Raw genomic sequence first — 210,427 nt, forward strand, 5'->3', positions numbered from 1 at the left:
ACGGAAGGAGATCAAATCCTGCGTGTGAAGGGGACAAAGCCAGAGGAAGATAATTTGCAGATGGACTCAGGGCAGGCAGGACTTTCCAGCCTCAGTCTCCCCGTTGGCCGTTTACCAAGTTTGTAATCTTTCTGGGATTCTTGTCAGTGATCTCTGGATTCCCTTTCCTGCTTGTTTTGTGTGTTGGGAAAAGATGGGAGGGGTACCTTAAAGGGCACACCTGAGCCTGGTTCCATGAACATCTATGCTGACCTAGGAGCCAGGATTTCCAGCCTTCGTGCATCTCCTTATGCAGTTCTTCTGAAGCAGCAGTTCCCTCCAGGCCCCAGGCTCTGTGTCCGATCCATGGTAGCCACTGTTCCCTGGCTGGCATCTGGTGGATCAGGGATGGGTTCTCTCTTGCCAGGATAATGGGTCATATCGTTTTTTTTTTTTTTTTAAGTTTTTTAAAACTTATTGGACAGAGAGCGATAGTAAGAGATTGAACAGAAGCAGGGGAGTGTGAGAGGGAGAAGCAGGTTTCTGTTGGAGCAGGGAGTCTGATGCAGTCCTGCATTCCAGGACCCTGTGATCATGACCTGAGTCGAAGGCAGAAACTTAAAGGCAGAGCCACGATGGTGCCCCATGGCCCATATCCTTGACCAGAGAAACCCACCCTCTCCTTGGTGGTCAAGGGGACTTTTAGGTCCATGTTGTTCTGAAGTCCATGTCTCAAACATTCTCTAGTTTACACACTTAGTCTCAGTTTCCACTCTTACACCAATTTGTCCAAAATTGGGTACTCAGCTTGAGCCCCCAGACCTACTGAGTCCCCTGCACATTGAAAGTGAGGAGATGAGAAGCATCTAGCATGCACGTGGTTGCCAAAACAAAGCAGAGGTAGGAATACTTCTATCAGACAAAACAGAATGAAAAAAAAAAAGAGTAGTAAGACACAAAGAAGGACACTGTGTCATAATCATGGAGACAATGCAACAAGAAGATAGAACAATTTTAAATATTTAGACACCCATCATAGGAGGACTCAAATACTTTTATAAAATAGTTAATAAGCGGTGCCTGGGTGCCACAGCGGTTAAGCGTCTGCCTTCGGCTCAGGGCGTGATCCCGCCGTTATGGGATCGAGCCCCACATCAGGCTCTTCCGCTATGAGCCTGCTTCTTCCTTCCCACTCCCCCTGCTTGTGTTCCCTCTCTCACTGGCTGTCTCTATCTCTGTCGAATAAATAAAATCTAAAAAAAAAAAAATAGTTAATAAAAAACAGCAGGCAACTAATTGACTGTAATGCAATACAGTAGGGGTTCTAACACCCCACTTCTATTAATGTGGACTTGATCCAAAATGAAAATCAACAAGGAAACAGTGGCTTTGGGTGATGCACTGCTTTTAACAGACGCATGCAGAGCATCCCGTCCTAAAACAGCAGAACACTCATTCCGTTTGCGTGCACATGAAACGTCCTCCAGAACAGATCACTATTAGGCCACAGAACAAGTCTCCACTAATTAAAAAGATGGAAATCATAGCATGCATCTTTTCTGACCACAATGCTATGGACTAGAAATCAACCACAAGAAAACACCAGGGAAGACCATGAATACATGGAGGTCAAAGAACATTCTCCCAAACGATTAGTGATTCAAGCAGGAATTCTAAGATGAAGTAAAAATTAAATGGAAGTAAAGAACAACGATAAGACATGGGTCCCAAAACTTTGGGATACAACAAAAGTGAATCTTAGAGGACGGGTTACAGCAATACAGAAGCAAGAACAATCTCCCATCCCATCACCTGACACAAAGGGATCTAGCATAAGAACAGCAGAGAGCTCTAGAGCAGGGGATCAGCCTTGGCGCGTTGGAGCTCTTGCTGTTGGGCCCATGCATAGCTTCCGTCCTTGCTCAATTTCCCGGCAAGGATGGTGTTCTTTCCCTTCTTCCAGAAAAATTCCCATCAGGGCCACTGGAGAATCAACCCTTTATGGAATTCTAGAATGCTAGAAACTGCCAAAAAGGCCCAGGAAACAACCATGCCTTCCCCATTTGGTATACCAAGGTGCTGATTAGCTTTCTCTTTGGGGAACATTCAACAGTGGTTTTTTGAGACATCATCTTAGGCCCGGATCCCCTGAGGATCTCATGAAAATACAGATTCTGATTCAGTAACACTGGGAGGGACCTGAGACTCTGCATTTCCAACATACTCCCAGCAGATGCCGAGGCTGCTTGTCCACGGACCACACTGAGAACAAGGAGCCAGCGGGCCATTCGACAAAAGTTATCTGTTTCACCAGTGAAAACAGAATTTTCAGCAACAGTTTGGCTACAATGAGGAGGCCTTTTTATTGTCAGGAAGATAAACAGCCAGGGCAGGTCTTTGTCCACATCGGCAGGCCTCTCCTGCTCTTCTCTTCCGGGGTATATGGAGGCAGGATGGAAGGAGGTCAATAGTTTATGAGCTTCTTTAGTTCAGTGGGTTTCCTTCCTGTGCCCTCCCGTATCTCTGCGATGTGTGCAGAGCACATAGTCCTTTCAAGAGGGGTGGCCGAGGCTGAAAGGGGGTAAGGTGGGAGCCTGAGCTCCTGAGTCAGCCCTGACACGTGGGCAGAGGCAGGCGCTAGGGGCCACTCTGTGTGTGGTGCACGGGCTCACTTGGAAATCCGCTAAGTGGGGCAGATGAGCCTGAGAGGTGTGGCATAAGACACTGCTATAAACTACACTGATTTCCCAAAGGATTTTGCAAGTGCTCACAAAAGTTTGAACCTGAGCCCTGTGAGTCCTTTAGGAACAGGGAGATTATGGTCAGGCTTTGCCACAGCCTAAGGGTGAGAACAACAGGGCCTTTGTGGAGTGAGGCATTCATATTGAAGATAAAATATTAGCTGGGTGGTCCGGGATAATGAAGGCATTTATTACCCCGGCCAAGCACAGGTATGTCAGCCTGATCCTCAGACTGCCTGTGCAGAGTCTGGGTTCATGAGGTCTCCAGAGGGGTGAGGCTGGCCACGTAAAGAGTTGGGATAAAGGCACCAATGACCAAAGCGGCTCAGGAGGACGAAAGAGTTGTGACCTGGGGATACAATGGAAGGATGGAATACCATTGCCCTGAAACTGAGACCGGTTTCCAAGAGCGTCCTTATAAACTCTGAAAGACAGAGAAAATGGTCTCAATCCAGCCTCACAGGGAAAACACGTACCAGAAAAACAATGGACATCTATGAAGGGTTTAGGAAGCCAGGTGTCCCAGTGACCTGAGCACAGGCCCACAGTTGGCATGTGGGAGGACAAACCACTGGGTTGGCCATGACCTGAAAGTGACCTTGGAGCAGCCCATTGCCTTTCATTTTCCTCGTCTGCTGGGGACAGAGGTTGACTCTAGGTTCCGGAGTTGGCAGGCCTACAGCAGAAGGCAGATCAAAGTACATACTTACTCCATTCCATTCTGTTTACAAAAGATAATTTGGGGGCCCCTGGGTGGCTCAGTCAGTTAAGCGTCTGCCTTCAGCTCAGATCATGATCCCAGGTGCCTGGAGTCAAGTTGCACGTCAGGCTCCCTGCTCAGCAGAGTCTGCTTTTCCCTCTCCCTCTGGCCCTGCTCGTGCTCGCGCTCTCTCTCTTAAATCAATAAATAATGAAAAAATATTTTTACAGAAAGACAATTTGGAAGCCTTGGTGGAATACCTCTCTAAGAATGCCAGTTAAGGAGTAGAATTTTCCAGAATAGGAGTACCAAATGGGCCAGGTACCACACCCCCTTATCAGCTCTAGGGGAAAATTTTTTTAAATTTTTTTATTATGTTTTGTTATTCCCCATACAGTACATCATTAGTTTCTGATGTAGTGTTCCATGATTCATTGTTTGCCTATAACACCCAGTGCTCCATGCAATACGTGCCCTCCTTAATACCCAGCCCCGGCCTAGCCCAATCCCCCACCCCCTCCCCTCTGAAACCCTCAGTTTGTTTCCCAGAGTCCATAGGGGAAGACGTTTTTAAACAAACACAATTTGATGAGTTTTGACACATGTATATACCCATGATAATGAACATAGTCATCATTCTCAAAAAATTCCCTGATGCCCTTACAATCCTTCCCTTCCCCAACCGTCCCGTCACCAGGTAATCACTGGTCTACTTTCTGTCTGTCTGTTTATTTTTATGCAAGGGTGCTCTTTATTTTTTTATTTAAATCCAATTAATTAACATATAATGTATTATTTGTTTCAGAGGTAGAGGCCAGTGATTCATCAGTCTCATATAATACACAGTGCTCATTACATCACGTGCCCTCCTTAATGCCCAGCACCCGGTTACCCCATCCCCCACCACCTCCCCTCCAGCAACCCTCAGTTTGTTTCCTATGATTAAGAGCCTCTTATGGCCTGTCTCCCTCTCTCTCATCTTGTTGTATTTTTCCTCTCTTCCCCATGATCCTCTATTTTGTTTCTTTAATTCCACGTATGCATGAGATCATATGATAATTGTCTTTCTCTGATTAATTTATTTTGCTTAGCGTAATCCCTCCAGTTCCATCTACATCATTGCAAATGGCAAGATTTCATTGTTTTGATGGCTGAGTAGTATTCCATTATACATACCACGTATATACATTCCATTCCATATATACCACATCTTCTTTATCCATTCATCTGTCAATGGACATCTGGGCTCTTTCCATAGTTTGGCTGGTGTGGACATTGCAGCTATAAACATTGGGATGCAGGTGCCCCTTCGGGTCACTATATTTGTATCTTTGGGATAAATACCTAGTAGTGCAATTGCTGGGTCATAGGGAAGTTCTGTTTTTAACTTTTTGAGGAACCTCCAAATTCTTCTCCAGAATTAGATACCAGTTTCCATTCCCGCCAACAGGGCAAGAGGGTTCCCCTTTCTCCTCATCCTTGCCAACATCTGTCATTTCCTGACTTGTTAATGAGGTGGTATCTCATTATGATTTTGATTTGTATTTCCCAAGTGATATTTAACATTTTTCATGTGTCTGTTGTCCATTTGTATGTTTTCTTTGGAGAATGTCTATTCGTGTCTTCTGCCCATTTCTTGCTTGGATTATTTATTCTTTGGGTGTTGAATTTGAGAAATTCTTTATAGATTTTGGATATTAGCCCTTTATCTGATTAAGACATTTGCAAATATCTTCTCCCATTCCGTGGGCTGCCTCTTAGTTTTTTTGACTGTTTCCTTGGCTGTGCAGAAGCTTTTTATCTTGATGAAGTCCCACAAGTTCATTTTTTCTTTTGTTTCCCTTGCCTTTGGAGATGTGTCATGAAAAAGTTGCTGTCCTAGAGGTTGCTGCCTATGCTCTCCTCTAGGATTCTGATGGATTCCTGTCTCACACTTAGGTCTTTCATCCATTTGGAGTTTATCTTTGTGTATGGTGTGAGAGAGTGGTCAAGTTTCATTCTTTTGCATGTAGCTGTCCAATTTTCCCAACACCATTTGTTGAAGAGAGTGTCTTTTTTCCATTGGGTATTCAGTCCTGCTTTGTGGAAGATAAATTGACCATAGAGTCGAGGGTCCACTTCTGGATTCTCTGTTCTGTTCCATTGATCTATGTGTCTGTTTTTGTGCCGGTACCATACTGTCTTGATGATTACAGCTTTGTAATATAGCTTGAAGTCTGGAATCATGATGCCTCCAGCTTTGGATTTCTTTTGCAATATTACTTTTGCTATTTGGGGTCTTTTCTGGTTCCATACAAGTTTTAGGATTGTTTGCTCTGGGTCTATGGAAAATGCTGATGGTATTTTGATAGGGATTGTGTTGAATGTGTAGATTGCTTTGGGTAACATAGACATTTTAACAATATTTGTTCTTCCAATCCATGAGCATGGAATGTTTTTCCATTTCTTTGTCTTCCTCGATTTCTTTCATAAGGTTCTATAATTTTCAGAGTACAGACCATTTACCTCTTTGGTTCTGTTTATTCCTAGGTAATTTAATGGGTTTTTTGGGCAACTGTAAATGGGATCGATGCCTTCTCTTTCATCTGCCTCATTCTTAGTGTATCAAAATGCAACTGACTTCTGTGCACTGATTTCATATCCTGCCACTTTGCTGAATTCCTGTATGAGTCCTAGCAATTTTTGGGTGGAGTCTTTGGGACTTTCTCCATAGAATACCTTGTTTGACTTCTTCTTTGCCAGTTTGGATGTCTTTTCTTTCTGTTGTCTGATTGCTGAGGCGAGGACTTCCAGTACTATGTGGAACAACAGCAGTGAGAGTGGACAGCCTTGTCATGTTCCTGACCTTACGGGAAAAGCTCTCAGATTTTCACCATTGAGGATGATATTTGCCATGGGTTTTTCATATGTGGCTTTTATGATGCTGAGGCATGTTCCCTCTATCCCTACACAGCAGAGAGTTTTTATCAAGAAAAGATTTTGTATTTTCTTAAATGCTTTTTCTGCATCAATTGAGAGGATCGTATGGTTCTTGACCTTTCTTTTATTAATGTGGTGTATCACATTGATTGATTTGCAGATGTTGAACCATCCTTGCAGCCCAGGAACAAATCCTAAATGGTCACGGTGAATTATCCTTTTAATGTACTGTTGGATCCTATTAGCTAGTATCTTGGTGAGAATTTTTGCATCGATGTTCATCAGGAATATTGGTCTGTAATTCTCCTTTTTGGTGGGGTCTTTGGTTTGGGGATCAATGTAGTGCTGGCCTCATAGAAAGAGTTTGGAAGTTTTCCTTCCATTTCTATTTTTTGAAACAGCTTCAGGAGAATAAGTTATTAATGCTTCTTTATATGTTTGGTTTCCGCTGGTAGGCCATCTGGTCCTGGACTCTTGTTTGTTGGGAGATTCTTAATTACTGCTTCAATTTCTTTGCTGATTATGGGTCTGTTCAGGTTTTCTATTTCTTCCTGTTTCAGTTTTGGTAGTTTATATGTTTCTGGGAATGCATCCATTTCTTCCAGATTGCCAAGTTTGTTGGCACATAATTGCTCATAATATGTTCTTATAATTGTTTGTATTTCTTCAGTGTTGGTTGTGATCTCTCCTCTTTCGTTTGTGATTTTGAGTCCTTTCTCTTTTCTTTTGGATAAGTCTGGCTAGGGTTTATCAATCTTATTCTTTCAAAGCATGAGCTCCTAGTTTTGTTGATCTGTTCTACTGTTCTTTTGATTTCTATATCATTGATTTCTGTTCTAATCTTTGTTATTTCTCTTCTCCTGCTGGCTTTAGGCTTTATTTGCTGGGTTTTTTCCCCATCTCCTTTAGGAGTAAGGTTAGGATGTGTATTTGAGAATTTTCTTGTTTCTTGAGAAAGATTGGTATTGCTATATACTTCCCTCTTAGGACTACCTTTGCTGCATTCCAAAGGTTCTGAACTGTCTTGTTTTCATTTTCATTTGCTTCCATTTTTTTTTTTAATTCTTTAATTTTCTGCTTGGCGCCTTCATTCTTCAGTAAGATGTTCTTTAAGCTGGGGCGCCTGGGTGGCACAGCGGTTAAGCATCTGCCTTCGGCTCAGGGCGTGATCCCGGCGTTATGGGATCGAGCCCCACATCAGGCTCCTCCGCTATGAGCCTGCTTCTTCCTCTCCCACTCCCCCTGGTTGTGTTCCCTCTCTCGCTGGCTGTCTCTGTCTCTGTCGAATAAATAAATAAAATCTTAAAAAAAAAAAAGATGTTCTTTAAGCTCCATGTATTTGTGGTCTTCCAAATTTTTTCTTATGGTTGACTTTAAGTTTTACAGCATTGTGGGGACACCTGGGTGGCACAGCTGTTAAGCGTCTGCCTTCGGCTCAGGACGTGATCCCGGCGTTATGGGATCGAGCCCCACATCAGGCTCCTCCACTATGAGCCTGCTTCTTCCTCTCCCACTCCCCCTGCTTGTGTTCCCTCTCTCGCTGGCTGTCTCTGTCTCTGTCGAATAAATAAATAAAATCTTAAAAAAAAAAAAAAAGTTTTACATTATTGTGGTCTGAAAATATGTAGGGAACCATCCCAGTCTTTTGGTACCTGTTGAGACCTGATTTGTGACCCAGTATGTGATCTATTCTGGAGAATGTTCCATGTGCACTTGAGAAGAATGTGCATTCTGCTCCTTTAGGATGAAGTGCTCTGAATATATCTCTAAAGTCCATCTGGTCCAGTGTGTCATCCAAAGCCCTTGTTTTTTGATGCAAAGAGTGAGATCTTGTTGATTGTTGATCTTCTGCTTAGATCATCTGTCCATTGCTCTTTGCAAACTGAAGGGTAAGAAATCAGAGAAAGACAAACCTTATGAGACTCTTGACTCTGGGAAACAACCTGAGGGTTGCGGAAGGGGAGTTGGATGGGCGGATGGGGTAACTGGGTGATGGGCATTAAGGAGGGCACGTGTTGTAATGAGCACTGGGTATTATATGCAACTGATGAATCACTAAACTTCACCTCTGAAACATATACTATACATTAATTTTTTTTTAAAAAAAGCAGGTAGATAGAGCAATGGAACAGAAGAGAGAGCCCCCAAATAAATTCACACATACATGGATAAATGATCTTTGATGAGGGTGCCAAGAGTACACAATGAGGAAAGGATAGTCTCTTTAACAATCAACAGAATGAAAAGGCAGTCTATAGAATGGGAGAATCCAATTGCAAACCTTGTATCAGAAAAGAGACTAGGGGCCCTGGGTGGCTCAGCTGATTAAACATCCAACTCTTGATTTCAGCTTAGGGCATGATCTCAGGGTTATGAGTTCAAGCCCTGCTTTGGGCTCCATACTCATTTTGGATTCTGCTTGAGATTCTCTACCTTGTCCTCTGCCCCACCTACTACTTGCTCACTCTCTCTCTAAAAAATAAAATCTTTAAAAAATAAAAAAGAGGCTAATATCCAAAATATATAAGAAACTGCTACTAATCATTAAAATAAAAGTGTTTAATCCAGGGGCGCCTGAATAACTCAGTTGGTTAAGCATCTGCTTTCTGCTCAGGTGATGATCCCGGAGTCTTGGAATCAAGTCCCACATCAGGCTCCCTGCTCAGCAGAGTCTGCTTCTCCCTCTGACCCTCCCTCCTCTTGTGCTTTCTCTCGCTCTCTCAAAATAAATGAATCTTTTAAGAAAGTGTTTCACCCAACATAAAAATGGGCTAAATATTTCAATAGACATTTTTCCAATGAAGAAATACAAATGGCTGACAGACATATGAAAAGCAGCTCAGCATCATTAATCATCAGAGAAATCCAAATCAAAGGACAATATCATGTCACCTGTTAGGATGGTTTATATATATGTTGGTAAGAAAATGGAAATTTGAACATTCATATACTGTTAGTGAGAATGTAAAATGGTACAGCCATTATGGAAAACAGTACTGAGTTTCCTCAGATAATTGCAAATAGAACCACCATATGATCCAGTAATCACATATCTAGGGATACATCCAAAGGAAATGAAATCAGTAGATGACCCTAGTATTTGTTATGATAGTCACCAACTCCTGTGTCGTGTTGAATTCAGAGGAAATAATTTTATCTTCCATCACTATTATGTTAACTATAAACTGTAAGTGTCCTTCATCAAGTTGACAAAGTCTTTCTTAATTCTTATTTTGCTGAGAGTTTTTAAAATCTTGAATGTATGTTGAATTGTCCTAAGTGCTTTTTCTGTATCTGCTGAAATGATCAAGATTCTTCTTCTTCAGTCCATTGACTTGGGAATTACTGTATCAGTTTCCCATTGCTGTAACCAATTACCACAAATGTATTGCCTTCAAACCTCATAAATATAGTGTCTTACACTTCTGCAGGTTAGAGTCTCATATGGGCCTCACTGGACTAAAATAAATACGTCTGTAGGGTGTTCCTTTTTGGAGGCGCTGGGAGAGAATCTGGTTCCTGGCTTTTTCTAGCTTCTAGAGGTTGTCTACACTCCCTGCTTAGTTGCCCCTTCCACCTCTAATGCCAGCAATAGCTGACTGACTGCCCCACATCCTAGTGGACTCTTCTGCTGCACTTCCACTTTTAATGACCTTGTGACCACTTGGATAATCCAGGATCATCTCCTGATTTTAATGTGAGCTGATTGGCAACCTAATTCCATCTGCAACTTTAATTCCCCTTCCCCATGTAAGGCAACATGCGGGCAGATTCCAAGGATTAGAACATGGACATTTGTGGGGGGCATCATTCTGCTAGAGATGGTACCCAGGGCTGAGTGTCAAGGAGCAGGGACATATATGAATGCAGGAGCCCATCTCCCCATGGTGCCTAGGGAGAGAATAAGAGGGACTTAGGGTTGCCCCTTTCTGGAATCTCAGGGAGCAGAGCTCTTGAGCATCTATACACGACCTGTGCCCCTCTCATTGTGCTCCTCACTTTCTGCACAGATGAGAGCTGAACTTTTCTGGGTGGAAGATTTGTGGGGGGCCCCTCATTCAGCTCTGGTCCACTCCCTCATTCACCCAACTCACTGTTCTACTTGTCCCTCCCCCATGCCAGGGTCTGTGGTCCAGGTGGGGTTGACTCAGCCACCCTCAGTGTCCAAGGGCCAAGGAGAGATGGCCACCAACACGTGCACTAGGGGAGCAGCTCAGCTTCAGCAACACCTGGGCTTTGTTGCCAAACTCCTGACCCCCAGATTTGCAATTGCCTCTCAGAAGAGCTTCCTGGGCTCCAGGTCAGGCAGCCAGGCTTCTTGATCTCTGGGCTTCAGCCTGGAAAAGAGGCTGATTATTACTGCTTAGTGTGGGACAGCAGCTTGATGCCTACATTGTCCTCAAGGCCCACAGGGAAGTGAGATAAAAACCTGTTGGCTGTCTGTACCTTCTCACTGTCCAGAGTTATTGCTGTCATTTTGTGGGCAAGTGGCTGCTGCTGAGTTCTGGAGTAGTGTAATGGGGGCCGTCCTTTCTCCTCTGGTTCTCTGATACTGTGTGGTTGATGCACCCCCATTTCTAAGATCCTGGGTATGGTTTGCTGACCCAGCTGTCCACAATTTCTGGAGCTTTTGGTCAGATCACTCAGTCCTGCACTGGAAGTATTGGTGTGGATTATTATGTTAGTGACTGGAACCAGCTTTGCTCTGGGAAAAAAATGCAGAGTCCCTCTTCTTCCCTTGAAAGTTCTGCTTCCCTCCAATTTCCTGATACCATTTGTGTACACCCAAACAACAGACCCAATCAACCCTTGGGTCCAGTATCAGGCAGAGGTTAACTGGCGTGTGCCAAAGAGGGCTGGGTGGTCCCTCCCATTCCTCAGAGTGGAGCACCCACAAGATATGCTTAGCGCTCTCTCCCTCTCCTTGAGGCCTTCCCTATTTTGTCCCCCAATCAGGAATGATGGAGAGAGAGCAACACAGGATGAGGTGAAGGGGATCCCCCTGACTGCCACAGTGGAAAGTGGGTTGGTCTTGGCTGATCTGTCATGGTCTTTGGTCCTTCTGCTGTTCTTTTTTTTTTTTTTTTTTTAAGATTTTATTTATTTATTTGACAGAGAGATAGGCAGTGAGAGAGGGAACACAAGCAGGGGGAGTGGGAGAGGAAGAAGCAGGCTCCCAGCAGAGGAGCCCAATGTGGGACTCGATCCCGGAACGCCGGGATCACGCCCTGAGCCGAAGGCAGACGCTTAACGACTGCGCTACCCAGGGGCCCCTTCTGCTGTTCTGAATCTGGAACAAGTTCTCTCTGAGGTTGGGTTCCCTCTGGATCCCCCTCTACAGTGATCTACAATGGAGGAAGAAGCTGTGGAGGTCACTTCACTGAGTGCAAGGCTGTGGAAGAGGCTGCAGTCTTAAGAGGAGGCTCCTGGGCAGTGAAGAGACCCCACTCTGGGAGGAGGGGATAGTGGACAGGTGGATGGGCATGCAACTCTCTCTCCAAGGTCCCCTTCTGTATGTACATCTGGCCCTAACACAGCAGGAGGAGTTGTGGGCCTGCCTTGCCACAAACCCCTGGGGTACATCAGCTGTGGGAGGCCATCAAGGGGAGGGGAAGGATCTGCATGACTTCCCTGTCCTCCCTTTGAGTGGGGCCAGTAGGTAAAATCAACTTTGGGCCCCGCGGGAAGCAGAACTCGAAGGGTCTTTCCATCACAGCCTCGTCCTCTTTCCTCCCCACTCCTCTCACTCTCTGCTCAGGTGATTTGTTGACAGTGGATCAGGGGAGGCCCTGCCACTTCCTTCTTATAGACATCATATGACCTCAGACTCACCATCCCTGTGTCTCTTTCCATTTCAGGGCCCTGGGCACAGTCTACACCGTCTCGGGAATCTCAGTGTCGGGGTCTCCTGGACAGAGAGGTGCTGTGTCTCGCACTGGGCTCGCAGTGCGTCATTGGACTTTGGCACAGGATGAATGCTGTCCTCAAAACTGTGACCCTCTGAAGCCCCCGCACTTAGCTTCCTCTGGTATTCTGGTGATGCATGCTGCTTCAGTTAGTTGTGAAAAGTCCTATTCAACGGAAAACTGAGTATATTTAGAATGATGTGTTCATTGAATAGATCGATGTAAGAAGTGACCTCTAAGGATTCATGTGTGAGTTCTTTTCTCTAGGAAATTGTCTTGATGACTCATCCCATGTCTTCCGTGACTATAGGATTAACCATGCTTTTTTGCCTCAATTTGGACAAGTCACTTAACTCCTTTGCAGGTAGGCTGCATGCAGAGGTGACCAAACTTATTTTACAAGTTTGGACTAAATGAACAAATGCATTGACTGCTTAGGACATGTGGAAGACCCCTGAGGGTGGGTCTTTGGAAAAACCCTGAGAGACCGTGGTCAACCTGGCCGGGAGGGCAGTGACACCGCAGTGCTACTATGTATCCTACATCCTCTAGACTCCAGGAGAGACATCCAGCTGTAGCCACCCATGTTTTAAGAAAAAGTGGCAGGGAAAAAGACAAAATGTCAGACACAAAAGAAAGAACTGAGAAAATAATGCCCATAACATAGGATGACTGGGGTTGACTGTGACAATGGAGAGAGACAGCTGTGACAAGACAAGGATCTCAGAGCTGCAGAGAGGCGCATGCCTCTCTGAGTGATCATGATTTGCTCAGAGGACATGACCCAGTAATGTGAGACTAGGCTGTCAGTAGGCCACCAACCAACATTTAGTGAAGGGTAGCATGACAGATACATCCCAAGATCTTACATGAATACAACTTTTCTCTCTCCTCACAAATGCCCCCTTGAGGAATGACTGTTAGTCCTGTTTTCGACATGAGGAGACATCCCCTAGAAATGTTTTTTGATCCTGCTGTGTGTCATGTGGTGTGAATGGCAGAGCGAGGCATGGTGCAGACCATGCAGATTCAGATCCTGCACCCTCCCCACTGCAACGTGTTGTCCTCACTGCACTGTCTCTGGAGAATCTCTGTCCCGTTCACCAGGTGCAAGGAGGTAAGTGCAGGATTACCGGTAAGAACTTCACATTCTCTCCCTCCATGGATCCTAATTATTCTTGGGAAGATATACATAAAATAACCACACAATAAAAAGTTCAACTAATAGGAGATCCCTGAAAAAGATGACCTGGGCACAGCTCTAGTCAGGGAGATTTTGGGAGGTTCTCTGGAAGAGGGGCTGACTGAACCCCTATCTGAGGAATGCATTCAGGGTAACTTGGGGTGCAGCCTGGGTAGTGGCTGGAGTGGGCAGTGGAGGAGGAGGTGATGCCTGCAGAAAGAACATCGTATGGATGGAATCAGGAGGCGATGAGGAAAGTTTGAGGACAAGGCGATGGGAGGTCAATGTGACTGGAGCTGTTTCACAGTCAACAGACAACTCGTAACCAACCAAGCAAACCGCATGCTGCCTAGACACAGCTCAGTGCGGTCAACTCAAAGCCACAGTAATGCTGTCGTGAGGCTCAGACTTCCACTGTGACATGAGGCCCAGCGAGAAGCCGAGTCCTTCCCAACCCGTCTGCTGCACACACGTCAGTGTGATGTACGTGTCTGGAGTGGTCTCCAGGCAAACAGGATGATGAAAATCAGCTACTTCCTCTTGACTGCTCTAGCGAGGCCTTGGGCAATTTGGAGCAATTTTACATGTATTTTTTTAATTTTTTTTTAAAGATTTTATTTATTTGACAGAGAGAGAGACAGCGAGAGAGGGAACACAAGCAGGAGGAGTGGGAGAGGAAGAAGCAGGCCTCCCGCCAAGCAGGGAGCCCGATGCGGGGCTCGATCCCAGGCCCCTGGGATAATGACCTGAGCCAAAGGCAGACGCTTAACGACTGAGCCCCCCCGGTGCCTGCACATATATTTTAAAGATACAGTGTGGATTTAGAATGATAGGCAGTTTTACACCATATCTTGGAATCTCTGTATATCTTCATGTTTTCTTTCTATATAGTACAAGCCTTATCAAGATAAGTAAAATATACATGACCAAAGATAATTGATTTTATTCCCAAATAACTTTCTCTATGACTGTGAAGATGAATTAAGTAAATTTACAAGTTCAAGAAATCATACATATATTAAATATCCAAACTCTACCATTACAAAATTGTGCATATGATAAGCTTTAGTTTTTTTTAAGTTGGAGGAAGAATATAACAACAAAGCCCTGTTTAATGACCTAAATTCAACCTGAGGATCTGGTTGGTCACTATTATCCAGAGGTGCCACGTCATATTATTCAGTATACGATTTTAAGAAAATTCTTTTATTTTTTTAAAATTTAATTCCTTTTAAAGTGACACTCTATTTTGAAGTTGAGTTTCATGTCTGTGACCTAACAGTGTGCACACAACTGCATGAGGAGTCTCTCTGAGACACAGTTTACGTTGAACTGTGATTCCTGCAAACACCTGAGGATAATCAGTCATGGACTGTGGCTTGAGTATGAGTATGATGTGGTGAGTGACTTTAGTGCAAATGGCAGCTTAAAGACCTCCAAAAATTCTCTCCTCAAAAAAAAATCAATGAGGAAACTGGCAAAAATTGCCACCAACATCTTAAGAACTCTGGAAATAAACTCAAACTTGCAGCAGTAGAGGGAATGTTGATACTGGTGGAAGAGGGAGGAAAAAAAACAGGTGAGTCTCAGTCAGAACCATGAGTTTTGTGCTGTTTTAACATGGCCTAGTCCCATCCCCTGCCCTGTGGCTGCAGAGTAGTTCAGAAAACTAAAGCCCATGTTCACAGTGAAAGACAGCAATGCGGCAGCCACTGGAGAGAACAGAATGGGTCCGGAGCTCCCTCAAAACCTCATTTCTAGAGAATTACCACTAATGGGTCTGAGGGAAGTCTGCAAGACCCTACTTGTTTGACTGATTGTGTTTAATCTCACTTGGAGCTTGCCCAGAACAAAAAGCCTTTTCCCAGCATAATTGTCAAAAAAGAAATTATAGGCAGTTGCTTAACTTGTGGGTGGTTGGTTAAAGTGATAGATATTAGTTGGAGCAAACAATAGAGTAATAGAAAGCTTACAAGGACCACCAAAAAATGAGATTTCCATGAGGGGATCTGAAAAGTTCTGACTTATTCTTACGAATCTAGAACACTGTAAGCATACCCAGGAGAGACCCTAGAAGGCCCTTAGCTCTCCCCCTGCCTGACCTGGATGTTCTGCACAAGCAACAATGAAGGTTTTCAGCTACCAGCTGAATTTTGAAGATACGATTCAACATGCTCACGAAGCCCTTCGACAAAGACTGAATGACTTAGTTCTAGGCTGTTCGTGAGATCTCTCTCCGGCCAATAGCTGACCGCCATAGAGCTGAGCAGGGACTACAGTGGTCACACGTGACAAAGAATACAGACTTTGGAGAATTAGTTCATTAAAGTCACTAATGAGAAAGCAATGACAAAAAATAGCAAAGCCAACAAATCCTAGGGAAGAGTGAGAATCCGATTTCTAGAGTTGTCATATGATATTATTTTAAATAACCAATTTACAGTCCCCCTCCCCAGTAACAAGATACCTGCAGGGAAACCAGAAGTCTGTGCAGAAAAAAGTTGGCATACCAGGGCCAAGTGTGCTTTCCTATGACAGGCCTGCTTGTCAGACTGACCCTGTCTGAAGTCTGGGAACTTGGAATCAAGAGGGTCCCCACCATTCTCTGGTAAGTGTGGCTTGCTGTGCCTAGACTGTTGGTGCAAACCCTGTGGTTTATGCAGCACATATCTTTGCTGATAGAACTCTGAAATTCAGGTATGTGCGAGGCAGAGGGTGCCTAAATGACCAGTTCCCACTAAAAACCTCTGAGTACAAAGTCTCTAATGAGCTTTCCTGGAAGATGTTTCACACTTTATTGCTGGAGGAATGAAGTGTACCTTTGTGATGCCACTGGAGCAGTTCTCTTGAAAGCTTGTGGCTGGTTTTCTCTGAACCTCCCATGCACCTTTCCCTTTGCTTATTTTGCTTAGTGTGCTTTCACTGTAATAAATCACAACTATCAGGATGGCTATATACTGAGTTCAGTTAGTCTTTCTAGAGGGACGGATGTTGGAGGTGCTCTTGGGCTGTCCCCCACACATAAGCTGATATACAAGGAGAAAAAAGCAATGAATACACACTGTCCCTAAGCAAAGTCCAGACACTGGACTTACGAGACAGATACTTTGTATCAGCTCTTTTAAGTATATGTAAAGAATTAAGGGAAATGATATTTAAAGAACTAAAACATAGTATGAGACTTATATCTCTCCAAGTAGAGAATAACAATAAAAAAGATGTGAATTATAAAAGAGAAACAGATATTCTGGAGTTGAAAAGTATAGTAACAACTGAAAATGTCACTAAAGGGGCTTGTATTCACTTCCTAGGACCGCTGTAAGAAATTACTACACTCTACATGGGCTAAAACAATAGAAATTTACTCTTTCACACATCTGAAGGCTGGAAATCTGAAGTCAAGCTATAACTTAGGCTCTGTTTCCTATTGAAAGAGCTAGAGAACTATCTTTCCTTGCCCCTTGCTATCTTTTGGTAGTTTCTGGAAATTCATGGCTTTCCTTGGATTGCATCTGCATCACTCTAAACCCTGCCTCTGTCATCACATGGTGGCTTTCTCCCCTCTGTGTCTGTGTGTCCAAACCTCCCTGCTCTTATAAGGACAGCAGCCATTCAATCAGGGCACACTCTAATCCAGTGTAACCTTATCTTGATTATATCTGCAAAGACCTTATTTCCAAATAAGGATACTTTCACAGGTACTGTGGGGTACAACTTTAATGTATAATTTGGGGAGACACAAAGCCACAACAAAGCTGAACAACAGATTTGAGCAGGAAAAAGACAAAAATTTGAAGATAGATTAATAGAGATCCAGTCTGATGAACAGTGAGTTAAAAAATATGGATGGGAGAAAAAAATAGCAGAGCCTCGCGGACCTGTATAATACAATAAGCATGCCAACATATGCACAAAGAAAAGTCCCCAGAAAAATAAAAGACAGGGAATGAAATATAAAATAAGTAAAAGATAAAATAAATAAAAGAGAGGGACAGTGAAGATATGTGAAGTAACAATAGCCAAAATCTCACCAAATTTCATGAGAAACATTAATAAAAATATTCAAGAAGTTCAAAAAAGTCCAAGCAGGATAAACCCACCTCATAATAAAATTGTTCAAGGCCAAAGACAAAGAGAAAATCATGAAAGCAACTAATCATTTACAAAGGCTCCTCAATTTTATGGCTAATTTTCATCAGAAACCAGAGGCCAGAAGGCAGTGGGATGACGTGAAAAGTGCCAAAAGACAGGAACTGTCAGCCAAGAGCTCTGCATCTAGCAGATGTCTTTCAGTAATAAAGGAGACGTTGAGACATTCCCAGATAGCATCTGAGAGAACCCACTGCTTTCACAAGGCCTACAAAGAAATACTAAGGGCCCTTCAAGCTGAAATGAAAAGACAACAGAGTAACTTAAATCTACATGAAGAAATAAAGAGTTGCATAGGTTAATATACAAGAAAGTGTAAATATATAAGTATGTATATGTTGGCTAATGAATTTAAATAAAAAATATAAAAGTATGTAAGATGTGTATAATTGTAAACAATGTATTATTTTCTCCTGATTTAAAAGGCACCACCTGAAGTCAATATTATAAACATGCTGACGAGCACACAGTGTATAAAGATATAATTTGTATGACCATGGCAATAAGGGGAGGGTGTGCATTGAATCTACATGAAGGTAGTTTCTATATGCCATGGAAATTAATCTGGTATTAATCCAATTAGAATGTTATAATTTAAGGTGTTAATTATAATCTGAGGGAAGCTACTAAGAACATAACCCAGAATATATAGCAAAAGAAGCACCATGGAAATGTATTCGGTATGCTAGAACATAACATAAAAAACCGGTAATGGAGGACTATTAGAAAAGAGATGACATATACAGCCAAAAAACCAAACCAAAACAAAAAACAGATACCAATGCTAGCTGATTAGTAATTAAATATTCATGGATTATATACTCCAATTCAGAGGCAGATATTGGCAGAATGGATTTAAAAAAACCCTATAATCTCTATTTGCTGCCTATGAGGGAGTCACGCTTTAAGTCTAAGACAGAGAGGTTGAAAATAAAAGGAAAATAAATGCTAAGCAAGTAGTAACCAAAAGAGAACGAGACTGGCTTTGATAATATAAGACAAACTTTTATGACATTTTTCTTCTAGAAAAAAAAAGGACATTTTATAATGACAAAAGGGCCCATCCTTCGAGATTATGAACGTTTTACAAGAGAACTCCAAAATATATAAAACAAACTGACAAAAATGAAGAGAAACAGACCCCTCAACAATTGGAGGCTTCAATATTCAACTTCCAATAGTGAAAAGTCATTTCTTGTGATGCTCACAGGGTGGGAGGAGTAGGGGCTGAGATCCATATTTCATGGTGCAGGTACTGAAATTTAGAGATTAAGTGACTTTCTCAGAGTTGCAGCTCAACTGCAACTGAATGATGGTTCTGAGTCAGGGGATACAGACGGTTCCCTGGAGATAGAGATCCCTGATCACCTGAATACGAGATCAGGTCCTGGACACCTGAATTGAGCCCTTTCCTCACTCCCTTGCTCATATCCTCTTGCCCCAAGGTTTCTGCAGGCAGACACCTGGTATGTCAAGGAGGTGCCTGCACCAAGAGGATGGCTCAAATCCTGACCCAACTCCTGGCTCTGTGTTTCAATCCCTGACTCAAAATACATTGTCTTTCCTCCAAATGAAGAACAACCCCTGATGGAGTGGGGGGATCTGAGCATGTCTCCATCTCCCCTCACTTGCCCCCAGCACTTGATTCTATCTGCTGCCTTTCAGTGAGACTCCCTGGTGGTCAGGTGATCACCCTGAATGACCAGTAGTCTGCTTGCCTCCCAACTGGCTCAGAACCCAGGACATTCTAAACCAACTGCCCACGTGACAGTTGCCCAAAGAACTAGCTTCGTCTTCAACTGACCAAACTTGGATGATGAGCAGTTCATTAACTAGGAGAGGGGTCTGCCAGGCTGGACTTTTGTGGCTTAGTGGATGAAATCTACACACCTCCAGTGTCTCCCTGACTATCTGACCCACCCTCAGAGCAGCCACTACGGAAGGCATGGCTGAGAGCAGGAAGTAGCCACACTGGCCCTTGAGTATGCACCTTCCCTGCTCACTCCTTCCTTTCCAACATCCAGTGTCTTTTGTACAAACTACAGTCCTTCTTCTTGAATCTAATTACTGATTTTACTCCCATGCCACCTTCAATGGAGTAGTTAGTGGGGGTGATATTTGTGGCCCTACCATGTTGTTTGGTCAGATGCCCATTTCAATGTGGCTGAACCACTGTGGGCACAGCCAGCAGAACAGTGGACAGCCAGCAGATCTTCTTAAACACAAATAGTTATATTGTGAATCCCGTGTTTGAATCCCTTATGATTTTTCTTTTTATAACCTGAGCCACAATCCTAGAAAACATACTGAAAATAGAACTGTTGATATGCAGCTGAGAGAAGACCCTGGGAGCACATTCATTCATTCCTATGCTGCACTTCTGTTCTATGAGCAAAGAGGGGTATTATGATCTGTGATGGGGCTGTGATTTCATGAGGATGAGACAATGTAGAAAGGCAGCACAGCACAGGGACGGAGAGAGAGAGAGAGCATGAGAGCTGGTGTCTGGTGGCTGGTATCAACTCATGCTAGAAGACACATGTACCTGGGAAAGTTACTTAACCCCTTTGTCCCTGGTTCCCTGTTCTGCGGCATGAGGCCTATTTACTAGTATTCCCTTACGAAGCTTAATATAAGACAGTCCAGACATCACCTGGAGAAAATGACCGGTGCTGCGTAAGTGCTGTGTAAGTGTTCCAGCATTAACTGTCTGCAAGAATAAGCAAGGAATACAGGAGTGGCTGCCTCCGGAGAGGAAACTCGAACGGATACAGGGCAGGGGAGGGTGCAAGGTGACATTTCAGCCCTCACATGGGCATGATGCTTTACAGCTCATGGAGAGTATCTGTCATCATTTCCTGTCATCCCCCATCATCCTCATGGGTTATGCAGGGTAGGTGCTGTGACCCCTGTTTTGTGATTCATGGCTCTAAATTGTAGAGATTTTAAATGACGCCTGGAGTCACAAGGCTGATGACAGATCTGAGATAGGAAAGTAGTTGTTTCCTTGGGGACAGAGATCCCTGAACAACCCCCACCGCCTTCCCTGAGTCCTCCAGATCATGTGCTGGACTTCTGAACCAAGGGCTACCCTCCCTCCATTCCCCAAATTTTCCTGCCCCAAAGTTGCTGCCAGGACATAGAAGGTGCTGGAGCCAAGAGAAGGGCACATGCCTCCACCCAAACATTTCAATCTCTGACCCAAAAGCTATGATATTTTCCTGAAAGGAAGTCCCTTTAACAGGTCAGGGGGAAAATCCCTCCTCCTCCCACATCATCACACATCAGCTGCCTCAAGGCAGACCGACGGTGTGACCAGTGCTCTGCTTGACTCCTATGTGGCCCAGAGCCCAGGATTTTCCAAGCCAACTTGCACATATAACTCCTCTCTAATGAATCAGCTTGGCCTTCAAGAACCAACCCTGGATGAACCACTAGCTAATGAGGAAAGTGACCTGATGGACTGGTGCTTTGCTGGTTTAATAGATGAAGCTGACATGTCCTCCACTCTCTTCTGACCACTGATCTGAGCAATAGCCTGAGCAGGCAGAGCCTACACTCTGAGTGTGCACTTCCCGCTCCCCAAACTCTGAAGTCTCTGTAGACTCCTCACCCTTCTCTAGACCTTGCAGTTGCAGGGAGAGAGTTTCTTCCCTCTGCCACCAAATGTTCATTCCACCAACCCAATGGCATTGTCCCTTCTCACCACTGTCCCAGGCAGCACCCAAACACCCAGTAATCCTGTTCACATCAACCAATGGAAATCACTCCATGAAATCCCAGTTTCATTCCTTTATAAAAACTCTGTGGATTTATAGACCGCTGATGTTTGGTTTTGGATCTTGACATCTACATTCAGAAGAGTTAACCTGTGATTTCCCTTTACTGTGATGTCTATTGCTAGGTGGCATCCAAATTCTCCTGATCTGATGAAAGCAGTGTAGGTGTGTTCCCTCTGCATATGTTCTCTGGAAGAGGATGTCGGAGAGTGGCATCACTTCTAAAACACTTTGTAGAAATCAGAGGAAACGATCTGTGCCTGAGTTTGTTTTGTAGAAAAAAATAGTTTTACGTTTGTTTTTTAATTGATGTTTACTTTACATATTGTAAAGTCCCCGAATCTTAAATGTCTAGCTTTATGGTTTCCTGTAATATAAATGCATCTGTTGCCAACACCAATTTGACACACAGAGCATCTCCAGGACCCTGGCAGCCTCCTATAGAAGGACTTAAGAATAATATCTAACTTATTAGGTTACATGAATAAAATCATCTACTCCATGTATAGTCTAGGCACGACGATTACACATAATTAGCTCAGAAAGAGTGTGGCAGCGTCCTTGGAAGGTAGTTATGTTGCCTGTATGTACTATTACCACCACCCTGTCTCCGCTTTTGTGGCCGCATACATCAGCGGTCACCCCAGTGTTTGGTTGGTTTTCCTGCGGTGCCAACAAGGAAGTTAGGGAAGCAACGGAGAACATGTGCACTCGTTTGCTTTACCATTTTCATCCCAAGTGCCCTGCACTCACATTTCCTCTTCCTGTTCTTCTTTGCCCCAATTTGCTTTGTCTTTTCCTTCTTTTGAGTCCATTACAAAAAAATTTGTTCACAGCTGAAAGGAAGACAAGAATCAGGCATAACCAGAGCCACCCAGGGCAGGTAACCATTAAGTGGAGGATGCTGAGAGCAGATCCAGAATTCCCGGGGCCCCTCCAGCAGGGACCCTTCCGACTCCCAGCCCAGCTCCTGGCTGGGGCCATTCAGGGCTGCGCAGCAGGAGTCCGTGGTACAGACCCAGCGTAAGGGGCCAGAGCAACACTAAGAATGTGAATGAGGTAGGCTGCAGGAGGTTTTACAGACATTGATCCAAGGACCTTAAGTGCCTGTATGAGACCACATACTACAGGATGAGAATTATAAAGAGGGAATGGGGGAAGAGCTACAAAGAGGAGCTTATAGATAGCAAAAACAAAGTGAAAAGAGATGAAAGAGGAAATAAATTGCATGCACAGTTTTGCTCCCTGCATGTAATCCTGTGCATGGATAATTGTAGGAGTGGGGAGGAGGAAGCCTTGGGAAAGGACGGGGACAGTCAGGGTTGGGGTGAGAACTTGGACCCACTGCTCCTGGCAGGATAAAGGCCGACCTGGGGATGACTCTGTCTTCACCTCTGCAATGAGGGAATGGGTCTCTGTGATCTGCAACATATTTTTTCCCGCCTTCAAATTTCATAACTGTGACCATGAATGAACTCCTGTGTCATCTTGTCCTTACAAGAAGGCAGTCACTATCCGCATGCATTTCTGTGTGTGATGTTGCCTTCCTCAGTACTCATGACTCAGTACTCCCCTTCCACTTCTCTCCACTATTTAGTGTTCATCGTCCTTCTCCGTGTCAGCCTCTACCAGCCATGTTATTTTAAAATATGGGGACACCGGAGGAATGATCATGGGTACACTGCCACCCTCCCTCATCAATCAATTGATCAATTAACCAATCCATCCAAACCCAGGGGGCACCTGTAATGGGACTGGGGTTTTGTTGGGCCCTATGGGACAGAATGGCAATGAGTTCCACATACTACCTGTCCTGGGCCTGGGGTAATTGCAGTTACTTGAAGATCGTTCTCAAAAAATCCCATAGGTTTCCTAGCCCCCTAGAGAGCATGAACATGAAATCAGAAGTAAGCTAACTTGTCTAAATTCCCTTAGTCTATACGTGGGGCAACAGGGGCTCTACAGCTGATGCGATCACATAAACACACAGTACCTGCCACAGTTTGCCCTGAACCTTGGAAGGACTGGGAGGGTGGGCTTTGGGCAGGCCTGGGGTAGGCATGACCAAGGTGTGGGGGGCAGGGCCAATGTGTGGCTGAGGCAGTGGGTTCTGAGCGGAGCACCGACTCCCTGCCCTGCTGCCCAGAGAGAGGTCGTGTCCTGTGGTCAATGCCAGGTGACCAGGTCAGCAGGGCTGTAAAAGCTGGTGTGTGAAATGGGCCCAGCAGCTCCTCATACAGTCCTCTAGAATCCCTGCCGGCCATGGAGGGTCTCCAGGGCAGCTGCACATGGGCCTCTTTCAGATGGAAGCACATTCACAGTTCAGACTTGGGTGAGGTATGGAGGCCGGGATGAGCTAAAGCACATTGGAGCATATGCATAATTTCAGAGGAAAGGTTCTTCAACTCACCTAGCTATGGAAGTGGCCTTTAAGGAGGAGCAAACAGGACAGGAACATAATGTTACTAGTCCTGTACGTTAAAAGGGAGAGAGTTGACCTCTCATCTACCTCCTGGCTCATGCTAGAACTTTGTATCCAGATTCAAGTGTCTGTTGGGTCGCACAGGATTACATCCATCAAGGTTAATAACAAGAAAGATACCAAAATCCCAAGAGGTGCTAATGAAACAGAACCTAAGCTTTGACATCTGGCAGTGGGAAAGAGAAGGAAGTACAGGTTTCAGGGGAAAGAATTTTTTTTTTTTTAAAGATTTTATTTATTTATTCGACAGAGATAGAGACAGCCAGCGAGAGAGGGAACACAAGCAGGGGGAGTGGGAGAGGAAGAAGCAGGCTCATAACGGAGCAGCCTGATGTGGGGCTCGATCCCATAACGCCGGGATCACGCCCTGAGCCGAAGGCAGACGCTTAACCGCTGTGCCACCCAGGCGCCCCCATGGGAAAGAATTTTTAAATAGGAAAGCAAAAATGATTGCAAACACAGCACACCTGATGCCTATGGACTCCATTCCTCTTACTAATATGTCATTAAAATATGAAATGAACAAATTAGACTTGTACATATATTTCCCTACCCCTTCTGCTTTCTTATCCACCTTCCTCAGTCTCCAGAGCAGCAGGTGCAACCCAACTGTACCCGGAACCCTCTTGCATTGCTTCCTACCTGAGTGTTGTTCCCTACCTGGAGAGTCATCCTCCTCACTGCTGGAATCTTGAATGCTCTCCACAAGAAAATCTATAGAAACCCAAATATGATATATAGAAACACATCAATTAGAGGGGCTCACCCTTTCCTCCTCCTCTAGTTGAGGCTGTGTGGGTCATACGGCATCAACCTGATATTTCCTGTGGGTTCTCAGAAGTTCTCTATACTTGGTGGAGTCAGAGCCCTTCAACAAGAATTGATCACAGTTACAAACCTTCGAATGAGACAGAGATGCTGAATGAATCAGCTTTCACACTCTCAGTTCTACAGGCACATTGCAGCTCTTACCTCCAAACTTACCACCTGAGATTCAAATTAGTATGCGCACATTTGAAATGTAGCTAGTGTGAGTGAGCAATGTGGTGTTATTTTAATTCGCTGAATGTTGGTGTAAAATTAATTATAAGCAGACACATGTGGCTAGAGGCTAGCACCCTGGAGAGCACAGTTCTAGAATCCAAAGATGAAAAAGAGGTCACTTGCCCTCCGCTGGTTGTTTCTTGGTTGTAGTTTGCTGGCCTGATCTGATCATTCATGTATAGGCATTTCTGGGCTCATGCACACATGACAGGCACAACTTAAGACTCTGGGACACTAAACAGTAAGGTCAACCACCAGGTCCTAGAGGAAGCGACCTACAGAAATCCCAATGTCACTGCATAGAAACAAACAAACAAACCCTAAAATATTTATGGAACCACAAAGGACCCCTAATAACCAAAACAATCTTGAGAATGAAGAACAAAGATGGAGTCCCCACACTTCCTGACTTTAAAGCATATTACAAAGCTACGGTAATCAAACAGAATGGTACTAGTATAAAAACAGGCCGATAGACCAGTGGAACAGAGCAGAGAGCCCCCAAATAAACTCACACGTACATAGATAAATGATCTGTGACAAGGGTGCCAAGATTGCACAATGGGGAAAGTAAAGGAGGCATGGAGTGAACACTGACACTCCCTAACCCAGCTGTTTAGGAGATTTGCAACAAGGGTGATGGGCACCAAGCTAAAAGCCAAGTTTTACTTTAAATTCCTATTTGCCACTGTACCTTGGGTATGGACTTACAGGATTTGAGCATTTCTCATGGTATGGTGATGTCATAAATTACATTAAATTATCGTCCTGATTCTTAACTGCTCTGGGCCATGTACAAGCAATGACCTCAGCTATGACAGCTGTTGGCCTGCACTGTCCTACATGGGGCCTCTTAGCTCTCAGAATCAGTGGACTGACCAGGAGCATGTGGACTTTCTATGTGAGTTTCACTCTAATGACTATGCCAGAGCTGGCTGTTAAATCCATCTATAGTTGTTCTGGGTTATGTGACCATTGAGGCCACCTTATAACGTGGTCAGTGTTTGGGACATGTGTACACTTCAGTACTTTGGGAGTGTACACGGATGCTGAAACCCCCCTGCTCTGTGACTAACGATCCCGTAGCTGAGTGATAAGTGCAGATCAGTAGCACAGAGCATCAGCAACGGGGATACAGGCCTAGGTCCACACTTTGACTTTCCTCCTTAGGAGGTCAAGACCTGGGACAGTCTTTTCTGCTCTATCTCCATCTGAGGAAGGGAACATTCAACAAACTTCCAGGCACAGTTGTGGTGATGGAGGAATTCGGGATTGTATGTGAAGTGTTCAGTGGTGAGGAGATTATTTTGCAAAGTTGACATTGCATTGTTCTGTGTAAATGGGAAATACCTCCTGAGGAAACACACACATACTCAATACAATCACATTTACATTGACACCACATAGACACCCCTTAGCCCTCACACATAAACCACACAACCTAAATGACCTAGTTGTTCTGGGGCCTGTAGAACATGGTCATAGTTCTTTACTGGACAGTTGGTTTCTCCCACTACACACTCAACCTTCATTCCTAGCAAGAACCCAGAATCAGGGTGGCTCTCCAGACCAAAGCAGACAAGAAAGCCCCACCTTTTTCATCACGTAGATTATTTCTCAATGAGTGATTATAAAAAAATGGAATGCTTTTATTTCCTGTTGAATTCATCTGCAATTAAAAAAATGCAAAACACTATGAGGATGGCATCATCCTAAACACTGCTGGTACAAGTCTTTTGTTCTCTCTAAGAAACCTGATGGGAACCAGTGGTTGAGTCAGGGGCCCCAAAACAAAGAAATGAAGCAAGGTTTCTATTTTGGACGAAGTCAAGCTTACCTGGGGGAGAGATGGGACCCCTTTCTCTGCCTTGTCACTGGAAAGGTCCTCCAATGGGCACTCCAGGGGGTCTGGGGGACATGGAGTAACTGTCAGGACACCGATGGTGCTGCTCAGAAATTACTCAGGGAGCTCTGATTGATGTGGACATGGGGCAAGAGGGTATGGATGTGATTAAGAGGCAAGGTGAGCTGCTGATGTCCCATCCTCCTTGGTGTATGAATGAAGGCAAAAGAGAGGAGCAGGAAGGGAGTGAAAAACAGAGCTTTTGGCTTTCTAGCTAAGTGGAATCTAATTTATGTGAAATAATCCATCTAAACAGGGTAAACACTCAAAGATACAGACATAATGAAGAGAAGGGCCACATGCACCCCAATGTTCATAGCAGCAATGTCCACAATAGCTAAATCGTGGAAGGAGCCGAGATGCCCTTCAACAGATGACTGGATTAAGCAGATGTCCATATATACAATGGAATACTACTCAGCTATCAAAAAGAATGATTTCTCAACATTTGCTGCAACATGGACAGCACTGAAGGAGATAATGCTAAGGGAAATAAGTCAAGCAGAGAAAGACAATTATCATATGGTTTCTCTCATCTATGGAACATAAGAACTAGGAAGATTGGTAGGAGAAGAAAGGGATAAAGAAAGGGGGTAAACAGAAGGGGGAATGAAGCATGAGAGACTATGGACTCTGAGAAACAAGTTGAGGGCTTCAGAGGGGAGGGGGTTGGGGGAATGGGATAGACCGGTGATGGGTAAAAGGAGGGCACGTATTGCATGGTGCACTGGGTGTTATACGCAACTAATGAGTCATCAGACTTTACATCAGAAACCAGGGATGTACTGTATGGTGACTAACATAATAAAAAAAAAAAAAACATTAAAAAAAGTAATTATTGATAAGACTGTATTTATTGCCATTTGATTACTCTGGTCATCTCTTTGGTGGCATTTCCTTGATGAAACCCCCTGAATCCTCCCCTCTCATTCATCATCTTTCAAAGCTCCTGACTGGAGAAGTTCATACACCCCATGACATAATCTAAGCACAAGACTGCTGAAAAGAGCAGAGCTATCTCAGGGTCTCCAGGATCTAAGGAGTCAACCTCAGTTAGCAATTTCGGACAAGCCAGTGTAAGCGTGTGAACTGAGACCGGATGTGTAAACTGGTGAATGTTTGAGACCATGGACTTCAGAACAACATGGACTTAAAATCACCTTGACCTGCAAGGAGAGAGGGGTTTTTCTGGTCAAGGATATGGACAATTATCCTGTCACAAGAGAACCAGTCCCTGATCCATCAGGTCCGAGCCAGGGAAAAGTGGCTACCATGTATCTGACCAAGATGCGGGGGCCTTGAGGGAATTTCTGCCTTAAAAAGAACTGCGTAAGGAAATGCAGGAATGCTGAAAATCCTAGCTCATAGGTCAGCATAGATGTGAATAAACCAGGCTTAGCTGTGGCCTTAAAGTACACCTCCCGTCTTTTTCCCATACACAAAACAAGCAGGAATAGGAATCCAGAGATCATTGACAAGGATCCCAGAAGGATTCCAGTCTCAGTAAATGGTGAACCTGGAGCCCTTAGAGGGAGACTGAGGATGGCAAGTCCTGCCTGCCCTCAGACTATTTGCAAATTACCTTCCTCTGGCTTTGTCCCTTCCACATGCAGGATTTGATCTCTTTACATGTTTTTCCCCACTTAGTGCTGGTGCAATTCCAGAGATTGAACTAGAAAACTACAAGTTCTCGATACTGGGTCAAAACAAAAACAAAACAAGAACACCACGTCAACAAAGGAAGCAGGAAATAGTCCACCTTCCTTTATAGTGGAAAAAAGCGGCTCCTGTCCTGGACAGGAAGCAGTTCTGGGGAGTGTGACTCTTAAAGACTCCCACTTTCAGTGGTTGTTGCTATTTCTGTGGAAGTACCTTCAACCTCTAAATCTCAGGAGTTCTGAGGGGCTGCCTTTGCTGTTTGCCCAAATTTATTGTACTGAAATGAACCTGTCCTCTGAGTAAAGGGGATTTGGGGGTACCCTCCAGTAGCTAGGGAGGAGGACTGGCTCTTCTCCTTCCTCCCACATACAATAGCTGATGACGCTTTAAGATTCCTTAGTTCAGGAATGAATATGAGAGTCTATATCTTCTACGTTACTGTAGGAAGTAAAAGAACAAACCACACTCTCGGGCTCTAAAAGAAAAAAGGGCTTTAATATAATAATATTTGAATTTACCACTTACTATTTAAGAGAATAAATATTGCCCCCCGTCAAATAACTAAATAGATGGGAGGAAGGGATGTGGAGCACATGGGGCGGATGCACCGCAAATCCCCAGCTGCTGAGGAATCCCTGCAGGGCCACTGGACACTTGCTCAGCCCTGAGGTTGACTGCGGCCAGTTCTTCTCCTTCTTGAGTGCTACTGACCAGCTAGGACCGGGACTCCAGCTGGCAGGACAGGGTGTAGCTAAGGACAGAGGGACACCTGTGAGTTGCCCAGGAGCTTCCATTTAAGAGTCCCTGCCAGTGCTTGCCCACAGCTGGAGTCAGGCGCCCCGGCAACAAGGCCTGAGGCTGCCCAGGGAAGGAGGATCCCAGGAGTGGCCAGCAGAAAGAGTCCACCCCGAACCTCACCGACCCAGCTCCTGATGGGCCTCACCTCTCACCTCACTGAGAGACTCCATAGCCTGGAACCAGGCCCAAAAAGGATCCTCGGGCTCTAGGGTGTAATTCTTGGCAGCCACCTGGAGCAGCATGATGTCCGTCATGACTTGGTATTCCTGAGCAGAGAGAGAAGCACAGGATGTATAGGGAGCCTGGGGCGGGGGGGGGGGGGGGTAGCTGCAGGGCCTGGTGAGGGTTGAGCAATGGGAGAGGGGAACTGTCCCGGGTCCTGGCACACATGGCCACCCTCCTGCCTGCAGATTCATCCAATCCCAACCTGTTCTCAGAGGTGAGTATAAATAGCCCTTCCTACGGGAAGCTATCCTTGATGGCATTCCTCTATCCCCACTTACTAACTAGATGGGTCTTCCACTTCTTTATTATCAAACTATCCCAGTAAACGTGAGACGGAGGGGATGGAGCCAAGCAATGTTCTTCCCAGGGACATCTCTGAGGCCTACTCCCTACCCTTTCCTACAGGAAGTGACACACAACCTTATTCTTTTTCTGGTGGTTGATCTCACATCTTTGGAAAGCAGAGAGCCAAAGTCCATCAGAAGGAGCCCCCTGGTTATTACTAGCACCTTACACCCACACCTTCTAATGCTGCGCTAAGGCCAAGACACATTTGTGGGCTCTGCAAACACTGATAATGGGACTGGGATCTAGGCAAGGCTCTGGGGTCCAGAGAAAGGACACGGGGCAGATGGACTGGCTACAGATCGGGACCCTGTAGCACTACCCTCTCGGAAGACAGTAGGGGAGGCCGAAGCCTCAGGCAGGAAGGGGCTGCTGCGGCTACTGAGGTGCTTGCTGATGTGGAGGGTCCTGACTTCATTCTCCCCCCACGGGCAACCTCACCAGGGGAGGCTGAGGTCCAGTCAGACAGACTTCACGCAGCTTTGCCTTCAGGAAGCTCTGCTGCTTCACCAGTCTTCGGCACCGGGAGCCGTGTCCTAAGTGCAGCGTCCCTTCACTTATCACTGAGATGGGCAAGAGACCCCAGCTCACAAGGGCAACTGTGAGGCTGTCATGAGGGGAGGTTTGCCGAGTCCTGAGAGCTCAGGGCTCAGTACAGGGGCGCTCTGCTCCCAAACCTCCGGATTCTGGTCCCTCCCCCACAATCCTCAGGCTCACCCACCTCCAGATAGTCCTCCATTGCAATATCCAGCATCACCAATTCAGTGAGGAAAGTGCCAAGTTAGGGGACAACACCCTGTGTCATGAGCGGTAGGGTTGGGATGAGTCCCTGCTCTCTGATGCCCATGGGGACCCTCCCCTGAAAATGCTGCAGCCTCCTGGCCCACCCCAGTTTCCCACATGGAGCAGCCTAGGACCCTTAGCAGTCTCCCCTCAATTCCCTTTCCCCTCACCCTCCAAGTACATCATACTCTTTCTAATCACCTCCAGGGCCTGCTTTTAGAAAATCACAGGGTATATAGTCCTGGGCTCCTCCCCATCCCGAAACACATTCTGGATCCAGCTTTCTAGACCCTCCTGCTGGTCACTTTGAAACAAGAATTTTAGAAGCAACAGGAAGTGGAGCTGGAGTTGAAGTCCCAACTGTACTGATTTGGAGGCTTCCAGCCCTCAGGGAGAAGCCCCTCTCCTCTGACTTTGGAGGCCCTGGGCCTCAGGCACACTCACCTTCTTCTGCAGCCTCTTCTTCTGGGCTCTCTGGAGGGCCATCACCAGGGTGGCAGATTTATTAGATGGTTGCTCCTGTAGGGCCAAGGACAAGATCCTTGAGACCGTAACACCCTCAGTCCACTTGCCCCCACCATCTTTTAATTCAGACCCTAGACATCTGACTTAAGTCCGCTGATAACTGATAAACATTATCCTTAAGCATGCCATGAGTGATTCTAGAAAAATCTCAGCTCCAACATTCTCCATGTGTGACCCTGAGCTTGCAGCCTGGCCTCCCTGAGCCTGTTTTCTCATCAGGAAAAGTGAGAATTCTACCTACCTCCCATCGTCTCCTGAGGACTCAGTATCGTATTACTATCATTATTGTTGTGGCCCTCAACCCATCCCAACCCCTTCACTGAGCAGAGCCCTGTCCTCTGGGCTTTCAAGGTTTGTACAGGTGTCCATCTGGACTAGCTGTTAACATAGAGAGACAGGGTGTCTAGGCTAGCGAATCTGGTTGAGCAGCACCTGGTTGTTCCACCCCCAATGGAATCTTCACCCCAGCCTGTCACCACATTCATGCCAAAGGCTTCCCCTCTCCAAGGAATGCTTCAGGCCATTCCCTATTTCATCCATGCAGGACCCTGTTCCCTCACACCCTTCTTCTCTTTCCAGACCTGCACCTTCCATGCTACCTTGATGACTAGTTTCCTGCTCTGTGGGTTGTCTTCAGTGCCCAGCTTTTTAAAGTTTTGAAAGCACTTCCTGAATAGAGGGAAAGGAGGCAGGACGATTGGAGGACTAATGTGGCAGGATTGAGTGCAAGTCCCTTTTATTTGAGAACCCCAAAGTGTCAAATTGCCTGGATAACAGTTTTCTCTGGGTTCCTCTGAGCACTAAGGTCTTTGTAGGACATGGGAGAGAGCTCTGATGTAGGTCATCCTATGACTCCATTCCCATATTAATTGAGCAGCTCTGTTTTGGTCAATTTTGGTTTCAATTGGGCAGAGTTTAGTGGTTGTAAACACATGAAAATATTTATTCAGCTCAGCCTTGTGGGGGAACATTTAGGAAAACTGATTTCTAAAGCAGGAGACATGGTGGCCTATTCTCCAGGGAGGCTGAGAGACCCGCCTGCCAGCCCAGGTCCTGTAGTCAGGGATTGCTGCTTCCCAGGAGGTCCAAGCTGGCTGAGGGGGAAGAGGACAGGCCTCTGGGAGATCCCTCATCCATCCTGGTCCGTCCATGCAGAGAGACCGTCTCACCTGGAAACGTTCTCCCATGTCTTCTTGGGGTGGTATATTGAGACAGTCTGCAGAGCCGAGACGATGGCATTCAGGGAGTAGTAGTTCTGCAGGATTTGACAGGCCTGGGGAGGGAAGAGAATGAGCTGTCACGTGGGTAGTGGAGGCTGATTTTCTCTAGAGCTTCAGTCACCCTCAGTTTAAATCACTCCTCCTGGATGAAGCAGATGTCCAGGGACCTGCCGAAGGGCACATATAAGGCCCAAAGAGTCCCAATGCTGAGAGACAAAGGATTTTACCTCACTCCAAGGAAGAAGTCAAGGAGGAACAGAGCATCCCAACATTGGGCCATGCAAGTCACAGTCAGCCTCTGGAAGGAAGAGCCTAGGGACTGCACAGTCCCTAGGGCAAAGACCAGGGCCTTCCACCCTGAGACCTGATCAAGGGAAGAGCAGTGCCCGAGACGCAGGAGATCACCTCAGCTGGGCTTCCCGTTGCATACCTTGGCCACCTTGATCCAGTGCTCCACCACCATGGCCCTGTCCCGGGCTGTCATGCTTGGGTTGCCAAGGCAGGTAGTGATGACACACTTGGCCACACCGTTGAACTGGGCGACAGTGGCCCGGACTGTGGGTGCCAGGTGCTCACTGCCAGGCTTATTGCGCTTGGACCAGACGGAGCCCAGGCACTGATGGGGCAGCAGCTTCTTGAACAGCTCCTAGAGAACAGGGGGAGGTTTGTTCACCCAGCTATTTCACATGCAAGAGTAGTGTCCTAGATAGGGGTCACAGGTCAGAGCTAGAGCTCAGAAAGCTGAGAATGTGGCCTGAGCCTGGTTGGAGTCCCTGGATGTCACTCCATTCTTTTTCACTGAGGGGCCCAGGACAGGATGGCCCAGGAGCAAATAGAGACGAGGGAAGGAAGGAGGGCATTTGCATCCTGATCATCCTCACAAACTCCAAGCTCCACGCTGCTGTTCAAGGTGGCTCCTCCCAAGGGGGACTCTTCCCCTCCAACTATTCATCCCTCTGGTTCTACTCCCCTCTCAGATACACATTCTCACATGATAGCTACAACCACAGGTTTATCTATCTGCCCTGCACTTAAGTACACATCAGATACCTAGTAATTGATGAGGGTACTCAGCCTCCAAAACAAGTGGGTGGGCGACCCATGGACTTGACTGAACACAGAGAGCTGCCCTCCTCCACCCACGGGACCAGGGCCTGCCCATTGGTCTCTCCATTCTGGCTCATTTCTTCTCCCTAGTACCTCCGTATCAGTGCTTATCAGGGTCTCTCGCTACAGTCCGCAGCTGGACAGTGAAAGCTTGGGGCTAAGCACCTTGATGGGTTGACAGGGTTGGGAAGTGGTGGAGCTGAGATTTGGTCCCAAACCATAGGAGTCCACATCAGGGAAAGGCAGGTGTGAGGCAGCCTACAGCAGAAGAAACGCTTGTCCCTGCCCCACCCTGAGAGCCTAACTGCTCACCGTATCCATATATGTGAGTTGCTCTGTCACAAGCCTGGAAGGGAAGTCCAGGAGGTCAGGCTTCTCCTCACCCAGCTGGTTCTTTGGGGTGACACAGCAGGAACCATCTGGGGTCACAGTGGGCTCTATGTCTATTGTCAGAGCTGGAGTGAAAATTCCTGGGAAAGCTGATGGTCCAGCTGACTGCAGCTCAGCACCCGGCACACATGGAGATGATGGGAGCATGTGTTCCAGTTCTGCAACAGCTGATGGAGGGGAGGCTGGCTCTGACACTGCAGGTGATGGTCGATGCAGAGCTGGGGTTGCCTCTAGCTCCATAGAAGGCCCTTTTTCTGGCTCTGCAACTGGAAGGAGCCCTGGAGCTGGCACTGGAGCAGGTTAAAGAGAAAGGTTCATCCACATCACTGACTTTCCATGTGCCTTTCCAAAAACAGGACATATACCATGGCCTTAAGGAGGGCACGTATTGCATGGTGCACTGGGTGTTATACGCAAGTAATGAATCATGGAACTTTACATCAAAAACTTGGGATGTACTGTATGGCGACTAACATAACATAATAAGAAAATATTAAAAAAATATATCCAATGAATTTCCAATCCATGAGCCCCATTCCAGATAGCCTTCCCAAACTGCAATCTCCCTTACCCTCTGCCTCTACAGGCTCCAGAAGTTCCCGCTGCAGCAGGAGAATGGGGGCATGGTTTTTCAGGTCCCAGTCATGGCACTTCAGATGTACAGAGCCCCCCCCCCCCCCCCCCGCTTTACCTCAAGTCATATGTGGAGCACAGTCAGAGGCCTGGCCTTTCATTCCACATGCTACTCCCACAGCACCGTTCTTTCTGTGTGGGTCCCAGAAGATGGCCCCAGGCCACTTCCAACCCCTCTGTAGCTGTCTTTGCAGTGGTTTGCTCATCCAGAAAACCTGAATGAGTGGTTTTTCCACTTACACTCTTCACGGCCATAGGTCTAGTCTACTCCGTCTTCCATGCAGACCAGTATCAGGGCTTAAGTTTGAGGCAGATTTGTGAGTGGTCTGCTCACCACAGCTTCTATTATTGGCCCCAGTTGTGGTCAGCAGAGGTGGATACGGAAAGGGGCAGGCAGAGCAAGATGAGACCATCAAAGGGGTGGATGTTTTAGGCACCAGCTCAGCCCAGATTGTGCTCTGCTTCCCAGAGGGCTTGAAGGCCCATCCATAGCTCTTTTTGACTCATTTGCTTCTTCAGGAAGCCCCCCAAATTCAGCCCTCCCATGGAAACCAAGAGATCTGTGAGATCTATGGCTCTGAAAGTCCCTCCCCAGCCACAACCCCTGTATCTCCCACCCTGCTCTGTGGAGGCAGCAGTCTTTCCTTCTGGACCCAAAGACCGTGTTTTTACTTGTTATAGTCCATCATAATGGTACAAACATGGGTGGATCTATTCACACCTAGAGTAGGCCATGAAGATGTCACATCTAATGAACTATGGACATGGGTGCTTATGATGTGTAGAGTGACTATCTGACCCTCTGACTAAAATTGAGACCCAGACATTGTATCTACTTTGTCGACTGAGTTATCTTAGTGACTGGAAAGTGCCTGCATTACTACATGCCTAATACATATTATTGAATGAATGACTCCTAACCAGTACTTTCCAAATACTGAGTGGACCTTGGGCGGCTCTGCCTGCCCCCAGTGACTCCCTAATCTGGTCACATAAAGGACCAGTGCCAGGACCAACTAGATGGAATCTCAGAAGTCCTTTGCAAACAGGAAAACTATGAGCTTTCCATTTGCTTTTGTAAACCCAGAAGGGCCACAGGCCTGTGAGGGTTGAGGTTGAGAGCTTCTTCACTGGAGAGCGAGAACTACTAAACATGAAGATGCCCAGCATGTTCAGCAGCCTTTTCTACAGAGCCAGGCCCCAGATAAGCCCGTGCCGTGTTTTCTCCCATGATTTCCTACAGTAACCCTATGAGATTCAGCCTCTTACCACCCCATTTTTCAGAAGAGGAAAGTGAAGCTCAGAGAGGTACAGTGACATTCCCAAGACATACAGCTAGTAGGTGGGAGTCTCACTCCTGTGCTGTGCCTGGGGTGGGCATTCACCTGTTGAACTGCTGGCCCAGGACCTGTTGGGGTGAAGTGAACACATGGTATTATGCAGAAAATTGTGATATTTGATATGTTTATATCTGGGAAGAATGGTACCAGGGAGCGTACGAAATGCTCCACTGTGCCTTCTCTGAGCATCAGCATCGTGCAGGCCTCGTCCAGGGACAGGATTAATTCTTTTTCCCCACCAGAAAGACGGGGGGGGGGGGGAGCGCAGTGTACTCAGCTTCAACTCCATGAACCACCAGGAAGATCAGGGTCTGGCGTTCAGACCAGAGACTCCCAACGCTTCGGGAACTTGTGCAAGAAAAGGGACTTGAAGGCCCGCCCAGAAAAGGGCTCTAGGCTTAAAGGTGCAATTGGCTTTAGGGGTGAAATGATAAACCATTGTTCCCTTTAACCCATTTTGTTAGTTGAGCAACAATAGCATTTCTCTCTTTTAATAGCCTTTATTAAGAACTCTATGCCTTTAAGTCATCGGTAAACATCCCTACTGCAGACAGGAGAAAGCAGAAGCTTAGCATCTCCAACGCTGCTTGAGATCATAGACGTTGGGCCTGAGAACTGTCCAGAGCATGGAATGCATGGCATTCCTCCCATGCTGATGAGGCCTGGTCTGTTCCTGACATGGGGAGAAAGGTTCAGGGGAAACCACCCTCCTTGGCAGGCCACAGGGGAGCCAATTGTTTCTAGTGTGGGTTCTGGCCTTGCCCTGATCATCTGTGGGTCCTGAGATAGGACATGAATTTGGACCCATTCTCACCCCAGACCAGCACTGGATGTTGTTGGTGGCCTGATGCACCTGCTGCTTGTCAAAGGAGATGAAGTAGCTGAACCCTTGGAGCAGCTCATCAAAGATGTCCTGGGTGGAACTCTGAAAAGATAGAGCCAGCTACCTGGGCCAGGAGGCATCAGAGGCCTTCCACCCAATCTGTGGTTCTATGTTCTGGCAGATCTAGCAGCTAAAAAAAGTTTGTTAAGACACTTAAGTGTTCCTTGCAGCATTGCTGAAATGGCAACAGAATTGAATCATGTCAAGTTCCACCAGCCTTGAAAGGCTGAATTACTGTGGCTGACGACCTCCTTTACGGAGGTCCAAAAAGACATATAAGGACACAGCTTGTGACCTGGTGGACCTACAATGATTTGATGTACTCTGAGAAATGACGCGTTATAGAGAAACATATAGAATGACTTCATCCCACCATTCCTTTTATGTTCAATCACCCTATTTAGTGTGAGGATTTATAAGGCCTTAGACAAGTTCTCCAAGGACAGTGGAGCTGGGTTCTACACAGGATACCTGGGTGAGTAGGGAAAATAATAAAAACAGTACAAAGACACTCATGGCTTCGGGAAAAGTAAGATAAAACACAACAAAACAAAATAACCTACGCCCCTAAACTGCAAAAAAACATTAATTATATTCTCTACCATTCCCATATATGTGAAGAGTCTTCCTACCTTATCCCATAGCTGGTGGTGGAGGTGTAGATGTTGGGATTACTTTGTGGTTGGGCCTGAGGGACACTCATGTGGAAACACTATAGGAGGGCCCTAGGTCTGTCCCCATATTTGTGTGGGGGCCCTGGGTGTGGAGAACCCTCTTCCCATTCTCACCTCAGGCAGCACTGATCCTGGGTGGTCTGGTGCACCTGACACTTGTCTAGGGAGTTGGAATAGTTAAAGTCACAGACCAGCTCATCAATGATCTCCTGGGTGCAGCTCCGAAAATGCAGTGCCCCATATATATGGGGCCAAGAGACATTAGTGGCCTCACGGGACATTGCCACAAGGGGCCACCCCCATTAGAAATCGTGTTCTCCAGTTAAGGCTAAGAGAAGCAGCAGAAAAGACATCCAACAAAGAGGAAGCCAGATGAAACCCTAGGGCTCATGATTAACATACAGGTGGTTGAGCTTGGTCCCCAGCACTCAGCTTCTCATCCTGCCTGCTATGACCTGGGGTGTGAACATGAAAGATGGGCCAGGTTCCAACACCTGGCAGCTTGCTTCTGCCCAGGAAGGGCATCCTTCCTCTGCCCCCTCCTCTACACACACATACACATACACACACACACTTAGTGAGGGGCAAGAGGTGTGGGCCTGCTGAAGTAGGATCACTGTTGTTGCCTGCTCTCCAGTGGGCTGCTCTGAGCTGCCCTGTGTTACCTGTTGGTGTCTCCTGCCACATGTCCAGAGGGCTCGGAAAAGCGGGCTGAGACGACGACTACAATGATGTGAAAGTCTTTCTCTCTGGACTTTCTGGGCCAAAGCCCCTGAAAGTAGGAATACAGCAACAGAACATCTTGTTCTCTTGAACGTCTCGAGTCAAGTGAGCTGGAAAGCAGGCTTTCTTTGAATGGATGTGCCTGGTTACCAGAGTTCTAAGTTCAATTGGGGCCTATCACCAAGGAAGTGAGGTCGCTTCTTCAAGATTCCAGTACCTTGGCCTCTGCCGTCTCTTGGCAACGAACTGTTTACTTTTCTCCCCCATGTCATCTCCTTAACTGTACACTATGAGCCAAAAATGCCATAGCCACCACTCTCTGGAAATGTAACCAGGGTCTGAGGTTTCAGGAGACAGAACTGAATTCAGACCTTTTTTCTTTGTTTTCCCAGTTCTGAGTCCTAAATCATTGTGTCTCTCACATATTCCCCACTTTCCCAAGCTGCTTAGTGGGGATCAGGCTAGAATCCACTTCTTGGGACATCATCAGGTGTATGTGGATAATGTAACATGGGTGGGGTGGTCCCCTGTGTATCTGAAGCACAATTTTCAGGATGGAAGAATTACAAGAAGGGGTGGGACTTGGCATGGAGGGCCGCTCAACAGAGGCCTGGGTTCCAACAATGTAATATTGGAACACTTTCCCACTTGGCCTTGTGTAAATGTGGGCACTATGATGGGGTGGAAATGAACGAAGAAGCAGATATTGCTGTCCTCTGTAGTTAAACTGTTCAATTGTTTCCCATTATATTTAGAATGAGACCCAGTTCCTCATTTTTTTAAAATTTTTAAAAAAGATTTTATTTATTTATTTGACAGAGAGAGACGGCCAGCGAGAGAGGGAACACAAGCAGGGGGAGTGGGAGAGGAAGAAGCAGGCTCTTAGCGGAGGAGCCTGATGTGGGGCTCGATCCCATAACGCCAGGATCACGCCCTGAGCCGAAGACAGACGCTTAAGGACTGCGCTACCCAGGCGCCCCAGTTGCCTCATTTTTGTCTATGAGCGGAACAGCCTTCACAGTGGCTCCCACCGATCCAGACTTGTGGTATAGGCATCACTCTCTACCCATTAGGTGGTTAGTTACTGGCTTCTGACCAATAGGATGCAGCCAATGCGATGAAATGTGATGTCTAAGTTTCAATTGCAAAGAGTTTCTAACTTCCTAGTTACTTTTCTTGTGTTCTGCGTCTCACTCCCTTTCCCTTTTTCTTCTTGATCTCTGAACCAAAAATCGAGCACAGATATTTTGAGCTGCCATGTGTAGAAGCACACATGGCAGAGAACTTGGCCTGTGCCAAGGCCAGAAGACACACAGGAACTCAGATTCTGAGTCCAAACAGCTTCCCGAATCATGTGAGCCAACTTGGGAGAAAATCCTCTGCCAGTCTAGCCTCAGTCACTGCTGCAGCCTCTGCCACACCTTGAGCCTGGGGAACTATGCTTATTTGTGCCTGGACTCCTCACCCACAAAAACTGTGAGAAATTAAATATATACATTTTAAGATTCAGGCTACTGGGGCAAGGCAGTAACATAGGAACAATAGATAAGTAACAGTCTCCCAGGCCTCAGCACCTCTCCCTGCCTTCCTCCCTCCCCTCTGCTCTCCTCCTAGTGTCCCTCCAGCCACGGGGGCTGCCTTTTTCACCTCCTCTGGCCAAACCAGCTCTGTTAGTGAGTGTCTGCAACAGCGGTCCCTTCTTTCTGACACACCGCACACAGACTTGTGCAGGTCTAGCTCCCTTTTGTCAATCTGTTTTCAGCAATGTCACCCTCAGTGAGGCCTTTCATATTTTCCTATCCAATGACTCCCCAGCCTTCCTTCATTACATACTTCAGTCGTCGTATATAGCACTTGCTCTTTTCTTTCACGTCTTTGGTTTGTGCTTTGTCCATCTCTAGACTGTGAGCCCCTAAAAGCAGGGAGCTCTTGGTATTTTCAGCTCTCCTCATGGGTCCACCAAGGTACCTGGCATAGGGGAGTGCTTAGTGTATAGTTACTGAATGAATAACTGAGAAGATCTTGGAGCCCACCTCCCCTTTTAACAAGCTAGACTGTAGGGAGAAGCGCAACTAAAAGTTTCGAGCTGTTTCTGGGCAAGGGGACAACCACAATGGCCTCTGCCTGACTCTTCCTTCTCCAGTATCTCCAGCAGAACTGATGAGGCACCATGGACAAGGAAGCACCCTGCATCACGTTCTCTGTCTCTAGTGGTACAGCCCCAGGCAGGCACACCACCAAAGAAAGGGGTGCTTTTATCTGGGTGTCCTCAAGGCAGTGGCTTTCCAGAGTCAGAGTGGCAAAGGAGCAGGATCTCCAGGCTCCAAGAGCAGAATAAGGGACCACAGAAACCTCCCTTTTCTCCTTTTTCTGTCCACTCCCATGGTGTCCTCTTTACTATTCCAGCACCCTCACCTCAGCCAGAAGAGTGATTCTGCACCCACCCTTGTATGTCCAAATGAGGACCCTGAAGGTCTAATGGAGACTGGTCTTGCCCCTGGACCCCAGAGACAGTGTTCAGTGCTCTGGCACTTTCCCAGAGAACATAAACAAATGATAAGCAGGTATGCGCAAGCCCAAAGCGCAATGACCTATCACATCAATTGGAGCAGCTGTCATAACAACGACAAGAGACAACAAATGCTGGTGAGGATGTGGAGCAAAGGAGCCTATGCGCACTGGCGCCGGCACTGTGCAAAACAGTATGGAGCGTCCTCAACACACTGAACACAGAACCACGGTATGTGCAGCAGCTCCACGTCTGGGAACATTCCATAGAAAACAAAGGAATATGTCTAAGAAATACCTGCACTTCCATGTGCAAGAAGCTTTATTTACCATAGCTGAGACAAGGAAAACATCAGTGCCCATTAGTGGTGAATGGATAAAGAAGTGTTACCTACATAATGGAATATTAATCAGCCATAAGAAAAGGAAATCCTGCTAAGTGTGATAACAGTTTTGGACTTAGAGGCATTATGCCAAGTGAAACAAGTGAGACAGAGAAAGGCAAACACTACATATGTGTAGGTATAGATATATATAGGGAGACAGATACTATATAGATGATAGATACATAGACATTTTCCCCTTTTATGTGGAATCTAAAACAAAGAAAAGAAAAGGCGGAAAACTAATTCAGAAGAACAGATCAGATTAAAGTAACAAGAAACAGAGGGGAGGGTGGGGGCAGGGATTGAGTGAATGGTGAAAAGGTACAAACTTCCAGTTTTAAGATAAATAACAGGGATTTACAGTACAACATGATGACTGCAGTTGATACCGCTCTATGGTTTGAGAGGTGTTAAGAGAGTAAATTCTGAGAGTTCTTATCACATAATAGCTTACACATACACAGTGTGTCAATTATATACAGTGATCAATTATATCAATAAAACTGGGCAAAAAATATTTTAATATTCATAATGGGCATCAGGAAAGTTGACTTGGTAAAAATAATGACACATAAGCAAAATGTAAAACAGCAGAACCCACAGTCAGTAGACTATGATATGGATAAAAAATCCAAGCCATTTGCATAAAAAATTGATTCTGATTTTTAAAATCAGTGAATTAAAGTTAAAGTAGATAAAATAGAATTTTAAATTGTGCTACATTTTTAAAAATTGATCAAGGAATAAAATGTCTTATTAAATTAACTCTGAAAATACCGTTTTGAAAAAATTTTCATGTTTTGGAAAATTCTGATTTTAAGCTTTTAAGTGGGCACAGAATGAGAACATTTTGTTGGATCAAAGTTGTCTCCAGGAAAATGGGTGAGACAAAATAGCAGCACCAAAATGGCAAGACTAAATGGTCCTGTGTTCATTTCTCTGTATTTGCAGTTTTTAAAGAAAAAATATTTTTATTGACATACAATACACATAATCAAAAATCTACCATCTACCGTCTACAAATCTACCATTTATAGGTTTATATTTCATTAAGTACATTAAGTTCATGGAATACATTTTAAATGTATTAAATGCATTAATACCCTTTCTACAACCTCCGTCTAACCCAACTTCACATCTCATTTCATCTTGTGAAACTAAAACTCTACACCATGAATCAGAAACTTACCATTACTGCCTCATTCCAGCCCTTGGCAACACCATTCTACTTTCTGTCTTTATGAATCTACTTTGGGTAGGTCCCAAAAGTGGAGTCAAAGCTTGCATTTTTATGAATGCACTTAATGTAAAAGTTCACCCATGTTGTGGAGTTTTGCAGTCCTGTAGGAAATAAGCGTGTCACTTACCTGTTCTTCCGGTCTGTCTTCTGGGGGAGGGGCCTGCTGCTTGGCTGTTCAGGCTGCTCTGCCTGGTTGGCCTTTCACCACCCCTTGTCAGGGGGTTGGGTTTAACGTGAGGAGGTTGTCTGTGTGGCTTTGTTCCCTGGCAGATTTCCATGCCTCCTTAGAGGGTCAGAGGAAATACGGCTGTGCAGAAAACTCTGGCCTAGGGCAGCAAGATCACGGTCACCTTTCTTCAATGAAACTTCCAGGTCAAAACATCTCCACTTGGAAAAAAACCTGTCAGCCAAGAATGCTTTATTTGGAAAAGCTGTCCTTCAGAAATAAAGGAGAGATAAAGACTTTTCCAAACAAAGAAAAGCTAAATGAGTTCCTCACTACTAGACCTGCCGTAAGGGAAGAATTAACACCTATACTACTTAAACTCTTCCAAAAATATCAACATAAGAGGAATACACACAAACACATTTTAAGAGGCCAGTATCACCATGATACCAAAACCAAATAAAAAGACTACAAGAAAAGAAAATTATATACTGGTGTCCCCGATGAATATAGATGAAAAAATTCTCTTTAAGTATTAACAGACTGAATTCAGCAGCATCTTAAAGGACCATATACCACGATCAACTGGGATTTGTCCAGGGGGTGCAAGGATGGTTCAACATATGCAAATCAATCACTGTGTGACACATCACATTAACAGAATGAAAGATAAAAATCATATGAATATCTCAATAGATACAGAAAAAGCATTTGACATGCATTTGACAAAGTACAACATGCATTCATGATAAAAACCCTCAACAAATTGGATCGTGAAGAAACGTACCTCAACACAATAAAGGCCACATACGGCAAACCCACAGCTACGGCAAACATCACACTCATTGGTGAAAGACTGAAAATTTGTCATGTAAGATGGGGAACAAGACAAGGGTGCCCACTCTCAACACTCCTATTCAATACAGTACTCGAAGTCCTAGCAGAACCATCAGACAAGACAAAGAAATCATAGGCATAAAAATTGGGAAGGGAGAAGTTAAAACTGTCTCTATTTGCAGGTGACATATAGAAATCCTAAAGACTATAAAAACAACCCTGTTAGGTCTAATCAATGAATTCAGTAAAGTTGTAGGATAGAAAATAAATGTACACCTAGCAGTAGCATTCCTATACACCAACAACAAACTATCTGAAAAAGATATAAGGGAAAAGATACAAAGAACATTTATGTTAGGGAGAAAAACAACAAAATACTTAGAAATAAACTTGAGCATGGAGGTGAAAGGTCTCTTCACGGAAAACAAGACATTGATGACAGATACAAAAAAAGAAACCCACCAATGAATTGAATGGTATTGCATGTTTATGAATTGCAAGAAATAATGTTAATTACCCAAGCCACCAATAGACTCAATGAATTTCCTATCAAGATTCCAATGACTTTTTTTGCAGTAAGAAAAAAAAATCCTAAAATTTGAATGAAACAATGAAAGACTTTGGATAACCGAAACAATCTCTAGAAAGAAGAATAAAGCTGGAGGCATCACACTGCCTGATTTCAACTGTATTATAAAGCTATAGTAAATCAAAATCTTATGGTAGTGGCATAAAAACAAACACATAGACTAATGAACACAAGAGAGAGCCCAGAAATAAACCCAGACACATACGGTTTTTGAGAAGGGAGGCATTCTCAATGGAGAAAAATAAAACAGCTTCTTCAGTAAATGATGCTGGGAGAAGTGGATATTCACATGTCAAAGAACAAAACTGGACCCCTATCTTACACCATCCACAAAAATTTACTCAAAATAGATAAAAGACTTACAGGGAAGACCTGAAATCATAAAATTCCTACAAGAAAACATAGAGAATAAACTACTTGACATTGGTCTTGGTAAGTATATTTTAAAAATAACACCAAAAGCACGAGCAACAAAATAAAAAAAAAAAAGTGGTACTACACTCAAGAGCCTCACAGTGAAAGAAATAATCAACAAAATGAAAATGCAACATATGGAATGGGAAAATATTTGCAAATCATGTATCTGAAGAGAAATTAATACCTAAAATATATACATAACTCATACAACTCAGTTGTATGTAAAAAAAAGAAAGAAAGAAAGAAAGAAAGAAAGTAAAAAAATAAAGAAAAGAAAAAAGAAACCAACTAAAGAAGGGACCAAGGACCTAAATAGACATTTCTCCAGAGAAGACAAATGGACAACCAGCACATAAAAAAGGTGTTCAGGGGCGCCTGGGTGGCACAGTGGTTAAGCGTCTGCCTTCGGCTCAGGGCGTGATCCCGGCGTTATGGGATCGAGCCCCACATCAGGCTCCTCTGCTATGAGCCTGCTTCTTCCTCTCCCACTCCCCCTGCTTGTGTTCCCTCTCTCGCTGGCTGTCTGTATCTCTGTCAGATAAATAAATAAAATCTTAAAAAAAAAAAAAAAGGTGTTCAACATCTAATCTTTACGAAGATACAAATCAAAACCACAAAAACCACAACGAGATATCATTCTTGTTAGAATAATTATTATCAAAATGACAAAAGATAACAAATGTTGATGAAGATGTAGAAAAAAGGGAACTCCTGTGCACTGTTGGTGGGAATGTAAATTGGCATAGCCAGTATGGAAAAACCTATGAACTTTCTTCAAATATTAAAAATAAAATAACCAAAGGATCCCGCAATTCCACTTCTGGTTACATAGCTGAACAAAATGAGATTAACATGTTGAAAAAAAAGAAGTTAGCCTGTTGAAGAGGTATTGCCACCCCATGTTCATAGCAGCATTATTTACAATAGCCAAGATATGGAAACAACCTGTATCTATCAACAGAGTAATGGATAAAGAAAATGTAGTCTGTATATCCAATGGAATACTATTCAGCCATAAAAATAATGAAATCCTGTCATTTGAGACCGCACGGATGGTCCTTGAGGACATTATACTAAATAAGTCAGCAGAGAAAGACAAATACTAGATGATCTCACTTATATGTGGACCCTAAAACATAAAACAAATAGAAAAACAAATAGAAAAAGAGATCAGATTTATGGTTACCAGAGGCACGGGGTGACGGGAGGGAAAACTGAATGAAGGGGATCAAAGGTACAAACCACAGCTGTAAGTCCTGAGAATGTCATGTGCTACACAATCACTGTAGTTAACACTGCTGCATGTTGTAGCTGAAAGTTGCTGTCCTCTAGTTCAACCTCATTGAAATATTAGGAATCCCAAGCTTAATCCAAACGGTTTGAGCCCAAGGTCACAGAGCTCCCACATTGCTGTTTTCAATTGCTACCATAATACAGAACACTTGGAAGGAGCATCTATATTCCAGGAACACAGCCAAATATCCTTTATTCACTAACTCTTCTGACCCTGTGACTCCATACCCTTTACTTGTCGTAGTCAGAATTCAGTTAGATAGAAACTGCCTTTCTGATTCTAACAGTACTAACGCACTATGTTTTCAACACAAGCTGCCTATAATATAGTTTAAAGTATATTTATGATGTGTATGAAAAATAAAAAAAAATTATTAGATGATAGTTAAGGTCCCAGAGGCTCGACAAATTCCACAGTTCTCAAAAAGATGGCCCCAAAGCCAGCAGCATTACCTACACATTTGTCAGAAATGCAAATACTCTAGCCCTCGAGAGAACTATTGAATCAGAATCCAGTGGGATTTACCTTTGGCATCAACAAGTCTTCCAGGCAATTCTAATGCACACCAAAGTTTGAGAAACACTGCTTTAATTGTTTTCATTGTTTGCACAAAGACAAGGGTGGATAATTAGTCATAGTCATCTCCATAAACTCAATAAAAGCAACGGATTAAAAAAATACAGGCAAACTCACATATCTCATACGGAAAATTTACAATTTATAAAAAATTCTACAATATGCTTTAGAAGCTTAAAGAAAAGTGTGAGGACACATGAAACCTCATGATATATTTGGGTTTTGTGATGAGCACTGAGTGTTATACACAACAGATGAATTACTGAACTCTAAAGATATTTAGGTTTTTTTTTTTTTTAAAGATTTTATTTTATTTATTCGACAGAGATAGAGACAGCCAGCGAGAGAGGGAACACAAGCAGGGGGAGTGGGAGAGAAAGAAGCAGGCTCATAGCAGAAGAGCCTGATGTGGGGCTCGATCCCATAACGCCGGGATCACGCCCTGAGCCAAAGGCAGATGCTTAACCGCTGTGCCACCCAGGCGCCCCAAAAGATATTTAGGTTTTGTTTTAATTTATGACTGAATGTAGTGTTCATTTCTGTTTCATAAATGGATTTAAAACACCACATATGCCTAGTAATAAATGAAACCTCAAGAAACTAGATGAGTCTCAAACAAACAACCTAACTTTACCCCTTAAGGCACTGGAAAGAGAACACATCAGGCCAAAGTTATTAGAAGGAAAGAAATAACAAAGATTAGAGCAGGGAAAAATGAAGCGGGACTAAAAGGATAATGGAGTATACCAACGAAACTAAGAACTGATTCTCTGAAAATAAAATTGACAAGCCTTTACCTAGATTTCCCCCACCCCCAAAAACAAGGAGAGAGAGAGAGGGAGAGACAGAACTCATATAAAAAATGAAAGAGTGATACCAGAGAAATGCCAAAGATCATAAGAAACTACTCTGAACAATTATATACAAAAAATTGGACAATCTAAGGGAAATTGATAAAACTCCCAGAAACATACAACTTGCTAAGACTGAATCCTGATGAAATGGAAAATCTGAACAGATTATTAGTAAGCAGGTTGAATCAGTAATTGAAAACCTCCAAAAAACAAAACTCCAGGACTAGATGGTTTCACAGGTGAATTCTACAAAATATTCAAAAAGGAATTAATACTCAAATTCTTCCAAAAAATAAAGGAGGAGGGAATTCTTCCAAACTCATTTTATAAAACTGGAATTCTTCTGATACCTGATCCAGACAAGGATTCTGCAAGAAAAACATTACAGGCCAATATTCCTAATATACACTTACAAAAATCCTCAACAAAATATTAGCAAACCAAATTCAGTAATACACTAAAAGGATCATATACACATATCTAGAAAAGTGTTGTTACAGCTGATGTCAGAGAAATTATCTGTGCTCTCTTCTAAAATTTTTATGGTTTCAGGTCTCATATTTAGGTCCTTAAGCTTTTTGAGTTAATTTTTGTCTATGGTGGAAAAAAAGTGGTCCAGTTTCATTCTTCTGCACGTTGCTGTCCAGTTTCCCCAAGATCATCTGCTGAAGCGGCTTTATTTTCCCCACTGTATACTTTTGTGGCCTTTGTTGAAGATTCATTGACCATATAGTTGTGGAATTATTTCTGAGCTTCCTATTCTGTCCTATCGCTCTGTGTGTCTATTTTTGTGCCAGTACCATACTGTTTTGATTACGACATGTTTGTACCGTAAATTAAAGTTTGGAATTGTGATACTTCCAGCCATGTTCCAGGATATTTAGGATTTTTTGCGATTCCATACAGATTCTAGGTCTGTTCTGGTTCGGTGGAAAATGCTGTTGGTGTTTGATAGGGATTGCCTTAAATCTGTGGATTAGATAGTATGGACATTTTAAGAATATTAATTCTTCCAATCGACAAACATCGAATGTCTTTACTTTCTGTGTGTGTGTCATGACTTTAAATCAGTGTATTTATAGTTTTCAGAGTCCCGGTCTTAAAGCCTCTTTCATTAAATTTATTCCCAAGTGTGTGTGTGTGTGTGTGTGTGTGTGTGTGTGTGTGTGTGTGTTTAATCGTTGGTGCAGTTGTAAATGGGATTTCTTTCTCAATTTCTCTTTCTGCTATTTCATTCGTAGTGCATAGAGATGGAACAGATCTGTGTATTAACTTTGCATCTTGTAATTTTACTGAACTTATGAGTTCTAGTGACTTTTTTTTTTTGGTAGGGTCCTTAGAGTTTTCTAGATATAGTATCGTGCTATCGTGCTATACACGAATAGTGACAGTTTTACTTCTCCCTTACCAATTTAGATGCCTTTTCTTTCTTTTCCTGGTCTGACTGCTGAGGTCAGGACTTGCAGTACTATATTAAACAAAAGTGCTGGGAGTGCACATCCTTGTCTTCTTTCTGATCTTAGAAGCAAAACTTTTGGTTTTTCACCATTGAGTATGACGTTAGCTGTGTGTTTTAGATATATGGTTACTGTTATTATTTTGGGGTACGTTCCCTCTAATCTTACTTTGTTGAGTATTTTTGTCATCACTGGGTGTTGTACCTTGACAGATTAGATTTTAAACTAAAGACGGTAGGTAGAGATACAGAAGGACACTATATTATTCTTAAAGGATGTATCCAACAAGTGGATATGACAATTATAAATATCTATGCTCCCAACAGGGAAGCAGCTAGATACACAAGCCAACTCTTAACCAGAATAAAGAGACATATAGATAATAATACGTTAATAGTAGGGAAGATATAGATAATAATACGTTAATAGTAGGGAACCTCAACACTCCTCTCTCAGCAATAGACAGATCACCTAAGCAGAAAATCAACAAAGAACCAAGAACTTTGAACGGACCAGATGGACCAGATGGACCTCATAGATATATACAGAACACTACACCCCAGAACAACAGAATACTCATTCTTTTCGAATGCACAGGGAACGTTCTCCAGAATAGATCACATACTGGGTCACAAAACAGGTCTCAACCGATACCAAAAGACTGAGATTATTCCCTGCATATTCTCACACCGCAATGCTTTGAGAATGGAACTCAATCACAAGGAAAAATTTGGAAGAAACTCAAACACTTGGAAACTAAGAAGCATCCTGCTCAGGAATGATTGGGTAAACCAGGAAATTAAAAATCAATTTAAGCAATTTATGGAGACCAACGACAATGAAAACATATCGGTCCAAAACCTATGGGACACTGCAAAGGTGGTCCTAAGGGGGAAATACACAGCCATCCAAGCCTCACTCAAAAGAATAGAAAAATCTAAAATGCAGTTTTTATATTCACACCTCAAGAAGCTGGAACTGGAACAGGTCTAACCCACGCACAAGAAGGCAGGTGATCAAGATTAGAGCAGAGATCAATGAATTAGAAACCAGGAGCACAGCAGAGCAGATCAACAGAACTAGAAGCTGGTTCTTTGAATCAACAAGATCGACAAGCCGCTGGCCAGACTTATTCAAAAAGAATAGAGAAAGGACCCAAATTAATAAAATTATGAATGAAAAGGGAGAGATCACAACCTACACCAATGAAATAGGAAGGATCATTAGAAACTTTTTATCAACAGCTTTATGCCAATAAATTAAACAACCTGGGAGAAATGGATGCCTTCCTGGAAACCTATAAACAACCAAGACTGAAACAGGAAGAAACTGGTTACTTAAACAGACCGATTAATTATGAAGAGATTGAGGCAGTGATCAAAAACCTCCCCAAAAACATGAGTCCAGGGCCTGACGGATCCCCAGGGAATTCTACCAAACATTCAAATAAGAAATAATACCTATTCTCCTGAAGCTGTTTCAAAATATAGAAATAGAAGGAAAACTACCAAAGTCATTCTATGAGGCCAGAATTACCTTGATCCCCCAACCAGGCAAAGACCCCATCAAAAAGGAGAATTACAGACCGATATCCCTGATGAATTTGGACGCCAAAATTCTCAACAAGATCCTACCTAGCTAATAGGAGGCAACAGTTCATTAAAAGGATTATCCATCAAGACCAAGTGGGATTCATCCCTGGGATGCAAGCGTGGTTCAACATTCGCAAATCGATCAGTGTGATAGATCATATCAGCAAGAAAAGAGTCAAGAACCATATGAGCCTCTCAATTGATGCAGAAAAAGCATTTGACAAAATACAACATCCTTTCCTGATTAAAACCCTTCGGACTGTAGGAATAGAGGGTACATTCCTCAATTTCATATTCTATGAAAAGCCTACAGTGAATATCATTCTCAATGGGGAAAAGCTGGAAGCCTTTCCCTTAGGTCAGGAACACGACAAGGATGCCCACTCTCACTATTATTCTTCAACTTAGTACTAAAAGTCCTTGCAGCAGCAATCAGACAACAAAAAGGGATAAAAGGTCTCCAAATCGGCAAAGAAGATGTCAAACTGTCTCTCTTCGCAGATGACATGATACTCTATATGGAAAACCCAAAAGACTCCACCCCCAAACTACTAGAACTTATAGAGAAATTCAGTAATGTGGCGGGATACAAAATCAATGCTCAGAAATCAGTTGCATTTCTATACAAGAACAATGAGACTGAAGAAAGAGAAATTAGGGAATCCATTCCATTTACAATAGCATGAAAAATCATACATTATCTCGGAATTAACTGAACCAGAGATGTAAAGGATCTATATTCTAGAAACTACACATCGCTCTTGAAAGACATTGAAGAAGACACAAAAAGATGGAAAAATATTCCATGCTCATGGAACGGAAGAATTAACATCGTTAAAATATCTATGCTACCTAGAGCAATCTACACATTCCATGCTATCCCAATCAAAATACCAATGACATTTTTCAAAGAACTGGAACAAACAGCCCTTAAATTTGTATGGAACCAGAAAAGGCCCCGAATCGCCAAGGAATTCTTGAAAAGGAAAACAAAGCTGGGGGCATCACGTTGCCTGATTTCAAGCTGTACTACAAAGCTGTGATCACAAAGACAGCATGGTATTGGCACAAAAAAAGACACATAGACCAATGGAACTGAATAGAGAACCCAGAAATGGACCCTCGGCTCTTTGGGCAAATAATCTTTGACAAAGCAGGAAAAAACATCCAGTGGAAAAAAAGACAGTCTCTTCAATAAATGGTGCTGGGAAAAATTGGACAGCTACATGCAGAAGAATGAACCTTGACCACTCTCTCACACCATACACAAAGATAAACTCCAAATGGATAAAAGACCTCGATGTGAGACAGGAATCCATCAAAATCCTAGAGGAGAGCACAGGCAGCAACCTCTACGACATCGGCCACAGCAACTTTTTTCATGACACATCTCCAAAGGCAAGAGAAACAAAAGATAAAATGAACTTGTGGGACTTCATCAACATCAAAACCTTCTGCACAGCCAAGGAAACAGTCAAAAAAACTAAGAGGCAGCCCACGGAACGAGAGAAGATATTTGCAAATGACACTACAGATAAAAGACTAGTATCCAAAATCTACAAAGAACTTCTCAAACTCAATACACGAGAAAAAAATAAACAAATCCTAAAATGGGCAGAAGATATGAACACTTTTCCAATGAAGACATACAAATGGCTAACAGACACATGAAAAAATGTTCAAAATCATTAGCCATCACGGAAATTCCAATCAAAACCACACTGAGATACCACCTTGTGCCAGTTAGAATGGCAAAAACGGACAAGGAAAGAAACACCAAAGGTTGAAGAGGATGTAGAGAAAGGGGTTCCCTCCTACATTGTTGGTGGGAATGCAATTGGTATAGCCACTCTGGAAAACAGTGTGAAGGTCCCTTAAAAAGTTAAAAATTGAGCAACCCTATGATCCAGCCATTGCACTACTGGGTATTTACCCCAAAGATACAGACATAGTGAAGAGAAGGGCCATATGCACCCCAATGTTCATAGCAGCATTGTCCACAATAGCTAAATTGTGGAAGGAGCCGAGATGCCCTTCAACAGATGACTGGATTAAGAAGTTGTGGTCCATATATACAATGGAATATTACTCAGCTATCAGAAAGAATGAATTCTCAACGTTTGCTGCAACATGGACGGCACTGGAGGAGATAATGCTAAGTGAAATAAGTCAAGCAGAGAAAGACAATTATCATATGATTTCTCTCATCTATGGAACATAAGAACTAGGAAGATCGGTAGGGGAAGAAAGGGATAAAGAAAGGGGGGGTAATCAGAAGGGGGAATGAAGCATGAGAGACTATGGACTCTGAGAAACAAATGAGGGCTTCAGAGGGGAGGGGGTTGGGGGAATGGGATAGACTGGTGATGGGTAGTAAGGAGGGCACGTATTGCATGGTGCACTGGGTGTTATACGCAACTAATGAATCATCAAACTTTACGTCAGAAACCAGGGATGTACTGTATGGTGACTAACATAATATAATAGAAAAGAAAAAAAAAAGAAAAAAAGAAAATTCTTTATTAAAAAATAAATAAATAAATAAATGAAAGGGGGAAAAAGGAAAAAAACGTAAGCACACAAAATCAGGGAACAGGACAGGGATAACAGCCCCAGATACAGAGGAAAAAGCTGGATAAAACAGATGATTTTCTATGAATGTATAAATCACCAAAACTAAACCAGAAAATGATAGCAAATCTAAAAAAGCACTAAGCTTTTTTTTTTTTTTAAAGATTTTATTTATTAATTTGACATAGAGAGACAGCCAGCAAGAGAGGGAACACAAGCAGGGGGAGTGGGAGAGGAAGAAGCAGGCTCCTAGCGGAGAAGCCTGATGTGGGGCTTGATCCCAGAACGCTGGGATCACGCCCTGAGCCGAAGGCAGAGGTTTAAGAACTGAGCCACCCAGGCGCCCCAAAAGCACCAAGCTTAGGTAGTTTTACTGGGGAATTCCACCAAATTTAAGGAAACAGATCATTTCAAGAGTATTTAAACTGGCTAAAGCAGAGAAAGCTTTTAATAAAGCTAAGGAAAGCACTAAAACAACTTGATAAAGATTACATTAAAAACAAAATTACAAACTGGTTTCACAAATCACAATGTAAAATGACTCAGTAAAATATTACTAGAATCTGGCTACACACTAACAGAGTTTTCACTGATGATTCAATAATATGACCATGATTCAATAACACAAAATCTGTTACTATTATTCATATGAACAGGTCAAGGAAGAACATCTGTATAATTTCACAGATGCTAAAACAGTATTTAATAAAATTCAACAACCATTTTTGATTAAAAAAACAAAGAGCAACAACACAGCCCTTAGTAAAATAACTACTGTGGCAGAAACACTAAAAGCATTCTCAGTGAAGTAAGGAACAAGACAACGTACCCACTATCATTCTGACTTAGTATTTGATCTTGTCCTGGAAATACAAAGCAACCAAAAAAGAGAAACAAGAGACATAAAAAGTAAAAAACATGGAATGAAATTCTTATTATTTGTAACTGATATGATATTATACCTGAAAATCCAAGAGAACCAACTGCAAAAACTACTAGAAACAATATGATGACATAAGTTCCTGCTTGAAAAATCAGTAAGTACAGGGGCACCTGGGTGGCTCAGTCGGCTAAGCATCTGCCTTGGGCTTAGGTCATGATCCCAGGATCCTAGGATCAAGCCCCACATCGCATGGGGCTCCCTGCTCGGCAGGAAGCCTGCTTCTTCCTCCCCCTCTGCCTACCACTCCCTCTACTTGTGCTCCTCTCTCTCTAATAAATAAATAAAATAAAAATTAGTAAAGTACAATAATAAAAATATGTAATATAAGAAAGGGTCCTATTTTCAACAACAAAAAAGATCAACTAGGAATAAATTTAAGAAATGTACAGGATTTTTACACAAACCTTTTAAAGACATTTCTGAGACAACTGGAGAAATGTGTATGTAGATTGGATATTACATTAAATTAGTACTAGGCAATAAATTGTTAATTTTGATAAATATAAAAAAGTTTTGATAAATATAGCAATGAGGTTATATATATTTCAAAAGTCTCTATTTGTTCCAGTTCCCAAGTTATACTCTGAAGTAGTTACGAATAAAATCATTTGTTTTAAAACATTCTAGTCCCCCACCCTACAAAGAAATGGAGGGAAGAGGGACAAATGATTCAAGATTGGCAACACATGGCAAACTGTTTAAAAAGACGTGATGGATACATCCAGGTTCATTATATTCTCTTCCCTACTTTTGTGTATTTGAAAATGTGCACAATAGGACCCAAACAAAGGCACGTACTGAGAGACTCAAAGGTACACAATAGGCTTATAAAAACACACAAAAATTGCCACCTAACAATTAGAAATGCAAATTAAAGCTACAAATCAGATGTCATTTTCATCAATCAAATAGAGAAAAGATCCAAATATTTGGTGATATTCAGTATTTGGGGGAAAGGAAGTAACTGACCTGCCGGGGAAAAAGTATCCATCAGTACTTTGGAGGACTCCTTGGCCTCACCTTTCAAAATTATAAACACACACTCCGTGGCCCAGCAATTTCACTTCTTAGGAATTTATGCTAGAGATACTAATTCAATAAGTATTTTCCGCCACCTACTATGGCCACACACTAGAGACAGAAAAGTGGAGGAAACAAGGCCCCTGCTCTCATAGGGTTCCATTATTGTAGGGGAGGAGAGAACCAATAAAGCCAATTAAGTACACGGACAATTGCAAGGTCAAGGGAGATAAGTGTGATGAAAAAAGCAAACAGAATAAGGGTGCTGGGAGTGGCAAGAAGTCTATTTTGGATGGGCCTCTCTGAGGACGTGACAGTTGGGCAGAGACCTGGGTGAAGAAGAAAACAAAGGAGAAGAATGACCAGGAGAACATTCCAAGAAATAGGGAAGGAAACCACGGAGTAACACATACATTTGGCTTTCCTGCCCTCTGCTTTTCTTTTTATTCCCTAACAGTCTTTCGTTCCTCCAAAGGATATGAGCACCTCTTGAATGTCTTTCTTTGTCCTGATACAAAAATGAAAATAAACGTATCTTTGAAATACAATACATCTTTCGGGCCAGCACTGTTTCCCCAAACACTATTGTGCCTAATAATTTCATTTCTTCAAAGGAAGAATTCCCAAACTTATCTAGGTGTAATGCCAAACCTGTTTACAAAAGTACATTCAAGCTAGAATTAGTTTCACAAAAGATATTGACCAGTTACTAGATAATTTTATAGAAAAAAAAAATACTGTCAGTCCCTGCCCTTCTGGCAAGAATGCGAACCACTGACTTAGAGAAGACTATAGTTTAATTTCATAACCTTTTAAGCAATGAGGTTGAAATGTTGAAGTGCCTATTTGGATAAATATTTATTTATTTGGATAAATATTATTTATCCAAATATTTTCAATTTCAATTTCATGATCTTTTAGGCAATGATATTGATATTTTTAGAGGCTATTTTAATAAATATTTGACACTGAAGTGGCCAGTGTCAATTAAGGGCGTTCCAGTTGACCCCAAAAGAAACGACTCTGCAACAACACCTGAGAACATTACATACTAACCTGTTCAAAACCGTGAAACACCCAGACTTCAAACTTGCCATGAATGATACGTTCTGTGAACAGCCAGATTAATTACAAAGCTAGCATATGGAGAGATCTGTCCCTGTGAAATACACTATCTTAATTCTGAAATCAGCTTTACCTGGATGCATTCATCTCCTATTCAGACAACGCAAAAAAAACTAAGACTTCCAGATTCTACAGAGATTCCTAAGGAGACAACTCAGTGTAATCCAATTTCAAGCACCATTAGCCATCTGCACAAGCAACGACAGGTTTCCCTCCAACAGCTGACGATGCGGTGTACCCCTGGCCACATCACACCACTGAACCTTCCCCCAAAGGTCCAGCAGAGAATGCCACTTCTGACAACTAGTTACCCGAGAAAAAATTACCAAAGTGAGAAACCGGGAAAAGGTAAGCTTCCGCACAGGCCAGCCCAGCAAGAGGGGCGCTCAGTTTTGAGTTCTATGCAGATCTGAGGCCAAGAATCCCAATGCTCTCTGGCTCTGGAGCCTGCCCTTCCACGTCCCACCTCTTACGTGAGAGGCGTCCAGGAGCCTCACAAGGGACGCCCCCCACGCCCTCCTCTACTCTACAACGTGGGGTCGTGATTGCCCCCTGCTCCCAGCCCCTGGGAAAGACGCTGGTCCAGCCGGTCGAGGACGGGGTACCACTGGCTCACCTGGGGAGGGTAAGGGCACGGGGCTGGGCTCCGCGGAGGGCCAGAAAAGGGCACCAGGGGAGGGAAGGGGACAGTCGGGGGCCCTCCGGCAAGCAGCTATCTGGGGAAAGGATGCCCGCGGGCCTCACTGGCGGGCCAGGCGAGGGAAAGAGGACACGTGAGAATGCAGGGTAGACGTGGGGCGCTCCTGCAGGCAAGAAACGTACGGAGGGGCGGGGGGCTTAAGAGCTGCCTGCGGGCCAGGTAGGGGGCCCCGCCCCTGCGCCCTGCCTCCCCTGCCCAGCGCCCGCTTCATGCCCGCGACCGCGGCGCAGCGCGGCTCTGCCGGCCCCTTGCCCGCCAGGCGCAGGTTCTGCTTCAGGCGGCAGTCGGCGTCCAGCGCCGCGGCGGCCGAGCCCGACGAGGACGAGCCCGAGGCGGTGCAGCGCTCATGCTCCAAGGCGACGGGCTCCGTCCGCTTCCTCATCCCGCGGCCGACAGGGCCAGCCGCCGACGGCGTCCGCTGACCTCGCCCGCCCGCCCGCGCTGCAGTCGCCGCGACTCGCAGGAGCAGCTGCCGCCCGGAGCCCGCAGCCCCTCACATCCCAGCCCCAGGCCGCGGCGCCCGACTCTACCGACCCGCGCCTGGGATCAGGTCGGCCGCGCCTGCCAATCAGCGCCGGGCTCCCACCGGCCCCGCCCCCTCCATGCTTCCGCGGGAGCGCGCCCAGCGTCCCCGGCGCCGACCTGCCCCCATTTTGGAGAAGGGCGGGAGAAGCCTTGCGGGGAGTCACAGTCGCTTTCGGGCGAGCGACCGGTGGTGCCCTTGAGAGGTCTGAGCTCGGTCGCCGCGGGTGAGAGGGCCGCCTTTGCCTGGGTGCTCAGCGCCAGGAGCCAACGCAGCCGGTCCTGCCCCAAATCAGTGGCCCGAACGTGGGAGGACGCCGGCCGGAAAGCACCCAGCGAGCCCGAGCCGCAGAGGAAAGCGGGCTCCCACCTCTCCCGCCCCAGATTGTGATTTTTCCCTAATGCTGGGAAGCCAGTACGAATGAACCCCTCGGAAAGGTTTCTGTAATGGCTTATGAAAACAAAGAGCAAACGGTAACAAATCACCATTCTCATGATTCATAACTATTTTCCACAAGATTTTAATTTAAAAAATACGCTCTCAGGTACTTTTTTTTTTTTTAACACAAGCATATAGATAATTTAATTTTAAAATATTGGGCTGAATTTATGAAAACTGAACTCATTAAACAACTTACTTCTTAAAATCTGTATATGACTTTAGAGTTGTGTAAAGCAGTTAGTAGTCGCTGGTGGAGGTGCGCCTGGCTGGTGGAGCACAGGACTCTTGATCTGGCTTTGTAGGTGCCAGTCCTAGGTCGGGTGTGCAGATCACTGAAGAATCTTTAAAAAAAATAAAAAAGGAAAAAATCTGTTTCAAAGATAAATTTACACTTGTGGAACCCAAGATAAGAACTAATTCAATTCATCTTACAAAGAAAAGAGCTGTTTCACAAATTTAGTGTTACAGCTTTGGCATTCTTTAATATTTCTTGGAAAGGATCTACAACCGAGAGATTGGCTTACTTATCACAAAGTGAACTTTCAACATTCAAAATTTCAACATTTCTGTAAGTTGAAAACTATTGGCAATTGATAAATTTAAGATCAATTAGAAATGCCTTTAGAAATTTCATAGCTCCTTCTATTAGCTTTGTAATGATAGTTCTAAATTGCAAAAGAATTTCATTGACAGTGTTATAAAAAATATCACAACTGGCATTCATATTTGTGTGGATAGCTTCAAATACAATTTTAAAATTTAAATGGTGAATTCTTTAAACTGTTATGCACATACTGGAGATTAGGAATCCAGAAACCGAAGTTAAAAAAAAAAAAAAAACTGACCCTATCACTCACAAAATCCTCTTTAATTGAAAAAAAAAAAAAAAAAAAGCAAGGAAGGGAGGGCTGTTGAGAAGAGAGAAATGTGAGGGTTATTGAGTCTGGCTGGCATTGGGCCTTACCCGTACAGTCCTCAACTCTTGGTCCTGTAGGGGCCAAGGGCCAGGCTGCTCCAAGGTGGGCCACTTTGGCTTGAAGATTATTTTGACCTAAAGGCAATCAAGACCCTATGGACTTCCTCCCTATGAAAGAAACTTTTTGCCCCTTCCTTGACTAATAGAAGAATCTAAATTGGGGTCTTTCCCCAATTTAATAATGGTTATTACCAGAAATAAGTCTTATCCAAGTGACCCATCTATATGGCAAGGCAAGCATCTAATTACCAAACATTCGCTCTTCTTGCCCTGTGACTTGCATTCTTTCCCTTCAAAGTCCCAGACCCCCACCTGATTCTCTTTAGTTCAGGATGGATACATACACACACACCTTATTTTGCCTATCTTTGGAATTTCCATGTCAGTGTGGATTCCCTGTATGTAGGAAACTAAATTTGATTTTCTCCTGTTAATCTGTCTCATATCAATTTGATTCTTAGTACAGCTTGACGGACCTAGAAGGGGACAGGAAATTCTTGCTCCTGATATTCCACATTGACTTTCTGTATGGTCTTTAAATACCATGCTACACTGGTGACACCCACATTTGTATCTCTAGTCCATACCCTTTCCTTGAACCCCAGGCTCCTCTATCTAATGGTCTACTCATCCACTCTAATATCCTGTAGGCACCTAAAGTTCCTATGTTCAAAACTGAGCTCCCAACTCTTTTCCCTCCCCCAACTCCACGTGTAACCTTCCTCACCTCAGGAAGGGCAACCTTGTATTTACATTTCCGTAGGTCAAAACCCTGGGATCATCCTTGAATCCTCTCTTCTTATGTCTGTATTAGCACTCCTTTCAAAATCTATCCAGGACACAACCACTTCTCACCACCGCCTCCATCCACACCCTGGCCCAAGCTGCCATCTTCTCTCACCTGGATTATTTTAATAGCATAAGTGGTCTCCTGCCTCCACCATTGTCAACTTTTGTCTACTTAAGTCAGCCGTCGGAAAGTTCTTTTTAAAGACGTAGCTCCAATCCTGTCACTTGTTTGCTCAAAATACCTGTATGGTTTCCCATCTCACTGAAAATAAAACAGAAAACTTGTGAGAGGGCCTACAAGGGTCCTACCTGACATGGCCTCCAGCCCTCACTCTGATATCAGCCACCAGGGTCTCCCTCCCTTACTCTGCTCCAGTGTCACTGCCTCCTTGCTGATGCGGGGACCCCAAGGAGAGGTGTGGGTGGCACGTGTGTGAGCCACCCATTCCCCTCCTTGGGGCCTTTTACTTACATTCCTGCTGCCCGTAATTCTCTACCCAACCTATGGCCCCGTTTCCACATGCCTTACTCGCTCCACACTGCAGGTCTGTGCCTTCTCTGAACACCAACAAAACCCTCAGGTCCTCTCATCATCACTCTATTTACCTGCCTTGGCTTATTCTCCTTAGCACTTTTCACTAATATATTTATCATCAGTATATCTGTATCCCACGCTGGAACGTAGACTTGAGAACAAGTACTTTGTTCACTACTTTATTTTCAGTGTCTAGAACAATATGCAGCATAGAGTAAGCACTTCATGAATATTTGCTTAAAGAGTAATCAATCACCACAGCCCCTTAGAAGTGTGTACTGTTGGCCCCATTGTACAGGTAAGGAAAAGAAGCTCAGGCCGAGATTCTGAAATTAAAAAGGTATATGAGGAAGGTTGTGGGTACTGGTGATTTTTGGAATACAGTTCTGTAGCACAGTCCACTATAGATCTGTGTATTTAATAAAACTTAGCTAAATTATCCCTGACTGTAGAGCTGAAAAGGAAATGTCACTCAATTCAGATTACACAGCTATTGTATCTTTATTTGCAAAAGAGGAACATAGTTTCTGGGGTTAGCTAGAATGCAGTCATATTTTCTTTTTAGAAATGTTGCTTTTTAAAAGGTAACCAAGTAAAACAAACTGTTTCTATAGCAGTAATTTCCACCTTTGATTCTATATGGTTATGAAAATTTCCATAATCATATAGGTAAATTATGGCTGTGTGAATTCGTGTGAATCTGGGTATTTTCCCCCCTTTGTAGACTTCACCATTAGAGCTATTTTCCAAATGTTTTAAAATGACTCTTCTAAAATCAAAGGAGCTTCTGTGGGGTTGAAAGCTTACATACAAAGTCTGCCACTTTAGAAGCTGAGTAACCTTGGATAAGTTGTCTGTTCAGTGGTTGGGGTGCCTGACTGGCTTAGTGGTCAGAACCTGCAACTCTTGATCTTAGGGTCCTGAGTTCAAGCCCCATTTTGGGCATGGAGCCTACTTGTGACCTCGGGGCAGTTACTCAGACTCTCTGTGCTGTCCGTTTCTTCTGCAAAAATGGGAAAGAGTATAATAATAGTACTCAACTCTTCCTGTAGCGAGGGCCCTAGGAGTGGTATATATATATATGTCAGCTTCTCTGGACAATGCCTGACATACAAGTAGCAGCGACGTCAGTCTTTGCTATTAATTTTCTGTCTACCACTGCCGCTGCTATTGAAGTGGGAGACCAGCGAGGTTCTTGTCTCACCTAGTCGAAGACTGAATCTCTCAGACAAAGGAGAGTAAACCGATAGAGGTTCAGTAAGTGATGAAACAGAAGAAGCTCTCGGGAGGGGGAGGGGTCCTGACAGGTTTACCCTTGTGGGCTTTTAGGGTTGGTCTTTTATAGAAAGCTAACCAGGGAACTTAAATCTTTTTTACTTCTCTATTGATAGCACCCTTGAGTAAGGACTAGTGATAACATCGTCAGTGGCTTGCTTCCTTTTTAGCGTCCTGTAATTCTTTGTTGGTCACACGTAGCTGTCATAATAAGACCCCAGCTCCCACACCTGGGACAGGATGGTCTGGTTTGTTCCCTTAGCTCTGGTTTCCTTATATCTCTGAATTTTTGAGATTTGTATGAGCTTGATCCCGTAGCCCCCTACCTCTCTCTCCCTACCTAGCCCTGCCTGTCCCTTACTCACTACTACTTATTACCATTATTCTTATTTTTCTCTTACTACCTCAAAAGGGTGCTAAGCACGTGGCCTATGTTACCCGTTGTTCTTATAAGAACACTTTGAGATTTAAACCATTTCTTCCAGCCATGTATCCAGAGGCTTGGGGAGATTAAGTATCTTGGCCATAGCCAGTGGGAAGTGAAACTAGGATTTAAACCATGGCAGTCTGGTTTCAAACTTGCACTTTAAATTCCATCCTTGACTACTTTCCCTAACACAGGGCAGCCATTGCGTGGATACCGGGCATGTTCTGCTGGGCACGAAATGTGAGTATTAGAATGCAGTGTGAGGACACTAGAGAGGTGTACACAGGAGCATAAGGAGAAATGCTGGTAGGAGCTGGGGTAGAGGAGGGGGCGTTGGGGCCACGCCTGGAAGGATGAGGTCCCCACTCTGAGAAGGAAGATAGGCAATGCAGCTGAAGGATACAGCCGTGCAGAGACTCATGGTCACATAGGAAGGGGGGACTGATGTGTGTGCAGAGGCTACAAAGGTGGGTTCTAGGCCTAGGAGAGTTGTGTATTCATGTATAAGGCATTTGGAAGTTGGTAAAGGATTTTAGACAGGGAAGTGACAGGACAGTTTTTTACGTTTTGAGGGTGGTGATGGCAGCACTACATGGAATAGATTGGAGATAAGAAAGAACAGTGGCAGGGGTGCTTATGATCGCTCTTTGACAGACCTACTGTGAGAGCTGCGTATGGTCCAAACTGTGTCTGGTCGCTGGGCCCAGAAATCAGTGTCTGGGTTTCAGAGATGAGGCAAACAGGACTTGTAACTGTTAGAACAGGGGTGGAGATGGGATGGGTAATGAATGAAGGAGGAATCACAGAGGATCTTGAGGGGATTCTCTCTCAGATACAGCATCAGAGATCAGGAGGAAGAGTGTTTGGGGAAAGGTGAGTTTTGTTTTGAACATTAGAGAGTGCCTGGTCGAACAGTTAGGTCATTTTGCAAATGAGACTGAGCCAAAAGAAATTATAGATCAAGTTCAGGGACTTGTCTGAACTTACAGCATATTGGAGCAAAGCCTCACCTTGAACACAGATTTCCTAGATTTCCTGTCTGTTGTTCTTTCAGAACAGTTACTTCATTTAAAAAGTTAGGAGACAGTGGTGGGACGGGCAGCAGAGATGCCAGAATGCCAAGGCACGCAGGCTCTAAAATACGACCCCATGCTGCACTCAGACAACCAGGCACTTTGGAGGTTATGTAACACATGAGGAGACAAGCCCAAAGAGACACAGACTCGTCCAGCAGGAGCTGGCCGCCCCGGCCTTACGACTGGCTCTTCAGACCTTCAGTCCATGCAGCTCTCTGTTTCACTCAAATCTTAAGTTACCACTTTTGGGGGGTTCAGAGGCAAACTTAAAAGTTATAAAATCACTCCTTTTTCTAGGTTTTAGTTTGGCAGAGCACCTTTTGCAGCTTTTTGCCGCACAGGCACCTTCCACTAACAAACCCGTCTGCTCAGGTGACTCAGCGGCCTGGAAGACTCGGCCTGAGGAGGTTGGCCAGTCTCTGACACAGCCAAGCGGGGACAGGCCAATCTATCTGATTGATGTGAGGGCTGATAGGCCCATGACCCACAGGACCTTTCAAGAATCACTGTTCCCAGGAAGATGATAGTCACTGGGTCTAGAGGAGGGACTCTGCCTTGTTCATTCCACGCCCTCAAGGTTAGGTGCTGTATTCAGCAAACTGAAATAATTGTCCACTTTCTATATGCAGAACTGCTAATAGTTTAAGTGAGGTTTTAGAAAAATTATCTTGGGCTCCCAGCCTGAGGTGGGAACACAAAACAGTACAATTTTTACTATAGATAAATCTAAATCTGAAAGCATGTGTGTATTTTCTTTTTTTAATTTTTTTAAAAGATTTTATTCATTTGATAGAGAACACGAGCAGAGGGTAGGGGCAGAGGGAGAGGGAGAGAGAGAAGCAGACTCCCACTGAATTGGGAGCCCAACATGGGGCTTGATCCCAGGACCCTAATATCATGACCTGAGCCAAAGGCAGACACTTAACCAACTGAGACACCGAGGGGCCCCAGCATATGTGTGTGTGTGTGTGTTTTTATTTTTAGGATTTTATTCATTTGAGAAAGAAAACACAAGTAGGGAGGAGGGGCAGAGGGTGAGGGAGAAACAGACTCCCCACTGAGCAGGGAGCCCAGTGTGGGACTCAATCCTGGGACTCCGGGATTGACCTGAGCTGAAGGCAGACACTTCACCGCCTGAGCCACCCAGGTGCCCCCATGTGTGTATTTTTATAAAAATTATTTCACACATGTCTTTTGTATACCTGCAGATCTATGAATCATACAGGAGTTTCAGCTATTCCTTAAAATAGTATTTGCTGATAATAGGAATATTTAACTGAATTCTAATAAATCAGACTTTTCCATGATCTCTGTTTAACTACTTGATGAAAGGGAAGATAGAAGACATGCTTACGTTTTTCATTGGGAATTACGTAATTTTCTTATGTTTGAAGAGGGTTAAGTTCTTGATTTTGTAGTTATACCAATAGCGCCAAAATGTTTTTGCTACATGTATGTTGGCCCTAAAAGTAGTTGGGTCACTTATCTTTGGATTGCTGACAGACCTACTGTGTAATATCTATGAACTTCAGAATTTTAATATTTTTATCCTTCGAAAGGAAATTTTTTTAAAAATTTGCCCCAAGGTGGATAGTAGAGAAACACCTTTGGTCCTTCTGTTGTTGCAAACCAAAGTGTTCATTTTTTGTAGTGACTTTTTTTAAGATTTTATTTATTTATTTGAGAGAGAGAGCATACACAGAAGCAGGGGAGGGGCAGGGGGAGAGGGGGAAACTGACACCCCGCTGAGCAAGAAGCCCGATGGGGGACTTGATCCCAGGACTAGGTATCACTACTACCCTTGTAGTAATTTTTTAAGATCTGTTTTCGTTAAAGTTATTTACATACTTTTGTCATGCTTTATTGCTTCTAAAGGAGTGGTGGGTTTTTTTGGTTAATTTTATTGAGATATAATTTATATACAACAAAATACAAATTTAGCAGATTTTTTTAGTTTTTTATGAATTTATACATCCTTATAACTAGCGCCGCAGTCAAGGATTCTGTCACCCCAAGGGTTCCCTTTTCCCCTTTTGTAGCTACCTACTCTCTGTAGCCGTAGGCAATCCCTGATGTACTCTCCGCGACTACAGATTATAGTTGTCTTTTTTTGCGGGGAGGTGTCTGGATTCAGGGTGCCAGGAGTTGCATACTTTTTCTGGGAAGGGCCAGTAGGGATCGTACAGTATGTACTCCTTTGTATCGGACTTCTTTTGCTGAGTACAGTGTATTTGAGAATATCCTTCATCAGTATGTTGATTGCTTACGTTGTCAGTAATTCATTCCTTTTATTGCTTGTTTCCTCTATTTTTTATTGTGGTAAAATATAACATAAAAGCTGCCAGTCTAGCCAATTTTAAGTGTGCACTTCAGTGCCCTCAATTACATTCACATCATTGTGCGGCCATCACTCCTCTGTCCAAAACTTTTTCATCAACTGAAACAGAAACTCTGTAACCATTAAGCAATAGCTCCCCATTTCCCTCTTCCCCCCGCCCCTGGTAACATCTAATCTACTTTCTGTCTTCACGAATTTGCCTATTTTAGATATTTCGGGTAAGTGGAATCACACAATAGTTATCCTTTTGTGTCTGGCTTATTTCACTTAGAATAATGTTTCCAAAGGTCATCCATGTTGACGCATGCAGGACTACATTCCTTTTTATGCCCCAATAATATTCCATTGAACGGATATGCCATATTTGGTTTATTAGTTCATCAGTTGATGGATGTTTGGGTGTTTTTACTTCGGGGTTGCCATAAAGAATGCTGCTCTGAACATTTATACACAGTTTTTGAATGAACATATGTTTTCAAGTCTTTTGAGTATACCTACAAGTGGGATTGCTGGATAATATGGTAATTCTATGTTAAACGTTTTGAGGAACCATGAGACTGTTTCTCATAGGGCTGCACCATTTTATATTCCTCCCTACAATGTATGAGGGTTCCACTTTCTCCTCATCCTCACCAACACTTGTTCTAGGCATTCCCACAGGTACTGCTTTTTGATAAGATATATGAATCAAAGATAAACATAGAGTAGATCAGACATTGCTACAGACTTGGTGGAATTAATGGACGTGTATCAATATCATTTTGTATGTTCTAGGAGGATGGACTCAGGCAAGTTTTGGAGGAGATGAAAGCTTTATATGAACAAAACCAGTCTGATGTGTAAGTTTTGATGAGATTGATTTTTTTTTTAAGATTTTTTATTTATTTGAGAGAGAGAGAGCGCGAGCAGGGGCAAAGAGCAAAGGGAGAGGGAGAAGTAGGCTCCCCGCTGAGCAGGGAATCTGACATGGGGCTCAATCCCAGGACCTCAAGATCATGACCTGAACCAGACACCCAGCCAACTGAGCCACCCAGGCACCCTAATGAGATTGGTATTTTAAAGCAACTTAAGAAATAGGATACTGAAATCAGATAATGTTCCATCAGTTTTTAGATATGATTTTTTTTAATTCTCTGTGCGCCTGATCATACTGTAGCTATACAGGACTGAGGGGGTTTGTGTTGATCGCCCTAAATCTATGGGGATTCAAATAGTGCATGGTCCACAGCAGATGCTCAGTAAATATTTATTTGAATGATACGACTTGCAAGATATTAGAGTGAATCTAAAAGAGATGAGACAGGAGCAAATAAAAATCCTAACAAAGTGAAACCTATAGTTTCCCCTGCTCATTTTCACTACTAGCTACCTTAGCGCAGTAAAGGGATAACAGGAGATGTGTACACTTAACAGGAGCAGCAGTGATTTCCAGCAGCTTGAGTGGAGCTCCCCGAGAATCCGTGCTACAGAAGGCCACGGTGCGGTGTGTGAGAGGGCTCTAGGTTTAGAGAACATCGAGAGCTGAGCGTGGTGGTGGCACAGTGGACAATTTGGCTGTGTGACAAACTTCATAGGTTCTCTTGATTTGGCGAAGAGTAAGACACAAAGGAGTATCAACTCCAGGATCAGAAGTGAGATATTCAGCTCTCAACCTAGAGAGACATCCGTCTGTGACCTGATGTTTCATTTTTGGCTTTGTTAGGTACAGTGTTTTTATCAGTTACTTGGGCATAGAAATCAGTAACATGCTGGTAAGATCTGTGGAGCACATGAATAATGGGAGCATTTTCCAACTGCGATGTTTAAGGAGAGATACAGCAAAATCTTCACCAATGGACTGAGGAACGGAACCATAGCAGGTTTACAGTATGCGTAAGGCAGATATAAAGTCCTGAACTCAAGTTCCCAAGCAGTTTGTTCATTCATTAATTCATGTAACAAATATGTACTAAATGATTACGTGCTAATAAGTGGCTCTGGTATTTCAGCTGTAAACAACACAGTAAAGACGTCTGCCCCCATAGCCCTCACAATCTAATGCAGAAGACAGATAATAAATACAGATACACCAAATTGGAATACATGCCATGAAGGAAAACAACAGAGTTCTGCGAGAGAGAATAATTAATTAAAGATAGACTTGGATTGAGGAATCAGGGAAGTTCTCTCCAAGGAAGAAACATTTCAGCTGAGATCTAAAGGAGAAGCCTGCTTCAGTGAGGCAGACAGCGTCCTAGGTGGAGGGGGCAGCATATGCAAAGGCCCTGAGCTTTGAAGGAGGGTGGGGTGCTCAGGACAGTGATAGTTAAAGAAGGGCAGTATGGCCGAAGCTTAGCAAACAGGCAAAGGGTGACACCAGGTGTGAATTTCAAGCACGTGAGGCTGCTGGTGGCATGGTTGTGTTTTAAAAGATCACCCTAGTTGCTGCGTGGACAGTAGACAAGGGGATCAAGAGGAGAGGGAGGCATGCTGGCCATGCAGGTGACAGCAGAGGTGACCTGGACTAAGTAGAAAGTGAACAGGTTAAAGACATATTTACTTAGGAGGTGGCCTAACAGGCCTTAGTCCAGGAAGAGAATGATTTTCCTGTTATTTGCTATATTTGTACCATTTGCTAATTTGTGATCCCAAATTCTGTGCCCTACCCTCCTAGTTTCTTTCTTGGTGGGGGGAAGTCACTATTACCAGTTTCTGTTAAAAATTTTTGTCAGAAGAAGTCTATTCCTCTTTAATTACTCATGTAAAAGTAAATTTTTTTAGGAAGTCCTTATGTACTTAATGAAATACTCTGGTGTTGGCTTGGGCATATTTTATTTGTACTGTTTCTTTATAATCCAGAGCACATTGTAAACAATGTGGAGAACGAATGTGGACACACAATGCCATAAGCAAGCAGTTTCCCTGGCACTGAGGATGTGGGTGCACTGACACACAGCAAGATGGCACAGCGAAGTTACTGGGTGATCGATGACTCCCTTATCTTTCCTGGGTCCCCCTTGGTCCATCAGAGATACTCAAAAAGAGCTACCTGAACAAAGAGGGTTCTAGTCAAGGTTGAGGAGCACTCATACAGACTGAGGTGCTCTCATGAAACCAAAAGTCCAGGGAATAGCCACCTTCCTCCTCAGCCATTCTGTATCTTTCTTGTGGATGAGGCATGGATGGGCTAGAGCTTCAAGTACTCACCATCAACACCATTAGATACCTTTCAGGTAACCTGATACAAAGGGAAACTAAGAGCACGACATCGGTAACATATTCAGTTTTATTTATAAATATGACGACTGCTCACTGGTCTAGAAGCCCTCTTCACGTGATTCCCTCCTACAGCTCTTAAGATTCGTTGAAATTCTCTTATGTATTCATTTCCTTCTTCACTGACTGACACGCCACTAGACCGGAGGCTGCATAAGGCCAGGAATCTCATCCAATTTGTTCACTGCTCTGTTCCTAGCCCCAGGAACAGAGCTTGGTACCCAAAAGGTACTCAAGGCGTATTTGTTAAATGAATACACAAACAATAAATATTAAATATTTTCTATCTCTAAGTCAATAGCTGGAAGAACTGATTTATCTGATTGTTTATCTGACTGTTTAAAAGCAAGACTCATCAGATGAATATTTAAAAGTAAGCCTAGCCCTTGAAGAAGGAGGCCACAGATACTGGAATTTAACATCCTGCAAAAGGGAACACAAGAAAGTAAGAAAGGGCAGATTTTTAACAAGGCTAACTTCAAGAAGCATAGAGACAAGGAGGAAGTCTTCATTCAGAAAAAACGATGAACAACGACAAAAACAACTATGACCAGAAACATCCCTTAGACAGACATTCTTTACTCATTCATTTGAACATTACTGAGCCAGTACCCATTCCAACGTGCCTTGAGCCAAGTGCTAGGAAATTCAAAGACAGTAAGACACAGGGCCTTTGAGGGTACAGAGGTAAACAAGTAATGCAAAAGGTACCATGACCAAAGCTTATGCATGGCATCAAAGCAGGGAGTAGACAAAGAAACTTGGGGAGGTTGGGAACATTAATAATGCTATACATTTATACTTCAAAAGACACTTTCAGGAATTTCTTTTTTTTTTTTTTGGCCCTCACCCATAACCCTGTGAGGTACATGGCGCAGGTGCAATGAAGATAAAGAAACCACGGGTTCTAGATCTCCCGTGACCTGCCCAAGGTAACACAGTCAGTCAGAGATGTGGGCAGAACTCCTATCTGGCCTCCCAACTCAAATCTGAACCACACAAAGGCCTCAGAGACAAGGGCGAATAAATCAAAACCAGAAAAAACTAAGCATCACCCTGGGAATGCAAAAGAGTGGGAAGCTAAGTAGTCAGGTGAGAAATGATGGGAGTGAGTGGCACTGAACGTCAAACTGCCAATTTCCCCGGGAAGGAGCTCACTGCAGTTCCCTCAAATAGCACTCGTGGTGAGCAGTAGAGACGGGGGACAGGTGCTGAACAACAGAGCTCAGGCCTCAAACTGCCTCTGGGGTGGTGACTTTCAGCATTGGGCACAGACACACCAGCACACTGCCTTACTATCATCACGAACCCCAGAGAAGTACATTCAAACTAACCACACAGAAACAACCAGCAGATACCTTTACAGAGCTGGGGTCATTCCTGAATTTTTTTTTTTTTTTTTTTTAATTTACTTGAGAGAGAGAAAGAACACAAGCTGGGGGAGAGGAGGAGGGAGAGAGAGTACCAGGCTCCCCACTGAGCAGGGAGCCTGATGCAGGGCTGGATCCCAGGACCCTGAGAGCATGACCTGAATCCAAGGCAGACGCTTAGTAGAGTTAGTCACCCAGGCTCCCCCACTCCTGAATTTTTAAAGAAATCTTTAATTTCTCATTCTCCTTTACCACCAAGCAAGAGCCAATAAACCGTTCCTATTATTTTTACATTTTATCCAGAAAATAATCTATAAACCACACCAAAAGCTACCCTCTCCCTCTCCTTTGTCCAGCTAAAACCTCTTGTTGACAATTATTTCTCCCTATTTAGCTGAAAGGCAATAGCAAAGGTTGGGGGCAAAAACGTCCAGAGCAGACTGCCTGGCTAAAGTCTAGAAGCTATAGGGCCTTGGACAAGTTTTTTTTAAGCACTCTCTGCCTCAATTTCAATCTCAGAAATAGGGCCACCAATGGTTCCTACAGCGTAGGACTCCCGTGGGGATAAAATCAGCTTGTCAAGAGTGCTTTCGGCATTATATACACGTTAGTTGTTTTGTAATTCCCCAGCTCCTGACAAAGGCCATCTCACTAGGTGGGAGTAACCAGCTTCACCTACCTGTGAAGCCATAAAACTCAATGACTCATGAAACTCATACACTTAATGAGACTGGACTTTTTAAATGGCACTTGATCCCAATACAGCAATAAGCACTGCGTGCCCCTGGGGAGATGGTGTACTCAGCCCTGAGAAGGGGACAGGGTGACAACCTCCTTAGTGTTGTCAGAAAACTCCTCTTGCACAATCCAGAAACAAGACCATGCGTCAGAGGTGACGGCCTGCTCCAGCCTGCAAATGCAATGATCTAAGCCTGATGCTGTCCCTACCTCTTCCCCTCTTTCATACACGTGGTTCTGCTCTCCTACCCAACCCTGACCGCTATCGAAATGACGTCTCAGTGAAAAACGCCTCTCCTCACGAGCTCTGCCAGTCAGTAAACATACTGGGAAATAAGCTGCTTCTATCAATTGCTTTGGGATGAGCAAAAGCACCTCAGTCTCTCTTTCCTTCTGAAGCTCATATTTCTAAAGTCACCTTGAATTTCTTAAAAACCCAGTAGCCAACTATTTAATATCCATTGCTACTGGATTCATAGACATGAATCTAGCCTAGACTTAGTGAAATCAGAGCCTTATTGCTAAGGATCAGGGCTAACAGAGGACTGTCACACCACGGAGGCAGCATTGTGCATACGGGTCCCAACAAGTCTGGGAGAGACCAAAATCTTCAACAAGAATAGTAAAGAGCTCTCTGCCTCTGAGCACTCGTTACTGGTCATGCTCAATTATACTGTGCAGTCCTCAGGTGAGAAATTACAGTTTTCAGAAGTTTCCATACCCAAAGCCCTTTAAAATTCAACAATTTGAATTTAACTCAGCAAAATCTTTAAATACCTAATTAGGTAATAAAGTGACAGGCGTTTTCTTTGGTCTGACATCTGAGGTCTGGCGTCACATGTTTTAGAAATGTTTAAAAGTGGCGCTGGCTCAGTCGGCGACTCTCCTGATCTTGGGGTTAGTGAGTTCAAGCCCCACGATGGGTGTAGAGATTACCTAAAAAGCAAGAAAGAAAGCAAAGAAAGGAAGGAAAAGAAGGAAAGGAAGGGAAGGAAGGAAAAGAAGGAAAGGAAGGGAAGGAAAGGAAGGGAAGAGAAAGAAAGGAAGGAAGGGGAAATGTTAAAAAGCCTAGACAAGAATTACTAGATGATGCCGACAACTTGGTAAATGAGACGCGATCTGACAGCGATCTAAACCGTGGTCTGGCGGGCGCGAGCACCCCCACATCCTGGCGGCTCTGAAAGTTCCAAGCTAAACACTGAACCGAATCAGCCTGAAGGTCTACTATAATACTTCAGGTCTTCACCCAGCGCAGGTTTCTTCCTTGTAAAAGTCTTTCCTGAGTAGGTTAACGTGATACTTGAATATACTCTTTAAAATACCAGTATCCGTATTAAATTCTTTATTACGGACTTCATCCCCCGGGAATAATATTCACTAATACTTTAAGAGAAGCAGATAAATTATTTGGTCTTATTCATACATGGATTACACGGCATTTTTAACTTCTAAACATGCTTCCCAAATACTGTCTTGAATGTTACAATGAAAATGCTGTATTTTATATTTTTATACAAATAAAAACCCTAAAAACATTAAACTGGAAAATGTTTATCCAAGTATTACTGACCCTTAGTGATAAGACCACCTTACGATAATATGGAATTTCAAATTAAATACACAATCTTTACAGTGAGTAAAGAGAACCAACTTTTGAAAAAAGAAAAACCACATCACTTTTTCCCTCCAATCCTATTGAAGTTAAAATTAGCCTCGACTTCCACATCACAGAACGGATATGGGTGCCTTAATTAAAACACACGAAATAAAACATAAAACTATAAGAGACACAGAATAGAAAAGATAACTTACTTAAAATGCACTTTGATAAAAATATTTTTATTTACTTCTAAAAGCTATCTAGTTGGTTTTATGCCAAGAGCTGCAAACCTGTAGTACATCAATTTCCATTTTTCCTTAAATTTCGTTGTAAATCTATTTGAAATAAGGTCTGAAAAACTCTTATCCACCTTTTTAATGCAAAAGCATGAATCTGAATAAAATTTAAACCAAACAGATTTTTAAGTTACCTATACCTTTAGCCCAACACATCGGAAATGGGACTACAGCCGCTCTTCCCCATACAGACGGCACCTGCTGGTCTCAGGGCCTCTTGGCCCGCCAGTTCCAGCAACATAAACTCAGGCCTCAAGATCAGACCAGGCGTCCGCGCACCAAGTCCCCTTTCATCGCTCCCACAGCGTTCGCTTCCATCCACAGCCACACTAAGCTTCCCCTGTGTGCTCCTTTTCTCAGAGCTTGAAGCAAAATTTGGGAGGTGCTCCTTCTGTAATATTTTCCGGCAGCCTGAAGAATGCCTCTCAGTTACAGAATCTTCTGCTTCTGCGATCTGAAACACAGACCATCCTGGCTAGATTAAGCTCCAGAGCAGAAGGAAACCAGCCAGTAATGTGACCCCAGGGGCCTGTGTTCCTAGATTCATTCAGGGAAGGAGAGAGGGAGGGAGGGGAAAGAGGGAGGAGAAAAAGAAGGCCAGTAGCCAGCACCCGATTAATATGCTAATCCCACCCTTCTGCTCAATTCATCTGGCAGACCTCTGCTCACAAAACCAACAGGCGATTCTAAAATTGAGTAAGCTGCAAATCAAGTCTGACCCAGATCATGTCTGTAGATGGCTCCTCCGACTATTTTTGTTTTCAAACTCATGCCTTTGGCCTTTTTCCAGCCTAATTCTGACCTTAAGACTTAAGGTAATTGTCTTGATGAAAAATGAATAATGCAGGGGAAAACATCTTGATCAACATTAAAAACAAATCTGTAGAAACTATGTCTATAGGAACCCAGATATTTCCAAGGTAAAGGTTTTTTCAGATCGATAGTTTTAAGTCTGCAAATTTATAAAAGTATTTAGAAAACACACAGGAACAAGAATTTGAAGTTGCGAGATTCTTTTAAAACTAGCTTAGGGAATATTGAGGAATACAAGATGCCCAATTTCTTAATTTCAAAACATGAGTGAGTACGAAACTCATACTGAAGAAGGAAGACAGAAAAACACTCTAACAATCTGTACGAGTAAGTTTTTTTCAAAAAAATGTAAAGCTACTTACACTTTTTCCATTCAAACAGAGATAGTCTGGGTCATCTCTAAAATGTAGCTATTTAAACACACTCCACTCTGGCAGTAAGACAGTAAGAAACTGGGCTCCTACAGCCTCTGTTGTCTGAGCACACGTGATACACATTCAAGACAGACAGTTCAGCTCTCCTACTACGCGGGTAATTCTGTCCGTAGCAAATCCCATTAACGAAGAAAAAATCGAGTCCTCTGCTTAACTGTGACCACAACCAGGGTTTTATGAATTCACTAACTTGTGAAAACAAGAGCTGAAAAAGGCTAGGGGAACAAGAGGCCTATCTGTGTCCAGTGATGCCCCAGGACAGCTAGTTTCATTTCTGACATACTACTCTCGATGATGGCTTTGTCTCCAGGCGTTACATTCAGCCTCCTAATAGCAGTCAGAGCTCAAATAACCTCTTAGATGCCCCCAGTGAAAACATATCATTCACCAGAAGGAACTCTGACCCCAGGCAACACTGGGAAGAAAAGGGGCTCCAGAAAAACACAGGCAAGCAAGCTAGGAAAGAAACAGAAGAAACAAGCAGAAAGATCACCATTACTGAGGACACTCGGGACACAAAGGCCTACTCTCATCATAGGAGGAATCCAAGCACGCCACAGGAGCAAGTCTGGTATCTGACCCAGGCCCCTGAGAATGGCTTCGGGTTTAATCTGAACCATCAAGTAACAGACATGCCAACCACAAAGGCAAACTCGGAGTCTCTCTTGGAACTTACGACTCTAGACTTTAAAAAACAGAAGCTACCTTTACTAGTTGCCAACGATATTTTACACACCCAATTTTCACGTCTTCTGAGGAACATCGGTGCTGTCACATCTTTTTTTTTTTTTTTTAAGATTTTATTTATTTATCTGACAGAGATAGAGACAGCCAGCGAGAGGGGGAACACAAGCAGGGGGAGTGGGAGAGGAAGAAGCAGGCTCATAGCAGAGGAGCCTGATGTGGGGCTCGATACCGTAACGCCAGGATCACGCCCTGAGCCGAAGGCGCCCCAGTGCTGTCACATCTTTGAAAGAGGAGTTAAAGATGGAGTCGTTTAGCTAGGAAGAGACACGGCTTCGCAGAGCCCACCTGTCATCCAAGAAGCCAGAGGTCTTCCTGTACGCACACACCCAGAAAAGGTTTCTGAGCCAGACTGAATGAATGCCACGGCACCACCTGCACGGGAGAGAGAGGGCTTGGTGCAAGCAAGTGGCACGGCGGCTGGAGCCTCCACAGCAGTAGAGGAGGTGACGAGAGGACAGACGTGGGAGCTCTTTAGGTGACAGAGAGGAGAAGCCAACTCTCTGACTGCAAAGTAACCAGTGGGCGGCAGCTTTCTCTCCCACCCCTCGAGCTAATTTATATTTATCTCAATATCCAAATATCACCTCCTAATGTGCAGAGTTCTGAGGATACAAAAGATGACAAGACGAAAGAGGCCAAGACCCCTCCAGGCCACCAAGCAGAGCCCCGCCGGAAGCAGCAGCCCGGAAGAGCCGAGAAGCACTCGGGCCACTGAGAAGAGCGGGCGGGCAGGAGAGGACGGGGCTCCGCCACACCGAGGAGAAGCTAGGGCGCTGGGCGCTCTCACAGAGAAAACCGCCGCACGTCACTCCCGACACACAGCAGCTCGTTCCCCGCGTGCAGCGAAGAGGAGAGTGTGGTTCAGGCAGTGGGGCGCGGGCCTACGGCCAAAGGGCTGAGAAATTACACGAGGACACGTCACTCTGGGACGGCACCACTCCTGTTTGCTTCTCGATAAACAGGAAAGACCAATGAGGCTCTTAGATTCTCGAGCCGGTGAGGTCTTGAAAAGAACGGGAAAGGCCTACATTAATGGTGGCCTAAGTGAAAAAGGTGAGCAGTCCCTTTATGCGCTCCGAATAAGAAACTCACGCACTAACATAAAGGCCATCATTCCTTAAAAGGTTCTAGTTTCTTTAAAAAACTCTTTATCGTATCAGTATAGTTAAAAGCAACTCTGGGAAGTCCTCCCTCACAGGTAAACTCATTAAAACTTACAAGAAAGAGACTACGATTTGCTTGGACCCCAATCTGGACCGTGCACATGCCCCTACGTCTGCTGCCACCACCAGCCCAGCTGTTGCCATGTGCCACCAGGCCGCGGCTACAGGCCTCATGTGCCACCACTGCCTGCTACAGGCCCTATACTCTGTTCCCAACCAGTTCCCTGCGTGACGCCCGTCACACCATTTCACTGCGCTAAAACTCACCGACAGCTCCCCAATTCTGCCAGAAGCAGTGCAAACTACATACTCAGCATGGTCCGCAAGGCCCTGTACAGGTGGCTCCCCTCGCACCTACACCCTCTGTCTCGCCACGGGCTGGCTCCTGTTTCGTGGCCTTCCACACACTGCACACTGACCTCCCTGCTGTCCTCTGCCCACACCAGGCCCGTGCCCACCTTTATACTGCCTGCCCCATGCCCTTACCCTGCTTCATTTCCCACGGCACTTACACCTTCTCAAATACCATGGGACTGACTGACACAGTACGTTCGTTTGCTGTCCAGCTGCCCTCACTACAACCCCATCTCCACGATAGGAAAGAATCTGATCTGTTCTGCACATACTGTCTTCCAGGACTTCTTACCGAAGTGACCAGGAAGAGATACAGGCCACATCCCACACATCCATCAGTCACCTACAGGCAACAAGGAGAGAACAGAGGGAATTTCTCTTCTCTTTTAGAGGCCGTGGTCACAAAAAAAGCATCTAGACGTTCTAGATGTCAGGACTTGGCACTAAGCTCAGTGGCAGCATGGCCTGCCTCAGTCTTGGGCACTGCTTTACCTCTGAGACCCCACTCAGCTCAGGTGCTTGGTAAGTATTCACCGAATAAGTAGAAGTAAACCATATGAAAATGTTGCTTTTTCAAGAATATAAAAATTGGAAAAGAAAAACTGACACAAAATCTAGGAAGACCATGCAGACCACCTCTCCCCATCCCACATAAAAAATAAATCACACAACTGTAGTATTCTGGTACTCCCATGAGAACCTCCACTTCAAATTTCAGGATGACAAAAGTGACAATACTGTGCAAGATTAGACAGAAATCATTAGAAGGCCAGCAAACAAGGTGATGAGCAAGATCAGGGAGAGAAAAGGGAATCCAAAGCCCTTCATACACTGTGCAGTACTGTCCACTACAGCTTCCCTACAGAAACCTGGTCTTAGGTGAGAAAGTCACCGGAAAGAACGACTAAGGAAAAAGCTGCTTCTCTCCCGCAAATAAATAAAATCTTTTAAAAGGTGGAGGAGGGGCGCCTAGGTGGCTCAGTCAGTTAAGCATCTGCCTTCAGCTCAGGTCATGATCTCAGGGTCCTGGGATAGAGTCCCATGTCAGGGGAGCCTGCTTCTCCCTCTCCCTCTGCCCCTGCCCCCAACTTGTGCTTACTTTCTCTCTCTCCCTCAAATAAATAAAATCTTAAAAAAAAAAAAAAAAAAGCTGCTTATAAATATCACCAAAAGCACATCACACAAATCCAAGTCTGACTCGCACATTTCTCATACAGTTGTATGCTTTTATTTGCTGGCCTTAATACTTGAGGGCAGTACTTCTGGGAAGAGGAAAGCCCTAGTCAATGCTTCCAAGTCAGCTAACAGGAGGAATGTGAAAGAAAACTGGAATTCATATTACACATACAGAATTCAAAATTTACCTCTCTTACTTCTTTTATGTTTGCTTTAATCAAGAGTTCTAGATCTAAGTAAAACCAACACTATTAGACTACGATAGCTCCAATTAGCAGCTGATCACTACAACACACCCTGACTTCCAAAAGCTGGGTGTGCTATCCTAAACTTAATTCTATTACGATTCACAGAGTTATCATTCCTATGTCTTTGTGCCTGTTTCCACCACAAAACAGAAGTAACTTTTCTGAAAATTTTAATCTATCAACAAAAATTAAGACTTGATAAGGACTAAAGAAATTTAGTCATAAGAATGGATATAAGCATATTCCGAAGACAAACAGATAATAGGTATCAAAATACAACATACTCCAAAAGGTGACGGTGTTATTCGCTGTTCTTGCAGAGTTTCTAACAATTACTATACCTCCTCCCTTCTGTTCCTCTGAAGGAACTCTGGGGAAGTTGAGGAAGGCACTAAATTTGCAACTGGAAGATACAAAGGAACTCCAGTTCCATCTGTGAGACAAGGAAAGACTCGTTTCGCCATCCTGAACTTCCACAAGGACAATGACAATACCTATCACGTGAGTAGGGACTACGTGGCAGTCAGCAAATAGCATAACAGCAACACTAATGACAAAGAAAAGATAATGATAATGATACAATGGGGATGCCAAGTTAATGCTTACTCTGTGCCAAGCCCTATCCTAGATACTTTAAACATATGGACTCAGGTATTAATAACCAACTTGATGAGGTAGGTTCTACTACCCCCGTGTAAGAGATGACAAACAGAAGCATGGGGTGCTAGGTAACTTGTCTGAGGTCACAGACCTCCTGCGGAGCCGAGCTGGACATCGCACTCGGGCAGTCAGCCTCCAGCGTGTGCTCCTTCGCTAACCCACTGCAGGACTTCACCTATTTTCTCAGTCAATAATTCCAACAACCAGCAAGTTCACAAGGCACACCTGACAGGCGGACACACCGAGGAACCGAGAAATGAAGCAACGTGCCTGACGTCACAGCTAACTGGTCGGCGGCAGAGCTGGCCCCAGCACTGGGACACCTGCCAAGAGCACACACTCAAGCCACCACCGGTAACGACACCACCTCCGGAGGCTGCAAAGGCTTCCAGAGAACCAGGAAACAGGCCTCCCTCGGCTTACAAAGGATGACTGAATCACAGAAAGAATATGAGACAGACAGGCTGCTCTCATCCCCATGCAGCACTCCAACTCACTAAATTCTGCGGCTCCCATGACAGTCCTCCCGAGTCCGCGATCCCCCGACTGCGGATACAAGCCAACACAGTACATGCTGGACATGGAGCGGGGACCGGGGAGATGCACCACAATCACCAGGAAATACACGTAGCAATGAATTAAGCAAAATAAGATACATAAAATAGAAGGGCAACTGCAACCGCAAGAGGCAGAAAATTCTGAACTTCTTATCAATTTAGACAATACTCAACTAGAGTATTTTCACAGACACTAATGGCCATTTCTCATGTGTTCTGCCAAAGAGGAGATGAAAGCTAATTCTAGGTTTAGAAACTGCTGGGAGGTTATTTGCCACCAAAAAAGGCTCCTGAAATCTCAAAGAAGACGCCACTTGAGTTTTTCAAATATACTAGTAGAGGCATAACACAGCACGGGGCCAGAAACTGACCAAAATTGTCACCCTAACTGTACGTGTTATAAAACAGAGTGGGGTTTCTTGGCGTATACTGACCAAGTAACAAATACTGAAAAACAAGCCATTATTTATTTGAATGTTAACACCATTCGAATAAACTTTGCAACTCCTGTTTTAGTGAACATCAATATACAGCCAACTTACTTTATCATTTTGTCGCCGTAGATTCTTATTTTACCCGGGAAATCCAGTTTACCCCCAGTGTGATCGCTCACCTGACCGAGCAAACAGCAGAGTGCCCTGTTGGGACTGCGGCTGAGAAAACAGTGGTGGCTTGCGGGATATCGGCTGTGCGGTGACACCCACACAGCCACACGGGAAGGCCCGTGGGTGGCAGGGGGCCCTGCTGGCGAGCAGGTCCCTTCTACCACCTACACTGCCCATTTTCAGGAAGGATCAGCAGCATCGTAGGGGTCCAGTCCTCCCCCAGCTGTATCCTAAGGAGAGCCCTGAAGAAGGCGACTTTTCTTCCCAAACACAGATACACAGTCGTGGGTCCTCTTGCTCAAAGGCCCTCCTCTATGCTTTTGGTTTTCTCACACTGGTATCAACAGATACTATTCCGATTTAGCAAGAAATTTAAAGTCATTTTTCCAATTCTCCCTAAAACTTTTTATCATTAAAAAATGTTAAAAATAACCTCACACCTATCAGGATGATTACTTCTTCTTTTTTTTTTTTTTAAATGGAAATAGGAAATAACAAGCGTTAGCCAGGACACTGAGAAGCCGGAACCCTTGTGCACCATGGGTGGGAATATAAAATGGTGTGACCCAGGGTGCTATCACCTCAGAAAACAATGGGGACAGAGCTTCAGTGTGCAAGATAAAAAGTGCCAGCCATCTGGTTCCCAACAATGTAAATATATGTAACACGACTGTACAAAAATGGTTAAGAGGATAAATTATGTTGTTTGTTTTTTGTTTACCACAATAAAAATTCAAAGAATGCTAAAACCACTTTAATGGAGTGTCTCTTGCTTATTTTACAACAAGCTGGCGAATATAATTATGTCTACTTTTGTAGATGAGGGAAAAAAGCCTTGAGACGCTAGGAACTTACCCAAAGCGCAAGAAGCAGCAAAAGGGAATGACAACCACCGGTCCTTGAGTAAAGACAGGACACTAGTCCAATACTACGAGGAAAAGTTAACTCCTTAATAAACTCTGAGGTCATTACCAATACGTCGTGAAGATTAATAACAGGAGGCCCCACTTAGGATGGAGTCTGGAGGCCAGCAGGGGTAGCTCTCACCTCCCCACTCCTCCCCCACTGCAGGCCCAACAAGGAGAGGTGCACCTTGCAGGCGGATACCACTTGACTAACCCAGCGGGAGGAAGGTTCCTCCTCCCTCCCAACTCCCCACCTTTCCTCTATAAAAGAGCAGTCCTCTCCTTTGTGCTGCCTCCCTGCTTGCTTGCCTGCCTTTGCAATTCTTTGCTGTTCCCAAATAAACCCATTTTCGCTGGTAAAATGACTGGCAGTTTTATTTTCAAGGTTAACAACATTATTTTCAAGAAAGAGGGAGCTGAGGCTGACAGAGGTAAAGGACTTGGAGTTAAGATCGGACCTTGTAAAATCAACGACCCCAAAGCTCAAACTCATTCATCTTTCCACCACCTTCAACCTGAAAGTCCAGTGTTGTCCATTCAGCTTATTGGTAAGTACTCCCTGAATCCCCACGTGGCAACATACTAGATATAGGACTCTGGGCACTTTCTTAAAAAACTGTTCTCTAGAACTTGGTTTTCTCATCAGTTAAATAAAGTTATAAACAGTTGTTATGAGAATTAAGTATTACAAGCATCAAGGGCTTTGAGAGTGCTGCGTGCCTAGGGCACTGTTCCACATCTTCTGTGTTGGTGCAATGAGTTAAGCATCAGGGATTGGAAGACAATACGGACAGAGGTCTGGCCCCTAAGGAGTTCAGAGCCCACAAGAAGACAAGCACTTAAGTCACTGCACCCACAGATCCAGCTTCCGTCAGACTGGTCCAAGAAACCTCCAGTAATCCCCTTTAAGGTTTAAGGCAGTTTGAGGCTTAAATGAATCATAGGTTTATTCACAAAACTAAAAAACTAGGAACAGCCTACATGTCAATAGAAAAAAAATGAGTAAATAAAGTTTGGAAAAAGATACTCACTGAAAATTCTTCACTGACACTGGAAAACACTCATCAATGAAAAAAGTCAACATAGTATAAAAGAAAACTGTAACTCCCAGTCCTAAAATGCATACATTTTCAAGATATATACCTGTCTATATAAAAATTTTTTTGAGAGCAAGCGAGAGCACATGCAAGCTAGGGGTTGGGGGCAGAGGGAGAGAGAGAATCCCAAGCACGCTCTTTGCCCAGAGCAGAGCCCTACACAAGGCTCGATCGCACGACCTTAAGATCATGACCTGAGCCAAAATCTAGAGTCAGACGCTCAAAGGACTGAGCCACCAGGAACCCCAAGATATATATTTCGAATAATAAAAAGGTATAGAAGAGTATGTAGACTGTGGTATTTCATTGTAAAGGAAAAATACATGCACATATGTGCTTCCTGTTATATGCACAGATCACCCACAGACATTTACACAATTATGAACAGTGACTCTTCCAGACAGAATTCAGCAGAAATCGGGTTAAAGAGGGGGAGGGTTAGGGTTCCCTGCCTGCCCATTTGAATATTGTGCCATCTATATTTCTGTTCAAAATAATAAGTGAACATAAAAAGTAACTATTTTAAAGATACAGTACCTAGTGAAGTCCCCACTATTTCCCAAGAAAGCAATCCTTTCTAAGTAACACGCCCATCAAATAACAAATCAAAAAAGAAATCAGAAAATGTTCAGAACACAGTGATAATAAAACTAGAACATCAAAATCTTTGGGACACAGCTGAGAGTATTTAGAGGGACATTTCAAACTTCAAGTGCTTCTATTTAAAAGGTAAAAACATCAACTGTCTAAAGAAGTAAGAAAAATAAGAGCAAATTAAACTCTAAGTAGAAATAAAGACAGAATAAGGAGCAATGCTGCACATTAGCTAACACATAAGGCTAAAGGAAAAATGAAAAATACTGCTCTTATCTTTATTTAAAATTTTAGTATCTTGTTCACCATGGATTTTTTTGCATTAAGGGTTTTTTTTGTTTTTTTTTTTGTAAACGCTGCATCAAGCTATTACTTATCTTGACTACCGAGGTTTTCACTGGCTCCACCAATGCCTCCCCAAAATCCTGGTCCTCCCCATATTTCACTCTCTCCCAGTGGCTCCGTCCACCTCAACTCCAAGGCTCCCCACGTCCAGGCCTTATCACCTAAGGGGTCTGTAAAACTAGAAACATTTCTGCCCAATGCATCTTAAATACAATCACTCAATTTTTAAAGTTCTCTTCTGAGGACAAAAAAGGTACTTAACATTTCTTTTTCAAGGACCAGAACTACAGTAACTCAACTGTCAGAGCCTTATCTTACTTGAAACAGTTATAATGAATTTTTTACATTAGACCAGAAAACTCGATGACTTATAAATGTCTGAATTTAAATAAAGGAGGTAAGTCCTAAAAATCTGTTAGCAAAATCAATGCTTGATTGTGGATATTCCCATGTCCCCTGACATGGCAGAAATCGTAGTTCTTTCCTTCTTACTTCGGTCCAAAGGGCCTGACTGACAGCAGCAATGCCTCCACTCCGCAAGCCACGCTGAACCTCATCAGGGCCAGACTGACACAAAAGGACATTTGTAAATGGCTGACTTATTAAAACATTCCTCCTTCCTCCTTCTTTAAAATCAAAAAATTAGTCTCTAACAGGTAAAATGAAAAAAAGAGACGTGAGATTTCTGAATCCAAGACGGATGCAACAGCTGGCAGTAGAAAATGGTGAAAAGCACATAAAATACACCGTTCAGAGAGCCGCTGAGGCAGTGGGGACAAGAGAGGCTGCGAGAGCTTCAGAGGGTGAAGAGCCGAGAAGCTGGGCTGGGCCTCCGCAGCTGCGTCCACCTCTGCCACGTATCTGTCGACTTGGGGAACGAGTGGGACCCGGGCTCCGCGCACACGACTGCCGCCAGAGGCCAGGGCAGCTCGCACGCTCCGGCGGGCCGGACACCCAGAGGCAAACGCAGCGTCTTCACGGCTGCACGTCACTCACGACAAAAAGCGACGGTGCCCACACGTGCTCCCACGTGGATGGAAGCCTAAGTGAGATGCTGGACACGGAAGAGCACGGGATGCGGGATTCCGATCACATGAAATGTGCACAACAGGCACATCTGTGGGTCAGAGAGCTCAGTGGTCGGCTGCCGAGGGCTGGGGAGAAAGACGGGTGCAGCAACTACCAGCGGGTGTGCGGCTGGCGGCGCTGGGCGGACTGGGAGTTGATGTTTAACTTCTTGTAATTTTAAACAAGGCTACATCAAAGAACTATTAGACTTCTTATTTATTTTCCACGGTAGTTACAGTTCCTTTAGGATTTATTGGTACTTCTTTTTCTCATTTGACTTTCTAGAGACTTATTTCCAGATACCAACCGGTAACTTATTCGTTAAATACACTCCAAGTTACATAAAATGATATATTCCCTTTTTTCACTTTAGCTAGTGTAAGTTTCTGCCATTTGCACCTCAACATTTCTTCAATAATAAAATTCACTTCAGAATTTAGTGAGCACCTCCTGCATGCCGGGCACTGTTCCGATACCATGAATCCCTACCTCAGTGTGTGTGCAAAGACAGAGATGTGCACCAGGACGCCCTGGTGAGTGTGTAACAACTGGCTCTGTGCGGAGTCAGTGGGGGCAGCCCCGCTCTGTGGTGTGTGCTGATTTCTGTGGTATAAATACACCCACCCTGTTCGGTTTCAAGCTACCAATATGGCGTCAACCAGCTACCACCGACTCTGTAGCGCTCTCTCTCTCTCTCTCTCTCTCTCTCACACACACACATTTTTTCTGCCCACATGAAGTTTACATTCTATTAGGCGAGACAGACAACAATGAAATCATAAATAACTAAATTATACGGTATATTGTCAAATGGTGTTATTTTAAAAATTACTAAGTTCAGCAGGGTCGGAGGGACAGGAAGTGGGCGCGCAGGGGAATGCAGGCTGCAGCGTTAAATAAAGCGGTCAAGATGAGCTACACTGAGAAATATGCACGCGTGTACATTAGAACATGGAGATTCAAAAACATCCTTTTTTTTTTTAATTTACAAGAAAATCACACAGTATGTATCCTTTGGGGCTTAGCCATTCTTTACAAAGTATGCTGTGAAAAGCACCCACGCTGTGTCCTGGAGCTTCACAGTCACTGCTGGAGAGCACGTCATCATATGAATGTACCCCAGTTCTCCCTCCGTTCCAGTCTGGGACTAGTACAAATCACTTGTTTCTTGGTACACGCGTGCACGCATCTCTGCTGTGTGTCCACCTGGAACGGAACCACGAGGCCAGTGTGCATGTTCCACTGTAGTAAGTGCCACCAAACTACTGTCCAAAGTGGACGTACAAAACGATACTCCCATCAGTTGTGTCTGAGAGTTCCCACTGCTCCTTACCCTTCAAAAACGAAAGAAATAAGCCTAACTTTCAAAGCGTGGTGTAATTTCAGCGCAGAGCTGTAATCTGACCGTACATCCCAGTGTGCTACGCCCTATGGCGTACAAGAGCTATAATGAAGTCTAACACTGCTTTTAGTAATAGCATCACTGAAACCAAGATGAAACAGAGAAACCACGTTCAAACACGTTCAGAGGTCTTGTTAGTGACAACACTGGCACTGTTATTCTGAAATGACACGCAAGTTTCACAGACATGAATGATGAAGCAATGACACAAACGTGTTAGTGTTAAGAACCAAGATTTTAAGCAAAAGAGAAATGACATACAAACATAAAATCAAAGAAGTAAACCATTTTAATCTTATTTTACTTTAGATTTTATTTATTTGAGAGCGAGAGAGAGAGAGAGAGCACGAGCAGGGGGAGCAGCAGAGGGTGAGGGAGAAGCAGACTCCCCGCTGAGCAGGGAGCCCGACGCAGGGCAGATCCCAGGACCCTGGGACCATGACCCCAAGCAGAAGGCAGGTGCCCAACTGACTGAGCCACCCAGGCGCCCCACTGTAATCTTAAATTTAAGTTGGAAGTATCGAGATAAACTCATGACTTTTTTTCTTTCTGAAAAATACACACTTCCTATCTCTATACCCTAAAAAAGCCCAGAAGAAATAAGATTCCAGCATTACCTATCACAGTATCCAGATTCTAGTCCCTGAACACCATTTCCCACTAAAACGTGACAAGGAATCAAGGCTCCTTAGAGAGATGGCTGGTTTCAGGTCTGCGGCAATAAGGGTACAAACTGAGTCTGAAACTATTTTATAGTGCCCATAAACAAGAAAACTATAAAAACATTACTGGAGCCATTTCCAAAGGACACAGAAGATATCTTTTTTTTTTTATGTTACGTTAGTCACCATACAGTACGTCATTAGTTTTTGATCTAGTGGCAATGATTCATTGTCTGCATATGACACAGAAGATACCTCTGAAGGGCAATCTGACCATCAGAAAGAATGCAGTAAATTCACATCTACGTATGTGTGTACACATACACATATATAGGTCATCTTAACATCTATGCATTTATGAGACTAAAAATAATTTTCACTTGTAGAGAACAAACTCATTCTGAAGCTAGTAAATACAAGAATTATCCATTTATCCCACCTTTTCTGCACGGGCTCCAGCAAACAAATACAGAAGGCAGAATCAGATCGTCACCGTGTCTGCAATTCTGATACAAAGTACCCAGGCAGCCACCATCAACACCCACAAAAGCCACAAGGTGGAAGGATCACACCACCATCTGAACAAATGATTAATGTCACCGTCCCTAAGAGGTGAAGCCAACAGCAAGTATTCTTACCCCCAGAGTTGAAGCTCATTCTAGCTGGACTTCTAGCAACCAGTTTTAAACTTTATGAATTAAATGACATCACATAATACAATCAGCCAAATTCAGAATGTGGGAGATTCTATAGGATAAATGACAGTTTCTTCCAGAGCATCAACAAAAGCTGTTATTTAAAAATAAAACGGAAAGGGTGCAAGGCAGGAGTGGGAAATGTTAGAGATATGCCAACTGACAGGTCAAAGACTTTTTTAAAAAATGGGGAAATTTGAAAATTAAACATTACCGAGTTTTATTAGAGAAAAGATTTTATTACTTTTTTCTTTCCTTCTTTCTTCCTTTCTTTTTTTAATTTAAGTAGGCTCCACACCTAGTGTGGAGCCCATCACAGGGCCCAAACCCACAACCCTGAGATCAAGAGCTAAGCTGAGATCAAGAGTTGGACACACAACCGACTTAGCCACCCAGGTGCCCTGAGAGAAAAGATTTTAAATTACTTTTAACTATGTGAGGCATGGTAAAGGTATTATGGTTATATATTTTATCTGTTAGGGACATACAATGAACTTTCATGGGTGAAACTTTATACAATGTCTGGGATTAGCTCTAAAATACTCCAGCGAAACAGGGGCACCTGGGTGGCTCAGTCAGTTAAGTGTCTGCCTTTGGCTCCGGTCATGGTCTCAGGGTCCTGGGATCGAGTCCCTCATTGGGCTCCTTGCTCATCACAGAGCCTGCTCTCCCTCTGCCTGCCACTCCCCCTTCAAGCACGCACGCACACACTCTCTCTGACAAATAAATAAAATCCTTAAAAAAAAGAAAAGAAAAGAAAAAAAAGAAAAATATCTTAAGGCCCCTAATCTTTCAGGTTTATCCTCAGGCTGAATTAAATAAAGAGCCAAACATTATTCTTAATTATCCTGGTATATTTTAATTCTTAAACATTTGAAAAAAATGCTAGAACTTTGTTATTAATGGTAGTACTTGGGGAACAACACTATCTTACATAATGATTATATTATGTTTGACTTTCTGCATATAGACAGGTATGTTTTAGATGGCATGTTCTGACACACATAGTATACCTCAAACTGGGCAATAAATCATATTGAAAGGAGTCAATCTGGGGTGCCTGGGTGGCTCAGTCAGTTCAACGTCTGCCTTCAGCTCAGGTCATGATCCCAGGGTCCTGGGATCCAGCCCCGCATGGGGCTCTCTGCTCTGTGGGGAGCCTGCTTCTCCCTCTCCCTCTGCCTGCCACTCCCCCCTACTTGTGTTCTCTCTCTCAAATAAATATTTTAAAAAATAAAAAAAATTTTAAAAGTAATAAAATACCCCAGGAAACAAAAGTCTGGGAGAGAAGAAATAGGACAAACAAGGGCAGAAGGTTGAAAAAGGGTTCATTATCCAATTTTTCCAAAATTTCCACAAAAAGTCTTTTAAAAGAACTGAGGGAACACCTACCACACACATTTATTTTTCTAACACCCAACTGAGTTAAAGATGAAGCAGCACTGTAAATACAACGTTGTCACACACACCCTAAGCCCGTAATCAGAAGTCAGTATGTTTAACGTGTAGAGCCAATCAGAATCCAGAGAGTTTTAAAGGAAAGTGTGGGGGCAGAACAACTTCAGCAGTATACAGATGTTTTCTGCATGTCTGCCAGGCAAGCCATCCACAACTGAGAGAACCAAAATGGAGAAAGAAGCAACATTTCCCACCCGTGCAATGCTCCAGGAAACTGCTCTATTACACACATTATAGCACAGGCTACTCTGGGAAAAAATGTTCACACGAATGTCTTGAGAAGGGATCCAGAATCAAGATTACAATTCACCAAAGGTGCAGCTCCCCTGGTGCAGAAGTGAGCAGGTAGGTCTCATCATAACTTATCCTGACGGATTCTCAGTATAAACAATACGGAGACTCGGATGTATCCATGACTCTCTGGCTGCAGGGACCCCTGACTGGACACGTCCTCCCATAAGGAAGTTACCTCCCTGCTCATACAGGGTTATCTCATCCTGGGCGGACTACGAGGGATTCAGGGATCTGAAGCCAAGATCCAGTTCTAAACCGGCTTCTGAAGCCCTATCTCAGATTCACTCTGTTATTTGAAACCAACAAAAGGGAAGTACTTTTTTTTAATGTGCTGACAATCTATATAATCTTAATTCTCAGTATGTCTTTATCCTCTCAGAGTAGGTCAAACCTTTCTCAATTCAAATCTTTTTTTAACTAATACAATCAACAGTGGCCAAACCAGAAGACGCAACGGGCATTTTACTTTTTATAAATCTAAAACCCCTGAGGAGGTCAACAGAAGAAAAACACGTACAGATGAAGCAACATTTATAGCTAAATGCACAGAGCATCACAAAGTCTACAAGTGGCTAACAGGTAAGACTGGGGAGCGGGTCGGGAGCCGTGCTGGAAAAGACACCCCAACCAAGACAAAAGGAGCAACCGGCTGGCAATCCATTTCACCTGGGACACGAACTGTGGGCACCTTCCTGCCTCCGCTTGTCCCACTGAGGGACCTTAATTGACCTGAGAAGAAGATCAGATCCTGACCTACCTCAAGGACAGTCTGTCTGTTCCTAATTCCCAAACTGAAACTCCTTATAAGGCCTCTGCACACTTCCAAGAGCAAATGTAAAAAAGCAACTCAAAACTTACCAGTCCCACAGTCATGCCCTTTAGTGTACTACATTTGAAAAGTAGGCAAAATTATAAGCTGAAACACTATACAACATTTTCAACTTAAGCCCCATAAAAGGTTGAAATCTAAAAAATTACCTGTACCTGCAGCCTTCAATCCATTAAGATAGAAGGTATTCTGGAGAACATTTTTTTAACTTCCTAGAAAGATATTATTTTAGGAAAAAAACCTTTTTCAGTTAATTAAATAAAACCATTATAATACTGACTACTGCTCTTCTGGGATGCAGTCTTTCCATGCATCTTATAGATAATAAGAGTGGTCACTAAAAGCAGGAAAACTAAACATCATAAACAATGGAAAGATAATTAACAGCAACAACTGAACACATTCAAAATCTGATCCTAAGGGGAAACAGTGGATCTCCTATAATACAAGAGTTACTTAAAACATGTGTGTGTACACACACATGTACATATATACACACAATACATGCATATGCACATATACATATATGTATACATATATACATATATGTATGTTTAATTTGAATACACACACGTATACACAGATATACATATATGTATGTATAATTTGAATATTTTAAAAAAAATCTACGTTACTTCCCATTGAATGACTGGGGAGAGAAGGACCAAGGAACTGGAAAAATATGTTAAAAGTATTTAAATTTCCTTCTTATAATCATGATTGCATGCTTTTATATTTACTTCCCAGGGAAACTATAATTTAGTTCTGCTATGGTTTTAAGTATTTCTACACCTCACTGTGCTAAAAATAAAGCTTTGAATGACTTTGTCTACATAAAGTGCATTTAAATTATTTATGAGAGAAAGTAAGTTTGTTTTTTGCTCTAAGTACATATAAAGTCTGGACAGAATCACAGGTGGCTTAAGGCATACTCCTTTCATTGGCATCCTGAATTCCCCCCTAAGAACCACCTCTGAGTATAGGAATTTCCTAACGCATATTTCCCAAGCTTTCTATGGAAATCAAATACCGTCTTTAAGTAAATAACAGAAATGTGAATTAATCTAACAAGAGTAAGAGAACACAAAAATCACAGCATCAATACCTGCAGGGTTTAATGTAAAACAGAACTACATATTCCTAGGCCTGAAACTTACACAGAACATTGCCAGCTGTTTGCACATGACCTCAAAGCTACAATCCATACCTCATACAACGAGATCTTTCTATACAGTGGAAAACTACACTATGTACACTCTCATTCTCTCTCTTTTTTTTTAGAGATTTTATTTATTTATTTGACAGAGAGAGAGACAGCCCCCGAGAGAGGGAACACAGGCAGGGGGAGTGGGAGAGGAAGAAGCAGGCTCCCAGCGGAGGAGCCTGATGTGGGGCTCGATCCCAGGACCCCGGGATCACGCCCTGAGCGGAAGGCAGACGCTTAACAACTGAGCCACACAGGCGCCCCTACACTCTCATTCTTAACAACCTCCCGCTCAGCTGAGCCCAGGCTCAGGCTCACAGTTCCGGGAGAAGACAGCACGCTCTCTCCCTTGTGTGCACCTATAGCAGCCCCATCCCCACCCCCTTACACAAGGTCACAGGCTGCAGACAGAAGGCACCAGTCACCAAGCCCACAAACAGCAGCAAAGGAAACAAGTCTGCGGCCCCATGGGGGCTGATTCGTGGCAGCAGCCACAATAGGTCCTAATATGAAATCAGCCATCAGGATCACTGTGTAAATGCCATGCAAACACCCGGCCAGGCTTTTTATCCTCCCCTCCTGATAAAATCCACTCATCAACTAGCTCCACCTTTTTTTTTTTTTTTTTTTTTGCATAAAAAGGTATACACTGCCATCTTTCCCTTTCACATCTTCTTACTTAAATAAAAGTAAGGTGGGGGAAAAAGGTAGGGGGTGAGGGCAAACAGAAAGGAGGATATATTTTCTTCAACTGTCCGAACGATCTTTCAGATGTCTACGCCATAACAGAAAATGACCTTCGTTGCCTAATAAGTATATTCTAATCTTTCATAAATCTAAATATTTAAGATTAAAAGTCAAATTCAAGAGGACCAATAGTTATTAATTTTAAAAATCTTATATACTCACTAATGAAGAATTTGTCATTCAAGAAATTTTATCAGGATTTATGACAAAATGAAGTGCACACAAGAGTGATTAAAGTTTTCCCAGGTAAAGAAAGTTCAGCTTGAGGGCTGACCAAGTCTCATCTGCCCTAGGTCCACCAAAAGATGATAAATGTAGGATCAACAGTTTCCACAAATATGCAACAGGTAGGTCTCCAACAACACTGCAGGTCCAGAACAAAATTATCATTTCCAGGTGCCCAAATCCTTCCCCATTAAGTTTCAAGTACTAGTCTAGCCATGGGGCCCAGAAATCACCGTCAGTCCCTCATTCTCGAGTAGGTCCTAACTTATGTCGCACACCCAAACACCATTACTCTACTGGGCTTTCTATTTCAAAGCAGTCATCGCTAGTAGGTAAAAACGACGAGGTACGTACACACTCATTTTATGGTATGTCGTTTCATAAAAGATTTATATCATAAAAAATTATTTTGATTAATACTCACAGTTTTAGCATTAACTATTAATGATAATCTCAATTTCACAAATTAACAAAGGTATTTTTTAAAGGCATAGACTTAGGTACTAAAATTTATATCAAAAACTAGGAGAAAAGCCAGAAACAATTCCCAATCTCCAACCAATCATCTGAAAGATCAGAGGAAAAAAGGAACAGTACCTCTGTACGGGGCCTGGGTCACTGCAGGAGCTCAGCTACGTGCAGAATGAGTGACTAGATCCTCGCACGTTTCCTCCTATTCATGTTCACGTGTTACCAGGCCCAGCTATGCTTGCGGCTCAGAGACACTAACACTGCACCAACAGGGTGGGCAAGAGACCGGAACAAACAGGCTTTTCCTGGAGTTGGGATTAACTGTTATGTTCATGACAAACCGGACAGCATTTGCTAAGGCAGGCAAGAAATGCTACTTTCCATTAAATACGATGCAGAATAAACCAATTACCCTAAGCCAGTTTAATAACAAAATAACTAAAATGAAAGTCTGCCCAAAATACAGGTTCCCCTCTGTCAAAATGGAAACCAACCTGAGATTTTCTAGATCGTAAAATCGGTAGCTAAATCAACATTAAAACGAGTAGGGGCACCTGGGTGGCTCAGTCGTTATGCGTCTGCCTTCAGCCCAGGGCTTGATCTGAGGGTCCTGGGATCGAGCCCCGCATTGGGCTCCCTGCTCCACTGGGGACCTGCTTCTTCCTCTCCCTCCCTGCTTGTGTTCCCTCTCTCATTGGCTGTCTCTCTCTGTGTCAAATAAATAAATAAAATCTTTAAAAAAAAAATTAAAACAAGTAAATTTCTTTCACAATATTTTCCAGAAAATTTAGAAATAGAGCATACGAACTGCTTTCCATTAAAAAGCATTGACTTAGGCACATCCACTTCAGACGTGCAGGAGTAACTGGTACGGAAAACGATGCCCCCCACCCCCACCCCGCCATGGTAAACAAATAGAAAAACGGTAAAAATCCATGACACTATTTTTTTCAGATCTTGAGACAGTGAGCGGCACAGGCCTGTGAGCCCCACCATCCCCTCTCTGTTCAGCTGGGAACAACCGTGGCGCAGGGCACAGGAAGGGAATCCAAGCCCAGCGCAGCAGCCTCAGGGAGTTAAGGTGAGAAAACTCCCAAGTTTTGGGAAGCTGAGTGGCTCAAATTTGCAAGGTAGAGTATCAGAGATGGAAAAGTTGTAGAAAATGAGTTTCAGAAATCTGCACAAAGATGAGAAGATAATGACAGTATGTTTAGCATGCTGAAAGAAAAAAACCATCAACCTAGAATTCTACACATCCAGCAAAAGTTTCTTTCAAAAATAAAACTGTTTATCAAGAAAGGAACGGATAAACAAGATATGACAGACTCATACAACGTAACACAACTCTGTGATTAAAAGGACAAGGGGGAGCCTGGGTGGCCCAGTTGGTTGAGCATCCGACTCTTAGTTTCGGCTCAGGTTGTGATCCCAGGGTCATGGGATCGAACCCCACACGGCCTCATACTGAGTGTGGAGCCTGCTTAAGGTTCTCTCTCTCCGGGGCCCCTGAGTGGCTCAGTCGGTTAAGCATCTGTCTTCAGCTCAGGTCATGATCCCAGGGTCCTGGGATCGAGTCCTGAGTTGGGCTCCCTGCTCAGCAGGGAGCCTTCTCTCTCTGCCTCTGCTGCTCCCCCTGCCTGTGCACTCCCTCTCCTCTCTCTCTGTCAAATGGACAAATAAAATCTTTAAAAAAAAAAAATTCTCTCTCTCCCTCTGCCCTCCCCCCAAAAATAATAATTTAAAAAGGAATGAATTACAGATACACTAACAACATGGATAAGCTCAGCAACACTATGCTAAAACAAGCCTCGTACACCATGTACACGGTATGATTCTGTTGACAGGAAACCCCTGGGCAGGCAGAACTGAACTGAGGGGGCGAACACAGCAGTTGTCAGGGGTCAGGGTGAGAATGGCAGCAGGGGTTGGGGCAGGGACTGTGAATACTAAGGACACGAAGGAACCTTTGGGGGAAATGATAATGGTCTATGTCTCAATAAGTGTTTGGGTTGCAAAGGTGGATGCGTTTGCCACAGTTCAGTGAATGTATACTTGAGTTATGTGCAGCTGGTATAGAAATTTTACACTGAAAGAAAAATACGCTAAACAAACAATGAACTCTATCTAGTAAACAATATGCACGCTGAAACACATAGGGTGAGGTATACTGATATCCGCACTTTGAAATACAGCCTAAAAAATAAAATGGATTACTATATGGAGAAATGGATAATTGGTTATTTACGTGAGAAAGCAAGAATAATAACACATGATAGGTAAAATCCAGGGGGTGGAGGAGTCTATGGATGTTAACCATAAATTTTTACAACTTTGCCATTTGTTTGAAAATTACCATAATGAAACGTTGGGTACAAAAATAAAGATGAAGCTAGATTTCAGAGGAAAAGAATAAGACAAAAGGGAGAGTGAGCCTTCCGTAATGGTTACATGAAGACAATGGAGCAATTTCTTCCATAGATCATTATAAAAATCAGACAATATCACTAAAACCAACCATCTGAAGGAACTGGAAAATGACCAAAGGCAGGCAAGCACTTGAGAAGAAGTTACTGTCAGAACTGTCCCTGCATCTGGTACAAACCAGGGAGTGTTTGTCACTTTCCTGCCTGGCAATACTGTGAGCCCCAACTCTGGGAGGGCAGGACTGCAGCCCTACCGTACCACCTTAATGCGCAGCACACTGGCTATAAATTTAAGGGGGAAATTTTGGAAACAAGAGGGCTGCAAAATGCTGAGCTCCAAGGCTGAATATAAATACACTGCCCAAATCCCTGGCAGACAGTGAAATGTGCATAGGCAGGACAACCCAGGAAGCCCAGAGGCACAAACCAGAGGTGAAGGCTCTCCCCTGAACAATGGAGTTACCCCAGGACATCTGCCAGTTTGCTGCTCCTCTGACTAAACGTGCTTCCCAACCCAGGGCGAGCTCTACTGGCAGAAAGCAAAAGTCTTACTGGCGTGAGGTCTCAGAAGAAAGAAATGGGGGCTGGAGGACCAACTGATATGTAAAGGAGGGATGCTGGAAGCAGGGGAACCCCAAGATAAACCCCCAAATCTGAGAATACATTCTACTCCAACCTTTGACTAACCATCGAAGTAGAAAGGTGCATGTGAGACTGCGAAAGAAAGAGAAGAGAAGGGAAGAAAAATGCATCAACTGGAAGCCAATGAAACTGATCGGAGACTCGTCGGCTCCTACGAACACAACAAGATGTTTGCATCTGGAGCAGAGCTGCACAAGCACGTGCACACACACAGGAAGCGCTGGGAAGCAGTAATACCTGGCAGCAAAGGAGCACACCTCCCACTCAGATCCCGGCCTCTAAATTCCATCTCCCACCAAAAGGAACCAGGGAATCTTGGAGAAATAGCTGATTGCACCACAGGGGCAGAGAAACTACAGGAAATGCTGGGAGTATCTTACTGTGCCAAAAGGAAGGTCGTGCTCAGAAAAGAATGGGGACGTGTCAAAACAACACAGGAGATGATTTGGAAAACCAAATCAGGGGGCATTCCAGCATCAAAATGAATGAGAGTTAAGGACTATAAGCCCCTGAATCAAACAAGAATCCGTGAAGTACTACTGGGTGAACAACTGAGTGAGTCAACAAAGGAGGGGAAACTCTCCTTAAGGGAGAATGCCAGCTGACAGGTGAGAAGAACAGCGTCCCCACTGCACGACTACCTAGTAATAACTAGTTCAAGCAAGAATCATCCGTGGGGGCGCCAAACGATCAGTTTAAAAGCTCAAAAGGTCACAGAGCCTCAAATATTTCCCTACAGATTTCCTCATTCATTACAAAGGATAAACGCTAATTTTAGAGAGCAGACACTAGGCAGATGCCGCCCTAACTTGATCACCTGAGATCAGTAATTCTCAGATTTTAGAATACATCAAAATCATTTTTCGGGCTTGTTAAAAACATAGACTCAAGCCCTAAGTTTCTGACTTAGCAGGTCAGGAGTAGGGTCCAAGAATCTGCAGCCCCACAAATTCCTAGATGTTAACCTCACCAATAACAGAACAAGCTGGCATCATGTGCCATCCTGAGACGAATAATGGATATGAGAAATGATATGATGCCCTGAGAAAGGCACAGCACCACTTCTCTGATAGCCTGGCCCCCAAAATGCGTAATCTGAGTTTAATCATGAGAAAACATCACAGGAACCCAAACGGAAGAAAGACCTACAAAACAATTAGAACAGTCTCCATGATGGAGAAAGGCTGAGAAACATATCCAGACTAAAAAGACCATAGAAACATCAATAAATACCACATGTAATTCTAGACTGGGTCCTGTATGGGGGAAAACTACTGTAATTAACAGAGCAACTGTGAATATGGACTGTAAACTACAGAGTGGCCCATGTTAAATTTGCCAATTTGATAACTATACTGATTATTTTGGGCTATGTAAAAAGTCCTTGTTCTTTTTTTTTTAAGATTTTATTTATTTATTTGACAGAGAGAGCGAGAGAGAGAACACAAGCAGGGGGAGTGTGAGGGGAGAAGCAGGCTCCCAGCAGAGCAGAGAGCCCGATGCAGGGCTCGATCCCTAGACCCTGGGATCATCACCTGAGCCGAAGGCAGACGCTTAATGGCTGAGCCACCCAGGCGCCCCAAAAGTCCTTGTTCTTGGTAAATACTTCCTGAAGTATCTAAGAGTAAAGGGCATGAAGTATGCAACTTACTCTCTTCCAGTGTGTGAAAATAAATGTGCCACGTGTACTTCTATATCCAGAGGTGGGGGGAGGGGGCCATGCAGGCAAATGTCACAAAATGTTAACAACTGGTCAATCTAGGTGAAAGGGTATTTGGAAGTTGCCTATACTACTTACAACTTTTCCAGAAAAACACACAAGGCTTCATTTTAAAACCAAACAAACAACAACAACAACAAAAACAAGGAGTAGCAAATTAGAAAGGGTGGTAGAAGGGTGTTCAGAGGCTGCCCGCCACACAGCCTCATATTGAGGAAAATAGCAGAAGCGGGGCCACCACACGCTGAAAATGACAGGTGTTCGTACTGAGGATCCTGAGTCATCCAGAAAAACCCCAAAGGAGTTTAATATCTTTTAGTACATTTTGTTTAAGATGACCCGTTAAGTACCCTTTTGAACCACAAGAGAAAACAAACACGGTTAAACACTTTTCAAACTTCATGCTCCACATCCGTTTTTCTTCTATTCTACAAATACAACTTCTCAGTGGAACAGCGAGTCACACTGTAAGCTGTTCGCAGACATCCCCCCACGCGGGCAGGCTGTCCAGCGGCACACACCACTCACACTGGGACCCACACAGCGCCCCTGCGGCGGCACGGTGACAACTGCAGCAGGACAGCCACCTGGCGGACAGCAGCTGGAAAGGTCGCCAGTTGTAAGAAGCATCCCAGCAGGGGCCAAACCCTCAAAACCAGTCAGCGCACAGATTCCCACAGCAAAACACAGGGACAGTCAGACGAGAACAAACGCAAGGCAGAACAGCCTACTCCTTCTGTTCCCAAACACAACGGTCACGGAGGCCGTTAGTGCATATTGACTACGTGATGACCATTCAGAGGACAAGGTTACCAGAGACAGTGAAGCCAGCGCCCAGCCCCCAGAGCAGCGCACGGGATAAGCAAACATAAAGCAGCTCAGGAAGGGCCTCTTACACTGCATCTTACTGTATCAGATTCCATTATAACCACACACGGCAATATCCTCTGATCGCAAAATAATGAAGACCTCATCATTTAAATGAATGGCCTTCTTATTGTCTATAGTCAGATTTTGATTTTTAAATGAAAAGTAAATACACAACTTTCCACTCTAATCCCCCTCCCTGCCCACTGTTGTGGCTTTGCTAAGAAGGGTTTATTAGGAAAAAATGCTGAACAACTAACTGCTCTGCAGGGCATCGCAAAGCACCACATACTAATAACAAGCGACCCTCTTACATACTGTGAAGAGACCTGACTCGCAACTACAATGAAGCCTTACGTTTGGTGAAGCTAACTTGTATTATTTTCTGTGTACATTCTTAGGTCTAGCGGTTTGAAATATAATCATACCCTACAATTACAGCTGATTAAAGACAGAGCTGAAGACTGTATAATTAAGTTTGTCATGAATCAAAGAAAACATTTTTTATTAATTTTTAAAGCTAGTAAAACTATTTTTCTCCACAGCTACAAGAGCCTGAACAACATGGAAGGAATCTTAAAATAATTTAACTGATAAAACATCTTTTATTTATGCTAATTACGTGACATCCATACTACATAACCATGTTATATAAAAACAAACCACATTATAAAGCCTTCAGGTCGTGAATAAGAATGTAAAAATCAACCAAAGACTCCAAGATCCTCTGTTTTCACAAAGTGTCTGTGCTACAATCTATTTCATTTAAACTTTCAGGATACCTAATCCAGAAAAATTAAATTTAATCCACTGGAAAGAAAAAGGGAGCTCAAGCGTGGGTATAAATGTGTGTGCCTGTGTGTGTGTGTAATACCTACGTGTGTATATACATAAGTCATCCACCTTTCTTTGGGTTTGGCTTATTGAGGTAAAATTTACATACAGTAAAACACTGTTCGCTGGGTTCTGACTGACACAGTCAGTGTATGACCACCATCACAGGGCAGACATGGCCTACTTCCATCACCCACGAAGCACCCTCACGCCCTCCTGTACTCAGTCCTCTCCTCCCCTAGCCTCAGCCCCCGGCAACCACTGATCCAATCTGTTCCCATAGTTTTGCCTTTATCCGAATGTTATCAGGGGGGAACCACAGTTGTACAGAGCTCTGTGTTTGCCTGTAACAGAACGCTCTGGACGCGCTCCTGTTTTGCTGAGGATGTCAGCAGTCAGTACCTCTGTGTTGCTGTACAAGGACTGCCCCACCGCACAGGTGCACCGCAACCTGTTCACGCATTTCCCACCTGACGGACCTCCGAGTTGTTCTCCATCTTCGGTAAATAGGAATAAAGCTGCTATAAGCAATCATATGCAGGCCTTTGTGTAGAGATAAATTTGCATGTCTCTTGGGTAAAGGCCTTCATGTAGGACTGCTGGATCGTATGAGAAGCATATATTCAAGTTTATAAGAAACTGCCACACTACTTTTTCAAAGTGGTTATAACCCTTTGCATCCCCACCAGCAAAGCACGTTGTAGTTCTAGCTGTCCCACAGCCCTGCACCTGGGCACTGTCCCCTTCTGCTGCCTTGTTTTGTGGGAATGGGAGGCATTCTCACAGGACTGCAGCGCTACCCACTGCGGCTGTCACGGGCACTTCCCTAATGAGGGATGATGGGGAGAGTCTTTTTGTGTGCATGTTGTTATCTACAGGAAATGGATGAAGTATCTACTCAAAGCTTCTCACCATTTTTCCAGTTGAATTTTTTGCTGAGACACCTATCCTTTTAATAGTTTATCAAAGAAGAAATGATGGAAAGTTTGTCTATTTTGTTAAAGCACTTAGAATTCATGAGCAGGAGACACAAATCTAACATGTTTCCTTGCCATCGCCACTCCCAACGCCCCACTTGCCCCTCCCCCCTGGCAGATAGCAACGATATGCCAAAGCAGGTAGAAAGAAAGAAACATCCTCTCTCCCCCTTAGTCAGAGTGTAAGAATCACAGGAAAAGCTGCCTGCCTACTACTAGGGTCAGAAACAGACGTATTTTCCCATTTTTACAAGTATGGGATGAATCCATAATCTTTCTTCAGTATGAGCAGAAACACCAATGACGGGGAACCACGTGCAATGGTTGGCAACACTAGTGACAACGCATCCCGACGTGGCGGAAGCACGGCTGGCACGTGACAATACTGAGGGTCTGCAGACCGCTCAGTGGGCGGCAGCCCTCGCCCTCTCTATCACAGGCAGAGCCCGCACACAGGAGCACCACGTGCACTTCAGAGCAAGGGCTAAGCTTTCATGTCAAGGAACAGGAGAGCCTGCCACCACCACGTGGAGCCTCGGGCTGACTGGTATCTGGCTCCGGGCTCTCCTCTGCAGCGTGGGGGCAGTAATCACTACCTTGTTATTATAAACACTACACACAACTCAAAACACACGATGAATGACACACATAAACGGCAGGTATCACAATTCTGACGACTTCCCTCACGTAGAATTCCTGAATCACAAACGTAACTACTATTGGCAAGATAAAGGGTGTCCTGCGCAAAGCCTGGAGCATAAAGCAGAAGCTTCAGGAAGCAGGTAACATTTGGACACGGCGGACCCACTGAACTAAACACAGGCTCCTGACCGTCCATGAGAATAGCCAGGCACCCACATAAAAGGTGCAGCACATTTACGTAAAAGGTGCCCTGGAGTTGGCAGTCCTGAAAGGCACTTACGGACTTTATTTCCTATAATCCTGCCTCAGCATTTCAAACTGCGCGATGCTTCTTTTCAAAAGAAGCCAATCCACTCACTCTTGGTTCTGCACCAACTCGTTCCCGAGTTCGCGACGGGCCTCCCTAACTGAGCCACGGAGACAGAGCTGCGCTTGCCCACCTCCGCGACACCGCGGCCTCCCTGCACACCATCCTGCGCATCCAGCTAGACACAGAGCAGCCTCTGAAACGTCCTGTGGTCGCTCATCCTGCTCCCGCCTGACGACCGCAGCGGGGGGCTGCACTGGTCACGCCTGCACGATGACTGGCTGGGCCGCCTCAGTGACGGGATAGTCCATAAAGATTTTTCCATGAATACATGGAATCAACAGTTTAAGATGATCTCTTGGATTTAAGTGTCTTGATATATCCTATGCGCAGGTTTTAAGAAAATATTAAAATTTATGACGGGGGCCCCTGGCTGGCTCAGTCAGTAGAGTGTACGACTCCTGACCTCGGGGTTGTAAGTTTGAGCCCCATACTGGCTGTACAGATTACTTAAAAAATAAAATCTTTCAAAAAATAAAAAATTTATGACAGATGTTTAACGATCTGAATGTCACATTTTCCATGGAAATCTATTTAAAGGTCTTAAAGGAAGAGTCAGTAACTAAGTTAACATGTACCACCTAGCGAGGCGCCACAATACAGGCTTTGTAGGTTAACAAAAAGTAACCGATCTCGTCCCGCTCTGCTTTTTCTCACCTTTTCCACCTGGAATGCCTTTCCCCAACTACCGCGAGCCCCACTCACCATGCCCGGACCTGCTCCCTCAGGAGGACACCGTCCCCCTCCCTCTGAGCTCCCCATCACTGTCTTCCCCATCAGGATTCTCTACCCGGTCTCGCCTGCTCCTGCAGGATCTGCCCTACGCACCTCAACCCTGCTACCATGGGAGAGTAACCTGTCCAGCATGCAAGAAAACAGATGTCCCTGGGGGTGAAGACAGAAGGAATACACATGAGCAGATGGCAAATTTTATTAAGAGGCCTTACTGTCAGGGAGAGTGAGAACTCTTAAGAATATCAAGCAAACAGAAAAAAAAAAAAAAAAAGTGGCAACTGTTAAGCTCAAGAAAACAGGAAAACAAAAAGTGGAACTAAAAGGGAATATAATCATGCTACATTCACCAGCTCAATAGTGAGCAACATTAACAAAGTCAAAACAGTTCGCCAAATTATGGCTCTAAACAAAAATTGTGCTACAACTATGTGGGGGAAGATGGGAGTTCAAAATGTAACTTTTTCTAAAAGTGACGCATCGATGGCCCTGCCTCTACATAGATATTGCTGGGAACCGTGGACAGAAATGCTACAAGAAACAGATAAGCAGGATTCCAGGCAGCTCTGGGAGGCGGATGGTGGAGGCAGGACAGGAGCCCGCTGGGTTCTGCATGAACCATTCAACACTGTTTTACTTTTGAACACATGCACGTACCACCCTCTGATAGCAGTGAAATTTCTAAGTAAGAAAAAGAAAGAATCCTAAACAGAAGCACTTCCAGCAGGACATAAGTGTTTTCCTACAACTTTTCAACCACGCTACCCCTTTCCCCCTTCAACAGTGTCTCTCCACCCTCAGGACACAGGGCAGCTGAGGACAGCGTGCATGGCCTGAGACCTGGCGTCAGCCTGCCGGCTCCGTACTCTTGAGAAAGCTACTGTAAGCTCTGAACCTGACCTTTCCCCGCCCGTGACATGAAGACACCACCACGGACCTCAGGGACCCGGCTGCGTTGCTCTGCACCCAGACGGTGAGTAAGTGTGAGGATGACCGTACACCCTGGACCTAAGTCACCCAGATGCAATCTGTCTCACTACCCTCTCCCCCTTCACACCACCGTCCAGGCGGGCTTTCATTCTGACCACGCCCCCACACTGCGCCGAGCACTTGCCAGAGTGTCCTCCAAGTCGCCAAACCCGAAGGCCAAACCTCAGTCCTCATCATGACCTTTCCTGACACTTCAGAGAGTTGATCACATCCTCCTCCTGGACACTTCTTCCCTTCTTCCCATGGTGCCAGTGCTTGTGGTCTTCTTCACACCTGCTCTGTGCCAAACACTGCTCATGTTCGTCCTTGAGCACTCGATGGCAGAGTGACCCGAGGCTCAGGCTTGCTTGTCTTCTCTGTGCTCACTCCCTCGGTGACCACAGACCGTCACTGCGTTTTCATGGCCACTTCCAGCTCAGACTTCTCTTCCAAGCTCCAAATGCCTATTTACAACTGCCTACATGACATCTCTACTTGGATCCCGAACAGAATCACAAACTTAAAATGCCTACAGTGAGCTCCCCATCTGCCCCTCTAAACTAAGTTCCACCCACAGCCTTCCCCCCATCTAGTTGCCCAGGCCAAGAGCTTTCTAGTCAACTCAACTCCTCCCTTTGCCCTCACACCCCTTATCCAATCTGTCAGCAAATCCTACTGCTTCTACCTTTGAAATACATCCAAGGCCCAACTGCTTCTCACCACCTCCAGTTTTCCTGCTCCAATCCCAGCCTCCGCTGCCGCTCACCTGGTTCCCTGAACAGCGTGCCGACAATCTCCTGGTTGTCCTCTACTCTCCCCCACCCTCCAACCCCCACCACCAGTGTCTATTCCCAACACACTAGCCTTTCAAACCTCAGCCGAATCTCAGGGCTCAACACTGAGGGAGGGACAGCTGCCCTCTGGAGCCGACAGCCAGCACCGCCTTACCCTAGCGACTCTTTGTTTCGACAAACAGCCCCAGAACCTCACAGTTCAATCTATGTCGATTGTTCTCAGCTGCCCTGACGCTAAATAAGCTATCTTTATTCACCAAATGGGGGGTTTCAGATGGGTCTCCGGGCAACCTTCCTTTCTGTCTACTGCCTCCCCACACTCCATTAACCCTGAAAATAATCTCCATACATATTTCAGCAATTCAACTCCTCCAAAACTTTGCTTTGCTTTCCTAGAATTCTGATTGTAAAACACCTCCATCCCAAGTTCTGCCTTAAGAATGCAACACCCCAAAACAAATCAAGAACCAAGAACCTGATCCATCCTGCAGGGGCTCAAGTGGACCAGGGCACTCAGGTACATCAAGGGCCCCGGATCTCAGAGGAACACCATTAAGTCGATGCTGTACAAAGCCAGGCTTACTCGTGTGGCCTCACCAGTTGTCCAGAATTGGGGGAAACAATTATAGAAACACTGGTTATAAGGTATTTTTCCTGGGTTTACATATTTTCAAACGGGGGGGAGGGGCGGGGAGGGCCAAACTAGAAGCAGCAGATTATATCTCGGTGCTCAAAGTTCCAGTGAGCCAAGAACGGGCTCTCAGTTCACTGTCAGGCCTTTGTTCCGCTGCACATCCCATTAAGAAGAAAAATTTTGTGTAACTTCTGCTAAATATGAAACTGTCTTGGGCTCTACCATGACGAACGATTTTTAATAGCTAATGCTGATGAAAAGTTATACTTGATATTCTCCCTCTTGTTTGGATCCACTAAGAAAAGAGAACTTATTTTGTGGCAAGCATTAAACACTACTTCATCCAGCATTTAGTGAAAACTACCCATGGGTCAAGCAGAAAACATGCAGAAACAAAATAACAAAATCTTTGCCCTTAAAGATGCAGAAACAGACTTGTACCCAATAAATATAGCCCACTGTTACAGGAAGAAACATCGAAATGTGCAGGGAGGCTGGGGAGGAGACAAGGGATGTAAACAGCTGGGCATGGCCTTCTCCAAAAGACAGCAGAGTCACACCTGGCACAGCACACAGAACAGGTGCCTCTCATAGCCAAGAAAGGGTAGAAGGAATCAGAAAAAAGGAGCAAGACTTCCAGGCCTTCCTTGGAAACTGAAACTTCGTGACACAATTTTCCTTCCCTTCCCTAATACCTAATCCTGGCAGAAACAAAAGTGGGTTTGGAGGAGAAAGGAGAACAAAGGAGGAAAGTGAACTGACCCCCAGAAGGAAATGGAAAAACAATCCAGGGTCCTGCCCCTTGGACATCTAAGACAAACACACTTGCCAAAGTCAAATTCAACGTAATTATAATGATTCTGAATTCTGAATCCATGAAGTCTAAGTTTATGGGGCTTTTACACCAAAGCAATGTATTGCGAAAATCTTACCAATGCTAATACCACAAGACAGATTGATGAATCTTCTATCAACGATCTGTCCTCGATTTACCACTAGGCCTACCAGAAAGAGCAGTCTTTGGAAATAAGACAAACTGGAATAGAATCTCAATTCTATAACCTCCCAACTGTGGAGTGCAGCACAAGTGCCAAGGTTACAAATGAACAAATCACAAATAACCCAATCTCTGGGGCTTAGTTTTCCTCTCATTAAAGTGGGGGAACTGCCACCGAATAGCAATTGCTAACATTTGTGAATGCTGAGCACATTTCACATTTCTTATGGCATCTTCACCACAACCCTGGGAGAGCGGTCACATCACCAGCACCCTTTGTCAGAGGAAAGAGCTAGGTTTAAGTAGTCAGTGAAGAGGGGCGCCTGGGTGGCACAGCGGTTAAGCGTCTGCCTTCGGCTCAAGGCGTGATCCCGGCATTATGGGATCGAGCCCCAAGTCAGGCTCCTCCGCTATGAGCCTGCTTCTTCCTCTCCCAGTCCCCCTGCTTGTGTTCCCTCTCTCCCGGCTGTCTCTATCTCTGTCAAATAAATAAATAAGATCTTAAAAAAAAAAAAAAAAAGTAGTCAGTGAAGAGTTCGCATGGAGAGAAAGCTAGGTTTCGGTAGTTAGTGAAGTTAGTAAGTAAGCAGCCAAGCCAACATCTGAATCCACAGCCCATAAGAATAAAACACAAGTAAAAAGCACAGGCTCCAAAGCCAGACTGAGTCTGAATCCCAGCTTTGCTTTTTACTAACTTAGTAACCTTTAACCTCTGTTTCAGTTATGCAAATGTGAAACAGGGACAAAGGGTAGCCTCATTCAGGGGATTACTGCCAGAGACTCACTGAGGAGCTGGATGGCCCAGTGCTGACCCTGTTGGGGCACTCTTCTAGGGCACATGCTGCTACTGTCACAACTATCAGGGACAGGACTGTCATCCTGCCTGCCTCTCTCCACACATAAAAGGCACTAAACAACTAATATTTCTTCCCTCACCTACTCTGCAAAATCAACTAGCTTTTATTTGTTTCTAGTATATGTCAAAGAAACCTTAAGACAGATGAAAGAAAAATCAAAACAAAAGGAAAAACCAAAACACAAATGTAGCAAGAGAATTATACTCACAGTTCTGAAGGCCACGGTAACTCTGTGAAGAAATCAAACGTGGGTTTAAAGGAAATGCTCCCGGTTTCTCTTTCCTCTTTCCATAGTCCTCAGAGAACCTGACAAGGAGAGACAACATGCGCATTAAAACCCCCTTCCTTTCACTTCTTGAAGCTCTACTGAACTCACCCCTCAGCCAGTTCCATCACCTCCCACGCAAGCCTACTGGGCAACGCCTGGGATGAGGGGTGAGAAGAGGGCACCACGACCCTGTCTTCAAACCTATTTCTACTTAAGAAACACACAGGAAGGAGCGCCTGGGTGGCTCAGTCGTTAAGCGTGTGCCTTCGGCTCAGGGCGTGATCCCAGAGTCCTGGGATCGAGCCCCACATCAGGCTCCTACGCTGGGAGCCTGCTTCTTCCTCTCCCACTCCCCCTGCCTGTGTCTCCTCTCTCACTGGTATCTCTCTCTGTCAAATAAATAAATAAAATCTTAAAAAAAAAAAAGAAAAGAAATACATGTGAAGCAACTGGAAACTATTCAAACATATCAAAAATCATAAATTAACAGGGTGTGGTTGGCTAATAAGTGCACGATACAATGACAGAGTATAGACATCTGTTCCACTGCCTTCCATCAAAACTATACTAAAGAGATATTTTTTAAAAATGTTCTAAACAGGGGCGCCTGGGTGGCTCAGTCTGTTAAGCATCTGCCTTCAGCTCAGGTCATGATCCCAGGGTCCAGGGATGGAGCCCCAGGTCAGGCTCCCTGCTCAACAGGGAGTCTGCTTCTCCCTCTCCCTCTGCCCCTCCCCCTCCCTCTGCCCCTCCCCGTTTGTGCTCTCTGCTCTCTCTCCTGTGCATACACTCACTCCCTCAAATAAGTAAATAAATAAAATCTTTTTTAAAAATGTTTGAAACAGCACAGGGAGAACTGAAAGGAGAAAAAAGCCAAGATTTTTGAAGTACTGAGGAAATCTTCTAACATGGAAGATTGAGACCCAAACAAAAAAGTAAAAAGAAGAAACCTGGAGGAGACAGAAACTATAAAAGACTGAAGTAGAGTAAATGACGCAGCAGGCCCAAGAAAGCCAGGTCCTAATTCAGCAGTGGAACACACGGGAACCACTTCCACTTGCACAGCAGTGTCCTAGAAGACCAGAAGTGGCAGCAGCAGTGTAGACAGAACGGGGGTAAAGAAGGCATAGCCCCAAATACAGAGGAGCCGGGGAAGGCCATGGAAGCTGAAACCAGAACCTCAACACCAGGCACAACGTGACGCCCTCTCACTCTGAAAGAAGATGGGAGGGGGCATTCCCCGGAAAAGTAGAGGCATCTATGGACTGAAGTCACCCTGCCCAGCTGCACTGAACAGAGCTGGACTTAATGACCGTACATACAGTGAACAGTGAATTCTCCAGCTCTCCTACAACAGACCACACACGCACACCGCTGGCTTCCAGATTCTGAAGTCAGAATTGTGCCGGAAAGAGACTGGAGAATATCTCTGGGGAATCTGATCAGCTCCAAAAGACAGATCTAAAGATACTAACCCTGGGGACCCCCAACACATGGCCCACCCAGAATACCCTGATGTAAAAGTCAAAGGGCCCCACCACGTCAGACAGGAGAAGGAAGGAAACAACCTAAAAGAAACAGAGACTATACAAACTATCAATAATATAGAGGTAAGACAACACTGCAATCAATAAAGAAAAACAGGATGTCCTTCTAGAAAAATAGAAAAAGAGCTCTTGGAAATCTAAAGAACCTTTCTGAAATCAGAAATAATAAACTAAAGAAAAGTTAAGTCAAACTGAAGTCATCTCCCTGAATAGAGAATAAAAAGAACCCCCCCCAAAAAAAAGGCAGAAAAGGAGGAGCAAAGGAAGGAAGAAGAAGAAGAAGAAAAAGGTATTAAGATAATTACAACCTTTGCCCAGGACAGCCAAGTTCCGGATAATAAGACTTCCAGGAAAACAAAATAAGGAAAAGCAAGAGAGAAAACCTCAGCACAGTAATGCCAAAGAGTATTCCCAGAACTGAAAACTCCCAGTTACCAGAATGAAGGGACCCGCTGAATATGCAGCACAGTGGATGAAAACCGACCACACAAGGTACACCATCACGACATTTCAAAAGACTTGGACAAATTGTAAAACTCCTACAAGCTTCTAAAGATGGGAGGGGAAACAAGTTACATACGAAGGAAAAATGAGAATAGCTTCTGAATTCTAAAACAGTAACATGAAAACAAGAAGGCAATGGAGCAATCTTTGAATTTATGAACAAAAATGAATTCCAATACAGAACTCTATACCCAGCGAAACCATCAATCAAGTTTCAATCATGCATGGTCCCAAAAGGTTTGCCTCCTAAGCATCCTATGTCAGAAAGCCCCTGGAGAAATTCTTCCACCAAAACACGAGCATCAACAAAAAATGAGCAAGGCATGAGCTTCCATCAGAAGGGATAAGGGAATCCCCAGGACGACGATGAAGGGAGATTCCAGAATGGTGGCTGTGCACCAGGAGAGAGAGAAACAAGTCCAAGCCGGAGCAGTGTTGCTCAAGAGGAGGGAATGCTGAAGGCTGTCTTCAACTTGTCCAAAAACACTGTACTATCTTTTTAAAGTAATTAACGCCACCAAAAGGAAGAAGTCAGTGAAGAAAGACAAAGACAAGAGTTGCCACAAACATAAAATCCAACTGTGGACAAAAGCCAAACGATGAGAACAAAGGAACATCCAGGGACAACACAATAAAAGACCGAAGGAGCAAGCAGCTCGGAAAAGAACAGAACAGAGATCTCCAGGAAACTGTCTGCCAGAAATCAAACGTGAAGAAGAGATGAGTCTGTATGACCATGAAGAAAAATTACTAAGAGGCTACTGGAAGGTATGGGGAAAATAGGTCTGGGGTAGGGGGTAAATTACAATAGGTATAAAAAGGGTTAAGAATGTGGGGGACTGATGGGGCATCTGGGTGGCACAGTGGTTAAGTGTCTGCCTTCAGCTCAGGGCGTGATCCCAGCGTTATGGGATCGAGCCCCACATCAGGCTCCTCCGCTGGGAGCCTGCTTCTTCCTCTCCCACTCCCCCTGCTTGTGTTCCCTCTCTCGCTGGCTGTCTCTGTCTCTGTCGAATAAATAAATAAAATCTTAAAAAAAAAAAAAAAGTGGGGGACTGAAGAAAGATAAGTACCCGTCATAATGCTCTGGGCGCACCTCTATCACAGGACTTACCCACTGTACCATCATCACTGACTGACTTCTCTGTCTCCCTCCCTCGGCTGCAAAGACCTTTTGGAGAGGATCATTTCTCATCCAGTTATCACCCTGCAGAGTCCAGTACAACGCCTGCTACAAGAGTATACACAAAAGCAAAGGGTTTTTGTATTTTTTTGCATTTATTCGGGTACTGAGTATCTACTACACATACCTGCTATCCTTCCGGAGAACTAGAATTCAAAGACATATGGACCTTGCTTGCCTTTAAATTTAAAGAGTTTCAACTTTTTTTCACACCTGAGAAAACAAATATTTCTCCTATATCCTCACTCTCCCCAAAAGATGAAAAGTTCACCAGGGGCTTACAGAACTTTAATAGTCCGGCTATCACTAATGGATATGGAACCCAAGACCTGATGACACTTGGTTGACATTGTACGCATTGTGTAATATGAAAAGGGTGCCGGCTTGGGTATCAGGACACCTGGTTTCTAGTACTTTAGAATTACTCCTTTTGAAGAAGAGGAAATCCCAACTCCTTGATATGACCTGTCGGTCCCTGAATGATCAAGCCCAGTCTGACTGTCATGCTATCTCCCGTGAATCCTACAAAGCAGCAACATTAAGCCATTTTCGGTGTGCAGAACAACCTGTGCCCTCCTCGACACCTCCTCCACCTGGACCTTCTTCCCCGGGATGACCTGGACGCATGTGCGGTGGGAGCCGTGCCCTTCCCCCAGGTGAGACACCTCTCTCCTGTACCCCTCAGCACGCCTTCACATGACACCAGTATCTGTGGAGTGGCTGACAAATGCCATGCACGGCCCCAGGCCCCAGGACACAAGGCAATAGACGAGAGAGACGCAGGACTCTGCGGTGGTGGAGCTTCCCGTGCAACAAACTAGAGCGGATGTTAAATCTGGCCTGTCAGTGTCTTCCTCCATCCAAACAGCAAGATTCTGGGGACAACGACAGCCTAAGTTCCGCAGCCTCAGCACCGCCATCCCAGACAAATATTTAAAGCACTATTAAATAAAACCAAAGTGAAGGTCAAAAAGCCCCAGTGCCTGCAGCAGGTGAGTACCATTTGCTCTTTAAAAGCCCTCTTTTTCTACTGTCGTTGTTTGTTTGTTTGTTTGTTTATTGCCTCTTGTCTGTTAGGAGTATAAACCTGAAAATGTCATTCAGGGAAATCTTGCGAGTCCGCTGGAACTGGCTTTATTCTCCTCACTAACCGCAAACACAAGACAGCCCAGTTACTCCCCGCGTCTGGTTTCTGTTCGCCACTCTATAACCAACAGCGCGCACTGGACCGAACACCTAAAACACACGATCAGAACACATGCACTTGATGCGTGAATGACCTAATGATGAATAAATGAGCGTATACACTGGCTTTGAGGGCCTTATAATTGCTCCTCACTCTAGTTTCTATTTTAAGGAGAATTCAAGCAGATAGCAACACCGCATTTATCAACACTGGACCTGCTGGATGTCTGCCATTTGAACTGCGGGCAGCTTAGGGCCACGTCCAGCATGGAACTACTAAAATACAAGCATAACAATTTGAACTAGTTCAACTAGGGCAGAAAACTAGGTATTTCCCCAATCCTATAATTAAAATGCTTAAATTCTTTTGCTCCAGACAAAGAAAAATTAAACTTCGCTCATTATACAATGAAATAAATTGCCAGCTCCTTGAAGGTATTTGTAAGATGGACAATCTCTACGTTTCTGGCATAAGTGGGGATATTTATACGTACACGGGGTCCTCAGGCTACTCTGAACTCTCTTCCCCCTAACATGCAAATGAGAATTTCCCACCAGTCACAACACACTCTGAATCTATGCTTCCTGAACAGGTAACATACTCCACACGATCACTTTGCTTCTAATGGTCTCGTTTCAGTGCACAGTCCAACCTGGACAGTCCCTGACACCCACCTCTCACTCACCCGGACAACAGTGACAACCTGCCATCTGCGGAGGGTGTGATGTCATAGCAATCTCTCCCAAGTGCTTTACAAGCACCAGCTCTGGAATCCTCACAGCCCTAACTGATTACTACTCTCGTTCCATTTTGCATGTGAGAAAAACAAAGTCCAAAAAAACTTAAGACATTTTCCAAGGTCACACAGCAGACAAGGGAGAGAGAGATCAGGCACTCAAACACCAGCTTACCTTAGAATCATGATGCTATTCTGGCTTCCCAAGTTACCAGATATTATTACTGTTAAAACAATGGACATGATTTGGGCTTTCCAAAGCAAACATGACAGAAAGATTCTTTCTGAAGCTGAGTAACAGTCAACATGACACACTGCCATATTAGAAGATCTCCGGCTTGAATTAACCATGCAGGCTGAGCCCCTGGCAGGAAATGGTCCGCTTGATGCTAACTGCCAAATAAAGCCCAAAACCACTGTTTCTCAATGCACAACATTCTAACCATTTAAATTATCTGTGAAGGTCTCTAATGTCCAAAATATATAACCACTTCACACAGGTGTCCCTTCCTCTAAGCTCAGTGTACCAAAGGTTTCTGCACTCAGGCAAGCCGTAGTAACCTGTACTCTGAAGAACACAGGTCAGAAGAAACTTTCTGAAAAACCAAAAATGTATAAAGAATGTGAACATGATTATGAAAGTTATCTGGGCAAACAAAAGCTTCTTTACGCTTCAAAATAATTTTCTAGTCAAACACATTCTAATACTAGACAGTGGAGCAGCTCATAGGTCATAGGTCACTGCATCCCATTCATCTGTGTGCCAGCGCATGGTACAGGGTCTGCGGTCCAACCGGTAGTAAGCTACTGATGATGTGAATACATTAGGGAAATGAAGAGGCAATATTACTAATTGCTGAAAAACCGGCATTAGGAACAACAACAACAGCAATAAATCGTCCGTTCTACATGCAGAGTACACGGTGAATACCAGCTGCTTGCACTTCTTAGATACGCTGGTCAAACTCATCAGGGAATAAGATTAGCTTTTAAATCCCCACAACAGAAATAACTACATCACTGGGAACTGTATTTGCTGAACCTCAGGCTGATCCTTCCCTAACTAGCCATGTACTAAGAACTATGTTCTGTCACATTTGTCAAAGAGTTATGATAATCTCCACTTAACAGATAAGAAAACAGATTTAGAGCTTAAGGAACCTGGTCAACATGCAGGGAATAAGAATCGAATCTGAGGTTCAAAGCAAGACCTATCCAACACCCATCCTCTTAACCACCATTCTGTTCTACACTGTAAATAATATCCATAGAAAATTCCACTGCGCAAAGGCTCATTAAAAATACGAAAGAAACACTATTCTACTCAAATTAATTAATAGGCACAGTTAACATACTCAAGACAAGACAACGCTTCAATTGTACACAAATGAACGAATGGGCTACTAAGGTATACCTAAGGGTCATTCTGTCTACCTGAGAGAGGCACCAAAGGAAGGACCCATGACCCAAATGCGTGCAGTACTTAGCAGGAAACCTCCTGCAAGGCCTGGGAGTGGTAAGTGATCAAGAGACACAGTCGTGCGGGCATCACTGGCCTCGGTGAAACTGGAGATCACTACCTGGACAAATGGAAGCAGTTTGCAAAGCTAAGGGTCCCAGATCTAGGTAAGGAAGACGAAGCACATTCCCTCCTGCCTCTCCTAGAAAGAGCAACTAGGAAGGCTGGAAAGAGTAACTGCAGAAGCTCTCTGACCACTCTGAAAAGTAAACTGCAGCGGGGGATTAGGAAGCAAGACTGGATTTAAACCACGACCAAAATCAGCAGATTTCAATACAATGGAAAGTCTCCTTGCATGATATCCTAAATGGGGAGGGCACACCCCAAACTTATTCAGCATAGGAAGAACCAGAAAAGCGTCAATTCCCGTGGGAGGAGAAAATCAACACAAGCCAATATCAAGAAGGGAACAAATATGACAATCAGCCCAGAGGGACTTTAAAACAACTACTGTACAAATAATTCCACAAACAAGCATACACACAACATACTCGATATCGCAAATTCTTCTTTTCCTTTTCTCTCTTAAACCCACTGGCTCTGGCCCCCACCACTCCACGAACTTCTCCCTCTAAGACTACCAACGACCTCTGCACTGCTCAATCCAATCATTAGAGCCCAGGGCTCGTCCTTTCGACAACTGACAAGAGCTGATCTCCCACTCATGTTCTCGTGATTTTCTTCTTACCCCACCGATGGCTCCCTCCTAGAGTCGCCCAGGGCTCTGTCCTTTCTCCTCTCAGCTATGCTTACCTCCCAGGCAAGCTCATTCAAATGCTGCTTCTATGCTAACAAAGCTAAAACTTGTCCCTCCGGCTCAGCCCAACTGCCTGGCCTTGCGCTGGACTGACCGCTGTTCACTCTGCACCGCAGCCCCACCGCGGCCTGCTCCTGCGCATCACCGAGACGGCAGAGCTACTTCTCCCAAAACCCCTTCCCGCTACAGCTCAGGGCGGCGGGCAGTGAACGCTAATAAGAGGCAACGTGGGCAAAATGAAGAGAAACATCATTCTCTTCAACTCTGCCAGCCCTCCCAGAGGTAGGGATGGATTCTAATTCCCCGTACGACTAATTGTCGAGAATGGCCCGGGTTTTCCTGACCAAACCCTGGCAGGTGTACTCTCTGCCGGGCCTGCTTGTAGGCCCCTTGGGGAAGTGGAGCATCACCGAAGAGAACTCAGTGAAACGTCCGACACCCCCAAGCCCAGGTGCTGACTGGCCCGCCCCCTCCACAAACCTTCCTACACACAGCCTTCTCCGTTCACGACAACGTCCGCCTTCCAGCTGCTGAGGCGAGAAACAACGGACGTCATCCCTGCCGCCTGTCTTCCTCCCACATTCCCCATCCGGTCTTGTCAGCAAGTAATGTTGGTTCTTCCCACAAAAGAGGCCCAGACGCTGTCCCCTCGCCATCATGCTCACCAACACCATCGTGACCGGAGCCACCATCCCTCACCGAAATGACTACAGCACTTCGGAACAGGCCTCCCCGCTCCCAGCCCTGCCACCCTAGCATACACGCTCACCACGGCAGACCGATTCCAAGCCTAGATCAGACGGCATCGCTTCTCTGCTCCAAACCCTAAATGGTCCCTCATCTTACATGGATGACAACAGAGAGTCAGTGAAGGAACGAGGCGAAGGACTGAGCCAACAGGTGTTCCCCACACTGCTAGGCTGTTTGTTCAAGAGGTCAATGGGACTGAAGAAGGGGCCTCTGAGGGCAGTCAGTGTGGAACTGCTGGTGAGAACACTTTTAAAGATATTAAGAAAACCCTGATTTAATACAACCTGGAGTAGAATCTGCTAAGACACATTATAACTGATGACAGTAAAAATATCTGCAGAGCAGAAAAAGGGTTAGCTGGAAAATTTACAATGATGAAAATATAAGTTGCTTAAAGCATTTAAACTATGGTTATTCAGTCTATCATTCATGAGCAGGAGCTTTGTGGAAAGTATTCGAACCCATCATGTGTTACTGAGCCAGTAGCACCAACGGCAACCTCATGAAATAGCCTGACTTGTCCTACCACACTGCAATTCAATGGTTTGTGCAAGGCTCTGTTGTGACTTTTCAACCGCAGAGCCAAGACTGAAATCTATTTGAAAAAGACCCCCCCTTTACTCATCACTATTACCAAACACTCAATTGCTTCGGAAATTAGCTTTTGCTCCTACGTGTTAACATTTCTTCATGAGCTCAGCCTAAATTGACAAGGCACAGCAGCGCTCATATGAGGGACTTCGGGCAGTGAAGGCATTTCAGTGGCTGCAAGCATCTTACTCAAAAGCAACGTCCGACGCGGCCACACGGCTCCCCCGCCGCCACAAGTTAGAGCAGCGCCTGCTGACTCACTCGGAGGAGCGTGCAACTCCTGACCTCAGGGTGGAGTTCACGCCCCACGCTGGGCATAGCGGCTAATTAAAAATGAAAAAAATTAAAAGTTAAAGAGAGAAGTGGATTTATGTCCCCACACAAACGTGTAGCAGATGTGTTTTGAGCTCAAACTACAGTTCCAGCGGCATTTCTCAAACCTCAATGCAAGTACAATGAAAATTCACGTATCTCAAACCCACTTCACCGAGCAACTGAGGCACTTCCATCAGACCATCAATCGGAGAGAGGAATCTGCGCTGTAATGACGTGCGGAAAGGCAAACATCAAAAAGAATCTAGTGGAATTCTATCGATGTCTGCCAAACGATGAATACACTAAACTGAAATGATATGCTTCCGAACTGGTATCAGTGTGCAAGAGCACCTACGAGTATGCAGACACTGTCATAGATGACATCTGTAACCTTCCGTGCAGATCAGCCCCGAGACTGAACATTTGTCATTGGTTGTGATGATACGGAACACTACCTGTGAGCTCCAATTACAAAACATGTTATCCAACCCTCCCCCGAAAAAAAATTCCATTCTTATTAGACCTGTATTATAATATATATACATACTCAACTATTATTTGAAATTCTGTCAATAAAAATTTTATAGATATTAGTGTTCTCTCCTGTTATGTAAGTACTTACATAATATCCTTCATTTTGCCTCTTAGTCTGCAAAACCTAAAATATCTACCATCTGCCCCTTCACAAAGAAGCCTGCCGATCCGTTTCAGTCATCTTCCCCAGATCTTCTGAACCCAGGTACAGCTAAGGCACATACCACATATCTTTAACTTCTCAGCCGTTTTTTTCTTTTTAACTTAAGTCTGTCATTTTACCTTTATTCCTTATAAATTTTACCTTGTTGATTTTAGCACTTCATTACAACCTGTCGAAGTATTTTCAAATCCTGATTCTAAAAATGAACGGTCTCCCAGCATTAACTCCTGTTCTTTACTCAAATTCTTGATGAAAACATTACGACAGGTGTCAAGTATGACACACTTCTGGAGACATCTTCACTTGGGTGCAGAAATTCTGGTATTTTAGTTTTGTGGCAAATTACACTACATGTGGTTGCAATGTATCTTCTACCTACAAGCAGTAATTTCTTTTCTTTTTTTTGGAAGATTTTATTTATTTATGTGACAGAGAGAACACAGCAGGCGAGTGGGAGAGGAAGAAGCAGGCTCCCAGCGGAGGAGCCCGATGTGGGACTCGATCCCGGAACGCCGGGATCACACCCTGAGCCGGAGGCAGACGCTTAAGGACTGCGCTACCCAGGCGCCCCAAAAGCAGTAATTTCTTGAACTCCCCAGTAATGACAGGAATAACAATTTACTTTCTAGGCTGTATGCAGGAAAGGATTAAGCTTGCCCCAGGGAAGATTTGGCCATTGCCCAGCTCCTGGGAAGTCACCTCTGAGCCTTTGGAATCCCCTGCCTGATAAGGCGGTCTTTGTTTAGCTGGGGGCCTTCGGCCACACCAGACAGTCCATGCTAACAATTTGATTTCTGGTGGAGCCTTGCGCCACACACGACACCAGTTTGATCTCCAGAGGGACTGGAGACTAAACTCAGCCATGTAGGCAGTGCCTATGGGACAACCCCCAATACATATCCTGGACACCAAGGCTCAGGTGAGCTTCCCTGGTTGGCAGCATCGGTGCTGGGAGAAGTCAGCACACCTGCACTGCGAGAGGACAACTAGAAGCTCATGCTTGGTCTTCCCTGGACTTTGCCCGGTGTGCCTTTCCTTCACTGACTTCTGTCCGCATCCTTGCCCTGTAATAAACCATAACCATGAGGATAATGGCTTCTCGCAGTTCTCTAAGTCCTTCTAGTGAACCACGGAACCTGCAGGTAGTCTTGGGGGCCTCCCAAACTCTAGGTCCTGATGATTTACAACGTCCTTACAGCAACACTACAGCAGTGTTCTTTCAGCACGAGGAGATGCTAGTTTAAAATGCAGGTGACAGGGGCGCCTGGGTGGCACAGCGGTTAAGCGTCTGCCTTCTGCTCAGGGCGTGATCCCGGCATTATGGGATCAAGCCCCACATCAGGCTCCTCCGCTGGGAGTCTGCTACTTCCTCTCCCACTCCCCCTGCTTGTGTTCCCTCTCTCACTGGCTGTCTCTGTCTCTGTCGAATAAATAAATAAAATCTTTAAAAAACAAATAAAATAAAATAAAAAATAAATAAAATGCAGGTGACAGGCTTCCACATCAGCAATGATCATCCAACATCTCTGTGGGATAATAACAGGCATTTGCATTAAAAAAAAATTTTTTTTTGAGAAAGAAAAAGCCAGATCACGAGGCGGTGGGGCAGGAAAGGAGACTCCACACTGAGCACAGAGCCTGACACAGGGCTGGATCTTATGACCCTGAGATCATGACCTAAGCCCAAAACAAGAGTAGGACGCTTAACTGACTAAGGCACCAGGCCCCCCTGCCTGCATCTCTCATATACTCTCCTTGGTGATTCTTACATACACTACTTTCAGGACCACTGACGTACCCAAAAGCTTCCTGAGGCAGTGACCGTCTTTTTTTTTTTTTTTAATTTACTTACTTACTTACTCACTTATATAATCTCTACACACAACGTGGGGCTCAAACTCACAACCCCAAGATTAAGAACCACATGCTCCACCCACTGGGCCAGCTAGGCACCCCAGGACTGTCTTCTTTTTAATGACTCCCCATCAGGACAAGATGCTCAAGAGTCAAGAGTGACTCAGGACAACGCTCTGAATCTGGTAGAGAAGTGAGAACAACTGGCATTATTAGTCTTCTAAAACTTAGACTATATACACGTGTGAGATTTGTTTTGTCATTCCTCAAATATCCAAGACAATGTAGAAATAAATGACTGAATGCAAACCACAAGTTACTTGGATACAGTGTGAACAACGGATTCAATGGTGTCCATTTCTCACCCATTTTTCAATTACATCCATTTTTTTCAATCTCCTGACAGTTAATAGGAAACCTGAGTTTTAGAAGCTGTCTTCATACCCTTCTCATCTACTAAAAAGATCACCCGTGAGCTAAAGGTCAAGACAGCTGAGAGAATCTTGAGAGTTCTCCTCTGTCAGTATCAAGGAGCCATTTACCCAAGGAGCCTTACCCTGTTATTTCTTCATCTCTAAAGTGGGAGCCCCGGACCAGTTGATCCCTAAATTTAGATCAACCTCTAAAATCCTAGACTACCTAAAACAATAAAAATAAAGGAGGCAAACACCCAGTGGAAAAGTTTAGAATTTCCAATGAAATAGTTGAAAGGGCAGACTCAAAGACGAAAATCAAACATCAACTCTTCACCAACCAAATCATCAACCGTCACCCGACAAAAATTCATTCATATGTAGACAACTTGCATTTAAACTAAGTTACTCCTGCTACCTCTTTTATCAAGTCAATTCCTTAGGACACAACTAATGTATTTTTCCCAAAGCAAAAAGCAAAGCTTTTTTTTGCCATGACACAGCCAAGGAGACGCCAAACTTTTTACCTACACTGGAATCACAATTATCCCCAGCCTGAAATCTTAAGGGTGATATTTTAAACAGCCTAGGGTTTTTCACTTCTAACGTCTACACCATCACTGAATTCCATCATTTCTTAGATCTTTGCCATTCATGACACTTGGCCCTTAATGGAGGTCACAGTCCTGTCAACAGGAAAAGGGAAACTTTCTCAGACATAAACCCATTTCCAAACGCTCCCCTCTAAGCCTCAACTTCTATAGGGCAGCCATATATCACCAAAAACAGCAAATCTCTGCACGGACTGCTATAATCCAGAGTCTGTAATTCCTAAATTACATATAATGCTAATGTCAAACAGGAACCAATCCAGTTTAGACTCCAGGACACCACATTCATCTGCCTGGTGCGAACATAAACCACCAGCTGCCCAGTTCCTCCTGCATCTGTTCACGGAAGAGCTAACTGTAACAGGACGAGTTAGGTACTGTCTTACAACTATTAACTATCAACGCACTTCTGAGTGGACAGAAAAACTACACTCCTTTTTGGAACGAACACAGCCAACTAAAAGTGACACTGGTCCATCTCTCAGAGCCATGGGACTGTTAAGATATTCCTAATAGTTTATAAACTTTAGCTTCATCTCATGTACAACAGCATGTTGAAACATCCATGCCAACGAGAGTCCCAAACTCTCCTGGCTGGCCTTCTATGTACAAAAACCGGGCCTTGTTTTGTCTCTCGGAGGCCAGGGGAGACATCTGCACTGCTGGCTGGTAGACCTCGGTTGGTACAGTTGGGCTCAGGTGACAGCTTCATGTGCCTGTGTTTTATGTAGCGGTCTGGGATGTATGACACTTACAGTAACAGTCCTGTGATTTGGATGCTTAGCTTTCCCTTACAGCCTCACACCCGGGCAGAGTGTCAGACATCCACAGTCCAATAACAAGGAGTGCCCCCGCCTTGGGCTGGGCTCACTTTTGATAATGGGACAAAAGCCCAAGCATCCTACCCCAGGAAAACAGCTCATGTGCATACACACAATTCTGCGTACCGCTTCTGGGGTTCATGGACCTAGGAGAGAGCATTTCCTCCTTAAGCAACAAACAGTCTGATCAGTAAGCACTTAAAAACAAAAAGATCTTCATGGACTTTTCACCAAGGGAGAAATCTGGGAGCCATCCTGGAATTGCTCTGGACGCCCCCTCTCTCAGCCCTGGCTCTTCATTTCCCAGGTCAGAGCCTGGAGACTGGCTGAGAAACAGGCTTCAAATCACCCTCTCTCCAGTTCCTCAGTCACGCCCTTAATTAAGGCCTTCTTCACTTGTGTGTACAACGTAATTGTAGAATTAAAAGGACACAGGCTGTTAGATTGGACCATCTGAACTTTGCCCATCACTTTACTAGCTGGGCGACAGACACCGGGCAGCCATTCCCTTAATGACAAAGGCTTGGCTCCTCTCCCTTCTGAAGCGCATGACTGCAACACCTCCTTGACCGACCCTTGTACTAGTTAACCACCCGCTTGCCATAGGAATCTGCTCCCGTCAGAATCAACCACACGCTGCTCTGATCTTGTCAATAGTATCAACCCTACCTCCTTCTCGACCCAACCCTTTCTGTACTCCTAAACACTAGTAAAAACATCCAGTCTCACAGACCCCAGCCTCTCCCGCCTCTGCACCGTTAGAGCGGGCATGTCCTCCACGAGGCCCTGCCTGCTTCCCACCTTCCACTCTCTTTCTACAGATCCCTGCAGACAGCCAGACCTGCAGAGGTCACGGCATCTGGTCCACAGCCAGTTTCTGTATGGTTCTGGGCTAATCAAGGTTTTTACCCTTTTAAAGGTTGTTTAAAAAAAAAAAAAGGCAGCTATGTGACAGGCCCTATGTGGCCTACAAAGCCTGAAATGTTTACTATCTGACCTTTAACAGAGAAAGTTTGCTGACCTCTGAGCGTGACCGTGACGGGGACATGCCCTCCAGGTCCTCAGAGCACTCTGCTCTGGCACTATCACTGTAGGCATCACACTGCACGCTGACTGCCTCACTCCCCTCCTGTCTGTGCCCCCGGGGGCTGACACTACACCAGGCACAAGACAGGTATTTAATACTGTTGACGCCTCAACAACTGGGTCCACGTATACACAGATTTTTTTTGATACATGCCGCATAGTAAATGTAGTTTCTCATAATTTTCTCAACATCCTCTTTTCTCTAACTTACCTTTTTATAATACAGTATATGATACACATACAAAATATGTGCTAACTGCCGATTCTCAACTATGGGGAAGGGTCCGGCGGCCCGCACTGTTCAGGGGTCAACTGTCCTGGCACTTTACATGTGTACACCATCCCACATAGTAACTGCACGCAGAGCTTCAAAGATCACAGATACTAGAGTTTATATAGACAGTATCAGAAGTCACGTGACTAAAGGCAACGCACCAGTATTTGTACCTCAACCTCCTGTTTCCTAGTTAAGATGCTCTTTCTACTAAAAAGACCTGCGTCTCTACACAAACTATGATACCTAGACATCTTTGATTACTAATACCTGAGACTTTAGCTAAGGGTAAAATTTAATTTTTGACTCGCTATTTAATTTTGATAATTTTTAAATTACTGCTACTTTTTGTAAATTAAAGAAAAAAGAAAGAAACAGACACCCTAAGGAAGCACTAGGCAGGTATTTGTAAATTAAATATCAGTACTTAGTGGTTTTCTACTCAGTGCACCACAGCCTCCCATGATCCCACCTATACCGGTCTGAGAACCCACACCACCTTAGAGACAGGCTCCATGATACGCCTGTCAAAGAGGCTCAATCCTCTGTCTAGCTGTTCCTGCTCTAGGCGGACTTTGGAAAAAGTCAAGAGTCCGGCCAGCACTGTGTAAGAGAACGCTCCATGACGATGAAAATGTCCCATCTCTGCACTGTCCGAGGTGGTAGCCACTAGCCACACCTGCATACTGAGCACCCAAACTGGGGCTAGTGTGACTGTCAAACAGAACTTTTCATTTTATTTAATTTTAATTTAAAGAGCCACACACAGCTAGCAACGACTACAGGAGACACAGATCCAAGTCTAGACTCCAAACACTGCAGTGAAATAAAACACACTTTTCCCTGTATCCTTAACTACAGGCTATGTTATCTGGCCCAATCATTCCCCTGAAAAAGACTAAAAAAGATGGACAGAATACTTTAAAATCTTAAAATCAACCAGAAACTGACAAGACAATAAGGAAAGAACAGGCCAAAATTAAAGTGAAATCAGGAACCCAAAGAGATGAACAAGCACAGAAACCACCTCTGCCCTGCAGTCATTTGCCAATTCTGAAAATTTTCAACTTTCATTTTTACAACCATTCAGGGAAAGAGGAGTAAGAATCAAAAGCTGGGTCCCTTAGGGTGTTTAACCAAAAACACTACCTCCAGAAGCAGGGCCCTAAAGGCTACAGAGCTCAAGATAAAAGAAACCAGAGATGAGTCACCTCTCCAGTAAAATCACAGCACTGGGCGGTCCAAAATACCTCAAGCCTTAAACCTGCTTTAAACTGGTTGAAGCAAAAAAGAAAAAAAAAAAAAAAAAAAGCTCTCAGAAGGAGCTATATCTTCATTCTATGCCTCAATAGACTCCTACAAATAATCAGAACTAAGTTAAGAATCCTACAAATAATATCCTACACCATAAATAAAAATGAATCACAGACCTAAATGTAAACCTGAAACTTTTCTAGAGGGGGATGGAGGGAAATAAAGGAGAAAACCTTTGTGACCTAGGATTAGGCAACAACTTCTTAACTACGACACTGAAAAACCACAGTCCAGGGGTACCTGGGAGACTCAGTCAGTTAAGTGTCTGCCTTGGGCTCAGGTCATGATCTCAGGGTGCTGGGATTGAGTCCCAAAGGCAGCAGGCTCCCTGTTCAGCGGGGAGTCCGCTGCTCCCTCTCCCTCGGCCCCTCCCCCATCCCGCTCTCTCTCCCTACCTCGAATAAATAAATAAAATCTTTAAAAGAGAGAGAGAGAATGCAAAAACAAACCATAGCATGAGAGAAAAGCACAGCACACATCTGACAAAGACTTGTATCCAGAATATATAAAGAACCCACCAATAAGAAAAAAAATTTAATAGGCAAAAGATTTGAACACCAAAAGATACACAGGTGGCAAAACCACAAAGAAAAACCATTACACACCTATCGGAATGGCTGAAAAGCTAAAAGACTAACCATACCAAATGTTGCCCCAACGATCCAGCGTGACTGGAACTCTCACACAAAGCTGGGAGGAATGTGAAATGGTTCAGCCATTCCAGGACAGAGTTTGACACTTTCTCAAAAAGCCAACATAGGCCTACCACAGGATCCAGCCATTACAGTGCTAGACCCAACCATTTCCAGGAAAAACAAAAGCCGATGGTCACATGAAGACTTGAGCAAAATTATTCAAAGGCTTTATTTGTAATAACTCAAACCAAGAAACGACTCTCCACACACTGATCACGTTCGACGTCATCCCAAGCAACAGCAGGAAGAAATTCCTTGCAAGTCAGCAAGGGATTCTAAAACAGATACAGATCTGCAAAGGGTCAAGGAGGGCCAAGGTATGCTTAAAAAGGAACCAAGTGGGAAGAGTTCCACAATAAGACCTGTTATAAAACTAAAATAATTGAAGCAACTTAAACTGGGCAGTACCAGTGGAATTCAAGAAAGTCCAAAACAGATGCACATACACACGGACCTTTCATTTCCAAGAAAAGGGGCACTGCAGAGCGCTGGGGGAAAGATGCTCTTTTCAATGAACGGTGTTCGGACAACTAGCCTGTCCACAGGTTAATGAAGCTGGATTCCTTCTTCAGATTATGCACCAAAACCAATTCTGAGAGAATTACAAAGTTAAAGGTTAAAAGCACAAGTATAAAAGCATTTAGAGAATAAATGAGGAACTAGTTCATGACCTCAGGGCAGGGAAAGACACAAAAAGCTTACAAAGGAAAAGACTGACAAATGGCACTAATTAAACTTAAGAACTTCTATTCATAAAAAAAAAAAAAACACACACAAAAACCACTGAGTCAGTGAAACTGCATATGACAAAGTGGGAAGAGACAGCAGCAAAATACATAACCAACAAAGAATGTGTGTTCTGAATATATATAGTCTACAAATCAATTTAAAAATAACCTAACAGAAAAATATGGGCACTTCGAAAAACAGTGCATCCGAATGGCCAGTAAATGTATAAAAAGATGTGCAACCTCACTGTAACCAGGAAAAGGCTATTTAAAACCACAAGGCAGCAACACAGCAGAAACCACCAGAAGGGGCGGGGCGGGGCGACTGACACAAGACCAGAGCAGGGCTGAAGCAGTCATTAGAGAGAAGACTGGGGGGCGGCTGGAGCCTCCCAGCACAGCGGGGAGCAACAGGAGACTCCCTCACTGAGAGGTGCTCCAGGCCAAGCGCTCTGATGTACATTTAGTGGGGTCACAGTCTATAACTGACTATAAACTAGAACTTTAACTTCACTTGACCAATGTAAGGAGAAAGAAACTGTTTCAGATCACTTTTTCCCACCAGCTCATTCCTTTTATTTTCTCCATCACAGGGCTACACCACTGACTCAGTCTGATGGGGGCCAGAAGAGGTACGTGGAAACATCCTTTGTACTTCGCGTCCACATTATGGTAACCTAAGTCCACCCGTCTGTCCCTAATTCTCTTCTCTACCTTAGTAACAACTTCATGTACTTCAAGATCACAAGGCCCCCTCAGCAGGAGCACAGAGTCTTCTTCAATCATTAAACCAATGACTGAGGGCCAACCCACTATAGGAGGAGGAGGAAGCTGTGAAGGACCCACAGATACGTACAGGATAATACAGAGTCCCTGTCCCTGAGCTCACAATATTCTATTTGCCTTCAGGTGCGTCCAACTCTGCATAAGACATAGTAGAAAGTAAGCATATCACCAATTCCATCTTTGAACACTAACTTTTATCTAGCTCTGATCTTAGGGAAAAAATAAAGGACAAAGGCAAAACAATATATATTAAATTTAGATATGACTTTAATGCTAGGCATAGAATCAATTCACACAATACTGTTTTAGTAGTCACCCCAAGACTTGGAAATCATCCTGACTGTAATATAAGCAAGCCAATCTTTCAACACCAAAACAAAACCACCAGGGAACACGTGCCTTGAGCACCCACATATACACACTTTCCTGCTATCTGCCAAAAACCACAAGTCCAGGGGCCATACAAATTGCTATTTCAATGCAAAATCATTTATTTAAAATCCAAACCAAGATTCAAAAGAATTTAATGACCTCAGCATAAAACATTCAAAATCCCTAAACAAAATTAGTTGTGAGGTCTTCCCAAGACTCTAGAAAACCTGAAAAACATACTGAAAAAGAGTCCTGAAGTGAAGGCAATCTCACTAGCAAATCTAAGTGGTCAGAAGCCAAACACATGCCTCTGCCATTTACGACTGATTTTTTGCCTGCTACGACTTGCATTTCTCTTAAAACACTCTCAAGTAGTGGTTGACAGACATTAGCATGCAACAGAAGCTCCTGGACAGCATGTTCAAACAGACTGCGGGCCCCACCCCCCGAGTCTGATTCAGGAGGTCAGAGGTGGGGCACGAGCACAGGCATTTCTAACCCGGCCAAGTGATGGTGATGCAGTTGTACTTTGAGAACCACTGCAAACAACCAGTTTACTGGTTTACTGTGGTGTGCGCACGCACGTGTTTCCCTTCGCAATAAGCAAGACCAAGGGGAACTTGCTGAGGAAGAACAAACTCTTTTTTTTACCCAAATACTGACTTTTCTTGCCTGAGTGAAGGTAAGTGACCTGTTGCTCAAAACGTTTACTCTGAACAACAACGTAAAAGACTCTCTAAGCAGATCATCGGAAGGCCGGTGTGTCATGGAACTGGCATTACAGTGTTAGGAAGATGGATTTTTTTTTTTTAAGATTTTATTTATTTATTTGACAGAGAGAGACAGCCAGCGAGAGAGGTAACACAAGCAGGGGAAGTGGGAGAGGAAGAAGCAGGCTGCCAGCGGAGCAGGGAGCCCGATGTGGGGCTCGATCCCAGGACCTTGGGATCATGCCCTGAGCCAAAGGCAGATGCTTCACAACTGAGCCACCCAGGCGCCCCTGGGAAGATGCATTTTTAAAAATGGTTTCAGGGCATAATGTAAAACCCTTGTAAAGTACATGATGAATCCAACTGATTAGTAAAAGATACATTAGAGCTTCTAGACCAGTCATCAAGGATCTTTTATAAATCCCAACTTCCTAGGTCTTCAGAATATAGAATGAGTCCTAACGAACACATGACCAATTCCTACAAAATTAATTTCTAGAAAAAAACATTTGAAAACCATAAAGGGACAGAGAAATGCCTTTTTCCCGCAGCTCAAGTTTCATGATATTTATAATCTAAAATAAAGCAGACAAAGATAGAAACAGATAATCCAAGTTCTCCCTGGTATCAAGTCCTACCTGGTTTGTAAGTAAGGTTCTTTACCAAGGCAAACAAAAAACAGTGGACTGCTGACTGATGCAGGAACAGTTCTCCAACAACGAATGAGCCTGGGTTCTTTCATTCAATAAATATTGTGTCAGACACTGGGGATGCCATAGTGTGTAAAACAAAGTTTCTGCCCTCGTGTTGCTTAAATTCTATAAAAAGACACACAATGCACTACAAATATGGAATGTATAAAACCACGTCAGCTCTTTCTTCAGTCCATCAAAGACAAACACATGGTGCTTTGGTCACAAGTAGACCCAACAAGCACCTACCGTTCACAGCACAATCCAAAGCACCAGATGGCAGGACTTTTAAGATAGAAAATGGAGGCAGAAAGGAGATCCTAGGCACAGACAGCCCATAGATACAACTTTTTAGGTTCTTCTGAGCCTTGGTTTTGGTCCACTGGCCCTAAATAAAGGAGGACAGAGTACGTCAAGTCTTAAAAGCACGATGGAAAATTCTAAATCGGCGAGAACGAGCACATTCACTTCAGAAACATTTATAGAGCAGCAATGTGTTAGAGATTATAAATTCTAGGATTTACTACAAGGGGATGAAACCTGCATGAGAAATTTACAATTTACTTTTCCCTCACATTACACCTTGCTTCCCACAAAACTATATTCATAAACACTGACACCCCCCCCAAAAAAAGTCACCAATGAAAAAACTCTGTAACAATGTAGAGGTTACTAAAGCACAACCTTGAACAAATAAGCGTCAATCACTGCACTATGCATTATATATTTGTATTTAACTGATTTTAAATTAACTTAAAACAAACAATTTTGGTATGTTCATTAAAATGTTTACCTACACCATGTTGGCCAGATCACAGCTTCATGATATGAAAGCGTCAGATTCAAACAGAAAATATAATTATTTCAACTCTCCCAGACACGGTACTTACACCTGCATGCTACTCACTCCCCCTTCGGAAGGCTGGGTTCAGATCTGTGAGACTACTGCTGCTCTAGTCCTGTCTGGTCCTAGAAGCTGCACAGAGAGTTCAGCAGGCCCAGCCAACAAGGACCTACCCCTTGTGGGCCAAGAGGCCCACGGCAAGCTCCTCGAACTCCAAACTTCCAGTGTCTCCTCTGCAAAAATGAGGATAGCAATAGCACATTCAATGGTTCTCAGGAGGAATAAAGGAGAAAAAGCATGAAAGCAATCACCTCAGGTCTGGCACGTGTCATCTCCCAGATTTAATTCATCGGTAAAAAGGTAGTGACACCTACCAACAACACACAATACCCCACACGTAGCAGTAACATTACATCTCCTCCCCTATCAGTGGATAACATTCACATGTATGACTTTGGTCATTTTTCTTGTTCTGAAAAATGAGTTTACAGTAAATGCCAATGTATATCAATAAGATCTAGGCAGAATTTGTTTCGTTCAATACAAAGCTTGCAAGGAAAGACCTTCATGTCCTGACAAATAAGTAAACTCTGTGACGATGCTACTTGTTCCCTTCTCGGAGGCTTTCAACTGCTAAAAAGTGGCAATAGTGCCACCCAGCCAAAAACATCTATTTCATACTTTCCTCTAAAAACCACTTCATTAGTGTTTATGCAAATCAGACCATAATTAACGGCATTTGCTAAAAATCTCACCTATCCTGAAAGTTGAATTACATATGCCTATCTGAATTTTATTTCCATGATAGAGCCTAGCAAAAAAAAACAATACAACTGTTACAGACAGGAAGAGAGGGGGTTCTTCTGGCACTTTATAATCAGAAACACATTTATGTAGTTCTGAATGGTAAGATTTGGCACCATTCCTAGAAATTAATGCCACAAAGTGGCATTTCATTTCTCCTACACTAGGTTGCCTTTTGGTAGTCATGAAATGGAAGAGAGAAAAAAAAAAACCTTGCACAAATATTAGCAGAGAGAAAAAGCCATCAACGGTTTAAATAATCCACTACGAAACATGGTTTTCAGAAGAGACATAAAAAAACAACTACTTAAGGCAGCTGGCTGAGGCACTGAAACACAGGTACACCCAAACAGGAGCTGGAACCGCGCTCATCCTCTTCCACCGAGGATCCTTCTAAGGACAGAGATGCGACTTCAGATTTGAATGCTTACTGCACTCACAAACTTCCTGGAATTTACTACTATTCACTCAAATAAAGTCATTTACTTTGCCCAAGTTTTTAGAATTTGCATTTTAAATAATTTCTATAGGCATCAGTAAAAATTCCCAAAGACCCCCACAGCAATATTTTGCTAATTATTTAAGGGATTTTAGTAAGGACATACAGTAACGAAATAAGTTCTTAAGCTCGAGCTTTAAGACAAAATAAACTACTACAGAAACTAAACTTTACTGGTTTACAAGCCAAAAAAAACCCCTCATTTCACAAACGATAGAATTTTTAATTATATTGAAATTTAAAACAAGATTTTAGCCGAAAACTGTCTAAACTGAAAATGTTTACTTTCAAAAGTTAAAGACTTACATATTAAGACTTTGACTCTCATCTTTCCTGTGTTACCCTTGAGACAAGTATTTTCTCAAAATTAAGACACTTAAAAATACAGGAAAAAAGGTTTCCATAAAATCTTTAGAGATAGAGAAGTAGCAACTCAAAACTAACATCCAAAAAAGAAGAGTCATGTTCAAAATGACTCTTTACTACACGATAGAACATATACAGTACACAGAAGACACTATAATTTTTCCTGCGGGAACTAATCAGCATTTTTTTAAGGGGATAGCTTTAACAATACAATTGTTATTTAGACAATTTCTCAAACTTCCCAGCGAGAAAAGTTATGTGACTTGCTGAAGAACGCAATTTTAAGAATTGGAATGTCAAGTTCTCTAATTTCCAACAATGGGCATGGAGTGCTAGAGAAACGATGTTAGTGAGAAATGTTCTAATGATCCTCACTGCGGCTCCTAACTTCTGGTTTCACCGGACACTTCCACCCCATCGCACTCATGGAGCTTCACTCCTAATCACGACTCACCTTCAGCGGACCGCCGGCCTGAAAAGAGGCTGAAGTCCTCTCTCCTGTAGGGCTCTGCCCCAGGACTCTTGGCCCCAAACCTTAAACACTAAGTTCTGGATTCAATGTCTTTATTTATCCAAGGACTTGCTTCTTGATGCATCATAACCTCTGAACAATGCGTAGGTCCTTTTATTCAGTGTATATACTCAAGTCTTAGGTTGATTGTGGGATCCTTTAAAAGACAGCAATGGGTTTTAAACAATCTTTCCCCAGTTTTCATTATTAAATCAGAGTATATGATAATCACCGGAAAGATATTACTTAAAGAATGTGTAACATGGGATCTTGCTGCTTCGACAACATTTAGCACACAAATGTATTCAAGACACGAGTGGTAGGCTCATTCAGTGTTTCACCTCCAAGGACAGCCACAGAGAGAAAACAATGTACTCATAAAGACACCGGAACGCAAACTTTCTTCAGAAGTTTCATGTGTTTAAATATTGCAGGATGTTAAAAATTATCTCCAAAGCACAATGGCATGAAAAAATCACCTACATTGGATCTCAACAAAAATAAGGTGAATGCTAATTTGCAATGTATCTTTCCATCACTTCATCCACCTTTCAGGTTTTCAAGAGATGAGACAACTGACCAGAGTTCACACATTTCCAAGAGAAGACTGCTTCCATTATGAGTTTTACAAATAAAATATTAAGAGTGAGGCTCTGGTATTTCATTTCAAATAGTAATGGCCTATTTTTCCAACCACGAAAATGTTGACATTCTACCTAAGAATCCCAGCGTTGGTCGTCTTATGTACAGATCCCCAAATCCTTACACCGCCTTCAGCTTGAATGTATTTCAACCAGTTCCCATAATTACTACATTACTATTATCTTAGTCTCACTGCCAAAAACCCAGCTGCAGGCTAACCATGCAAGAATGAGACACTGTTGAAATGACTAAAAAAATTTTTTTACCCTTACTGCATTAAGCTAAATCCTGCAATTAAATAAAACCAAGTAACACACACACCCCTCCTCCTCCTCCTGAGAAAAGAAAGGAAAGGAGAGAGAAAGAAACAACAAGTCCTTCTTCCACCTAAGCCAGAAGCAGAGCTGGGGGCTGGGTTGGGAAGAGGTAAACTTGGAGGCACAATGAATCAACGAGGTCTCCAGGCCTTTCGCCCCAAAAACCACAGGGCCACAGCAAGTTGAGCGCCAGCTGCGGGGAAAGAGCTGGCCCGGATCCGGGTTCGAGGCTCGCCCTTCCCTGCCGCAGGGCCAGTGAGTCCCCATATCGGGTCAGGGCTCTTCTCCCCCCTCCAGGTCCCCAAGGATTTCCCTCTTCCTCCTCCTTTCTCTCTCCCCCCTTTTGTCTTTGAGGCAATTGGCCAGCTCCCAAGGAGGCCGGCTGGCCTCCCCAAGCCCCCGGCCTCCCTGTGCGCTCCGGCCTCCAGCCCCTCCGTCTCTCCGAGACCCCCGAATCCACCAACTTCCCCATCTTTCACGAACCCCCCCAGGCCTTCTCATGTCCCCCAAACCTCCCCGTTTACCCGAGCCCCCGGCCTCCCCTCGTCCCCTGGCCTGCCGGAGCACGCCGACCTCCCCACAAGTCCGTCCTCCACCCATAGCCGTTCTCCCAGAACACGCCCCCTCGTCCCCCTTCCCTGGCCTCTCCTGTCCCCCCGGCGGCCTCCCCACATCCCCGTCCTCCCGGAAACCCCCAGTCCGTCCCACATCTCCCGACCCGCCCGCGCCCCGATCCTCCCCAGAGTGCCGCCCTCCCCGGGCCCCTCCCTCGTCCTCCCCACTTCTCCGGCCTCCCCACATCCTCGGCCTCCCAAGCGGCGCGCGGGAGGGGTCCGTCTCCGCCTCATCCGCGGCGCGGACCGGCTGGTTAGCCCCGCTCGGCCCTCCGCCCGCGGGCCGCGGCCCTGCCAACCCCCAGCACCAGGAGCCGGCCCACCCGCCCGCTTCCCGGCCCCCGCCCCCTCCCCGCACTCACAAGTACCGCGCGGGGCGCCGGGAGGCGAGGGCAGACCACTGCGAGGCGGCGCCGCGAACCGACGGGCGGCGCTCCCTCCAACGCCTCACGCCGCGGGCGCACAGCGCTCCCGGCGGCGGCGGCGGCGGTCCCGGCGGCGGCGGCGGTCGCGGCGGCGGCGGCGGCGGCGCCGGCTGCGGCGGCGGCAGTAGCAGCAGCAGCAGCGGCGGGCTTGCGCCCTCTGGCCGTGCTGCGTAGGCGAGGGCCGCGCATGCGCGGCGACCGGCTGAGGAGCGCTTCACCGCCCCGGCGCGCGCCCCGCCGCGTCCCCGCGCCGAGCTTCCGCCCCCCCCCACCCCCCCTCCGGAGGACCGGGCATGCGCCCGGTGGCCCGCGCATGCCCTGCACAACACGGGGCTCCGGTCCCGAGACCGCGCCGGACAGTCGCGCGGGGCATTCAGGACGGCAATGGACTGAGCGAGCCTGTGGTGGCCGGGTCTGGGGAAGCCTCGGCGGAGGCCGGGAAGCGCGGCCCGCCGAGCTGAGGTCCCGGAGGTCCCACTGGCGGCACTCTGGGCCGGCGGGGCTGGACCGACCTCGGGGAAGCCCTCCCACCCGCTGCCCTGCCCCCCACAGCCCGGACGCGGCCCCTTTGCAGGGCCTCCCTAGCCCGCCGCCCTGCAGCCCAGCCCCAGGGCCGGAACCCGCAGGGTCGCGCCCCCCAGTGGGCCGGGGCCTGGCCCGAGTCCTCGCGCGTGTCTTCGCCAGGCTTCCTGCCCACCCCGAGGAGTTAGGTGTCCCGGGACCCTCTGCACACAGGAGAGTGAGGCTCACATCAGGGATGTGTTCCGTGGCATCACAGCTAATGCTGGGCTGTACTTAGATTGAATCCTGAAAGACGGCCTGAAAGAGGCTGTGGGAGGTGGCTGGAGGTAGACAGATGTGGGGCCTGCGTGCTGGTCCCTGGGCTGCAGAAAGAAGAGGAGGACCCCCAGGATCTGGGAGTCACCAGGCCTAGGGCAGCTGAGCAGACCCAGGACACCAAGTGGAAGGGGCAAAAATGCACTCGTCCAGGGGCTTCTTCAGGCATCCTTAGGAACCTGGCGTTTGTTCTTTAGGCCGCAGGCAGCCTGAGGAGGGTTTCAAGCAGGAAGTAATATCTGATTTGTGTTCTTAAAAAAAAAAAAAAATGGATAGGAAGGGGCAGGGCTACTTTCATCTTTATGGCGTCACTTTGATCCTCACCACAAGCCAGGAGGGTCCTGGGATGGATCCATGCATTGGTCTCCCTACTCAGAGGGGAGTCTGCTTCTCCCTCTCCCTCTGCCCCTCCCCCTGCTCTCTCTCTCAAATGAATAAATAAAATCTTTAAAAGAACAAAGGTAATAAATATCCCAAACTCATCATTTCCTGATGGCTTTACTACATACTGCCATCATCTACGCTCTCGTCTGTTGTATCTTTACAGCAGAAATCCACGGAAATGACGTGACGAGCCGCTGACATCTCTTCCTGACTGTTCAGTAAGGGCAGGCTGGGAGCTTGAAATCAGCCACAGTGGGAATATGCACCCCATGGAGACTGGCACACGCCACAAATCAGCACCCCCCCCCCCGCGGGAGCCTGTTATATTTACCAGCATTGCACGGTCTATGTGCTGCATGGTGAGATGACATACAGTCTGGAAACAATGAGACAGGGACATTTAAAACAAAGCTTCATTTTAGTCCAACGAAATGAAATGCGTTCTGAGCACCTGCGAATTCCGTGCCCACCTCTCGCTTCCTCCGCCGTTGACTCTCCGTGATGACAGCTGTGATTTGTGAGCACCTGGTAGATGCCAGGCGTATGAGGTTGTATTCTCTTATTATCACTTTCCGGTTCAGTGTGAATATTGTCCCATTTCATGAATGAGAAAACGGAGGCACAGAAGGGTTAAGACACTGCCCAGGATCAAACCTTTTGCACCTTGCCTCAGGGCCTCTTGTCTGGCTCCGTGTGTACCGTCCCCCTTTCTTGCCCGAAGCAATCCAGAATCTGCGACTATGTCATTGGACATGTCGTTACTTTAAGTTCCAATTGATCTTCATATCCACTTGTTCTGCGTTTTCTGAAATGTCATTTATTCTTTGGCTTGAGCGATTTTCCTTTCCATCTTCTCCACTCTCTGCGATTGCATTTAATGGCAACGTTGATAAAGCCCTTTTCTTTAGGGTGATCTTGCCAAAGCGAGGGGTACTTTATAACCTTCAGCAGATAATTAATGCGTGTGACAACCCACAGACATTGCACACACTTCAGCAGGACGATTGGGAGGAGTTCACAAGCACCTGAGCTGGAAATAAATTACAGGGGAAAGGCCTGCACCCCCTCCCCCGGGCACCCACACTCCGAGGCTGGCACCTCCTCCTTCCCGCAGCATCCTTGTTAACAGTGTCGGCAGCCAGCATGGTCACCGTAAGGGGGAAACCGAGGCAAGGAAGTGCCTCACCCAGGGCATCAGCAAATCAGCACCAGAGGTGTGTGGGACACAGGAGTTCTGGGCAGAACCCAGCCAAGAACGGGGATTACCTCATGCTAAATCCAGTGTTTGTTGAACGACTGAATGAAGGTCCCTATGTACTCCTTTCTCCCCGTGAATATGTACAGCGTGTTACCTTTGACCCTCTGACTGTGGTTAAAGTGAAGAGAAAGAAAAGAAAAGAAAAGAGAAGAGAAGAGAAGAGAAGAGAAAAGAAAGAGAGGTTTTTCTTTGTGATGAGAACTCTCAGAACTTGCTCTTCTCACACCTCTCAAATACACCATAGAGCAGTAATGAACTGTAGTCCTGGGGTGTACTGTAAATCCCTATTCCTTATTGATCTGAAACTGGAATTTGTACCTTTTCACCATTCACTAAATTCCCGCACCCCCTCCGCCCTCTGCTTCTCGTTACTTCAATCTGATCTCTTTTTCTGAGTTAGTCTTCCCCCTTTTCTCTTCTTTGTCTCAGATTCCACAGAGAAGGGAAAAATAGCTCTCTGTCTCTCTCTCTAGACAGGATCAATCTCTCTCTCTCTCTATGCTTCTCTACAGAAAGTCTTTGCCCTGTCTCCCTTATTTCACTTGGCATCATGCTTTCAAAGTCCGGTACTGTTAGCACACTTAGCGGGATATCCTTTTCTTCTGGCTGATTCCTATGCTATTCTCTAGGTACCACTTCTTTCCCTACTCAGCACTAAAGGGCACTGATGTTTTCCGTGTCCTGGCTATTGAAAATAATGCTTCTTGAACATGGAGGTGCAGGTAGTTCTCTTTTTAATTTTTGGAGGGACGTCCACAGTGTTCTGCATAGTGACAGTACCAATGTGCATTACCACCAGTGGTGCCCAAGGATTCCCTTTGCTCCACATCCTCACCAGCATTTGTTATCTCTCGACTTTTGGAGGGTCGCTCTTCCCGCCAATGTGATGTGATGTCTCATGATGCTCTTGGTTGCATTTTTCTGTGGGTTAGTCATGTTGAGGAGCGTTCACTGTGTCTGGGGCCCAGGGACACGTCTGCATTAGACCTTTAGTTCCTCATTTAGACACACAGGGGTGGGTGCAGAAGCACTCTTCTGGCTGAGGTGCGGGTGCTGGAATCGTAAAGAGGACACCATGGGAGTGGACAGAAAAGGAGGAAAGGGAGGGTTCTGAGGTCCTTTACTCTGCCCAGGGAGCCAAGAGATCCTGCTCCTTTGCTCTGTGACTCTGCAAAGGCACTGCGTTGAGGACCCCCGAGAAAAGGCATGGCTTTTTTTGCTGGTGTGCCTGCGTGGGGCTGTGCCACCAGAGCTGGAGAGCTGGATGCAGGGCGCTTCCTTGTCCATGGTACCTGGTGAGTTCTGCTGGAGGAACTGGAGCAGGAAGAGTCAGGCAGAGGCCATTGTGGTTGTCGCCCCTGCCCAGAAACAGCTTGAAAGTTTTAGTAGCATTCTGCAGTCTAGGTGCTTAAGAGGGGAGGTGGGCTCCAAGATCTTCTCAATTATTCATTGAGTAACTACACACTGAGCACTGCCCTATGCCAGGTATCTTGCTGGGCCCGTGCGCAGAGCTGAAATTACCTAGGGCTCCTTTGCTTTAGGAGCTCCCAGTCTACACATGGACCAAAGCTCCAAAGAGAACGCACGTGAAAGAAAAGAGCAAGCGCTCTGTACTAGGAATGAAGTGTGCTACGGAGGAAGGCTGGGGAGTCACTGCATGGAAAGATATGAAAGGCCTCACTGAGGCTGAGGTTGCTGAGAACAGATTGACCAAAGGGAGCTAGACCTGCACACGTCAGGGAGCAGCGTTTCAGGAAGAAGTGACTTGTGCTGCAGACACTCAATAACAGAAGCCAGTTTGGCCAGAGGAGTGAAAAAGGCAGCCAGGGTGGCTGCAGGGACACTAGGAGGAGAGCAGAGGGGAGGGAGGAAGGCAGGGACAGATGCTGAGGCCTGGGAGACTGTTACTTATCTAGAGTTGCCCCGGGACTGCATTGCCCTGATACCCTGCATGTGCAGGTGCATCGCTTTAATTTCTAACAGTATTTGTGGGTGAAGAATGCGGGCCCAAATTAGCATGGTTCCCCAGGCTCAAGGTGTGTCAGTGGCTGCGGCTGTGACCAGGGCCATACTGGAAGAGGATTTTGTCATGAGTTGGCTCACGTGACTCGGGATGCCATCTGGACTCAGAACCTGAGTTCCTGTGTGTCTTTTGGCCTTGGCACTGCCTCCGTTCTCTGTCCTGTGAGCCTCTGTAGATGGCAGCTCAAAACATCGGTGCTTGGTTCTGCTTCAGAGAGAGAAGAAGAAGGGAAAGGGAAGGAGTGAGTAGTGGAACATGATGGAAAGTAACTAGGGAGTGAGAAACTCTTTGCATGACATGTAGAGAAGCTCTAGGCATGGTACTTCATCACGTTGAATATGTCCTGTGGGTCAAAAGCCAGTCACTGACCACTTAGCAGTTACAGTCTGATGCCTATACCACAGGTCAGGATCCCTGGGAGCCATGGTGAAAGCCGCTCCCCTCATAGACCCAAACGAGGTAAAGGGGTCTCGTTCTTCATATAACGGGAAACAATTGCATGGTTTTACTATAGAGGATGACAATGCCTGCATCTTCTTGCTTTTCCAGGCCATCATGGTGCCCACCTTAAAATGAGGCCAAGAGGGAAAGTGACAGTTGCAGTATTACAGGGCTGGAACCCAGGCCTCTTCTGAGCAGCCCTCCATGCCAAGTCCCACCCCTTCTTGTAATTCTTCCATCTTGAAAATTGTGCCTCAGATACACAGGGGACCACCCCACACATGTAATAAATACTCTTATCCACAGACACCAGAGGATGTCCCAAGGAAGTAGATTCTAGCCTGATCCCCACACTGCAGGCTGGGAAAGTGGGGACTACGTGAGAGACGCAATGACATAGGACACACAAGTGCGCAAAGAAACACAGAACGTAAGGTCTGAATTCAGCTCTGCCTCCTGAAGCTTCGGACCCTAGTTCCATTTCCAGAGAGTGGTGGCTATGGCCTTTTTGGCTCATTGTGTCCAGTTAAGGAGATGACATGGGGGAGAAAGCTAAGGAGTCAACTGCCAAGAAGGGGCTCTGGATAGGTCTGACTGAACACATGGTCCCAGGGATTAGAATCTTGAAAGAGTGACCTCACTTCCTCTGTGATAGGCCCCAACTGAACTTAGAACTCTGGTAACCGGGCACCCAGATTCAAAAGACAACCTGCTCTCCAGCTCACTTGGGTGGAGACATTCGAGAGAGCAAGATGTTCTCTTGCTGCCTTCCTCCCTTCAGGGTCTCTGGGCCCAGGCAAGCCCAGAGAGAGAGACTTGCAAATAATTGTAGACGTCGGCTCAGCCCGCTTTTCCGAGCCCTCTGGACATGTGGCAGGAGACACCAACAGGTAACACGAGGCAGCTCAGGGCAGCCCACTGGAGAGCAGGCAACAACTGTGATGTCACCTCAGCAGGCCCACACCTCTTGCCCCTCATTATGTGTGTCCCTGTGTGTGTGTTGGGGTGGGGGGCTGGTTGTCTATGTGTAGAGAAGGGGACAGAGGATGTGGGACACACCCTTCCTGGGCAGAAGGAAGCTGCCAGGTGTTGGAAGCCTGGCCCATCTTTCATGTTCACGCCCCAGGTCATAGCAGGCAGGATGAGAAGCTGAGCACTGGGGACCAAGCTCAACTACCTCGATGTTAATCACGAGCTCTAGAGTTTCATCTGGCTACCTCCTTGCTCGATGTCTTTTCAGCTGCCCCTTTTTGCCTCAACTGGAGAACAGGATTTCTAATGCGGGTGGCCCCTTGTGGCAATGTCCCGGGAGGACACTAATGTCTCTTGACCCCATGTCTATGGGGCACTGCATTTTCAGAGCTGCACCCAGGAGGTCATCGAAGAGCTGGTCTGGGACTTCAACTACAACGCCCTAGACAAGTGGCAGGTGCACCAGGCCACCCAGGATCAGTGCCGCTCTGAGGTGAGAATGGGAAGAGGGTTCCACACGCCCAGGGCCCCCACACAAATATGGGGACAAACCTGGGGCCCTCCCATGGTGTTTCCACATGAGTGCCCCGCAGGCCCAACCACAAAGTCATCCCAGTATCCACACCTCCACCACCAGCTGTGGGAGAAGGTAGGAAGACACTCTTCACATAGGTGGGAATGGTAGAGAATAGTGTTCGTGTTTTTTGCAGTTTGGGGCGTGGGTTATTCTGTTTCATTCTGTTTTGTGTGACTTTTCCCGCAGCCATGAGTGTCTTTGCATTTTGCTACTGTTTTGAGTATTTTCTTGACTCACCCCAGCCATCCTGTGTAGAACCCAGCTCCACTGTCCTTGGAGAACGTGTCCAAGGCCTTATGAATCCTCACCCCACACAGGGTGATTGAACATAAAAGGAACGGTGGGATGAAGCCATTCTATATGTTCCTCTGTAACGTATCACCTCTCAGAACACATCGACTCATTGTATGTCCCCTGGGTCACAAGCTGTGTCCTCATATGTCTTTTTGGACCTCCGTATGGGAGGTTGTCTGCCGCCGTGAATCAGCCTTTCAAGCACGGATTGGGTGCAAGGCCTCTGATGCCTCCTGGCCCAGGTAGTGGACTCTGTCTTTTCAGAGTTCAATCCAGGCCATCTTTGAGGAGCTGCTTGCTCCAAAGGCTCAGCTACTCCATCTCCCTTGACAAGCAGCAGGTGCCTCGGCCCACAACAACATCCAATGCTGGTCTGGGGTGAGAACAGGTCCAGATTGATGTCCAATCTCAGGACCCACAGATGATCACGGCAAGGCCAGAATCCACACTAGAAACAACCAGCTCCCCTGGGGCCTGCCGAGGAAGGTGGATTTCCCCTGAACCTTTCTCCCCACCTGAGGAACAGACCAGGCCGCAGCAGCCTAGGGAAATGCCATGCATTCCATGCTCTGGACAGTTCTCAGGCCCAACGTCTATGATCTCGAGCAGCGTTGGAGATGCTAAGCCTGTGCTTTCTCCTGTCTGCAGTAGGGATGTTGACTGATGACTCAAAGGCATACAGTTCTTAATAAAGCCTATTCAGAGAGAGAAAGGCTGTGGTGGCTCAGCTAACAAGATGTGTTGAAGTGACCAATGCTTTCTCATTTCACCCCTAAAGGCAATTGTACTTTCAAGCCTAGAGCCTTTTTCTGGGTGGGCCCTCAAGTCCCTTTTCTTCCACAACTTCCTGAAGGGATGGGACTCTCTGGTCTGAGCACCAGACCCTGATCATCCTGGTGGTTCGTGGTGTTGAAGCTGACTCCATTGCCCCCCACACCCCCCTTCTCTACCTGGTGGGAAAAGGAATCATCCCTGTCCCTGGATGAGGCCCAGACGATGCTGAGGCTCCGAGAAGGCACAATGGAGCATTTCGTACAGTCCCTGGTGCCATCCTTCCCAGATGGGAGCATCTCAAACACCTCAACGATCTTCTGCATGTACGAGATGTTCACTTCAGCCACACAGGTCCTGGGCCAGCAGTTCAATAGGTGAGTGCCCACCCCATGCACAGCACAGGGTGAGCCTCCCATCTACTGGGTGTACATCTCGGGAATGGCACTACCCTCTCTGACCTTCCCTTTCCTCTTCTGAAAACTGGGGTGGTTAAGAGGATGAACCTCATACAGGTACTGTAGGAAATCATGGGAGGAAACATGGCACGGTCTACTCTGGTGCTTGGCTCTGTAGAAAGGGCTCCTGGACGTGCTGGGCATCTTCTTGCTTAATAGTTCTCTCTCTCCGGTCAAGAAGCTCTCAAGTGCAACCCTCACAGGCCGGTGGCCCTTCTGGGTTGACGAAAGGAAATGCAAAGCAGGCAGTTTCCCCATGTGCAAAGGACTTCTGAGATTCCATCTAGATGGTTCTGGTAGTTGTCCTTTGTGTGAGCAGCTCAGGGGCACACTGGGAGCAGGCAGACCAGCCCACGGGCCACTCAGGATTTGGAAAGTGCGGGCTGGGAAGTAGTCGTTCAAGAATGTATATTAAGCACTAGGAATGTGAATGGAGAGAGGAGATACAGTGTCTGGGTCTCAGTTCTATTCAGAGGGTCAGATAGGCACTCTGCACACCCTAAGCATGCATGTCCAATGGTTGTTAGATGTGACATCTTCGTAGCCTCCTCTAGCTTTGAAAGGATCCACCTAGAGCTGGATCATAGGACAGATGAAATGATCAAGTAAAACTGGGACAGGGGTTTGGGTCCAGAAGCAGGGCTGGCTGCCTCCACAGAGCAGGGTGGGGGACTACAGGGGTGCTGGCTGGGGAGGGATTTGCCAAACCAGGGATCTCACCGATCTCTTGATTTCCAGTGGGTGGGCTTCATCTGGGGGGCTTCATGTGAAGAAGCAAATGAGTCAAAGAAGGCTGTGGAGGGGGTCCCGGGCCCTCTGGGCGGCAGAGCACAGTCTGGGCTCAGTGGGTGCCTGAAACACCCATCCCTTTGACGGTCCCAACTTGCTCTGCCTGCCCCTCCCTGCTGACCACCCCAACCGGGGCCAAGAACCGAGGCTGTGCTGAGCCGACCACTCACAAATCTGCCTCCAACCTGAGCCTTGATACTGGTGTGCATGGAGGATAGAGTAGATCAGGCCCATGGCCAGGTAGAGGAGAGGAGAAGTGGATAAACCAGACTCATTCAGGTTTTCAGGAGGACCAGGCCTCCCACTACGAGGGCAGCTAGAGAGGGGTTGGAAGGGGGCTGGGGCCATCCTCTGGGACCCATACAGAAAGAACGGTGCTGTGGGAGTAGCATGTGCAATGCAAGGCCAGGCCTCTGACTCTGCTCCACATATGACTCTCCCCAGCACCCTGTCTCCCATCTTGGGTACCTGGCCTGACCAGAATTTGCAGGCTATCTATCAGTCCCTGGGCTGTGACCGTGTCGAGATCAAGGTGGACTATGTGCATGGGGCCATGGTTCTGAAGTGGCATGCCTGGGACCTGACAAACCATGTCCCCCTTCTCCTGATGCAGCGGGAACTTCTGGCGCTCACTGAGGCAGAGGTGGAGGGTAAGGGGGATGGCAAGCTGGGAAGGCTAACTGGGATGGGGTTCATGGGCTGGGTATTCCTTTCAAGGCCATGGGGTCTGTCCTGGTTTTGCAAAGGCATCCGGAAAGTCAGTGATGTGGATGAACCTTTCTCTGTCTCCTGCCCCAGTGCCAGCTCCAGGGCTCCTTCCAGCGGCAGAGCCAGGAACAGGGCCTCCTATAGAGCTAGAGGCGACCCCAGCTCTGTGTCAACTGTCACCTGCGGTGTCAGAGCCAGCCTCCCCTCCGTCAGCTGTTCCAGAACTGCAACCCGTGCTCCCATCTTCTGCATGTGTGCCGGGTGCTGAGCGGCAGTCAGCTGGACCACCCTTTTTGCTGGAAAGTTTCACTCAGGCAACAGCCACAGAGCCCACCGCGGCCCCAGAGGCTTCCTGCCACCGCTGTGTCACCCCAAAGAACCAGCTGGGTGAGGAGAAGCCCGACCTCCTGGACTTCCCTCCCAGGCTGGTGGCAGAGCAGCTCACGTATATGGATGCGGTGAGCAGCTGGGCTCTCAGGGTGGGCCAGGGGCAGGCCTTCCTTCTGCTCTCACCTGCCCCACACCTGCCTTTCCCTGATGTGGACTCCTATGGTCTGGGACCAAATCTCAGCTCCACCACTTCCCAACCCTGTCAACCCATCAAGGCTCTTAGCCCCAAGCTTTCCCTATCCAGCTGCGGACTGTAGCGAGAGACCATGATAAGCACTGATACGGAGGTACTAGGGAGAAGAAATGAGCCAGAATGGAGAGACCAATGGGCAGGCCCTGGTCCCGTGGGTGGAGGAGGGCAGCTCCCTGTGTTCAGTCAAGTCCATGGGTCACCCACTCATGTGCCTTGGAGGATGAGTACCCTCAGCATTGATTAGGCATCTGATGTGTCCATGAGGACAGGGCAGACGGAAGAATGTGTGGTTGCAGCTCCCGTGTGAGAATGTGCATCTGAAAGGGGGGGAAGGACCAGGGGGATGACCAGTTGGAGGGGAGGGGAAGAAGCCCCCTTGGGTTGGACCACCTTGCAGTGCCACCTGGAGCTGGGAGTTCCTGAGCATGATCAGGGTGCCAATGCCCTCCTTCCTTCCCTTGCTCTGTTTGCTCCTGGGTCATTGTGTACTGGGTTCCCTCAGGGAAAACAATGGAATGAAATCCACGGTCTCGAACCAGGCTCAGGCCAGATTCTCAGCTCCCTGAGGTCCAGCTCTGACCTGTGACCCCCACGTAGGACATGAGTCTTGCATGGGAAATGGCTGGGTGAACCAAGGTCCGCCTGTTCTCTAGGAGCTGTTCAAGAAGCTGCTGCCCCATCAGTGCCTGGGCTCCGTCTGGTCCAAGCGCAACAAGCCTGGCAATGAGCACCTGGCACCCACAGTCCGGGCCACTGTCGCCCAGTTCAACGGTGTGGCCAAGTGTGTCATCACCACCTGCCTTGGCAACCCAAGCATGACAGCCCGGGACAGGGCCATGGTGGTGGAGCACTGGATCAAGGTGGCCAAGGTATGCAACGGGAAGCCCAGCCGAGGTGCTCTCCTGAGTCTCGGGCACTGCTCTTCCCTTGATCAGGTCTCAGGGTGGAAGGCCCTGGTCTTTGCCCTAGGGACTGTGCAGTCCCTAGGCTCTTTGGTCCAGGGGCATGCTGACCTCGCCTTGCATGGCCCCATGCTGGGATGCTCCGTTTCTGCCTGGCTCCTTCCTTGGAGTGAGGTAAAATCTTCCTCCTCCTCTGGGCCTCACGTGTGCCCTTCGGCAGGTCCCTGGACAGCGGCTTCCTCCAGCAGGAGCACTTTCCCCTGAGGGGGACTGAAGCTTGAGAGCCAATCAGGTGCCGGCTCCCCAAGTGACAGCCCATTCTCTTCCCTCCCCAGGCCTGTCAAACCCTGAGGAACTACTCGTCCTTACATGCCATCCTCTCGGCTCTGCAGAGTGTCTCCATTCACCGCCTCGAGAACACGTGGGGGAAGGTTTCCAGGTGAGTAGGCCTCTCTCCATGGAGGGACCAGGATGGACGAGGGAGCTCCCAGAGGCTTGTCCTCTTCACCGTCAGGCAGCTTGGACCTTCTGGGAGGCGGCAAACCCCGACCACAGGACCTGGGCTGGTGGGTGGGTCTCTCAGCCTCCCTGGTGAGGAGGCCACCATGCCTCCCACTTTAGAAATCAGTTTTGCCAAATGTCCCACACGTGGCTGAGCTGCATTAAATCTCTTCACGTGTTTCCTTGACAGCCACTAAGCTCTCTGCCCATTTGAACCCCAAATTGACCCAAACAGCGTTTCTCAATGAATATGGGAAGGGAGGCCCAGGACGAGCCACATGAGAGCTCCCTCCCATGTCCTACAAAGACCTTAGTGCTCAGAGGATCCCAGAAGAAACCCTCAACCAGGCAGGTTGACACTCTGGGGTTCTCAAAGAAAAGGCACTCGCACTCAACCCTGCCACATTATTCGTCCATTGATCCTGCCTCCCTTGCCTCTCTTCAGGAAGCCATTGAGGATCTTTCAAAAGCTGTGCAGCAAGGACACCGCACAGGGCAGGAACCTGCTCATCAAGGTAGCCTGGAAGGTGTAGGTCTGGAAAGAGAGGAGGGGTGGGAGGGAACAGGGTCCTGAGTAGATGTAGTCGGGAATGGTCTGAAGCATTCCTTGGGGAGGGGAAGCCTTTGTCATGAATGTGGCGACAGCCTAGGTGAGGATGCCGTTGGTGGCGAGGGGGCAAGCAGGTGGTGTCCAAGCAGACTCCCTAGCCTACACACCCTCTCACTCTCTGTCGACAGCTGGTCCAGGTGGGGGCCTCTACAAACCTGGAGAGCCCAGAGGACAGACCTGTGCTCAGTGATGGGGTTGGGCTGGGTTGAGGGCCACAACAATGATGAGAGTAATAGGACCCTGAGTCCTCAGGAGACCATGGGAGATAGGTGGAGTTGTCACGTTTCCCGATGAGAAAACAGGCTCGGGGAGGCCAGGCTGCAATGTCAAGTTCACACATGGAGTGAATGTTGGAATGAGATTGTTCTGGAATCACTCACGGCCTGCTTCTGGATAATGGGGCCTCAGGATCAGTATGAGTTAGGTCAGATGTCTAGGTTCTGACGTCCAAGATGGTGGGGGCAAGTGGCCTGAGGGTATGATGGTCTCAAGGAACTTGTCCTTGGTCCTGCAGGAACGACCGTCCAATAGATTTGCCACCCTGGTGATGGCCCTCCGGGGAGCCCAGAAGAGGATGCAGAAGAAGGTGAATGTGCCTGAGGCCCAGGGCCTCCAAAGTCAGAGGAGGAGGAGGGCTCCTCCCTGAGGGCTGGAAGCCTCCCAAAAAGGAAAGATCAGGAAGGGGGGGGGCATCCTTCCCACTCCAGCTGCGGCTCCTGGGGCCACAGCTTCTACAATTCTTATTTCAAAAGAACCAGGAGGAGGGTCCAGAAAGGTCCATAGAGAATGGGTTTTGCGGGTGGAGAGGGACTGGCCTAGTGCTCCATTCCCTGGCATTTTTGAAAAGCAGGCCCTGAAGGTGCTGAGGAGTCTGATGTTCTGGGGGGGAAGGGAAAGGGAACCCGTGGGGGGAGGCTGCTAAGGGTCCTAGGCTGCTCCACGTGAGCCCATGGGGTGGGCTAGGAGGCTGGAGCGTTTTCAGTGGAGGGTCCCTGTGGACACCAGCGAGCAGGGACTCATCCCAACCCTCCCCCTCATGACACAGGGTGTCGTGCCTTTCCTTGGCACTTTCCTCACCGAGCTGGTGATGTTAGATACCGCCATGGAGGACTATCTGGAGGTGGGTGAGCCTGAGGATTGTGGGGGAGGGACCAGAATCCGGAGGTTTGGGAGCAGAACGCCCCTGTACTGAGCCCTGAGCTCTCAGGACTCGGCAAACCTCCCCTCATGACAGCCTCACGGCTACCCTGTGAGCCTGGGGGCTGTTGCCCATCTCAGGGATGAGCGAGGTGAGGCTGCAGTTAGGCCATGGCTCCCGGTGCCGAAGACTGGTGAAGCAGCAGAGCTTCCTGAAGGCAAAGCTGCATGAGGTCTGTCTGAGTGGACCTCAGCCTCCCCCGGTGAGTTTGCCCGTGGGGGGAGAATGAAGTCAGGACCCTCCACGTCAGCAAGCACCTCAGTAGCCGCAACAGCCCCTTCCTGCCTGAGGCTTCGGCCTCCCCTACTGTCTTCCGAGAGGGTGGTGCTGCAGGGTCCCGACCTGTAGCCAGTCCATCTGCCCCATGTCCTCCTTTCTCTGGACCCCAGAGCCTGGCCTAGATCCCAGGCCCACTATCTGTGTATGCACGGCCCCCTCATGGGTCCTGGCCATGGTGCAGCATGAGAAGGGATGGGAATCAAGTGCTCCTAAGAACCAGGGGCCTCATTCTGATGGACTTTGTCTGCATTCCAGGGGAATGAGATCAACCACCAGAAAAGAAATAAGGTGAGCATATGTGGCGCTTCCTGCAGGGAAGGGTAGGGAGTGGGCCTCAGAGATGTCCCTGGGAAGAACATTGCTTGGCTCCATGCCCTCCACCTCACATTTCCTGGGATCCCTTGAGAAGAAAGCAGTGCAAGTCCCATCCCGTTAGGAGATGGGGACAGAGCATGGCATCCAGGAGAACTTCCCGGAGGAGGGGCTACTGATATTCACCTCTGAGAACAGGTGGAGACCAGATGAATCTCTAGGCAGGAGGGTGGCCATGTGTGCCAGGACCTGGGATAGGTCCCCGGTCCCGCTCCTCAACCGTCACCAGGTCCTGCAGCTCCCCCCCCACCCCAGGCTCCCTATGCATCCTGTGCTTCTCTCTCTGCTCAGGAATACCAAGTCATGACGGACATCATGCTGCTCCAGGTGGCTGCCGAGAATTACACCCTAGAGCCCGAGGATCCTTTTTGGGCCTGGTTCCAGGCTATGGAGCCGCTCAGCGAGGCTGAGAGGTGAGGCCCATCAGGAGCTGGGTCGGTGAGGTTCGGGGTGGACTCTTTCTGCTGGCCACTCCTGGGATCCTCCTTCCCTGGGCAGCCTCAGGCCTTGTTGCCGGGGCGCCAGACTCCAGCTGTGGGCAAACACTGGCAGGGACTCTTGAATGGAAGCTCCTGGGCAACTCACAGGTGTCCCTCTGTCCTTAGCTACACCCTGTCCTGCCAGCTGGAGCCCCGGTCCTAGCTGGTCAGCAGCACTCAAGAAGGAGAAGAACTGGCCGCAGTCAACCTCAGGGCTGTGCAAGTGTCCAGTGGCCCTGCAGGGATTCCTCAGCAGCTGCATCCTTGCGCCCATTTTCTCCACACCCCTTCCCCCCATCTATTTCCTTATGTAGGGGGCACCATTTAGTTGTTTTAAATAGTACCGTGATAGATTTGCATGTTAGGAGATTAAAGCCCTTGTTTTGTTTTAGAGCCCATGTGTGTGGTTTGGGTCTTTTACTTCCTGCAGTAATGGAAAACTTGCACAGACTCTCGTATTCGTTCCTGACCTAGGAAATCTTCCAGAGTCATCAGCTACTGTATGTGGGAGGAAGGAGAAGTGGCAACCCTTCTCCCTAGCCACTGGAGGGCACCCCAAAATCCCCCTTACTCAGAGCACGGGTCCATTTCAGTCAATGAATTTGGGCAAACAGCAGAGACAGCCCCTCAGAACTCAGATTTAGAGGTTGCAGGGACTTTCCCAGGAATAGCAACAACCACTGAAAGTGGGAGTCTTTAAGACTTGTACGCCCCAGAACTCCTTCCTGCCCCAGGACTGGGGTTGCCTTTCTCCACTCTAAGGCCAGGAAGACTGTGTCCTGCTTCTTCCATTGAGATGCTTTTTTAGTTTTGTGTTTGGTTTTGGAACTTGTCGTATTGTAGTTCAATCTCTGGAACTGCATCAGCACCTAGTGGGGAAAAACACGGAAGGAGATCAAATCCTGCATGTGAAGGGGACAAAGGCAGAGGAAGATAATTTGCAGATGGACTCAGGGCAGGCAGGACTTTCCAGCCTCAGTCTCCCCGTTGGCCGTTTACCAAGTTTGGAATCTTTCTGGGATTCTTGTCAATGATCTCTGGATTCCCTTTCCTGCTTGTTTTGTGTGTTGGGAGAAGATGGGAGGGGTACCTTAAAGGGCACACCTGAGCCTGGTTCCATGAGCATCTATGCTGACCTAGGAGCCAGGATTTCCAGTCTTCGTGCATCTCCTTATGCAGTTCTTCTGAAGCAGCAGTTCCCTCCAGGCCCCAGGCTCTGCGTCCGATCCATGGTAGCCACTGTTCCCTGGCTGGCATCTGCTGGATCAGGGATGGGTTCTCTCTTGCCAGGATAATGGGAATTTTTTTTAAAATTTTTTTATTATGTTTTGTTATTCCCCATACAGTACATCATTAGTTTTTGATGTAGTGTTCCATGATTCATTGTTTGCGTATAACACCCAGTGCTCCATGCAATACGTGCCCTCCTTAATACCCAGCACCGGCCTAGCCCAATCCCCCACCCCCTCCCCTCTGAAACCCTCAGTTTGTTTCCCAGAGTCCATAGGGGAAGACTTTTTTAAACAAACCCAATTTGATGAGTTTTGACACGTGTATATACCCATGATAATGAACATAGTCATCATTCTCAAAAAATTCCCTGATGCCCTTACAATCCTTCCCTCCCCCAACCATCCCGTCACCAGGTAATCACTGGTCTACTTTCTGTCTGTCTGTGTTTGTTGGTTTATTTTTATGCAAGGGTGCTCTTTATTTTTTTATTTAAATCCAATTAATTAACATATAATGTATTATTTGTTTCAGAGGTAGAGGCCAGTGATTCATCAGTCTCATATAATACACAGTGCTCATTACATCACGTGCCCTCCTTAATGCCCAGCACCCGGTTACCCCATCCCCCACCACCTCCCCTCCAGCAACCCTCAGTTTGTTTCCTATGATTAAGAGCCTCTTATGGCCTGTCTCCCTCTCTCTCATCTTGTTGTATTTTTCCTCTCTTCCCCCATGATCCTCTGTTTTGTTTCTTTAATTCCACGTATGCATGAGATCATATAATTGTCTTTCTCTGATTAATTTATTTTGCTTAGCGTAATCCCTCCAGTTCCATCTACATCATTGCAAATGGCAAGATTGTATTGTTTTGATGGCTGAGTAGTATGCCATTATTCATACCACGTATATATATTCCATTCCATATATACCACATCTTTATCCATTCATCTGTCAATGGACATCTGGGCTCTTTCCATAGTTTGCTGGTGTGGACATTGCTGCTATAAACATTGGGATGCAGGTGCCCCTTCGGGTCACTATATTTGTATCTTTGGGATAAATACCTAGTAGTGCAATTGCTGGGTCATAGGGAAGTTCTGTTTTTAACTTTTTGAGGAACCTCCAAATTCTTCTCCAGAATTAGGTACCAGTTTCCATTCCCGCCAACAGGGCAAGAGGGTTCCCCTTTCTCCTCATCCTTGCCAACATCTGTCATTTCCTGACTTGTTAATGAGGTGGTATCTCATTATGATTTTGATTTGTATTTCCCAAGTGATATGGAACATTTTTTCATGTGTCTGTTGTCCATTTGTATGTTTTCTTTGGAGAATGTCTATCCGCGTCTTCTGCCCGTTTCTTGCTTGGATTATTTATTCTTTGGGTGTTGAATTTGATAAGTTCTTTATAGATTTTGGATATTAGCCCTTTATCTGATTAAGACATTTGCAAATCTCTTCTCCCACTCCGTCGGTTGTCTCTTGGTTTTGTCGACTGTTTCCTTTGCTGTGCAAAAGCTTTTCATCTTGATGAAGTCCCAATAGTTCATTTTTGCCCTTGTTTCCCTTGCTTTCTGTCACTTTAGGTTAATGTTGCATCCCCTGGAATTTTATATACACGGAAACAGGATGGACAGTATGTCCAGTATGGTTTGTTTTACTCACCCTAATACTGTTCAGATTCACCTTTGTTGTGTGCACCAATAGTTTGTTACTTTCCATTGTTGAGGAATATTCCATTATATGGATATACTAAAATTTGTTTATCCATTCACCGGTTGATGAAAATTTCAGTTTTGTCCAGTTTGCTTTTCTACATTAAGCTGCTATGAGCATTCATGTTCACATCTTTGTATGGACATACGCTTTCATTTCTCTGGGAATGGAATACCTAGATCGAATGGGAAACACATAACTTTTTAAAAAACTGCCAAATTATTTTCCCAAGTGGTTTTACACTTCTATCAGCAGACAGGGCACGGGATGGGGCCACTTTGCCATCACAAGCGGGAAACTGTGAGACTGGACCCTAGAGCTTCAGGTGGGGAAGCAGCCTCGAGAGATGGGCCTTAGCCAGCCTGACCCGAAGTTCGATGAGTGAGTGAGTCTAGTCCTTTTTTTTTTTTTTTTAAGCTTTTATTTGTTTATTTGAGAGAGAAAGAGATAGAATGGGGAGAGGAAAGTGGAAGCTGGGAGAGAAAAAACAAAGCTGAGAAGATGGGAGAAGTGGGAAATCTCCAAGGGCAGTCTGCTCACCTTGCAGACACCGGAAAGCGGGCAGCCTTCTGTGCTGAGCACGACACAAAATCTGCAGAGAGAACACTGCTTTCGTGGGGATTTAATACTGATAATGACTTTTGTCCAGCCCACGATAGAAACAGGTCCAGGGGAGCCCCTGCAACTGCATTGTCTTTGCTAAACCAGGATGCACTGCCTGTTCACCCTGGAGAGAAGGTGAGGGAGCCTCCTCTGGACTCAGAACTGGTCCTCCCCTCCCCCGCCCTGCCTTGGGAGGCTGAGGAGCTCAGTAACTGAGAGCACAACTTTGGAACCACACGAGCTGGGTATGAATCCTTTCTCTGCCATTTACTTGCTGGGTAGACTTGAGCTGGGTAGTCATCACCTTCTGGCCTCAGTTTACCCATCTGGAAAATGCATTTAATAGCACTTATCTGATGAGTTGTGACAATGAAATGAGAGAACCAATGGTTTGGGGCAGAATTTCCCAGAAAATGTACATCTTTTCTTCTCTAGAGGCTGGTGCAGGTATGTGGGTGCTCTGGATGGAGGCTAACTTGAGCCCTAGCTGCAAGTTTTCCAGGCCAAACGGGCATTTCCGGTTAGGAAGATGGGAGTTTGTCCCCGTCCGGGACCTGCTGAGTGCTGTACAGGGAAAGGGTTTCCCCTCTGTGTGTTGGGGGGGGGGGCGGGTTGTGAGTAATGGGAAGTGGGTGTGTGGCCCAGACCTGAGAGCAGTATCCCTGGAGAGCCCCACGGGTGAGGTCCTGGGGTCACTGCTATAGGCGGCTTAGCCCCTAGGGCTGAGCCTCTGGACAGGGCCTGGAAGAGGTCCAGCTAGTGTGCCCTGTATCCCAGGGACCTGGAACGCCATGGCGGGGCAAGGAGTGGGGAGATCTGTGTGAGCAGGTGAGCAGGAGTGGCTGGGGCACCCCTAGCTCCAGCTGAGGATGAAACCACACCTGGGGCAAATCGTTCACATGTCCCCTCAAAAGAGCTGCATCCACTGCAGGCACTACTGGGGGGCATGACCCTTCCCCCCACCCAGAGGAGTTAATAGTCCCACATTCCAACATCCCTACATTAAATTCCTGTGGGAAGTGAAATTTCAAACATATTGTAAAACGTCCATCAGCAGCCTAGTTCTGAAAGTCCAGAATGTTCCCTCCTGGGCAAGGAGCACATGGTGGTTGTGGCCCATCTTGCTTTTACGCTGGCCAGAGTTGAAGGAGGGAATCTGGCTTCTGGTCCCTCAAATTGTCCCTCCTTTGTTATGCTTCCCCTTTGAGCATCTTCCCTAGGGGTGCCCCCTGGCCCCTTCCCTTCTGCTCTTGCAGCCTCCCCCCTCCCCATTTCACTGATGAGGAAGTTTAGACTCAGAGAGGTAGAGCAGTCCCCTTAGGGCCACTGGGCTGTCACATGGGGGAGCTGGGGTTTGAACCAGATTGGTCGGACTCCTCTCTCTGTTCTTCTGCAGGGTGTCCCTCTTCCCTGACAGTCTCCTGGTTCTGACCACCTGAGGGCCAGCATCCCCGGAGGGCAGGTGGCACACCCATACCTCCCAGTGGCCCATCTTACTGGATCTTCGAGTGCCCCGGGCACCAGTTTCCTGGATCCCACTTTTTCTCATTCCAGTGTCTCTGTGTGGATCTGCAGGCTGGTCAGCGCCTTGATGTGGGCAATAATGTGGACTTCGGTGTGTCCTTGGTGACACCAGCTTCTTACCGCCCACCCTCTTTACTGTGCACCCACCCCCAGTCTTAAAGTGTGCTTCTGTTTCCACTATGAGCAAGTCCCTCCTAGGGACAAGCCCTCATCAGACTAGGGAGGTGGGAGGGTGCTTTTCAAGGAGGAAGTGCTCCCAGGATGCAGCTGCTTTGCCAATACACAGGAAGCCCTTCCTGAATGCTTCCCACAAAAGGTCAGCGTTCAGCCTGTGTGGCGCAGTGCAGGAAGGGGAGAAGCCGCATGGTCTTGTGTGTTTTGTTTTTTTATGTGGGGTCTGAGCATAGCAGAGGCTGCACAGGGAGAGGGAGGAGTGCATGCTTTGCAGTGGGACAGACTGCAGCTTTGAGCTCCAGCCCTGCCACCTGTTCCATCGCTTGCATTTTTCCTTTGTCACGGTTTTCACAACAATAGAATGAAGATGATGTTAACATGCCCGTGCTGCAGGGCTGCTATGAGGTTTGGAGACTGTGGACACAGCATCTGACCCACAGAGCTGAGGAAAATCAGCTTTTATTAACACTGCACTCTGGGCGGTCCTTTGAATGATCGCCCCTCCATGATCAAGATGAACAGTAACCTGTACAGGAATGCTATTGCTACCCCATGATACTTATGGAGGGTATATTGTGCCAAGCACTCTGCCGAGTGTTTGACAGGAACAGTTCATTTTCTCCCCACAACAACCTAAGGTTATGGAGCTTCTCTGTAACCTCTATTAACAGATGAGCAAGGACGTTATGCCACCTGCTTAGTGTCTGACCCTGGGGAACAGTTGAACTTGAGCCTGGGTCAGCTTCACTGTCCATGGACTCCTGAACCTGAGCTCTTGGGCACCACAAAGTATGCTCAGGGGATGAGGAGGGTCTCGGCTGCACAACCTGCTGCTCATCTCCTCCGTCTACCTTTCGTCCTCTTTGTATCTGTTTGCATCACTTTTTGTCTTGCCCTTTCCTGATTTTCTGCTTTTATTAGGCAGAGGAATAATCAAAGCCGGCCTCCAGAACATCAGTTTTGAATGCATCATGATAAGGTTGAGGTCATCAAATGTGTCAGTTATCCATGGCTGTGTCACCACGCTAACATCTAGGGCTTAAAACCACAAGTATTTGATTTGCTCGTGATTCTCTGGTTGGCTGGTTGGGGCTGAGTGCATCTCCACAGTTGTGCTGGTCTGCCTGGGTCTCTGGTGGCCGCAGCTGGCTGACTACTTGGCTAGGGCTGGGTGGTCAAGCACAGCCTCACCCACGTGTCTGGCAGGTGGCAGCTTGTCAGCCAGGGAGGATCTGCACTCTTCTACGCAGCCTCCTCACCAGACCTGCTTGGACTTGTTTAGAATCAGGTGACAAGAAAGCCAGACCATCTCCTGCAGCTTCGGCTCAAAAGTCACACCACATCCCCTGTGACACATTTTCCTGGTCAAAGCAAGTTACAAGAGCCATCCGCATTCAAGGGGTGAATGACTGGATTCAATCTCCTGTGGGGAGCAGCGTCAACAAGTTGGTGGCCATTTTTAGTCTACCAAAGCGCCCCCACCGCCCTGCAAAGATCCCCTCACTATAATCCCCTTTGTCCCTCCACTCCCTTCCCTGACTCCCACTCCCTTCTTACACTTTAAATAACAGTTTCTTACTTCCCATCACCCAAAGCTGTACTCAGTTACTCCACAATATCTCATTATGTGCCAGGGACCCAGAAGTGAACAAAGTCCCTGCTTGAATGAATCTAACGTTCTGGGAGAGGGACACACAACCAAGAAATAAACAAGCACACAGTGTAGGGCTGTGGAGGACAACAGCTGCTTTGCAGAACAACAGAGCAGAGTCAGGGGGTGGGGGGTGGGGGTTCCTATTATACACAGAGTGGTCAGTTGGCATCTGATGAGGTGACACATAAGCCTCAAAGACATGAGGGAGTGACACGCTCCAGAGGGAGGAGAGTTCCAGGTGGAGCAAACTCTGGGGACCAAGGCCCTGGGGCTCACATTCAGAGACACACTTCCTTGCAAACTTGGATGGAGTTAAAAAAATTCTACAAATAACCATAACACATTTCATTAAAGAACAACAAAAACATATATAGTAAAACTCTTGCTACGCAAAATTGTTTTATTTTACCTGCTTCTGTTACAACTAGAGTCAAATGATACCTTCTGAGGACAGAACGGTGGGTTACCTTTTTGGGCTTCAGGAGTTCACCTTTGAAAAGGAGTGTGGCCCTAACCTGCCTCCTGGCTTGTGGTGAGGATCAAAGTGACACCATAAAGATGAAAGTTGCCCTGCCTCTGGTTTCATTTCCTACCGCAAGGTTGTCATTTTTTTTTTTTTTAAAGAACACAAATCAGATATTCCTTCCTGCTTGAAACCCTCCCCAGGCTCCCTGCGGCCTAAAGAACAAAGGCCAGGCTCCTAAGGATGCCTGAAGAAGCCCCTGGACGAGTGCATTTTTGCCCCTTCCACTCGGCGTCCTGGGTCTGCTCAGCTGCCCTAGGCCTGGTGACTCCCAGATCCCCGGGGTCCTCCTCTTCTGTCTCCAGCCCTGAGACCAGCACGCAGGCCCCACATCTGTCTACCTCCAGCCACCTCCCACAGCCTCTTTCAGGCCCTCTTCCAGGGTTCAATCTAAGTACAGCCCAGCATTAGCTGTGATGCCACGGAACACACCCCTGAGCCTCACTCTCGTGTGTGCAGAGGGGCCCGGGACACCTAACTCCTCGGGGTGGGCAGGAAGCCTGGCGAAGACACGCGCGAGGACTCGGGCCAGGCCCCGGCCCACTGCGGGGCTCGACTGCGCGGGTTCCGGCCCTGGGGCTGGGCTGCAGGGCGGCGGGCTAGGGAGGCCCTGCAAAGGGGCCGCGTCCGGGCTGTGGGGGGCAGGGCAGCGGGTGGGAGGGCTTCCCCGAGGTCGGTCCAGCCCCGCCGGCCCAGAGTGCCGCCAGTGGGACCTCCGGGACCTCAGCTCGGCGGGCCGCGCTTCCCGGCCTCCGCCGAGGCTTCCCCAGACCCGGCCACCACATGCGCGCTCAGTCCCTTGCCGTCCTGAATTCCCGGCGCGACTGTCTGGCGCGGTCTCGGAAGCGGAGCCCCGTGGCGTGCAGGGCATGCGCGGGCCGCGGGGCGCATGCCCGGTCCTCCCAGCGGGGGGGCAAAGATCGGTGCAGGGACTCGGCCCGGCGCGCGCCTTGGCGGTGAAGCCCGGCTCAGCCGGTCGCCGCGCACGCGCGGCCCGCGCCGACGGACGCAGCACGGCCCCGAGGGTGCAAGCCCGCTGCCACCGCTGCCGCCGCCGGGCCGGGACGGCTGTGCGCCCGCGGCGTGAGGCGTGGGAGGGAGGGCCGCCCGTCGGTTCGCGGCGCCGCCTCGCAGTGGTCTGCCCTCGCCTCCCGGCGCCCCGCGCGGTCCGAGTGAGTGCGGGGCTGGGGAGGGGGCCGGGACGCGGGCGGGCGGGCCGGTTCCTGGAGCTGGGGGTTGGCGGGGCCTAGCGGGGCCAACGAGCCGGTCCGCAGGGCGGATGTGGCGGAGACGGGCCCCTCCCGCGCGGGGCTCGGGAGGCCGAGGATGTGGGGAGGCCGGAGAAGTGGGGAGGACGAGGGAGGGGCCCCGGGGAGGACGGCGCTGTGGGGAGGACCGGGGCGCGGGCCGGTCGGGAGATGTGGGGCGGACTGGCGGTCTCCGGGAGGACGGGGATGTGGGGAGGCCGGCGTGGGGACACGAGAGGCCAGGGAAGGGGGACGAGGGGGCGGGTTCTGGGAGAACGGGGATGGGTGGAGGACGGACTTGTGGGGAGGTCGGCGGGCTCCGGCAGGCCAGGGGACGAGGGGAGGCTGAGGGCTCGGGTAAACGGGGAGGTTTGGGGGACATGAGAAGGCCTGGGGGGCTTCGTGAAAGATGGGGAGGTTGGTGGATTCGGGGGTCTCGGAGAGACGGAGGGGCTGGAGGCCGGAGCGTACAGGGAGGTTGGGAGCTTGGGGAGGCCAGCTGGCTTTCTTGGGAGCCAGCGGATTGCCTCAAAAACAAAAGCGGGGAGAGAGGAAGGAGGAGGAGGAGGGAAATCCATAGACGGGGCGTCTTCCAGTAGGATGGTCCACAGCATTACTGAACAACAGAAGCTTAACCAGAGAAACACAAGATCTGGACCGGGACACTGGCTGCTGGGGTCTGCCAAGCCCTTCCCCTGTGCTGGCGGGTGCGGGGTGGTCCCCACACAGAGCCCGGCCCAGGAGGACATGCCCACTTTAGAGCCAAGGAGGCTGAGGCTCAGTAAGGGCTGGCACCTCACTCAAGGCCACAAAACTAGAAAGCAGCCACGGCCAGGCCGGTTAGCAGGCTCCATCAGGGCCGACACCCACACTCTCCTCGCTGGAGCCCCGGGAATTTAAGGGGACTGGCACGTGACACGGGGTCCCGGCGCCCAGAACCCCCCAGCCTTGAAAACACCCGGAGGACTGCAGCAGGATGGTGCAGACGCGCAACAGCACCCCGCGTGCGTGGAGCCCAGAGCACGAGCCCCAGGGACAGGAGTGCCCACCCTCTCCCTGTGGCCAGGGCACGTGGCCCTCCCTGCAGGGCCCTTTGGAAGCCCCTCTCCGCCAGTCCCCACAGGGGTCACAAGGATCTGACATTCTACAGCAAATGGCCAAGGCCTAACCTTGCTGACTTCTTCAAAGTAGTCGAGGTGGCAGCCCATGAGGAAGGACGTCGGTGCCATGATGAAGTCTAGCATCTGGCGCGACAAGACGGGCACGAACGTGTGCTGCCACTGCAGGGGGTACAGGTAGGCCAGGAAGCACTCAGCGACCAGCGGTAGCAGCGCCCAGCTGGAGGAGAAGAACACCATCCGCTGCTCCATGAGGAGGCACGTTAGGATCTGGGGGAGATCAACGACACCGTGTACACACCTCTGACCACGCGCCATGCACTGAACATGCGTGTGAATGCGCCACCAAAACCACGTGGAGCCTAGGTCTCACCCAGTTTCCCTGCTGTTTGCCAAAACGAAAGCCCCTTTAACCCCCAAAAGCACTGCTTGTAAATGGTGTGCACAGTCCTGAATGTCTGCTTGAAGCCAAAAAGCAACTATTCCCAGTGTGTTGTGGAACATTCGGAACATTCTGGAATGTTCTGGAACACACGTGCCCTGGAATCACCCTCCAGACGATGACAGCTTAGATGCCCCACCAAGCCAACCAGCACGGACGCCCCAGGTCCGGAGGGACGCTTACCTGCCGCACTTTCTCGGGCCTGAAGCACAGCAAGGGCAGGTGAAGGTCCAAGTCGATGACCGGGCTCTCAGGGTCCACGCGGGAGGGAAACACGATCTGTAGTGGCTTCATGTTAAATATCTGTGACGACCAAGTTCCGTAATTAGTTCAGAGAGCCGCTCCCAGCAGAGGCCGAAATGCACTGAGACTCTCCGTTCTGGCACCGAGGGTGTCTGACCTAGGATACGTGTTTGAAGACTCACGCTATCCCCGTATATGTCACAGAACCAAACAGTCCAGAGACACACAGAATTGCTGAGCAAGGCTCAGACGTGAATCAAGTACTGAATGTCTTTTTCGGCCAAACTTCCCTAAACTCTTTACTTCATTAGCAGACTGCCCATCGGCAAAGATAAACTGACACCTGGACATCTGTCCCGATCAGCACAGGTTCTAAGTCAAACACGATCGGGTTACTCTCAGAACACTTACTGCATATTACAAATTCTCTTAGTATTTTCAACGTAATTGTCAAAGCTCTTTAAAGACGTGCACTTTAAGAAATCGCTGAGAAAGACTTTATTTTTCTCAATGATGGTATCTCAAAATTACACTTTGATTCAAATTCAGTATCTGCAGAATGCCCCTTCTGTGTAAAAGGACGCGGTAGATGGAGGGGGACGGTAGGGGCCCCTCCACCGAGAAGCCTTCCAGCTCATTGGCAAGTTCGTTCCTGACCGTGGGTGTCAGCCTTTTGGGGGGCACCCAGGAGCGTCCCTGGAGCCCTGGGGACCAGCAGAACGGAGTGACCCAAGTGTGAGGAGCACCGGGCCACAAGCACAGAGAAGATTCGAATCTGAGCACAGAGAAGCTCCCGCCAGGAAAAGTGTGGAAGGGGACACACGGAGAGATGCGGAGCACTGGCTGGAGAACAAATGTTCGCCTTCCACACGTGCTCACACCTGCATCACCACGGCTCTGCGTGAACGCTTGTGCAAAGAACCTGAGGGCAGGAGAAGCCTTCTTTCTGCAAGGGCTCCCCGACGGCACCGTCTTGTCACCCACTGGCCCACAGAAGCAAGACACATCAGAATCAAGGCGGACGCGCTGTGTGGACAGTAACATCCTTTTTATTTAAAACAAAACACGGTAGAGCAGAGTTACATGCTCCCAGCGGTGATGAACTATGAATCATTGTAAAGTTTATATGAAAAATTCCCCTCAATATTTCAAAAAATAAACATATCGACCAGCTTCCCAACTACAGGTAGAAACTAATACAAACACCAGTCATTCTACCAGGGACGCTGTTGGGCCCCCGGGATGCCAGCAACCTCACGTGCGTGAGACCCACACCCTCTGAGCTGGGCTCTGCTGTCCACCCCACCTCTCAGGTGAAGAGACTGAGGAGGGAGAGAGATTTCGGGGAAACACTTTCCAAAGTTCAGCTTTGACTGTAGCCCCACGCAGACAATAGGATCCACGCACAAAGCAACACAGGAAGTGAGTCCGGTAGAGTGAGACGGAAAAGGCGCATTTCACGTGCACACCCAGCGACTTGGCCGTGCTCTGAAAGCACGTAAAATCAGACCCGCTGGTGGGCAGAGAAGCGGCAGAGCGGGCCCAGGGACGCGGGGTGTCTGCTGCTCTCGGGCCGGTGGTCCAGGCGCCGTCCGCGAAAGGGCACTGAGCCAGGCCTGGTGGAGGCTGGGCGCCACCGCCCCTGACGCAGACAGGAGATGCCCCACCCGGCGCCCACACGCTTGATTCACAGGAACCACAGCTCCTGACCACTAGCTACACAGCATCTCCATCAATGTTTGCTTGTAGTGGGTTCTGGAATTCCATGCTGAATCGGCTCCGGGGTTAGAGAAGAACCTTGGCCTTGGGTTTTTCCAAAACAAGGAACAGCCACAGTGGTTCAACACTCCCAAAGATGGGTCAGGGCCACGTATCAATGAGGACCCCAGAGCTGGTGAGGCCGCACGAGGGGGATCACAGCGGCTAGTCTGAGCCAGACTCGGCTCATTCGGACAAATGCGCAAGAACCAAGACGCAGGCCCTGCTCTGTGAACAGGACAGGCTAACGCCGAAACACGACCCATCCGTTCATTCATTCACTCGACAGCTGTGGGAGCAGCAGGCATGGTAACAGCGTCGCAAACGCAGCTTGGAGGCCGATGGAGAAGATGGACATTGAACAAAACACACACGTGTGCGGGCCCTAACTGCAGACCATGCTGGGCTCTGCAGGAAGGGAGCAGGGCACAGAGAGACGGGTGGGAGGTCACACAGAGGCCATCCCGAAGAACCTGACTTCCAGGAACAGCATATGCAAGGGCCTGGGGGCAGCACCTGCGAGGGACTGAGGGAAATCCAGTGTGGCTGGACAACAGTCAGCAAGGGAGTGAGGACATGAGACAGAGCAGGACACTGATACAGGGGCTAGGGATGCAGGACTGCGGCAGCTACGCAGCGAGAAGCCATTGTGGGCTTTTACGCACAAGAGGAGAGTCCAATGAATAGATGTTAACAGTCCCTGCAGCCACTATGCAAAGGATGAACTGAATGAAGGGTCAAGAATGGACGTGGCCAGACCAATGGCTCCCCAAGTCACGCAGGTGGGACCCAGTGGCCCTGCGTGGGGTGGTGGCCGTGGCCAACTAGAGGCAAACGCCGGGAGCTGGCCGGTCAGGGATGAGCCATGGATGGAATGCAGGGGTGAAGAGAAGAGGCATCAAGAACGACCCCCAGGAAACTTTCTCACGGGGGTGGTAAAAGTCGGAGAACCAAATGTGAGCTCATCCAAGACTCCGAGGTACAGAAGATGGGTATGGGCGCGGTTCGTGCATTACTCATGCTCAAAGGCGGAACATAGTACATACAGTTAACCCTCAAACTGCCCTGAACTCAGCTTTGTTCACTGCTTAGCCGGTCCTCAGGGAACACTTGTTGAGTGATTAGAGCAAGAACAGAAACTTTGATGACTTCACTGAACCATAAAAAAATACCAATTATCCACATAATAAAGATGAGAGCCTTGCACAAAACAAGAACCCAATAAACGTCCCTACAAAGGTTTCTGGGAGCGGAACCAAGGTCCTGGGGCAACTTGCTCTGTCTCTGGGCCTGGAATGCATCTGGCAGGGTTCCCTCCCCCATCCCACACACTGTAGTGTGATATTAAAAATATACATTTTAAGTTCATGATCACATGTCTCCTGCGAAATAAAATTAATTTTTCAACTGTGAATAATAATCAATACGTAGAGAACCGAGATCTCTATGTCTAAGCTTCCAGAAAGGACTGAGTGAAGCAGAGTCGACATCTATGACCTTCTTCCAGACACTAATCTGGCAGGTGCTTGTTTGAGAACGAGGAAATGCCCGGTGGTTGCGTCAGTCTGGAAGATGCCAGGCCAGACAGGTGTCATCACAGCTCAGCCGTCTTGGCCCATTACTCGGCAAAGGGGGAACGTGGGCTGCCTTTCTGCAACTGTCCTTAGCCCGAAACCCTCAAGTGGTGAAAAAGCCAACAACATCTCAGGACGAGCGTGCCAGGGAACCCAGACCCACGGAAACGCTTGGCCACTTATTCAACAACACGGTGGCACTGGGAAAAACCAAAAAATAGGAAGCCAGGTACTTTTCATTAATCACCCCGGACAGGAGAAAACATGAATCAGTTTAATACAATACCCAATATTCCAGACAAATAAACCAAATGAGCCGGTGTGTTAAGCACTAAGGGGGCCCATCACCAGCTCCACACCACGTATCACGGGCCGCCCGGCAAACGCATCTCTAGAAACAGCGTAATTAGATGATTCTGTAAGGAACCTGAGAAGCGTAATTTAAACACCCTGGAACGTAAGAAACAGTTTAAAACATTAAACCCATCGTCGACATAGGACTTTTACTATTCATAAAGAAAAGACAAAATTCCAGATTTAATGACCAAATGAAGCGGTCCAGGCGGCGGGCTAGGTGTCAAAGACAGTTTTGCAGCAAAATCTTTTATGTGATTGTCAACTTCAAAATCTTTACAGAGCTTCAGATGAGTCAATAAACTAAAATAAAAAAAATCAAATCACAAAATAAGTATGAGTATCCAATTGTCATCTTAGCATTTCTTTTTTTATAATAATTTTTTATTATGTTAGTCACCATACAGTATATCCTTAGTTTTTGATGTAAAGTTCCATGATTCATTACTTGCGTGTAACACCCAGTGCTCCATGCAATACGTGCCCTCCTTACTACCCGTCACAATGGAATATTACTCAGCCATCAGAAAGAACGATTACACAACATTGCAGTGACATGAAGGGGACTGGAGGACATCTTAGCATTTCTAATCAGCGCTGACCTGTCTGCCAGTGCCGGCAGCCCCAGGGCCTTCCAGGCTGGGGGCGGGGGAGGTGGCGGGAGGACACTGAGGACAACCCTAGGCCTCAGACAGCAAGGTGAGGCTGCCCAGGGTCAGGACCTGCCTGCAGGGGGGCACAGGAGAGGTGGAGCGTGGGGGGATGGGGGCTGGTCATGTTCTGTTTCTTGCTGTGAGTGCTGGTTACACAGCTGGAATTCATGCAATTTTCTGTCTGGGTCATACTTCAGCAGCGAGTAAACATCTCAAAGGAAAGTGCTTGGCCACGTTTGTTTCCCAAATGCATTCTGACTTTTGAAGTACGGTTGGCCCTTGAACAATGTGAGGGGTTAAAGGTGCTCTCCCCCACGCAGTTGAAAACCTGCATAGAACTTCTCAACCCCCAAAAAACTTAATTGCTGATAGCCCGCTGCTGACCTAAAGCCTTACCGACGACACGAACGATCGATTAACAGGTATTCTGCATGTAATATGCATTATATCCTGTATTCTTAGAATAAAGTAAGCTAGAAAAGAGGAAATGTTTTTAAGAAAATCCTGAGGACGAGAAAATACATATATAGGACTGTACTGTATTTGTTGAAAAAAATCCAGGTGTACGTGGACGCGCACAGTTCAAACCGCGTTGTTCAAGGCACAGCGGCAAGTGACTGAAACGCATGACGGACCAGCAGGTGCCTGGGGGCAGGCGGCTGGGAAGTGACCACAGGGTGTAAGGGAACTTTGGGGCGTGGTGAAAATGTTCTCTGTCTTAATGGCAGTGGTGGTGACATGGTGTCTACATTAGGCAAAATTCAGCCAACTGCCCTGGAAACCCCACCTCTGTGCCCTGGGGCGGTCCCCGGCCTCACTCGCCACAGCAGGGCCACAGCAGGGCCCACGCGTGTCCCGCAAGCCAAGCGCTTACGCTGTTACTTTAAGTAACAAATCATAAGTCCGCCTGGGGTCAGTCAGGGCGCCTAGGTGGCGCAGTCGGTTAAGCATCTGACTCTTGATTGGAGCTCAGGTCGCGATCTTAGGGTCATGAGATCAAGCCCGTGTCAGGCTCTGCACTCAGCATGGATCCTGCTTGGGATTCTCTCTCTCTCTCCCTCTGTCCCTCCTCCCTGCTCTCTCTCTAAAAATAATAAATGAATAAATCTTTAAAAATAATAATAGCTCTTCCTGAAGTTAGTGTCAGGAAATGGAGATAATTCAATATTCTTCCATATTTTAATTATTGTCAAAGAATAGTATCGAGTTAAAAAAAAAAAAACCAGACTCTCCATAATCTAATTCCCCAAATACAACTAAGCATTCTCTCCCAATTTCTGTCCACACAGAGGCCTAGTTTACACGCCACCATTATAGCAGAAAAACAGATTTTAAAAATCTATAAATCTGTATTTATAAACTGCCTTTTGCATTTCTGTCATCTGTTTTTCTGTTTTCTAGTTCGGGTCATTTAGCAACGACCATCAGGAGACAGAAAACTCGAGGAGCAGGGAAACTGAACACGTTTTTCGAGTTAAATGTTCCTTTGCATTAACGTCTAGCAGGATGGTATTTGTTGCCAGTCACACGTGAATGATCACGCGTACAAAGGCCGAGAAAGTGAAGCAGGTGCTGTCCTCCCCGCAGGCCCGAACCCGTTCCGTTCGAGAAAGGGTGGCAACACCACCCCCAATTCACAGAAGAGGAAACGAGATGGGTGCACAAGCCACCTACCCTCAGGTGCTGAAGATTACCAGTTAATTAACGAAAAGGGACCCTGTCCTAATTTATCATCCTATCACTGCCCACGCCCGGGCAGACATGCCCTACTGAGCACGCAGTCCCGGAGGGAGACCCGGCGAGCGCTCTGTTCTGTGTCGGGGGCAATAAAACGCGGGCTAGACCCAAACTATGGGCAAACACCAGCCACATTTTGAAAACTAAAACATTAAGGCGCTGGAACTTGAGCTCCGAAGGTGGTGAGTTTGGTCAGGAAGGATTCCTGCTCATCCCTCTGACCACAGTGTGAGAACCAAAATGATGGTCTTTCCAGAAGTCTGCGACTTGCCAGGGGTGGAGGGTGGGTATTACAGCATTAAGGCAAACCTCCGTTGGCCGCCTCTGTCGTTAACCAAATCACTGAGAATTCCAAGACTAGAACTTGGTGAGAACGAAAACCAGGCGGCCAGGGCGTGTGTGGCCGGGGGATGGACCGTGTCCACACGCCACAATCATCCCCCGACGACAGGCGGCAAGTGCGCCCGACGCGATTCTCTCTAGAGTTTTCAAAACTTCTCTACGTCCTCAGGCTTTCTACTCAATATCATCAGCATTAAGGCACTTCAAGATTCCACCCCAAGAAAAGATAATTCGTTAACTGTCATGAACTTAACAGGACTGACAGCAGCGGCAGCCTGATTTTCTCAGATAACAGGAGAAGAGCTATTTCTGATGGACGTCTTTTTTAAAAAACCAAACAACATAAAATCCTCCATACTAATTTTACTTCCCACAGTTTGGTTTCATCTTCCCTTGTCTGGCAGACCTTCCCCACAGGCTACCGCCTCGAGAAGCCTCCGGGCCTTCACGGGAGCTCCCGTCACCAAACCAGAGCCCGCCCACCACCGCCAGCGCCAGGTGTGGCCTCGCAGACACGCGGGCACCGCACGGGCTCACCAGGACAGGCAGTCCTTGAGGGCGTTGTAGTAGGGGAGCTTGGAGAACACGCACACCGCGAACGGTCCGAAGCAGCCAGCCACGCCCGCGGTCGGCCAGGATGGCTCCCAGTGCGCCTTGCCGTTGTAGAAACACGACTCGTCCTGGAGAGAAAGCAACAGGCCCGTGTCACCCTCCGATCCAGCTGGTCCCAGCTTCTATCCTCAGCAGTGTGGGCCTCTGCAGACAGAAGCGAGAGGGCAGGGGCCCAGACAGCATCCTGCTCCCCCGCCACCCGGCTGGCGCCCCCTCCGGTGTCACCGCAAGTCCCAGTCAGCGTGGATGCCCCCCCTGTGTCACTGGGAGTCCCAGTCCTCGCAGATGCCCCCCTCCCCCAGTGTGTGATGTGCTGAGGTGGCAGAGACAATGACACGTCCCGACCCCAGATGGGAACACAGTGAGAACACAGTAAGACACAGAAGGGGCCATGGGCTCTGCTTACACAGGAAAAAACCTCCAGCACTGGGCCATATGTGTGTGTGTCGGTGGGGGAGAGGGGGGGTTCTCAGCTGGAGAAAAGTACCGGCACCGAGATTCCAGAAGGCACAGACCACTGCAGAGCTTACGAGTGGCGCATCACTGAGGGCCACAGTCTGGCCCCCGTGGAGGGTTGTTTGGGGTTTTTCAGTAGGGACGGCGGACCGTGATAACAGCTCCACCTGGGGATGGTGTGAACGCGAGGGTCTTGCAAGACAGGGGGAGAGCCCGGCAAGCAGTGGGCACGCCATTCGTCTACCCACCAACCTTGAACCAAGGCCCTCAAGTCAGTGTGCTGGGCCCCCAGGCAAGTCCCCTCACCTCCCTGTGCGACTGCCTGCTCCCTCAGCGGTAAAATGGGGATGATGCTGAGAGTTCCCAGCCCCCTTCGCTGTGGATTAAATGAACGACTGTGCAGGAGGGTCGTCGGCACCGGGCTGAGCACACGGGCAGCTGGCATATGAGGACCACAGTGCCGTCTGCACTCCGGGCGGGGCTGCGCGTGCAGTCCACGGAAAGACAGGAGCGCAGGACAGGGCGTGGCTGGTCACTGGGCACGAGGGGAGGTGGGGAGGCCAGCATGTAGGGCCCAGAGTCACCCCGAAACCACGCAGGCACTGAGAGGATGGGCGAGGGGTCACGCACACCCCAGCAGCCAGGTGTAGTGGGGGAGTCACAGGCAAAGCAGAGGCTGTGACCTTTTTAAAATGTATTTAAGGATAAGAGAAATAACATGTACTTCTCATGCGATCACTTCACAGACAGGCTCCCAAGCACCTTCCTGAATAATCCAGCCTCCCATCCTGTCTCTGCCGGAAGCGCTGGCCAGGGAGGGGCAGGAACTCGGCCCCCGGCTCGTCTCCCACCCCTACCTAACCCAGGCAAGCAGGCAGGCTGCCAACGCCGCAGGCCCAGCAGCCCGCACACACGGCCATGAGGGGTGGCCTCCCCGCGCTGCCCACTGCCCACCCTAGTCCAGGGGTCCAGGGGACGCCTAGTCCAGACACGGAGGTCGCGCACTCAGACATCAGCAGAATGCTGGACTCCCACAGGTTTCCGAGGCACATCCACAGGCGTGAAGGGACAGAGCCCATCGAGTTGAGCCTTATGCCGTGACACTTAGGGATAATTCTCCCAGCACACCTGGCCCAGCCTCTGACGGCAGAGTGGGGAGGAACAACCGGGCAGCCACCGCCCCCTCGGTGTGGGATTCCTGGACTTCCCCGGGGTAAAGCACTGCTGCTTCTGGAAACCCTCTGGACACAGGCCGTGGGTCACCCCGCCTCTTCAGGTGCACGGCGGCCCCTGCGACCTCCAGGGGCCGGCTGGCTCGCACTCGTGGCCCTGCCGGGCGGGGGAGGGCCAAGTCATGCTCTGGAGGCCCAAAGCCGTCACCCCGCATACAAGAACACAAATGTCCCTCCACGGACATGTGGGAAACAAGCTGTGGCTCACATACACTGGGCGGTAGGACTCGGCCGTAAGACAGAGGCGCTGCTGCCCCAACGTGGATGAACTCTGACCCCATTCACTGAGTGCACGAAGCCAGACACAGAAGCCACATGCAGCCTGAGTCCACTGACACCAGGTGTCCGAAGCAGGCAAACCCATGTGGGCAGAACGGGGGCCGGGGGCCGGGGGCGGGACTTCCGGGGTGATGAACGTCTTTTGCAACCAGACGTGGCAGGGGCTGCCCGCCAGCGGGAGTGTACTTAGTGCCACTGACCCACACACGCTAACATGATTACAATCGCGGTGATTGCGGGAAGCGTGTTTCAGCAAAAATAAACACCAGCAGATTTCAGAGGGAATTCACGGCGGTCACGTACGTGCAGGGGTCGGGAGTACTGGGCAACCACGGCATACTTCTGTTCCCACAGACATCGGTCAGCACCAGGAAGTGGACACAGTCCTCCTTCGGTTCGGAGGCCACGTACACGCCCCCTGCGGGTAGAGAAAGGAGAGGAAATCTCGGCACGGCCCCGTGGCATCCACCTCCGAGGCTGGGCTCTCCGTGAGCCCACTTTGCGGCCTACAGAACCTGTCCTCGCCCTGCCAGCTGTGGCACTTGGGGGGTCGGGCCGCCAGCCAGCCGTGGCCCCCTCCGTCCCTCCGTGGGTGCCCATTTCTCAGCCACCCTCTGTGCTCTGCAGAATTTAGCGAAGGAACATAAGAACAACCGCAGACAAACCCTCTGGGGTGTGCCTGGGGGAGGCGACCATTTCTGAGCATGGCAGGTGCAGGGGTTGTCCCAGCTGTCCCCGGGTTGTAATCCCTGAGACCGGGAGACAGCAGCCATTCCCGATGGAACCTCCCAGACAGGGAATGACGGACGGGAAGTCCCTAGTCTGAGTGTTCTACACCAGCCACTCAGCGTTTCTCAAAGACCAGTGGAAAACATGAGGGCCACCCACTGCCGGGAACAGGCCAGGTGGGGAAAGCATGTGCATGTGAGCCCGGGCTACAGGCCCCGGGGTCCCCAGAAAACAGGGGCCAGAGAGCCCGGCGGAAGTGCACTCTGGGGGGAGATGCTGCAGGCTAACTGGACTCATCCTGACCCACCGGCCGGACCTCTGGAAGACGGGCCTGTCAATCAGAAGTGAAAATCCTTGGAAAGCACCTCTACCAACCGTGCTGGCGATCCCGACAGCCCTTCGTCTGGGATTCGCTCTCCAAAACATGGGGGCTGCACTATTGGGCTGCACGTCCTTCAGCTCCCAAACCCCCAAGATTAAGAGAACTGAGACCTGCAGTTTGGCCTCGGGGCTGCCAGGGGTAACCAGCCCCCCGTCTGTCACCCTTTCTTGACTTGGTTTCTAGAAAGCACCATGGGGGAGTTGGGAAAGCAGGGCGGGGGATACCTGGGAAGCAGAGCTGAGGCAGGCCAAGCAGGTCCACACCGTTGGGGACACTAATGTCTTCAGGAGGGGGGCCCTTCCAGGGCTCCGTTTTGGGCTTGTCCCTCTTCTTTCTGAAGGAGCGCCTTCTGGTCTTGCTCAGAGTCGCGGAGGGGGCGCCAGCCATCTGACTGTCATCCTTACTGACGAAAGGAGGCACAAAAACCGACAGGACCTCCAGATCGAGAGAAGAGGGGCTGCTGACCCCCTGCTTCAGGGACACCTAAAGGGAGTAATACGAGTAAGCCAACAGCGCTTACCCTTGCTCCGCTGTGCGCCTTCTGTCCAAGCACCCACTGTCGCTCTGTTCCCCTTCGACCCGCCAGAGTGCCGGTTCCGCACCCACGTGTGTGTGTGGCCTCACCCACCAGTGGCCCAGGACAGGAAGGACGGCAAAGAAGCTGCTTTTAGGGACCCATCAGGCCATGCGTTCAGGCAAGTCACCCACAGCACAGGGTCTGGCTCTCCGGCTGCCCCTGGGCACACAGCCCGGCAGTTGCCAGCCCAGGACTGACAGGCAGACCTCAGTTCACATCCAGCTCTGCTTGGACTGCAGCAGCGAACGCCGCATCCCTGAGCTTCCCTCTCAAGGGGGCAAGGTCGCAGGTCAAAGGCTCAACCCCAGCCCCCACACCAGAGGCCCCAGTGCCCTCCCAGGTTGGGGGGGCCGCATACTGTCCAGCCCAGTACAGATGGGGTGCCGGCGTCATGCCCCATGCCAGTGGTCCTGTTGCCACTGACCTGGGGACACGGACCGAGGGGTGAGAAGAAGGACTGCCGGCCTCAGAGAGAAGAGACACACCCTTCCTCCAGCAACCAAACGGTCACCCCAGGTCTACACAACAGGGTCATTCAGCCTGAACACTTTCGAACTTTAACTTGGTACCCGATTTTTACAAAACCTTTTGTCTTTTCAGTCTTCCCCCAGATAATATGAAGAGCACGGGCTCTGCCTCCGACCTCCGTTCTGTCTAGCTACGATGCCTGAGACGGGCCACTCCGCAGAGGCAGTTGCCGGGCTGCTCCCCGAGCTCCCAGAAGAGGTCAACAGGCCGTGACAGAGAAACGGGCAGGTCAGCTCCAAGCTAGTGGAGAAACAGAAGTCAGGGGCAGGATTCGCTGGGTGGCAAGCATGTGGGAAGGTGGGAGGATGCCGGGGTGGGGTGGGCTGCGCGGAATCAAAGATCTCTGAGGGACTCAGAGAGGGCATGAGGAAGGACATCGTTGTCACCAGGAGAAATGGAATTGTCACCGGCAGGGAAGGGACAGCCAGCATCACCGTTTCAGTAAGAATCGTGGAGCCAAAGGGGAACTCTTACCCTTGAGAGGATTCATACAAGGAACTCCCATCAGTAAATACACTCTCTAAACTCAAAAAGCTTATTTTTATTCTGTATAATTTAAATTCAGGCAATAATTTCTTTATATTTGGAAAAAAGTTTAGTACCAGTGGGAACAAAGACCAAACATGGGAAATCCATAGTACTGGATAATGTTTACATCTTTGTGTATCAGGCATGAAAGGAAACCACGTCTTGAGTTCTATAAAACCTTTCTAAAACTTTCCTTATCACCATCCAGCAGTTCGGACCTACTTAACTATGAAAGTATGCACGTCCGCTCCTTCCTCACGTCAAACATCACATCGGTGAGCACTGGGCACAGGTGGTCACAGCGTGGAGCCGGCCCCTTGCCTGCAAACCCCCCTCTGCTCTTCCCCTCTGCCCTGACGCTCCTGGGTAGGGCCCCGGCAGACCCCTCCTTCCAGGCTGTGACCCCCCCAGGGCTGACTCCTTGCCCCTCCTCAAGTGCCCCGCCTGGCTGGCAGTCTCCACACTCACATGGTGTCCTCACCTAGGGACGGCGCCCAGAGTCCCACTGCCAGCTCAGACCTCTTGCCAGTCCCAGACCGCACCCAGCTGCCTCCAGACATAAGGCGGGTCCCTTAAACTCACAGCTTCAAAAATTAAGCTCCTGCTGATTTCCCTAAAACCCAAGCTTCCGCCCATATGCTTGCCTGTGATAAAGACAGTGACCCTCGGGTCTTCGGAGCCACCAACCGCAGAAAAGTCTCTGAAAGCAGCCCCAGTGCCAGCCCAGCTGCGCACCTGCAGACCAAGCAGCCACCCACCCCGGGACTTAGAGCAGCTACAGACTCCACAAACTAATCCTTCAAGGGTTCTGCCATGAGAATGGCATCGCCTCCTCCCGCCCGGCCCAGGGCGCCCGACCCGCACTGTCCACTCTCACAAAGGGGGGGCACCTGGGTGGCTCAGTCGGTGAAGCGTCTGCCTTCGGCTCAGGTCATGATCTCAGGGTCCTGGGATGGAGCCCCAGGTCCGGCTCCCTGCTCAGCGGGGAGCCTGCTTCTCCCTCTCCCTCTGTGCCTCTCCCCTCCCCGCTGTGTTCACTCTCTCTCAAATAAATAAATAAATAAATAAGTAAATAAATAAATAAAAATCTTAAAAAACAGAACACATGTGACCTCATCACCTGCCCCAACGGGCGGTGGCTCCTGCCACTGGCACCAGCTTTTTACCCCTGCAGACCCTTCGATGGATCCAAACCAGCCTCACACACCATCCCTGTCCCTCCACCAGCATGAAAATGGAATCTGTTTCCATACATTACCGTTATTACCACGTATTCCATGTATGTGGCACACGTGTGCTACGTCACAGGGCAGGACGACGACCTGCATCGTACGCCTGAGCAGCAGGCCAGCCTGCTTCCAAAGCCAGGGTGCCCCCAAAGCCGTGCCCCACTGAACCTCTCGGTCTCCAGACACAAGCGCCCATGGTCCAACGCTGTGCTTTTTCCCTGCTCTCCACTCCGCTGGACTCGTGCTCACCCCCTCCCCGCTCCTCCTCTTCACCAGGGATGCCCCCTCCACCCCCACTGGAGGGAGACTTTCCTCACCTGCAGCCAGGACAAGGCGCCTCTTCTAGACCATCAAGCCCCTGGCTCCTCACCTTCTTCCACCACCTCCACCTCCCCTCCTCACCTCCTACAGCACCTCCTTCCATCACCTTCACCTCTCGTCCTCACCTCCTACAGCACCTCCTTCCATCACCTCCACCTCACCTCCTCACCTCCTACAGCACCTCCTTCCATCACCTCCACCTGCCCTCCTCACCACCTACAGCACCTCCTTCCACCTCCCCTGAACCTCCTCCCTCCTCACCTCCTACAGGACCTCGTTCCACCACCTCCACCTCCCCTCCTCACCTCCTTCAGCACCTCCTTCCACCTCCCCTTCACCTCCTCCCTCCTCACCTCCTACAGCACCTCCTTCCATCACCTCCACCTCCCCTCCTCACCTCCTACAGCACCTCCTTCCATCACCTCCACCTCCCCTCCTCACCTCCTACAGCACCTCCTTCCATCACCTCCACCTCCCCTCCTCACCTCCTACAGCACCTCCTTCCACCTCCCCTGCACCTCCTCCCTCCTCACCTCCTACAGCACCTCCTTCCGCCTCCCCCTGCCCTGGCTCAGCACCTAGAGCACTGATGCCTTCCACGTTGTACTCTATCACCTTCAGAGCTGTTGGTGGGCTGGGCCGGGGACTGTGTGGTCTCTCTGTGTCCCCACATTCAGCCAGCCGACGGCTCTCAGCGGAGGTTGCTCATCCATTCACATCCTCGCGCTCCGCGACCTCTTAGAGCGCAGCAGTCCGGATGCTGAAGGGAATGCGGTCATCATGCTAACGGCAGGAGACTACCTCTCGCCCCGCCATTTATCTAGTCCCTTAAAGTAAGATGGCCTAAATTCAGCCAACTTGGCATTTGGCCATACATCACACATCTGTTTTTCCACCGAACGTATGTCCTTGCGTCTTTTCTGGTTGGATAAGCAATGCAGTCTCATGTTAAAAGCTAACGACAATACAGGAAGAATAAAATACATAAGAATAGAAAGGAAAGGCCTTCCCCCTAATTCCACGAAAGGGTGGGTAATACTATGCACAGCGGAGATTACAGCCTTCACGTTTCTTATGTGCGTATATATCAATATGATTTGTCCCCCTACATACAATCATCTCCTTTTACTGGTTCCACTAGCTTTTTTCTCCACTTCAGCATATGGGGTGGCTGATTCCCTGTCACAGCTGTATGGTGCCACACGGGGACGACGCAGTAACAGCCCTACCGAGGGACAGCTGGCATGCTCTCTTCTTCGTCACACGCACAACCTGAGCAAAGGCAGCGGTGAACAGTGTCTGCCATACATACGTGCACGTGTCCGACTGGGTCATCAGAGTAAGTTCCTGAACGCACAGTCCTGGATCCCAGAGCATTGCAACGGCCCCTCCCCTACGGGCGAGACAAGGTCTGTTCTCACAGCCTGGGGACAGTCACTCCTGCTCTTCTCTCGCCCACACTGATTTACTAACCCCTCCCCGGGAACAACCATTTCAGTCCAAAAAACCAGAGCTAATTAAAAAGTGAGACACACACACCCTAACTGATAGCATCACAGATTTATTTCTTATTCTTTTTTTTTAAGATTTCATTTATTCATTTGAAAGAGAGAGAGACAGCCCGTGAGAGAGGGAACACAGGCAGGGGGAGTGGGAGAGGAAGAAGCAGGCTCCCAGCGGAGGAGCCTGATGTGGGGCTCGATCCCAGAATGCCGGGATCACGCCCTGAGCCGAAGGCACACGCTTAATGACTGAGCCACCCAGGCGCCCCCACAGATTTATTTCTGTTAGATTATAGAGCGGCACTGATCTTCACACAGGATGGGCCATAATCTGTGAAATAAAACAGAAAACAGATTTGTTTAGCGCTCTAGAACTTGCTGTCCACCACCGTTAATAGCCACGTGGCTATTGAAATTGAAATTAAAATTCAGTGAAGTGTAAAATCCAGTTCCTCAGTGGCACTAGCCATGCCTCAAGCACCTGGTAGCCATGTGTGGCTAGTGGCCGACACACGGATGGCACAGATGAAGAACACTGGCGTCATCACTCAGAAAGTTCTGGTGGACAGTGCTGCTCTAGAAGCCGAAAGCCTGGACGCTCTCCACCAAGAACCGCTACAATGTTGCCTTCACACCAAGAATTACGCCAGTGACCTACTCGAGGCACGGAGCTCTCGGCCCACTCGGAGGGTTAGTCGTAGATCCTTCCACACCCCACGCCTCGTCTCCACGGCAACCACGGAGTAGAGAGAGATGTACAAGCCAGAACCTCCCATGGGGTGGACGTATTCTCCAAGTCTTTGTCACTACCCTCACAAAACACCACCCATCTAAGAAATGAAATGGAAAGTTAGGACTCCTTACTACCCTACCAGGAAGTGGAATGTTTCTCATACCTCCAGGCTTGTTTTCATCTGTCACCGAGCAGGAATGCGTCAACGACAGAGAAATGGTGATTTTCAGAGTTATAAAAAAAGCCTCAGACGTTAGAAATAGAACTGCTATAACAGCAGAGTGGCCAAGTGAAGTCACATGTTTAGGTAACTGTAACGTCAACATCGGCCTTAAAGGAGGCTCAGCCCAGGAAGTTGGATCCGTCCCGAAAGGCTGCCTTTTTCCTACTCCAAATATTTGCGCTCCACCTCTTGCTGAACCCCTAACAGAATCAGCGTGTAGGATAAAAAGGGTAATAGCTAAAATGCAGAGTAGCAAACTGCCACTTGCCTGGGAAAGCCGTGGCCTGTTTGGGGCAGGAAAGCACCACCGTGCCATTCACCCTGCTCTCGAGACACGTCTCACCCTGGGGCAACCAACATGCATGCCGAAATCACCCAAGAAGCAACTGAAACCAGGTCATTTCCTATCAGAAGAAAAAGGAGGCAATGCCATTGGCAAATTAGAGGCAGGGAGATAACTCAGTCGATGAGGGTCAGAGGAGACAGAGGTCAAAGGGGATGCAGACATCACCGGGATTTGGGGAGTAAGAAAGGAGGAGGGAAATGCAGAAACCATCGAAGTTGGCTCTGTATGAAGTTAAGGGAGACAGGTCGCCTGGGTGGCTCAGTCAGTTAAGCATCTGCCTTCTGCTCAGGTCATGATCCCGGGGTCCTGGGTCCCTGCTCAGCGGGGAGTCTGCTTCTCCTTCTCCCTCTGCCCCAGCCCCTCTCCTGCTCTATCTCTCTCTCCCTCACTCAATAAATCTTAAAAAAAAAAAAAAAAGCTAAGGAGACTACCAAGACATTAAGAGACATTTATCCAGTTAATTTGAGCAATATCTAGCTTCTCCTGATGACCTCAACCCTTTCCGCTGCACCCCTAAATACTCGGGTGCCTTCCTGTGCCTCTCACTGCTGTTGTCCAGAATGAGATGAGGACTTGCCCAGGTAACTGGGCGGTAGAGCCGGAATCTCGGAGTACTCTGGGCATCACCACTAACCAGAGAAAAATCCACAGATAGAGTCATATGGACATCCTGGACCAAGAGAAAAAGAGGGCCACAAACCAATTCAAAAGAAAGCCTGGGTTACACAACCAAGAAAAAGCAGGGGCACAGTAAAGAAACACAGAGAATGAGTGTCCAAAACTGCTGCTTTCCGGGAAAAGGGTTTGTCACTCTGGCTGCTAGCACACAGAGAAAGAGAAAAGGGCCCCGGGCGGGGGGGGGGGGGGGGGGGGGGGGGAGTAGGCAGCCTTTTCTGCAAGCGAGAAAAACAGTTAGGTTTCATCGCAAAATGACTAAATGCAGAACATTTGAAAGTGCCCCTTACATCTAAAACCCCAAACCTCACGATGCTGTGCCTGGCACAGCACCCACCACCGAGGAGACAGTAAGTCCGGGATAATGAATGAAATCCTTTCTTCCGCGACGACGTAACCCCAGGCGCCCCGGCGCACCCCCGCCTCCCCCCATCAGCCGCCTTCACCCTGCCCAGGTGTGCTTCCCGAAGACCGAGCGGCCGAAGGCGGAGCACCTGGAGGCGCGTCCTCCGAGCCCCCGCTCTTCTCCGGCGAGGGCTCCCCAGTCCGCAGACCCCCGCGACTCCTCCGCGGCCAGGACAGCCAAGGTCCCCGCACCGGGCGGGCTGCGGTGGAGGGGGGGTCTGGCCGGAGCCCCGAGCACCGCCCCCACCCCGCAGACGCCCGGGATGCCGGGGCCAGACCCGCGCTCCGATCGTAGCCGCCGCCCGGCCGCGCCCCGCCTCCGTTTCCCCACCGGCCCCTACCTGCTCGGGGCCGCGGAGGCTGTCCCGGGAGGGCCCCAGCAGCGGGCACAACTCCAACAGCCCTGAGGACAGCGCCAGGTGCTGCGGTGCGGCCTCCGCCATAGCTGCTTGGCTGCTGCGGCCCGCTGGGCGCACCCCACTCGGGCGCCTGGGGCCGCCGACCCCGACCCCAGCCCCGCGCCCCGCGCAGCGCCGCCTGCACAGCACCCAGGCGCCCCACAGCCAGCCGCCGGGTCCCCGCAATGAGCGGTCGGTGGAGCGGAACCTCCCCGGGGGAGGGGCCTCCTGGGGTCGGGGCCTCCATGGGGGCGTGGCCGGCTGCGGCGCGCGGGGTCCGGTGGGGGCGGGGCCTCCATGGGGGCGTGGCCGGCTGCGGCACGCGGGGTCCGGTGGGGGCGGCCGCGGGGCCCCGCGCCAGGTCGTCATTTCCTTACCGGCTCGCGGATCCTGGCGCGTGCGCCGTGTCTGTTCGCGCGCATTCGCCCCATTGGCCCCGCCCCACCGGCAGCCCCCTTCCCGGGGAACGGAGGGAAGTGGGCGGCGTCCCCAAGTGGCAGGCGAGGGCGCCCAGCCCCCGGGGCCCAGGGCGTGAAAGTCACCTGCTCTGGGGAGCCCCGGGCCGGCTCTACAGGGCGAGGAGAGACCTAGGCCTGGCGCGACCCCGGCTCTCGCTGCCTCCTGGAAGCCCTCCTGTGCCCTGGACTGCGGAGTTGGTCGGGCGTGGACGGCAGAAAAGGCTGGTGGGGAAGGGGTAGAAAGATCCATTCCTGGTTAACCCGGTTAACCTTGCTGGCTCTGTCTAGTGAGAGGTTGAGCAACATTCGGCAGGAAACCCCGCGGGGTGGGCACGGCTGGAATGGATGGAGCCTGGGAGCACAGAGATGAGGAGGGTCTGAGAGGAGACAGGGCCCGTACCTGGCCAGCTCCAGACTGGCCTGATCCCGGGGGACCGTGGGCCTCCCCCAGCCACAGACTGGGCCCAGGAGGCTGGCTTTCGTGGCTGATCCCAGTCCCAGCTCTGCCTGCCCGCCAACCTTGGCACATCCCTATCCCTCTCTGCAGGCCAGCATAAGCATCTATAAAACCGAGCGGGTAGGGCACTTCGGTGGCTCAGTGGGTTAAGTGTGTGCCTTGGGCTCAGGTCATGATCCTGGGGTCCTGGGATTGAGCCCCACATTGAGAGCTCTGCTCATAGGTGAGCCTGCTTCTCCCTCTACTGCTCCCCCTGCTTGTGCTCTCTCACTCTAGCTCTCTCAAATACATAAATAAATAAAATATTTAAAAAAAAAGCGGGAAATGATATGAAAGGAACTTTTCTAGTTCTAATAATCCATGATTCATTTTTTAAAAACCACAAATGTTTATTTTTTTTTTTTAAAGATTTTATTTATTTATTCGACAGAGATAGAGACAGCCAGCGAGAGAGGGAACACAAGCAGGGGGAGTGGGAGAGGAAGAAGCAGGCTCATAGCAGAGGAGCCTGATGTGGGGCTCGATCCCAGATCGCCGGGATCACGCCCTGAGCCGAAGGCAGACGCCCAACCGCTGTGCCACCCAGGCGCCCCCACAAATGTTTAATAATAATGTCAAACATCTGTCATCAGCCTAAGATGAAAAGGAACAAAGCAATGTCAGAATCACAACGGGGATGGGTGGGCCTGGACCTGGGAGTGCAGTATTCCTCCAACCTTCCCAGCCTGGTGAGGCCCTCACTGCCCACAGCCTGACTCGTGGGTTCCGAGTTTCACTCACTAAGTCACCTATTTATTGGCTGTGGGTCACTGCTGGTTCTCACTTAGGTCTGGCATCCGCGATCTCATTGGTAGTTACCAATGAGACAAGTAGTTACAGTCGCTGACTTCCAAAGCAGGACAGATTTTGCTCATACTTGTCTGGCTCTCTCCGTGGTGTTTTCGTTGTTGGTGGCCTCAGCACAGGGCAGAGTGGAGATACCCATGAACCCCCAGTGCCCAGGAAAGGCTCACTGATGCGGCTTGGAGGCATGAGCCACTCCAGGAAGGCAGCAAAGCCCTGGGCTCTAGGGACCTGGGCTGGAGCCTGGCTCTTGTGCGAGCTGTGGGACAGCCAAGCTCTTCACTGGCCCTAAGCCTCGGCGGCTTCCTGTTTGTTCAAATGCTGCTGGGTGTGGTCAGGACTCGGGGAGGTAAACACTTGGCGGCTGTCAAGAAGACCTAAGTGAGGCTCGGGCGAGAGCAGTGTCCCTTTTCCTCCAAGAGGTGCAAGGGTGGGTTTGAGGAAGGGAGCTCCGGGTAGCAACGGGTCCGGGCCTGGCTCCCGCCGTGCACGGGGCCTGTGAGGTTCTGCTTCTCTGGGCTTCACCCTTAACACCCGAGAAGGCCACAGGTCCTCCACAGGGCTCCTTCTTTACCCTGTGCTTTTCGGTGAGTCCCCAGTGCTCGTGCTGCAGACGCCTGCCCTGTCCTTGAGTGCTGATGGGATTGGACACAGAAGTGCAGATAACCAGCCACCAAAGGCACAGGTGGAAAAGCCACATGACGGCCATCTAGAGGCAGAAGATGCAGGCAAGGGAGAAGCGGGAGCACGCAGAGCCTGGCTAACGGGGCCACCTGCAAGGGCGTAACACCGCCCCACGCTGGAGCCAGGGAAGGGACAGGTCGGACTGGCTGCAGAGCTCGCTGTTACAGGGGCTCTTGCTGCGGGCACCCCCATCCCTAGGAGCAGCCTTGCTGCTCTGTCTCACTCTCAGGATTACTGTGAAGAGCAAAGGAGAAAATAGATATGAAAATTGTTTGTAAACCGTAAAGGACAGAGGCAAAAATAGGGGGATGGGCACACCGTTGTGAGTAATGCTGAACAACACCGAACTGTCGACTTCGAAAAGGTTACTTTTACGCTATGGAGTTTCATCTCAATAAATTTTTTTTAATGGAGTTTATTTTTTTAAAAGGTTTATTATTTAGCGTGTGCAGTGTGGGGGAGGGGCAAAAAGAAGGAGAGAATCTCCAGCAGATTTCCGGTAGGGCTGGATCGCACAACCCCAAGACCCCCACCTGAGCCAAAACCAAGAGTCTGACGCCCGACCGACTGCACCACCCAGGCATCCCTCTAACGGAGTTTAGGAGGACCCGGTCTCAAACTGTGCTATATAGCAGCACGCCTTGTGCGTTTTAGCGGTGGTTTAGGTGTTAAAATTCTTTTAAATATAGGGAATAGAGGGAAGCTTCATGACGTTGGATTTGGCAATGATTTCTTGCATATGACAGAAAAACACAGCCAATGAAAGAGAGAGAAACTGACTTCATCAAAATTAAAACCTTTTTGTGCATCAAAGGATTCTATTAAGAGCATGAAAAGGCAATCCACCGAAGGGGACAAATATTTGCCTGTTCCCTTATCTGTAAAACAGGGATGACCCCCACCTCACCGGCTGTTGGAAAAATTGAACCTACCGGTGACTGTGGAAGAGCCTCGTGCAGAGAGCGGGGACATTTGAATATTTACAAGTCCGACCCGGGAGGCATATGGGCCTTTCGAAGTCTGGGCCCCCATGTTGCCAGCCCCACCCCTCCCTGAGCCTGTCCTGCACTACCCAGACTTGGTCAGGGCCCCCCCACCAAATGCATGGTGCTTTCCGCCTCCCTGCAGGGCTGCCCAGAGCACACCTCAGCCGAGGGCTGCACCTGTGTTCTCCTACCTCCTCCCCCAGTGGGAGGGGCTATTTCCCTCCAAGCTACAACCCTGAACTCAGGGTTCCGGCCTCCTCATTCTCATACCCCTGCTGCAAATCCTGATTCCAATATGTGCTGTCTTTGACCTTGGGCAAGTGACTTTCTCTCTCTGGGCCTCGGTTTCTTGTCTGTAAGATGGAATAGTACTACCTACTTTGCAGGGTTGTTCTGAGGGTCCAGCGTCACATACACCACGGTCGATGGTCAGGTGCGATCGGCATGACCTTCTGCTCTCATGGTTTATAGGAATCATCTACAGGGCCAGTCCTCTGACTTAATGGTAAGTGGACACTGGGTCATGTTGACATGTATAACCGTAAGCGTCCACACACGACAGAGCCGAAATGCCCACTGCAGCGTTCGGGTGCTCGTCACCATGTTCCAGCCGGTGTTTATTGTCCTCAAATCATTGCCCTTTTTACTCCTCTGGCCGAGAGCTCCAGAGGTAATGTGAGTTTCTTCCATCAAGAGTTGAGGTGCCCCATTGCCCTTAAACCTGGTTGCAAATTATTTGACTCTTAACCTATGAAACTTTAATCCTTTGTGTGTGTGTGACACGTGTTCATGAGAAAATACATTTAAGCAAAAAGAAAAAGCTCACACCACCCAGGATAAGCAGTTAAGTTTTTGATGTACGTCCATACACACACATGCTCCGCCCACACAGTTTGGGATTTAGTCCTACATTTGTGAGCTGATACTAAACAGACTGCTGTGTAATCTGTTGTGTTTTGCTTTACAGTCTAGAATGAATATACTTTCGCGCAGATGTGTGAAATCTTCCAGTTGAAAAACAGACCTGGAGAACAGGTCAAAATACAAAATCCAGTGTGATGCTGGTAACAAGGAAAGGACCTAACACGAAATTCCACCAGATGATTAAAAGTAAAACAAAGGTCAGGGGTACCCCAGAAACGCTAACAGAAAGAAATCAGGGGCCAGATTTTCACATGAGGCAAAGCAGGAACTCAAGGCCTAGAGCACACACGGTGAGGACAGCTGAGGGAGTGTCTTGGCCTACGAGGCACCAACACAAACTTGTTTCTGACTCTTCTTCTCTCTTCCCTAAGCCTTTCGGGCTCAGCTACTCCTCTTGTCCTTTCTCCAGGGTCCAAATGCCCCAGGGGCGTGTCCTCTTTCCACCCGTGGCCAGGCTGGGTCCGCCCTCCCCGGAGGTTTCCTGTGTGACCTCCTTCTGCTCCCAGGGCATAGCTTCCGGAGGACAGGCTGTCTTGGCCTTTGGCACTTCATCCGATGTTCGCCTACCGAGCATTCTTCTATTTCTTTGGAATAAATTAATCCTGCAGGGATCCAGAGCATTTTCCTCCCCCAGGGCCCAGGAGAACAAGCGTTCTGGAAGGATCCGGGGCACTTCTTTCCTTCTCCAGCAACACGGAACTGCACTACAGCTAAAACAGTTAAATTATTTATTCCTCACAAAAGTCCTGAGCTGAGGGCTAGCTGGTTTTCCACGTGAAAATATAAGCGAGGCTTTGACTTTTCTTGGTAAAGTTTACATATCCATAAACAAAGAAAAACATGAGTCTGAATAAAGAGTTTTCTCCAGGGAACGAGAGGACCAGCACATCAGGAGAAAATGTTGGCTATGAAGAAGTCAGACGTGACCGCTCCCAGACCCAAGCTGTCCGAAGGCGCTCGCTGGGAAGCCGCTTCCCCTCCTGAGCCTTCGCGTGCTCGGTTCTATTGGGATGTTTACTGAGCACCTACTATACGTCTGGTTCTGTGATAATAGCTGGGCCCGCAAAGAATAAAATACAAGCCCTCCCCGGCCCTCCCCCCGGAGCTCCCTGGGCAGCAAGTGCATACCCAGGGAAGAGAGGGGGGCAGAGGCGCTAGGAATCAGAGCAGGGCTCCGGCGGGGGGCTCGGGCAAGAGGAGAAAGCCCTGAGACCAGCCAGGAAGGTGAAGAGGCATTTTCCAGGGAGAAAAGGCCTGGAGAGCACGGCAGGCAAGGCAGTGGGGACGGTGTGGCGTGTGCAGAGCCCCACAAGCAAGTCCTTGGGTCCCGCAGCTGAGGAGCTGGTGGGGAGGTCTGTCCTGCCGTTGGCTCTGCCCTGGCCCCGGAACAGCGTCCAGTGCATGGGCTCCAGCGCACATTGGGGAGGGATGAAGACAGCGGGAGAGGGGGCGGGGGCCAGGTTGGGAAGGCTCAGGCGCCATGCTCGGGAGGCTGGCATCTGTCCTGGGGATGGTGGCAAGAGGCTGAGGACTTGGCCCAGGAAAGACATGGGGCCAGTGAGGTATTTGAGGAGACTGACCCAGGCTGCAGGGCAGAGGCCGGAAGTGGGATCTGAGCTCTACAGTAATCAGGCTGGTGAGCGAGGGGTCCGAGTGAGCAGTGGGTGCAGAGTGGGGAGGGCCCAGAGTGAGGAACCCTTGGGAGGCAGGATGGCAGGACAGGGACGGGGCTGGGGGGGGGAGGTGTGAGTCCAGGCTTCTCCTCTGTGGCCCCACAGATGACGGGCCCCCGTGCCACCTCCCCAGCGTGGACAACACCGTCCTCTAGAGGCCTGATGTTCTGCCCTCGTGCTGGTCCGTCCGCTCCCAGGGCAGGGACTGTGGCTGAGATGCCCACTCCCTTGGAGCCCAGCACAGTGATCGCACAGGAAGATCTCTCTTGTCGGGACCAGGCGGGTGAGCGGGGCAGAGGAGCCTCAGAGGGACCGATGACCTTGACGGACTTGTGAGCATCTAAATGGGGCATCCTGGGGGCTGGGTGTGTGTGTGCATGTGTGTGCACGCGTGGTGAGCAACTCGTGTACTCCTGTGCCTCGGGCTGGGCCTCTTTCGTCCGCTCCCATAGTGCAGAAGGACAGGGATTGTGAGAGAGCCAGGGCGCAGCTCCAGCAGAGGGGACGCGGAACGGCTGCACAGCCGATGAAGCCCGAGCGCCCTCCGGAGAGATGGGGTCGCAGCAAAGCCACGGGGCCGCCACGCCTCAGGGGGGCCGCCTTGCCAAATGCCTCCGACCTGCCCAGACAGCCCACCCTAAGCAGCTAGAGCCCCGCTGTCGAAAGTAGTTTTCTCTTTCAAATATTCGTAAATGAGAGGAAGCCATGTGTTGGTAAATGCTTACCGCCGGTTCACTCGGAGACTGCGTAATCTCTGAGCTCAGCATCTCACAGGGTTTGCACGGGTCCAAAGGGCGGCCCTTCACCCTGGCCTCAGGTCCAACAAGCCCTCCGCCAGGCACCCCCGCGAGCGGTGGAGGGCCATGTGTCGGGCCGGGCCCTGTGGTCCTGCAGGGATCGAGGCCATGCCTGGGTCCAGCCAGGCCTCACGAGCACAGGGTCAATGCTCTATGTCGTCAGTGGTGAAATGAAGTGAGAGTACTTCCCTCCCCTAAGAGCAACATTCGGTCTGCACAACAAACATTTATTGAGTGTCTACTGTGTGCGGGCCGCCGTTGTGCCTGGCTGTTCTGGGGCGTAGTGGGGTTGAAATCGGACCTGTCCCGACATGGACCCAGCCCGGCTCCAGCAGGCTAGGGGCCCCCAGGCAGGCTCTCTGTGCTCTGGGCACGTTACTTCCCGGGTCCCGGCTCTGCGTCGGGCACAGAGTAATAGGGGTTCAAGGAGTATTTGATGAAAAGAAGATCAAAGTCCCCCTGTCCACTGGTTAGGGTCCAGCTGGGCTGCAGGGTGCCTGCCATTCAGCAGGGATTTTCCCCGGCCTAATACTGAGTAAAAGGATAAAGTCACAGGAGAACCCCCGCTATGGCATCATTTAACAAAGTCCAAGCGTGGACAGGACACACCTTGGTAAGAGTATGAGGCAGAGCGGGGTGCTGACGCTGAGTGCGGGCCGGGCGCAGTGGCCGTCTGAGGGTTCAGCGGGTGGGCCAGCGGTGCCCGTGTTACAATTAGACATATTCTTTTTTTTTTTTTTAATGATTTTTTATTTTATTATGTTAGTCACCATACAGTACATCCCCGGTTTCCGATGTAAGGCTCGATGATTCATTAGTTGCGTATAACACCCAGTGCACCATGCAATACGTGCCCTCCTTACTACCCATCACCGGTCTATCCCATTCCCCCACCCCCTCCCCTCTGAGGCCCTCAGTTTGTTTCTCATAGTCCATAGTCTCTCATGTTTCATTCCCCCTTCTGATTACCCCCCTTTCTTTATCCCTTTCTTCCCCTACTGATCATCCTAGTTCTTATGTTCCATAGATGAGAGAAATCATATGATAGTTGTCTTTCTCTGCTTGACTTATTTCACTTAGCATTATCTCCTCCAGTGCCATCCATGTTGCAGCAAATGTTGAGAATTCGTTCTTTCTGATAGCTGAGTAATATTCCATTGTATTTATGGACCACAACTTCTTAATCCAGTCCTCTGTTGAAGGGCATCTCGGCTCCTTCCATGATTTAGCTATTGTGGACAATGCTGCTATGAACATTGGGGTGCATATGGCCCTTCTCTTCACTACGTCTGTATCTTTGGGGTAAATACCCAGTAGTGCAATGGCTGGATCATAGGGTAGCTCAATTTTTAACTTTTTAAGGGACCTCCACACTGTTTTCCAGAGTGGCTGTACCAACTTGCATTCCCACCAATAATGTAGGAGGGATCCCCTTTCTCCACATCCTCTCCAACAATTGTTGTCTCTTGCCTTGTCAATTTTTGCCATTCTAACTGGCGTAAGGTGGTATCTCAGTGTGGTTTTGATTTGAATTTCTTTGATGGCTAATGATTTTGAACATTTTTTCATGTGTCTGTTAGCCATTTGTATGTTTTCATTGGAAAAGTGACAATTAGACATATTCTTTGTAAATAAAAAATACTTTGTATATATGAAGAAAGAGAAAGCCAACGGTCTCGTCTATTTCTGGAGCACCATTGTGTTTGAAACGATGCAGTTGCATGGAGGGTACTTCCCCACTTCAGACACCGTGCACCTGTCCCAGACGCCCCGAGACAGCGGGCAGGCTGAGAGAATGGGGACAAAAGGTGACTTCCACAGGAAACAGGGAAGCCAGCCCTGCCCAACGGGTCGTTGGCTGCCACTGTGGTCGGCTGCTGCCGGGTGCTCAGGCGGGAGGAGAGGACAGATGCGAGAACTATCTTAACCCATCCAGACCAGGAATTAAGACAAGTAAAAATAGACAGCTAACAGTAAATGGGGAGAAAAGAGGAAGTCAGGCGCTAACCTGCACTTGAGAGAGGCCCAAGGTGACTCAAGGTAATTTTCCTCTGCACCTGCTGTTCCTGTTGCCCTAGAACGCTCTTTCCCCTTCCCTCCCTGATAACTCTGACCTACCTTTCATTCGTTCAGATACCACCTCCTCCAGGAAGCCCCCTGAACCTGCCTCCCTGATTCCCAAGTTAGGGTGACCCTCTGCACCCCAACACACCCCTCAGTCCCTCGTCACGTCCCTCTGACCATGAGGCTCATGTCCTCTGTGCCTGTCCCTGGGCTTCCGACCTACTGGCCAGCCTCCCCCTCACTGGCTCCTGGCTCCGGAGCCTCGGTTCAGCCCCTCTCACACGGCACTTTTCAGAAGACAGGGTGCTGCCCTACATCCCGTCCGGTGCAAAGAGCATGGGCATTAGAGGCAGAATGACCCCTACAAGCCCACCCTCAACCCTTCACCAGCTGCAAGGGGGGAGAGCCAGGCAGACCCCACGAGGCTGGCATGAGTGATAGGTGGACCCTCAGGAAAAGTCAGACGCTCCTGCTCCACCCTGCCCTGGACTCACCCCTCCTTGGGACCGTCTGCAGTGCTACCCAGCCTGTCCGGGTTCGACGGAGGTGAGGGGCAGGCTGTGGTAATGACGGCAAAGTCTGCGGACTGCTCGCCCAATCGCTGCTCAGTGCCTGATGCATACACAGGCCTTCTCTTATCGATTGTCCCTGCAACGCGACGACAATGTGCCACCCCATCTGGTAGATCAGGACCGAGGCTCATCTTGTCAGCTGTTGACCCAGGAGCGAACGGTGGGCAGTGTGAGGATACGCACCTGGGTCAGTCTGCCCCCAAAGCCCAGGCCCCTGCCCGAGGCCGACCTGCTTCTCTGTGCGTGGTTGGAGCCTTCCCCGGCTGGACAGGCTCACCCCGTGGGCCATTCGGCTCCTCTTCAGGGGGTTCTAGCATTCGCTTGGCAGTTAACAATAGCTCCCTCACTGGAATACTGTATTAGTAGGGATTTTCAGACCATTTCGCCAAAGTCGATCAAATCTATAGCTCCAGGACCGTGAGAGTTCAAGGCCATCACCTCACAGTGCTCCGTAAATCCACTGGGACCTGTCTCCGCACACACAGTGCATGTTGGCATAGACACTGGGGTGGCCTGGTGGCTTCCCTGTCTCCCCACGACCCAGGGCAGTGTTTTCAGCTGGGTCCTGAACGAAGCTCAGAGAGGACAGAACAGGGCCTCAGGAACCCAGAGCAGGGCCTCCAAGGCCAGACTGGAAATACCACCTTCCCAAAAGAGAGGGGATTCATTCTCTCAGGGCTCTTGAGGGAGCCTGTGGAGGCCAGTCCATGCAGGTCACACTCTCTCTCACCAGCCCAGGAGGGTGGTCCTTCTCCTACCCACAGAGAAGGCTCGGAAGTGCTGGGCTTGCCTGGGCCCCGGCCAGGAGCTGGGTCCCTTGGGCCAGCTCAGGTCAGAGTGGCAGTGGGGCTCTCTTGTCCCATCTCTGTCCCTCTTCACCTCCAAAGCCAAAGCCAGGCTGACCCCAGGGTCAGGGAGGGGCAGAGGCCTGGAGGCCCCCCTGCTGCCTAGCCCCAACCCTCCTTTCCAGGTGTGCACTTACACCTGTGTGTTTGCCTCTGCACGTGCACACCTGGGAGGAGGGAGACCGAGAGCTAGCTGGTGGACAGCTATCCCTGGGACCCGGGTCACCCCCTCCTCCGTTCACCCCGACCCAGAGACGTCCTTAGTCCTTATCAAGCACTGGAGCCCTTCCAAGGCCTACGCTCAGCTCAGCTCGGGGCTTTACAGAAGGAAGGTGCCCCTTCCACTTCCCCCCACGCATCTAGGAACATTCCTGCTAAGAGGGTGGAGGCTGCAGTCACTGAGCAGGGGCTCCATGGGAGAGACACCCCACCCTGCATGGGAGGACTGGGGACGCCGACATCAAATGGTCTGGAAGGGCCTGGCCGGGAGAGTCAGCCAAGGTGCATTTTGTTAAAAGCAACACAGGCTTTGGGTCCCAGGCATTTTCATTACCTGAAACACAGCCCTTGACCTGCGAGTGGGTTTAAGAGCTCGTTCCCGCTCCTACTGGGGATCAGACCCTGGAGAAGGAGACAGCTCCTCCCCCGCCAGACAGGGGGCTGCAGGCAGGATGGTGTCCACCTGCTCCCCTTTCAATCAGGGACTGGAAACCCAGGAGAGGGGGCACAGGAACCTAGGGGCATCTTGCACCTCGTCCCCCCACCCAGAACTTGCCCGCAGCCTTCACCTGCAGCATCCCACACTGACCCCCACCCCTCCTCTACTCCTCTCTAGCCGCATCCCCTCCTGGACTGGCCATTCTTGGTTCTGACCTGGGCCTCAATGCCCAGCCTCAGGTCAGCACCATGACCTGGGTTCCCTGGACAACGGAACCAGGTCTGCCCTCCGAGGCAGCCCCTGCATGTGGGGGCGTGGCACACCCTCAGGGCCCCTCCGTGTCCCTCACCCTAGCAACCAGATTGGGGACTGAGGAGGTCAGGGGCCAGGCCAGCCTCCTGCAATGACCTCTGGGCCCCAGGACTTGTCCTTGAGCATTCTCAGTACCACCCGGTGTCTCTCCTTCCTCCAAACCTGCCCCCAGAGAGCCCCCCCCCCCGACGCCTGTCCAGCTGGCAGCCAGTCTTGGGCCTGTGGGAGCCACTCTGGATGCCACTCACCCGCCCCACCCCTGGACAAGCCCCAGCCTCTCACCCCACAGCTCTGTGCGTCAGCCCTGTGCCCCTGAGAAGCAGACCTCACATGGGACTGTATCAGGGGACAACTGTGAGATAATACAGGGAAGAAGCAGGAGCGCCCATCAGACCCTCGGCCGGAGGGAAAAGGGTCCCTCGGAATCCACATCCCCTGAGCCTCGGAACGTGACCTTACTCGGAAATAGCATCTTTGCAGATGTGAAGCCACGGTCGGACGAGGTCATCCTGGATTAGGGCAGGCCCTAAACCCGACCTGAGGACAGCTGCCCTTCTGTTTTTCGTGCACAGTGTTGGCCCGTATTTAATGAGTCTCTGAAAGGGGATCTAGAGACAGATTCCCCAATGCACCTACAATGGTGTTCACTGAGCGTCCACTGTGTGTGTCAGGGATGCAGAGACAAGTCAGCAGGTGCCCGCACCCCCAGACCTCCCCACAGTGCCAGGGCCCTGCTCCAGGCCACGCTCCAAGGCGGTGGGGAGGCAGGCCTCAGGCCCGGGTCTAGGGCCCCTGCTCTGCATGCTTGCCCCCAGGGGTGCTAGGAGGCTTGCTAAGCCTGGTGTCAGTCCTTCCTTCTCAGAGACAGCCATTCAGCCCGTGCCAGGCACAGAGAAGCACAGAGCTTGGAAGCAGCAGGGCGTGGCCCCCCCTGCACTGCTCCCCAGCTGAGTGACCGAGTGACCGTCTCGTGCCACTGCAGGGATCTAAGTCAAACGGGGCGACCCTCCCCAACGCCATGGCACCCTGCCCCAAACAGAAAGAGGACTCTGGATTCGTGGGTACTGTGGGGGTTTTCCTACAACCATTTGGAACCGGTTCTAATGAAATGCTTTTTAAAGAATCATAAATGGAAGTGCCGAGTCGACCCGTAATTCTGCTCTTTCCCTTACTGTGAAACCTTTCTTTAGTCAAAAGTGCATCGATGTAAAATAACCTCTCCTCCAACAGACCAAGTGCTGCCCTGATCTCTGCATCCGTCTTCCCAACCCCCAGACGGGTCAGGAGGCCGCCTCACCACTTCCCCGTGCTGGCGGCAGCCGGCTCCGGGGTCCAGTCTTCCCGAAAGCAGTTTGTTCTCACCCTGAGTTTTGCCAGCGTAGCACGAAGGCTAAGCACCTGCCCTCACCGCATCGGCGCCCTGGCTTAACTTCCTGGTTTATCTGTGTTTGACGTGTTGGACGAATGCTCAGCTGATGATTCTGTGGGAAAAAATCCACCCAGAGAAACACATGAAAGACACGTGCGGCGACGCTCTCAGATCCTTTACGCTTGCAAACCTTAGCAGAGCTCTTCCTAAAATCTCAGCATTTGCAGAGAGACCCGCAGGGTGACGATAGTGCCATCTGTCAAATCGTAGCGTTATCTACGGACTTTATTATCGGATCTTCACCACATTTCTTGAGATAAGAACGAGTATCCCATTTCACACCACAGAACGTTGGGGGCTAGAGCTGCCCAGCGTCTTGCAGCTGGTGATTATTGGAGCCGAGGGTTCCTGGATGCCTGCTCTCTTCGAGGGTCTCTGGTCAAGCCTCTCCCACTGACCCCCACCCCACAGCACGCTCTGGGCCAGGACTCCCGTTGGACCTACTTCAGAAAAGTCAGGCGTGGAGGCGTCCCGAGGCAGCTCTGGAGATGGGAGCCAGGGCCACGTGTCTGTCCATCCCCAGAGGCCCGGTGAGCCCTCGGGGCACAGCGGAGTGGAGCATCGATCCTTTGCCACCAAATCTGATCCCCATCACGCACCAGCACCTTAACTCAGGACATCTTTGTTATCCTGGACTTCCGGCACGTCCCCCACCTGCGTCCTAGCCAGGGCTACTGGTGGCCACAGGGCTGCCCTCCTTGTCCAGCCTGGCACTCAGGTCCCCAGCCTGGCCTGGTGGAGCCCCCTTTGCCCCCAGCTGGGGCCTTGGCTTGACCTTGACTGCCCTCCTCAGCGGACGCTATGGCCATAGGGAGCCCGCCAGGCCCCCTAATAGCAGTTGCCCTGCTGGACAGCTGCTTGCTGGCAGAGGGGTCCAGTCCTCACTGCTGCCTGCCATGGGACGTGGCCCTTGGTGCAGGCCGAGCTGAGCAGAAGGCTGGGGGGTGGCACCCAGAGTCTGGCAAGGCTGTCCAGCTGCTCTGCCCACGATCGGATTGTCCTATACCTCCCCGCCTAGGGTGCTCCATGGCTCCCTGGTGCCCTCAAGATGACCTGCAGCCCTCGGCGTGGCCCATGCAAGGCTGGCCTGTGCGGTCTCAACTCCTGCTCCCCACACACCCAACTGCCTCCCAACTAGAAGAGGCTCGGCAGCGTCTAATTCTCCAGGCCCTTCCAGACCCGTCCATGCCATTTTGCCTTCCCCACGTCCCCAGGCAGCAAGCCTCCTCCTTGGAAGTACCCTGGCTTACCCAGCAGGTGCACCCCGGCCCGTGTCCTATCTCACTTTGTAATTAGAAGGAGTGACTCTGAGAACAGGGTGCTAAGTCGGGGTCTAGGGATGGCAGGCACTCAGACACGGACGGAGCCAGATCACGGAGGCACCAAGGGGAGACAACTGCTGGCCCAGCAAACGGACGCAGAAGCAGTTCACCCAAAACAAGATGCTAAGTGAGGTCGCCAGCGTGTTGCCAGGCAGGGAGGGGCCCCCTGGAGTGGGCGGGGTGGGGGGGGCATATGAGCAGAAGCTGGGCTGCCTGCCGCCTGGCTTACCCAGGACTGTTCCTGCACTGAGAGCCCCACTCCCCAGGATCCCCTCCATCCAAAAGGTCCTCGTGGAGGCCCCTTCGTGGCTCAGAGGCAGGACCATCAGGCGAACAGGCTGGGGACCTTACCATGGGCCCTTGTTATTGACCAGGTCACTGAAAACTCCCAGTGAGCTCAGAGCTGGGTGCTCCCCACACAATTCTACACACCCTCCCAGACCCTGTACACGTGGGCCCCATCGGACAGTGAGAGCCCCACTGGGTGGGCTTCGGTGTGAGTCACGTGAGACAGCAGGTTTGGGCCTGGGTGGTGGTCTTACATGAACGAGTGAGTATGTGGCCTCCCCTTCTCTTTAAAGCTGCTTTGCAAATCAAGGACTGAGCCCAGGTCGCTCCTGCCTCGCCCCCGCCCCTCCCCTGACAGAAGCAGCCCTTAATCGGACCCTGTCCTTGCCCTGCCTCCCCTCTCGGGACAGCAGCCAGAGCCGCTCTGGGAAGCCTAAGGCAGCGCTCTGGCCCAGAACTCCCAGTGTTCCCAACATTGGTGTCATCGAAACCGCATCCAGCTGGTTAATTCTACACGTATCTATTTTTCACCATGAAGAAGAAAGGCCCTACCGGAAGTGTGGCGGGTGGCCTGGGATAAATTGTGGCAAAGCCAGGGTGGCTGATGCAGGGGAGCGAGGGGCGAGCAGCCAGGGGCGAGCAGCCAGGGCGGAGGTCACGGAGGACATGGGATGAGAGCCGTTCTGGGCTCAGAATCTCCAAAGCGTCATAGCCTGGAGCCAGCTGACCACAGGGAGCTGGCCTTGGCCACACGATGCCACGGAGCACCTTCCCAGCCCGGGCACCCAGAAAGGACATGGGGTACTCTTCTCTCTTCATGGCCCACTCCGTGGCCTGGGAGTAGGGCTCTAGCTCGCTGCTCCTGGGGGCTCCCTCTCAGGGCATCTGGGCTGCCGAAGGTGGTGACATGCAGCCCCTCCTCTCCCCCATGTCCCCTCTGCACTGCCTTCTGGCCTCCTCCATGTTCGCTTTGGCTTAGGGTCCAGTGTGAGCAGGGGCTTGCTTGCTTGCTTTCTTTCTTTCTTTCTCTCTCTCTCTCTCTCTTTCTTTCTTTCTTTCATTTTTTTTTAAAGATTTTATTTATTATTTGAGAGAGAGAATGAGAGAGAGAGAGCATGAATGGGGGCAGGGTCAGAGGGAGAAGCAGACTCCCTGCTGAGCAAGCCTGATGTAGGACTTGATCCCGGGACTCCAGGATCATGACCTGAGCTGAAGGCAGTCACTGAACCAACTGAGCCACCCAGGGGCCCCAGGGCCTTCCTTCTTTGCTTTTGGTGCCATCCTTGTGAAAAGAGGGTCATTTTAAAAAAATCTATTTTAGTTCTTTTTTTTCTGACATTCAGTTCCTTATATTTGGTTAACGATTACAGTTAATAGAGCTCCTTAACCATGAGGTTGAGGAGGGTGTGTAGGAGACTGTTGGTCTCCCAATATCCATTATCCCCTTCTCCCTTTCTAACAGAACTTTTATATTGCTGGAGATGGCAATGTGCCCAACTGAAAAATGACATTTCCCATCCTTTCTTCAAAATAGGAGTGAGGAGCCATTATGTGAGGCTTCTAGGAACGTTTAAATGCATGACCCTCTTCCTCATTCCTCCTTCCTGTTCCCCAGAGGTAGGATGTGATGGCTGGATCTCTAGCAGCCATTTTGTACCACAAGATGATAGGATGGCAGTGCAGAAAGATCGGAGGCACCTGGGTCTCTGGTGACTGTAGTTCCAGATTTTTCTAACATGAGAAAAAACAAACTTCTATCTTGCATAAACTGCCACTATTAGAGGTTTTCTGTCACTTGTTGCCTAGTCTTAATGGCTACAGAAGGTATAATCCTGATCTCCGTTGTACAGAAAGCAGCATCATGCACCCACTCTGGGCTGGTCCCCAAGCTGAGATCTGCACACACTCTGCCTCAGTAGTCCTCACTGTGGCTCTGTGAGGCAGCTGCCAGGGCCCCTGATATCGGGGAGGAGACTGAGACCAGAGAGAACAGAGGACTTGCCACGGCAGAACTGAAGTCCCCCTAATCGGGGTGTCCCTCCTGCTCCAGCCGAGACACCCCAGGGAGTAAACACGTGATGCCGGAGATGTGGGCTTCTGGACACACAGCGAGAAAGCGACTTGGGTAAGTCGAGTATCCTGAGCCCCAAACCACAGGATTGAGGCCTTGTCTGTTCATGGCGGCAACAAGTCATCTGTGCAGTGGTGGCTTGAACCCTTGGGGACTGAGTCTCCCCACCCTTGAAGGGGGCGGGATGGGTGGGGCTGCTGTCAGCCATGGAAACCCCTCCCGGCTCTGGGATTCTGGTGCTGTGCGCTCGAAGACTTCTGCCTGCTTTGTCTGTTTCTAACCCTCCCTGTCCCACAAAGGGGGCAGCCCCAGAGAAGCTCACTGAGCCCCTGCCCAGGCTGGGAGGGAAACTTTTCTGTGGTTCGAGAACCTTCTGAATCAGGCAGGAGCCCTGTGGAAGCGAAAGAGGAAGTGTCCTTGTGTCTACCTCCCTCTGGTGACATCATGCTTCCTTGCTTTGTGCAGAACCTACAGGTCTGCGGCCCGCCCGTCCCCTGGGAGCACCTCACGCAGTTGCTGTTCCGGAAGGGCACATACACAGCCCTGGGCCGGCTCTCCTGGAAACAGGAAATGCTGGTGTGGGGCTGGAGATCCGTTCAGAGGGTTTTCTGGTCTCCTTAGGGGAGGACGGCTCCTTGAGGTCAGTCAGGTCCTGTTCACCAGCACATCCCACGGGGGTGGCCCTCAGTGCAGGGGAGGAGGCCAGCTGGAGGGTCCTGCAGGTGAGTCTGGCAGGCCTCGGAGGGCCCAGGAACCACAGACGGGACAGGTTCCAGCCCCAGCTTTGCATGTAGGAGCCAGGTGACCCCGGGCAAGTTGCTTGCATCTAGTAACAGCGCTTCTCCCCAGGAAGGTGGAAACCGGATGACCCCAAGGGCCCCGTGTGGATCCCGGCACCGCCGGCCAGCTACGCAGCCCTGGGCAGGTCAAGACCTTGATCTCTTCATCTGTCAAATGCAGCTCGAAGCAGTTCAGGCCAGAAAGAAAACTGGGCAGCACGGACTTGAAAGGCCCCCCACAACGGAGCAGGCTCTCGCTGAGCCCACCATGATCACATACGCCTCCACTCTGTGCACGCAGCAGGCACCAGTGAATGAGCGTGCCGGACAACTGTGTGCGATTACACAGTGGTGGAGAAGCAGGCGCCGGGTCAGACACGCACACACTCACCGACCACCCCCCTCTGTGTCCGCTGAGTGCCTACTATGTGCCAGGCCGTGGCAGGGGCTGAAGGTGCCACCACCCACGAGAAGGGCATAGTGTCCTCTCTTGGATCTTACACTCCAGCAGGCGGGGGACATAAAACAAATACAACAATGAAAGCCTTTCAGTCTGTATCAGAAGCCAGGATGCGGGAGAAGAGACCGAGGGAGCTGGAATCTAATGATGAGAGAGGCAGACTGGGGCAGAGCCCCCAACGGGCCCACATGTCATGTCCGGTGTGGCTGGAGAGTGTGCTGAGCGGGAAGAATGGGACAGGAGAGGAGGCAGTGACGAGGCAGGGCCAGATGAGCCAAGGTCTTCCTAGTCAGGGTGGGGAGGCTGAGTTTATTCTAAGTGCACTTGGCAGAAATAGGTGGTTTTCAACCAGGGGAGGGACGTGGGTCTGACATGGCCTCTGCCACTTACTAGCTCTGCACCAGGCTCTCCTTACCCTGTCTGTGCCTCAGTTTCCCCTTCTGTAGAATGGCACCCACACTGCCAACAACTTCAGATGGTTTTGGCTATTCGTGCCTTTACACGGTACCTAGCACGGAGGACGTGCTCAGTAACTGTCAGTGTGGTGGTTTTTAAAACAATGACTGCAAAATCTTGGGCACTCATCCCGCTGAGAGCAGGGCTGTGTGTCCTGTCCCCTCGAGTCTCCGGTTTGGTGAGCGCTCTAGCACTGTGCAGCCGAGGTCACGCAGCACGGCCTCCCGAGGCTGGGTCACGAAAGCCCTTGGACCGTCTGTCTGGTTTCCTCGGACAACTCGTCTCCAGATGTTTCCCCTTGGGATGCTCAGACGTGGCCGCCACGTGGTGAGGAAGCAAGGCCCCACGGTGAGGCCGCACGGCGGGCTCCCGCGGCCTGTCCCAGCTGAGCCCCGTCACCCTGGCATGGGAGTGAAGAAGCCTGCAGGTGGCTGCAGCCTCCAGCTGCTGAATGAGCTCCGTCACAGCTGGGGCCCTGGGTGTCATGGAGCAGAGACAAGCTGTTCCCCTGAGCCCCGTCCAAACTCATGCCCCCAGAATCCGTGAGCCCAGCAGCACAGTGACGAGTTCTGAGGGCTGGGACACAGCCACAGAGGATGGGGAGAGTCCGCCCCTGATGTGACATCAGCCACGCCCGCCTGGCCCACGTTGTCCTCACTCCTCAGGACATCTGCCTGTCTTGTCTTCTCTAGCCCTCACTGTGGTCTCTAACCATAGATAATCTAAACTTGTGGTTTGAGAACTTGTTTTTTAAAGATTTAATTAATTAATTAATTTGTTTGAGAGAGAGAGAGAGCTCGCAAGAGAGCACGGATCGGGGGCGGGGCGGAGGGAGAGGGACAAGCAGACTCTCCGCTGAGCAGGGAGCCCGACTCGGGCCTCGATCCCACGACCCTGAGATCACGACCTGAGCCGAAACCACGAGTTAGACGCTTAACCGACTGAGCCACCCAGGCGCCCCAAGAACTTGTTTTTAAAATGGCAGGATTCTTGGCTTCAAATGAAATCTCAGGCAAATCCAAGTGGAACTGGGGTGGTGAGGCCTGAGTGACCCTCCCCCGCCGCCGCCCCCCACCCCCTGGCACGGCGGCCCCTGGGCGGTCTGGGCACTCGGGGCCCCGGGAGCGCAGTCCTCCCTGGTGTGGACAGGAGGGTCTCTCTGTCTGTCCGGAACTAGAACGTGATCAGCAACAGGGGGCGTTACCGCAGCGGCAGCCGCCTTGCTGGCCGACGGCTCGCTGCACACGTCACACCCAGCCTCTGGTTTGCAGTCTGTCCTCGACACCCCAGGACACAGAGTGGCCATGTCACCCGCCCCTCCAGTCCTCTGCCCCTGCAAGGAATTGGCCTCAGGGGGCTTTACGGAATTCCATGAAGGGGTATAGAGAGAAGTCAGCCCAGGGCGAAGCGTGCGGGAGCTGCTCAGAAATGACCGACCAGGGGACGTTCGTACGACATCATAGGTGCTTCACAATGATTCAGGGGTCTCAGCTTCCTCGGGAATCAGAACACCTGAGTGCTGCTCTGGCGGCTCCATCCCCCTGGTGTGCCTCAGTTTCCCCACCAGTGAAATGAGGGGCCTGAGCTCAGTGCCCGAAGAGCCCATATGGCACCAGGCTATGGCTCCGGGCCGCACAGACTGGACTTGTTGGGGTCAGGGACGCTGTCCCTGCGGGCCCCTGCTCGGCCACAGCCTGGCACTTCTCTCTCCGGCTCCGGGTTCTTCTTAGGCTGGCGAGGGTGGAAGCATGTGTTCTAGCACCAGGGGGTGTCTGTGACCATCCTGCCTCCTGACTCTGGCCACAGCTGGAGTCATGGGGCCCCCAGCCATGACTCCCGGCAGGCCTGCAGGAGTTCGGGTGGGAAACAGACTCCCATGGGGCCTGGACCAGCAGCCACTCTGGTCTCTCACAGGCCCAAAATCCAAAGAAAGGAGAGGAGGACCTACAAGCAGACACACCCAAAAGTTCTGGGTTTCTTGTTCATTTCTTCTTTGCTTATGCTTCTCTAAACCAGTGATTCTCAACTGGGGAATTCTGTCCCCAGGGGGCATTTGGTAATACCTGGAAACATTTAATGTCCCAACTGGGGGAGGAGGGGTTGCTGGTGTCTCGTGGATAGAGACCGGGGTGCTGCTGAAATCCTGCAATGCATAGGGCAGCCCGACAACAAAGAATTCTCCACCCCAAATTTCAACAGTGTCAAGGTTGAGAAGCCCTGGTCTAAACCAAATCCCATCCACTCTCCAAGCTTCACCTCCTCCAGGAAGCCATCCTTGGTCTGCTGTCCCTGATTATTCCTACTGGCCTTTAATCAGGTTTTCCAGCAATAGTAACCAGCCTCCCCCACGAGGGGAACAGCGTCTACCACCTTAAAAATCACCTTTCTTTGTTCACGTTTGTATCGTAAGATAAAACATCTACAGAGAAACACACATAACCTATGTACAACTTAGTGAAGTGTCATCAACGGGATCCCTTTTAACTGCCGTCCAGGCCAGGAAAGGAAACTGTCGCCCCGCCTCAGCTGCTCGACGGGCCACGTGACGTCATAGCCTTACCTGCCCTGAAGCAAACGCCGCCCCGTACAGAAATGGCTTTCCTGCAGGCTCTGTCTCCCCTTGTCATCTCCCATTGCCATCGCTAGACAAGGTGGTTCAACTGCGCCCTTTGGAAATACTAGAGTCTTTCCTTTTCGTTGCCAGTGTGGAAGTAATGAACTGACCTGCTTTCACCCCATGCAGGTGACCAGTCAGGGTCTTTGTTTACTCAGCCTGGACACATGGATGTGGACGTAGTTGAAAGTCTCAATCAGTTGCAAGTACGATGCTTTTTCCAGCTGAACTTGACCATCTTTGGCCAGTGGACACGTCTGCAAGTTTGGACCCAGAGATCTTTCAATATGACCCTGGTCTGTGGCGGCTTTCTTGCTCTCTGGTGTGTCCAGATGCTCCAGGCTCATCTTGTCTATTTCCTGCTGCAAACCCCGAATCAGCCATTTCTCCAAAAAGCCTTGGTTTATTTCTGTAAGAAACTGCATTTCAAGAGCACAGTGTGGACCCAGGGACGCTCATTTATACTGAGTTAGTCCTTTTTTTTAAAAAAGGCTTTTTTGGGGACACCTGGGTGGCGCAGTCGTTAAGCGTCTGCCTTCGGCTGAGGGCGTGATCCTGGCGTTCTGGGATCGAGCCCCACATTGGGCTTCTCCACTAGGAGCCTGCTTCTTCTTCTCCCACTCCCCCTGCTTGTATTCCCTCTCTCGCTGGCTGTCTCTCTCTGTCAAATAAATAAATAAAATCTTAAAAATAATAATAATGAAAATTTTAAAAATTAGAAGCTTTTTTGGTGGACAGAGCTAGGAAATATACCAATATTTCTTTTAACTATAAAGTGCTTCATGAGTTCAAACTGATACTTCCAACTCAAACTCCAGGCCTCCAGCATTTTGACTTAAAGTCTGTCGCACACCTGCTACCCCTTTCCTTGCACGTTTAGAATTCAGGCTCAAAGAACCTGATAATCACATCACAGTATCTCATAATTACTCATTTGCTCTCTCCCTCATCCCACACTCCACCGGCTTGGAGTAACAATACCAGTGTTACTACCACAGGGATGATTCCTGAGACAACCCACCGTCTCGCAGGCTCTCCCCAGTCTCACTCTGGTTTCTATGTCTCTCCTGTGCCTATGCCGTTGGTAGGATCTGCGATCCTGTGCGATCCTGTGCAATCCTAGATCCTCACAGACGTCTCTTAGCTTTGGTCCTAGAGCCAATCTTCCTTCCAGACTTTCCCTGGTTGCTCATTCTCCAGATGGTTTTTTGGGACCCTCAGACCCTGGCGGGAGCAGTCCCTGACTCCCCGCAGCCCGTGCCCGCTCACCTCTCCTGCCGGAAGGTCTGGTTTGCTGGAGGCTCGGTACTGGGCTCACATTTACTTTGCTGGGTATCTTACACATGCTTCTCCACTTTCCTCTGGCAGGAAGCATTGCCATTGGAAAGTCTGAAAACAATCGAATTTTCATCCCTGTAAGTCCCTCACTCTTTTTACCTAAATTCCTGAGGGATTTTCCTCCTTTTTCTTTAAAGGATTTTACTAGAATGTGTTTATATTCTCAAATACACGGTGTGCTCTTGATACGTAGTTCCAGCTCCAATTTCAGGGAAGTTGTCTGGAATTTCAGTGTTAGCGTTTGTCCATTCCTCGTCCGTGACCGCCTCGTGCAGGGGCTCCTGCTACCTCTATGTTGGATCTTCTTTGCCAACGGACCTCTGGTAGGCGAGGGTCAGCTTTCTCTGGAATGCTTTTTACCTGCGCCTTTGTTTCTTTTTGGATTTTAAGAGCGTTCCTCCTAGTCACTGTTTTGTTTCTCGCAAGGCTTTATCTACCGTGCTCTTTCTATTTTAGTCTTTATTTCCACAGTTGTTTATTCCTTTGTTTTGAATCTTTCCTGAATTTTGGTGCCTCCTATCCTGGGTTTTCTATCTCCGGTCTACACTGCTCTTTTCCTGGCTTTTACTGTGTCCTTAACATCTGTCAGCTCACCTTGGAATGAAGAGCAGGTTACTTTTCTCCTTTTTCATTTCACGTGGATCATTTTTGGTCCTGAAAACGGTAGGTCACAACTTTGGTCTGGTTTGTGGTGTGTCTTTCTGGACTGCTTTCCTTGTCTACCTGGGGTATTATTCTGCCTTTTATTCTCTCTTTTTACATAAGAACATCATTATGGAATTTTAATCTCAGTGCTTTTCTGTTGCTCACATTTGGGTGAGATTAGTTGGTTTCTGAGCTTTTAGGTGCTATGGTCTGGGACTGCTTCTCTAACTCTCTGAGCCTGCGTCTGCCTGCATCGGGCAAGACACATGGCTCGGTGTCTCACATTCGGGGCTCCCTGGTCATTCTGAGGGTTCACGAGGCTCGGCCCCCACACCTCCTGCAGCCCTTGTGCTCACCTGCTTTGGGACAGTGAGACTCCTGCAGCCAGCGGCTGTCCTCTGAGGCTGTGCACGCTGCTGGCAGGGTCCTGGGGCCGCTTGAGGGCTGTCCTGTTGTCAGGCCGCCCAGCTGCATCCTTCTTTTCCACCCATATGGATGTAGGGTCCTTTGGGGGCCAAGCCCCTACTCTGAGGCCCATCCTCTGACGGGTGGAGTGACGGAACTCCAGATGGGTTTAGGGAAACTGAGATCAGAGGGACCTGAGCTCCCTTTTCTGGGGAGAACCTGAACACTGTCAGCTTATCTCCACCTACTTCTATTTTGGGGGTCATGGGGACATCTTTATCTGAGTCTTGTCATAAATGCTGTTCTTTGATTTTGCTCTCCAATTGTTCTTTTTTTTTTTTTTTTAACATGGGGATTCGGGGGTATTTACAGCTAGGCTGCCCTCCAAACTGCCATCACCTGGAGGCTTCACAAGCCCTTCCATTCCTATGCCTGTTCCATTTGCTCCTCCCGGTAACCCGGAGCAGCATGCCATGTGACCGGCCCCGAGGGGGAAGCAACCTGGCCAAGGGCCCTCACCTGACCTGTGGCCAGCTGGGATTTGTCTCGGGAGATGACATCGTGGGCCGTGACAGCACCTGGCACCGCACCTGACAGCTAGCGAGCCACCCGGCATCCCTCACTTGCTGAGCACCTACCATGTGCCACACCCCGCGTGAGGATGGGGGTGGGGAGGGCAACTCACCACTGGGCAGCCCAGACTGTGGCCCCCACCACCTGCTGATTCTCCACCCAGACACCTCGCCGACCAGCCACTGCCCCTAGCGGGACCTCAACGCTGCTCCCTGGACGACAGAATATTGTGTGGTCTCTACCTTCACCCCATACCCGTTCAGTGTCCATACAGCCAGAGCCCTCTGGGGCTCCCTGCTCCCGAAGGACCCGGACCAGCCCCCTGGTGGGGCGTTCTGGACCATCTTGGCCTTCCTCATGTCTGTCTCTCTGGCCACATCTGAGCAGGGCTGTGTGCGGGCTGATACTCATGAGCTGCTAACCGCTCAGGGTTTCCCCTAGACTTCCTGCCACCTGCAGCACTTCGCGGATCTGGCCGCGGCCTGGAGGAGAGTTCCAAGCTCCCGGCCCGGGGAAGGGCTGACGGAGCAGTTCACAGAGAACGAGAGAGCCGGCTGCAGGCCGCCGCGCACCTCCGCGCTCCACGCTCCGCAGAAACACATGGGTGAGAGGCACCTGCCTGCCCCCGGCCCGGCCTGCCTCCCACAGTGCAGGCCAGCCAGCTTCCGTCCCCGGCTGAGTCCCCTGTGACAGTGAGGTGGGGATGAGGAAACCCCGGAGAATGCGGGGAAACTGAGGACAGAGGGGATTGGAGCCCTGGCCTGCACCTTCACACTGGGCTGAGGCAGCCTCACGGACATCTCTGCACCTCAGAGTGTGACAGAGTGTGGGTCCCCATGGGCGCGGCAGTGGGCGCCCCACAGAGGCCTTGCTGTTGAGCACAGAGCACGCGGCCATTCTCTGCGTAGACCAACACCCAAAGGTGACAGAAATGGGGCCACTTCAGCCACGTCAGGGCAGGTAGGTGAGGACTCAGAGGGTCAGAGACCCCACATCCAGGCCCCCACCCCCGGGAGCCCAGGACAGAGGGGCAGCGCTAGGGGACCAAGAATATGCCCACAGCTGGGAGCCAGCTGGCCACAAACCCATGTGGCACTGAGCCCGCCCCAGAGCCACGTGCCACATTTGGCACATGGTAGGAGCTGATCAGTGTTTGCAAAGCTGGAAATCCCACGAACACAAACAGAAGGGTACTCTGTCTCACAGATGAAGAAGCTGAGGGACTTGCACGGGTGACCCAGCAAGACTGGCAAAGCTAGGGTCTGACCTGGGGTTCTCTGAGCCCAGAGCCCTGGCTCCCAGATGGTCCACATGTGGCAACATGGTCTGGACAGGCCACAGGGGCCCTGAGGCCAAGAGAAAGTGCCAGGTGCTGCCAGGGAGGGTACCTGTCCGGCCGGGGAGTCCCAGGCCCTTGCTGCGGTGGAATTGAGGCCTGGGTGAGTGCGGCCTGGCTCGGCAACCCAGAGTTTTCGGGAGGGAAGGACACCGCCTGCCCCCTGCAGCACTACAGGCCTTCCCTCCTGCCCAGCCCCTCCACATGCCGAGCTGTGCTGGGAAGAGGAAGAGCGTCTCAAACCAGTTCCCCAGGGTCTGGCCTGGCCCTGGGCCCCAGCTGTCCACCCTCCTGAGTCAGCTCTGACTTCCTGATGGACAGGAGCTGGGCCGGGGGCTACCTGGGCCCCGCGCCCTCTACATCCGAGCCCTGGCAGGCTGCCCGGGGCTGCGCCCGCATCCTCGAGCATGGACTGCATGCGCGCTGCGTGGCGGGTGCCAGTCTGGGTGGGGTGGGTGCAGCCAGAGCAAAGCTGAGGGGCCGCCTGGGAGTCAGAGGCCACGGGGCTCCGCGCGGAGACGCGTTATTGTCTGCGGAGGAGAGTCTCAGGTGCCGGACAGGACGGTATCTTCCCAGGGCCCCCCAGCCAGCACACCGCTGCCCTGGACTACGTGCTTGTGTCACCCCAAATTCGTGGTGACACCCTAACCCGCACTGGGGCAGTATTAGGAGGTGGGGCGTTAGGAGATGGTTAGGTCGTGAGGGCGGAGCCGGCCTCGCTCCACCATGTGGGGGCACAGTGAGAAGACTGAACCAGGAGGAGCCCCCCAGGAGCTCCCCCCAGCCGGCTCCCTGCTCTCAGGCCCCTGCCTCCAGACTGAGGATAAGTGTCTGTGGTGCCCGTTACAGTAGCCCGAGCTGACCGAGCGGGGGCCGAGCCCGGCTGTGAGTCCAGGAAACCTGAACCCCAAGTTCATGACAAACACGTGAAATAAATAGTATGTTAGGTGAGGATACATGCAGGCAGCAAAGTAAAGCAGCAGGGGTGGAGTGTGTGTGTGTGTGCGTGCTTGTTCCCGTCTCCGTGTATAGATGTGCGTATCGCTGCGTGTGTGCGTGTACACACACGTGTCTGCCTGTGTGTGTGCACATCTGTACCTGAGTGTGCAGCACGTGTGTCACTGTGCATATGTGCACGCACGCGTCTGCATGAGTGTGTCTGTGTGCATGCATGTGTGTGCACGTCTGTATCTAGGTGTGCAGGCACGTGTGTCACTGTGCATATGTGCACACACGCGTCTGCATGAGTGTGTGCGTGTGCGTACCCGGGCATGCTGGGGGAGGTGGGCCGGTCTTCTCATGGCTGGAACCTGCCCTGCGGTGGAAGCTCCCACTTGACCTTGCTTGTTCCTGGGGTCTGTCCCAGGCACGTGGGGCAGCTCTGTCTCCTGTCTTTACTCCCTCTCTGCACCCGGGCCTGGCTGGGGGCTGACCCACGCAGACCTCGCCCGCTCTCCATCAGCCTGGGGCTGGAGGGGGGGCAGCTCGGCCCCGGCAGCGAGGGAAGTGGTGAGGACGAGGCCAGCAGCACTGAGCCTCCGTGGAGCACCTGCTGCCCGCTGGGCACCGTGCCGGGGCCTTAGCGGCATCGCCCTGAACCCTCCCGAACCGGGAAACCTCATCATGCCCACGTGAGGGCTGAGGATTCCAAGGCCAGCAGAAGTAGCATTTCATGCCCAGGGTCCCAGAGAACAGGCTCCCCACACCGGAGTCCCCTGCCACCAGACCTGGAGGTGGCTCGCCCAAGGGCATACGGGCCTGGAAGCCAGTCTCCTTTCTGCTGCAGCCCAGGCAGATGGGCCCAGAGATGGAGCATTCATTCATTCATCCATCATTCATTCTCCATGACAAGGTGGCCAGCGGTGCACCGTGAGCCCCGAGGACTGGCTAACCCAGAGGCAGGAGACACGCTCCGCTCCAGCTCTGCTTCTGCATCCGAGAAGTGAGGGTCCTAACACCTCCCTCATGGCGAGATCAGGGCTGGCGTCCTGCCAAGTGCACAGGCTGCCTCCTGAGATGCCCCTCCCCTCCTGCCCTCAGTGTCGCAGGGGAGCTCTGGTCTGAGGGGCCAGCAGTCTGCCCCGTGGGAGGACGAGGGGCTCCTCCAGAGCGAGCCCAGCCGCGAGAGTGTGCCCCACAGGAGGGCACGGCGGGGAAGACCCCAGGGTGGGGAGCCAGGGCCCCGTCACCTCCACGCCGCAGACTCACCCCAGCAGCTGGGCCATCGCTCCGGCGACACAGGGTTGCACCTGGAAGGGCTTGGCAGGGAAATCTGTGATGTGGAATGCCCTGCATACCCGTCTAAATGGCACGTGTGGGAGCGGCCTGGAGGCACACTGTTTGAGATACCGCGGTGTAGACAGCCACGCCATGACACGCTTTGTTTTCTTTAAAGACTGATTTATTAGGGCTCCTGGGTGGCTCAGTCAGTTAAACATTCAACTCCTGATTTTGGCTCAGGCTCTGATCCCAGGGTCATGAGAGGGAGCCCTGTGTTAGGCTCAGCAGGGAGTCTGCTTGGGATTCTCCCTCTCTCCCTCTTCCACGGCCCCTCCCCCATAAAATAAATAAATAAATCTTTAAAAATAAATAAATAAATAATTTTAAAAAGAGAAGATATTCTTCTATTTTAAAAAAGATTTTGATTTATCTGTTTGAGAGAGAGAGAGTGTGAGAGCGCCCGGCAAGGGGAGGGGCAGAGGGAGGGAGAGAATCTCGAGCAGACTCCCTGCTCAGCGACGGGCCCGAGGCGATGCTCCATCCCACGACCCTGAGGTCATGAGACCTGAGAGGAAACCAAGAGTCAGGTGCTCCGCAGACTGAGCTGCCCGGCGCCCCAGCCGTGACATGCTGGGGGCGGGGCACAGATGAGAGGTACTGAGGTACTGAGGCGGCCCTCTCTGTAAATGCACGTCTCTGTTTGGTTCATTTTTGTACCCTGGGCACATAGTAGGTGCTCAGTAAATCTCTGCTCAATGAACAGATCAACAAAGGACGGGCGCTGCTGAATGGTCGTGGGATGACAGGTGGTTTTTCTTTCTTTTTGCCTATTTTTACATTTTTTTGGCAATAATTACATAGAATTTTTAATGTGAGAAAAAAAGAACCGCAGAGATTTCAAAACCTCGTCACTGCACATCTGGTGTGGCCACAAGGAAGTGAAGGGGCTTTGGGGCAACAGCAGCTCTGTGAGGCCCCAAGGGTCACAACGGCCAACGTGACATCTGCATGTGGCTGAGACGCACAGAGGGTCTGGAAGGAACCAAGCCATGGGAGCTGGGGGGCTTTTCTTCCCTCGCTCATGCCCCCTGCTTATCACACTGCTGGGGTAATGGGTCTATTCCAGGAAGGGACACAGGACTGCGGGGCACGAGGGACACGGCTCCAGAGCCTCTCACTTCACTCCAGGGGCCTCGGTTTTCCCACCCGTGAAATGGGCTGACGACAGAGCCCTCGGCCAGTGTGAGAAGTGACTGCTGCCGTCCCAGGGCTTGGCCCCCACCGTGTCATCAGGCGCGCTTCATTTCCTTCCCTTTTCCTGCCCTGCTGTTCCCAGGGTTAAGCAAGACGTTGCCCATACACGTTACTGCCGGTGGCAGAGGCGCGGGAGAAGGGCCCATTCCCGCATCACTGAGGCTGGCCCGGGGAGAAGGAGGACAGGAGGGTCCTGGGCAAGGAGCGGGGCTGAGCCCACAGCCCAGGGCTGGGTCTCAGCTCGGCCACTCAGCAGTGGGCACAGCACCCCTCTGTGAAGGGGGCACGGCGGGGCCCACCTGTCAGGGCTCTTGAGATGGCTCGCTCTTCCGGTGGGTACCCCCCCCCCCGTGCCCAGAAGACCCTCTGTCCCCACCCTCCTGTGCAACCCTGGCTCAGCCGCCAGCCTGTCTCTGCCGCCCGCCCTTCTCCTGCATCCACTCTCCAGCAGGCCCGGGGCTGGCCTGGAGCACAGCTGGGCCTTTGCTCTTCTCCCTCAAAGCCCAAACTCAAGGAGCTTGACTCACGGTACTGACTGGTCTGCTTCCTTGTGGTTTGGGAGGAAAGGAACATGTGAGACACAACATCGGAGCCTTGGGGCCCATCTCTCTGCTCAACGACCCTGTGCCGGTCCCGCTGCTCGTGGCCCTGCGTAAGCGCTGGTGGGCCCACTGTGTGTGGGACTTCGGTGGGACCGCAGGGAGCACTGGGGAAGCCCAAGGAGCCACGGCCCGCTTCCGTGGAGGATCAGGGAATGTGCACCTGCCCAGTGCCACAGAAACTGTGCGGTTTGTGCGGGGTCATTTGCCAGGATGTGTTCCACAGCAGGGTGGGGGCGGGGCCTGCAGGTCCCTGGATCGAACCAGTCCTGATGCCAACCCACATCTCCTATGCCCCACCCCACGCCAGCCACACTGGGGTGGGTGAACAGCTCCGGGCAGGCGCCCACTCAGGGTGTCACCTGCCGGCCCCTCGCCTGGGCCCGGGATACATCCCACCTGCGTCCTCCCCAAGGCTTCTCCCCAGGTGGGAGGCCCTTGGGGGCAGCTCCACGCTTGAGCAGTCATGCCCGTGCAGCCACCCCTAACCACTCAGCCAGGGGAGAAGCCAGTGGGTAAATGCTGCCCCAAAGACAGTTCTGAGATCCCTCCACAGGCTCCCCGGGAGCTGACACAGGATGGACCCCGGGTGCCCCGGCCGAGCCCAACATGACACCTGCGCCTCAGTTCCTCCTCTGACCCTGCTCCCTGAGGTCAGACTGCGGGCTCTGCAGAGCGGCCACCCCTGAACCGGTTACTCCTGGCTCCTGGGTTCAGAGCCACCCTTCTGATCCACTTGCAATCAGAAGGAAGGAGGACGGCAGTCTCCTGTTCAGAGCAGGGGCACGAGGGGGGCCTCCTGCCGGACAGCGGCTCAGGGACGGCTTTCTCAGAACGGGGGGACCCTGGAAGGAAAAGGCCACCAAACGTGTGTGCCAGCCGGCTCTGCTGGGGAACAGAGTCCCCCACAGTGAACACCCATCCTCCCTCCGAGGGCCTGGGATCCGGGACTGAGCCGCCGGCTGCTTCTGCCCCAGGTCTCTCACCTGGAGTCTGGACCGGGCTGACGTGCCCTCGGCCACGCTGTCGCACTCACGTGGCTGTCCTCCCCACGCGGGCCTCTCCACACGCGCCCGAGCGTCCCCACGGCCCGGCGCGCCTCCCCTGCAGCAGCGGTCCGGGGCCAAGACGGAGGCCACGCCGCTGGCTTCCGCCGCCCCCATGGGTCACATGGGTCAGCCCGCCCCCGATGGGAGGCCACTTCACGATGTGAGTCCCAGGGAGCGGGCTCACTGGAGGTCAGCGTGGAGGCTGGCTGCCCCTGCATAAGAGTAAAAGCTCTGTGACCCGGGTGTCTGAACCGAACCAGCTGATTTGGACACAATGTTACATTTCCCCGTATAAACACCAGAACTAAGTCCCTGCGAGCTCCTTCCTTCGCCCCCTGATCTGCTGCTTCTCGGTTGACACGTCTGGGCAAGGACGGAGAGCATCTAGGACTGGCCTGGTGTTCGCTGGGCCCATGAGAGGGTCCCTCGGTCCCCCCAAAGCCCCCGGTCTCCAGGCCCTGGGCTGGGGGAGGCTGAGCAAAGAGGCGTGACGTTCAGGCACATGGTCAGTAAGAGGTGGGGTGGGGATTTGGACTAGGCTGGCCAGAGCCCAGCCATACGCTGCCCAGGGGAGGGGACAATCTGCAAATAGGGTTGACCCTGGGTCCCACCCCAAGTGTTCGTGTGCCATAGGGCCCCATGCCCCAGCCTCCCACCACCAAGCCCTTTTGGGGCCCTTCCCGCCCCCCCCCCCCCCCCGGCCACTGGCTCATGAGCTCCTGTGCCTTGCAGCTTGGCTCTGCCCCACATGCTGTGACCTCGTTTGTCCTTCCCAGACACTGCAGCCCAGCCCAGGCCATTTGGCCTGACCCAGTCAGTCCCCTCCAGGGGATGGAGTCTGGAGACTGCCTTTGGCCCCACTAGGGCCAGAGACCCACGGTCTGGAAGCCCTCAGCACTGCTCCCAGCAGGTCCTATCTATTCCGTGTGCACCTACTGTGTGTCAGATGCTGCGCTGGGCCCTGTGACAAGCGACGCCTCGTGCCTGCTCTCAGGGAAGTTACGGGCAGCAGAGGGGACAGGCAGAAAACCAGCGAATGCCTGGATACATTGGGCTCCTTGTTATAAGTGCCTCCTGGCTGGTCACTGGATTCTGTAAGGGGGCTGCGGGGGCGGGGGTGGGGGAGGGGCTTTCCAAGGAGGTGACATTCAGGCTGAGATAGGAAGAACACCAAGGAGTCGCTGAGGCACATAGCAAGGGGAACAGAGCTCTAGCGAGGAGACAGCAGTGCAAAGGCCCTGAGGTTGGAACACTTGGCACAGTGGAGGGACTGGGAGAGGCCAACCAGGTAGGCACCCCCGCCCCGACCTCGCCTCTCTGACCCCAGCCTGTGTAGGAAAAGAGAGATAATAAACCTAGTCCTGGGAACTGAGGATGACGAGGGTGGAACGTCTGTGTGCTCCGTGACTAGCGCTAGTATTAACGACAGTGCAGGGGCACCCAGGAGGCTCAGTCAGTTAAGCGTCTGCCTTTGGCTCAGGTCATGATCTCAGCGTCCTGGGATCCAGCCCCACATGGGGCTCTCTGCTCAGCGGGGAGCCTGCTTCTCCCTCTGCCTGCTGCTCTCCCTGTTTGTGCTCTCTCCCTCTCTCCCTCTGACAAATAAATAAATAAAATCTTAAACAAAACAAAACAGTGTAGACAGGCAGTGGGGTGGCAGGGGCAGCGCGGTCCTGGAAGGAGGGGCCGAGATGGGGTCTTGCAGCTGACCCTTCCCTGCCTGTGACTTGGGGCCGGGTTCCACGGTCAGATGAAGTTGTATGCTCAGGAACAATGCCCCCGGGGGCCAAGCATCTATTTTGTGCGATCCAGACACAGCCCCCGTGTGCCAGGAAAGTGGGGCTCAGAGGTGGGTGCGGGAGTGGGCCCTGGGTCTGGGCTTCCACAGGCCGTCCTCACCCAGGCCACCCCATCCCTGCACAGGAGCAAAAGAGAGTGTCTCAGGGACCCGGAAGCTGTCCCACCAACCACAGGACAGCTGTGGGCCTAGAGGCTGAACAGCAGACATGGATGGTGGGGGAGCTGTTGTCACATCATCCCTGAAAGGTAAGCCTGGACCAGGGGAGGGCCATCTGTGCAGGAGGAGCTGTGTGTGGGGAGGGTGGGGACACCTGCTTAGAAGCTGGGGTGCTCCCCTCCTCCCTAAATGAACTAGGCCCAGAAAGGGTCTGGAGGACAGAAGCTGGACCCTTGAGGCCCCACTGTGTGCTGGGCTGTGTCTCTGCCCAGCTCCCTGCTCAGCTCCATGCTCAGCTCCATTGGGCTTCCATCCTGCTTCTGTCCTGGCCTCCTTCTGGTTTCCAAAGCTTCCAGGAAAGGGCAGGAGGAGGGAAGTGGTGGGATGGGCCGGGAACTGCCTGTTCTCTGAGTTCCACTGGGACAACCCAGAAACTGGGGCAGGGAGGCCCAGACAGAAAGGAAAAAGAGGGGAGGGGAAGGGAGGGGAGGGAAAGCAGGGGAGAAGGAGAGGAGGAAGGGAGGGGAGAGTGGGAGGGGAGAGGAGAGGAGAGGGGGAGCAAAAGGGAGGGAGAGGGAGGGGGGAGAGGGGAGAGAAGGCCAGGAGAAGGGGAGGAGAGGGAGGAGAAAGAGGGGTGGAAGGGAGGGGAGAGGAGCCCAGAGAGGGGGAAGGGAGACCTGGCATCCTGGAAGATGCTGTTTGCACACTCGCTAGGGGGAGTGTCTGGCGTGAATGGCGGCCAGGAGGGGTCAGTGTGGGTGTGTGGAGCAGAGCATGTGAGCAGGAGTGTGGAAGAATAAGTGTGTGCTTGTGAGTGAGAGCAAGCGAGGGTCTGTGTGAGTGTGTGTGCAGGTGTGAGGGGTGCTGTGGTCACAGCCAACAGACCCAGGAGGCCCAGGGACCAGGAAGGCCCCCCCACCCTGTGCAGGACTTTCCCAAGGCTCTGCCCTCAGCCCAGGAGCTGGGCCCCCCACTCCTGCGTCATCCCCATTCCCCTGGGACAGAGAGGGCCTGTCCCACCTTGGAGGGGACACCCCCACGGGCCCAATGCTGAAGTCACCCCCTGCAGCCCCCTGCAGAGCATCACCCGTTTCACTGACGAGGGCGACTGAGGCCCTGGCAGGGTGCGGCTGAGACGGGAGGTTCACCCCATCGCCCACCTCCTGCCCGGTGGCAGTGAGGGAGCCACGGGCCGGGCCGCAGCAAGCCCAGGAAGGCCCAGGGTCGCTGGGCAGGACTTTCTGCAGGCACTGGGTCCTAGGAGGAGCCTGGAGGGATAGCAGGACCCTCGGCCATGGCAGGCAAACACAGGGACATGACCTTGTCCTGCATGCATGCACGTGTGTGTGTGTGTAAGTGTGGCTGGGGGGGAGAGTGGGGAACAGGGACCCTCATCTCCTGGCTCAGTCCCATCTTCCTTTTGCTGGTTCTCCCCCAGCACTGACCCACCATCCCCTGAAACCCCGCCCCACCCTACCCTCTGGGATCCCCGTGGGAGTGCTCCTCCCCAGGACCTTGGCTTCACCCCTGCCAGCTCCCCCACCCCGGCTGCCCAACAGGTTGGAGGGGGTTGAAGTGTCCCCCCAAAATTCATGATCCCCCAGAACCTCGGAATGTGGCCTTATTCGGGAAAAGCATGTTTGCAGATGGCATTAGTTAACACGAGGTCATGTGGGAGCAGGGCGGTCCCTACTTCTAGGGACTGGTGTCCTTGTAGGAGGAAGGGGGACTCACAGAGACACGGGAGGAGGCCACATGGAGACTGAGGCAGAGACGGAGGGGTGCGGCCACAAGCCAGGGAGGCCTGGGGGCCCCAAAGCTGGACGAAGCAGGAAGCATGCTCCCCCAGAGCCTCACAGGAACCCGCCTCGGGGACACCTTGACTTCAGAGCCTCCAGACCCTGGGAGGGTATTTCCTGTTTTCTAAGCCACTTGGTGGTCATTTGTGGTGCAGCCCCAGGACCCAGACACAGGGCTGCCCCCTCCTTCCCTGTCGCCTCCTCACTTCCACCGAGTTCTGGAAAGAGCAAAGCCCCAGTACCTCGGCAGAGGAGGGTTTGTGCAGTGGGGCGGCCCCAGACCCCCACTCAGACCCCCAGCTACAGGTGGCCGCCACCACCCCGGCTTCCCACTCGTGGCGCAGCCCCGGTGTCCCCTGGGTGCTCCAGGGCAGAGACTGAGGCTGGGGAGGGCCACGAGCTCCGGGAGAGGTGCAGGCCACCTCTGATGGGCCACTGGGCTGCAGGACTCCCCGATGGCCTTGCATAACGGAAAGGGACCACGGAATGCTTACGGGCTCCCTCCCTTACCGCACAGACTTGCCCCACAATCCTGCCTGGGCATCTGCTCCCTGGGGGGCCCTGTTCAGTGCTGCCAACACTGCATCGCTCTCCCCACACTGCAGACGCCAAAACCGAGGCTAGAGCAGAGCGGCCTCTCCTGGCCTGCACCCCAGCCTACCCCCTCCGCTAAGCAGCTCTGGGGCAGGCAGTTCCCCCCAGCTGTGGGCCTGGTTGCCATGGCTTCGGAGGAGAAGAAAGAGGAGAGGATTCCTGAGCTGCATCCAGAAAGACAGGCTCGCCCCCCCCCCCCCCGCCCCTCCTTCCTCACTCCCTTTCTCTGACGTCAAAGTGGCCCTTTGTGTAGCCAGAGGCCCGTGCCACTTCCTCCCCGACGGCCATGGCCGGGAGCAAAGGAGGTCAGAGAGCCCAAGGGGCCAGGAAATGAGTCAGGGGACCCCAGCCTGGCCAAGACTTCCTAGAGTGAGGGCTCCAGACCCTCCTTCCCACAGGGAAGGGCCTCCAGCAGCTCTCCTACTAGCCGCTGCTCTCTTGCCTCTGTGCCTTCGGCTATGCAGTTCCCTCCATGTGGGCAGCCCTTCCTCACCCCTCACGTCCAGCCCCACTGGGAAACGTCCCCCTGCATTCTGCACCTGCCTCCATCCCTGCGTCTTCATGGGGCTCTGAGGTCTCCTTTCCACCCGGTGTTCCCAGGGCCGGGATAGGCTGCTGCTCAGTAAATGAGTAGATGTTGCTTCATTGTTGCAATGTCCCCTTCCAGATGAAGAAGGGAAGGAAGGAGGGAGCTGATGAGATGTCAGTCCCCCTGGTTATCCTCCCCCATTCGCACTGGACCCAGCACGTGGGTCCGGCTGTCCTCGTGCTTCCCAGCACAGATCTCCACCCTTTGTGGTCTGTCAGCTTCCTGGCCTATGAGAGTCTCCTTCCTGGGGGAGTGGGTGCTCTCTCCACACCACAGAAGAGTGGGTGCTCAGAGAATGTGTGGGAAGGAAGGAAGGAGGGAAGGAGGGAGGGAGAGAGAGAGGGAGGGAGAGAGGGAGAGAAGGAGGGAGGAAGGAGAGAAGGAAGGAAGGAAGGAAGGAAGGAAGGAAGGAAGGAAGGAAGGGAGGGAGGGAGGAAGGAAGGAAGAGAGGGAGGGAGGGAGGGAGGGTAGGAGGGAGGAAGGAAGGAAGGGAGGGAGGGAAAGAAGGAAGAGAGGGAGGAAGGGAGGGAGGAAGGAAGGAAGGAAGGAAAGGAGGGAGGGAGGGAGGAAGAGAGGGAGGAAGGGAGGGAGGGTAGGAGGGAGGAAGGAAGGAAGGGAGGGAGGGAGGGAGGGAGGGAGGAAGGAAGAGAGGGGGGAAGGGAGGGCTGGAAGGAGAAGGAGGAAGGAAGGGAGGCAGGCGGGCGGGAGGAAGGGACCCCAGGTTCTGGTCGGGTTCAGGAGTCTCACCCAACCCGTCCAGGACCAGGAGCTCCGGCAGCCCTGACTCTGAGCCAGCCTCAGGGTAAGCAGGAGGTGGCAGGAAGGATGAACATTCGTCCAGGTCTCGGCAGCCCCCACAACGACGCGGGCAGCTAGGTTGAGGGGCTAGAGATGAGGGCACAGGGTCAGGGGGCACGGCTGCCGGCCGCAGGCAGACTGACCGGCACCAGCCACCAGGAGCAGGTTATGCTCAGAAGCCCTCACCTGGGGGGCTGGCTGACAGCAGGCGGGCACGCGGCGGAGGGCCCCGAGCGGTCCCCTTGAGGGCGAGTCCTGCACGCTGGGCTCCAGGCCCAAGGTGGGGAGAAACCAGTCCAACTTTCCACTGAAAATAAATACCCCAGCAGGCCTCTGTGGGTAGGGAGGAGGGCTGGCTGTGTGAATGGCTTGCTTTGCACACTTCCATGATTATCTGAATTTTTACCAAGAGCATAGATTATATACATATTTGTTGAAGAAAAGAAAATAAATATCTGATGACCCCAAGGCCTCTGCCTTCCCTGGAAACTTCTACACTGCTGGGCAGTTGTGACAAAGCCCCAGAAGATCTGTCTTCCCTGGCCCTCAACCCACCTGGGGAACATGTCCTATGGGCTAGACCCCTCACCCAAAGGTGGCCATGCATTTTTTATCAATTTGCTTCTTCATTCCTTCACTACTCTGTGTCAGGCCCATGTCCCCTGAAAGCTGCCAGTCTAACAGGGAGACAGGTACGAGGACCACATACCCACCATGCCACCGAAGAATGTGGTGTAGAAGTATAGCTGTGGGAGTAGTCAAGGAGGGCTTCACAGAGGAGGTGACCTTTGAATGGGGCCTTGAAGAGCGAGTAAGAGTTTGTCAGAAGGAAAGCGGGTAGGGGAAGGACGTTCCAGGCAGCAAGGAGAGTGTGAGCTCCAATGTGGATGTGATCGAGGTGCCAGGAGGAGTCTGGGGCAAAAGGGACACGAGTGTGGGGCAGGGTGGTTAGCAAGAGATCAGGCTGGATGGGTGTGGAAACCAAAATCACAAAATGCCTAGATGCCGGGCAAGGGGCTTGCAGATTTTCCTTTGGGCCAATGACTGTGAACTTGCTCACCAAGGACACAGCTTTGGGTTTTGGGTTATTTATTTTTTTTTCTAAGATTTATTTATTTATTTGTCGGAGGGAAAGAGAGCACAAGCAGGGGGAGCAGCAGGCAGAGGCAGAGGGAGAGGCAGGCTCCCTGTGGAGCAAGGAGCCTGCTGTGGGACTCGATCCCAGGACTTTGGGATCGTGACCTGAGCCGAAGGCAGACGTTTAGCCGGCTGGGCCACCCAGGCGCCCCTGGGCTCTGGATTCTGACCCACAGGCCACGGTGGGAAGTTCCCAGCTGGTTCTGACCAACTCCCGGGGTTGGTGTCCACTGCTGTAGCTGGGGTCATTGCAAATGTGAGAGTGACAGGATCCGGCTAAAGGCTTGGGAGGACAGTGATCTGCCTGAGGCCCCAGGGATAAGGGGCAGAGCCGGCCTCCAACCCAGGTCACTCTGACCCCAAGACCACCCCTGCTGTCTGTCAGCGTGGGCTGGGGCCTCGTGCTCCCTTTGCTCATGTGCTCAGGGGCTTCCAGGGTCTGGCCCTGCTGCGCTCAGGGACACAAAGGTACCAAGTCATGTTTCAGGCGCTTTGTCTCCAGAAGGGAGCATGAAGCTGTCCTCCGAGCTCCCACTCCCAGCCCCTTCCAGGGGCAGCTCCTGACTTCCTTTCCCTCTCCACACAGCATGGGGTGTCCTCGGAGGCTACCCTGAAAGAGCAGACTTTGGCATGAGACAGACCCGAGTTCACGTCCAGGCTGTACCTGGAGGGGACAGGAGGGTCTCAGGCAAGCACGTGCTCCTCCAAGCTTAGCGTCCTCACCTGTAAGCAGGGGTGGAGGGTGGGGAGAGAAAGCATCCCTCAGGGGATGGGGGAAGAGCTTCAGCACAAGGACCTGGGCGCGGGGCCAGGTGCGGAGCCGAGCCTGAGCAAAGCTCACTCCCTTCCCGCTGCCTGCAGGTGCGCCCGGGCTCCACACCTGCCTCACCCTATTTGGAGCAGGATCATGGGGGAGTTTCCACGCGGAAGGGCTGTGTCTGCTGCCAGTTAGGGTGCAAGGGAATTACACGCAGGTTGCAGACGTGTTCTCTGATGACTTCATGAGCGAGGCATGCTTGGGCAGAAAGGTCTCTATTCTCTGAGGCCGGGGACTGTAAAGCTGCAAGACTCTGAGGACTGACCCTGAGCAGTGGTGTTCAGTCCCCTTGGGTGCTGAATACGTTTTGCCAGCAACGCCTTGTGTGGGTGCCCAGTCTATACAACGGATAAAAACTGGGCCGCTCTGCTTGAAGAGGGGGTGTGGAAGGCGGTCCTGGGGAAAGGTCCAGGGTCCCATTTTCCCTGTAGCCCTGGATCCTGGGGAGATGGGGTTGGAGCTGCTCCTGGCTGTGGATCGGGGTAGCTGGGGAGCAGAGC

The 210,427-nt window shown here is 48.8% G+C and overlaps 3 protein-coding genes and 1 long non-coding RNA gene across 6 annotated transcripts; 1 reads left to right on the plus strand and 3 right to left on the minus strand.

Moving 5' to 3' along the window:
- Window positions 1-27,623: 27,623 nt before the first annotated feature.
- LOC125281390 (ral guanine nucleotide dissociation stimulator-like) lies at window positions 27,624-129,803 on the minus strand. The gene is made up of 8 exons (XM_057312732.1): window positions 129,581-129,803; window positions 104,421-104,518; window positions 33,760-34,127; window positions 32,771-32,986; window positions 32,290-32,393; window positions 31,040-31,114; window positions 29,395-29,508; window positions 27,624-29,195 (listed from the first exon to the last, which is right to left on the minus strand). Exons 3-6 carry the CDS (start codon window positions 34,075-34,077, stop codon window positions 31,081-31,083), a joined length of 672 nt encoding a protein of 223 aa, XP_057168715.1. The 5' UTR covers window positions 34,078-34,127; window positions 104,421-104,518; window positions 129,581-129,803; the 3' UTR covers window positions 27,624-29,195; window positions 29,395-29,508; window positions 31,040-31,080.
- Window positions 129,804-140,100: 10,297 nt separating this feature from the next.
- LOC130543811 (ral guanine nucleotide dissociation stimulator-like) lies at window positions 140,101-144,477 on the plus strand. 2 transcript variants are annotated; one of them, XM_057312734.1, is made up of 8 exons: window positions 140,101-140,607; window positions 140,976-141,079; window positions 141,587-141,656; window positions 142,266-142,337; window positions 142,797-143,151; window positions 143,484-143,516; window positions 143,892-144,013; window positions 144,206-144,477. In XM_057312734.1, the coding sequence occupies exons 1-5, from the start codon at window positions 140,554-140,556 to the stop codon at window positions 142,941-142,943; spliced, it is 447 nt and encodes a 148-aa protein (XP_057168717.1). In that variant the 5' UTR covers window positions 140,101-140,553; the 3' UTR covers window positions 142,944-143,151; window positions 143,484-143,516; window positions 143,892-144,013; window positions 144,206-144,477. The 2 variants fall into 2 exon arrangements, with proteins under 2 accessions (XP_057168717.1, XP_057168716.1); XM_057312733.1 differs by having other exon boundaries at window positions 142,797-143,516.
- Window positions 144,478-158,226: 13,749 nt separating this feature from the next.
- On the minus strand, window positions 158,227-161,552 carry LOC130543819 (uncharacterized). Its single transcript, XR_008959434.1, has 2 exons — window positions 161,508-161,552; window positions 158,227-158,541 (listed from the first exon to the last, which is right to left on the minus strand). It is a non-coding gene; the product is annotated as an uncharacterized LOC130543819 (long non-coding RNA).
- A 7,865-nt stretch (window positions 161,553-169,417) lies between these two features.
- Window positions 169,418-172,649, minus strand: LOC125281410 (programmed cell death protein 7-like). 2 transcript variants are annotated; one of them, XM_057312743.1, is made up of 2 exons: window positions 172,069-172,578; window positions 169,418-169,676 (listed from the first exon to the last, which is right to left on the minus strand). In XM_057312743.1, the coding sequence occupies exons 1-2, from the start codon at window positions 172,492-172,494 to the stop codon at window positions 169,656-169,658; spliced, it is 447 nt and encodes a 148-aa protein (XP_057168726.1). In that variant the 5' UTR covers window positions 172,495-172,578; the 3' UTR covers window positions 169,418-169,655. The 2 variants fall into 2 exon arrangements, with proteins under 2 accessions (XP_057168726.1, XP_057168725.1); XM_057312742.1 differs by lacking the exon at window positions 169,418-169,676 and adding an exon at window positions 170,570-170,705 and having other exon boundaries at window positions 172,069-172,649.
- Between the last annotated feature and the right edge of the window lie 37,778 nt (window positions 172,650-210,427).

This window comes from Ursus arctos, unplaced genomic scaffold (genome assembly GCF_023065955.2).
Source record: "Ursus arctos isolate Adak ecotype North America unplaced genomic scaffold, UrsArc2.0 scaffold_16, whole genome shotgun sequence".
Taxonomy (NCBI): domain Eukaryota; kingdom Metazoa; phylum Chordata; class Mammalia; order Carnivora; family Ursidae; genus Ursus; species Ursus arctos.

Excerpts from the sequence above, each read along its gene's own strand:
- LOC125281390 (XM_057312732.1), bottom strand. The coding sequence starts at position 34,077 with ATGGAGCTAGAGGCAACCCCAGCTCTGCATCGACCATCACCTGCAGTG. Across the intron at positions 32,987-33,759 it reads AACTCACATATATGGATACG|GAGCTGTTCAAGAAGCTGCT; the intron begins GTGAGCAGTTAG and ends CCTGTTCTCTAG. Across the intron at positions 31,115-32,289 it reads ACATGGGAGAACGTTTCCAG|GAGCAACCATCTAATAAATC; the intron begins GTGAGACGGTCT and ends TTGGCCCTACAG.
- LOC125281410 (XM_057312742.1), bottom strand. The coding sequence starts at position 172,494 with ATGACGACCTGGCGCGGGGCCCCGCGGCCGCCCCCACCGGACCCCGCG. Across the intron at positions 170,706-172,068 it reads GCCTCCGCGGCCCCGAGCAG|GAAATGACCTGGTTTCAGTT; the intron begins GTAGGGGCCGGT and ends TTCTTCTGATAG.
- LOC130543811 (XM_057312733.1), top strand. The coding sequence starts at position 140,554 with ATGACAGCCCGGGACAGGGCCATGGTGGTGGAGCACTGGATCAAGGTG. Across the intron at positions 141,080-141,586 it reads ACGTGGGGGAAGGTTTCCAG|GAAGCCATTGAGGATCTTTC; the intron begins GTGAGTAGGCCT and ends GCCTCTCTTCAG. Across the intron at positions 141,657-142,265 it reads GCAGGAACCTGCTCATCAAG|GAACGACCGTCCAATAGATT; the intron begins GTAGCCTGGAAG and ends TTGGTCCTGCAG.